General features: G+C 45.7%; 8 protein-coding genes across 23 annotated transcripts; 5 read left to right on the forward strand and 3 right to left on the reverse strand.

The window, feature by feature from the left end:
• Positions 1 to 3539: 3539 nt before the first annotated feature.
• LOC135244976 (serine/arginine-rich splicing factor 7-like) lies at positions 3540 to 19746 on the reverse strand. Of its 4 annotated transcripts, XM_064317702.1 has the most exons (10): positions 19475 to 19746; positions 11870 to 12050; positions 7902 to 8078; positions 6410 to 6484; positions 5900 to 5977; positions 5723 to 5776; positions 5365 to 5445; positions 5112 to 5156; positions 4117 to 4152; positions 3540 to 3989 (listed from the first exon to the last, which is right to left on the reverse strand). In XM_064317702.1, the coding sequence occupies exons 1-10, from the start codon at positions 19497 to 19499 to the stop codon at positions 3935 to 3937; spliced, it is 807 nt and encodes a 268-aa protein (XP_064173772.1). In that variant the 5' UTR covers positions 19500 to 19746; the 3' UTR covers positions 3540 to 3934. The 4 variants fall into 4 exon arrangements, with proteins under 4 accessions (XP_064173772.1, XP_064173780.1, XP_064173788.1 ...); XM_064317710.1 differs by lacking the exon at positions 4117 to 4152; XM_064317718.1 differs by lacking the exon at positions 5365 to 5445 and having other exon boundaries at positions 19475 to 19717.
• An 86-nt stretch (positions 19747 to 19832) lies between these two features.
• gemin6 (gem (nuclear organelle) associated protein 6) lies at positions 19833 to 21094 on the forward strand. The gene is made up of 2 exons (XM_064317735.1): positions 19833 to 20145; positions 20501 to 21094. The coding sequence occupies exons 1-2, from the start codon at positions 20018 to 20020 to the stop codon at positions 20871 to 20873; spliced, it is 501 nt and encodes a 166-aa protein (XP_064173805.1). The 5' UTR covers positions 19833 to 20017; the 3' UTR covers positions 20874 to 21094.
• A 2323-nt stretch (positions 21095 to 23417) lies between these two features.
• morn2 (MORN repeat containing 2) lies at positions 23418 to 27105 on the forward strand. Its single transcript, XM_064317747.1, has 6 exons — positions 23418 to 23684; positions 24102 to 24134; positions 24238 to 24288; positions 24395 to 24501; positions 25263 to 25399; positions 26018 to 27105. Exons 1-6 carry the CDS (start codon positions 23678 to 23680, stop codon positions 26118 to 26120), a joined length of 438 nt encoding a protein of 145 aa, XP_064173817.1. The 5' UTR covers positions 23418 to 23677; the 3' UTR covers positions 26121 to 27105.
• A 2180-nt stretch (positions 27106 to 29285) lies between these two features.
• arhgef33 (Rho guanine nucleotide exchange factor (GEF) 33) lies at positions 29286 to 45241 on the forward strand. Its single transcript, XM_064317758.1, has 14 exons — positions 29286 to 29584; positions 30735 to 30778; positions 31604 to 31768; positions 32294 to 32415; positions 32953 to 33065; positions 33715 to 33822; positions 37006 to 37132; positions 38272 to 38404; positions 38992 to 39099; positions 39843 to 39935; positions 40663 to 40814; positions 42048 to 42822; positions 43269 to 43411; positions 43771 to 45241. The coding sequence occupies exons 1-14, from the start codon at positions 29563 to 29565 to the stop codon at positions 43889 to 43891; spliced, it is 2226 nt and encodes a 741-aa protein (XP_064173828.1). The 5' UTR covers positions 29286 to 29562; the 3' UTR covers positions 43892 to 45241.
• Positions 45242 to 48466: 3225 nt separating this feature from the next.
• LOC135245017 (son of sevenless homolog 1-like) lies at positions 48467 to 93906 on the reverse strand. 2 transcript variants are annotated; one of them, XM_064317782.1, is made up of 23 exons: positions 92907 to 93906; positions 76295 to 76420; positions 75172 to 75303; positions 74139 to 74303; positions 73550 to 73759; positions 73172 to 73315; positions 72186 to 72296; positions 71524 to 71622; positions 68215 to 68342; positions 65647 to 66305; positions 60971 to 61052; positions 59326 to 59448; positions 58529 to 58632; positions 58101 to 58323; positions 56501 to 56620; positions 55799 to 55961; positions 55537 to 55654; positions 54618 to 54790; positions 54086 to 54202; positions 53446 to 53716; positions 51813 to 51857; positions 50510 to 50631; positions 48467 to 49989 (listed from the first exon to the last, which is right to left on the reverse strand). In XM_064317782.1, exons 1-23 carry the CDS (start codon positions 92991 to 92993, stop codon positions 49492 to 49494), a joined length of 4020 nt encoding a protein of 1339 aa, XP_064173852.1. In that variant the 5' UTR covers positions 92994 to 93906; the 3' UTR covers positions 48467 to 49491. The 2 variants fall into 2 exon arrangements, with proteins under 2 accessions (XP_064173852.1, XP_064173843.1); XM_064317773.1 differs by lacking the exon at positions 51813 to 51857 and having other exon boundaries at positions 92907 to 93905.
• Positions 93907 to 95130: 1224 nt separating this feature from the next.
• LOC135245077 (retinol dehydrogenase 13-like) lies at positions 95131 to 101384 on the forward strand. Of its 2 annotated transcripts, XM_064317878.1 has the most exons (7): positions 95131 to 95292; positions 95954 to 96072; positions 96953 to 97108; positions 97589 to 97693; positions 98220 to 98432; positions 98631 to 98732; positions 99563 to 101384. In XM_064317878.1, the coding sequence occupies exons 1-7, from the start codon at positions 95228 to 95230 to the stop codon at positions 99862 to 99864; spliced, it is 1062 nt and encodes a 353-aa protein (XP_064173948.1). In that variant the 5' UTR covers positions 95131 to 95227; the 3' UTR covers positions 99865 to 101384. The 2 variants fall into 2 exon arrangements, with proteins under 2 accessions (XP_064173948.1, XP_064173959.1); XM_064317889.1 differs by lacking the exon at positions 95954 to 96072 and having other exon boundaries at positions 95154 to 95292.
• On the reverse strand, positions 100592 to 183329 carry LOC135245030 (mitogen-activated protein kinase kinase kinase kinase 3-like). Of its 10 annotated transcripts, none has more exons than XM_064317821.1 (35): positions 183043 to 183327; positions 154712 to 154769; positions 139769 to 139859; positions 139000 to 139064; positions 136314 to 136369; positions 135640 to 135687; positions 135100 to 135142; positions 133465 to 133537; positions 132925 to 133056; positions 131604 to 131666; positions 131226 to 131307; positions 130819 to 130935; positions 127124 to 127202; positions 126149 to 126207; positions 124605 to 124667; positions 119876 to 119934; positions 118492 to 118530; positions 117449 to 117517; positions 115773 to 115824; positions 115598 to 115642; positions 113580 to 113754; positions 112151 to 112248; positions 111006 to 111047; positions 109802 to 109886; positions 109018 to 109097; positions 108870 to 108930; positions 107882 to 107999; positions 107708 to 107766; positions 107024 to 107127; positions 106424 to 106595; positions 104662 to 104730; positions 104095 to 104187; positions 103129 to 103199; positions 102756 to 102811; positions 100592 to 102258 (listed from the first exon to the last, which is right to left on the reverse strand). In XM_064317821.1, the coding sequence occupies exons 1-35, from the start codon at positions 183136 to 183138 to the stop codon at positions 102171 to 102173; spliced, it is 2760 nt and encodes a 919-aa protein (XP_064173891.1). In that variant the 5' UTR covers positions 183139 to 183327; the 3' UTR covers positions 100592 to 102170. The 10 variants fall into 10 exon arrangements, with proteins under 10 accessions (XP_064173891.1, XP_064173884.1, XP_064173869.1 ...); XM_064317814.1 differs by having other exon boundaries at positions 112142 to 112248; XM_064317799.1 differs by lacking the exon at positions 115598 to 115642 and having other exon boundaries at positions 113451 to 113754; positions 183043 to 183328.
• An 8718-nt stretch (positions 183330 to 192047) lies between these two features.
• On the forward strand, positions 192048 to 201995 carry tmem178a (transmembrane protein 178a). Of its 2 annotated transcripts, XM_064317910.1 has the most exons (5): positions 192048 to 192266; positions 192346 to 192927; positions 195365 to 195478; positions 199763 to 199900; positions 200512 to 201995. In XM_064317910.1, exons 2-5 carry the CDS (start codon positions 192516 to 192518, stop codon positions 200751 to 200753), a joined length of 906 nt encoding a protein of 301 aa, XP_064173980.1. In that variant the 5' UTR covers positions 192048 to 192266; positions 192346 to 192515; the 3' UTR covers positions 200754 to 201995. The 2 variants fall into 2 exon arrangements, with proteins under 2 accessions (XP_064173980.1, XP_064173971.1); XM_064317901.1 differs by having other exon boundaries at positions 192048 to 192927.
• The last annotated feature ends 19198 nt before the right edge of the window (positions 201996 to 221193 follow it).

Raw genomic sequence — 221193 nt, forward strand, 5'->3', positions numbered from 1 at the left:
AACAGTGGCCTGACTGGGAATCAAACCTGCAACCTTTAGGTTACCAGCCCACTTGCCACCACTTGTGTGATTTCCTTATATATTCACGGGAAATTGGTGTTTTCTTTGAGATGCAACCGTGCTTCCAGACTGTGACCCACGCTTTGTGAGGCCTTCATTTTAACCAAGATGAAAAATGTGGCGTCCTGCAAACATGCCGTATATGTGTACTAAACATTTGTATAATTATGCCAGATTAAATAAGAGTGGCGTCGTAAATTAAATGTCAATAGGCCAGAGTTAGCAGCCAGTCTCAGCTTAAAGTAATCAGTGATCTCTATTAATTTAATAAGCCACAAGTCATATTGCATGGCAGTTCACATGCTGCTCCTGTTAAGTATAATCCAAGATGGCAAATCCTAATTGGGACAAGATAAATACTTGACTTGGGTCCTGGTTGTGTGACCGATACAGAATGAACTGTTTTTTCTTTCTTTCTTTCTTTTTTCCTTTCTCCATTTTGATTTGACAGCTTATCCTGTACAAATGTGCAATTGTACCTAGTCTGAAAGCCTTGGTTTTTCAGACAGGGGGAAAAAAAACATTCTTATGAAATTCTAAACTGGCATTATGGAGTTTTGCTGAGGCTGCAGGGAGTGTGTGTGCACAGAGGAGATGGTTGAGACTGATGTGTGTAAATGAACAGGTACAGACCTGTCATATTTCTGTCTGGTTCGAAGCCATTTACGCTGAAGGACAGTGAAATCCTTCAGATGATATGTAGCCATTCAGAGGCTTTTTCTGTATGGTACCAACATTTACCTGGACATTTTAATGTCATATTGTAGAAACTACTGCAAAATGAACACATTTACTCGTCGTCAGCCAATAGCAATTTAAGGTACATCACCAAATTCCAGAGGTTGGAACGGGCATTTTAAATCTGGAATAAAGGGAATTGTGACACCAGGTGAGACGTTAAAATATTTTAATGATCCATTAAATCATTAAACCAAAAACATGGAAACACGAACACGATCTTTTCATGTGAAAGACTGCTTAATATTCCTTGTCCTTGTTACATGTTTATTGGTGATACGCGTTTTAATTTCTTGCGGATAAAGCACGCGAGTACATCTGCACTTACTGCAGACGGGCCGCATTAAGCAGTCGAAGTGTATTTACGCTCTCGTCCGCCCAGCCCAGATAGAAGGTCGTGCTCTTAAGTATCTGACACTTTGGCTAATGAGGCCATTAAAAGAGGCACAGGCTGGCTGAGAGAGAGGTCATCGACTCCGCGACGAGACGTCAGTGACGGCTCCGAGCAAAACCGAATAAACAGCTGCGTCCACGCCCCCCGTAAGACTCGCTGCCGTTTAAATAAAACAACCTCTTGTTCTTCGTTAGGCGAGCAGCTGTTCTTCTGTCTCGTCAAGTCTGGTGAGCGCTCCATATAGGCTAATGTGGTCCTCGGAGAACGCGTCAAAGGAAACAGGCCTCTTGTTTATTCAGCGGCCGGCCTGATCCATTTGTAAATTAAACCGCAGTTCTTTTCGCGCTGCGCAATTTGTTCACGTTTTCGATTTTATTTTCTCGTCGGTTAGTGTTCAGAAAAAGTCCTTTTCACTGTCGGTTATGTCGGTCCCAAATGGCATTTTTTTTTTTTTTACAGGATTCTACTGTAAAAATCTGCGCAATATTCAATGTCATGAACAGGCCTTAACTTTAAACAAAGATCAAGCCTTACACAGACCACCTACATAGACCACGGAAGTTAAAACATTTTCTAACCGCCATATAATCTGCGTTTAAGATTAAAACATGACCAAGGAAATGTTCCTTTATCTGAACTGCATAAGAACTTAATACACAAGGCCCATCTAGCCTCCTCATTCGCCTACAGAAAAGAACATCCAGTGGCCTTGTCAACCCAGGACATGAACATCTGGAGTCTCAGAGCAACATGACTGTTCCACAGACAGGGAACCCTTTTTTTTGCCACTTCTGATATCAGTGCAGAATTTGCCTAATCCTTATACTATTTCACCCTTTTCAGCTGATAAAACTCAAGTTTGTTTTGTCACTTGTAACAAATACAACTACTACATTGGAGTTCTTACTCCTACTCTTCCTGCAAAAAATAAGCATAAAGATCACACAAGTGCAGAGAGCTAGACATGAAAAAGATTTCATAGATCACTTTGTTAATCCCTTTCGTGAATTTCAGAATCTCAGTAAAATCATCTTTTAAAAGTCTCCTCTTGCCGCATGCATCATTTTAATCCACCAAGTCAGTCCCAGGTTTCTGAGCCAGACATCAGATGTACTCGGTCCAGTTATTGAAAAACCGGTAAAGTCAGATATGTGGCATTGAAATATATTCTCCGCACGAAACCAAAAATTCCACCCGGGATAAATGAGCCTAGAGCGCATGAACCGGCATTGTGACCGGAAAATAGGAAAATACACTGAGGAAAGCGCTTTGAGCGCAAACTCTTCCCAAATCACACCCTGCCGGGGCTCTATAATAACAAACAGCCTTTAGATGGCATCCGCCGAGTTGAAAGTTATTCATTTTCAGAACGCTTTTGAGAAGGGGATCAATGCGGGGTTTGAAGACGGAAGTGTGTGCGCGCGTATACAAATTCAGACTATTTCACAAAGTTCCCATTTTGCCCATCATCACACACAAAAACCAGAGAACTGCTTCAGAACGTTCTACTCTTAAGGAAATGCAACTGAATGCATTTTATTGAAATATATTATGAAGATCAGAACATACTTAATGTATAGGCAAATATGGAAATGATTGCTGCCTTTGCATTTTCTGTGAAAGTTCACGGATGTGAAATATAAATTGTATTTTCCAAAAAAAGATCATTTCAATTTTAGTAAGAGCATTCGTGAAATCAATATGATATGCAGTATCAAATGGAGGTACTGCATGGTCATCTTCGCTTCCGAGAAAAGAACTTCACTGTCACACAACACTTAATCGGTCAGTTAAAGCAGCTCTGGGACCAGGATTTGGGTCCCCCTGCAAGATATTAAAAGCAGCCACTGAAAGAAACAGAAATATACATCACATATTCTTACTGTTTATAGCTGTTGCTGTCCTACAATATACCGCACTTCCAAGCTCTGGCCCTACTAATGTATGCTTATGTAAATGAAGCTTTAATTAACACACATTATGACATCACATGCTAACCTATACTGCACATCGGGGCTTAGAGAGGGTAGATGTGCCAGCTGATTTCTGTAAAAAGTCTACAGTGCGGTTGCCAGATACAGCCTGAACCTGTATTACTCATGACTTTATCACCGATGTCAGATCAGACTAATGCAATAATTAAGAGCATAAGACGGTGCGACATCCCCCAAAACAGATTGGCCCCTTGGTGTACATCTCCGATACAGGCAATCAAATAATATCTGAGCAACACTGCCCTCTATGGGGAGGTTTGTGGAACGCACGCGCGAAGCTCACTCTTCGACAATTACCGCACACAGAAGCATGACACAGTTTGGCTACAAGTACAGAAGGATCACAGAGACGGTTTAGCTACAAGTGAAAATTTAATTTAATGTGCCCATACAAAACAACCTCTCCGTCCGCATATGATTTCTACAGCACCACAAAAAACAACAAATCTCCTGTATAAATGACGACTGCAATACCTAACAAAAAAAATCTCTTAACTGGGTTCCTTTTTGTTCCTATTTCAATTATTAATTTTATTATTATTTTTTTGAATGACAGGGAGAGGAATCAAAACCCCCAAAAAACACAGAATTATGAACTGAGAAATATGAACACAAGCCGACACTCGAAAACAGAATCTCAGATATGGAGACAGAGAATCTCGTACAGGTGTGTAAACACAAAACTTCATTTCTAAAAAGGTGTTTCAAAAAAACAACAAAAAAAAAAAACAACAAAAAAAAAAAAGACTTAGTCATTTCTCTCTGGGCTGTCACTCCTACGCGGACTTCCTGATGGGGAACGGCTGAAAGCACAGAAGAAGAAAAGGAGGAAAGACGTCACTTCACGTGCATTTCGTCGCTTTCAACGTTTGTGTGATAAGATCGCGGTCAGCCGCTATACTCTACCTCCTTTGACAGGGAAGGACATACCTTCGTTTTTGAGGTGACGATCTAGATTTTGACCGGCTGGGGGGAGGGGGAGGGGGCAGAAGTGTTAAAAGGTCACACTTTAAAATAAGTGGCAGTTCAAGGTTTAATTAATCCGATGCTCAAATTCCATGCACTGCTACTGGATTAATACGCACTCAAGAAGGGTATTAAAGAAGCAAGAAACAGAATTTCAAATGACTACCACTTATTCCAAAAGGGTTACCTTTTCTCATCTCTATTAAGTATTCACTGCCAGAACCCTTTATGAAATGACTGATCATAACAAAAAGATCCCTCTATTCATATGGTTGCCCCTAAAGATTATGCAAGATAAGGAAATAATGTGCAAAGATTTTTCAAGAGAACATTCCGGTTAGTCATGTATGATTTATACACCCATGAGCTTTGATTGTGAGCAAGTTTCCAACATCAAATAAAGTTGCTGCTGTAAGCAATTTCCCCATTTTTAACAGTGAATACCAAAGACCACATCTGACACAGTCACTGCCTATCGACTGAACTCAACAACTCCAGAGCATCACACTGTTACTAAGCCACTGCGCAGAAAAGCATGCGATGCATGCGATAAGCTTCAGCACAAAAATGCACGCGATAAGCAGCTACACAGAAAAGCATGTGACGCTTGCAAAAAGCCACTGCACAGAAAAGCATGCGATAAGCCACAGCACAGAAAAGCATGCGACGCATGCGATAATCCTCTGCACAGAAAAGCTTGCGATAAGCCACAGCACAGAAAAGCATGCGACGCATGCGATAATCCTCTGCACAGAAAAGGATGCAACGCATGCGATAATCCTCTGCACAGAAAAGCATGCGACGAATGCGATAAGCCGCTGCACAGAGAAGCATGCGATAAGCTGCTGCACAGAGAAGCATGCGACGCATGCAATAAAGGTTGGCTCAAAGCTAAATCCCTTCTACGGCAAACCCTAGCGCGGCGTACACGGCGAAGTGTGGCTAGAGAGACGGCTCACCTCCGCGCTGGAGAGCCAGACTTGGATCGGCCGACAGAGCCAGACCTGGGAGAAACACAAACGCACAATAAACATGCACGCGCATACACACACACGCTAGCCTTTCCCCCTCAATCCTCTGAAACAGAAACTCAGGGTCCGTGCTGATAAAGCACCACAGAGCAGAGGTGCTGATTCACCGGTCAATATCATGACCTGACCCATTACAACTGCTCCCTACATCACCACTCTTATTCCGAGATGCTTTACGTACCCTAGACCCGCATCCGTGAAGGCTTTTAGTCTGTCAGGCAGAACACCTGGAGCTACCTCAGGGTCTGTATTCATAAAGAGACTGAGAGTGGGAGTTCAGTTGCTTTTTTTCCCCCCACTCATGAAGAAATTTGTTTAGGATATGAACAGGGAAAAGATGATTCATAAATATGGGCTGTGGGCCATCTCTAAAAGAGGTTTTTTTTTATTTTTTATGTGAGCTAGAAGTATATCTTACAAATAATATGAGGCAGGACAATTTCACTTAAAAAAAATAAATAAATAACTAAAATAAATTAAAAATTTCTGAGATTTCGAAAAGTATGATATGCTGGCGATAAAAGGAAAAGGGCCTTTACCTGCTCCTTGGGCGGGAAACTGACCGGGACCTGGACCTAGACCTGGACTTAGACCTGGGGAATAAACAGGAAGAGAGAGAGACAGAACTTCAGGAACTGCTTAATTCATTTGGACCTGTGACTGCAGCGGTGCCTTATCGCTCCCGTGCAGGGACCGGGACCGGGACCGGGGCTCACCTGGTCCGCTTGGGAGTCACGGACCTCGACCGCCTCGGGGAATTGGAGCGAGACCGGCGAGGAGAAAAGGATCTGGACCTGAAAAAGAAAGGAAGGCGTTCGAAAAGGTGCAGAGAAATATTCCCACAGAAAACACGTCTGAAGGTCCCCAGAGAATTCAATGCAGCACGTTACAAAACCAAAACATGCAAAATAATTTTCCATTCTAAACATTGGGGAAAATGAGATGTTTCCTTTTAAATAATTAAAGTACATGACCCAGGTCTGCTCTGGATTAACCAAAGGAGGCCCCAACACTCATAATGCTGTGCAACCAGGGTAAATTATTTTAAATACACACGTTTGAAATGTGAAATGGACTGTATGTATCCCATACTTAATACAGTTTGCTTTGTTTTTTGGTATGAATCACGCCTCAATGCGTCTACAAAGCCATTTTGGTTATAGAGAAAGCAGCAGTTGAACATCAGGTTTCAAATACAGTATCCGTGGAAACGGGAAGCGGCTCACCTGCGGCTGCGGCTCCGGCTGCGCGAGCGGGAATAGCGTCTCCCCCGGGAACGGGAATGCGATCTAGAGCGGGACCTGACCACATCACGGGAATGGACCAATCAGCACGCGGCAGTGCAGCGCCGCGCGTTAGCACACAAGCTCAGCCTGCCCGCTAGCACAACAATCACGCTAACAGAGCTCTGGCACTGTCCCTGTCTCACAATGGCTATGGCAATACGTACAGGAGAATTAGCATTACACGTACACAGTACAAGGTTAAAACAAGAACACATCAGCCTTACACATTACTGCAGTCTGTCTGGTACAGTATGTACAAAAATATCTGCGTAAAGCAGGCACTTTCAAATTTCATTCTCTCAAAATAAAAAGGTAACACATTACATCTACTCTTTAAGTAGTTATGGAGAAATGAAAAACACAGTAATCAATTAATTAATTGTTACTTGAAATAAACCTTGCAAGTTTGCAGGTCGAGCCTCTTTGGAACCGAGGTCTAGCAGATCTAGGCGATCTAGAAGTATCTATCAGCCGATCTCTCTCTGCATCTAGTCGTGTTCTTCGATTTCTAACGACGATCGATCGCACTGACAGCCAAATCGCTTGATTGAGGCTTGATAGGAGGCCTTTCTAGACGGGGCGGGGTCGCGTGCGGGTCGCTCCTCCGTTAAAACCGCCATGGCCCAAAACCGATGGCCAAAATCTATGGGGTTGGCCATCATCTTGGTGCCGAGCTCGCGTTTTCTGCCCTTTGTGAAATGGTTAAAGGTGCAGCTAGGAGTGGCAGGCGGCTGAGAGGGGGGGAGGGGGTGTCTGGCCTCTTATGCGGATCACCTCAAGGTCTAGAAGGATCGTAAGTGTGGAATTTGCTAGATGCCTCATGAAATGGCAAAGGCTCGTGACACCCTGAATCAAACGAAGGAACCTGTAAGGTTTTGGACCAGGTGGATTATTAATATTGCAAACAATACATTTGAAAAAAAATAAATGTGTAAAAAAAAAAGAAGAAAAAAATCAAACAAAAGAAAGAAAAAAAATACGTCAGTCAACAAAAGCAAAAAAAAAAAAAACAGTTAACATTAACTTTTTGTTTGCTTCTTTGTTTTTTAAAAAAAATGCATCATTCACGTCAACATACAGTAAGTCAGTCAGCATTCTTCCAAGTTCAAGTTTATTTTACAGTTTACTTTTCCACTGGCAATGAAACAGAGACTAGTGATGGCAGACTGAGGCTTCATGAACCCAGAAATAGGCATGGGCGGAGCTACAATGAGCTGTCAATCGCTCTTCACACCAATAAAAAATCGTAACGATTGGCTAAGAGCTAGCTAGTCACTCACAGCGTACGGTAGCCCCGCCCATTTCTGCGGTTTTATGACGCGTCATTCTCCCATCGCTCAGAGCGACTGATAGCCGGGTAGAAAAAAAACAAAACGGAAAAAAACGAAAACTGAATAAAGGACGACGTGGCGCGTTGTGCGGGCGCACGTACCTGCTCCTCCGTCGCCTACTGTAGCGGTGGCAGTCGTAGGCATAGTGCCCCTTCTCACCGCACTCGTAGCACCTGTCGTTGGGATCGAAGGGCCGGCGGGTGGGGGGCCGGTCGTAGCGGGACCGCCTGGGCATTCCGGTAGACAACTCAACTCGAACGCGAGAGCCACAAATTACCCTGAAAGAGGAGGGGGGGGGGGGGGGGGGGAGGAGGAGGCAGAGGGGGAGGAGAGATTTCTAAACCACACTGGAAAATCCCGGATAAAAACGCACACAAGGCAAGACTGAGAAGGTGGAACCAGGTGCTGGGAACAGGTGCTGCATCGTTGGGCGCAGCTGCGACGTTCGAGACCCAAACGTTCTGTTCTACACCGTTTCTGCCCCCGCGTGCCGGTCCCGCGGCTGCTTCCAACCGGCTCAGCCTGTCGGCTCGGTTTTAAGAGCTCTCCAGGCCAGAGAAGTCGTGTGACAGCCTTCTGATATTGACAGATTAAAAGAAATAATGATAAATGCTACAAGCACTCCTAAAGCGTCTACGTACACTGACACTTGCTGGAAGAGAATGTTTGGCGCATGTCACTGCGGTTTGTTTTTTGGAGAAGAGGAGATTCTTGTTTGCGGCAAGACTGCAAGAAACGCCCTGAAACGGGCAACTGTAAGGCAAGACAGTTCCCACAAGGGCCACTAGGATAGATTGGCAATTGCTTCTGTGAATGAGCTACAGACAAAGAAAACTTCTCTTATTAAAACAGACCTGCACAATCTATTTTAAAAAGGCCAAAACATTTATCAACATTAAAGGCATACTATGCAGGATTTTTCAGCCTGTGTTTACAATCAAGTCTCCAACCCTGTCTACTCATTCCGAGTACTCGACCAAGTCACAGACACACAAATTCATCAGAAACTAGTTACATTTCTCCCATCATTAGGCTATTAGGCTACATGGTCTGGTCGGCACCACGAACAGGACACGTACAAATAATTTGAAAACCGGACATTCCGTTAAAAAACTGTACATCTGGCAACCCCAGCTCCATAGCCAGAGGTAACCTTACATACGGGTCCAACAGAAAACAAGCCAGCTCCAGTCGCTTTACATCCCCTTGATGAACATCAGCTGACGCCACCCAGGAAAAGCAATTCCAAGGTTACAGTAACTCTTGAATGAGTCCTGTCGGCTTGTCGTTTTGCTTCACTGTATCTGGGCAAGTACAGCGGCTAGTTAGCTATTGCAATAAACAGGTTCTGTAGCCACACCCACCCATCCCCACACAGACAAAAAGTGCCACGCCCAGACACATCCTGAATACATGTTAGAATAACAAATATAGGTAAAGGTGCACAAATTCATAAAGACAGAGATTGCCAGGGCATCATAGATATGCCTTAGCATGGTCATTTTATAATATATAATATTATTTTAAGTAGCCTAAAAATCCTGCACATATGCCTTTAAATGAACACATCAAAATCATCTCAAATAAAGCTATTAAAACGAGTTGCTTTATAAAATAATTTCTCATAAAATAAAGGGAAAGCTGAACATTCTTTGAAATCCATATTACAATTAAACTGAAGTACCAACGGGCCAGAAGACTATTACACAGATATGAAGCATGTTTTGAGGTTTCTCACATCTTGGTATAAAGACCGATTTTCCCTTTCCTGAAACAGCTGATTTGCCTTTTTGACTACAATTATTTTGTGCCAATTTACACAGTAAGAGATAACTTATTTCATTTGTAATTTAAATATGATAAAGGATAACTGTTAGCCTACCGTTTCCCACAGTAGAGCTGGAATCTGGCTGGCTCATTATACCCCTTTTCCCACTGTAGAGCTGAACCAGGCTGCTTCATTACATCCCTTCCCCACCCGTATTCATACCGAACTGTTCAGGATGCAACTTTGGGTTTGGCACATGCTGCAAACCCAACCATCGCAGTCTTGCTTTAACACACTTGTGGAACTTTTTTTTTATTTTTTTATCATGAAGTCAAAACTGCAGTACATACCAAACCAATATTTTTGTGTACCATCACTCCCCTCGTCAGGCTGCTGGGAAGTAAGAAATTTCAAAGGTGCGCTTCTCAATATTCTGTAGCTAGTTCTCAGTTAAGCAACTGAAAAACTCAAAATCAGCCAGCAACTTTCGTACTTTGGTCAAATATGAATTTATATATGCATTCCTGTCTATTTGTGATAACGTATGTACGAGCGCGATAGCTTATCTACCAACCGCCGCAGCGACTTACGTTGAAAAAAAAAAAAAAAAAAAAAATTTTTGGTTCAGACTATCTTGTGTCTCCTTACTGTATGCTACTATAGTAAAGGCTTTTTATCTACATTTTATTCAATGGACTTAAGTGGACTTGATCCTGAGTTTGGTTACACTGTTGTAAGTCGCTCTGGATAAGAGCGTCAGCTAAATGCCTATAATGTAATGTAATGTAATGAACAGAAAGCACTTCAGCATGTAGCTCAATATGTACAAGTTACATCATTCTAACCAGATTTGATACAAACTATGCAATACAAAATGTAAGTACAGCTGTGCTCCATGACAGATTTTGTGTCCCTGTATCTAAATTTGAGCTGCCTTACTGCTCAGGCATAAGCCCATTGAGTTTTGCCAGCCTAGTCCAGTATGTTACAGCATGGCTTGGCTCAGCACAGTCAATAAATGGAAAAGCGTGTAACCCTGTGTTACCCTGGAACTGCTTTACAAACTGCCAATCCTGTCATCTATCCAACCAGCCAATCATAACTAAAACAGGGCTCTCAGAAGCCAGTCCTGGATGGCCACAGTTTCTGCTAGTTTTCATATGATCTGATTGCTTATTGACTGACTGGCTAGAGTCCACACACCTTGTTTCCAAGGCCTAAACTGGCTGCAGATTGGAACGAAACCTCAAAACCATGCAGACGCTACAGCCGTCCAGGACTGGAATTTTGGGTGCCTTATACGAGGCATTTTTTTTTTTACCAGCCAGTTATACATCGCTACTATTAACTGAAATTACACAAAACTACAGCATTTTGGGCAAAGTACTTGTTTATAATATGCACAAACTTTTTCCCAGCTTGCACTCATTTAAAATTAATTTCATCTTGCTTGATAATCAACTGCAAACAAATACAGTTGGTGTATGCTGGCTAAACTGCTAACTGAAATGCTCAGTCACAGAATCTCATAATTAAAAACAGAAGGCGCTGCTCATATTAACACGTGGAGCTTATATTAAAAAAAATTTTAAAAATCAAATTTTAATGCAGTACAAAGTAACGCTTCTATATTTCAAAAGAGCAAATTACTTCAATGTTTTTTTTGTTTTTGTTTTGCAAACGTCAATCAGAAACCCTCTGACCACTTTCAGTGCATTCAAACAAACGATTTGTGGGCATGAACGTGGAAGCTTCCAGCGCAGACTGCCTTCCAGGTCTCTCGAGGTCTGGACTAGAGCCAAAATGGGGTCTTGCTGTCATTCTATAGACCCACCAGATACTCAGCTCCTGAGTTCCTTACATCCTCTCTGCTTCGTAAATACAGGAGGTTCCAGTTGGTAACTGGACTCTCTGGTGCTGTATTACAGTGCAGAACATCCATTGTGATGGTACTCTTCTTAGTCACTCCGCTTAAGCAATTTTCAGAAGAAGTGTGAAAACAATGTTTCGGCAAGAACGGGAGTGAGACAGAACTGCTCCATTAAAAATATGGAGCAGAGTTTCTCGTGGGTCCATATAATCTGTGGTGCCGTTTACTTAGTTAAGGTCTTGATCTCACAAGGCCAAGACTGGAGCCAACATCTCAGCACTCAGTACTTTTCGTTTAGGTAATGTCCACGTCTCTCGAGGTCTGGGCTAGAGCCAAAATGGAGTCTCGGTGCTGTTGACTTAGTTAAGGTCCAGGTCTCTCGAGGTCTGGGCTGGAGCCAAAATGGAGTCTCAGTACCGTTTCGCACTTACTTGCCATCCAGTCCTCGGACAGCATCCTCTGCGTCTCGGGGGTCTTCAAACTCCACAAAGGCAAACCCTGGAGGATTCCTAGCAATCCACACCGTTCTCAACGGTCCATAATAACCAAACGCCCGCTCTAGTTCTCCTTTCCCAGCACCTGTCCCAAGGTTACCCACGTAAACCTTAGTCTCTGGAAGGAAGAATAAGAAAGTGGCGCTGCAGTACAGGCGGACTCAGATTCTAGCACCGCAAAGATAATGCTTCGCTTTCTCTCCCTCCTGCACGAGTTTTCCCTCACAGTCAACTGCAAACAGAAGTCAAGTCAGGGTTGAAATCTGGGCTGTAGTAGTCAGCATTAGTCAGCGTTTCATCGGATTTCGGTGTTCTTTGGGGCAATCGTAACGGCTCTCTTGCCACTTGCCTATGCGGTGGGTAGATTCATTTGTATTCAACAGGGATACAAAACGGGCCAAAATATTTCCTGGATGTAAGTCGATAGTGACTCAACATTCGTTTCTTACATCAAATTATAATAAGAAACCCAGTAACCAGAGATACAAACTTCTAGGTTCAGCCCCATCTTGACTACTCGTTTCAGTCTGACTACTGACTTCCAAGAGTTCAAATCACATGTGAAAAAGCAAATTTAACTCCAAATCAGCTGTCAGCAATCCCAAATATAAACAGAACTATGGCAAACGGAACCAATTCAGTGTCTGTTTACTGTAGGTGAAAATTTTATTCTGGTTTATTCGTACTTCTAAAAAGCAGCACAACTTCCTTTTTAACCAAACTCGGTACAACGTAGGAGGAAAAAATGCAAAGATTTTTTTCCACCCGATTCATTCTCTCGGCTCATCTGAAAATGTTCACGGGGTTAGACACGCGTTTGCAGGGGTTTCCAGATAATTACACAGGTAATTTGCTCTTTGAATTATAAGCGATCTGTAAAATTACAGTTATACAAGTCGACACTTTGCACTTCAATTATCCCCAAAAGCGAAGCGTGTCTGAGGCCATTCAAATGACATTCAAAACTTGGCTCCCGTTCGACTGGAGACCAATCAAGGCTGGAAATTCTGTTAACGAGGCTCCTTCTTCTCAGTTCTCCATCAGAATTCTGATGCGCCGTATCCAAAACTGAAACAGTGGGTGCTGTGAGAGAGGCGAGCACTTTTTCAATTCAAATGTTGGCAAAGCAAAATAAAATTTAATTGACATTAAACTGGGAGCACAATCCATATCATTTATACCCTTTTAAAAGACTTGTCACAGACTGTAGTGAAATGAAAAATGACAGAGGCGGTTTCGCTACGGGGAAAAGCCCGTAAGGTAGATGTGAGATATCTTGGATGACATCACCTTGTCTAGTGTTCAAGCAGACTGGCCCTTTTAGCCTTGGTTTGTTCACTGCCTTTGTTTTATAAGGTTTGTTGGGCAGCAATAGCTATTTATAACACTAGCAAATTTACTGCTAAGGAACATAGGCCAATATTGCTTTACTCCGGGGACTACAGTAGAAACATTTCCAAGGTAACAGTGGCTATAAAACCGCTATACTAATGTACTAATGCAGCGCAAGATGCAACTGTGACAATCAAAGCATATCCTGGCCAATACAAGTTGCTGTAATAGAAGTGATTAATGCTCATATTGCCGGAAGGTTCCACAGAGTGCGGGTGATCAATGTGATTTATATACAGAACGACTGCGTGCATGTAGAAATCACTCTTGCTAAATAGCTGTCCTCTGCTGTTCCGAACTCATTCTGCGTATTCCGGAAAGCGCAGACTGGGAGAAGCATTGGCACTGTGTCAACACTGGGAATGGAGAAAAATGCCCAGGGCTTCAAGGAAGCACGTCAACAGCCTGAACTCCCAAACCCAAAATCGCCAAACAGCTATTTTTTCTAACAGCCGCAATATAGAGGTTCAGCAGGCTGTTATTTTTTATGACAACTTCCAAACACCGTGCCATTTTGCTTAGGAGGGAAGTATTTACTTTCCCCCCCACCCCCCACCTCCATGAAAACATAAGCCTACACTGTACAATTCAACTGTGCAAAGACATAGATGTACGACTGTACTGGTGAGGGTCTTTTTCAGAAACCGTGAAAGCAGACCCCTTATGTTTTATATGGATTCGCATCTCCCAGCACATTTCCACTGACCTCAATTTGTTTCCAAACCACCAAGCTAACGAGGTAGCGTAGCACGCGCAGGTTTGTGTGCAAATGTGCAGCCGGCTGAATGGAGACTGCATGGGTCGATATGAAATAGGCCTCCATGAGCGCACTACTAAAAGGCAGATGTAAACTTCATGAATATGTAAATAGAGCAGGGATAGCAAAGACTCCAGTGCCTGTAAAAAATTCACCATCCAGATTTTTCCAACCAAGCAAACACTGGGTGTAGTGCTATGCACTTGGCTGGGTTGCAGCGGTAAAAATACTGGTGTCTTTTCCCAACAGAAATACCTTGCTTTAAATTTTTCAAACTTACTTGAGACTGATCAAATAGATGTGAAAAATGGGCTCCTATCTAGCAGGCAATTGAGAATGGTAGCCCAAATATCATGTAACCAAACCAGTGTTCAAACTATATTTAACTGCAACTGTATTTCACTTACGATACTGATTGATAAAGTGTTTTTCATACAGAGTGGTACAGGTGCTTTCCAATTAAACAAGAATTAAACACAAGCAGATAAAATAAACAATTCATTAAGATACATATTTTTTCATGTTTCAGAATCGATTATCTGATTTCATAGCTACGGTGGACTGATATTTTTGTTATACATTACTTGTCACCACACTACAAAAAGACAGAGGCTCTGGAAAAAGTACAAAGAGGGGCAACTAAACTGGTTCCCGAGAAGATATTCAATCTTTTCAGATTTAGCAATGAGGGAAGATTTGATTGAGGTTTTCAAATTCATATAATGTACGAGCAAGCTACCAAAGATCTTATGTCTGAAGAACAAAGGGGCGCGTGTAGAAAAGAGTTCATGGTGAATTCCGCAGAGTTTAAGGAAAGGTTTAACAGAGCACTGTCAGTCCATGCAAATGCTTAGTTATGTCATATAGTAGAGGCAGAGACCTCAGAGGTGTTGAAATCAGGGAGACACAGTGCTGGATGGACTGAATGGCCCGTTCTCCTCATTATGTATTCTTATATGTTAGATGGACCGAATGGCCTGTTCTCATTATTCATTCTTATGTTCTAGATTGGCAGAATGTTCTCCACATTATGTTTTCTTATATTCTAGATGGAGTCACAGCACATTGCCTGTATATGCCAGGAGATGCCCTGGGTAGCTGTGTGTCCTTCAGGCATGTACATAGAGTAACAAATCAGTCTCAATCCAACCACTCTAGCAATCATTCGCATCGTTATGACACAGGCCAAGCACTCCCATTATATAGTGCTACTATTGCAGGATTTAATCTACTTTCTGCCTGTAATATTCCCCCCCAAAAATAAAAGTATTTTTTTCAAATATCAATATGCAATTAGGGAGTGACACACTTAATATCAAGGGGAGAGTGGATTTTAGACTGAATTTCATGACAAAATAGCATTCTTTAGAAATAAATGTGCCCAACATGACATCACCTATTAGACCAAAGAACACAATTTACCAATTTCTGCTGAAAAATATCAGTCTACTTGCTTTCCTATTGATGACACAAGAGTTACAAATCCTTACCCTGGCCAGCTCATTACAGAACGATGGATGCTAACCTTTCGATGATTGCCTATGATTTATCGGTTGAGTGTGTAGGTGTGTGTGTGTAATTGTGTGGGTTTTCCACTGTGCAGCCATATTCAGATCAGAAAAGTGATCTTCACAAATAGCCTTTGTGATGAGCAAATGCCACTGATGCATTTGTGCTCCAAAATTTGATTTGTTAAAAGCATCTCTGCAAGCAGTGTACCTTTACATTCTACATTCACTTATGCTTGTCTGTTATAAAGTAAGAGACAACTGACAGTGCTTTGAGTTTTAATACCTTACTATGGTCCTCAAACTCACCACTAGCAGTTTAAACATTAAAACCAGCCCTACAATACAGAAATTATTTTTCATTTTCAGCTGACGTCAATTAATAAATGGAATATCTGTAGAAATAGCTAGCATTTTGGGTGGTTTGGCCATTAAGATTTTTTCTGAAGCAAACGGCTTCCTAGTAACATATTTAATCAACACACAGGCCTCCAGCTCACAAAAGGCTATAGAGGAAATTGTTTCAGTGCAGCAGTACACATGACTACCCTTCCAGAAAATGGGGAATGTCAGATCACTGGACCACTGAAGTAAGGAGTCATCTGGTTGTGTACACCTGAGAAGAGCACTCATCCCTGTAAACAGCTAGCCTTTTAGCAGGATTTACAGTGGAGCCCAAGGGGCAATGCCAACTGCAGCATGCTATGTGCATACAATGCACAATGCAACTGCAATGCACTGTGATGTCACAATACTTCAATGTGCATTATTCTTTCACTTTCGTTTTTTTCTTGAGTATTTTCCCTTCGGCAGTTAAATAAATAATAGGCTTATCGTGCCTATGAAGTGTATATCAACATATGAAATTACCTTACACTACAACTCCTTCATGGTAAACTAGACTAAAGCAGGACAAACTGGTTAGCACTCTCACACATTTCCTGTACCATGAGGTCCCGTCTCAACTCCACTGGGTGGACTACCTCATTAAGGACTATAATGGGAGTCCACACAAACCAACCAGCAATGTGATCAAAAGCCTAAAATCTCACTGGTATTGATTGGTAGTTAAGACTCAATCTTCTACCGTCACGCTGGTATTATCAAAATTGCAGCTGCTTAGCGTTTAACGTTTAGTTAATTTAATTAAACTGAAGACTTTGATGTTTGCAAGAAAATTAAATTGAGAAAAAGGTTAGCTTTGAAAGTAGTGTCTGTCTTATGAATTGTTTATTTTCATAAATATACAAGTGGAAAATGATGGATACACAAAGAATAGAAAATATTTGCCCGCAAAATCATTTCAGAAAAACTGGTTAACGTTCACTTATAGTCAATTATAAAGAAATTTAATTAACATTTCACCGCTTAAAAGAATTCACTGCTCTAACAAAATAGTAAAAAGATAAAGATAAAGTAACCATTTTCAAAAATGACATATGTACCACTAAATATATTTCATGGAACCATTAATTTGTGGTTTAATTTACTTGTTTAACTAATGTGGTCATATACAACCAATATGGGTCATTCCCTTTTTAAATCAAGGGATGGATTAAAAATGCCGAAATGATCAGGACACTACTGCATTGCTTCCAAAAACCAACTAGGCAGGTTTGTTTGCTTAAAACACTTTTTTTCTTTTTGAAACAACATAATACTGTGTTGGTATTCACATTTTTTTTGTCTCCAACAATATACCCAGCACCTACAGAGCTCTGTATGTACACACTGGCCTACTGTTAACAGTTTTGTACATAAATAATAAGGCCTTCACATTGCAAACTTGTGCAGTTCGCTTTATGACTAACTGGGCAATGTGTTAGCAACAATCCAATTAGGAGACGTGACCTAGGCATTAACATACTATATACACCGCTGAAACTTACTGACACAGTAATCTAATTAAAATTAAATGGGAAAGAAGATTCAGTTTCATTTTCCTAAACAAACAAACAAATAAATAAATAAATAAATAAATAAAAAATATAGCACGTAAACATTTATACTAAAAGGTCTTGGCCAGCAAAATAAACTGCCTACCACCCCATTTCCTCCCTACAGCTATTAGATTCCTTAATGAAGCAGATGTCTGTTTTTTGGCTTGTACACTGCAGTGTAGTATTGTGAATCACTGTCTGTACCAAAAGGCAATGTGTGCGGGTGGATGTTCCTTCCTGAATGACGTATACGTGTTCTGCTCCTGGTGGAAATGTGAATTTCCCCACTGGCGATCAAAGTACATCAGTTAATACACTCGTCCCAAAGCCTACAGCCAGCAAACACCAATGACAAACATATATGGGGGAAAAGGTAGGAAAATGTTAGGGCTGGCATAAAAAGTAGATAATAGTATTGTGCCAATCTGTCTCTTTTTCTGACCAACTGCATTTCTAGTTAAAAAATTTTTTCAGAAGGATGTGTACATTTTCTATTGCAGTAGGCTGAGAAGCTGACAGAACACCAGCAGGCTTCAGAGTGCTCAGGGGGAACCGCAGCTGTCACACAAGCATCAGTTTGAAAAGGCCTGACCTTAACACTGACCCATGTGCTTCTGTCCACTTACATACTTTCAGCTGCTGTTGTGTTTAATGTAGGTCTGTGTGATTATGGCTTCAATACTCAATGAATGAAAGGCCATGCAACATTAAGTATAATTGAACAGAGGTAATTACTGGCATTATATGTGGTAAAACAAATAAACCTAAATATACACATTGGAACATCCAATCTATGGGATGTGCTACTGTATGTCATGTATGCCATATATCTGGCCAGTGCCCTCCTCCCATCGTCAGCATCCTGTTTTAAGTTGTACATATGAAATAACTAATCAGTTGGCCCAGTTTTCATAACCTTTTTCTTTTCACTTCCGTACGACATGAATTCCATGAAATCACAGTTTGACTAATAAATTTCTAGCTAATGCTGGAATGCAAACTTGCCAATAATCTGAATAATTTACAGCAATTATAACTATATGTACCAGGTAGCATGTTTGGTGGGGAAACGAATTTTAAAAATCAGAATAAATATTACTTATTATTTGAATACACGCACCATCGTTACGAGGAGCAAAACAAAAAAAAATAGACAAAATATTCAACGAAAACACGGCGACCATGCAGATGCCCTCGGTTTAATGCCGTCTGAAAATGCCACGACTCGTGTAGCTAGACACCTGTGCCTCATTATCAATGCTACGTAGAGTTACGTTAACGTACAGATCGAGTGGTCTTATGACAGGCTGAACGTTAACAGCCGAACTACCTGTACAGTTTCCCAGATCAAAATCAGAATATCAAATAACGTTAAACTCAATAAGACAGCAGATGCCAAAACGTAAACGTGTTTGAATTATACGCGCAACGTTTGCGCGGTCTTTTTAGCTGTTGCCGGATTGCAGATTACTATGGCTACTGTAGCAACGGTCATGCTAGCTAGTGCTATATTGATCACTGAGGGATTAGCCTATCCATCGCGACATGCTAGACTAGCTACAAAACAATCAGGCTACAACTAGCCTACAGCTATCTAGCGCCGCGGAACCACCTTACAAATGAATCCACGACTGGCTTCTATAAATGTCTGCGACAAATAGTCAACATTTTGAATACAAAATACCAGTAGGTGCGTGTGCCAAGGCTTTTCTGGTTACATCGCCGACATCCGAGATTTTCTCTGCGTGCGAACACGCATGGTTGCTAAATTACCTAACTAGCCGCCATTACAGCTATCTCGCTAGCTAGCTAATCAACATACTGATAGATCGTCAAACAAAATGTGATGAGAAAGCAAACACCCCATGTTTCCAGTTTATACTACGTTGTATAATATATAAAGTAACATTTCTTGTTGTCAAACTGCCCACATATTAGCGCTTACCTCCGTACCGTCCGTATCTAGACATGACCCTTGTACGACAACCGTTTCTCTCTCTGACAGGGAAGCTGTATCCATCCGTTTTGCGCGTGCCCACAAACGTTTTTTTTTTCCCCCTCAACACTACAAGCAAGCGAAATGTATTTTATACTGCCATGGTAGCGACTTTAGGGAAACGAGATAACAAGAAGCCAAGATGAACATCTTACAGCCAAATCTCATGAGTTCAAAAATATTTACAAAATTAATCGCATTTTCTAATTTTAAGAAAATAAACAAAACATTCCATCGGTCTGTACCGGAACAATTCGACTTGTAGTAATTGTTTCCATCGACATATTGTGCTGCTACACTTGCTTTGAAAAAATTGCCGCATGGTGCTCTGGGAAATAATCGTTAGCGTTTGACTCGTTGTGACGCCTTTGGAGGTAGCCTGTTCTGCCGGTTTTTTCCTTTATTTTGCTAGCTACAAAATTGTTTAGTTATTCGAAAACTTTGTTTTTGACCACTTTACTACATTTTCTTCATTAAAAGTCGGCAGGAATTATGAACGAATGGTCTAAGAAGAACCCACTAGAGTGGAATGAATATGTAAATAAAGAGGTGAAAGTGACAGCAGACGAAAAGCATGAGTATCAAGGTTGGGTTTGTACCGTGGACCCAGTCTCTGCAAGGTGACGTTTAACTTCTTCAGCTATCATATCTCAGTATTACGTTGAAAATTGCACCTTTACGACTTGTGTTCTGCACTCTGTTTGGTAACTAGCTAGCTCCACGCTTTAATTTACCTGCAAGCTTAGCCAGGTAGTCGAAGGGCAAGCTGAATTGATCTCAGCATTATGTGATGTGGGTAGCTGCAGACTTTAGGTCGCGTTAAGTTAAAACGAAACACTTGACTGTTCCAATGAGCCAATGGTGTGCAAATGTACCTTGAATACGAGGGGAAAGTAACTGAACCATAGACATTAATCGAACTTTTCATGTTTTCCGACTTGTTGCCATTTTAACCTCTCTTACTCTCACTCTCAGTATCGTCTTGGTGAATTTCCAGAACACTGGGAAGGCTTCTGTCGTGGTGGTGATGGGCCACGCAGTAAGAGAAGTGGAGATTCTGAAAGAAGGCGACGAAGAGATGGCGAAACGATTGAGCTCTTTGTTCATGCCCGAGGGACGCCAAGTCCTCAGCACGGACGAGTTGAAAAGAAAGAGGGAATGCTTGCGCGCGTGGCTTGAGAAAAATCTGATTCCAGTAACGGAGGAGGGTGAGACGCTGCGTGTGGCTGGAGTGTTGACTGTGAATCCCCCATACGGCTCACAAGACTGCTGCAGCTCCAATGAAATTATACTTTCCAGAGTACAGAGTCTCGTGGAGAGTAATCCTGGTCCGGAGGAAAACTTATAACACATCTCACTTCTGTGAGAATGAACTACAGGCCCTTGGGTTGTTCAGTATACTGTTGTCATTTCTCTCCCTCTCTTTCTCTATGTATATTTTTTGTTTTGGCAAGTACTGCTTTTGTATAGGGTTCTAAGCACAACTTTATATAATTCTGTTATTTGATGTATGGCATTGCACATCACAATTATGGCTTTGTCATTAAACTTTTTGAATCGATAATTAAACATTCCCTGTTTTCTTATTCAAGGGCAGTTTTTTTTTTGCAACAATATTTCAAAATATAAAACTTTAAAAAAAAAAAAAAAAAATAAACTTTGTCTCCCTCATTTTCCCTCTGAGTTCATTTTGACAGTTACCTGTTGGGTCACCCTGCAAATGCCAGTCGGGGTTGTCACCTCTGTGGCAGTACTGCTTGCTTTTTTCAGTGTGAGATCCTGCGATGCCGGATGTGCAGTGTAGTGATTAAAGGCTTTGGCTCTTAAATCCCATGTTTAAATCCCAGGTTCATTACATTACATTACATTACATTACATTACAGGCGCTCTTATCTAGAGCAACGTACAACAAAGTGTATAACCATAACCAGGAACAAGTGTGTTCAAAACCCTAGAGGGAAGTGCAGGGAACGACCGCATAGTTCAACTTGGACCCTGTAGGTTAATCTGATTAACACAAACAAAAGCAGCAACAAAGCAGTCTATGCAAATAATACAAGCAATAGTTGAGTAGGCACGAGTGCAATAACTAAGTCAACTAAGATAAACAGCATACCTAGCTACAACCCTAAGATTATATAGTCGATTAGAGACTACAGGGAGGTAGGGAGGGATGAGGAGAGGTGCAGCCTGAAGAGGTGAGTCTTCAGCCGTCACTTGTTCAGCGCTGCCCCTGTACCCTTGTGTCCTTGGTCCAGTAAAATCACTTGTATAGATGGATGTTATACACAAATGTGTTATCATCACTATTATTGTCATTACTTGGTGACTGTACTGTCTGATGTATAATTCTTTTAAACAAAGTGCTCTGTGTGCCTCCAAACGGAAGACTTCTGGCGGCAAAGCAGGCCGAGGTGTTCTGTGTGACCCACCGCTGCGGCTGAGCCAGATGGCCGTTTTTGGCCGGAGCAAAGTCCCGCTTCTTCAGGCTCTCTCTCTCTCGCTCTCTTGCTCTCTCTCTCTCGCTCCTTCACGCTGGCTCTCTCCCTCTCTCTCCCCTCGGCCTTCCCCTCTCGCTCCTTCACGCTGGCTCTCTCCCTCTCTCTCGCTCCTTCATGCTGGCTCTCTCCCTCTCTCTCTCGCTCCTTCACGCTGGCTCTCTCCCTCTCTCTCGCTCTTTCATGCGGGCTCTCTCCCTCGCTCCTTCACGCTGGCTCTCTCTCTCTCTCGCTCTCTCGCTTCTTCACGCTGGCTCTCTCTCTCTCTCGCTCCTTCACGCTGGCTTTCTCCCGCTTCCCCCGGTGAGAGAGCTGAGTCTGGGAGGAAGCGCGGCGCTGCTGACAGCAGATTGAGCGAGGCTTAGCGGGGATGAGCATGAATAATTAAATCGGAACAGTTTCTTCTGTTATTCTTCCAGATTAAAGAGATACAGTACAGAGTGTGATGATGTGGGCCTGCTGGTAATGACTGCAATTTACTGCAGTGTCACAAATGAATTTATTCAAGTGACATTGGTTAACATTATTTCTTATTCATCACAATGAGAAACAGGACTGCACAGAATGTGTGTCTGTGTGTGCATTCTGTTAAAATGTGTGCTCCAAAAATATATGATCATGTTTTTTTTGCAAAGGAAAAACCATCCTGGCCTGGATTTACAATTGTACTATTGGATGTTTTAATTTGATTCTGGAGGAGATTATGTCAGATGGCCTCAGTTGCCATTGGATGGAAAGTTGGAAACTGAAAGTAGCAAGCTGAAAACAAGGCTGGTACTCATGATAAGGAGCAGCATAATATTTCCAATTCACAAGACCCGGGACAGGCATACTGGCTGGACATTGAAGAACCCTAAATCCTGGTGCCCTTTTTAAAAATCTTTATTTAAATTAAGCTTAATGCCCAGTAGAGGGAGTCCCTTGACATTTAAAAAAGCCCCCATGTTGCCACTGACCAAGCTTACCTACCAAAACAATCTAAAGTAGTTTTTTTCAGTGATGCTATTTCTTCATAAATGACCTCGAAGACTTTTCTTTGTGTTAACTTCATTTATGATAATGAAATAATACTTAATTTTTTAAAGCCATCTTAGTAGACAAGTCCCATCGTGAAGATGACTAGAAATAGGGTTTAGGGTTAGAATTATGGTTAGGAATATGGTAAATGTGAGAGTGAGGCAGGGTTTATGTTAACTTTAGGAGCTACTTAAAGGGTTATTCATTGATTTTGGATGACTCATGTTTTTTTCACAAGTGCAGGGGTGCCCAATCTTATCCAAAAAAAGTGCCAATTTGGGTGCAATGTGTTTTGCTTTTGTCCAGCACTAAGACACCGGATTCATTATTATATCATCTGTAATTAAATACGTAGACCTGCGGTAGCTCTTGGTCTCAGCAATCCAATTTGTCAGATCAAAAGGTAGGCAGGCGTCAGGTTTCATCCGACAGGATGATACGAGTTCACAATCCGCATGCGCATTGAGCCTCAAATAGGAAAACTGCCTTCAAAGAGGCTCAGTCCATGAGCGTTGACATGTAAATTCACGATTGGCTATATGCTGTTGCTATGGCGAAGGAAGAATAAACATTTAGGGGAAGAGGCAACATGATGGAGTTATCCGCACATGCTGTCTTTCTGTAGTATTGCCTAATTATGTCTGGTAAGTAAACGGCTTGTCAGCTTTGGGTAGGTTGCGAGTGAACGTAACAAAACTTTTTATTTCGGCGCTATATTGGTGGTGCATCGGCTAGCCAACGTCAATACGGTAGTGAAAAGTACATTCAACAATGTAAACTAATGCGAAATACCGTTAAATGTTTAAACTGTAGGCTATAGGTAGGCTACAGTATGTATTGTATAGAGTATGATGAAGAATTAGGATAAATTGTTAAACAAAATTTATTTATTATTTTTTTTAAATAATAGTGATTGTTGTTGTTGGCTCAAAAGATGTAACTACAAAGTTGCAAGTCAACCTACTACAAACATGCATGTTTTGGAAACATTTAACTAAGGTCAGCCTCTGTGAAAATTTCTAAAGCTTCTGGTGAAGATAAATCATGCTGTCTTTTTTCAGAAAAGAAAAAAGAGAAGAGTGTGGAACCAAAAGGTAAGTGGCAAACAAGTATTCTGAGGGTAATCAAATTTTAATATTTTATTTTTGTCATCTAAAGCTACAGCAACATTAATTTTCTTTGCGTTTGTATTTTAAGAATCTGTGATTCTGACGGCGTCCTACATATTTCCTAATGGTGATAAATACAGTAAGTAATTTGATTTGATTTGAAGTATGCATTTCTATATTATTTTGTTCAGTCATCCCACACTTTTTTTTGGGTCTGTCGCTGAGTGTATATTTTTCACTGTCAGGCGGAGAGTGCAGTAGATCCCCCGAAGGGATGGTGAAGAGAGAGGGTTTAGGGACTCAGACCTCGGCTAATGGACTCGTTTACACAGGGGAGTGGAAGGACGACAAGGTACCACCATCATGGGGTCTCAAACGGCTCATTAAATCGACTTATTCACCCGAAGCCCTGACTGTGGGACGACACACAGTTTAAATTCCACACGTCCTGCACTTATCAGACCCGGGTGAAATATGTATTTTACTCGCTTACTTACCTTTAACGGGTTACGTGCCATTGAAATCTGAAAACACCCCAGCAGTCCCTGGAGAAATAATTCAAACAAATGTTAATAATCAAAACATACAGTAATATGAAAGAGCAAAATGTTCAGTATTAGCGACAAAAGACATTTCTTTAAAAAACAAAAGTGGAAAGGCAATAGGCACAAATTCAGCTGTTGTCTGTTAAAGGGTTAAAGTATTTCGAATAACAACTTGACCCAAGTCTGTTACTGATTCTGCGGCTTGTTTACTTTTCAGCTCCCTGGTTCCTTAATGAGAACACTGCTGCTCCTTGCAGTTTAGCTCCTCATTGAGTTTATATTTCTGACAGACTGAGCTCTGTAATTTGTGACCCTTTTTTTGTGCGTGTGCGTGTATGTGCGTGTGTGTGGGTGTGCATACGTGTGTGTGTGTGTATGCGTGCGTGCATGTATGCATACGTGTGTGTGTGTGTGTGTGTATGTGCGTGCATGTATGCATACGTGTGTGTGTGTGTGTGTGTGGGTGTGCATACGTGTGTGTGTGTGTGTGTATGCGTGCGTGCATGTATGCATACGTGTGTGTGTGTTGTCTTTTTATCTGGCTCCTCGTCTGGCCCTGCACTCTCAGCTCAACGGCAGGGGGAGGCTGGAGCTCATCTCCGGGGCCGTCTACGAAGGGGAGTTCAAAGACAACATGTTCCACGGCGAGGGAACCTACACCTTCCAGAGCGGATCCCGATATACCGGGAGCTTCCACAGAAACAGGTGAGGGAACCTACACCTTCCAGAGCGGAACCCGATATACCGGGAGCTTCCACAGAAACAGGTGAGGGAAACACAGCGAGGTGGGGGCTTGAGAACGCTAATGCGCTTCCCAGCAACGCCCAGCTGGCTTCCACTGCTGCTTTTGCAAAATGGTTGTCACTAAGAACCAGAGGAGGATGGGATAGGATCCTCCTGTTGACTCTCGATCCTTCCCATGTTCCTTGGTTCCATCCATTATCTATACCCACTTATCCTGGTCACCATTCACTCACACCTATGGGCAATTTTGAGTCTCCAATCAGCCTACCTGCAGGTACTTGGACTGTGGGAGGAAAGTGTAGTACCCAGAGGAAACCCATGCAGACAAGGGGAGAACATGATACTACTCCACACAGAAAGGTCCAGGCCAAGATTCAAACCCGGGACCTTCTTGTGAGGCGACAGTGCTACCCACTGCACCACCGTGCCGCCTTTCTGTTGGTTCCACCAGGGGAGGTTTCTCTTACCATTGACATCCTGGGCTTGCTTTTTGGGGGAGGGGGTGATGGGATGATAGGCTGGAGAGTCTGCCATGCCCATGACGTGCGTCTTCTGAAAGGCCCCTTTTGCTTCCCGCAGGTTAGAAGGTGAAGGAGAATACACAGACGCCCAGGGGTTAGTCTGGACCGGAACCTTCCACGGCACGTCGGCTCCAGCCCTGAAGCTGAAACTCAACATGTAACAAGCCAAGCCCTCGGCCACCTGACCTCCTGATCCCTCTGCGTTCCGGGCCTCTTTCAGAAAAAGGCGTTACATTGAGAGGCAGACAGCAGGAAGAAAGCAGTGCATTGTGGGTGGAACAGATCAGCGTTATCCTCGCTCACAGACACTGAGACGTTTATTTAACATGGCCTTTTTCCACGGAAGCTCCTGTGTAATAGTGTTCCAATAAATCATTGCTAACTGTGCTAAACCATTCAAATTGGTTCTGGGTGGGGATTTGAATGTCAAAATAAGCCACACTTTAATAGTATTTCTGACCCGAGGTGAAAGTCACTTACTTATCAGTCTGTTCTCCCAGTCATTTGCACCCAGCATGCTCGCTGCTTCATCCTCCACAGTCGATTCGGAAGGGGGGGGGGGGCGGACAAGCGCTCGCTCTCCTCTGACACGTGCGATGTCGAGCTGCTGCTTCTTTTCACACCGCAGTCCTCCAGCTGCGCTCAAACAGACGTGAGCCGGAGGAGGACTCTTCATAGCGGCTTGAGCAGGTTGACTGCGGGTTCAGGACTGACCAGCGGGGGTCGCTGGTGAGCAATGAGACCCGGTGATCCCAGCTGACTAAACCCCCCCCCCCAACATGCTATGTGAGCGCCATTGGATTACTGTGTATGGCATTAATTAGCCTTCTGTACCTGTCTTTTTGAATTATTACCAAATAAAGTAAGTCATTCAGTCAGCAGTGTAGTGTAGTGTACTGCTTAGGAAAGTGTGTTTGTATCTGAGGTGTTGCCAGTTCACCTCCCAAGTGGGACACTGTCATTGTACCCATGAGCGAAGGTACATACCCTGAATTTCTTCAGATATCTAGCAGCATGTATTATTAAAACTGTGTGTGTGTGTGTGTGGGTATGTGTTTTCTGAATAATTCCACTTTTCCACTTTTGTTGTTTGCTCGGGAAAAGAGTGTCTGCTAAGTAAATGTAATAAAATGTAATGCAATTTTTTTCCCAATTTGCTTCAGTTGAGTCACATGAAAGGAGAACTCGTACACACACGGCGCACACGTCTTCCGTTTGTCTTTCTTTGGCAACCGTATCCAATGGCAGAATGGCTCTGCCCTGGGAATCGATTACCTTGATGCAGCTATCCGTTGACCAACAAAGGCGACGAGGTAGTCAGGAGGTGTCCAGAACCCTGCGGCTTTTTAGAGAAATAAGGTGGTCCTCTCCCTCACAGATATGAACCTCTACCCACCCCCCCGGAGCCAAAGTGGAGCCCCCCCAGATGGCTATGGAGGGAAACCACCCGTGTGCCTGGGTCCGGTGTGTGGGGTGGGTAAAGACGCACAAATCCCTTCTGTGAAAAAAAGAAACCAGCTCTAAAGGAACGGGATGATCCCCCCCCCCCCTTTACGCCCCTCTGAAGAATCGGGATCTTTGTTTCGTGAACGCAGGCCTCGGTTTCTGAGAACCGTGTGACCTTCGGGCTAAAAACACAGATCCGTTGTTCAGGTCTGAACCGGGTCTTTTCATTCGCCGCGGCCCGGGCACGGGGCTCAGACTTGTGACATCGGTAATAACGACGTTACGGAGAGCGGCGGCGTCCCCCCGGAAGGTAGACAGGCCCCTCCGCTCGGGAGGACGCAGGAGACAGTTTACATAAGAACCGGCAGTCTCTGTACTTCTGCGGGTTGCGGAGCTGTACACGTGATGATGAATGTGTATTTTGTCTGTGTCAGGCCTGGGAAAATCACACATTCAGAATAACTCCTTAGACGCTGGTGAAATTTGAAAAAAAAAAAAACTTGCAGATTGCTGGGATTTTTCAGAGAAGTGTATCACTAACTTAAAATTTCCAGCAGTACAAAAGAAGAAATCCTATTCTGAATTTTGGGGCAAATGGACAGGTTGTCTTTAAATTGTTCAGTAACCTACAGAAATGGTACTGGTGTCTAAAGACAAAAAGGTATTTCAGATAATCCCTGAGGGCTGGTGTGTGTCCACAGATGCAGTATGATCACAGTGTGCTTTCATTTTAATTAGCAAATTGCAGTGCAATTACAATTAGTCCAAATGTGGCAGCACACTTGTATCTGAAGCATTCTGATGATGAAGAAAAAGCTTGAAGTTGAATACGCTTGAGCCCTAAGGCATCTGTCAGTTACCTGAGCTGTAATTTAAATCTTGGCTTCAGAACACTTTGTAACAGACAGGCATCGTCAAGGAAACGGCTTGTTCACTGATGGACACGCAAATACGCCAGACCAGTGGCACGCAGAGACTCTGTGGGGGGGGGGGGGGTCAACATGGGGCCAGACCTGGGCTGGGGGGGTTGGGCGCGCATTAGGTCACGCAGTCAGACACACACGCACATACATACATACGCAACACACTTTAAAGGTGTAGTACGCAAGTCTGTTTTAGAACACTTTCCTTCATATTTGGTCGTGAAAGATACCTGCAGGAATTTCCTTCACATCCCTGCAGATATCAATAAATGAAAAAATCTGTTCTCCCTGACTGGCCCAGGCTCTGAAATGAGCCACTGCAAATTTCACTGCACCTTGAATCTCAACAACCAGTCAGCAACCAATTATTTTTGCCCTTAGATTTTGCCACACATTCCTTGTGACCTTAGTGCAAAAATTAAGCTATTAGGATGCGACATTGGATGAAAAACTGAAGGTCTCGTGTGGTACTAGGGTGCCCCTGTAGTACAAAAAAAAATCATTATTACCCTCAGGGGGGCATGTGAGCTGCTGAAGGGCTCCTCTGGTGTGACACTAGGGCAAGTATGGCACATAGAAGAGTCCCTTTAGGGCACAGACCTACCCTGGTTAAATAAAGTTTTTAAAAAAACAAGGGGTCTTTGGTACTCAGAGCAAAAAAGAGCAGGGGCTCCCCCCCCCTCCCATGCACGCCACTGCACAAGAAACACAGATTGAATGATCCTCTGTAGAACCCAAGACTGCTACATTAGATATTGCCACAATAGCGGCCAGTGTGTATTACTGCACGTTGGCTGCGATAATGACAGTTAACTTGGGTCATTTGATGCATGGAGGACAGCAACAGCATGTCCGCTGTTGCCAAGGTGATGTAATATGTTGCATCCCTGCCTGCTTGTGCCCAATGACTGAAACTCATTGTCACCCGCCTGCTGTTTGTTGAATTGGACCTTAGGTTAAAGAAGGAAATTGAAAAGGCTCTCCAATCGTTTCTTTCTTCTTGGAGGACGGGTGACAAATCTTCACCAATGCCCTCTCTCGACTGCTCCCCCCCCCTCCTCCAAAGCTTTCCTATTTACTGTACAACAAGGGGTCTGTTTGTGTGAGACATCATCAAACTCACATGGTAGCCAGTAGATGAGCAGAGACCGTCTCCAAGCTTTCACACTGAGCACAGCCTCGTTGGTCGGAGCTAACGCAAAACTATTTTTCACGTCTGCTGAACTCCAGCGGCATGGAGAACGGAAATCAGAGAGGTAAACTACCCCCTGGCGATTTGTAGGTTTGCTACATGCTAAAAATACGATGCCTTCATGTTTGCTTTATTCTCAAACATGCTGTATATCAAGAGTACCCTGATGTGTGGGGGATCTTGACTCTGGATCATGATCTTGGTTATTTTGAATAGTCAGTGCCTGGGTTGTGATACAATGCCTGACAAAGAATCGCCAACTTCCGTGTTTCACCGTTGTTTTAGACCACATTTAGAGACTTTTGAGCTGACATTTTATGTTGCATATCAGTGGTAACTGGTATAAGATTGTACAAGTTGTTGAAATAGATCTTTTCTGTCCTTTTTAATGTTGTTTACTCTTTGGAATGTGTTCAGCTTGACAGAATTAGAGGCTCATAACATTATTTGAAATATGTGGTTTTCATACAACCCACGATCCACGGTTAATTTGCAGACCATCTGCATTCTAGTATATCATGAGTGAATTGCATGTTAAAATACATATACTGAAAGACAGCCTTCCCAACAAACAGTTTATGAAATGTGTCTGCATACCAATTATGTTTGTTACATATTAATACTTGGACGTCAAATGGGAATTCAACTGTGATTAAAAAAAAAAAAAAAGCCAAGATCTTTTTTTGTTGTTGCAGAATTATGAGAGGTCAAAATGATATGTAGAATACGTTTATCCATCTTAAAATCTAGTTTGCAAATGCTATGTAAAACTATGAGTTTTACTTGAATTTGGCAGATTGTATGTGTGAAAAATTTGGGTAAGTGGTATTTTCAAACATTACCTTGCAATCACGTAAATAAACTGACTGTTAAAGAATCCTTGAGGTCCATAAAAAATCTGTAATCTTTCAACAGTCACCTCAGCCCACTTATTCAAATCAGTCATGTGAAACATGTTGGTTTATTTGATAGTTATTTGAAGTTGAGAATAAATAGAGAAATACACATTCAAATGTGAGATTCAAGAGGCACATCTACAAAGCACGCCTCGTTAAATCCCTAATTAGCCACTTCAATCAAGTCTCATTTGCAAGTCTACTCTGTCATCTGTCTCCCGTTGATATTTCTATAAATTGACTTTTCCTTTTTTAATGAAAAAGCTTTAGTCTGAACTGAAAGAATTTCTGTTTTTTTTTTTTCTTTCTCACTTTTAGACCAAGACGGAGACATGGAGGAAATGAGCATGCAGATTGCTCAGGTAGGGTTCCTGGAGTCACGCTCTCTCCTGGCTGAATGTGGTTACAGCTGACAATCCCTCGCTGGCTGCAGTGCCTAACCCCCCTGACCCACCCGCGTCCCTGCTTGCGTCTGCAGTCGAACGCTCCCATAGCTTGTGTCGCGAAGCAGGCCCCCGGCACTGTGGAATCTGAAGATTGCTTTCACATGACCGCGGCCTTTGGAGGAGCTAGAGGAGGGCGGGGAGTCTCGATCAGATGATCTTCCTCTTCTTCTTCTTCTTCCGCGAGAGCTTATTCACTTACTGCGTGTCCTCCCTCTAAATCGAATGAGTGCGTCTGAACTTCGGCTCGACGGAAGAGCTCAGATTCAGCGCGGGCCTGTGCTGTGCGCGAAAATAAATTGGCGGCGGGAATAGGAATGCTGGAACAGCCACGACGACAGAAGAGATTGGCGAGACGCGTTGTCGAAGTTCAGGAAGTGATTCCCTCTGCAAAAACTATCCCTGACTCTCCTGTTCTGTAATGGAATTAGTTTCCCCCCCCCCATGCATGACCGATGCCCTGTTAGATAATGACAGTGCAGGACTGCAGACGGCAGCGGGGGGAGAGCTGGCCGCCAGTCCATGGGAAGGAAACTTTACGACGCCGTCCCTGTTTTTACTCAATTAACTGGGCAACGGCAGCCCAAAGCGACGCCTTTCTCTCTCGTTCTTTTATTCCTCTTTCTTCCTCCTATTCTGCCTCTCCCGTCTTTGCCGGCGCCATCGTTCATACGTCATCGCTGTTCCACGGCCTGCCCTCATACACTCCCCTCCGTGACCTCTGACCTTTGACCTTGTGCGCAGCTGCAAGCCCTGACAGCGGATTTGAAGGCGGGGCTAGTGGGAGCCATTCAGGACCTGTCCGTTCTGAAGCAGAGCAGCTGCGTCCTGGAGGACAGGATGAGAAACTACCAGAACGACATCGAGGAGAAAATACTGGGGATTAGAAACTCCCTCAACACTTTCAAGGTATGCTTTTTTAAAACTCCTAGCAGGCTGAATACAAGCCTCATTATCTTTAGCAAAAAATAGTATCCAAAACATTAGTTAACTCTGCACCTCAGACTCATGAACCATGCCCTGGGATTTTGTCGTACTCTTCCAATATGGCTGTGATAAGCACCTAGGTTAGGTGGAAGTCGCTAGTCGCACTTCCTGTGGGAAAGTATTATCCTGCCTTCAGTTTTACATAACAGGAAGCATTATTGGCTTAAAGGCTTTATTAGGGTGCCAGCAGTCCCGTATTTGCTGGGGTGTTCTGTATTTCAGCCAATCATGGGTTGTCCTGTGTGACCGCTTTAGACCCAGGTTTCACCAATTCTCCCTTCAGTCAATTACTATGACACTCAATTCAAAATGATGCTGCTAGATGGCGGTCTTGCGAATTACCTCCTGAATTCAGGTTGGCGTATCATTACTGAGCCCCGCGAATGATGCGAATGAGGTAAATATCGCCCCATGAGTTGTGATTTTGTGCTGCTGTGTCGTGAACAGGAGGACCTGAGTACTGCCCTGACCCAAATCAAAGAGCTGAACTGCAGACACGTAGAGATGCAGCGGGGGGTGGAGCTCTTCCATGCGGAAGTGGGAAGGCATCTACTTACCTGCCAGCAGCGGTAAGGGAGAGTCCATGACTCACTTCCCTATGGTCACCGATTCTATACACTCAGCAGATATTCAACTCAGTTCCCTTATTAATACAACCACAGAGTCTATACACTCACCAGATATTCTACTTATTTCCCCTCAAATACACAATCACAGATTCTATACGCTCACCCGATATTCTACTTGCCCTCTCACAACCACAGATTTAGACTCACTAAATACTCCGGTCTTGTGTCTCTTCCGTCCTCTCTGCTTCTTAATTACAAAAGATTCCGCCTGACAACAGGAGTTTCTGGTGCTACGATATTGTACGGAACCATTATTGCCACAGTACTCTCCATGGTCGTGCCCCCCAACGAACTCTGCAAAGACAGAACAAATTGGAATGGTTTGGCTTCAATAGTGAGGAGACAGAGCCTTCAGTATAAAGAATATGTAGCCGAGTAGCCAGAGTGTTTACAGAATCCATTACACAATCCAACGGCTGTCAGCATTGACCTCTGCTCTGCATGTCTGTCATGTTGTGTTTGCGTTTCACTTCACAGGAAAAACTCCAAGGACGCCTCTCCCGACTGCCCGCGGCATTTCCCCGGCGAGACGGAGGAACGCGCTACGCAGCACTACCTTGCAAGCGTGCCCAATGGCTCGCCTCAGCAAAGTAAGGCCTACCGCGCAAGCTAAGTACCAGAGCGAGAGAGCGTGCGACACGCGTGCTAGCGACACAAGACCTAGCCTAGCGAAAGCGCACTCATTCACGAAAACAAAACGGAACCACACGCCCTTGAGAGACCAGCAGAGGACGGAACACTCGCCCCTTTGTTTCTGAAGCATTAAGAACCAATTGGTGTAGAGGGATGGATGGATGGGGGGGGGGGGTGGACACTGAAGTCCTTCCACTTGAAAAACAAACGCTTCACGCTCATAAACTGCACAAATGGTCTGTTTGTGCTCACTCAGCCACCCCATACCAGAGAAGCGCATGCCTCTCCAAGCCATAGTATCCGCACTGTACTTTCCCCAGTAGTGCTTTACGCCCAGGTTTCACGCTCTAATCAGACTGTGCACACGAATGAAAAAGGGGGAGGAGCTTAATGTCACAAGACAAACGCTTCACCTCCACTGTCCTGGAGAACTCCCTGTCTGCTTCCACTGCCCTCAGCCATGTTCCAATTCGTGTCCTCAAACGCAGTGTGTCCCCGAGTCTAACCCCGGTTAGTCCTTTTGTTAGGTTTCCCTGGTACGGAATGCATATTTTTGGGGGATAAATTGTTTAAATTTCTAAGTGTCTCCTTTTTTTTGGTTTTCAGCTGCCGGCCTGGAGCAGGACGCCAGCGGTCAGCAGCGGGGGGGGCCCAGGTGCCAGGTGTGGGCGGCGCCCAAGGATCTCGCAGAGGGACAGGGCACTGAGGAAGGCCGTAAGTAACGTGTACCCCCATGCTTTTAAAGATTTGGCTGGATATTTTGCTGAGGTATCTCAGGGTAAAGTGCCTTGGCTCAAGGGCTGGGGTGGGCAACTCCATTCCTGCAGGGCCGGTGTGTATGCAGGTATTCCCTGACACCAGTTACACTGGTAAAATCAACTAGTTAGCCAAATAAATGTAGATTGAACAACAAGATGTTTCATGTTAGGACACAGGAACAGACTTCAGCTCTTATTCATGAACCTATCAAGAACAGTAGCCAAAATGTCAATTACTAAATGATTGGGTTAATTAAATAATTAAGAGCAGAAGCTGGCATAAATTCCAGAAACAGATACGGCCCTCATTGCCCAACACTGGGTATAACGGCAGTGCCCCCTGCCTTAAACCTGCAACCTCTGCCGGTTATCAGCCAAGTTCCCAAACCATTGTACTACTGGTATAAAAAAAGATATATTTGTCTTTATCTTTCTGCTGGGAAATACTAGACCTTCAGCATTGCTATACGATGCACTCGAGCTCAGCTCTATCGTTATGGAGCTAATTCAATTTCAGTTTCATTTCAGGGAATTAATTTGAAATAAATTCAGGGATTGAAAAATGGTCCCTGATGCTCCACGTGGACTTTAAAAGAATAAATTGAAGTCCGATTCCTGAATTTATTGAAATGTCCTCCAGAGACCAGGCAGAAAGAAGTATAAGAATTAAAAAATTTGTGAAGAATAGACAAGATGAGTCTGTTCAGCTTTAAAAGCAATCATTTCATACTTTACACCGCCCACATCAAAATGACAGTTAAAATAAATGCATATTTCTGTAATAACAAGTTATGTTAATTTGGTCGAGCAGATCCATCTGGTCTTTCGGCTCCAAACTCGATCTGACGTGTTAAATCTTGAAAACTACAACAGCCAGCAAGAACTCGGCAGTTCACGCTAAGCGAAATTCCTTCTGAAAATGGCTGCCGGTTCGTCGGCCGATGACCTCTCGATCCGAAAGGGCCTGTGCACGATGCTGCCGTTTCCGGCTGAAGGAAAGCTGAGAACTGAGAACGGAGCTGAGAAACGGACCTTGAGCACGCCTCAGGAACACATCCCAGACAGATTAGCATCACACGGCTCATTACCACCGTGCAAAGAACCCGCTTCCCCGTCTCTTTTTAGCCTCGCTCATCGTAAACAATAATTTCAGCATCATTCATCTTAGATTATGATAAACTGCGTCATCTGAAAATATGTGAACGATTTTCTCACTGCGAGTGTTATTTGGATCTTTAAGAATATGGGTCTAATTTTTCTCCAACACATTTTGATTGTTTCTCCTCAGTATGCCGCATTTTGAGCACCTTGCATCATAACCTTGAGGCTCATGTATCAGTCCTGGGTCTAATACGTATCTGTTTTGGATTCAAATACGTTTCTACACTTTACTGATCTTGTCTGGTCTATTGGAACCAATGAAATACTCTCAAAAAGGGCAAACCCCGCCTTCTGGTCATATTGGCAGGCTCAATTCCACCAGGCAAGATCAATAGAGCACAGAAAAGTATTTGAATCCAAAACAAATACGTATTTGACCCAGGTCTGTCATGTATGCAGTAACTAATGCGCAACAGTCGTCAAGGGTAAATGCATCCTCCCAGTCCTTCGCAAAACCATCCGCACCGACTCGGGAGTCGGTTAAGCTGTCGCGTTCCTTCGTGTCCCCTCACCGGTCTCTGATTCTTAACTGACTTCGCACGAGTTCGTCCGGTCAATTCAAACTGAATGTCCTCCATTGAGCAGTAATTCAATTCCCTTAATCCAGTTGGAATTGACCATTCGTTACAGAGCCCAGAAGTCAGTCCCAGGGTGCTTTGTAATTGACCCGGTCTGTGAACGGCCCTTTGTAACAGTGCACATTATCCATTAGTGCTTCTCCAGCAGCCGCTCTTACATTAATTGCCTCAGTCCTTAGTTTTTTTTTTAACACTTAACTGTTTTTGCTGCCCAAAAGAAGAGTGAATCTAATGAACAGGCACGGCAGGCCACTGCCTGGGGCCTCCAGCATTGAGGGGCCCCTGAGGCCTGAGTTTTAGGAGTTCTCGGTAACGGGGTGACAGTGGAAATCGGTCTGAAGGGCCCCGTGGGTTTTTTTTGCCTAGCGCCCCCAGGCTTTAGAATCTAAAAGAGCCAATTCCCTCTAAAACGCAACACTGCCAGAACAGGGCACCCCTTAAAAAAATTTTATTTCAGTGAGAAAAGCAGAAGAATATTTTTTTTTTAGGTCAGCTGCCTGGCCTTCTCTTGGCTGTGGATTTTCTCTCCCACGCAGGGCGAGGAAGGTGAGTTTGCTGAAACCTGGTGTGCTGTTCTTTCTCAAACAGAGTCGTTCCCTCAGTGCTCTTCCCAGAGGCGCTAAGACCCATTTCGGCGTGACTCTGATTCATTAAGCGTCCTGCGTGCTGAGCGTTCCCCTCCCTACGTGGGTCTCAACAACGTCTCCAGCCGGGAAGGGTTCTGATGGGCCTGTAATGTGTGTGCCGGGACGCCGCTAATGTGCTGAGAAGCGCTAAGATTCGGGGGGGGCTGGAGGGGCCCTCAGGCTGGCGGGCGGGGGGGGGATATTATCAGTAGTCATCAGTATGTTTTTTAAGGGGCGTAGTGTCATACCGTATCATGGGGCCCAGGATTCCCAGCCCCCTCCCTGGAGGAGGCCCTCAGTTTCCCTTCATGGTTTGGGGGCGCTCACACCCATAGGAGACTAGGTCAATGCCAGCCATTGCTTAATGATGCCGAGTGATCTGCCTAACCTAAGCCAGAGAGGGGCATCTTTCCAAGACGAAAATGCCCCCCCCTCCACAGAGTAAGAGTAGCGTGCTCCACAGTTTGACAACAACAGGTGTAGTGAGGCGTGAGGCGGCAGTGTAGTATAATGGGTAAGGAGCTGGTCTTGTAACCTAAAGGTCACAGGTTCGATTCCCAGTTTAGACACTGTCATTGAACCCTTGAGCAAGGTACTTAACCTGCATTGCTATCTAGTTGCATAAATGGATGCCATGCATAGGTAAAAAGTTGTAAAAAGTTGTGTATGTCACTCTGGATAAGAGCGTCTCCTGAATGCCTGTAATGTAATGTAATGACACCAGCGGTTGTTCAGTCACCTGAGCGGGTCCTTACCTGCGCCGTTTCCGCACAGGGAAGAGGTACGCCGCCGCCCTCGAGCTGCTGGAGTCCGAGAGGCAGTACGTGTCCCATCTCTCCCTGCTCCTCAAGGCCAACATCACCTTCAACGGCGCCGAAGCCATCCACCCCAAGGGCAAGCGGTAACCGACATCTCATTGGATGAGAACCGCGTGGCGCTACTCCGGGGGATCTCAAACTCCAGTCCTGGAGGGCTGCCAGGGGCTTCCGTGCGAATCAGCAGCCGATGCAGGCCTCGGAAACAAAGATGCGTGGGCTCTAGCCAATCGATGATTCAAATTAAGTGCTGAAAGAAACGGAAAAACTGCAGGAGCACCAGCCCTACAGGATGACCGTTTGAGATTCATGGGCTGTACTGTGTAACAGGTCAACAATGGCACGGTTACTTCAGTTTAAACGAGCGCCCTTCATTTTCCAGTAAACATTCGGTGACATTGCTCGGTGGCCAATGCCACCAAAGGTAACTGGAATACCTAGTGTAGAATTCCCCAGTCCCTACAAGATAGCTTGGTACAGGAACAGGAAATTAAACACTTTTGGGTTAATATACATGTCTAACATCAATTTTCTTTTTACCTCTTCAACGGCAATCAAACTGCAGATCTCAATGCGAGATGCAGAAGCACCATATAAAGTTTTACACGCATAGCACGGGTCATTTGTTTTGCATGAGGCAGATCCCCTGTAATAATCCCACAAGCTTGTTGTTGGCGCGTTTCTGGTAAAAAAATGCAATTAGTCTTATTGCTGGTGGGCGTGTTATGATGACTTCAGCCCATGAGCACTCGAGAACAGATTGATTGAATTTCGGCCCGGCTTGTTAGTAACAGGGTCTTTGGGAGCATCCATCACAGGGCTTAATTCTCTGATAGCCTCGGGGAAAGGGCCCCAATTCAGGGGTTTATTTCACATTAAATTATGCACAGGAGAGGAAAACAAATCTCTCATTCTGTTTAATACCAATCTGCTACAGTGCGTACAACTCTGAAGGCTACAATCGAGGCAGATGGCTTTTAAGAGCTAAGGATGACTTACTTTAATTTCCGTCTTGGATAAAATAATTTCTCACAACATACACCATAAGACTGGTTGAAACGAACGGAATCTAATGCTATGTTATGCGAAGTAATGTAATGTCATGTACTGCAATGCTATGTTATGCTATGCAATGCAATGAAATGTAATGTAATGTAAAGCAATTCGTTGTAATGTAATGAAATGAAATGTAATGGCCGTTTCTCTGCCTCTCTCTCTCCTGGAGGCCATTTCCCAGCTCACTGCGCTTCCTCATCCAGCAGCACCTGGAGCTGCTCCACACCCTGCAGGAGCGCGTGCTCCGGTTCCAGTGGCAAGGCATTATGGGAGATGTATTCTTGAGGCTGTTCAGTAAAGAGGTATAGTACTACACCTGAATCAGTTCAGCGTACTACACTTCAATCAGCGTTCCTTGAACATTCTCAGGGAATCCGGCAAAGTTTTTTTTATTTTTTTCTCCAAATTTTGCTGGCATCTAAAAAAGTATTAAGATGAGTACTTGATTCAGGTCTGCGGGGTGTTGGGGGAGGGGGGTCGCTGGGGTCATGTGGGGTCAGGAATGGTTGATTACAGACTCCAAAGCTTGGGCTGATTAGTAGAGTGGAGCTCTTATGAGATGATTACTCAATTATTCAAATTACATTTTTCCAGGCAGCTGCTGATTGGCTGATGAATATCCATGGGATCTGTAGTCCATGGAATGAGATGTAGGCCACAGGCAGACCAGGGTCTCAGAGGGTATAGAAGCCTGTCAATCACAGGCAGCCACAATCAATAAAGAGCTCATCACCCACAGGAAACCTGATCAATCACTCTACTGTTCTTGGACAGAATGGCAAGGTGGACAGAAGGACAGCTGCACCTTTCCATTTCCACGCTGGCTCTCTACGATTACTTTTTTTGTTGTTGCTACAGTAGCTTGTTTTTTTTTTTTTTTTTACTGCAGAGTGATTTTCTTGATTTCTACGTGACATACCTGAAGGAACTGCCGGACTGCCTCGCCGTGGTCGGCATGTACACCTCCTCCTCCGCGGAAGCATCCGGACTGTTTGAGGTAAAAATCCCCCGGGTGCGCGTACGTCCCCACCGCGCCCTCCCCGGCAAATTAAACAGAGTTATGGTTTCGTAACCTCGGGCTATACGTCTTCGAAACCGAATTACTTTTCGTGTGCGTTTGATTTCTTCCACTTGACCTTAACCGTAACAAATAGTCCGTCTAAACTGCATTACGTTCGCTGGCTAAATCTTTTGTTGTCTGTAGCAAACAGTTAACGGCGTTTCTATTTCCGCCGGACCTGGTCCTGTAAATCATTCCCTTTCATTTGCATAAGCCGTTATCCAGAGTGACTAACGTTGCGCGGTTTTTCATTTCATACCGCTGGATATTTACTGTTGATGTACTTGAACTATAACGAACTCTTGAACCATACATCACTGGGCCTACGTAAGGCTGTCATAGCCAGTCATGACGGCGTATTACAGCATATGAGACCAACATCATATTTATACACTCACTTGTAAACACCATAATTCATTATTTGTTCATATTAAAAGACATTTTTTTAACGGCTATCCGGCTAGACTGGTGCTTTCTTCTCGGGTCTTCAAAAAAAAAAAAAAAAAATGAACAGACCAACTGGAACTGGGACAGAACACAACTACAAGAATTCTTACCCTAACCAAAAAGAATGCGCACATTTCTGCAAGACCCGAGTCGCATAACAGGTTACCTGTCAGGTTTAGTGTTTCACGGTCGATTGATTTCGTGGGTAAAAATGGGTCTGTTTTCGGTTCCAGGGTGACATCACAGGCAAGGAAAATCGGCCTCCTCTCCGCACCCTGCTCCTCCAGCCTGTCCAACGCATCCCAGAATACCTCACGCTCCTCCAGGTGAAGCACCTGTGTGTACACCAGGGCTGAGTTGGGGTGGATTAAGTTCCCTTTGGTTCAGTCAGTTCGTGAAATTAACTGAAATTGCACTTATCAATTGAAAATTATATAAAAATATAAAAGCCTATAATTTCATTTTGTTTTCTGAACTAATTCAATTAAAATGGCATTGATCTGCAGGAACTATAGTCGATAGAAAACCAGCCAATTTCTGCTGAGCAGTCTGGGGTTCCTTTTTCTACAATTCTGATTATAATTGCTGCTTTACCTTGATTTTAATCCCAGTGTCAGTTCACCTTTTTTTTTTGTTCAGCTCCACCTGTGTAACCAGAACAGATGCTAGTAAGTCACATGACCAAGGGTGTTTGTCACCTCCCAGCAGTTGTGAAAACCGTGTGTGTGTGTGCCTGTGTGTGTATGCACATGTTTGTGTGTGTGCGTGTGCATGCATGTGTGTGTGTGTGTGCACATGTTTGTGTTTGTGTTTGTGTGTGTGTGCGTGTGCATGCATGCATGTGTGTGTGTTTGTGTGTGTGTGTGCCTGTGTGTATATGCGCATGTTTGTGTGTGTGTGTGTGTTTGTGTCTGTGCGTGTGCATGCATGTGTGTGTGTGTGCACATGTTTGTGTGTGTGTGTGTGCGTGTGTGTGTGTGCCTGTGTGTGTGCACCTGTGTGTGTATGCGCATGTGTGTGTGTGTGTGTGTGTGTGTTTAAACCTCGCCGCAGAGCCTGCTGAAGCTGACGGAGGCGGAGCACCCGGATTACTTCCTGCTGCTGCTGTGCATGCAGCAGCTGAGGGCCTTCACGGGCCAGCAGGGCCACCTGCTGCAGCAGGGCCAGGAGCTGCTGCTGCTGCACGGCTGCAGAGAGGTCAAGAGGTAAGCCCGTCGCCATGACGACCTGCAGGAAATAATCACGCGGGGCTGATCCTACTGAGGCAGCACTGAAGCCTGTGCCCGCCTGTGGTAAAAAAGCTAGTTTAAAAAGCTGAGTTTAATCCTTTAGGTGATAGTAACATAATAATCCTGCGAATTGGGTATATACACCCCCAAGTTGGGCAGGAAAAAAATATATCCAATCCCCACCTCAATATCTCAAATATTGTTTAAAGAAAATTGCTATTTTTTGCAATATTCCACAAAAATAATATTTTTATTATTCTTGCATGACTGTACCGTTTCCAAGCGATACATTTTGTTTCTGAAAAAAAAAAAATCTCGTGTATCTGCAGAAGTGTTTTCAAATTGTACTGGATATCCTGAGAAAGACGGAGCATTCTATATACATCTTTAACCCGGGCCTGACCCGGGTCTGCTGAACGCTGTTTTTATGCCGCGGATCTGCGACGCAGCAGTCTGGCAGCTTGTACCCTGGAGAGCTGAGACTTCCAAGTGGTTTCCAGCTGCGCCTTCGCGCGAGCATCAAATCAGCCCCTAACTCATTAATCACACTCCTTCACAGTGCGATGGAAGCTGTGAAGAAGCACACCTGTCCGCGGCAACAGGCCCTTATGAAAACAAGAGAAAGTGTTTTAAATTCAAGTCCCAGCGGTGGAATGAGCTTCCCACGGCAGTCGCAGTCACAACGGAGTCACAGTCTGTCTTCTGCCACAGACCGAAAAACACACCCGATCTTGGCCCGACTAACCCCTGACCTCCCACGCATTCTCTCCCGGGTTGAGTACCCATATTATTTAACCCTTTGAAGAGTAGGTTTTTTGGAGCGTTTTTGGAACTCCATTGCTTCCAATTATCAGTAGAGATTGTTAATGAACATTAGAACGTTCAGTTAAAAACATTCTAACCACACATTTGTGATGTCACACCTTATAAAGGCTTAACACGCATTTACTACAGTTAACACTGTATCCTCAAACCCATTTGCTTAAAGCACTATATCCTGAATCTACCTTGTGCATATAAACATTACGTTGTAGGTCAGAGTAGCGGCTGTAACTGTACTGCACCTGAGTAAGTGATGACCTGGTTATGGTGTTCTTTTCCTGACCTTCACACACGCACTTCTTACAGGTTGTTCTGGTTAAGAGCATCAGCTAGAGCAGTGAAATGTGAAAGCACACTCCTTACCTGCCCTCTCTTTTTGTTTCCAAGGCAACATCAGAACCAGGTGAAGAGGAGGGTCCCGGAGCAGAGGCAGGGCAGGGAGCCCCAAGACTGGGGATCCGCGGGGGCCCCTCTCTCACACGGCCCCTTTTTCGGGGGCGATGCCAGCCCCTGGCTGGGGTCTGTCCCAGGGGTGGGGAGGGAGCCCGGCGGCCGGCCCCCCGCCTCTAGCCCCACCCCCGAGTTCCTGCCGCCCCTCCCGGCCGAGGCGGCGGGCCTGGAGGTGCTCTACGAGGACGGCGACTCCCTCGCAAACATCTCCCTCTCGCTCTTCGAGAACGGCTCCACCGCCTCGTCCAGCTCCAGCCTGGACCTCGCCTTCGCCCGCTGCCCCGGGGCCCGTGGGGGGGGCGAGGCCTACGGGGGGGGCGAGGCCTACGCGGTGGCCGAAACCCAGAGCCGCCTTCCCGGGCGCGGCTGCGCATCCCCGGACGAGGCCGACCTGATGCCACACCGCCCCCTGCAGGCTGGGCAGCGCAAGAGCAAGTCCCTGAACGGCTTGCAGCTGGACAGCGCCATCTGCGGGGATACCGGGCCCCCTGAGTTCCCCGGCACCCCCAAAGCCCGCAGCCCCCACGGGGGACCCCACGCCTGGCTGGAGCGCCAGTCCAGCCGGGGCTCGGCTGGCGGTAGGGCCCAGAGGAGCGTCAGTCCCCTGCAGAAGCTGGAGCCCCAGGACCTACCAAGAGACTACCACAAGGTGGCGCCACCATCCCTCTCATCCCAAACTACTGTGGCCAAACTCCAGCTCACCACCTCTGCTGTGAGTAGTAGTAACACTAATAATAATAATAATAATAATAGGCTTTTATAATCATGTAAAGTTTACCTGTCCTGTTGCACCTTTTTCTGCTGCAATACAAATTGTTGTTTGTTAGGTATACATTGCACTTAATGATTATAAATTTGTCTCGGAACCTTCGTGGTGACATCACATTTTTGTATTCCTGAGAGTATCACTGACGTTCTGGACAATAGCATACATTTACGTTACAATCATGTCATAATAATAACAATAGCAATAATAATAATAATAATAATAATAATCAGCAGTGGCTTTATGAATACAGGCACTCATTAAGGATCAGTTGTCTTTCAGCTCATAATACATAAGATCTGAATATGGCCAAAGGGAAGCTGGTCTTACATCGGCTGTCCCAACTCTGAAATGCTTTCTCACTGCTGCCCCCTGCTGGTCTGTCTCCGAAGGACTGCGCATCCCAGGTCAGGGTGGAGGACTCGAGGAGGAGGCGCGGATCGGAGGAGAACGTGCGCTCCTTCAGCGAGAGGAGCCGGAAGGAGGACCAGAAAGGGGGCATCAGGAGCTCCTTCCGAAAACTCTTCAAGAAGAAGTAAGGCTTCAGCTTTCTCGAACGGCGTTTAAGATGCACGGCCCGTCGTCTCCGCCTTGGCCTCATCTCCGGCCATGTCAGTTCAGCTCCCCTCTGTTCTGTTCAGCTCGCTTTAACATCAAACCAGATCAAAAAAACCTTAAAAAGACACGGGTACTGAACAGGGAACATGAAAGGCTTGAATACAGCCGCAGCGGGGGAAATAATACAGAATACAGACCCCTTCAAAAAAAAAAAAAACTTTAATAAGTAAAAAAAAAAATTTTTTTTAAAGGAAATTCAGCGGTGGTATTCTGGGCGAAAAATGGCATCTGAAATATGACTCCCACCTCTTCTTCAACCTTGCTGCTGTTTTTAAGGTCGAGCGGCGAGATTAAGGAGAAAGTGAGAGAGAAGACGGAGGCGGAGGCGTACGGAGAGTGCGCGAGATCTCCTCAGGTGGCTCGGCCCGCCGACGCGGACAGGGGGACCGCTGTGTGAACCCACAGCGCCCTCTGGTGGAGGAAGCCACACTCTGCGGTCTGAACCACAGGAAAATACGCCTTTATTCCAAACTGCAGGCCCATGCCTTGCAGCAAGAGGAGGAACCTGGGCCAAGTAATTGTTATGCACAAGTTTTTCATTTCTGAAAAATACTCCCACCCTCAAGATTTCATTGTTTATGGCTTTGTACAATTTTAATTTACATGTTTGTATTTTTCCATCATCATGTAATTCCCATCCAAGAAAAACATTTTTTTTTTTTCATAAACCAATGATTCATTTGTGAAATCAAGCAGACATGAGCATTCAGGAGGTCACGGGCAAAGATCTCATCCTCATGTTGCACTAAAACATTTTTAATTGCAGATTTAAAAGCATGGAAATACAATCATGGAACTTGTTGGATTTGTACAGTTCAAGTAGCTTGCCAATCCGCAAGCTGAGGATATCTTCCACTGTTATAGTCTTTCTTTTCGATGTTTTAACCGTCGTTCATCGTTGTTTTAGACTGTCTTTTAGTGCCAAAGGAAACCATGGTTACAGTGGCAGTTCTATTGTCCTCCAATGAGGAGTGCATACAGTTACTAACACTGAACAGAGACGTTTTGTAGAGGTGGGCTGGGTCGGGGGGGTTTGATGGCGTACAGAGGTCAAAGGTCAAAGGGCACAAAGCCAGTCTTATCCATCTCTCACAGCTTGTACAGTTAATCCAGGAAGCAAAGCATTCCAATGAACAAAAAGCAATGCATATATATACACACAATCAAAATAAATTATCTAACAATCCTTTTCATACCAGTGCTTCTCAAAACAAAACGAAACATAAAAAAAGAAAAAACAGGAAAAAGGAAAAAAACAAAGAAAAATATTTCCTTGGGTACATTTTTGAAAAATAATTCCCCCCCCCTCCAACCCCCTACCCAGCAAGGCCTTGGGACCTGGGAGATAAATCTTCACACCACCCACCTTCCCCCCCCTCAAAAAAACCAGCTTTCGATGAGCACAGAGGTGAAAACAAAGACGGACGCTAAGAAATCATGTAGCAAAAAGGCACGCATTGGTAGCAAATGAACCCAACATCTCTCTGGCGAGGGGTCGAACGGTGGCCTCAATCCAAATCCAGCACACACGCAAAGTACAGAACCGAAAACCAGATGACGAGGGGCGCGGAGTTAAATTAGTATTTTGTAAAGGTGTCTTTAAACACCAGAAAGCTCCAGAGTATTTTAGTTTGTACACCATTATTTAGGGTCATGTGACAGACGCTAATCACCAGAAGAGCTGTCGCTGTGTTACTGAACTGGGAGGGAGGAGTCTGCCCTTTCCCCACTTCACCGCCCCCCCCCCGCCCCCAAAAAGAAGAAAACATCCTCCTAAATAAAGTTTGACGGAGTGCGCAGGACAAACCTCACACGGTGTCCGGACCCCGCAGAGGTGGCTGAAAATGAAGAAAATATTTTCGTTAATCTAACTCGATTGTGTAAAAGGGCCGTTTCCTTTCCAAGGCAACCGAACGGAAAGAAGCAGAGACCAAAATAAGAAAACAAAAGAGAAAGGAGGTTACGGTGACAGGGAACGTGGAGAGTGAGGGAGGATTTAACACACTGGACTGTTGTTTTTCCAAATCCGATTAGAAGGTGAGGAGGGGCCTGCACACTGTTGAGGGTCACACACACACACACTCACACACTCAGTTCTCATTCTTGGGGACAAAAAAAGACTTGGTAACATTCATTACACTGAAATGTGACAATAGCCAAAAGGAACATAGCTCTGGAAAATTCTGGCTGTATCACAATTTCTTATGTCATTGCATGGGATACTTTCACTGGCATACCGAAATAACTTTTATATTTGGTATGGTGCCGTGCGCATAAAACCGCTTTCATGACAACGCTGCAATCATTACATTTCATTCGCAATATGGGAAATTTTAAAATCACTAAAAAAAAAAATTGCTTATTGTTAATCTCCTGTTTAATGGTTATTACTGTTTTAACGGTCCCCAAATACTCTGCCTATGCCTATGCCTATGCCTATCTCTTTTAAATGCACTTGTAAAATACTGTGTAGGTATAAATATTTATGTTGTGAATTCTTGTTCAGATTGAGGTGATCTTTGCCGCTGGCTTCTCTCAGGTCGATTACTGTGCCTTTGGACAAAATGGCCGGTTTCCAAGTGTTTGCTAAACGGCCAAGTTTGTTAGGGTTTAAAACATAACTTTAAAAAAAAAAAAGGCCGATCAGATTTCCGTTAGATCTTTAACCGCGCGAAGCCGTTTCGGGTTCTCTGAGCCGGGTCGGCCGGACTCTGGCGGTTTCGCACGGCGGTCGTGTTATCGTACGCTCTGACCTCCCGCCGAGAAGGGGGAACCGTCCTAATGGGGCAGGCGAAGGGAGAGGGGCGAAGCCCGGGGCCCAAAATGGGGGCAGAAGACAGCCCCCGTCAAACACACGGGACGTCCCCAGTGAGGACCTTCTCCTTTTCGCCGCAGGGTGCCGTGAGATGTCGCAGAAAAGTCCGGAATTACACCCGGCAGCTGGGGCGTAAAAACACCAAGAGAAGAGAGCGCTCAGCACCAGGACAACGCCCAGAGTTTCCCCACTACCTCCAGGGGGCCCTGACTCCGCATCACCTCGTTGGTACAGACCAGCCTGAGAGTTTCCCGCCTCTGCGGCCCGTTTCTGACTTGCGTAAGCATCCTCACCCACAACAACAACAAACAGAGCCGCTCGGGGATAGCTCGATGATGTCATCCTTTCTGTACATTTTTAAGTGCTTTGCAGAACAGGACATTTCTGCCGAGCTCCGAAGCACAAGCCAGTGCAACTACGCAACAGAACACGGCGAAGGCGGCATGAGACACCTTCCACTGTCCATCTGTCTGTCTGTCAGCACCAAGGCACGTTTCGAAAATGAGGTTTTGCGATTTAGCGGACGGTGCGATTTACCGTCTGTCCCGCGATGGCGGTGCGGTTCTAGAAATGAGGCTGGGGGGGGCAGCTGCACTGCGCTGCTAAAAGACGCTCGATTGGCTGTGGCGTCTCTCTGCCCCCTCAGACTCATCTCAAGCGAGGACAACCATGACAGCGACACCTGATCTCTCCTATACGCACAACGCTGACCTCCCGAGCAGGGGGGAAGGATCTGCGTCCCAAAAACAGCACGTGACCTCCATGACGGCTACATCGACCCAACAAGCCCTCCTCATGACGTTTTTTGTTGTTTTGGTACTACAAAAAAAATGTACATACAACACCACCACCATGAAAAAAGGTTACAAATTCACACTGAAAAATCAAATGCGAAAACTCGCAGAAGAAATAGCTCTCACAGGGTTTGGTTTACAGGATGAAGAAGACAGATGGGGGGGGGGGGCGTTAGTGTGTGTGTGTGGGGGGGTGAGGTATACCACCAAATAAGATCAAGAATCGACTGGAAACACCACCATCGATTCTTTAAGGCAGAGCTCAGAGATTCAGGACTGAAACTGGGGGAATAAGATGCCTTTTTTTTCTCCATTTTTTTAAAAGGGGGGGGGTGGGTGAGAAAAATTCCACAACCTAACAATCCCAATGGCTTATAAACCCACCCCCCTCCTCCTCCCCCGGAAATGATTCTAGTAGCGTCCAATGACATTCAGTGTGTATTGTGACATCACACATGGAACATAAAAGGCACAGCTAATTTGAAATGCAACACTTTTTCCTGTCAGAAAGGATCATCAATACACTACAGAGCAGATGGCAACAAGGATGGCAGAACTAGAACAGCGAAGGCAGGGTTGGTCCATATCAGTACAGGCCAGGCTTCTGACTGCATTGTTTTTTCTTTTTCTTTTTTTTCCTCATTGCCGAGCTGTGAAATACAGTTATAAAAACACTTTTTTATTCCCTTGTTTAAAGAAGGCAATTGTTTTACATACTTTCTTGGCAAAAGAAATCAATTGGAAAATAATAAAATAAAATAAAAAAAAACTAACTAAAAGACCCAAAAACAAGACTATCACTATGTGTTTCTGAATTCTTTAAAGTACCTCTTTGGCGTGTGTGTGTGCGTGTATGCGTGCGTGTATGCGTGCGTGTGTGCGCGCGTGTGTGTGCATGTTAGGTACCTTAAACCTCGGTACTCAAGACTACTGGCACTAAACGCTCACCTTGAATTGCAAACAAAGTCTAAACACTGAAGAGTGTGAATCCCAAGTCCCTTTTTAACGTGAACAAGGAGCGGTGTTCAGGCGTTTTTAATGAGGATGAGTAGCGGTGTTCAGGCGTTTTTAATGAGGATGAGTAGCGGTGTTCAGGCGTTTTTAATGAGGATGAGTAGCGGTGTTCAGGCGTTTTTAATGAGGATGAGTAGCGGTGTTCAGGCGTTTTTAATGAGATGATGGTCACGTTTTATGAGATAGTACGGTGTTCAGGCGTTTTTAATGAGGATGAGTAGCGGTGTTCAGGCGTTTTTAATGAGGATGAGTAGCGGTGTTCAGGCGTTTTTAATGAGGATGAGTAGCGGTGTTCAGGCGTTTTAATGAGGATGATACGGTGTTCAGCGTTTTTAATGAGGATGAGTAGCGGTGTTCAGGCGTTTTTAATGAGGATGAGTAGCGGTGTTCAGGCGTTTTTAATGAGGATGAGTAGCGGTGTTCAGGCGTTTTTAATGAGGATGAGTAGCGGTGTTCAGGCGTTTTTAATGAGGATGAGTAGCGGTGTTCAGGCGTTTTTAATGTGAATGAGGGGATATGTTCAGTTGTTTTTAATGTGAATTAGTTCAGGGTTTTTTTTAATGAGGATGAGTAGCTACGTTCAGGGTTTTTTTTTAATGAGGATGAGTACCTGTGTTCAGGGGTTTTTTTTAATGAGGATGAGTAGGTGCGTTCAGACGTTTTAAATGAGGATGAGCAGCTGTGTTCAGGTGTTGTTAATGCGGAGGAGCGGTGTTCAGGCGAAGGCGTAGGAAGTCTGTCAGCGTCCCAGCCGTGCTGCGCCCGTACTGGGTGGTGGAGTTCCACGCCTCTCAGCTGGCTGTTAGGCTGTCTTTTAGTAAAGCAATGTCTTAGTGCCCATTTACTTTTCTTTTATCATGAGAAAAATAGTTTGATGCTTTTGTTTGTTTTTTTTTTCTTCTGCGTCGTTTGGAAAGCGTCCCAGGGTTCTCCTGGCCACACCCGCCAGCTCACAGACGACTGCTGAAATGAGTTCACTTTAAACAAAAAAAAATAAAATAAAAAAATGATGACACCACAGAACGGAATAATTTCCAAACCAGGCCAGGCAAACTCTCCTTGGTTTTTCTGCACAGTAATAAGAAGACAATCATCATATTGAACGGGAGGTTCTTTTTTAAGAGCACGTTTATGTTTTCAGGTAAAATCCAGACTGGCGGATTTTTTATTTTTTAATTGTTTTTTTATTTTTTAATTTCATCTTATTTCATTTCACGTTTTTCTTGTGGTTATTCATTTTTTTTTGTTTGTTTTGTTGATTTTTGTTGTTCTGCTCCGGTCTTTAGTGTTTTGAGTGACTGCCAGCCCCACGGCCGTCCGCTCCCTCCACCCCCCGGCCCCCGGCCCCCGGCCCCCGGCCCCCTTCAACAAAGTCTAGGAGGAGTTGGCGTTCTCCAGGAGAGGGGGGCCGTCCCGGTGTAGGGAGGGGTGGGTGGACTCCCTTTTGTAGGTTTTGGGGGGCAGTTTGGGGATGGCCTGGGAGGTGCTCTGTCTGGGTGGGACGGGGGGCCCCGTCGCCCCGGGCGGGGGCGAGTCGCAGTCCAGGCCCAGCGAGGGGGGGGAGGGCAGGTGCTTCCGGAAGCCCAGCGGGGAGGGGGTCTGGGGCGGGAGGGGGCTGAAGGGGGAGGAGGGGAAGAAGGTCTGGCTCAGCTCAGTCCTCCTGCCCTGCGGGGGGGGCTGCAGGTGCAGCGGGGAGTTGAAGAAGACGTCCGGCGACCTCACGGGCTCCCTGGGGGGCAGGGTGGGCGGGCTGTCGGGCGGCTCGGAGACGGAGGTGCGCTCCGATAGCGAGTAGCGGGGGGAGTAGCCCTTGGCGGGCGTGGGCTGCCGAGGCGGAACCGCGGGGGGGCTGTCCAAGCGCTTCGACATCATCTGGAACGGAAGAACCCGAGAACATCAGAACAGTAACGCAACAGAACACAAGAACACGAGAACATCAGAACAGTAACGCAACAGAACACAAGAACACGAGAACATTAGAACAGTAACGCAACAGAACACAAGAACACTAGAACATTAGAACAGTAACGCAACAGAACACAAGAACATTAGAACATTAGAACAGTAACGCAACAGAACACAAGAACACAAGAACACAAGAACATTAGAACACAACTATTTGATCAGAACACTAGAACAGACCACACGGTTATTAAAATGCAAGAACACAAGAAGAATAAGACATTAATGGCAAATTCTGGCAAAATTTTCAAACAAAATATTCATCAATGCTGGGTTACCTGCTGAGTCAGCATTACCTTAGCGATGCTTGGGTTACCTGCTGAGTCAGCTTTACCTTAGCGATGCTTGGATTACCTGCTGAGTCAGAGTTACCATAGCGATGTCTGGGTTACCTGCTGAGTCAGCGTTACCATAGCGATGCCTGGGTTACCTTGGAAGGCGAGGACTCGGCGGGGGCAGATTCTGGCCGTCGGCGCGGGGGCACAGGCGGGGGTTTGGGGCCGTCCTCCACGTTCCTGCTGAAGCTCACCATGGAGGAGACCGAGGAGGACCCTGGGGGAGGAGCACACACAGGCCTAATTACTTTATGGAACGAAGAGCCATCTTAGGAATTTGTAAAATATGTCTATGTTCAGTTCCAGTAATTTTGGAAAAAAATTAAGTATTACAATAGAACAATAAAAATAAAAATTACTGTCAGGCAGACTTCAGTGCCAGACATTTGTTTCTTTCCACCATGTAACGCGTGTGGGAAGAAAGATACCTGGAGTACAGCCAATCAGCTGATCACATTCTGAAACAAACCTCTCTTCTGCTCAAAGCACAATCACGTGTCACACAACAGCCCTACCACTGTTACACTGTCACACACTAGAACAGCAGCACAGCGCACTGAGAAACAGCACAGCTGATGTGGTGGTCTGCTCTCATGAACAGAAGCTGAAATGGAAGCACACACAGGCAAGTGAACATCTGGCTAAAGAACCAGCATGCACTGCACTGCACTGACCCCTCTGTGTGTGTGTGTGTGTGTGTGTGTGTGTGCGTGTGTGTGTAAATGCATGCGTGCGTGTGCGTGAGTGTGGGTGTGAGCATGGGAGTATATGTGTGTTTTTGTGTGTGTGTGTGTGTGTATGTGAGTGAGTGTTTGAGAGTGTGTGTGTGTGTGTGTATGTGAGTGAGTGTTTGAGAGTGTGTGTGTGAGCTAAGTCTCATGCAAGCGATGACCGGGTGCTATGGTGACCTCACGATGGACAGGAACAACCAGGCCAGAGGATCAGGGTTTGGTCACGCTGACCAGAAAGGACCAAATCTAATCATCAGCGGACGCACAACTGAACAACTCTTCCTCAGTAAACGGTAAATCTCTAGCAAGCAGCAAGCGGTCCGCTTCTTGCTGCTTCTGTGCTAAAGCTTTACAAGTAAACAACTTTGTTCTTTTTTTGTTTTTTTTATAAGACGAAACAGAAAGTCACGACTGAAACCAAAGTCCATTTCTATTTAATAACAACAAACTGAATTTGACATTCAACTGCTAATTCCAGACAGAACTAAATTTCCTCAACCCTTGTTGGCCTGGAAACATGGGGAGTGTGTGACTGACAGATGGAGCAGTGGGTGGGGTCATGCATACGGCAGGACGGGGGGGGGGGGGTACAGTATGAGCGTAGCGGGTGGAGGGGTGGAGGGGTGGGGGCGGGTGGGGCAGAACGCAGAAGGAAGCTTGTACTAACGTGGGCCGCGTGGCAGTGAGACTGCAGTAAAGATGGTGTCACTGTCTGCAGGAGAGAGAAGAGAACACCTGAGAGGCGGGGTCAGGGGCGGGGCCAGGGGGCGGGGTCAATCGGCTGCATCATTCACGCATTACAAGGGCCGATCAAAGGCTCAGAAAATGGTTGTGAAGTCTGAGGTCCAATCACCGGCTCAGAAAAAGCTCCAGTACAGTCTGAGGGCCAATCACAAGGTCTGAATTATATAAATGGAATTTAAGGACCAATCAGAGTCTCAGAAACAGCCCCCAAAGGAGTGTCCTTCACACCAGCAATTTGTGTAAGCCAGTTTTCAGCAGAAAATCCAGGAAATTACAAACTCACCATTTTGTGACTAACACAATTAAATCTTGTGTGACTAAGATTTCTGTCGAAACTGGTAAATCAGTTCAGGATACGCTGCTTAACGATAACAGTAAGATGAAGTTCAGCTCCTAAGACACAGGGAACTTATGCCAAGAACTACTTCGTACAACAGAGAAGATAAGCCCTGTGTTTCAGAGAGCAGCTAGGAGAGCACCAGACAGTTCATGTTTAATCAAACACACCTAACGAAGCAACAAAGACATGCCCCCAAAGTTTAGAAGCATGCCTGTCGGTGTGTGTGTGTGTGTGTGTGTGTGCGTGCGTGAAAGAGTTGGAATGACTTCAATGTCAATTCAGGTTCATTAAGAGAAAGATTCTCAGAGAACATTACGGGCATTTTCCTTCTCCAGTCCATGCTACTAAATTTCAGGTCACTTCTGAAAATTCCCTCAAGTGAAATGGAACCGACCCCCCAACCCTGGTGTGTATCCGTGTCTGTGGGTGTGTGTGTGAGCGTGCGCGCATGTTTGTGCGTGTGTGTGCGCGTCTGTGTGTGTACGTGTAACACAGGCCCACACACACGTACATTTGCGATGTTAAAATCCCCGAACGCAGAGTGCTGCGTTGAGGTGAAAGGTCTGTTTTTACGCAGTGCTCTTCCAGGCCCTGCTCCTGCAGCCCGTCTGCGGGGGGACAAGCGGCCCTTTGTGTGCGCAGTGGGGAAACCAGGCCGCTTGCGTAAGCCTGGCGCGGGCCGCTCGCCCAGGGGGGAGAGGCGAATGGGTTAGTGTGGGGGGGGATTAGTTTATTTTCGGCGGTACGGTTAATGTGGGGGCCGATGATCCGGAGGGGGGGGGAGGGGGTTAGGCAGGAGGTTTTGGTCCAGGTAGCCACGCCCCCTTTCTGCAGGGCACCTTACACCCCCCCTTTAGCAGGTTACTCCTCAAACCACCCTCTAGACTTCATGGGCTGTGGGACGTCCAAGCGCTTTCCGTGACTCTCCAGAAAATAGAATATTTCAAATATTTTTGAAAATGTTCAGAGTCTAGGAATCTTGTGAATTTGGTGGGGGGGTGTGTGGGGGTTTTTGGCAGGGGTGTGGTGTCAGTTTTTTTGTGGGGTGTGGTGTGTTTGACGGGGGTGTGGTGTGGGCGTGGTGTGTTGTGGGGTTTAGGCAGGGGTGTGCTATCAGTTTTTGGCGAGGGTGTGGTGTGAGTTTTTGGAGGGGGTGTGGAGGTGTGGGGTTCTGGGCTGAGATTCTGGGGTGCGTGAGGGGCGGCGGGGCCCTTACTGGAGTGGAAGGGGCTGGAGGGGGCCTGGGGGGAGTCGAAAACGCTGCAGATGTCGGTGGAGCTGGAGGCGCCGGAGGCGGGGGGCGGGGTCAGGGGCGTGCGGGGCGAGTTGGGGGCGGAGGCCGTGCTCTCCGTCTCGCTGTCCGGGATCCGGCTGTAGCTGATCTTTCGGGGCTCGTTCTGCAGGGGCGTGGGGTGCCGCATGGTCCCCGGCCGCACCGTGGAGGGGCGCACCCCCGGCGACTTCAGGGGGCAGTTATACCTCTTGGGCTGTGGGGCAGGAGGGTGGTTAGACACAAAAGAATAAGAAAACCCTGCCCCGCTTCCCAAACCAAACCCCCTGTCCTTCACAGGACAGATAACAATGGCAATTCAGCAGATACTATTACCCACAGCAACTCCCACTGCTCACTGGGTTTTACATAGAGTCCGTTTTCAGTTTAATTAAACAGTACCTCATCGAAGGGCACAATGGCAATGCCCCTTCCTGGGAAGCAAACCTGAAACTTCCGAGTTACAGTCCAGTCTCCTTACTTAACGGCCCTCTCAAAAGCAGAACTGCACCCGTGCTGCAAAACTCAGACGGGCCCTCTGTAGGAGGGTGCCGTTTACTGAAGGCCAGAGAGAAATGCTACTTACGAATCGCGGGAGTGACCTGGCGTTGCGGGGCTCGATCTCCAGGGACTTGTTGAACAAGTAGTCGGCAAACTCCTTTTCCGTTTTGTCCTCCATCGGATTTAAGTTCTCAAAGAACTTCTGCATTTCCGAGAGAGAGAGAGAGAGAGGAGCAGGAGGAGGAAGATCAGAACAGAACAGAGGAAGAGGGGTTAACACTGCAGTTCACAAGTTCTGTTAGAAATGAGAACAAAATCACTCCAGCATCATGCCTCTCTGCTGTCATGGTAATCTACAGAAGACATTTTCTATTGCGGTGTTGGGGAATTAAGTAAGGGATAATCCCTGATGAGGTGGTCAGCTATCGAAAAATAATGACCGACGCAGAGGCAAAGAACCCCCCGACAATGTGAGTGATATGAAAAGAGTTCCAAGTTACAGCGGTCTGTTATCCATAGCAACTGTCATTATTCAGAAACACTCGACTGTAGAATTCTTGAAATGACCAATCAGAATCAAGCATTCAACAAAGTGTTTTAAAGTGGGCGGGTCTTACCCGGATGTCGTTCTCCACCCGCAGGCAGTAGGGCTGGTTCTGGTACTGCTGGATCTCCCCGGTGATCTCGGCCACTTTCCTGCGCTTGCTGAAGTTGATCAGCTCCTTGCCGTGCCTCTTCAGGAAGTCCGGGTTGCCCTCCTCCGTCTTCAGGATGTTCGTTAAGTAGATTCCTGGGGAGGAGCGGAAGCATGACGTTCAGCGAGGTTGTGGAAATGCTAAACCTGCGCTGACTTGGCCATACCTCGAGGGTTTTAGGAGCCGGAGCTAACAGATACGGCACCGCTAAATGACATCGTAATCGAACACCGAGGTTCTTCAGCCAGTTGTAGCCAAATGCTTCTGCTCTGGGAGGGCTTTAAAGCTACAACAAACACATCAAAAAAAGATTATTGCTACCCTATTTTCCCAATAGGAAGAAAATGAGTTGCATTTCACACTGACGTCAGGAGGTGTTGTTGCATTGAGAGTTGAGTGGAACTCTTGCCAAGTCATGCAGAAGAGACAGAGACTCTTGGGGTGTTCAAGTCCAAACTTAAAGCAGCTGTGGATATTCCCTAGATCAATGAAATCAAACTCCAATCCTACAGAGCCACAGGGTCTTTGTGTTTCAGCTTCATTTTCATAAATTGGCTTCGGATTAAAAAGAAAACACTATAACCTGCAGGACTGGAGTTAAACCTGCAGACACTGCAGCCCGCCAGGACTGGAGTTAAACCTGCAGACACTGCAGCCCTCCAGGACTGGAGTTAAACCTGCAGACACTGCAGCCCTCTAGGAATAGAGTTTGAGATCCCTGATCGACTCTGTTGGCAAAGAACAAGCCTATAGGAGCCGAGCTCTCATCATTATTCTCATGTTCGTATGTCTGCGGCGGCCGTACCATTGTGCAAGCAGGATGGGGAGAGGCGGGACATACCAAAGAAAGGCACACAGGGTGGGTTGATGGACCTGAGTTTGGCCAGATACTTCTTATAGTGGTCCTCGCTCAGCTCATGGGCCTCTTCCAGAATCTTCCGTTGCCGGCTGGGGATTTGCTGCAGGAGACGGGGGCGGGTTCAGTTAAAGTTTCATTTAAGCACACAGAGCAGCCACTCTCTGAAAAACTTTGGACAGAGCCAATTAACTATACCCAGATGACCTCTGACCCTGCTGGGGTCATGGACGTTTCCCTATTGTACCTCAAAGGTGTGGTCCAGCCGGTAGACGGGCGAGGAGTTCATGGCGCTGACCACCTCCAGAACACCATTGAAGTTGTTGAGCTCCTGAAAGACCTGCAGGATCTCTATGATTCGGGCCACCACGGCCGCCCGCTCCTCCAGATTCCCCGCCTCAACGATGCACCTGGCGAGCGGGAGAGAGAACAACTCTAGCCCCAGGCTTCAGGCCTGCACTACCACACAGCCTCAGAAGCCATTGTACAGGTGCTTTCTAAGAAGCCTCCAATGTTTGGACATCTCCATTTAGACAAAAAAAAGTAACCTTGTTTAAGATATGAACAAGATGTGAGATAGTAAGATTATAAGATTTAAATTGAATTTTTTAAATAACATATTTGTTTAAAACTAAATGGAAGGTTTTAGGAAAACTGCTTTAGCTTTGTAATCTCTGCTGGAATGAGAGACTTCACAATCTCCATTTTAAGTCCATAATGGGCAGTACCATCTTGAGTTACCAACAGGGGGGTTTTTAACTGAACACAGTGCAACACCTTTCAGCCATATAAGTGAGTGACTGACATTACACAGCAGCTCTACCTGTCAGGGGGTTCACAAAGAGAGGAGGAGGAGGAGGAATGACGTGAGGAAGAGAGGATGAAGAAAGCGAGGAAGAAGTAAGTGAAGGAAGAAGAAAAGGAGGGGTGGGGTGGGGGTCGGTCTTACTTTTCGAACCAGAGCGTGAGGTTGGTGGTGTGGCGGATCATGCGCAGGAGGTTGGGGGAGTTCAGCTCCTTGTCCTCCTTGGTCCAAACGCTCCCCACGAGCTCCGACGGCTGGACGGCCCTGCAGGTGGGTGGGGGGGGGCAGAGGAGGGGGGGGGGGGGGCACAGAGGAGAGGGGGGGGGGGTCAGCTCGACAGGCCGCTCACACACACCTGCAGCTCTTCACAGAGCTGAGACTCACAGCTGCAGTGGCGTTAGCACCTTCCACTGCGCCGCCGGGACGCGCCATTTCCTCCTGGGAAAAGAGCGGGGGGGACATCCCTGGGGCCGGCCAGAGCTGCCCGTTCCCACGGTAGCACGATGTCATCGAGGAGGGGGAGGGAAGGTGTGTGCGCCCCCCCCCCCGCGTTTACTTGTAGAGTACAGCGTATGTGTGTGGGGATCTTTGTGTGTGTGTGCTTGCTTCTGCGTTTTTGTTTTTGTTTGTGTGTGTGTGTGTGCATGCTTCTGCGTTTTTGTTTTTGTGTGTGTGTGTGTGTGTGTGCATGCTCATTGTTGTGCTGTTTTTGTTATGTGTGTGTGTGGTGTCGTGAATTCGCTAAATTGAAGTAGGCTGTTTGCTTCCCTTGTTATGAGTCACAAACGCAATGGCTGGTGGTGTGAAGGTTTAGAGATCACAAAGCATGCTGGGAAATTACAGCAACCTGACGGGGAACAGGCAGAAAAACCTATCCTTCAACACAAAACTACAGAATAAACCTTCAGTCATACTCAGACACTTAAACACCTTAACTATGGGTTTAATTATCACTAAATAATCAAAACAAGTGTTGGTTTGAGAGGATATTTTTTTGCAAAAACCCGCTGAACTTTAAATTACCAGTAACCTGGCTGAGGTGTGAGCAGAGGAACCTGAATCGGTCATTAAGGTTCTTTTTTAACGAGGCTTTCACGAGGAGCTCCGCTTACTGCAGCATCAGCAAACCCCGTCCCCCACACCGCTCACGGCGCGGTGCCATTTTAATGAGGTCACTTCCCTCGGGAACCACAGCCGCGAATCGCGCATCCAGTCCACGGACGATGTGATCATTAGTTAGCGGCCTTATTTCAGGGGTTAATGGCAGGGATGTACTGCGGCTAACGGTTTAATCCATCTGCTATCCTGACTAACCCAGCCCCAGATACAGCGCCCGGGAGTGTTTGGAGAGCTTGTATGAGGAGAGCAGCAACACAAGGGAAGATTCCAGAACATCATGGATGGATCAGCTGAAGTACAGGCCGTAAGCCCAGAGTACAGAAGAGTCCTTCAGCATTTATATTTTAGTGACTCGCACAGCGTACGTTCTTTACATACAATGCGTTAATGCAGTTAGATATTTACTGAAGCAATTCAGTTCAAGCAGGGTTTCTTGTGCAAGTCTACCACGGTAGTGTCCCCCAACTGAACGGTAGTTATCAGTCCAGTTCCCTAATTATTGTACTACCACCACCCCCCCCCCATTAAGGAAGGCAGACAATAGTAACCACGGAACAGACTATATGACCACAGTTCAGCCCTGCATAGCTGTACAGAAGCAGGTTGGGGCCCCAGACAGAAGTACCTGTAGAAGTCCGACTCCAGAAGCGTGAGCTGTCGGGCGATCTCGATGGGGTGAAGGGTCATGAGGTCGAACTGATCGGTCTGCCCCGGCTTGCTGATGTGCCACTCGATGGGGGGCGGGGAGCTCCCGAAGGTGATGTTGTGGCTGGGGCCGTTGGCCTGGACCTGCTTCTTCCTCAGAATGATCTTGGTTATGGACTCCACCCACTTCCTCATAGCTTTACCTGAGGGGGAAGGGAAGGACAACTCAACATCACACCTTTGTCCTGTAACAGGGTCAGACCACAAGCTCACAGTCTTCAGCTGGGGTTCACGAGTTTGTCCATAAATGCAGCTGAAACTGACACGGGCTCATGACACAAGCTCGACCAGTTCACTGGGGATTAACGAGTTCGTGCCATAAGCAGCTGCTTGCAACACGGGCCCTACCTCGGACCATTCCGATGAACTCCTCCAGGCGCCTCAGGAGCTCTGCGTCCCTCTCAAAGTCGTAGAAGTGGTGCTCCACCCAGTGCCGGCACACGTTCAGAACTCTGTGGCGAGAGGTGGGGGTGGGGGGTGGGGGAAAGGGGTTCAGGCATCGTGAGATTTTTGGCAGGTGGGCATTTTACTTTCAACACACAGACAGGGGTTTGCATTTTCCATCACTCTGCAATGACAGTTTTCAAAAAGATCATTTTGAAATTCAAAAAGACTTCTTTGGCCTATAAAACGCAAGGTGGACATAAAATTTTTTACACGCGTTAACTTTCAAAATATTTTACGTCCACAGAAGGACGCACTTCTCTCGTCAGTGACTGATGACTTCTGGGATGTGCGGAATTAATGTACAGCCCAGTGAGCCGTCCGATTTATTAGCACCATCAGCACACGCTGATAGTCCAGGACTTGATAGAAAGCGACATCAAGGTAATGAGTCGGCAAGAGAGGAAATGGATGCATTTCTCTCGCTGTAAACGGCTTCGTTTCCCTCATTTGCACACTTTCACATGACTTTCCCCTCACTTTCAAGGGCAGAAGACCTGAGTGGGAGGCAGTAAGTTAGCAAGTAAGGCTTATTATTATTATTATGATTAGACCAATTTTCCCAGAGTTCTCAAAGATGGCTGGATATTTAACCCTTCACCAATACTTTTCCCAGGTGGAAGAAGGATGTTCAGGGATTGGGAGGGACTGCGGGAGCTGTGGGCGTCCCGGTTCGGGACGGGTCCGGGGCAGAAGCGTACCTGAGCTGGACGGGCTGCACGTACTCCTTGCGGAAGCGTTTGAGCTCGGCGCTGAGCGGCTGGTCGCCGTTCTCCAGGGCCATCTGATCCGCCTCTGTGGGCTTGGGCTCCGGGATCTCAAACCTGGGGGGGGGGGGAGAGTGTCAGTCTGAGGTCCCCATAAGTACACCATAACCTAACAAACACACACATACACACACATGCACGAATACACAAACACACACACACATGCACACACATAAACACACATTCACACATGCACATGCACACACACACACACACACACACACACACACACACACGCACGCACGTACCATAACATATAAGCTGAGCGGAGCTTGAGCACAACTTCCGGAATGTTTGCCCCGCTCACACGCTCCATTTCAACCATCACCAAATCAACTGAGGCTAACTACCGTTTACCTGCTACTAAATAAACAGCACTGCAAAAGTTAGCATTTATTCTCAGCAAGCTAATGGCTTCTAGTGACCAGGGATTGAGCAGCTATGACACTGCATTTAATCCTGGCTGTCAAGGCAAGGCAAGTTTATTTATATAGCCCCTTTTAAACACAGTGGCAATACAAAGCGCTTTACACAGGCATAAAAGACAATAAAATAGCGGTTAAAAACATAAAAACACAACGACTTACATAAAATGAGAGAAAAAACTAAAGGACCGAGGTCATAAAGGAAGAAAAAGGAAAAGTCTAAATGCAATAAAAAGCAATCGTACAGTACACTGAAACTTTAAAATTACGAGAGGTTAATTTGTTTTAAAATGTGACCAGTAAAATCCACAATTTGTCGACGTCAAATCCGCAATTTGCTAGAAATCCATATTGCATTTATTCTTCTGTGAAGGATCAGTTCAAGTGCCTTTCAGGACACTGCCTGAGTTATATTTAGACCACCAATCAAAATGATTCTACAGACCACCAATTCAGAGTAATATGACTTTACAGACCACCAAGCTAACAGACCACCGAGCTCGACAGACTATTGAGCTACCCAGCTCTTGTCCTAGGTCACAAGTTAAAACAAATCAGACAATGGAGACTTACCTCAAGCCTGCTTTCACTCATCTTTATCCACTGGCTCGATAGTTATGTGGTCAAATTAAGTTATTACTAACATAAATGCAGGTCAAGGTTCAATCCTGTTTCATGTGACTATTCGCTTTAGCAATTTTAAAAAATATATTTTTATCGATAACTCACTCGAACTTCTCTTTTATTCTATGGGCTTCTCAGAAGAACAGGACACTTGTTTCTGTCCAAGAGGACTCTGGAAGACTTTACAGATTTGAGTGATCCCTGCGATGCTGCCGCAGCTGTGGTGGTTTATCGGCAACTCTTATAATGACCACATAGCTATCGAACCAGCGTAAACTCGCTATGTTAACCTTTATGGAAAGCAAATGTACAGAACCAGTAATCAACAAGAAGACGACTGGCTACGAGGTCTGTTTGTTTGATGTCATGTGAGTGGCAAGGGACTGATTGAAAATGTATTTCTTAATGATTAAAACCTAAATAAGGAGCGAATTTCAGTGGAAAGTATAAAATATACACATCCCCCAGTTTGGGGGGGGAGGGACCAGACACAGCACATTTTACCCAGAATGCAGCGCACCGACACTCACCTCTCCATTAAGAGACCCAACAGCTCCTGGGGTTTGCAGAAGGACCGATATGTGGTCAAGAATGTCCTCACAAAATTTGGATCTGAAAAATGAAACGAAACAGAAGACTGTGACTCAGAGGCAGAGGGAGAGGGAGAACTCCATGATCTCGGTTTCATCCAACCTGTGTCTCAACCAAAAAAAAAAGACAGACAAAAACACCAGAAACCCCGGGCAGAGATCTTATTTTCTGATCCTACTGCAGCTCCAAGGCTGACTAAGAGGGTTTCCATGACGACATGACCTTGTTCACCAGCCGTTGTAAACGCATTGTTCTCGTATCAAACAAAAACATTGGCTAAAAAAACCTGCGGTCAAACTACCCATAAATCTGTGGGTTTCAGTTCAGCTACAACACAGTAATCAACAATATCCTTTGCTTTTTCCACTGGAGGGAATTAATGGATATTTATGTTCAAATCTAACATGTCTGGGGAGGCATCATTACCTACATTAAGCTCCGTAACAGAGACACGGAGTTAGCGTCTATGATAAACTCAAGCACAGCAGAATCTATAGCTATTTCAACTATATTTTAAAAATTATTGTGTTACTGCCGAAATCACCGATGGGACCGTTTCTCATCTCATAAGCAGGGAAAAACAGAATCTTCTGCACATGGATATACTGTTAAATGATCCCACAAATTCACTACCGTGCATACATGCGTGCGTGTTTGTGTGTGCATGTGTGAGTGTGTGTACATACTACGCATGTCTGTGTACAGGCACGTCTTCCTGCATATGTGTGTGTGTGTGTGTGTGTGTTTGTATGGGTTGGGAATTCCCTGGTGACCCCTGTGTGTGTATGTGCGCACGTGTGCACATAATATGTATGTGTGTGCGTGCGTACGTGCATGTGTATTATTAAACATGAAAGGGGCAGGAGCCAAACAGGGCCAGTCCAGGGCCAAACGGGGCTAAACAGGGCCAAACAGGGCCCAGCAGTGATACTCAGAGCCAAACAGGGCTAAACAGGGCCAAACAGTGATACTCAGAGCCAAACAGGGCTAAACAGGGCCAAACAGTGATACTCAGAGCCAAACAGGGCTAAACAGGGCCCAGCAGTGATACTCAGAGCAGCCGAGGCAGCGTTCAATGATGGATTGCAGGGCGCTAGGAGAGAACAATAGCGCCCCAGTGCGTTACAACAATCAGCCTGAGTATAGAGGGGAAACACGCCTGAACTCAGACGGCCCGCAAACATCTCCAAAATAGATCAACACGCACTCACACAAACAGAGAACACAACACCACACAACACACACACACACACCACACACAACACTTGATAACACGCATCTCGACCCCAGCAGAAACACACTCACAACACCACCACACAATAAAACACACACACACCAACTTAGATAAAACACAGCTTCCACACACAGACAACAGCCCCAACTTCACACACACCACAAAACACAACAGATCACACACACACGCACATAGAAACACACACACACACAAACACACACACACATACAAACACTCACACATACATTCATGCACACAGAGAACCACACACACACACACACACACATACACATAAAAACACACTCACACACTCATTCACACACACAGAGAAACACACACACATGCACACAGAAACACACACACACACAGAGAAACACACACACAAGCACACACATTCACACACACACACTCACACAGAAACACACACACACGAGGCAGGCAAAATTATACCAGACTTCAAAATAAACCCAAGACAGAGCACTTCAGAACACCATAATGAGGTCTGTTCTTAGCTCACACAAAAACATTTATCCTCCTCCTCCTCCCTCGCTGTCTCTCTCAGCAAAACATAACAGAAACACACAACGCAGATCTCCTTTAGCGTACACTACGTTAGCATCAGACTCACACTATGAAGCACCCCTGTGAGGCCTGGGTTTCAAACACACAGCATCCCAGGAAGATAATGCTGGGAGCTGTTTGACTGGGTGGGGTGGGGGGCGGGGGGGTCCACGCCTGAGGGTCCACAGACAGGACGCACCTTTTTCCCCCCCACTCCAATTAAAATAACCGCACAATTCATTTTCCTGAAAAGAGCCCTGGAAACTCGACAGGAAAATACAGGATCTAAATTTATTCCCAACGTTTTTTTTGAGGAAGTTTATTTAGGGGGGTGAGCGCAGGGGAGCCCGGCACCACCCAGAACAGGAATTTCAGCTCCTGTGGCTTCACACTGTAGTTACTTTTAAAAACATTAAAAAACCTAATCCAGCAGATAGAGAGACTGCGAACTGCAGAATTACAAACTGACCGATTACCCAAGATCCTCCCTGGGATCTCAGAAGTGCCCAATTATGCGGGAAAGCAGTAAACACTAAACGTGAACAAAAAAACCAGTATTAAAATAGTGAGGGATACACTTTTAGATCACATTGACAGTTACATGCACAGTACATAATGCATAGTTTACTATTAAGAATCTTTTTGGTAGAATGAGATAACTTGGCCCAGCAATTTCAAAATAAATTGAATTTTGAACACAAATACAGTTTGATTCTCTAATAAAACTGGTAAGACCTTTATTAATGAACTGTTTTTCTTTGTCTCAGATTTGGATAGCTCTAGGAAATTTGCCTACTTAAAAGGAGTTTGTTATCATTTGGGGCACTAATGGAGGTGATACCGGCGAGCTTCCTCATAAAATTACCACGTGCTTACATAAACCGGGCTCTGACCTGTCCCAAAAATATCTTAATTATTTTATTTAAGGGCTTACGGATTCAATCAAAGACCCGGAGAGCCGGGTTGGGTAAAACGTTTCACCCGCCAGCTAATGCGTACAGGGACCCTCTTTCTTCTTCGCTGGTATTTAGGCCAGGTTGTTAAGACGTTGTTTAAACAGTTTAGCGCGGTGCCGAGAGGCGTAAATAAACAGAGCGATTACCACGAACTTTTCCGCGGTGAACGTTTTCACCTGAAGCTGACAAACCTTTAAAAAAATGCCAAACAGCAGAAGGGGGGGAAACGAGACACACTGTCTACGAGCGCCGGGAGACCGAAAACGCGCTTTGTTTCTAACGAACGGCGGTGTTTGTTATCAGCGCTTTAATGACACCAACACAAAGGGGGTCATCCTACCCCGGCTGGTGACGTTCGGACGCTTCCCAAATATTTACAAAGGGGCTAGAAAACGTCTTTAAATAGCGGCACGGTGACGAACGCGCCAGAAAAAAAGGAGGAAGTAGACTTTTTTTCTTCTTCTTTTGTTCCTGAATCTGTGCCCACTGCGTACTCTTTCCTCCCTTGTTTTGTCGTTTGGTCGCATCAAAGATTTTTCAGTCGATCTAAAAGCACTATTTTAAAGGGTGTTTTGACTCACTGCAGATGTCCACGTGCGTTTAAAAGACGAAAAAGCAATCAACCCAGCACAGCAGGACTGGGGGGATCATTAGATTTTTTTGAAATGCAGGACAATAGATGAAAATTCCAGAAATGGAATAATGGGCATTATGTTCTATCAAGACTTTTCAATTAATTAATTGATTCATTTTTTAATTGGTAGAATAGAAATGGAAACAGGCTCCAGCTCTGGTACACATGGGATATGTTTACAGGGCAGAAGTTGGTTTTAGTAACAGCTTGCTTAAAGCCCAGGTACCAAAGGTTATGGACATGTTATTGCAGGAAACTCCCATCCTGAGATGGCTGCAGTGTCTGCTGGGTTTTGTAGTTTCCTTTCAAACAGCAGCCAGTTTAGGCTGTTGAGAAAGCCAGCCAGAGGGCCCGTGTTTGAGACTGTGTATTAGTGAGCTGCTGGCCGAAAGTGTGCCCCTGCCACGGTTGCCATGGGGACGGTGTGAATGTGCCACACCCTCAAGAGAATTGTCGACACAGGGGAGGAGGTGGACTTCCTGTTCTATAACTACCTCTCCACCAATCACAGTGCACACCTCCCCCAGCACTGCAGAAGTACATTTTTATATTTGTACTTTTTTTTTTTTGTAAACACTGGTTGCCAACATGGGGCTGAACACATCCAATTCCCACCCTGATCAGGAATGTCAAACTATCTGCAACTGCAGCCATGTTCTGCGAATGAACCCCATTGCCGATTCGGGAGGGCGTAGACATCCACGGCTCTCCTCCGAAACACGTGGTCTCGTCTACCTGCTGCTTTTAACACCGCAGACTACAGCTAAGCTTGTATCGAATGGAGTCTGAGGAAGACATCTCATATGTAGCCTCCACATGGATGGCAAGAGTGCCCAGTCAACCAGTAGGGGTCGCTAGAGAGTGGTGAAACTTGGACTCCTGAAGCCTTCTGCACCTTGGGTGACGCAATTGAGAGTGACTTGCACAGCTCACTGTCTCTTATACAATCCATTTAAACAGTTGGCTATTTCAACTGAAGCAACTCAGGGTAAGCACGTTGCTCAAAGTAATAATGGCAGTGGCCCAACTAGGAATCAATCCTGCAACCTCCAGGTTCCAACTCCGGTTTCGGAACCATTACAGTACACTGTTGTCTGTCCATCCAAAACCGAAAGCCAGCCAGGTGCTATATATTCATTCTAACAGCTTTAGAAGAGGATACATGTATGTAAACAAGCCCCGCCCCCAGTCAAAAACCCCGCCCACAGCCCCGCCCCGCCGCTCTCTCACCTGCATACATGTGGTAGGTGAGCCTCTCGATGAGCTTGAGCACCGTGCCGGCCTTGATGATGGGTATGCCGGACTTGGACTGGACGTTCTCCTCGAAGACCACGTTCTCCTCGGAGTCGGGCTCGGCGAAGCGGTAGAGCTCGGGCCCCGGCAGGCGCACGTGCTCGTCCTTCTCCTCCTGCAGCATGGTGAGGTCCAGCATGCGCTCCAGCGTGGAGCGGTACTGCAGCGAGATGAGCGCCGCCATCCAGCTGCTCTTCTCCTCCGCCGACTTGGCGGCGAACACCACGCTGTTGCCGTCCTTCAGGATGATCTCGAAGGCGTGCCGGTACTCGCCCTCCTTGTCGTCCTTGTCGTTGATCTGCACCTTGCGCATCAGGAACTTCTCCTTCAGCCGGTACTCGGCCGCGCTGGCGCCGGGCAGCCGCGGCTGGCCGTGGTTGGACTTGCAGCAGATCATCAGCCCGTCGAACAGGAAGATGTGGCGCTCGTGCTTGGCGCCCACCCGCGTCAGCGTGCCCTCCATGATGAACTCGTTGCAGCACTGGCCGATGTCCTTGCCCTCCCAGCCGTCGATGTTCTTCTGGATCTCGCTCATCTTCTTGATGGCCAGGTGCTTCCCCTTCATCTGCTGGCTGTAGAAGCGACAGGCCGACTCGCTGCAACCACCCCCCAATTATTGTTTTTTTTGGGTGGGGTGGGACGGGGTGTGGAGGGGGATAAGAATGAGAGAGGGAAACGTGGGTCAGAGGTTCACAGCACACCGCGACAACACCAATGCAACACTAACGCAGATACAATCAGCATTCGCTATTGTGAAAATTTTTTTGCGGCAGATTACTGATCGGTATGCAGTACTACGCTTCAATGATTTCTTTGTCTGGACCACCGATTTACAGAAGGCTGGCAAAAACACTGCGACTGCCACAACACACATCTGATGATTTACTCTCTCCTCAGGTACAGGTCAGTCTGGAGATTTGTGGGGGTTTTTTTTGGGGGGGGTTATAAAATCAATCAAATGAAAAAGAATCACAGAGGGTTTTGAGAAGGACAATCGACAACAAGGCTCTACGTTAGGCTACGTTGCGTAAACACCAGGAAAAACAAGCTTACTTTTTGGACACAACTCTGGTCAGAACTCCAGCTGACTAGCGGCAGGGCGACCCGATTTGTGCGCTTTCCCCCCGACACCGGCGCCTCAAAGCACAGCGAGACCGTCAGCCTCCCGGACTGAGCTCCGCTCACAGACACGAGGGCACCGCGCGCGTGAAACAGTCTCCGGCTCTGCACAGGATGTTCGCCCCACTCACATCGCATAACAAACATTACAATCTAAAAACTCCACCTCACATGCTTCAAATGAGTAAACTAAAAAAAAAAAAAAATTTAAATAAAAAATTCACGAAATCAAGAAATCCGCACTAGTGGCCTAAACTTCTAAAAACTAAACTAGACGGTAATTTATTTATTGTTTGCGTATACACGTACATAAAACTATTCGTGCTCACAAATGAAAGTTAAAGTTAGGCTCTCGTGGTCAACGAGTACGTTGAGAAAAAAAGTCGTCGCTGGCGTAGACGGGCCGGGTGTCGGTCTAACAGTTTTCCCGTCCGCTTACAGGTCTGACGGCCACACAAAGGAGCGCCCGGAGAAGGACAGGAAAGGCGCTCCGCACGGATAAAACCCGCCGGGGCAGCCCAGCGCGCGGCGCGGCGCGTCCGCGGCACCCAATCCGTCAACCCCGTCCCCTCCCGGCAAAGCAAGAAAAACATACCGTAAGATAAGCCATGTTTTCCCCATAAAAAACGCCTACCAACGACCAAAAAGCACCCACGAATGAGAAGAAAGAAAAAAAAAACCAAAAAAAAAAAACCAAAAACAAAAGCCAGTGAAAGCTTAGGTCCTCATGGTCGATGCTGTCCGCGTCCTTAGCAGAAAAATCACGTAAAATAGGAGGAGGAGCAGAAGAAAAAAGAGAGATAGATGAACCGGGTTCTATGAAGACTGATAGCAGGAGTGCCGCTCAAGGATGTCTGTACTTTTCCCCTCTTTCTTTCTCTCGTTCTCTCTCTTTCTCTTTTTTTTCTTTCCCCGTCTAAAACTGGGAACAATGACCGTGGGCAGCAGTGGTCTGCACCCTGACGCAACTTCCCACAGACAACACAGCAGGGCGGCCAACGAACCCGGCCCGCCCCCGACCCCCCCTGACCCCCCCACCCCAACCCCAACCAACCCACCAACACCCACCCAACCCCCTCCCTCAGCAACAATTGTTTTTAGGGCAGAGTGAAACTCAGGACTGGTGTGTGTGTGTGTGTGTATGTGTGTGTGCATGTGCGTATGTGTGCGTGTGAATATATATGTGTGTGTATGTGTGTGTGTGTGTGTGTGTATATATATAGATATATATATATATGTGTATGTCTGCGTGCGCATGTGTGCGTGTGTGTGAGGGAGGATGGGAGGGGTACAGGGAGGGGGTGATGGGTTTGGCGGGGGGGGGGGGGGTCCTAGGTGGGCCAGGCCAGGAAGCGGAGGGGGGCGGGGGGCCGGTGACCCTGTTACCTCAGCCTCCTCTTGGCCAGGCTTTTGGAGCAGATCCTCTCCATGCTGGACTGCAGGTTCAGCAGGGCGGTGATGGCCTGCTTCAGACACTCCTTATCCTCCTCATCCTGGCTCTTCTCCTCCAGTTGCTAAGGGAGGAACGGAGGGAAGGAGAGATATAGAGATGGAGGGGGGGATTGGAAAAACAGAGAAGAAAAAAAATGGAGAAAGAAAGCTGTGGTCAGGTGGGTTCTGGGAGGAGGCCACAGGCTCAGGGCATAAGGCCGTCCTCATGAGGGGGATTAGAGTTCAACACAGAGCATGTTCTCTCCCTCTCTCTTTCCCTCCCTCCCTCTCACTCTCACCCCTCTCTCTCTCCCTCCCCCCTCTCTCTCCATCTCTTTCCCTCCATCTCCCTTTCTCTCCCTCTCTCTCTTTCCATCTCTTCCCCTCCATCTCCCTCTTTCTCTCCGTCTCTCCATGTCCCTTTCTCTCTCTCGAGTGTGCGTGTGCTGGCACTGTGTAATCTTACAGACAGTATACGGCTGCCAAACCAGCAGCTCTTAGGTGTGAAAGGGACTTATATTTGCCACGAAAACAGGACATTTTCTACTTAGAATTTTTTAAATATCGGGATAGACTGAAATCATTGTGACTGCTTTGGTACCCCCAAGCCAAAATAAAACACCCTTCTTTATGAGTCTCTTTTTAATCAAAGGCTATTCATTTTGGCGTTATTGCAGTAGCCACACAGGGGTAAACCTGCTCACGCAGCAGACTGCAAAAACAAGCTGCGTTTACGAATCCACAGATCAATATTCAGAGCGTTAATAAAACATCCCAAACGATTTAGAACAAAACAGGGCAGTATGTGAAGACATCAGCTTGCGGACACACTTCCTGGAAAATGGTGACTAAAAATACATTTTTCCACACGGGTCTCCCAATATTGGTCCTCAGATAATAATGACTGTAGCTTGTTTGGTACAGTAATAAAAGCCTTGCAGTCAAAATGTAACCATTTATCAAATGTGCACTTCTACAGGCATTTCTCAATTAGACTAAGATCCTACAGTATTCATCCAAAAGGTTGTTCAACTTATTTTAACCACAGATAATCAAACACCAAAAAAAAAACATAATGCAAAGATATTCATTTTAAATTTCACATTCAAAACAGTGCTGCCACTTCCCATCTCTAGCTTCACAATTCCAAAAATACAAGAACTATGTGCTTATTGCGCATTCAAAAAAAAAAAAAGCCTGCGAGCAAGGCTACGCATTTATTACTGGGCAGTAATCCGTGCTGGAGTACGTTCTCGCTCTTTGGGCCTTTTGGTGCTTTGGTACATTTCCATGTTTCGGTCTGCAGACGAGACAAACCGGGAGCCGTTGTCATGTAAAAGGGACCGTCGGCACGGAAACGGTAGCTGAGGAGGTTCTGAACTCAAAGTGCTGTTCTACATTTCTCTCCTCTCCATCTCCCATGTGGCTCTGAAGGCATTGTTTCCCTGACACTCTCCTCGGCTATCTGGAAAAGCAATTTAAAAAACCTGCAAACCGGGTTCCCCTTAATAGCCATCCATGCTACATTCTGTACTCCTAAACCTTTTACTATTGGATGACAGCTAGAGACAGCCTGAAACGCACTACGGTCTCATTAAATGTTTTTGTTATTATGGGTACTCGATCTATTAATTTTAATATGCCACTTTTCACACCAACGTGTGCTGAAAAATTAGAAGGAATGAGCAAACTACAGGCAAATCACAGAGAAGTCACTTCTGCAGGCTTTACTTGGCTTGTTTTTCGTTATAACGATGAGGGAAATTGACAAAAACATTCCTCAGGAACTTGGCTGTATCGGGCCACAGCTCCATTATATTTTTGGCCCTTAACCTGTCACTCAATGACAGTATTATAGTATTACAAAGAGGATGATCATATCCTACTCTGTCAGGTTGAGATTTTTCACAATATTAGACTATGCCAGGTTTGATATTGTTTAGAATATCAAACTACGGCAGGCTGAGATAGTTCAGAATATCAGACCACGCCAGGTCTATTAAATTAGCAGCTCAGGGGTCAAATGCTGCTGAGGCCCTTTGGAAGACAAACAAAAACACAAATTGCCTTCTCAACCAATCAGAACACTTGATTGGACACACTAGTTCTGTTCTGTCTCAAACTGAGAGGCAGCCTCTACACTTTGGCCTGGATTGTGGGCGACGCCATTTTGTCTTTTACCGAGGAAAGTACGAGCCGTCTCAGTCGCACTTCGTCAATCCAAGAAATCGCGTCTGTCCCACAACAGAAAAACAACCCCGAGCCCCCCTGCCCCCCCCCCCCCAGTTTTTCGGGACCGCTGTAATCTGGGCGCACGGCTCGAGGCATTTCTGAGATTTACTTTCACAGCGTCCTGTAAAGCGGCTTACAGGCCCAATCCTGCCCCCCCCACCCTACAAAATATCCCCCCCCCCTAAGACTCAGGCCACAGGGAGCTCCTTGTGACTCCAGCTGGAGGCCCTGATCCCCGAGGAGTCACACCGACGCCACGCGCCGTTACCCGTCGAAACGCCGTCCGGCCTCGCCAGAGCAAACGATGCGGGTCGAAACGAAGCGGCTCGGCTGGCGACGGTACTGCCGCGTGCTCAAAATAAGACGACGTTTATTCTGCTCGACAGCAAGGTGCAGCAACGCGTTTCATTAATCAGCACCAACCCTAATCAAAATTAAAGCGAGATTACAGATGTTTCCTCTTGTTGTTGTTGTTGTTTTGCAGGCATCTTTTCTAACGTGTTTATTTGCGGTTTCCACAGTTCTGTTGCCTCCTGCAGAGGTGAGCATGCAAAAAAGCGGTGTACAGTGAACCCTACTATTTAACTACAGGTCTCTACCTTATTCTTCCTGGGGGTCAGATCTTCTGTAGAATGGTCCACATATTACTTATTACACAGTGAAGTGCAATGTATTGCAGGTGAGGATTTTATAAAAGCATAACCATTTAACACATGCAGAGCTACGACTTATTAACCATTAAATCGTAGGTTTTTTTTGGAATGTTTGCTTTCAAAATTCTACATCAGTGTTCTAGTATCAGCATAAGAATGTTCAGTTAAGAACATTCTAATCACATATTTGTGATCTCACACTTAAAGGGTTATTGTAGTCAGTAGTGGGAGGTGTGCTCACATAGTGCTGATGTAGAGCTGGACGCAGCCAGAAGTTCTGAGGTAGCACAATATTAGCTTTATTTTTCTCTCAGAGTAGAAAGGGCTTAGACTGCATGTATTTTTATGGCATTGGACAGCTGCAGGTCTGGGCTCTTACCTTTAAGATCTCAAAGTAGTGCAGACAGTGATAAACGGGAGTCAGGAGCAGCCTGGGCAGGACGTACTGGACGGCTTCTTTAAAGCCTTCAGCTATGGACTGAGGGACAGGACAGGCGACCGTTAGAACTCAGCGACTTCAAAACAAACGCACTCAGCAAACTGCTGTTTCTTATCAGTTCATGACAAAGGCTTGTGACAGAAATAAAAAACTGGCTGTTTATTCCAACATAAATGGCATTTCTTGCGGTTACCAAAGTTACAAGAGAGCCAGGGGGGATTGTTGGATAAGAGAGGGCCCAGGGATTATGGGATAGGGGAGAGCCAAGGGGATTGTGGGATAGGTGAGAGCCAAAAGGATTGTGGGATAGGAGAGAGCCAGGGGGATTGTGGGATAGGAGAGAGCCAGGGGGATTGTGGGATAGGAGGCAGGAAATCCAGGTGTGAGGTGCACAGTGGAGGACGGATGTGGGATAGGAGAAACAGTGGCCAGGGGTGTGGTAGTAGGCGGATGGATGAGAGTCCAGGGGATTGTGGGATAGGACCAAGGATTCAGAAGGTATAGGAGAAGTGCAGAGTGCAGGGACTGTGGGATAGGAAAGTGCCAGGGGGTGGTAGGGCAGGAGAGAGCCAGGGGGATTGTGGGATAGGACAGGGTCTCACCTGTAGGTAGAGGGCAGCTCCTGGCTTGGACAGCTGGCTCAGGAAGTGGTCATGAAAGCCCGTCCTCAGGATGTCCTGGGCATATGACTCGTACGGATCGAAGGCCAGCTCCTAAAGGCACCACAGAACAAGACACACATGGAGGGGGCGGTCTGGGATTAACCCTTTCAACACCAGCAGACTATTAAAAAAAATATTTTTTTCACATGATTTCACATGAAGTTTTCATTAGAATGTCATCATTAATGTATTTTTGAAATTTCTCTGGGAACAGCAGGAATATTTTCCATTTTTCCTGACAACTAGAGAGTTAAAGTGTTTAACATAAGGCATTTGAGCCAGGTCAGGTCAGTCCCTATGCAGTCCACGTGAATTTTCCACATTCACTGCATACCAAGAGGATGAATTCATTCAAATGAAATTCAAACGAGCCATTTTTTCTTTTGCGCTAAGCCTGATGTATAACATGCAACACGTTCCACAGCCTAAACATCCATCTTGGTAAAAACCTCTTAAAACTCAACAGCATGCAGGCAGCCTCATAACTCATACTTGTTATGAGAATTTTGCCAAAATCCTCAGCAAAAACCACAGGTCTTTTCTTTTTTTTTGCCAGACGCGGCACTCGACTTGGCTATTTTTACTACTCAAGCTGGAGCAATCATACTGGATCACTGTTAAATTCAATATTTTTCATGCTTGTCTGGTGAATAATACCATAAACAGTACGGATTTCTTTTTTATAATTCAAACTGTGGAAAATACACGAGGTCAAGTTGCACACAGAGGTTCAAGGACGTAAATAAATTGGCAAATGTTGGCAAATGTCTTCTGCCATGAGCCATCGGAGAGAATGAAAACTTTCTTCCACTACAAGGCCAATAAATCTATATTTTTCTGCACTTAAGTGTTTTCCCAATTTTTTTTGCCATTAGCCTGCTTAATCAGGTAAAATGAGGATCCTGCCGGTGGCTCCGCCCCCTTACCTCAGCCAGGTCCTCGAAGCAGCTGCCCACCAGGGGGTGCGGGCTCCCCTCGTCCGTCATCTCCACGGTGTCCTCGATCAGACCCTGGAGCTTCACCGTGAGCTCGTGGACGTCCACGATGCGGCTGAAGATGTTCTCCACGTCCTGCAGGGGGCAGCAGAGAGCAGGCTCATATTTGCATTTCAATGCAGTAAATCCAGGAAGTGAACACAAGTTGACTTCTGCATCAGCTCTGCTCACCGTTAAACCTTTCTTGTTCACGTTTGTAAAACGCCCGCTAAATCGCACAAACGCGAACAGGATGCAGGGTGCAGGACGGTGGTGAGGGACAGAGGTGAGGCGCGGGGGTGCGGAACAGGGGTGCGGGACGGGACGTACGTGATGGGAGAAGAGCTTGGTGTTGGAGGCGAAGGGCTCCCGGAACACCTTGATGATGAGGTTGAGGTCGCGCAGGTACTGCCGCACCTCGGCCATGAAGGTCTTGACCAGGTCGTAGTAGGTCTGCTCCCCGGAGACCGACGGCTCCTCGTCCATCAGGGGGAAGCCGCTCAGGTCCTCCTCGTCCTGGTGGAACATGTCCATCAGAACCTGCGGAAGGAGGGCGAAATTCGTACACATCCCCAAATAGACTTCAGGTTCATTTCAGCAACTTCACATTCAGTTCAGTATCTTTACATTCAGTTCAGTATCTACACATTCAGTTCAGTATCTACACATTCAGTTTGAATTCAGTATCATTCAAATACATTTTCATTCAGTTCATATTCAACATCATTCAGCTTCATTTTCAGCCAGTTCACATTCAGCTTCATTTTCAGCCAGTTCACATTCAGTTTCATTTTCAGCCAGTTCACATTCAGTATCATTAAGTCTTGTATCACAGACGCCCTGCGGTAGAGCCGAAATAACCAGGCGCGCCGTGACCCTCCGCGGAGGCGCAGTGCTGTCGGACACGCCTCTCTCTCACCTTGTCGGCGCACATGGCCACCTTGATGTCCTGCTGGGAGATCTCGTAGTGGCGGATGTTCCGCACGTAGTTCCCCGCCAGCTTCAGGATGTCGGCGGAGATGTACTCCAGGACGGCCACGATGTAGACCGACACCTGGTGGTCGATCTTGTACCCCAGCACCTCCTGGGAAAGGGGTGAAAGGGATTGTGGGAAAACGGTGAGAAACCGCTCCCCAGGCACTGCGGCGTTCCTGACGGGAATGATTCCTCGGGAACGCCAGGAAAAAGGAACAATCAGCAGGTAGTCATGTATCACCCCCTTCCACTTAATTAGGGTCTGTTTGCACTTAAGTTCACCTCAGATTGCTCTCACAGTAACTTATGGGGGAACAGAAAACAAATAGGTTTAGTCATTTGTTCAACACTGCTTTCGTAATCGAGCCGGATGTTATGACCTCACTAATTACACACAAATTGATACGTTAAAAAGTTGCCATAGTTGTGTCAATATTTGCATCAATGCATCAATATGTATGATATGATACAGTGACAGTTCTACGTCTCCCTCTACTGGCCCATGCTGGTATGACACCCAAAAAGCCAACAGTTCCATTAGCCAATAATTCACCATAAAAGTCATTACATCACCGATTACTGGAGACACACAAACCACAACTGTCAACACGGTTAGCTAACTTGCGTCATGTACATGTGTACTCACGGTATTTTGTAGTTTTTTTTTTTTTTTTCCAGTTGACAAAGAAAGTCTTTTAACCCTTTTAAGGTGCAAGATGACAAATATGTGTTTAGAATGTTTTTAACTGAAAATTCTAATCCTGATGTAAAAATCACTGCAGGTAGTTGAACGCAATGGGGTTCTAGAAAACCGACTTAAAATTTGAAAGAATAAAATCCTCCCCCCCCTAAAAAAACCCTTCTTTTTAAAGGGTTACAACTGCAGCAAATGTTGATTAACCGAGAACGTAAGTAAAATAAAAAGCACTTTCGCGGCTTTTTGCGGCTTCGTGATTGGCCGCGGGAGGCGGGAGCACCTTGAGCAGCGGGTGGATCTTATCCACGGGCAGGGCGAGAGGGTTCCGCCGTTTCCTCTTCTCGATGGCCGCCTGGGCGTCCGCGATCGCCCACTTGTCGATGGGGTGGGGGAAGCTCTTCTGCACGCGCTCCTGAGAACCGGGCGAGGAAAACAGAACACAAATCTATACGCGAACTGGAACGCGCTGTAATGCATTTTAAAAAATAACAGCCAGTAAATTCGTTTCTGCCAGACATTTTAACAATCAAGCCATAAGGAATGGTAGTAAATACTGAGACAGATAAAGTGCACGAAATTAAATAAAAAGTAAATTAAATAAACCAAAAAAAAAAAAATTAACCATCAATTTACACAATGTTAGTTCAACTCCTTTAACTTCCACCGTCCATTTAAACATGTCCCTACACCAGGAGTAAATCAAATCATTTAGACAGGATGCAAAACACAAGCACGGATGAGTATCTTTCCAACATCCCACAAGGAAAACAGGGGGGCAAGCCAGTGCACTTTGGGGGGGGGGGGCAAACTGGGGGGGGGGGGCAAAACGAAACCAAAAAAATCCATTTTTCTGGGGGTAAACGTGATAAACATGGTAAACCCCAGCAAGGTTGCCGTGGTTTTACCATGCCCGGTGGTTAAAGCCTTAACCACAAAAGCACCTTCAGATCTCAAACCGATCCATCTGTGTGCGGGGCAAATAAAACAAGAACAAAGCAAAGAGTTCAAAAAATGAAGCGACAGAATCGTCAACAAAGCAATCGCCACTTCCCCCCAACCAAGAGATGAGCTACGGGCATTTAATGGCCAGCAGCGCCCTCCACTGGCATTACTCCAGAAATGCCTGCTCTAATTCACCTGTAAATATTAGCAAGTTATCATGAGAGAGTGAAAAATAAACAAGCTAAACATTGGGGTTGTGGGTGCACGCACACAAACGCACACGTGAAAACACGCGTACGCACAGCAGACGCACAAGCACGTACACACACGCACACAAACACACTTGCACACACACACAGGGGTAAAATAAAGAACCACTGCGCCTCACTCCTGTGAGGGGCCAGTGAGGCGCAGGCGCAGTGTGTGTTTTCTCCCAGCAGGGCGGCGCTGTGGTGGCTCACCTCCACGTCCTGCACGGTGCGGGGCTGGGCCTGGCACAGCATGCTGAGCAGGAGGAGGATCAGCTCCTCGATGTGCTGCAGCGCGTCCTCCTTCGACGACAGCTGGGGGTGCACCTGACTCAGCACCTGCACATCAGGGGAGAGAGACCACACAGCTGTACACAGGCTTGAGAGACCACAATGCTGCACACAGCAGACCCTCAATGCATTAGAATAGCCTAGGAGACCACACTGATGCACACAGCAGAATGTCAATGCATTATAATAGCTTAGGAGACCACACTGCTGCACACAGCAGACCCTCATTGTGTTACAATGTTGCAATAGGAGACCACACTGTTGCACATAAAGGATACTCAAAGCCTTACAATGGTTTAGGAGGCCACACCATTGCACAGAAGGGACACTCAAAGCCTTATACCAGATCACAGGTGTCAAACTCCAGTCCTGGAGGGCTGCGGTGTCTGCTAGTTTTTGGGGTGTTCTCAGCAAGTGTTTCATTCCACACACCTTGTTCTCACGGCCTTAGCTGGCAGCTGACTGGAAGGAAAACACAAAAACCTGCTGACACCGCGGCCCCCCCTCGCGATTCAGTCTGACACCCCTGTACCAGACGGAGAGACCTCACTGTTGCACACACGTCAGGAGAAACCAAACCACGGCTCGCCGAGTGCCAGTCACAGTACTAAATTCGGCTGACAGGGTGGACAGGAGCTTCTGTAGCCAGTGGGCCTGAATAACTATTTATTATTATTTATTTGCATAGAAGGCTATTAAATTCAGAACCCATTCGGACTCGGATATTTCGCAACACTAGCGACTCAAACATGTGAAAGCGAGCGATTTACGCTATATTCAAATATGCTATTGCTCCAAAGATCCAATATTCAAATTACCCAACACCTACAAAAAAAAAACCAAAAAAAAAACCCTGGCTTAAAAAAATAAATGAATGAGTAATAAAAATTGAAGGCCAAAAAAAATAAATAAAAATTAGGCTGATGTGTGAAACCCCGGCGGCGTTTCCAGGAGCCGACTGCGGGCCGGCGTGGAAGAACGCTGTCGACGGCGAACGCCTAGTCGGCACGGGCACAGCCCGCCCGGCCCAGAATGGCACCTCGCCACCCCTCTCCCACATGACTGCGAACATCTCTCTCCCTCTCTCTCTCTCTCTCTCTCTCTCTCCCTCTCTCCCTCGCTCTCTCACTTCTTTTCTTCCCCCTTTGCCCTCGCTCACCCCCCCTTTATGGAGTGCCAGTATTTCTGCAGAACCTGGCAGGACTTCAAGAGCACAGCTTAGAGCATCATAAAATCAAGAGTGCCTCCTCAGCGTACCAAACATGGTCTCTCTCTCTCCCCCTGTCTCTCTCTCTCTCCCCCTGTCTCCCTCTGTCCCTCTCCCCCTCCTTCTGCCTCTCTCTCTCCCCGTCTCCTCTCTCTCTCTCTCTCTCTTCTCCCTCTCCCCCCCTCCTTCTGTATCTCTCTCTGTCTCCGTCTCTCTCTCTCTCGCTCTCTCTCTCTCTTTCAGTCCCTCTCCCCCCCTCCTTCTGTATCTCTCTCTGTCTCCCTCTCTCTCTCTCTCTCTGAGTGGGCAGTCACATGACACAGTTTTGGGAATGGGAGCATGTGCTAGGGCTGGAGCGCTGGTGCCGATAAGGCACTCTCAGACATTACTGAAAGTGCGGGGGAACGGAGGGAGGGAGACGGGGAGAGAGCGAGAGAGAACAACACCACTCAAGCCAGCCGTTCAGCTCTGTGCTATCGATGTTACTGCTGCTGTTGCTATTAGTCCTACTGCAGCTCGGATAATTAGGGGGCCAAGGGTGCACGGGACCCCTGTTGTTTTTTGCTTTATTTTTTGATTTTGCTTTTACACTTCTTATTTTTCGCCCACCAATTTTAACCCATTTCCCATGCTCAAAAACTTGCAAAATTAGGCAGGCATGTCCGGTATGCCTTACAAATTATTATGCATGACACCCCTAGTAAGTGACACACTGAAGCACCACTTGCAATATTGCAACACTGAAAAAAAATATTATTATTGCAATGCACAACAAATTTGAGCTTTCTCAGGGGAAGAATGGCCCCCTTGGACTACATCAAAAGAACAATATTGACATTTCTGCATTCATTACGCTATGGCATTTCAGAAAACACTTCACGGTAAAGATGATTTTTAAAAGACATTAAAATATTTCCCAGAAGTTAAGGGCAAAAAAAAAAAGAAGCTGGTTAACTCGGAAAAAAATTCATTTCGATGGAAAGCTTGCATCACATCCTGTAACTGAAGAAATTACTGCAAAACCAGTAAGATGACTTGCTTTCACTTTCTGTGCAGCTCAACTTTTGTAAACAGGACAGGCAGCAGCAAGAAACAGGGGGGGAAACCAGCTGCAAAAGGACACTTTTTCTCCAGAGGGGCAAATGGGCTGGTGCTCCAGCACCAGTAGGACCTCACATGTGCATGTGCATGGGCACACTCTGCTAGTCTTCCTCTCCCATTGCAGAATGTGGTGCAGCCCAGCAACACAACTGTGGCATGAAGGCAACTGCACTGTTGCACAATTTCTTTTCTGTTTTTGCAGAAATCTCAGAAAGATACAAATTGTGCCCTGCAGCTCACCCATGGTGCTCGGCCCCCAACATTGCTGCTTGCGGCTATATTCATATTTGTTTTTCATATTCTTTGTGCTTACTTAATTTGGCATTATTATTATTATCTACGTGTTTCTCCTGCCAATAAGCAAACAAGTTATAGAGACAGACAAAGGGACAGAAATAGAGGGAAAGGAAGAGTGAGAAACAGAGAGAAAGAGAGGGAGAGAGACGAGAGAGACTTGAGCAGTCAGAACAGACAGTACACAGGACTCCCTAAGATGGTTACCAGGGAAACGTAAGCAGGCAGCGCACAGTGCTTTGCGTTGGGTTTTGTCACATGACCAGCCTCCGCACTGGTCATGTGACAGAAACCCAGAATTCCCAATATTTATGAGCCTTCAAAAACGAGCAGATTTTCTGGGAACCTCATTACCCCCCCTATTAAGATGCAGTTTTAAACATGTTTAAGTTTGCCATTAGAAGTCTTTTTCCCCCCCAGACAGGCATGTTGAAACAGCATGCGCCACTAGCGCAAAGCACGCAAAACACACATGACCCCCCCCCCCCCAGTTTCAGAAACACCGGCATCATCAAGGGGGGCGGAGCATTCTTCTGAGAGACAGGAGAGAACCACAGAAGGCAAACCCCCCCAGAAAAAAATCATATGATGGGTGTTGAAAGTAGGCGGCGTTACCACACTTTGATATGCTAATTTAGCAATGAAAGGCTTGCGCAAGACCGGCCCGCTGGTGTTCTCCACAGCCAGTGCTGTCAAACCTGAAGAAGGCACAGACACGCCCTCGGCGTTATGAGATCCAACGACATGGATAAGATAACAGGACAGAGGAGAGCGGCTAAATTTCCACGGACCCTGCCGGAAACTTTGATTAGAGAACACTGGTTTATTGCGCTTGAATAAAGGTGCTGCTTTGGTAAGGCAGTAAAAAATGAGTTGAGGTACTGCGTGAGCAACAGCTAAAGTAGCACAAGCATAATTAGCTAAATTAGCACTAGCGTGTTAATAAATGCCAGCGTAATACCAGCATGGTAGCAAAGGCAGAAATAGCACTAGCGCATTAGCACCCGCTGCAGAACAGTAATGCTTGCTGAGTGCACTGTTAAAATGCAAGAGATGGACTCTTCAGTCAGAACGACCTTTTAAAAGGCACAGCGTGAACCGCGCTGTCCCCCAGTGTCCCATGGCCTCAGTTACTTAGTGTCTAAGTAACTCAGTGTGTCTGTGACTCAATGTCTGAGTAGGCCAGTGTCTGTGTGACTCAGTAGCTCAGTGTCTGTGTGACTCAGTGTCTCAGTGACTGAGTAGCTCAGTGTCTCTGTGACTGAGTAGCTCAGTGTCTCTGTGACTGAGTAGCTCAGTGTCTCTGTGGCTGAGCAGCTCAGTGTCTCTGTAACTGAGTAGCTCAGTGTCTCTGTGACTCAGTGTCTGTGTGACTCAGTGTCTCTGTGACTCAGTAGCTCAGTGTCTCTGTGGCTGAGCAGCTCAGTGTCTCTGTAACTGAGTAGCTCAGTGTCTCTGTGACTCAGTGTCTCTGTGACTCAGTAGCTCAGTGTCTCTGTGACTCAGTGCCTCTCTGTGTGTTTATCGCTTGGCGGTGCAGTCCGGCCCGTCAGAGCCTGTGGTATTCCACAGGAATTTGCACAGGGAATTTCCCATTCATTTACTCAATTGAGACCATTTGACTGCACAATCACTTTACCCCTCTTACATAAGCCTGGCTCCAACTTTCTCCCTTTCAGCTCTCCCTCTCAGCCTCAACTGGCACCCCTAAAAACACCCAGCCCTGTCTGGCACCCCTAAAAACACCCAGCCCTGTCTGGTACCCCTAATAACACCCAGCCCTGTCTGGTACCCCTAAAAACACCCAGCCCTGTCTGGTACCCCTAATAACACCCAGCCCTGTCTGGTACCCCTAAAAACACACAGGCCTGTCTGGTACCCCTAAAAGCCAAATGTATGGGCAAATATCCTGATAGATTTGCGACGGTGCGCGCAGAACAGAAACCAATGCACACGCCGACCCTGCCGTAAATCGACCAATCAAACCTTTGCCCGCCACATGTGCTGACATCACCATTAGCAGGGTGCCAAACAGCAATTATTCAATTTTCAGTGATTTACCCCAAACATAAAAAAGCATGTTTCCATTTAAAAAGGTTAGAGAAAAACCTACTCATAGCTTTAAAAAAACAAAAAAACAAAACAAAACAAAAAAAAAAACTTCCTCAAAAAGGGAGCTTTTTTTAACCAAGTGTCTATAAAACGGAAAACAATGGAGGCATTCCTTGCGATGACAACGCTGACAAGAATTCATTCAGCAGCTGCCACATTTGGTCAGCTTTGACTCGGCCTGGCTAGCAGCTAGCGCCACGCGACGCGGAACACCCCGTCCGCCGCGGTCCTCGTATCGAGTTTTTTTTCTGTCGGACGGCCTCTGTCGACACTTTTTCCAGAGCTAAAAAAAAAAAAAAAACCGCGCAAGACTAACCCTCATGTGGTCCCTTCCCCTTCTCGGAGTGTGCGGTTTAAATATAGCGCAGAGCGACACCTCAGAGCTAATAACGACACCGTCACGTTCCGACCGACGCCCGCTAGCGCTGACTTCAGGGAACACCGACACGGAATGCCAACCACGCGGTGACTTCATCCGCCGGGGCAGTTAGGATTCATTTTAAATGATCAAATGAGAATAAATAAATAAATAAATAAAACTATGGAAAACATACGGGCCGGGCCGTCTTGGAGACGAGCTGCATACTTTCCCGTGTCATGCCCTGATTTGTGAAGAATATTTCAAATGACTGCGCCGCTCTGCTCTGTCCAGACAGGCACAGATTCTATCAGAAATTCCCAGAAAAACAGCTCCGTGCCAAGAGTCAATACACACACCTCAGCGGGGTGCAAAGCAAACCGCATTGGCCCGCTCGTTCTACGCCTCGAGCTTTTTAACCAATCGGGAGCGGGGAATTCTTTAATCCCACCAATAGGCCGCGTTTAGCCCGCGTTAGCGAGCGCGGCGCTAGTTAGCGTACGCTAAGCGCGCGCGCATATGTAGGTGGACGAGGAGTGGCGTGCAGCGTAGCGTAGCCGTAGCCTAGCGCGTTTTTTCCCGGCCTTGCGGTCGCTGACAGGGTGGAGGCCTGGAGTAAATGCTAGACTAACCGAAAGCTATGCCAGGAATTTGATTCTCACGAACCGCTGCCAGTGCAGGCCTGCAAGGCCACACATGCGAGAGGGGATGGAGAAAACAGCAAAGAGAAGAAGGGAGAGACAGACAGACAGAAAGAGAGAAAAACAGCTATAGATAAAGACAGAAAAGACAGCTATAGATACTCCAACAACAACAAACATTCAAAGTGTTTGTTTTGATGTCCAACCTTACAGTAAAGCTCAGTGTCAGAAATAGGCTTGAGGCCCTTTATATTATCATAATAGACCACAACAAATTGTTGCCGGAAAAATTGTGTTTTTTTTTTTTTTTTGCAAGACACATGCAAGACTTTGAAAGGCCGTTTTACCAAACCGAAATCTAAACAAATCATATTTAATGTTGTTCAGGGGTAAAGTACTTTACTTTATCAATGCAGTTTGGATTCAGTGCAGAATGAAAACCAAAAGTCTAAAAACAAAAACAAAATAAAACAAAACAAAAACAAAAAACACAAATTTTTACTTTGGGATAGCTCTGTGCCAGGAGTCCATCTCTATGTAAATTTATAACAAACCTCATCTGGACCTGATTCTGGAACAATCTGCAGCACAGAGCTAAGACCAGCCTGGACTCCAAAGACCCCCCTCACATGCCCCCCCCTCCACAAAGCATCTGTGGTTGCAGGTTGTGAGATTTGTTTCCAGTAATCAGAATCAGGTTCTGCCAAGTTTTACCCAGCATAACAGTTCCCGCAATCTGAGCAATTACAAGCAACCTGGTCATCAGGCCAAGGCTTCAGTAAGGGTGTACTCTCGACAAGTGAAGCAGGGCTGACAGTCATCAACTAAATAAAAACTAGATTAAATCTCATGTCAGAACCTAATTTCAGACCCTTCAGTTGATAACTAACGCTCTGCTCCTGAGATTATTTCAGACTATTAATAGAGTTATTTATCTCCCTCTGGGGGGGGTAAATAAACATGGCGTGGGCAGGCTTGACCCGTGGAATAAGGAAAGAGCGACGTAGAGAACAGTCCGGCTTGGGAGTGAAGCAATATGATAATAACCATAAAGGAAGTTATTAATAACACCACTGTAAATTTCTGTTCCCCGTGACATTTATCATTCTCGCTATACGCTGGAATTGAATTTACTGTAAACAGTTAGCTGCTTTGGAAACACTTCCACACCAAGCGAGAGAGGGGGAGAGAGAGAGAGAGAGAGAAAGGGGGGGGGAGAGAGAGACCTGGCTCAAGAGATACAGAGAATCAAGAGGAGGCTCAATTCTGTGAAGAATTGAGAAATATGGTGAAAACCACTAAAAACCGGTCTTGAGATGCCAGTAACTGCAGCTACTGCACATTCCTCACAAATGAGTGGCCTGCCCCAGCAACACAGCAGAGAGCACACAGTGTGCTAGCATGCTAGCTTGCGCTCCCAGAATGCCCTGCGGTACACACAAACACGCCGTCCTGCAACACCAGCCGAAGGGCCACGCACTCCTCCTCCTCCTCCTCTGAGAGAGAAGAAAAAACAAGGGCACCTTCTGCCACCCCTTTCCTTAAATTATTTTTAAACATCAGTTTTGAAAGATTGTGAGATGGGTGCAACTCACTGAAGTCTTTCTTTTGAAAACATTTTAACTACTTAAGATAATTAACCTTTCATTTGGATGAGTACCACGTACATGATTTAAAAAAGGCTCAAAAGCAGAGATCTAAAACCTGTCACTGAGAGAGTAAACCCCTGAACTCTATGGTATGCAATAGGAGGCGGTCTACTGTAATTAAAGAGAACCAACAACAACTGCAAGCTCAGAATTACAGGGTTATTGCCATATTTTATTGTCAAAAATTGTATATAATACAGTAGGTTAAACTCCTGAAATAACGACTACATCACACACGTATATGTAACTTTGTGTGTGTGTGTGTGTGTGTGTGTGTGAGAGAGAGAGAGAGAGAGAGAGAGAGAAAGAGAACCCTGTAGTTTGTCAAATCCATTTGCCAAGTCAAAAAAAAAGAAAACTTTTCATCCTTACTACACTTTCCTATCTGGTTCACCTTTGCCCTACACTACAAACCCAACCTACACCAACACACAATACACCGGAATTTTGCCAATTGCATAATTTAAAACTCACGTACAATACCGCTCTCCAGAACACACATAAACACTGCTGCAATGTGCAAGATGCACCGTGATGTCACCGCACCCAACAGCAGACGGGAGTCTCCCACTGGCCCTCACGCTGCGTGTGTGTGTTTCATGTACACACACCGCGGTGTTGCGGAAAACACTGAGAACTTAACTTTAACAGTGTGGTCCTACGCCGAGCAGCACACCTACGCATTTCAACCCTGTAACCCTTTAGTCACCAGTATAAGTGTGTGAAGGGTTACTGACCATTTAAAACACATGATACATCTGGGCTCCTCCCTTCAAAATGACTGCACAGAAATGAACGGATGAGGTCAGGGTTATGTGAAAGGCCACTGAGCTCAAGGTTCCCAGAATGAACACTTTCACACAGTATCACGCTCCGTAGATTCTGAAGAGTCTGCCAGCGATCGCTTAGCATCCACTGTTTAGGCTACTATTGCTGTTAAAGACTCAAATAGTGGAGATCAGAATGATTTTTCAATTTGTGAAGGTTAACGTCACAAACTTTTAAATTCTGCCCTTATTAACTGGGGGCTGGGAGGGGAGTGAACTATTTTTTTACTGTTGTAACAGAACATGGACAGTAGAAATGAAGACGACCCTGCAGGGGTCTTGGCCTTTGCTTTCTTACGGTCCTGGTTTGTTTAGTCACGACTGGGATCAGCACACCAGCCCCCTCCACCGCAGGCCCAGACACAGCAGAAAAAAATATATACACAGGTTCCTGGAGCCCAATATTAATTCTCAGTGCCAGCAAATTCCAGCCATATTTTACCTTTTTCCTTTTTTTAAAGAAGCCAAAGAAGTTAATGCCAAAATCAATAAGGAGCAGAGGGGCGTGTTCCCCTTTGAATTATTCATTCTGGAACGTTCTGGAACATGGGAAAGGCTGGTCCTGCCATCTGGCTGTTTGAAGTCTTCAGAGCCACTTTGAGGCTTGTTGACTCAGCTTGAGCTGTGTTCTAACACTGGGGTGTGGGGGGGGGGAAGCCTGGAGGATGGGTGGGGGGGGGGTCGGTCAGAAGGGGGTGTTTGGACCCTGTTTCTTGCATACCGTCCGTGGCTCGTGAGCTCTCTTGAACAGCAACCCCATTTGGGGAATTCACGGGACGGAGTTGTGGTGGTGCTGCATTAGTGTAGTACATCAGCGGTGGTGGTAGAGGCAAGCCCCCCCTCCCCCCCCACACACACACACACACACACACCAGATTCACTGTAAAGTCAATGAGATCATGATCAACGGTGCTCTATAAGCACAATCAACTGTTATCATTACCATTATTCTTAATACGTCTGGTGCCGAGTAGCAGTTCTGTGTGGCTGGAGGCAGTTCTGTGCGGAGTTGTGTTCTGCTGTGTTGTGTGTGTGTGTGTGTGACTCTGGATACCTGACTGGACGTCCTGCATAAGCTAAATGCCCACATGTAACTGTGTATTGTGGTGACTGGGTCAAAGACCATAAAACACCTCCATTACCAGAACTGCAATAAGCAGTCCCAGCATGGGAAACGCCCACTCACTAAAGACTGACATAACAAAACCCCGCCCCCAGCCCTAGCCTCCACCCCTCAGATATCAGGGCTCTTCTTCGGTGTCTCACCTGGAAGCGGCGCTCAGCTCAGCTCCAGTACAGACGGTTTATCTGACATTTAAGATATGCAAATGGCGGCGTGTAATTACTGTTGCCGTGCCGCCGGGCTCGGCCGCTGTCTGAGGTGCAGGCTGCGCCGTGGGTCTCCTGAGGGGGGGGGGGACGGGGGGGGGGCTCCGAGAACTCAGCGGGAGACTAGAAGTATGAGAGAGACAGGCCCAGACACGGCCCACCTCTGCCACTCTCTCTTTCTCTCGCACGCTCCCGCTGTCTGTCTCCCTCTCTCCTACTCTCTCTCCCTCTGGCCCTCTCGCCCATGCTCTCTCTCTCTCTTGCTCTTTCTCTCCCATAATGTACAAATTAGGCCAACACTACAAGCAGGCAAGCTCCTTCCCACAATGGAGAAAGGGAAAAGAAAGGATGTAAAAAAGACAAAAAGTCAGAAACAGACTGTTACAGATAAGAGAAAATTTGTGTTTGGGGTTAAGAGTGTTTCAAGGCCACTGAACATGCTCCTGTAGTGTTATGCAGTGACTGGACAAGGAGACTCCAGGATACCTGAAAGAGAGGCCATGTCATTACTAAATCATATCAGGAAAGTGTCATGACAGCTGTAATCACCTGAGAAATGAAGCCATGTCATGACTGAATTGACAAATATTGGGACAGTGTCATAACAGCTGTAATCACCCAAAAGGCCATGTCATGACTATGAGGGAGATTCTGTTTCTCAGGAGAACAGCTGCAGGGACACAGAGCCTCGGAGGTGGGCATTCTAAGACCCTTCAGGACCCTAGGGTAAGCATGAGGAGTAGAGCGGGGGCTGTGTTCGGAACCCCAAAAAGCTAGCAGAGTGCAAGGTCGCTAACGGCAGTCTTAGAGGTCACCCATACACACACATGGCATTCTGGGAATTGATGTTTAAAAAATGGCTCCTGTAGTTTTATTAAGGATGGAGAAGCACTTTGCATGAGGTGTGGGGGGGGGGGGCCTGGACGAATGGAAATTCCCATACCAAAGAGGGAAACATCCAACTGCACTCTGTGGGTGGGTCTAATTTTACCCACTTCACCATGACAGCGACACCCAAATCAAACTTTATTCTAAATACAGCCAAATGACGGCACTTGGTTGCCGTGACGGCAGAGGGTGGACTTTTTTCTGTCCCCCCCCGCCTCCTCCCTCTTCTCGTGTAGAGAGCTTCCCGTTTCGAGCGTAATGCATTTCACATTAATCACCCTGCCTCTCCAAGCCCGGCTCTGAGTTTTCTTTTTTAGAACAAGAGAGAAAAAGAGCGAGAGAGAACTACAGATGCAAAATGCTCACGAACCCAACTAACAGAGATGTCCGACACTTTCCTCCTAGAAAAGACCGCCTGGCTCCATATTCTCCCTCCAAACGCACGTTTTGGTTTTTGCTGTTGCTCGTTTTTTGAAAAAAATTTTAAACAGGCGTTCTCTGGAGGTGCCTAAGGCCCAGAGCGATGGGGAAACAGGTCCAGTCACGTGAGCGCCTGCCCTTCCTTCACCGTCTCCACAGATTAAACATTTACCAGGCGGCTGGCGGCTCGGGGCTGTGCGTCAACGCGCCGTGCTAGCGGGCCTCAGAACGCACGTTTCCGCTTCGTCCTTCGCCCGTCGCGGACGCGGAGATACAGGGGACCCTCGATAAGAGCAGACTCCTACCCCCCGGGGATGGATTCCACGCTGCTGGCGGAGAGTCGATCTGGGGGTACAGATCAGTGGCCACCCCAAAAAAACAGTGTGGCCCTCCTGAAACTGCAGTCCGCACACTCTGCTTGTGAACTGAAATTAGAGCTCCACCCCGGTGTGTACCCTAACCACACACAGATCACTGCGCGTCACAATTTGGGCTTTTAACGAAAAGGAGAAATGCCTCTCATCCTCAATTTACATTTTAACAAGGGTGGTGCCAATTAATGAGATATCCTTAGCAACAGAATTATTACAGGGTGGTGCAAATTAATGATTTATCCTTAGCAGCAGTATTATTACAAGGTGGTGCAAATTAATCAGTTCTCATTAGCTTAAGAATAATTTAAGGGTGGTGCTAAATTAACGAGTTATCCTTAGCTGCAGAATCATTTAAAGGTGGTGCGAATTAATTATCGATGGTCGTAGGGTGGAGAAAATGAAGGAGTTTTCTGCTAGCTGCAACGCTGTTCAACGGTGGTGCTAATTACTGTTATCTTTTAGCTTCAGCGTTCCTCAAATGGAGAGACAAAGTGAATTAAAGGGCCCAGTTCCAACTCATCCAACTGGAAACCAGGTGAGATAGCATCACTATGCAATGTCCACTACCACACAATACAGGCGGAGGTGATTCTACAAATATTAACCGTTCAGATTAATCCTATCAAAGGGTCAACAGTGTTACGCAGCATTTTCTGTCACTCACAAGACAACAGGGGTTGACGGAAATACCAGTTTAGCCTTGCTATGTCATTTAGAAAGTGAAAAGTGTTTCCGAATTTGAAAAAGAAAGTGGAGATCAGAATGGCGCTGCAGTGCAACGCGTCAAACCCAAATCTCACTTCACGTTTCTTGTAACACTGTCTTTGAAAAAAAAAAAAAAAGCGGCATCAGCAAACACAAGTTAATTTCGGCACAGAGCAAGCACGGTCAGGGTTTTCTGGGTAATTCTGGTTTCGATGAGCTGGCCACACCAATCAAATGTCAAAAAAAACAAACACTGAGGCCTAAGAGTCACGTGGTCACGGGCACATCACATGACCGTGGGAGAAAAGGCTAGCCATTCCCTTGCATTGTGCAGATCAAACTGCGAACATACCGAGATCTGGAATAAGAGAACACGCTGGTACATAGGGGACCATCATCCTCCTCCCAAGATATCGGGCGAGGGGGTCTTGCCAACACAGAAAGAGGGGATTGAGAAGCCGGCCTCCAATCAGGAAAAGGGAGGTTTCGAGTCTAACCACTAGTGTGCCCTGATATTTTTGAGCAAGGCTTTGGACAGTCAGAGGTGGAAGGGGCAGAGCTAGTGTGGAGGCGGAGCCAGTAATACACAGAGTTATTATTTATTATTCTGTAGCGGGAGGAGAAGTGATGCTGTGGAGATTCAGACCCAGGTACGGGCAGAAGTTCTGATCCATGTGAATAATTCTAAAAGTTGACAGTACCTCTGCAGCAGGCCACGTTTGGTGGGTCACCACACCACCAGTCCGGAGGCCATCCCCTAGCTGCCCTAAGCAGCCAATGCACTTGCCACGGAAACAAGCTTTGGTCAGTTTGTACAAACTGAAAGACGTTAAAATGACACGTTGTGGAGAAAACTAAACTCCTTGTTGACATCAGCCACCGCAGTGTGTACATCCCTGCTGGCAAAACACACTCAGCTATATAAATGGATACTATGCAAAAAAAAATGCTGTGACTGTGCAAGACTGTGCAAGTCGCTCTGGGTAAGGCCGAGTGCAAAACAGAGGTGTTCACACAACAATATCAATGTGGAGACTGCCTGCAACTGGACTAAAAGACCCACCTGAGGAACACAGCCGACCCTGACTTATACCTGAGCCCAACCTATCAAACATACCACTGAGCCCCATATCAAACATACTCCCTCCCTGTCTAAGGCTTGAGAGCTCTGGCCCGCCAATTTGCTATGTTTTTTTTAAAGAGCATGCATACACTCTAGAAACAGTGAACAGTCCACAAACAGAAAAATTGACACCTTCTCCATTTTAATCTGGGACAGCAGACCCTGAAAGAGGCTGAGCCATTCATATTAATCTCTTTCCTTTTTCTAACAGTCTCTTTCAGTCTCTTTCTCTCCCTCTATCAGTCTCAGTCTCTCTCTCGGTTTCTTTCTCTCTCAAACTCTTTCTCGGTCTCTGTCTCTGGGTCTCTTTCTCTCTCTGGGTATCGTTCTTTCTCAGTCTCTCTCCCTCTCCCTCTCCCTGGCTCGCGCTGGTGACCAGTTCTTTCCGACGGAGAGGGTGAAGTCAGGGAGGGCCAGGTGCGAACGCGGGGAAGCGCTGCTCCCAAAAATTCGGTTACTAAGAAACCGAACCCATCTCCGCACAACTCCGCGAGCGCGCTGGCGCTGGCCCCGCTCGGCCGGAGACCGCTCCGTCACACGCTTTTCTTATTAGATAATTCGGCTCGCGGTATAAATAGCAGCCCGCTTTCAGTACGTCTCGGGCGAGGAGGAGGAGGAGGAGGAGGAGGAGGAGGAGAAGGAGAAGGAGAAGGAGAAGAGGCGGCTCTGGCAGTAAGCGGTCCTTCCCAGCTCGGCCCTGTTTCAGATGCTCTTCCTCTTGAGAAGCGGCCAGTGGAGCGTGCGGTCGCCGGCCATTAGCGCAACGCAACCCCATATTGTTTTAACGAGAGGACGGCCTCGTTCTCTCCCCACCGACGGAACAACTGCAGCGGACGCAGCGCCGCCGCCGCCGCGACTCCGCAGCCTTCGCAGAGCGTCGCATTCGAACGGCAAGCGCGCATCCCCCCCCCCACCCCACCCCCCACCTGCGTATCGCGGCAGGTTTCGGCATTCCTGTCCGGCGTCAAACCCGAATTGATATTGCCGCGCTTCGGTTCCATGAGGCCTTGTGCTTTTGTCAAACTCGCGCAAAATCGAAGCAGCAGCTCAGTCTGTCGGGCCCACGCTCGTGTTAAACATTCAATCAAAATCATTATTCCTTTGAAAAATGGAAAATGGGCCGCGGTGAGATATTTAGGCATCTTTTGGAAAAAGAATAAAGCATAAAATTATATTATTTTTCAGGAGACACCTTTACTGAAAGTGGCTAATGTTGTGCATTCCATTTGGGACATTCTTAAGAAATTTGAACACGAATGCCAACCAGGTTCAGCACCAGCACAGAAGCTGTGCCTCACCTGGGTATATAACATGAAGCCTTCAGGTGAGACTAATTCCAAAAACTCAAGCTACTTCTGACTGAAAATTGCTTGTCCTCTGGACCTCACGTTAATCTGCGTGGCCTCTATGACACACTGTCACCCCATATTAACCTGAACAACTCCCTTGGAAGAGATGACAACATAAAAATACAACTGAATTTGAGAGAGAAAGAGATGCAGGGGTGGACCATCTTGTTAGTCTACACAGTCTGTGGTGCTATTTTTCCCCCCTAAGACTGCATCACAGTCCACCCCTGTTCCCATTGGCCAGTTTTTCACTCTCAGAATCTTGGGAATCATTTTAGGACAACAAGGCCATATTATCTGGATTCCCTCAGGTCTTTTGTTATTTAAAATGGAGCAGAAAGACTAAATCCATGCAGTGTCCATATGCAATTGTACAGTCACATCAGGCCATATTTTTAATCCAAGAGGAAGGGGTTTCATTCATAAAGAACAGACTATTTTTGTTGTTTTTTTTTTTGTATAATAACCACCCTGTGAAGAGTGCACAGGATGAGGAATAACTGCATTAGAAAGAGAACCACTTTTTCTGCAGATACAGTATCACATTATCAGGGCTTTGATTCCTGGTAGCATAATCTTATTTGAACAACAATTAGTGCTTTACTTTCAGTCGCTTAAGAGTGGCCTATCACCCTGCCCACATGCGCACACACACACACACACATACACACACACATTAGAGGTAAGCAAAGAAAGTGCAATACACTGCAAACCTGAAGCATTACATCAGACATCAGAAGCTTTGCCGACGGCCTGGCTCCTGTACAGGAGATTGCCGTATTGTGCATTAGTGATGAATTACGCTTTATTTACTCGCGTTCTGTGCTGCGTGATATCCCCAGTGCTGCGGATAACCTTCCACAATGGAGAGGACCCCAATGAGGAAATTGCGAGACATGTTTTGCATAACATGCACAGACCACGATCAACAGCCTGTAAAACTGATGCAGATATAAAAAGCTATGTATCCCTCCGTCAGACTCAAAAGACCCTCTGATGTTCTGTAATTGTGACTTCCCACCATCCAGACTTCAGCTAAAGTGACAGTTGGAAAAGCCTACTTATTTGAAACAGGTCTGGCGTCCAAATGTTTTTTTTTTTCTTGCTCAAAGAATCAGATTTCACCCCGGAATTTTGTCCTCGCCACTTAATGAAAGCTCTGCAAGAAATGTCTGTTTTCAATTCTAAACCATACTGAATTTATATGGTTAAACCAGCAGACACGATTGTGTTAGCTTGCGTTTTTAATTTGGCTAATTCCAACAGTCGAATTGTAGAGTTGCTGTAACGGCTATGACTAAATACTCACATTGGATAAATAACACAAGTAAACAAACACAACCAAATAATCCTTGCATTTCTTGGGTTAAGCCGGTACCTCCTTCGACCTAGCGCTTGCAGGTCAATATTTCCATGCAACGTATATCTACTGTAACGTAGCTATTTGATTTGCCTGGACGAATAACTGCTGCGTGTTGCTCTGGACCAGGCTACGCGGTGCATGGAAATGTGTCGCAAATGTGCTGCTGTCATGGTGTAGCTCGTCAGGCCAGATCTGCAGCCTTTTATAACAGGGTGGTGGATGTGGTTGACTTGTGCCATGCTTACGATAGCGGAGTTCAAACTGAGAAATCCTGGAGCAGTGCGTCAGTTCGAGTAAAGAGCGAACAACAACAACAACACTGCACTGCACTGAACACCCGCTCCGATTCTCTTAGCACATATTGTCTAGTCTGGTTTAGCACACAGGGCCACGGGTGAGATTCCTCGTCAACATCAGCAACCGAGGCGGGGAATCATAGCAGTGACATCTGTCTGATAAACACCGTGTTTATACTCGTTGCTTTGCCAGACCACTCCCGCAAACTGCTTAACGTTAGCCACCTTGCTAAATCACCAGGCTAACTAGCCTGTTAGCCGGACACCGCCAGCATCAGCAATTGCTGCTTTTGAATCCATCGTGACATCAGAAATGATTTGTCACCGCTGAGCTAGCAGGCTGGCTAAACATCACCACCACCAGGGCGTGACGCCCCTTCCATCCCTCCCCCTCCAAAATGCTGCTGGAAACAGCAATCTATTGGCATAGGCTAAACTGAATAAAGCATGGGGTATGTTACACTGACCCCATAATACACCACCATGGTAGTATCTTACCTTGTTCAAAGAAGGCACCAGCAGCCCCCGCCATTTCGATGCGTTTTCCTCGCTGTAGAAGTCGTACTGGAGCGGCGGCGCTTGCATGGCTGGCTGCTGCTCTATTCTGGGAAGCAATGCTTGCCGTCTTCTATCTCTTCGTCCCTTACATCAAACAATGAGGCATAGAGGAGCGAGAAGCTCGTCGAAAAAAAGAACAGAGTAGTGTGCTCCGTGTCCACAAAAATAAAAACGAGCTGTCCAGGTGTCGGAGTTGAGTCAGAATAGCGCTCCGCGGATTGCCCCTTGCAAGACGCTCATCTCATCGGTACGGCAGCAGCTAGCCAGCGCTACAGATGCTGAAAACAGTTAGCCAAGCTAGCTGTCCTCCACCTCAGGCAGCGGCAGGCTTCTGGTGACGGTAACTGTGCCGAGGCTTGCGCAATAGATGGATTTAAAGAAGAAGTTGTAATGTTGACGTTAGCTACCAAATAATAAAACAGACAAAAGCGAGCTAGCTTGCCAGCTAACGTTAGCCAAAAGGCAATCGATCCCTTCTCAATCGGGTGTTAGTTTTCTGTAATAGGCTGGTTGTTGCTAGCTAGCTAGCCAAACACACACAGGACGAGGTGAAACATGTCATCGCCGAGTACTTGGAAATGTGCTGCTCCTTTTCAGTCGTCTTGCTGAAGCATTCCGTCTTTAGTTGTTTTTGGGGAAAAGCCCCTGTTCTGCACATAATCGCCCATTTTCATCGAATCTGTCCGGTAGGAAGAGAGGGAGGCTCACCTTGTTATCCTCCATGAATTTAAAGTTATCAGTACCATCCCCAGAATCGTGCCTTATGGTAAGTATGCTTCACTAGGGGGGTCACATAGCCCGATTCCACGCACGATGCCCCCTTTAATGTCGGTATCTTTCGCCAAAGTGATTGAATTCTGGCGATTGTTATGGCTCGAATACAGTTGTTGCTGGAACAAGAAGCGAGCATGCGCAGTGAACGTCTTCTGCGTCGCCTCAGCTCGCGCCCTCCCCCCACACGGAATGGGAACGAGACTGAAAGGGTCACAGACCCGAGTAATACATCCCTGAGAAATCAAGCATTGCAACAGCAGTGATCTACGAACAGCACCGCCAGCTACGCGGAGTCGCACTGATTGGCCTAATATGTGCGCTTTATGAGATGCGGGTAGAATTTGGACCAATTTAATCATACAGATTAAGTTTTGACTGGTAGATATTTTTGCGGTTTCTGTCTCCAATTAATTAGCGAATCTTTGGGTGATTATGTTTACTCTATAACCGTTCTGTTAAATATATTATTTGCTTTACCCATAACAATTAACATACCGTGAGGTTATCCATTAAATAAACAGCATTCTTTACTTTTTGGATTTATTGGAATCTCTGACTTGTAGATATTATGCATTTTAATACAGGTGTGCTATCCAAGGATAACCAGGCACATGCAGTTGAACATGGAAGTGGCCACATCGATATAGGGGAGAGACTACGTACAGTTGTAACAGTAGTACAGATGTAACATGCTAAATATCTTCTTTGTATTATAAACTTGAACTGTCATGTTAGCTCTGTACATGTGTAGTATCATCCTCTTTCTACGTGGGCAATTTGAAAGATTTATGACTTTAGCTCCAAAGATATGAGAGAAAATCTGTTCTTACCTAACTTTGCTTTTGGATAGATTCTTATGCTTATGTGACCATAAAATTAAACTAGTTATGATCACTGATGTGTCATCTATAAAAAGGCATCTTTTCTGACATGTCAAGATGCTATCTTTTTGTGAAATCGAGCAAATGTCCAAAGTGGTTAGCTGGGTAGAGATAAAACATAGAGCTACAATTGTACTCACAGTCACAAAGCACCAAAATCAGGCCAGCAAGCGCTGACAGAGACCAGCACTCATTTAATTCTGAAATCCACATATCTATTCATATAAAGGTGTTCCAAATGTACTCTGTCTTCCCCACATGACAGAATGTATACGAAGTGTAAACGAGATGAATTCATGCATTCAGACAATTTCATGCAACTTAAGCTGCGTTTAGCTAGTCGCTAACCAAAATATAGTGAAACAAACAGCGCGGAATTTTTGCAAGCGATGAACTTCAACTCCCATCTTTCAAGTGGGGAACTTTGTTGCGTCCATACAACTCTGATGTTATGATTGGTTAGATGTTCTGAGGCTGGCGGACACCAGCTGGTTTGCGTACCAATCAGCGGAAGCGACCTTGCATGAGAGGAAACACACGAGCAAATTTATTTTGTATAACCTGGAAGCCGCTTCATATGACATTTGCTTTCCTACTCCGAACATAATGAATAAATATATACTGCCTGTATCGGTGGTGGGGACAGTAGTTGGATGTGGTGTTCTGTTAAAGTAAGTTAATGTTACAGTTTTTGGGGTAAATACCTGGCTGGTTATGGTAGCTATATATTTACCGGCCGCACGTCTGCAGCAGGTCACTTTTGGTCGGTCACGTTTGGACAAAATTCCAATTTGCCGTTGGCCAAGGTAAAGCTAACTATAACGTGCCCGATCTACGTTTAGTCGGTCCACATTTAGCTACCTCTTTACTGTACACTTGTTGAATTGCGAGAGACTGAAACGGCACTGTTTTCGTAAACAGTATGACAGCCCAGTTGCGCATTTTTAAGTGATGAATGTCCATAGTCAGAAAGCAGACTATCATTTTGATGGGCGAGAGCTTGGAAAGCTTGGCAGTCAGTGAGAGATTTAGTCACCTGGGGAGATCTACCTGTAACGCTCTTTGTTTGGTGATGTGATTCATTTTTAAGTGGCGTTGGGGATTATGTGGTTGAATTGCTGGAAGAACCTGTCACTGCACAGTGATTGGAGAACAACCATTTTTTCGGCAGTTTAGCTACATTACAGTTCAGTTTAGTCATCTTATTGCGAGTGAGCTATCTGGCCACTGTTGATGAAAATAAAGGGAAACGCATCTGTCATATTTCACTGTTAACTACACTCATAATTGCATTATTTAATTTCTCTTAATTATTTTTTTTTGTCCCTGAAGGGATTACGTTACTGGTGGCACTTGTCCAAGTAAAGCCAAGATCAAAGGGAAGACTGTTGTCATCACCGGCGCAAATACAGGATTAGGAAAAGAGACTGCTAGGGAACTGGCCAAGAGAGGTAAAGAATAAAAGAGGCTTGCTGTTAGCACTCCTGTTAGCATGCTAACATGCTCACTGTAATGCATACTGACACGGCTAGTTCACTTAGAGGCTAATTCAGGAGCTGTGATTTTAATTATTTTATTCTACAGGTTTAGTTTAGACTTAGTCCAGCACTTTCCAAAACTTCATGACATTGAGGATGATTACATCCTCAATTTTATAATGCAGTGTGTGGTTCTTAATGATAATGGAAAAGAGATTGGGAGAAATCCAGGTATGTGATTAAAGGCAGTGTCTTAGCACAAAATGAGCACTTTAGCACAAACAAAACATGTTGCAATTTGTGTATGAGGTCTGTGAACTTAAAAATGGAGACACCAATCTTAAATAATTTAACAGGCTGCTAGACATGACCATCACCACATGCGTTCACCATCATAGAGTGCCAGCGTGTGTAATTCTACAGGAGGGACATCTCACCACTCTTCCACCAGAAAGTCAATAAGCTCACCCTGAGCTGGTGGAAGCGGAAGACGCAGTTTCAGGCGTCATTCCTGAATTTCCCATTTCCCATCAGTTCAAATGCGGTGGCATCACTGTGCGAAAGAAATGCTTTAATATGGGAAAAATAGATGAGCACCCTCAGTACCCAAAAGTAGTAATGCACACCAGCCGTGCCTTTAAGGGTATGAGTGCACCCAAACCATGCCAGGAAAATGCACTGTGCCAGCATTAAAGAACCAGCAGAGCCCTTCACTCTTGGTGCATTGTTTCCATTATTTTATTCACTTCTTGTACGCATGCACTGAGAAGGATGAGCTCGTCTTTAAAGATGTTACTGTTGCCGCCCTGCTCCCCTGGCTCCATGACCATCTCCACACTTATTTCTGGAAAAGGGGGAAGGATTATTATGGGATGTCGGGACATGGTGAAGTGCGAGGCGGCCGCCAGGGAGATCCGCGGACAGACGCTGAACAGCCACGTGCACGCCCGCCATATTGACCTGGCCTCCATCAAGTCCATCCGCGAATTCGCAGACAGGATCAACCAGGGTAAGAAATCCGTTTCAGTCAGACAGCTAAACACAACGGCTCTACCAGTCTGCCTGTCCTGAGTGGGCTAAATCAGGAGGGTCTTATCCGTTTCTGGATTTCATACCAACTTCTGCTCTTAAAAATGTATACCCTTAGTACGCTCACAGACTACTGAAGGCTGCCTTTGTGTCCCCCAGCTGCTTCCAGGTGTTACCGTTTTCAACCTGAAGCACACCAGAAGTAATTGAGGGCTTCATTCATTGTATCAGGTGTGCTTGAGATGGAGCGCACCAAATACCTGGGTGGTGGCTGTAGGCTAATTGCTAATGGCTAATTGGCTAATCGAGTGATTGTAATAATTGGCTGTTTTATTAGCCAACCGCCATTTGCAATGTGTAGTGATAAGGACTGCAGTCTTTCCCGTTTGGGGGCTGTAATGCGTTGCTGTTGAACGTGGATCATTGCGTAGAGGTTTGACAGAGATGTGCTTTGTTTCAGAGGAAGAGCATGTGGATATACTGATAAACAACGCAGGGGTAATGAGGTGTCCAAACTGGAAGACTGAGGATGGCTTTGAAATGCAGTTTGGGGTGAACCACTTGGGTAAGCCAACTCAGCTTTTTCTCCATCATGTAAAAGAACCATTGCTGAAAAATATAAGCAGCACACATCTCAAACCTACAACGTATTTGTATTTAACACATTCATTAAAGTAATCTTGTTCCCTGAGAGGTATCATACACTGTTCATTAGTGAGAATTCATAATTTAAATAATTTTGTTTGTCTTGCCTGAAGAAAGTACAAACTTTCTCGCAATAATTTGGATGGGAACAGAATGGAATTATTGGTTCCTCTAAAAAAAAGAATCGAATGTACCCATGTGAGCGGTTTACAGTTGCTATATTGCAGTACAGAATGTTCATTCTCACGGAATTGAACTAGGTCTATCCGCCCTTTAATTAATTTTCAGGAGATGCATCAAAATTAAATATTTTTTCAGCTACAACAGTACAGACAGAACTTTCAGTGTGTTAAGAAAACAGAGTTGACCATCTGGTGCCTATACAGAATCTGTGGTGTGAGGTTGGGATTGGAGCGTTTTTAGCACAGTCACTGTCCCGTGCCAAGGCCACTTCCTGTTGACGAACCTGCTGCTGGAGAAGCTGAAGAGCTCCGCCCCCAGCCGGGTCATAAACCTGTCCTCGCTGGCGCACATCATGGGCGAGATGGACTTCAACGACCTCAACTGGGAGAGGAAGAAGTACGACACCAAGCAGGCCTACTGCCAGAGCAAACTGGCCAATGTGCTGTTCACCAGGGAACTGGCCAACAGGCTGCAAGGCAAGTCAGCCATTTTGTCCCCAAATCAGCATGAGATCACTGAGTATCTGTCATTTCCTGTCTCATTTCATTTTATTGAAGTATCTGAAGGGTCTCAAAAAACCCTTTTGTTTCTACAACGTATTTCTCTGTTGGGACTAAAATGAAATGGCGGCAAGGGGAGAGTTTCCCTCAACTGCAATTCTGCAACTGTTACAGGTTCTGGGGTGACGGTGAACGCGCTGCACCCCGGGGTGGTGGCTACAGAATTGGGGAGACACACAGGCTTACACAAGTCCGCATTCTCCAGCTCAGTCCTCAGTAAGACCTCCACCTGGACTACACCGAATGCACACAAACATGCATGCTGTACATTTAGGCATTTACAGACGTACAGTACATAGCTTACTTTGTTTACATATAATCAATTTATACATCTGGATATTTACTAGAACTATTCAGGTCAAGCCACCATGCTTGAGGGAACAACGACAGTGACCCACCTGGGAATAAAACCTGCAACCTCTGAGTTAAAGTCCACATTTTCTCCCCATTATACTACAGTTTGTTTTGGTCAAAAAGGAAGGAGCGGACTGCAGATCTCTCTTTGAAATGGAGAATAACAGTAATAGCTAAACTTATGCTGTTATTAGATACCTTGTTGCATTCACCCCCCCCCTCATTTCCTATAACAGAGGGAAGGCACCAGGTTAGTCTCAAAATCACATGACATTGCAGCGGCTCTACCTGACCTTAATGTTCTCTCACCGGGGATCACTGACCGTAGCTATGGTAGCGAGTCCAGTCTGTTCTGTCTGTTCATGTTGAGTGCACCAAACGCACTGCCTTTATGATGCAGTCTGGAGATCTGCTGTGCCAAGATGTGCTTTTTTCCCCGATTAAGCAGAAAATACATTAAGATCCTAAATGTCTCTGGGGGCCAATAGTATTTGGCTTTATTGCTTAACGTTCTGTCCTCCTATCAACTGCCAGAGTGCAAAATCTGTTTGCGTGTGTGTGTGTACATGCGTATATGTGCTTAAAGACTCACCCAGGCCTTGTGCCTCCATATGAGGTGTTTTGGGCACTTCCTGATGAAAGCAGAAGAACCTTCCCAACAGCCTCTGCTTCTGCCCCCCCCTCCCCCCCAGACCCATTCTTCTCCCTGCTGGTGAAGACTCCCCAGCAGGGGGCGCAGCCCAGCGTGTTCCTGGCGGTGGCGGAGGAGCTGGAGGGCGTGTCGGGGCGTTACTACGACGTCCTGCGGGAGAAGGAGGCGGCGCCGCGGGCGCTGGACGAGGACGCCGCCCGCAGGCTGTGGGAGGTCAGCGCGACGCTGGTGGAGCTGGAGCGGACAGAGGCCACGCCCACCGAGGAGACCGCGCGCCAGGCCACGCCCCCTCCCCAAAAACACCACCCCGCGCCTCTCCCGACAGTCCCCCAGCAGGCCTGAACTCCACCCCAGGACTGAACAGAGAAATGCCTGGGAAAGTGCCAGAACAGTATGGAGTTATAAAAATATTAGCCTCACTTATCAGGTTCATAACCTTATGAGTCTGACTTGGCTGCTCATAACTGTATGACCAGATTGATGCTCTAATGCGAGGGAGTAGGTCCACCCAGCCTCCGTGGATGTGCTATGCCAGACCAGTGGTCAGCTACTTCTGACAAATCGGACAGATCTTGTGCAGGCGGGAGGTACAGGTGGAGCCTGTCGATTCAAGCTGACTCAACCACTGACCGATTATAATACGCTGGCTAAAGCTACCCTGGAGCTCAGAGTATGAAATCGTGGGCCTCGATAAAATGGAGGAAAGCTTGCTTTTTCTTCAGGTTTGGCTCTTATAATGGAAATGACACCGCATACCAAGCAAGGCCTTGCCTGAATGGAAAGGTTTGAGCTTACTTGTAGAACACAGTTAATCTACGATGGATAACAAGCTTCCAAATAATTGGTACCTTTTGCGTATTGGAAACGGTTGTTGATCTTGGTTTGTTAAACTGCCCTTTTCAATTTGTGCCTTCTGCTAAATATGTAAATAATGCTTGTCAAATATATGAAAGCGTATGGAATATGCATCTGTTTGTGTCATTATCTCGGTTTTGTGTGGCTGTCTTCTCCGCGCTGATGTTTCAGTGACCCCACACTTTCAAAGGAAAGCAGGCAGTAATACTGTATGTAAAACCAACAGATTTTTTATTTTACAGTATATACATTACGCTTTGCAATATGAAAATGTTATAATGCTGAAATAATGAAAAGAAATGTTTTCTTTTTTTTAGTTCAGGGAAAAAACCCAATGGAAGAATTCTACAGTGGAGGAAAGGGAAACTCTTTATTCACCGGCAGAAACTGCTGGTGCCTTTTTCATCATTGCACGAGGTAGACACCCAAATTATTTTGGCCATTACTTAACGGAACACGAAAAAAATTTTGGCATAACGTTTTAAAAGCAAAAGTAAGATCGTGTAAGCAAGGGAATGTTCTTCTTAGGTTTGAATATCCAACTGCCGACGTTATGGCCGACACCGAGAAAGTACTACCATAGTTAAGACAAGTGTTATTCAATAGTACCACTGGACAACGGATCTACGGTTATAGCTCGTTTGGAATAGTGTGTTATTTTTCAGCTTCGTAAGCACAGTTTCATCTCACTTCATGTCAGTAACAACAAGACTGCTGTGTGTTTTTGTAAACCGGAGCGACAGAACTCCAGTCACAGCATTTAGCACAGAACGCATATCGATGTGTATACTCAAACAGCGATGCAATGCATGTGCACACGTACTTATCAGACCTGGGTCAAATACGCATTTGTTTTGGATTCAAATACTTTTCTACGCTTTACTGATCTTGTCTGGTGTATGGAACCAATGAAATACTCTCAAAAAGTGCAAACCCCGCCTTCTTGCCATATTGTGGCAGGCTCAATTACACCAGGCAAGATCAATAGAGCACAGAAAAGTATTTGACCCAGGTCTGGTACATATACCCATATATGCGCGTACATGCTCTCTCTGTACACACATATACACAGATACATACATCATTGCTTCTATAAAAACTCATCAGCTGTTTTGTGCAAAGGTTCAAAAACCAGTGTATGCCACATAATTATAAAACATAGGCATTTTAAAATGGGTGGACAACAGAGATTTGAAATTTCTGTATTATAAAAAGAAGCCCAGGGCTCCATATCTGAAGGAATAAATCTCTCCATTGAAATCCGAAAATAAAAACGTCAGTGTTAATAGGACGGGCACTTCTTCCGGGATTACTTTTTCGGGGTACCTGTACGGTGGTACCCCCGAACATGACCTGGGAAGAGGAGCCCTTTTAAAGTAGTACCCCATCTATTTACGCCACACACCGCACCTTTACACCTATACAGCCTGGATAACTGTACAGCATATATGCACAGATATCTACATTACCAGTCTTTAGTGTACAACTTCAAATCTGCTCGCGTCAAAAAAATACTACATTAATATTTACAACAATTAAATATAAGTCTATTAAGCACTTGTGTGGTAGCGTAAGATACTAAGTGGTGGCAACACTTTTTAAAAATATATATATTAAAAAAAGAAAAGCCTTTCTTTAACATGCCACAATAAATAAAAAAAATTATTTAAAAAAACAAAAAAAAACAAAACAAAACTGACAAGTCCCATGTCACTCCCATGATGAAGAGGTGTGTCCGAAGCAGAGCAGGAGGCGTGTTCTCTGGCCCGACGCAATCCCAGAATGCTTTGCGCTCAGTAACTGTTCTCGTGTCCCGCCAGGATGTAGAGGTTGCTATGCGCTGTGGGATTGTCCGTTGGCCTGCTCTCCAGTACCACCACTCTGAAAAGTGACATAATCATTCGCAAACGTGCCCCCCACCACCAGTCCGCCTACCTGTGAGGGGGGGGGGGGGGGGTCCTACAGTACACCTGTTCTACAAGTCAACCAACAGACAACCTGTTAGTTTACCGACATCTGACATTAAGATGCACAGAGAGTGCGTACAGCATCTATTACATTTTGAGAACTCAAAGCCCGAAACAATGAAATGCACTTCCCCATGCAATTCATTTATATTGCCACCGGGTGGCAGCAATGTTCTGGTAAAGATGATGTGTAGCAACACTCAGCTCAAAGATGCTTCACATCTTCAATGAGTCTTCAGTAAGTAATGTTGCATTATTATTCTCTCTGGAAGCAAGGGTCTTTTCACAATCAAATAAATGGTTTTTGACTGTTTTTAAGTCATGCTTTTTGGTACTCTAATCGCAATTAGATATGAGCTTGTGAGCAAAGCTTGTGTGAAAAAGCTCCACTCCTACTGTAAGCTCACTCACCTGTCTGATCCCAAGAGCCGGAAAATTCTTGTGTTATCAGAAATCTCTTGCGTGATCTGCGGGAGTATAAAGACACGATCAACAGCCACATCTCTGGAACAAGATATAAGGTCAACAGCCACATCTCTGGAACAAGATATAAGGTTAACAGCCACATCTCTGGAACAAGCTACACGATTAACAGCGGCATCTCTGGAACAAGATACATGATCAATGGCTGCATTTCTGGAACAAGATACACAAATGGACTCAGCAAATTTGGTCAATAAAGAATATTTAGAAAACTACAGCTTCAGATTTTAGGGGAGACTACCTTAAGAGACAGATGTAAAGGTTTGGAAGGTTATGCAGAACCACCAGGCCGCACACGTACCTCATTGGACTTGAAGCTCCGCCCCTGCATTCCGTGCCTCCAGAAGGCCAACACACTGTCCTGGAGACACACTACAAGAGAAACAACCTTTTCACATGGCTATTTCTTTTGAAAGGAAAAGGCCACACCTTGATACAAAGATATTACCTCTCTGCAAGACCGCTGTTTTCACAACTCCCCCTTCCCCAACATACAGGCGCGCGCACACACACACACACAAATAAAAAAAGGTCATTTTGTTCCACGCCAATCACACTCAAATTTCAGCAAAAAGGAACAGAGCGAGAAGTGCACTGATTAAATTAAATCCCCGCTGCCAGAAAACAATCTTCGCCCCTGAAATGAAAATGCTTGTCGCACACGCGGGGTCTTTACAGCGTAAAAAAACGAAAATGAGTTCATTACAGAAGAAAAAGGCAGATTAATTCAGCAATCTGGTGGGAACAAGAGAACCTGACAGGTGACTAAATGAGTTACAGTCGTGACTGTGAATTGGAACAAAGTTTTCAGAAAATTCCATTAAGAGGTGAAGTCTATGGGTCAAAGGTCGCGGGGCCACAGCCCTGGTCGGGCAGACTGTTCTAAACTGATTTAGCAATGATTACACGTCACTGCTAATTTGCTTTGGAGACAGCTTTAGCCAGAGCTACCTATACTGCTTACATTTCACATCAGCTTAATTATTTACAGGCTTCAGCTTTCGCATGGTGCTCATAGACGTAGCAGCACTGTGGGATAGCGCTCAGAACGTAGCACCAGGCTGCTCATAACCTTAGACTACCATGAGCCTGACCAGGCTGCTCATAATCTTACAGTTCTATGAGCCTGACCAGGCTGTTCATAACCTTACAGCGCAATGAACCTGACCAGGCTGCTCATAATGGCCCAAACTTGCTGCTCAAACTTGGCAGAACCAATCAGATTGGATCCCACTGCAGGCCTGGGTTTAAGTACATGGCAACTCACCTATCGACTCGATCTGGAAGTTGAAGGTGAGCTCGGCCGACAGCTTCTTGCTGGACTTTAACCTGCCCTGCAAATTCACGATCTTAATGCACCCTGGAGAGGAGAAAACGAGAAGAGGAGATCAGGACCTCAGAACAGAAAATAACAACACTGTGGTCCGAATCTATGAAATCCATGAAGTACCGAGTGCCTCCCTGCAGCCTAGGGGAAAGATGGCGACCCTGAGCCCAGGTATCCCATAACAACGAACCTCAGCACCGCATGTCCATCAATCTCCTCATTCAAATCCAGATGCTTGGCTCAGTTCAGCCACAATGAGAGACATAAATTAAACCATAAATGGTGAATTTCTGACCTTGGCATGGGTTACACATTATTGGAATCTGATATTACCTCTTCGGAAAGTTTCATATTGTTATAAAAGTTACATTTTATGTGAATTTGTCTTTGAATTGTTAACTTCTATTGTTTGAATAATTTGTTTTAGCACATACAGGGAGATAAACCAGGTGCTGAATTCCGTTTTTCCCAATAAAATAATAATGATCTCCTGAAGACAAGACTCACGGTCGAGGCAGACCAAGATGGTGTCCTTCTCCAGTTGGGTGACATGGATGACACAGGTCTGTGGTGCATCTAAGAGAGAAGCACAAGACATACAGCAGGAGTCATGATGAAAATGATGAAATTCCTGCAGGTTACTGGCATCTGCTGAACAACACATGCATTTTCAAACCAAAATTCTTTTGTAAGATTGTACATTTTTCAGCAGCACGTTTGGTGGAAAAACTCACCTGCAGGAACTTTGTAAAATATTACCGGCATCTAAAATATATTTTGATTATGTATTTGGCCTAGGCGCGGTGTAGTTGATGGTAGATTACTAAGGGTCGGTGAAACACTGGGGAACTTCAACATTCTAGCTAGTTTAAGGCAATTTTTAAATCGTGGCCTCTTCCTCGAACATGTTGACAGCCGTGAGCGTTAGACAAGGCTGTTCTTTTCCCTACTGGGGCAGAACTGCCTAGGTGTGCGCTAAGCTAAGGGAGATTACTGCAGATCTCGGACCGTCCGCTCTTCTGAAAAGGGCACTTGGGGGGGGGGGGGGGAGAAAGCTGTTTAATGCAGCTTCTTCTGGGACTAGACCCATCGTATGCTGGAGAAGACTGGCAACGCTGATTTTTTCCCGCCCCCTCCTCATACATATTTCATTGGGCTTACATCAGTGTGCGATTTTCGCGTCGTTCGCTAACGTCTGGCAGGCGGGCGGGCTCCTCTCTATTATCTCTACAGGGGGCCCCCGTCGTTACACACCCCATCGCCCCGTTAAAACGCTGTCATTATGACAGCGCTTCTCAAGCCTGGATTTTTTTTTTTTTTTTTAAAGAAGAAGAAAAAAGACATGTAAAAGATTCCAGATTGTAGCCCGCAGGTGCGTTTCAGAGCCATGTTCCCACAATGCACTGCCAGAGCGGCACTAATGCTACAGCGAGCGCCCTGACTGAAACCTTCGCTCTGCCCCCCCGGCGATTAACCGTACCGATACTGAGCTAGCAGTGATGTCAGAGGTCTGCAAGTAGCCTTTTCTACTTAGCGGCTCACTGCATCAAAAATAAAGCAACTTAAAAATAAACAAAACGACATACTCTTCTTGCAAGTCCGAGAATGGCCGATCATATTTCTTGTTATTGAGAAGTAACGGCTCTCATGGCTTAACAGAAAAAAACTGTTAAGACTGAACCCAGTGTACTCAGCAGGTCTTAGCAATGCTAGCACATACCCAGACCCAGAAGGTACTTAGCTATGCTAACACATTCCCATACCCAGCAGGTACTTAGCAATGCTAGCACATTCCCCGACCCAGCAGGTACTTAGCTATGCTAGCACATTCCCCGACCCAGCAGGTACTTAGCTACGCTAGCACATTCCCTGACCCAGCAGGTACTTAGCTATGCTAACACATTCCCCGACCCAGCAGGTACTTAGCTATGCTAACACATTCCCAGACCCAGTAGGTACTTAACTACGCTAACACATTCCCAGACCCAGCAGGTACTTGGCTATGCTAACACATTCCCCGACGCAGCAGGTACTTAGCTATGCTAACACATTCCCCGACCCAGCAGGTACTTAGCTACGCTAACACATTCCCCGACCCAGCAGGTACTTAGCTACGCTAACACATTCCCAGACTCAGCAGGTACTTGGCTATGCTAACACATTCCCGACCCAGTAGGTACTTAGCTATGCTAACACATTCCCAGACCCAGCAGGTACTTAGCTACGCTAGCGTATCACGTGCCAGGCTCCCAGGCTGGGTGAACCCTACCTGACTCTGTGAACCAGGAGCAGGCGGAGTTGGGGTTGACGGTATCGAAGCGGACCACCTGGTTGGTTTCGGTGCCCTTGCTGACGGCCATGCAGATGAGAGGGTACTGGTGCTCCGGGACCACCAGCATCTCAAACACCTCCAGGGGGCACGGCAGAGGGAAGTCTATGTTCTGGGGAGGGGGGTCGGACAGTCAGGTCCCATTCAATACTCATCTCTCAATGCAAAATACAGCACCCTCCATTAAAACTGGGACAGCCAAATCAAGTGTGAATTATTTTTTTTTGCAGCGCACTCCTGCAATTTGGATTTGAGAGTAATAGAAGGCAAAGTAAAAATAAATAAATAAATACATTTAAAAAAAAATGATTAATTTTGGGGTATTTATATGCATGTCTTCAACCATTTCAGATTAACGCTTTCTGTGCTCAATGCCCAGGTTCAAGCATCTCAAATCTAAACAAATAAAGTCAATGAAAAACTACTACCGAATATGACATACACTGGATTTACTAATACTGGTGGGAAACTTCAGCTTTCAGTGCTGACAGGAATATCTGTCCAACGACCGCTGTTCCGTGGACCGTCTGACAGCCTTACCTTGATGAGCATGAACTTCTGCATGGGCTCCACCCACTCGAGCAGCACCACGCTGGACTGGAACGCGCCGCACAGGTACTTATGACCCGTGTACGGGTTCCGCACTGGGGCAGAGAGACACGGGGGGGGGGGGGGAAGTCTGTCAATCACTGTAAAAGCAGGCCGTTAATCACCGTCAACGGCGCCAGCCAATCACAGTCCGCCAGGCTCGTCAAACCCCCCGGAATGCATATGAGCCTGTCTCTCTAAATATAACTCAGCAGAGTGACGCTGTGCGTGTGTGTGTGTGTGTGCGCGCGTGTGTTTGTGTGTGTGTGTGTGTGTGTCTGTGTGTGTGTGTGCGCGCGTGTGTTTGTGTGTGTGTGTGTGTGTGTGTGGGGGGGGGGATATGTGGCTATTTCTTTTTTTCTTTTACTTCACCGCTTTCAGAACACGCTGGAGAGACAGGACTGTCTCCATAGCGACGTGAAATACGCCACATGGCTTTGCGGGAGGTGGCGGCAGCAGAACAGAACAGAAACCATGACAACAGAACCTAGAGCAGCTTTGGAACAGCAGTCCCCAGACTTAGTGAGTGGCACCCCTTATTAAAACGTAGCCTAGCTTAAAAATGTACCCCACCTACACCCACCTGTGTAAGGTCGTCATGGTAGCGTCAATCACACCTGTTCATAGAACACTCACCTACACAACACTTCTGGCATCCCTTTGTATCTGGAATTTTATTGGATACTGCAAACTTCCTGTAACCACAGAAATCAGACTCAGCCGATCAGTTAACTTTTGTAGCTGTAACAAAATAGGCATGTTCACGTTACAATGAAATTACAATGAAATTAGAATATCGGTCACGCTAACCTGGGAATGATCTTGTCGGGAAGTCTGTGGGTCGGTATGGCGACAGGCAGCTTCTGCATTTGTCGTGCGTATTCGAACAGACCCGCTAGGTTGTGTGAGTAGAGCTGTGATGCTTTTCCTGTGGGGGGAAGACACACACGCACAAATGCACGCATGTACATGCGCACACACACACACACACACACACACACACACACACACAGAAACAATGAAGCCATGATTAAGAAATGCAGCGCTTCAGTTCACGTCCCAGATAATCATGACTGATCAAGGCCATGTCCCTCGCAGCCCGGAGAACCGTCTCACCGCTGAACGCACAAAATCCGTCTCAAGCGGGAGAACTTCCTCTTTCCCGCAGCGAGGGAAGCAGTAAATCAATCGAGCGTTTGAGAGGGTCTGAACTGCATCGATGCAGCGTTTGAGAGGGTCTGAACTGCATCGATGCAGCGTTTGAGAGGGTCTGAACTGCATCGATGCAGCGTTTGAGAGGGTCTGAACTGCATCGATGCAGCGTTTGAGAGGGTCTGAACTGCATCGATGCAGCGTTTGAGAGGGTCTGAACTGCATCAATGCAGCGTTTGAGAGGGTCTGAACTGCATCAATGCAGCATTTGAGAGGGTCTGAACTGCATCAATGCAGCGGTTGAGAGGGTCTGAACTGCATCAATGCAGCGTTTGAGAGGGTCTGAACTGCATCAATGCAGCGTTTGAGAGGGTCTGAACTGCATCGATGCAGCGTTTGAGAGGGTCTGAACTGCATCGATGCAGCGTTTGAGAGGGTCTGAACTGCATCAATGCAGCGTTTGAGAGGGTCTGAACTGCATCGATGCAGCGTTTGAGATGGTCTGAACTGCATCGATGCAGCGTTTGAGAGGGTCTGAACTGCATCAATGCAGCATTTGAGAGGGTCTGAACTGCATCAGTGCAGCGTTTGAGAGGGTCTGAACTGCATTGATGCAACGTTTAAGAGGGTCTGAAGCTCGGCTCACCGGATATGGAGAGCAGGCAGTTGTTCATCACGTACAGCCACGTGCACCTTCGAGGGAAGAGCTGAGGGGGAGAGAGGAAATGGTCACACGGTCGGGCCCAAATAAAGGCTGCTTTTTCAGACGTGCGTCCATTACCGGGGTTACGCACCTGCTCCATGGAGGTCTCGTGCAGCTCGTTCAGGTTTAAGGTGTATATGCCCTCCTCCGCGCCAAATATCAAATACTGGTCTAAAAAAATAATAATTCAAAATAAAAGCACGTTAAGAACCAGGTGTGGTGACAGATCAAATTCTGACTGACATGTCCATCAAACCCTTTCAATAAGCATGGAGGGCTATTGTGAATACAGTGCCATTGGTTAATGCTGTAGCTGTTTTCATTCTGGTCCAGTTTGGCACAGACTTCAGTTACTGAACAAAGATTTTGCTTCTGAAATCCTAGCTACAGCCAGCAGATTACCAGCCTCACCCTTTAACCACCATTATGTGAAATATGCACGATATCAAACATGATATCAAACACCAGTTATCAAACAGCAGATATCAAACATCGTATATGAAAAAGAAATTAAGTAAGCAAGCCTTGCAAAGCTTATTTCTGTACTGAAGTGAAAATGAATCTGGAGGAGGACCCTCATTACAAGCTGGACTTTATATTTACCTTCTGACTGATCCTGTTCTGAGTCACAGCTTTGGAGGTCAGTTACATTTAAACTCACTCAATTCAATAAATGAATCAAAATTCATTTCAGAGACTGGAAAACGGCCGTAATGCTCAACAATGTTTTCTTTTTTTTTCCAGATCTCCATGAACTGAATTGCAACTTGAGTTCTTGATCTGCCTGGACTGAACTGGAGCACTGGTGCCCGGTGCTGAAGTTCAGAACGCTTCCACATTTCTAGCGGGACACATTCCGAGCGCGGGAAGAATACCTCGCGTGTCCGGGTTTATCCAGGAGGTGGCGCAGTGGATTTTTAAGGGACAGCCGTTGAAGACCTTTGAGAAGCAAGCGCCCATCTGTTAGGGACAGAGAGGCAGGAGTGTTATTAAAATATCTGCCAGGAAAGCAGATGCCAGCTCTGTTATCCCGGTTCCTCTTCAGTTTCATGTGACCAGTCCACCCCAGTTCAGCTCTTACAAATGGATTTTCTACCTAAAACACTCTCACATTCCCAGATAGGGTAGAGAAAAAAATTCCCTCTTATCTGACAGGGTAGAGTGGAAAATTCCCTTATTATCTGACAGGGTAGAGTGGAAAATTCTCTTCTTATCTGACAGGGTAGAGTGGAAAATTTTGCTCTCCCATCAGTCACAAAATAACAGTACAGCAGGCATGTGAAAACAAAACCAAACAGCAACATAAAAGCATTTCATTTTTTTTACAGCAGTATTGACAAGCGTTGTTTACTGTGAATGAAGTTAACTGAAACCAGGATCGAAGGCAGATTATCACCCTTTAACCCCTTAAGGCACAAGATTACAAATATGTGATTAGAATGTTCTTTACTGAACATTCTAATCCTGATGTAACAACCACTGCTGGTAAATAAAATTAAACAGAGTTCTAGAACACTGACTTGGAACATTCCAAATGACCTACTCTTCAAAGGGATAACAGACTTCAATATATTCGGCCTGTGGTTCCCAAAGTCCTCCTAATGACCGAATGCACTGTGCTTGACCCTTCTCCCTTACTAAACTGCAGCCATGTACAGGTATTTCACTGGAATGTTCTACAGAAAAAAGACAAGATGGCTGCTAAAGTCCCACACAAAAGGGGTTCCCAAACTGTATGAACCCAGGACCCAGTTACAGAGCAAATAAATGTTACTGTGATCACACCTCATCTTGAAATGTGATCAAAAATTGGTTCAGAGATGAAATTGGAAATTCTGTCTTAACATCATGTCCAAACAACTGTACACTGTAGCTAATGCAGTGCATGTAGCACATTAAACTCGTTCAGTTATGCAGTGATTCATTTACCATTTTCCACAAACACTAATGGCCGTGGACTGTGACTCTCAGGGCCCACCCCCAGGACCCCCCAGTGGGTCCCAACCCCCTAGTTTAAGACCCCCCCCACCCCCCTTAACTAGCCAACAGAAATGCCGAATTTCAACTCCTGGTACTTACATGGACCTTAGGGGTGGGCGGGAGGCCGTTACTGATTGGCTTCTGCAAAGAGAAGATCCTAATTAGCAGAGTGAACAGAGAAAAAATACTAAAATAACAAGAAAGGATATTAAACCAGCTCAAACCCACACATTCCTACACACACAGCACCATTCAATTAGAACTCCCCACCAAACACACACACCCTACAATTTAATTACACGCACACACACACATACACACACATACACAGACACACACACACAAATATCTGTCGATTGCAGCCACAAACCTCAACGCACAGGCATAAGTTTCCAAACACCCACCACACAACGCAAACAAATATTACTCATTTTAATGATCTCGCTCCCACACGCGGTACACAAAACGCCCTCTCAAAGATCCTCTCTCTGAAGACTCTAAGCAGCAGCAGCCGAGCAGCCAATTAACACTCAACGTCTACCGACAAACTGCAGGCTGAGATTCATTTGAACTGTTCTTTAAAAAAAACAAAAAAGTCTTCCCATAACGAGTACAAGAATGAAGAATAAATTATTTAGTCGGAGACACTGAGGGCATAACAATTTAGAGGCCCTCGCAGGGCCTTTTAAAAATGCCTGTCCAACAATTTGGGTCCCCCCCCGCCCCCAAAAAAGAGCAACTAAATGCATTCAGGACACAGTCCGTTCTGTGAGAAATCAAAGGAAAACAGCAATAAATAAATAAATAAATAAATAAATAAAATTAGCCAGCAGCTGAACTTGGTAAACAAAGAGAGAACTGATAAAAAATTGAGAGATTTCTAACTGCGTACTACTGAGGACAAAGTCAAAGAACCAGGACGTGACTCTTTTCTGCAAACAGGCGTGATTCTTCCTCAACTATATTGCAAGCCCTGCGAGGTGTCTCAGGATTTCTTTATTCTGGCAGGGTCTCCGAGATTCAACACGAAAAAGATGAGATGGCTTCGCTCAGCCAACTCACAACTCACTGCGATGGAAACAGTCGCGTATGTGTGTGCGTGCGAGTACTGTGTGTGTGTGAGTTAGTGAGAGAGAGAGAGATCTGTAACAAAGCTGCTCAGGTTTTTGGGCTGTGTGTGTGTGTGTGTGCACGGCGTGTGTGTGTGATCTGCAAGGAAGCCGCTCGGTTTTTGCCTTGGTTACCGGGATGTCCTTCCTCTCCTTCTGCGCAGAGACTGCAGGGGGCGCTGTGGACTGCTTATCCTTCTCTCCGTTCACATGAGAAGGGTTCACCCCATTGCCTACAGAGAGGGAGAGAGAACCTGCTTAATTTGTTTTCTCCCCGGAGCAGCTAGAGTTTAACACACGTCCCAATCTGCCCCCCACCCCCCCCCCCCCCCCCGGCGCCCCTAATGGGAGGGGTCTTCTGCTGGGATGCTGTGCAGTATAATGGTAATGGAGAACTGGAACCGTGGCTGAGAGGCTGCAGGTCCGGTGGCCAGTTGGGATGCCGCTGTTGTACCTCCGAGCTAGAACAACTTAACCTTAAACGCTACAGCGAAAATGTCCAGCTAAATGGAGGGGCAAAAAACTGAGCATGTTGCTCTAGATAACAGTGTCTGCTAAGTGAATAAATACATTTGAAAAATTACAATAATAATAAAGGTGATACTACTGCTTCCACTAATGCTACTACTGGTAATAACAATAATAATAAAGCGACAATGGAACTGAGGGGAAGTGCGCGCCTATTGGCCGAGCGAGGGATTTGGCGTTGCCCGTGGTAACGCCCCCCCGCTCAGCGGTGATCTGGATGGCACGCAGCCTGCTGACTCACAGCGTAGAGGAAACGGACGCACAGCTCTGCAAGGTGTGAGGAGAACGTGTTACGCTGCCAGGCTCAGCTGCAACACTGCGCGCGTGGGGCGACGGCTCCAACGCACGCACGCACGCACACACGGGAACAAGCGAACGGCTTCCTATGGTCCATAGCTCATATTTGTATACTGCACAATTAAGCAACCAATCGGAATATAAAACACATCATAAAAACTGTGCATATAAAAAAACAAGCCCGAAGCATTGGCCACAACGATGCACTTACAACATTTCCAGCATCAAGCTCTATTTATAACAGAAGCGAACAGGATGTTTTAATATACATATGCAAACGTGTCCGCTGCTACCACTACTACTAACTGGCTACGTTTGTCAATTTTTCTGCCAAGCAGAAGGGAGCATTAATTAAAGCAGGAGGACGTGGTGACTCAAGACACAGCAATGACACTGACGGGAAATGAACAAAACTAGCTATTCAAAATGGCTGCTTTTGGAGACGGGATAGTGGAGCAGGGGGCAGGGGGAGGGGCTAAGTGGGCAGAGATGGAAGGAGTGGGTGGAGCTCTAAGGGCAGCCCTATGAGGGTCGGCACTAAGTGGGTGGAGCCTAGAGAGAAGGCGGGGCTACGTGGGGCGGAGCTACCCTACACTGCCGGCTGCCTTACTCTCGTCTTCCTCCTCCTCCTCCTCATCGTCTTCCTCGGGGTAGGCATGCAACCAGTCCCAGAAATCCCTAAAGCTCTCGGAATGGCCCTCCGGGTCCCAGGGCCCCGGGCTCTGTGGGGCCTCGTTACCTAGGCTATTCCTCCTGTGGGGGGGCAGCCGAGGGGGCGGGGGCCTGGGGGGCACGTAGGAGGCCGGCCGGGCGCGGCTGGGGCTCTCCGACACGGGGCAGCGCTTGATGGTCCCGTGGTTACCACCGTCGTCGTCGCCAGGATGGCTCTCCTGGGGGCCGCAGATGGACTTGGGCTGGAAAAGGAGGGGGGAGATCGTACTGAGCAGCAGAGACCAGCAGTACGGCGCACGCATGCAGCACAGAGGCACAGCGGTACTTCCTGAGGACCCGGTACTAATCCAGGTTAAAAACAAATATATTTAAGATGCAGCATAAAAAAACAAACATATTCTAAATGCATCGTAATGGAGGGGAAACACTTCCATTAGAAGACAAATCTGAGTTTTCAGAAGATATGCAGTCATGTTGGAATCGATGATGCAAATAAATGTTGCAAAAATGTGGAGGTGCGCACAATGACAATATATAGAGCATTCACAGATAATGAAGTGTGTGCACGAATAATGAAGCGTGTGCACAGATAATGGAGAGCATGCACAGATAATGTACAGCTCGTGATAATGTACAGTGTGCACAGATAATGTACAGCATGCCAGAATAATATAGAACGTGCATGGATAACTAAGTGTGTGCACAGATAATGTAGAGCATGCACAGATAATGAAGTGTGTGCACGGATAATGTAGAGCTTGCACAGATAATGAAGTGTGTATGGATAATGTAGTGTGTGCACGGATAATTTAGAGTGTGCACGGATAATGCAGAGCTTGCACAGATAATGAAGAACATGCTCAGGTAATGCAGAATGTGCACAGACAGGCTTACTGCAGCTAATGTGCCTGAGAGCAAGCCTGCCCAGCAGTGAAAAAAACACCACACTACGGCAGCAGCGAGAGGTATGTGTCAGAACAGCGGCTCAGGAAGAAAAGCAGGTTTGAAAAAAGGGAACACTTAATTGGTAAAATGATTTCTCCAGTTCCCCGACGGGAGAAACAGCTGAAAGATTTACAAAAGCCCATTATTTTACTGAGCTGAACAAGCTGCAGCTACAGCTGTACTGTACTGTCACACTGAAATCTGTAGGAGAAACCACACTACTGCTACCAAAACCTACCCCTTAAACCACACTACCGCTACCAAAACACACCCCTTAAACCACACTACTGCTACCAAAACACACCCCTTAAACCACACTACCGCTACCAAAACACACCCCTTAAACCACACTACTGCTACCAAAACACACCCCTTAAACCACACTACTGCTACCAAAATCTACCCCTTAAACCACACTACTGCTACCAAAATACACCCCTTAAACCACACTACTGCTACCAAAACACACCCCTTAAACCACACTACTGCTACCAAAATACACCCCTTAAACCAGACTGCCCCAACCAAAATCCACCCCTTAAACCACACTGACTCTACCAAAGTGTTCACAAAAAAAGAAGGGAAAACACTGATCCATAGAAATTAAGGGTTTGTATAAAAAAATTTAAAAAAAAAATAAAAAATGAGGAAAAGACCAGTATGGTTCCTGATGAAAACTTGGGGCGATCAATGAGTACCTGGGACTTGATTTACAGAAAATACCAGGCAAGATTGTTAGTACAAAATTCATAATATGTGCACCATGGCATGCAAAGAATTCCTCCATCACTTTACTGAGTGTCTCTCATAACTCAGCGAAATATAGTGTTTAAAAGCACAATATGCCAGTCGCTCTCAAAGGAAACACTTATGGGCCCCACAAATCTACACCACAATAAATAATTTTTTTTACAATTAATACATGAAATGTGCATTAAGGTAGAAGTATCTGTACCTTAAATGCACAAACTACCAGCTTTTACAAACTGAAACACCCCAAATTTTGATGACGGATCGGTTGCCTACACCCACACAGTGCTGAGCAAAGACCACTATGAGCGTACAGAACAGAGCAGAAGTATTAGTGTAATAAGACCTCCACTCCCAGGTGTGGCGCTGCTGCTGAAAAAGGTACTTAACCTGAACTGATTCTGTAGTCGCTCTTGATCGAGCTTCCGCCAAATGCTGAAATGCAAAAGTAATGTAACGGGCACAGAGATGAGGAACCTTGGCTTTGTTAATGACACAAATATTGCATTCCAAATTCCGTTTGGGTGTGGAGCATGTAAAATTACAAGTTGTCCTGTTGGCCTACCTTTGGAGGCAGAGGTGGGGGCACTTTGGGCCTCATGGTGTTGCTGGATGAGCTGGGGGGGTGGGGAGGGGTGTGAGAGGGTGAGACAATTAGAACCATACGATGATGCCTGTGCTATCCCAGAATTCCCCAGTCATTCATAAGTGAACCCTGCATGCTAGGACAGTGTTAGCACACGCCAGATCCCATAACACACTTCTCGGATTAGGACATTCACAATTAAGATGATTAGGAGAACTAACTGTTGATCTTGACCATCAATCACTGGTGATCTTGCATTCTTTTGACAGTTGGATCTTTGACAGTAAAGTACCTCAGCCTATATTCATAAAGCATCCCAGAGTAAGTGTGCTGAAATAGGCTCAGCTGTGCCTTTTTAGCTCTACATGAATACGGTCTAGATATGAACAGATCCTAGAGCAGCATTCCTGTTCCAAGATGCATTATGCATACAGGTACTGTTATGTTTTTAAAAGATAATCTTGTTAGGATCTTCATTTAGATCCCCAAGTCTGTTTAGGATTTTACCAATAAATCTAGGACGTTAAGTAGTCCAGTATTAGTGTTTGCTCATTTCCTAATATATATTCCACTATTTATTTCACTTATAGGGTGCGCAAGCTTCTTCCTGTTAGGATGTTTACTGTCAAGATCCGTGAATTGCATTGACCATGAGATTAACAGGAACACTTTACTCAAAGTTGGGTGCTTATGCAGCATTTATAATACCTTTATAAGTGCAATATAATGCATTATAACCATTGTCAAGCATCATACAGTGTACACAAAATTTGATTTATATGATGCAACGTCATTACTGTCAAAATGTGTTAATTACATGTATCATGTCTTGATATCAGTCTTTATAAAATGGTTTTAATGATTATATGCTTATCCCAGTATTTAGAGCTGACAATGGCATTTCAACATTTGAAAGAACCACTTCTAATAAAGTGCTACCAAATTAACACATTTCAGACTTGAGTTTTACAGGTGTGATTCCCTGCAAACTGTCTGGAACCATTAAATCAACCAGAGGCAGAACTCCTTTCAAAGCAGGACATGGGCACAGGCACCAATTTGCAAAGCCAGCTGGGAAATGTAGTATCCACAATCCAAACATTGAAAGACCGAGAACACAACACTTCCACACAGTATCAGGTTCAGAAGTATACAAATGCTTCCATCACAGGATCACAGCGGCAGCTGCTGATGTCACAATCACCGATGAGGTCACAATGGCCAGGCGGATGAGAGCGGGAGTTGGGGGGAAGGGTGTCTTATGGTTATTATTGCCATGACAACTGAGCAGAGGCATGCATGACAGGTTTGCAGGCAAATTCATTTCCCAAAAAAATAAAACAAAATTAAATGAAAGCAAAGCCAAGAGGCTATTGAGAGGAGCGGAACACAAACAGCGCAGGTGCAAGCAGGGGTCGCTACGGCTACTGCGCAGGAATGAGCATGCTGGGGCTGGGTGAGTCAGGAAGAGGCCAAGCCAGGAGGCGGGGCCAGGAGGCAAAGGCGGAGCATATGAAATGAAGGCGTGGATGAAACTGGCAAGCCTTTCCATTCATTTTTTCTTTTTTTTTCTTTTTGGAGAAGGCAAGGCAAAAGGGGAGGGGCATGATTCTGAGAGACTGGCAAAACTAAACTAAGAACACGAAAGGACTTACTGTTGAGTTTCATCATCATCACCACCATCATCATCATCATCATCATCCTCTAAATGTGCCACATGGCCCCTGAGGAGATGAAGGTAGCAAGGCTCAGTGAGGGGGCCGGGTTTTCGTTCAGCACCGTTACGGGCTTCAGCTGCTTTCTGTCCATGAGGTCAGGGGAGGGAAACCCCTTCCAGCCAGGGCCGGATCCGTTTCTGGATTTCGCGCTGGCTTCTGCTCTCAATACCCGATCACCTCTAATCATCTCTGTGATCTTAACACCTGACCATCCCAAATCATCTTTGTGATCTGACTTTTTTTTTTTTTTTTAAAGCGATATTTATCGATAAGCACATGAATGACAGCTCTCATACCCCAGTATTAGAAACTTAACTTCTGTTCTAATGTAGATTCACAGCAAATTCACCAAACTGTGCCAGGAGGATAATTAGTGGGAACATGAGTCAGCATGAATGAATACAGCCCTCCAGAAACAGAGTTCCCCACCCCTGCTACAGATGGAAGAAAACAGCAAAAAAAGAAATTTAAATTTAATTTTCGGCATGCAGTTGCCTTTGAGAGGCACGCTCCTTTGTTTTTTTTTTGTTTGTTTTGTTTTAGTTTTTAAGAGTTTAAGTTTTTTGCTGAGGGGTACAGTAGTAATAACAACAGCGATAAAAAAAATAAATAAAAAAAAATCAGGGTTTACAGCAAATGAGTCCTCTGTTACATGGACTGGATAAGCCAGGGGAGGGTGGGGGGGGGGAGGGGGATGGGAGTAGGGGGTATGGCTGTTAGGTCACATCAAAATATTAAACAATGTGGTTTTGGGGTAAAGCAGCAGGGATCGTCAGCCCTGGTCCTGGACAGCTGCAGGGTCTGCTGATTTTTGGCGTTACTCAGCACCTAACTGACCGATCACAGCAGCTGCTCACAGGGGCGCCTCCCTTCTCCTCTCCTGGTTCGCTGAGTCTGAATTGCCTTTTCATTTTTAAGACGAAAATAATACCCAGCAGGCCGTGCGGCGCCCCTGCGATTGACAGGTGTGCGAGGCCTACCTCTGATGTAGCTCCTCCTCCACAGATTTCAGAAGACTCCTGTGAGGAGAGAATGAAGAGGAAGGTCAGCCAAGCCCGTCTCACAAAAACACGAGCACACACGGTCAACCCCCGTTCTTTGTGAAATTAATAACGAACTTCAGGCTTTCAGCAGCCTACGTTCAGAGAGTAACTTGAAACATTTTCTAAGCCATATTTTAATCCTTTGAAGATCAGTTTTTTTTTGGGGAATGTTTCTAAGTCAGTGTTTAGAATGCCATTGCTTTCACATACTGATTGTTACATCAGCATAAGAACGTGCAGTTGAGAACCTTCTAATCACATATTTGTGATCTCACACGTTAAAGGGTTAAAAAGGGAAACTGCCTTGAGATCATTTTTAGGAGATCAAAACAGCAGCAACTGGGAAGGGGCGGTAGTATCAGCACAAATAACGATGCCATTTGCCTCAATGTGTGATGACTAAAGGGAGCATCAATGGAGACAACGGAGTTAAGCAGAGTTACTATTTTTACTCATCCCACTGATGTGTGTGTGTGTGTGTGTGCGCCTGCAAGTGTGTGTGAGATAAAACCTCTACTGTACCTTTTTGTCATAAATCCATTCCAAAGTGCTCAATTTTTAAGCTTCAAATCTTCATATTTCAGTTTTAATAATTCAATACACGGCAGTTGAGCTCAGTATGTTGATTCAACAAACAAATTGTATGGCACTGAAGCCGGACTAAAGAAAAGAGTCGTGGTTATCTTTTATGTATTACCACTTAGTGGCCCTTCGACTGGAAGACCGGGCTCAGACTAAATAAGGGATGAGTCTGGCAGGACAGGAGCCACAATCAGTTCAGCGGCAGCAGTTTGCAGCATGACATCATCAATACCGCCATACGGAACGCTGCCTAACAGCCAAGTGTGATGTCAGCTATTCTGCATGCATTTTCCAGCAAAAATTTTACAGCAAAAAAAAAAAAAAAAAATTTAAAAATTAAAATGAGTAAACTAGGCAAACCTCACTGTTAAACAGTGCTCCCAAACGTGGCCGTTCACTGCACTCCATGCATTCCGTTCTGAGGTCATTCTCAAGGTCAGTTCAGCTTTAGTAAATAACGGGTCGCTGTGTGCGTGTGTGTGTGTGTGTGTGTGTGTGTGTGTATGTGTGTGTGTGTGTGTTTGTGTGTGTGTGTGTTTGTGTGTGTGCGAGTGCGCGTGTGTGCATGTGTGTGCGCGTGCATGCGTGCTGTCACAATGTGCCTCCATCACTGACCTCTCAGTAAAAATATACCTGCAGTACTGACACAACCTGCTTCCATCACGGTCCTCACAGCCCAAACACACCCGCAGTACTGACACACCGTCCGCACAGAGCAGCGTCCGTCTGTCCCACTTACTTGTTCCCTCCCAGGATGGAGCCTCCGGGGGATCCCTGCTCGTAATCCAGGGGCGAGTCCTGGGGGAGAGCACATCGGGAGGAACAGTCAGGACCCCCCCGCCTCCAGAGATCACACCGCCAGCGCTTTAAAACCCCGCATCGCCCGCCCACCACACCGCACCACACCACACCAGGGTCAAACACACGTTTGAAATTTTAAAAAAGACCACATTGCGCAGAGGCAGGTTTTTTTCCCCCACAGATGATGGGCTGGTGGCTGACTGATCGAATTTCAGTGAAAAGGAACTGGGAGAAACGTATCCGGGACCGACCTTCTGGTGCAAAATATTTTTCACATTTGGCACAATGAAAGCATGAAGCGATACTTTGGACCGAAACGTCGACCCGGACAATTTTTGATTGGGAAGTCTGAGAATATTGGAGGCAGCCACTTTAGATGCCAGTAAGTTTGAAAAAGTTTCCTTCAGACCCCTGAGAAATCAACTAAATGTGTAAAATGATGCAATGCTGTGTTTTGGCACAAACATTTGAAGAATTCTGTCCTGAAGATCGGAAAAATTTGGTTTTAAATCTGTCAGTATCCTGCAGGGGTGAAACCGGCATCTAAAGGGTTAAAGTATTTCAAATAACATATTTGACCCAGGCCTGATGCACATCAATAAATAACACTTTCTAAATTAGAACCCCAGGATGACCTTTACTGTTTAATAACTTACCTTTTTCATATATAGCAGATGTAGGTAAACAATTGGAGCCATGCACACGAGTTGAATTACTATTCAACTAATAATACCTGGGTTCAGTGATTTTCATAAAGACTTTCTTTGAGTGACATTTAGAGAAAATTGTGACCAATGACCAAAGCGAAAGGAGAGAAAAATAAAGATTGAAGCCAACATTGAAGCAGACATTTTAAAATTCAAACACAGCAGTGCTATGGACTCAAGTGAGATGAAATGGCTGACCCAGAAAATAAAACAAGAAAATACAGAAAATACTTCTAGATTTCTACCCGTCGAAAAAGAAAACTACATTTGTGCAGATTAAGCAAACCATGGGAGTTAAATACTATCATTATCACAAGAGCTCAAATAACAGAGGAGCCATACCCTCTAGTTGAGCGAACAAAAAACAAAATGAAATTTAATGAAAAGCCCTCAAAATAAACCGCAAGCTTTTTTTTAGCTCTTAATTACGCAATTACTCTGTGCACAAATGACACAAATTATCCCGAAACTCTTGAGTCTCAGGAACATAGAGCCACTAAAATTCGGCTCTCGATCGAGGAGAGTCCCGCAATGCCCTCAGAACGCGTCATACCGCGGGGACCGGCCCTGAGTGACAGGAGCTGTCCGGAGCTGACTGACAGCTGCCTCGCTGCGCAGGGCATCCAGACGAGGACACGCTTCCGCGGAGTGCAAATCGGGTCTGACAGACCGCGCACGCTAGGCTACTTAAAACGGCACCGCCGCGCCCTGGTCCTGCGCTTCGCCCCATCGCCCGGTCGTTTGTTTTTTAAGGACACGAACATGGCGGTGGCTTTGAACGCTTTTCCCGCCTTTTCCTCCCAGTTAGGAACGCTCGATCGTATTCGCCAGCCGCGCCCGTTTCTGCGACCCCCCCGCTGACGATTCAGGAGAGCTCAGACGAGCGCCCGCCCTCCTTCGGAACGCGCCATGGCAACTGGAACAGAGCCTTAACATATACCAGATAGTGTGGCCCATTCCCACACTGGAACAGAGCCTCAACAGATACTAGACCATGGGGCCCATCCACACACTAGAACAGAGCCTCAACAGATACTAGACCATGGGGCCCATCCACACACTAGAACAGAGCCTCAACAGATACTAGACCATGGGGCCCATCCACACACTAGAACAGAGCCTCAACAGATACCAGATATTGTGGCCCATTCCCACACTGGAACAGTGCCTTAACAGACACCAGACTGTGGGGCCCATCCACACACTGGAACAGAAAATAACTATTACGCTAAATAAATATAAGCAGCACAATACAGATTGCGATAAATTACACGTACGTGTTTTGCCTGTACACGTACGTACAGGCAAAACAGAACCTACGCACAAAATAAGCCCAAAAATTGTGACTGCAGAGCATGAGGTGCGAGAGAAGACTTGGATGAGGTTTGATTTTGGCAGGTAGACGGGTGTCCTGTCAGGAGGAGAGTTATGGCCGCGGGCTGGCACTGCTGTAGGTTAACCGGCCTCAGGAGGCCTGGCAGACTCCAGCCCCCAGCACCGGGCCTAAAGCCTGGATTTCACCGGTAAATACTGAGATTCACAGCCGGAAAACGCGCCAAATGTATGTCACCGCGGACACAAAAGTCCGGCAAGCAGAATAAGTGACAGGGCCTTCGGCTCCCAAACGGCCATGACCAAAACAAACAAAAAACGAACACAGAATAGCACAAAAAAAGAATAAACAACTGACCAGGTATGTGACTGAACATGTGATGAACAGCAAAACTAAATGATAACCTACATTCTAACATCACTGCTGTGCAGTTAATAGGTTGCAGGTTCAAATCCCAGGTGGGATAGCGTTGCGGACCCCATAAGTGAGGCACCTAACCAGCATTTCTGCAGTAAAAAATATCCAGCTGTATAAAAGCACTGCATGCAAGCTGCAAACTGCAAGCTAAGAGCAAAGCACTCCGGCTAAAGTTACTCTGCTAATTACCCAAATATAAAAATGCAAATTATGGCTGTAGCTCCAGCCCCAAGAAGGAGGAGCAGAAGGGGATCACGTATGCCTGTGTGTATCTAGGCCCGAGAGAGGAGTCGCTCCAGCAAGTTCCGGAACCCTGTAGGGAAGGGGGGGGGGGGGGGGGGGAGGGGTTCTGAGTGGCAGATCTCTCAACTCGAGCCGATCGGCTTTTTAAAAGCGATTTCTCGTGAAGGTCAAGAGCGAGAATGTCTGCCCACATCAAAGAGCCAACAGGCAAGGGTCAAGCGAAAACAGCTCGGAATGCAAATTAAGAAACGACGCGTTTAGCATTCTTCCCCCGGCCCGCGGCCGATCAGCTTGCGCCGGTCCTGATAACCAGAGAAAACAAGAACACGCTACAAAAACAGCAAAAAAAGGAGCCGCTCGGTCATTCCAATCCAGGTCATTAATAATAATTATCTAAAAATCAGATAACGACAAAAGGCTAGTGAATCGAGAAAACGGGAATTCATCAAAACAACTGGTACCACTGCGAGACTAAAAAGGGAAAAAAAAACACTGCACGAACTGTTTAAGTCAAAGCACCCTGAAGAAATCCGTAACTCCCACATGAACTCAGTGTCAGTGGATTCCTGCGTTTTTCCTCTGATTTTGCTATAGGCCTTGTTAGGCAATATCGAGGAAGCAGAATAAACCAGGCTTAAATGAAGCAGCAACACTTCAAATGATGCATCGCCCAGCAGAATCTCCCCCCCCCCCACCGCCAGTTGCCTTTGGCATAAACCTTTTCAGCCAAGTGGGGAGATTGATTTTTCCTACCTTTCGCGAGCGCAGTTTACCGCGCGCAGCACACCGCCGTGTCATTATTCATCTTCCGCGTTTCTGCTGATGTAACGGAGCTCACGATTGGCCTTGCCGTTTTGGGGGCCGCCTGAGTGCCCGTTGTTTTCTGCAGGGCGTGTCTCGCCACGGACCCACAGCGGTTGCTGGGCGAGGGCAGGAAGGCCCTAGTAGCTTCCCCCACGAAGGTGGAGGCAGGGCTGGCTAGCGTTCCTACTCGAGTCCCAGGCTACAGGACTGCTCCACCACAAGCGGCCTAAACTCCGTTCCAACCACACCCGGGCCAAATACTTTATTTTAAATACTTTAACTTTTACTTCAAACGCCAATAAACTTCCTATGAGGCTGCTGACAATTTAAAGAAGAAATATCAATACATTTCTTTCATACCATTATGCATGCTGGTGAGTAAACATGTTTTGTTGAAAATTCTCCAGGAGTGCTTACAAATAAGAAGTATTCCCAAATGCGCATTTGAATTCACAAGCTGCTAACCTTAAAAAACCCTAATCACTGGGGCTCCACCGTGAATATAAATCTAAAGGTTAGCTACTCATAAACTAGCCACATTACAGACACCTTCTTCATGCACAACTTTCACAGAAAAACCCTTCCTGCTTTGAAGAAGGGACCCCTGCTCAGGCACTAAGCACTTCCCGCTTTGAAGCAGAGGCCCCTGGGAAAATGAACGGCTCGAGCGAGCTGGCTCGCCTCCGGGGGCCACACGCAACTGTCGAGGCCTGTTTGAAGCCACAGGGGCCCAGAAGTGACAGGGCCCACAAACACAGCCGTCCACACTTCTGTAAAAATTATAATAAATGCACATCTTCAAAACAGTTTGTCATCTATGCATCTGGGGATACAAATAGCAACAACAACAGGAACAGAAGAGACAGATCTGTACAACGGAAGACGCCACAGATCACGAGGACCTCCACCCACAGCGACGCCAGCCACCAGGCGAGAACGGACAAAGCAACCGACTGACTGACAGGCACACAGAGACGGACGGACAGACAGACGGACGGACAACGCGAGCTGGCAGGAACTCGGCCGGAGGCAGGAAGCGTTGGCAGAGGACAGGATGAAAAACGAGTGTTACGAGAAAAAAGAAGACGGCGCGCGGAAGATGAGGCGAAGGCGCGAAAAAAAAAAAGATGATATTAATAAATGATAGAAACAGGCAAATATACCAGGTAAGGTCTTGCAGTGTAGTATATTTCTTCTGCACAGTCCAAAAAATCGTCAGTGTCGGGCTGTTTAGCAGACAGACCAAGAAATTAAAGTTATTCACATCCAGGTCACGGGGTCAAGGGGGAAGACACAGAATGTGAGGAGAGAGAGGAGGAGGTAGTGAATGAGGGGCTGAGAAATTATCAGGGGGGGGGGGGAGGATCGGGGTGTTGTAATTGCTGAGAGTGGCTGTGCTGTGCTGTAGAGGGGGGGGGGGGGGTGCCTGTTCCTGAAGAGCTGCAGTGCCTGCTGGTTTTTGGCATGTTTCAGCATATATGCTGCTTAATTTAACTCACTGATACAGAGACCAATCCACACACCTGGCTTCCAGGGTCTGCTGACTGAATGTAAATCAGAGAAACCTGCAGACACTGTGGCCATCCAGGACTGGAGTTAAACCTGCAGACACTGTGGCTCTCCAGGAGTGTCTGACACTGTACACAGAGTGCTTTTTAGGGATGCCATTTTTCCTGATTTGTTCTGAAAAATCTGGAAACTGATTACTTTTTTAGACCCTAAATGTCTCAGAGGTAGAGGACCTTGTGTACCTCACAAGCGTGCGAGCACACACACACCAACACACCCTCACGTGCGTGCACACACACACACACACACACAGCTGATTGCAGAATGTGCAGTAGTTAAAGCCAAATGCCAATGGCCTCCAGAGACATTATAGAGTCAAAAAAAAAAAAAGAAATCAATATTTCCTGATTAATCAGGAAAAATCCAGGAAAGTCACATTCTCTGGCTTTTCCTTTCACAGCCTCTACTCCACACAGAACACAACCCAGGGATTAGTTGGAGTGTTTTTGTCGAAAAGGATGAAGAAATATAAAAATAATCCAAAAGTCTGGAAGTCAGGAAGCTCTAAAGGTTACAACAGCGGGTTATATAATAGGATGTACATTAATGCTGCAGTCAGAAGTGGGGAACCACAATATTGAATTTAATTAAAATAAATACACAGATATAAACAAGGAGATACATCCGACACCAAATTACCAAATAAAAATGAAGCTGAGTGGAGCAAGTGCCCCAATCGATACGGATATCTTGAGCTTGGACTCAATTATGATCAATTGCCTGACACTGTGGGCAGCATTTGTATGCAAGCATAACTTCAGACCATCATGAGCACAACACTCAGCGAGATGAGGTAAAGTATTGACTGAATTTTGCCCACAGACAAATTAAAAAATGTTTTGTGTTTTTCTTGGCAAGCTCTATGATTGGGAAATTTTAAGTTGCCAAACTTGTTTTTGTATTGAAAAACGTAACACAAATCAGAGAGAGAAGGAGAGAGAGAGAGGGAGGGAGAGTAAGGGTCAGAGAGAGGGGAGGGGAGATGATCTGAAGAGTAAGAGACAGTTTCAGGTGCCGCCGGATGATAGGCTGCTGACGCGTGATGTCAGAGCCCCTCTGGCCTGTAGGGTCGGGGTCTGGCAAGGGGGAGGGGACGTGGGGGCAGCGGGTTGCCGCAGCGACCGGCAGGGTCACTCACCGGCTCGTGATGAGGTTCCGTCTCCTTCCGCAGAGGGGGGTCGAACTTGACCTGGTCGACTGCGCGGAGGCGGGGAGGAGAACAAAAAGAGCCGGGCTTCACTCCTCTATTTACAGGCAACGTAAAACCCTTCATCCTTCCTTCATACACCCTTTCATCCCAACCTCTCCCAGATTACTTTCACACCGACAGCCACTTTTCGGAATCATTTTCAACGTGCTGTAAGTAACCAGCGCGTTTCCGTGAAGGACATTCTGACCTTGACAGGAGGTGGACTGAGGAGAAATAGCGTGCGTCAATTTTCAAGTTCGCGTTCCTGGGAGGGTCACGTCGGGTTTCAGAGTTGGTTCCTGTGCCCCGTGGTGACTCTAACGTACCAGCACCGTGACATTGAGACAGGAATCTGAAATAATTCTGTGCGTCGGGTCCCTCTCACCCACGCGGCCCTGTGCGTTTCATTTTGAGCTCTTTAATTGGGGAGGGGGGCCTCAAGAGCGGGAGAGGCTAACGCCGCGGCGCGGCTCGGCTCGCTCTTCAGCTTCTAATGGAAGCGGTTTGAATTTCACGCGGCTGAGATGCACGCGTCTCCAGGGAGACGGAGGTGCCCCGCGCTCAGCGACACTTTAGAGGTGAGAATGCGAATGTGTCAGCGAGGTGAGAGAGGCGCTAGCTGCACTAGCGCTCCCGCGTTTCTGTGCGCGGCGCACAGTGTGTGAAGGGAGATGAGAGGGCTTTGGCTCGCGGTGTGGCGCACACACGTACGCACAGGCGGCTCACACATACGCACAGGAACGACCGCGCCCAGACGAACGCCCACACACGCATACACGCCCACCCACACAATCACAAACACACACACACATAAACAACTGTGCGAGCACACATGCACGCACACCCACCAACACATACACTTTCTCACACATATATAAACACGCACGCACACGCACACACACACACACACACACTGAAACTCACAGTTAATCTCAGACAGGGTCTTCCCTTCCCGGTTGCTCCGGCTGGTTGAGTGGATTCTCTGGGGAACGACCACGGGGGGCTGCGGAAATTCAATCAACACAGAAATTCCACAGTAAATTTCCCCATCAGCAGCAGCAGCAGCCTAACCGGGCTCAGAAACGGCTGGCTGTGAGCTATCCCTTCAGCACCAACTTAAACCAGCTTTCAGTTCACTGAAGGGACACAGCCACACTTTTCTTGATTGACAGGGTGTGCTGGTTCATTCCATTGATGATAATGCAACAAAGCCACCCGAAACTCTCGGAGTAATGAATAAGTCGGAACCACAAACAATCAAATATACAAACCATAAAAAATCCATGCTCATGTTAATGTTTTATTTTATGCACACAGCAACTAAACTATACATCGGAAGCATGCGTAATTCATATATATGGTAGTATCCAGAAAGATGACAAATCCAGCTATCTCCAGCTTTGCAATGCAGCCCAGGAAACTCAAACTCCAGTCCTGGAGGGCCGCAGTGTCTGCAGATTTAACTCCAGTCCTGGAGGGGCCACAGTGTCTGCAGGTTTAACTCCAGTCCTGGAGGGGCCACAGTGTCTGCAGGTTTAACTCCAGTCCTGGAGGGCCGCAGCGTTTGCAGGCTTCACTCCAGTCCCGAAGTTATACTTTAAACCTAAACCTCAGCCGCTAACGTGTCTCGGCAGAGTAATGTTTTGGCAACATCTCCGCACCTGCGCCGCGTCAGCCGCGATGAGTCGCATTATTCATGCGCGTTCCGGATCCTTCCGTTACCCAGAAAAGCTCATCTATCGCCACCATTTGCATTTTTATTCGCCGCTGGTGTGAAACATTCCAGCGCACAAATGGCAGCTTCGGGGGTAGTTCGCTCTCCTGAATTCACGGGAGACTCCAGCGAGCGGGGAGTTCACTGCCTGTGTTTCCTGTGCTCGATTCCTGCACTGCTGCCATTGCAAACAGTACTGGGTCTAAAAATGATTTGAAATTCAGACATTTTGACATAAAAATTCTTCAGGTTCCTCCATTTTTAAAGAAACATTAATTTACAACAGTATCCAGAAGAACATTTTTTTTCTTTTTAAATATTGACATCCAACGTGGGGGCTAAGCCAGTTCCCATCCTAATTAGGAATGTCCAAAATAACCATTTTAACCCTAATTTGTTGGAAATTCTCAGGGATCTGCAAAAGCGTTCTCAAATTTTACCTGTCAAGCGTTTCCAATACATATTTGACCCAGGTATTACTGTAAAAGAGGAAGTGAGAAAATTAACCCGAGTTAAGATTAAGATTACAACACAACAGTCTTCCTTACTTCATAAAACCAGCGTTTTCAACCGTCAGGATCAGGATCGGGGTCGATCCACCCTGAAGGCCAGGAGCCGTGCCGCACTCCGCACCGACACACAGGCTATACATACACAAGCCATAACCGTCGCAATACATCAGGTGAAGCGGGAATAAGAGAGGCGCTCTGATTTCCCGCCCGTTGCCATGGTTAATAGACCGAGGCGAGCGCGCCGCTGTCGAGAGGCCCATTTTGATGAGGCGGAAGGAAGCGGATTGATGCCCGGGAGCCCCCTTTGCCCCGCCGCACCCCGGAGCAAAATGGCCGTGCGCCGTTTTGATGTCCCGTAAAAAAAAAACACAGGCGGTCCCAGGAGGCCCCGCTGCAGCGGGGTATAATTTATTTATCCCGTAGAGGAAGCCGCCCCCCCCCCGGTCCCCCCCCCCCCCGCCCCCAGGCTCAAAGGCGTATTTACATACGAGGCACGAGCTGCTCTTACATTACCAGCCTGCCATCCGCTTCCTTGGAAGGAGGCGAGCTCGAAGGCCGTGCTTCCTTCAGCATTTCACTCAGTGGTTCGTTTTTGTTGTTGTTGTTCAAAATGAAGAGAGGGAAAACCGCTCGCGAATTTTACATATGCTAAGCTCTTAAGACCATCTAACGCTATTGGACAGCGAGCCGTCAGTGGGGGCGAAAGGGGAAAGTACAAGGCTCTTTTCCCTTTCATGAAAGATCAACTACAAAAGATGAGTTGCACTTTTATTTACAGTAGTAAACTGGGGCCTTTTTAGCAAATTTGGCAGAAAAAAACAGCTTGGCGGGCAGGAACACTTCTGTGACACCTTTGAAACCTGCTTTTGAAGTGGATAATTAAATGTTAAAAAAAAAAAAAAAAACTTCCATTATGATAACTGATAGCTGTTACCCCACTAACAGCTTGCTCTCAGTGACTCCACAGGTAAAGCAAGGTCTCTGCCTTTATCCACAACACAGATTCCTCCAATGAGCCGGCACTGTGAGACTGGGAAAAACCTTCACCAACATGGCAATCAAAACATTAATATGTATGTATGCATCCCCATGCTGACTGTATGAAACCAGCTGCAGATTTCTCTGGGGTTTAAGGCATTAATTCCAATCCAACTCACAGGCCATGCCTTACAAACTCGTAACACGCTTACACACACACACACACACACACACACACAAACTCATACACATGCTTTCACACAACACGAGTAAATGCACACTTACACACACACACACACACAAACAAACTCACACGCATGCTTTCACACAACACATGAGTAATTCCACAATTACACAATTACACACACACACACACACACAATCTCCATTCCCCAGTGTTCAGAATGAACCCAGCCTGGTATTGCAGTATTTAAGTGCAGTTAGACAGGAAAGCCAGCACACCTCTGTAGCTCAAACACACACACCATAACACACACACACACACACACCCCGGTACCTTTCCACGCGCAGCGAAGCGCAGAGCCCGTCGAGACACGGGCGTGATGGGGAGAAACAGACCCCGGTATTTAAACTGAGGGGCGTAGAGAAGGGAGAGAGAGAGAGAGAGAGAGAGAGAGAGAAACAGACCCCGGGATTTAAACTGAGGGGCGGGGAGAAGGGAGAGATAGAGAGAGAAACAGAGCAGACACTACACCTGTAGTTATAAAAAAAGAGATGATGTTCAACACGGGGTGTGTCATGTAAGTACGAGTGACCCCAACACACCACAGCGCCCCCTGCTGGGAAACCCAGAGCCGCAAGAATGTGAGAGCCTGTGTCCAGGGAGAAAAACCTTCTTATATATTGTCCGGATAAGTCGAGAGGGCCCAGATCTGAACGCAGAAACGCACTGCCGTTTTTCCATCGCCACTTTTCCCTTTTAATTCGTCAGGGGACTTAATAAATAAAGGCTTTTTAAAGCGTCGGATTCACCTTCCTCCACCAAGAGCGCCCTGAGGCTTTTGAAAATAAGCCCAATAATTTTTCATCTTTGGCTTAGCCAGTTTTTCTTCATCTAATGAGATGGATCCCTTCTTTTCCCAGAACGCTCTGCTTCCTGCAGTTGGGAGTTACATTACACACTATTTTAGCATAATATTGCAGGATCTCCGGCTTATTTGCCACATCCAAATATGCCCCAGGTTATAGTACTATAATGATAGGATGGCATTAGTGGCTAGTAGTACAGAGGCTAGATAACAGAGCATGGAACTCAGAGGTTGCAGGCTCAAATCCCAAGTGGAGCACTGCCATTGTACCAGCAAATTCTCCTGAAATATGACAGTCACAGTCCAGCTATAAAAACGGACAGTATATGAGAATAAACTACTGTGGTTGAGAAAGAAGGGGTTTACCTCAGGCTCTGGCTCGTCGTCATCAAAGTCGGGGTAGGTGGAGTGGTCGGGGTTGTTGGCCTTGTCCAGGAGCTCGATGGCCAGCGTCCGACTGAGGGGCTGAGAGACAAAGGGATGCTGGGATACGGGGAGAATAAAAAACAGAGGAGGAACAGGTCAGGGTTCACGGTCGGAGCTCCACCTCTCTATCGATCATCCCTGTGAAAGGCGAGCGCTGGCGTGAGTCAGCACTGAAGGCCCCCAAGCCCTGCCATTGGCTGCTGCTAAGAGATCACAACCTTGTCATAGGCTAACTGCATTAACTGACACAGTTCAATTTCAGCCCTGCCTTTTGCCGACACTTCGTGATGCCCGCCATTCCATTGGCTGGTGCTGCTGGACGTGGTTGCTGATTGGTCTCTTCTTACCTGCAACAGCTTCTCAGTTGATGGCCTTTTCTTCGGGTTTTTCGTCAACGCTACTTTCACAAAATGGTGGAAATTATTTGTCCTTCGACATAAAGAAAAGAAACAAACAAAGGTTTAGAAGTGATTCCAATTACAGCAATATACACCAGCCTTTATCAGCTGGCATGGTTATATTAACTGCACCCAAAAGACTATCTTTTCATTATTTTTATTAAAATAGGAATTGTGAGAGCTTGCAGCTAATTGATGTTGTCAGCCAAAAAAGTTTCACCTATTTCCCACAGCATTAACTTTAATTGCAGAAAAAATCCTTCTCAAGGATGAGTGACTGACAGACAGTTTCTGGCACGCGCACCACTAAGAATTTATTTCTCTTACCATTTCAATTTGTCTTTCAATTTAGGAGGCTGGAAGTTACTTTTGGTCATCAGGAAGAGAGCCCTGTGAAAACAAAAGTTTTTAAATGTGCAAAAATGGAAAAGAAATGCAGTTCTTTTATTATCTGAGATGTGCATGAAGATACAGCACATAAGAATAAAAATGATGCACCATTAAATTATTTCTGCTTCTGCATCATGCTTTTACAGCATCTTTGAGATTAAAAATAATGTAAATTTGTAGGATTCTTGCTTAACTTTGTTAAACCTAAAAAGTTGCAATTACTTTTTTGTAATCTTTGCTGCGGAAAAAAGGAACAGGGATTTCAGGTTTGAATCCCAGCTGGGGCACAACTGTCGTACCTTAGAGCAAGAAACTTCACCTGCACTACAGTAAAAGTATCCAGGCGTTTAATCAATTGTATGTTAAAAACGAAATGAATAAAAATAATTAACCTGTAATAGCGGCTCTAGATACACAAGTGCCTGAATGTGAAGTACTGTTAGATTATAAATACAAACACTGTGTCTTTATGAGCCCAAATCAGCTGACCCATTTCACATAATTATCTAAAACGAGATCTCATTTACAGATTGTGAAATGGCCCGGGCACACTTTCATGCAAGACACTGAAATAAAATAAAATCAATCAATCAATCAATCTAAAGCCAAGGGTAAGATACAAGGTGAAAGAACTGAGTCTGGTCCGCACCTAACCCGGGTCAAATACGTGTTTGAAATACTTAAACTTTTCAGACAGAAAAATACAAAAACAGTGTACAGATCCCTGAGAATTCTCAGTGAAACCAAACTAAAAGAAATCATATGGGAAAAAAAGAACGTTCTGAATACAGATCACTGCTGGGTAGGTATTTGACAGGTGTCTGAGGTCTGGGTTACAGATGAAGCAGGCTGGGCATCTTTGCATGCAAGGTGCCGAAATAGAATCAAATCAATCAATCAATCTAAAGCCAAGGTAAGATGCAAGGTCAGGCCGATGGTACGGCTACGCCAGACCTGGGGGCAAATGCGTGCTCAAAATACTTTCGACTCACTACGGAAAAAAAAAAAAACTCCTGCGGATCTCTGAGAATTTTCAGCAAAAACATTCTGAACTCCCACGTACAAACATCCAGCAAAATATTTCTTAGGAATATTGGTAAATATTCTCAGATTTTTCTTCTAAAATGAACAAGGATAAATTTGCAGGGATATTACTGGTGTCTAAAGGCATCAGGCAGTAATTATTTAACCCGGGTCTGGGACATGGATAAACAGCATGGATGTGAGAACGCGGGGTGTCCGTGCCGTGACCTCTGACCTCATCGGGTGCAGCTCGAACATGGGGGGCTGCAGCTCGGCCAGCTCGATGGCGGTAATTCCCACGGCCCAGATGTCACACAGGTGATTGTACCCGCCCTTCCTCTCAACGGCGGCTACCTCAGGAGCCATCCTGCACACAGAGAGATCGCATCATCACATGGAGACCTCTATTATCACATAGAGAGCTCCATTATCACACAGAGCTCCATTATCACACAGAGAGCTCCATTATTACACAGCGAGCTTATGTTATTACAGAGAGCTCCATTATCACACAGAGGCCTCCATTATCACACAGAGCTCCATTATCACACAGAGACCTCCATTATCACACACGGACCTCCAATATCACACAAAGATCTCCATTTCACACAAAGAGTCACATTATCACACAAAGAGCTCACATTATCACACAGAGACCACCATTATGACACAGAGACCTCCATTATCACACAGAGAGCTCACATTCACGGCGTACAGACCTACATCGTGAAGGGCGCACGGGGTAGCAGGAGAGGGGAAAAGGGGGTGTCTTTACCAGTAAGGGGTGCCGATGAACGACTTCCTCTTGGCCAGAGTGGCGGTGATCTGTGCCGAGACGCCAAAGTCCGCTGGGAGACAGGGAGAAACGGTCGGGATCATAAAACCGCACACTTCCTTACCCACCCCAAATCAGCGGTGGAAACCGCACACTTCCTCACCCACCCCAAATCAGCGGTGGGCTTGCACAGTATCATCGCATTACAGATGGCCAAACATGAAAAAAGAGCCAAAAATCCAAAAGCAATTTCTTTGAAATTGTTTTCCTAAATATGGCTCATTTTACTCCTGGGAGTGAGTCATTTTTCCCTAATAAAGCAGCAAACGTAGCCGACTTTGTTTTGCACCGTCCTCAATCATAGTAATGTATCTGCCGCTAGCGTTTTCATGTTTGGCGATATATACGCATTTCCATTTCCACACCTTGCGCTTCCTTTTTTATCAAACATCAGTCATTTACAGCCGCAGAGTTTTGCGATGAGACTTTTTTTTTTGTGTGGCAGAAACGTTTCTGTGAAACGCGTTAATTCTGAAAAGCATCTTGGCCAGCGCGTCCGCGCTCTGCTCGGCGTTTCCGAAGGCGCGAATACGACCGGCGAACAGCAGGCGGGAACGAAGGTGGCGATTTCGGCGTCAGCGTGAAGCTTGCAGCCTGTCAGCGCACATCAGCTCAGAAAGCGTTCGTTAGCTACACAGCGATACCCTGCTGAGAATTCCAGTTTAAACCAGCCTAAACCGGTCCAGCGGGTTTTAAGTTTTCGACACTTCTAGCTGGTCAACCAGCTGTTTAGTCCACCAGTTTGACCAGCAGCTTATTCTACCAGCTTAACCAGCTTTGAACAGCCGCAGACCAGCTCTGACCAGCTAGAAGTGTTGAAAACCTTAAAGTGTTGAAAATCTTAAACTGTCATAAACCAGCTTAGAATCCCAGCTGGCCTTAGCTGGGATTTTCAGCAGGGCAACCAGTGGTCAAAATAAAAAAAGTGGTTGGAAAAAAAAAAACGATCCAGGTGTTTTGGTCCGGTGCGTATCATAAGTCAAAGCAGCGAAGATGTATGTATGTACTTATGCTAGTGGCTCTGAATAGACCATATGCTAAATGCCTACATGTAAATGATGACTGATGACCAACATGCTCCCTTTATTATTTCTTGAATCATTTCTTTCTTTTTATTATTTCTCCCTTTATTGTTTTTGTGCTATTTTTATTGCCCACTGATATAACGAGTCATGTAATTAATGAATCTTTTTTTTTTAGAATTGCCCTTTGGCCATTTAACTTTTACAAGACATTTCTTCTTTGGGGCCACTGAGTGAAGCTCTATATGCTCCTCCTACATGAGGGGATAACTGGCCTGAACACTGGCAATGGCTGAGAGAAGTCTCTGGAACCCAATAATGGGCAGAGCTACCACGTGCAACCAATCAGAAGCAGCAGTTCTCCACAGCAGAACACCAGGATTGGGTCACGTCAGTGTGTCTGACAGCAAATGATAGCTCCGCCCATAAAAGAAAAACCTGGTTTCCCCACGACAGCTGATTCCCATTACACACAAAACAATCACACGGTCTGGGGCAGCAAAAATTTACAGCAATAAGAAACAGAAGTAAAAAAAGCCGCAAACATTCTTACCTAGTTTTACATACCCATTATCGGTTAATAGGATATTTGCTCCCTTCAGAGGAAGAAAAACACAGCACATCAGACACATAAACACAGAAAAAAGCTTAAACTGCTTTCCCACGCATAGAAAACAAACGATGAAACATTTACTCATGCAAGCATCGCCACAGGAGAAACACTGACTCAAAATCAACACAACCATCAGTGACAGCACATTTTCCATCAAGGTACAGCAAGTACTTTGTTCTCTGCAGTGCTTAAGTTTCTCGTTCACCACACTGGCTGCAGATGAAATGCCACCATTGAAGGATCCTGACCACAGATAAAACAAATGACAAAAGTGGACTAGGTCTGCTGTTCACTGCTGCAACATGAGGGGAAAACAAAATGGACGACAACCATCATGAACACAAAGACTTACAAAGGCAAAATACGCAAGCCCCTGAACATGCAAACCATTAACAATCCCTGTTAGACATATGATCATCAGGGACGTCCAGCCGTACCACAAAGATGTGGCGGGTGGGACGGGGTGTGTCCTGACCTTACCTTAATGTCTCTGTGCATCTTTCCTTTGTGGTGGAGATAGTACAACCCCTGGAATGCAGAAATAATACCAGACATTATATTTTAATTTGTTTTTATGCACCCCCACACAAAAAATAGCGGGCATCAAATCAACCAGCAGACCACCTATTCACAAACACTGGAACGGTGCTCAAACAGATACCAGGCCGCAAAGCCGATCCATGCACTGGGACAGAGCCTTAACAGATACCAGACCGTGGGGCCCATCCACACACTGGAACAGTGCCTTAGCAGGATGAGCCACCCAGCGGTCCCAACAGCAGCTTTATCTACAAAAGCGTTCCCCTGGCGTCAGGCTTGGCTTGCTCCTGTCATCAGACCAAGGGACTGAACAAGGCACACATTTAATGGAAAAAAGGAAAAGAAAAAAAAAGAAGTACTAACAATGTTTCCAGACAAATTAACAACCAGCACTTTAATGAGCGTGGATTAGCGTCGGGCTCCCGACGGCAAAGCAACAGACCTGAAGCCTGCAGGCCTTCGCTGGGCGAAAAGGCTCTTCGCGCATCATTACCCATAAAACACCAGCGCGGTAGGAATGCGCCGTGCAGTTAATCTCTCAGCGATCTCGAGCAGCCAAAAGGCTCGCCAACCAAACTATCACAGCACAACACAACGGACGAGGAACAAAGTACCTGAAGCGTTTCCCGGGAAACGTAGGCGATCTGAGATTCCGACAGGGGGCCGGTCACTGGAAGACGAAGAGGAGACGAGCGTCAATTTCACCCACACGTTCCGGTTTTAATGAAGAACACGAGAAATTCAATAAAATGGCGTATTCCTCAACAGGGTTGGGGATCAGTTATATTTCAGTTCATTCAACTCTGGAAACAAACTGAAATTTATGGTAAACAGAGAATCTGTCAACACAGCTGTATATTTTCCTTGAGCGGTTCAGGTTCTGTACCTTTGCCAGAGGGTAAAACAGCAAATTAGCAGCTGGGAATTGAGCCCGTAGCCTCTGAATGACACAAACCCTGCTGCCACACATCATCCGCAGAGTCAGGATCAATTACCACTTCAAGACAATCAATCCAGAAAATTCACTGAAATGCAATTCATGAACTGGAAAAACGGCCTTTATGCGTGATTTTCTAGAACGATTTTCCAGTTAATGAATAACTGAATTGACAAAGAAAAAAAACCTACTGCAACCAACTTTGTATTTGACTTTGTTGTTACCAGTGACTTACATTGCAACGGGTGGCTAAAACACCTATGCTGGAACAGTGCGCACTGACGCCAGTGAGCAATGTCTCTCAACACGACCGGTGAAGCGAGCTTCAAAAAGCACAGCCCGGTAACACCCGGAAACAAACTGAGCGCGTATGGAGAGCGCTCACTTTCACGCTTTCTCTCAGGCCGCTCCGCTCAGGAGCGCCCGTCACGCCAACCGGCCAAGATCAGTCGCCGAGGCTCTAATTAAAACCCCAAATTAAACCCCCTAATTAAACCCCAATGCTCCTCTGAGCCCCCGGCTCCATGGGACAGGGAGGGACCGGGCAAGGTCTCCACGACCCGAGAACGAGAAGAGTTCCCGCAGCTCGACCTAAGTTTCAAGGCTGTTGCGACCGCGATGTCGCCGCTCTACCCTGTGCCTGGCAACAGAGACAAAGCTTTTAACAGCCATTCGGAAATAACTCTGAAAAACAGGCTAAGCTTTGTAGTCCCCCCCCCCCCCACCCCCCAAAGGCTAAAACCACAGCCTAGCCGGGCTCTATTCATTCTGCTAGCAGGTTAGCAAAGACCAGAGAGTCTGGATGTGATCCTTTGAAGCTGCTACATCAGTAATGAAGGTGGCCTGGGCTTTTCACGCTGAACAAACAGCAGGTCCTTCCAGCTCATGGATACTGCTTGCAACCTCATCATCTCACTTGTCAGTCAGAGGACTGGTACAGCGAGAAAATCTGGGGTGAACATTGGTATTTCTTGAGAACATTCCTGAGAACAAAATGCAAAAAATGCTAACCATTGCATGCTAACCTTTCGAAAAAATTAGTCCAATAGTCCATACAGTTTGCTGTAATTTACAGAAATTAAATGTGCAGTTATGCTGCATAAAATATTAAAAGGCAGCTAAGGCCAGTTTATACTTGGGACGCAAAATCCAGAAAGACAAACAGCGTTGCAGGGTCCGCTGACTTGGGAGTGCGTGTTTAACACGTGTAGGTCATTCCAGTGTATATATTTTCCGTTGAGATTACGGTGGACTGCTGAGAAGATAAAGCGATGTGCCTGAACGAGGTAATGCGTCTGTGCTGCTTCAGTGGACACCCCGCTGTAAAAATCGCGAGCGTGTAAGAACACCAATAACGTGAATGTCTGGGGAACAGAACAGTCTAATTACGGGGGCTGTCAGGTGGCCAATACGGGTAATGCGTGCGTGTCCCTGGGGTAGAGCCAAAATAGCATTAGCACGTGCGTGAACACACACGCGCGCACACACACACACACACACACACACACACACACACACACACACACGCACACACACACACGTGCACACACACACACGCACACACACATGCACGCACACACACACGCATGCGTACACGCATACGCAGGCACACACACAAACACACGCTCACACACGCACGCACAGACACAGAAACGCACACACATATTTCATTATTCCAAGGTTAATTAGAGAAAACCCTTTTTGGCTTGTCCTCTATCAGTGTGTGTATGTTTGTGTGTGTGTATGTGTGTGCGTGTGTGTGTGTGTGTGTGTGTATGTGTGTGCGTGTGTGTTTGCGTTTGTGTGTGTTTGTGTGTGTAGTCCAATTATTGGGATTGTCAGGTGTCCCACACAGGTAATGCACAGGTTCTCAGTCAGAGGTGATTTGACAAACCAGAACTGAATGAGGGTCTAGGCCAACTGCAGCCACAGGGTGCCTAGGTGCAGTGAAATTCACCTCAGCTAACGTAGCTTAGCACTCAGACTCGAGCCACACATACTGTATATATAGCAAAGCCCAGAAGTGGGAGAGTTTGGCTGGGCGTTCCCAAACTCACCTTGAAATAAAGCACAACCTCAGAACATGCATAAAAACAAAAACATTTCTCAAAAAAAGTACAGGTGGTAAACTCGCTTTATAACAACAAAGTAAAAAAAAAAACAAAAAAAAAAGTTTTCTGAAAAAAAAAAATAGTACATTTTTCTTCCCCCTTGCACTCTTGTAAAGCGCAAAAACAAATTTCACACTTGAAAACCTTTGACATTTTATCAGCAGAAAGTGAAAGTTTTTGTTTACAGAGAATTCACCGAGTTATACTTCTCATAAGGGAAAAAACGATTGAAGTTGAGCGTTGCCCTCTCACCATGGTAGATGTCTTGCAGGGATCCCCCTCCACAGTATTCCAAGCATATCCACAGTTTGTCTCTTCTGCAGGTTAAAAAAAAACAAAACAATTTTATGGCTCAAAATAAATCGGTCCAAAAACTACCCCATGGGCTGAAGGTCACAACAGACCTTGAATTATACAAGTACCCCCCGCCCCCAGCTGACCCGTCGCATCCCGCTATCATTACATGAAAACATTCATCCAGCGTTCCTCCTCTCTCCTCCCTCAGCATTTCAACATCAATCACTCCCCGCCCACCCCCCCACCCCAAAAAAAAAAGTAAAAAAGTCAGGATGCTGATGAAATATGCAGCAGTAGCAGCAAAGTCGATCTGAACATCTTAAAGCTGCAGCAGCAGTTAACACTGCAGCAGGGTACAGATCAGAAATCATGCCAACATATAGATGCACGGGATTCAGACACCAGGGGGAGGGGTTAGGATGGGGGCTAGGGGTTGTGGATGGAAGGAGAAGTTAGGGAAGGAAAGAGAGAGAGAGACAGAGAGAGAGAGGGAGAGGGAGGGGTTAGGGCAGGAGACAGAGAGGGAGGAGTTAGGGAAGGAAGGAGACAGGGGGATGGGTTACGGAATGAGGAGAGAGAAAGGGAGGGGTTAGGGAAGGAGGAGAGGGAGGGGTTAGGGAAAGAGGAGAGAGGGAGAGAGGGGTTAGGGAGGGAGAGAGGGGCTGGGGAAGGAGAGAGAGGGAGGGTTAGGGAAGGGGGAGGGAGGGAGCAGTTTGGGCCTAACCTGAGGTAGCTGCCGAAGTAGGCCACGATGTTGGAGTGCTTGCAGTCCTTCATCATGATGATCTCCTGCTGCACCACCGCAAAGTCTTCCCCTACGAGACGAACGGACGGGCAGACAGACAGACAGACAGCACTGATCAGCGGTGAGGCAAGAGGATCAGATCAGTGCTGCAAAGAAAATCCCAAACCTGTTGATTTCAGTCAGGTACATTTCTTTTTTATGTTTGCATTTTACTAGTAAAGCTCTATTCCTTCAGGCCAATGGCTGACACTGCTTCACGGAAGGTGTGACCATCTGCGGAGAGGTCATGTGACAATCAGCTGCCCACAGGAAGTCATGACCGCAGTCGCAGTCTGAACTCTGCTTCGCAAACAACCTTATCTGAGCCTCCGGATTCTTCAGATGGAACGCATTCATTCCGTTACAGTGTAACAGAGCTACCTCGCCCAGGAATTCCACTGCCAGTGTTCCGCCCACGGCACTGAACCTGCAACCCCGCCGGTAAAGCTGTTCTGACGGCTTTGGCCTGCGCGAAATCGGAGGTTAACCGGTGTCAGGGCCGCAGGCACCAGATTCCACACGGCCCTTTCGAGGCGGCAGGTTCGAGGCGGGGTGGGGGGGGGGGGTGTGAAGCTGAGTATCTGCGATATTTCACCTGAGCAACAACACCAACAACACGCTGACCAGGAATCGATACAGCCATTTCATTTTCATCGCGTGGCTTCTTCGTCCCTGCCACATCCTATTCATATCACCAAGGTAATTACATCGTCGCCACGGTAATCACATAGCAGCTTCTCGATTTCCAATAGCCCAATCGACAGAGACGCTGTCACCAAGAATCACCGAGGCAATTACATCACTGCTTCTGGACTTCCCACAGCCCGTCGATAGAGACGCTGTACCAGGCACCTAAAGACAGACTGCCCAGCATGCATCTGTGCGCTGTTGCCGGGTCAGCATGTTTAAGGGCAGGGCAGTGGAGTGATCTCATAGCAGCCCTGCAGGGAAGAGGTCTGTCGAGTCAAGCTGATTGGTCCGCAGCCAAGACACTGCATTCAGCTCCCCTCGCCCTCATAGGCCGGAGCTCTGGAGGATAGCCTCAGCCGATTGGAGGAAGGCTCGCCCCCCCCACCCCCACCCCCACCCCCCAGCCTGCATCCAAGAAGGCCCGCCTTCCCCCCACACACTCTGAGAGGCATCGAACCCGATGCCCCTGATCTCTGCTGACGAATCTTGGCTCTTCTCTCCCGAGCTGTACAAACACAGTGTCCATTCACCGAGCCGGAGGAGAAGCGCTCCGGGATGGAAACACCTGGGGCTCCAGGGGCGGATCGGGTTACCAGCGGACAAAATAAGCCTCCGCAAATTTAATTGCCTGGATATTTTTTTTTGAGCCCTCACCTTCGGAGCCTTTGCTTTAAACCGAACGCTCAGGCAATCTGGGTGCGTAAACGAATACATGAAACGTATGTAAATCCTCATTAATAATGCAGAATGTGTTGAAGATAGATTTTAAAAAAACGAGGCATAGGTCGCAAATGGCAGCGTGTTCCAGACGGCGGATGAGACTGATCCCTGAGTGAGGCTGAATCTTCAGTGAGACTGATCCCTGAGTGAGGCTGAATCTTCAGTGAGACTGAATCCTGAGTTAGACTGAATCCACAGTGAGACTGAACCCTGAGTTAGACAGAATCCTCAGTTAGACTGAATCTTCAGTTAGACTGAACCCTGAGTGAGACAGAATTCTCAGTGAAACTGAACAACTGAACCTACTTAAAGCATCTTAAAATAAAAGCTAATAAATATTTTTGAGCGTTGTCTTCCTGGATCCATGGTGGAAGATCAGGGAGGTTTCATAGCGCCGGTCACGGTGAAACGGGGCGACCCGAGCGGTGGGGGCCCCCTGCCAGGCACGCGGAAGTGCGCGGCGCATGTTTCGCAGTCACCTTGGCAACGCGGTGATGCGCTCTCCTGCAGTGCTGTGACACTGCGTTCCTGTAACACACCGCAACGCTGGCAGAACGAAAACGCACCAATCAAACGCCTTCCCTCCACCGTTCAGACTCCAGACACTGAATCAGAGACAACCAGCTGTGGTTCACTCTTACAATGCTTAAATTCCAAATATAATGACTACTGAGGACTGCATTTCTAGTCTCCATAGCTTTCAGATGTTATAATGATCCTACATTACCTCATTTATTTTTTAAAAACATCTTTTTTTAAAATCTTACATTTGGTCTGATCTGAAATTTATTCTTTAAATCAACATTTCTAGGGAAAAAAACAGAAGTAAGTTCAGCACTTCAGAATCCATCTTTCAGTAATTTACTGGGTGGGTGAATGCCTAGATAAAAAAAACCTAGATTAATTTTCAAACACTTCAATGCATACTTTCCCCAAGAGAAACAATTAAGGGAAATATTTTAAGTAATAATTCAAGTTTCAGGTTTAAATCAGATGTACGGAGGTAAATGAATGATTGCTGTGCAAGCAGCAACCCCTGGTGCTATTAATAATCTTTCTTCTATTAATTTCAAATGGAGATCCAGGCAAGCAGTGCTGTAAACCTTTGAAGAGTATGTTTTTTTTTCTCCTTCAAAATTCTGAGTAAGTGTTCTAGAACCCCACTGGTTTAAATCACCCGTAGGGATTGTGACATCAGCATCAGAACATTGAGTTCAAGAATATTCTAATGACATATTTGTGATCTCACACCTTAAAGGGTTGATAAGCAGGGACATGAAGGTGATGAGTTACTGAGGGAGATAATTTAAGAGCATAGCTGCCAGTGACGCCCGTTCCCTGAGCGCGTTTGGTCCCGGTTCCCATGTCTCCCTCCAGCGCAGACTGACAGCCCCGTAGAGAGGGACGTGACAGATGGAATTAAAGTGACAAGCTCGGATCCGGGGACAGGAAGTGATGTCACTGGCTTTGCACTTCCCTTCTGGAGGTACTAGGACGTGCCAAGGGGGAGGTCTCCCCGACTTCCAATGCAGATTCACCCCCCCCCCTCCCCCCACCTCAAGTGAGAGGGAGCAGCAGTCACTGCAGTTCTTGCTCTCCCTCATTCCCCCCCCCGTCTCCCTTCCTCCTGCTCTCTCACCTCTCACTCTCTCTTCCCCTATCTCATTTTTCTCACGCACAGACACCTCTTACCAGCACCCAATATCAACACCAAATCAGGGAACTTAACAGGGAGCACAAGTCATTCGCACACAGACCACTTCATTTACCAGTGCCATTTACCACAGCCTCAGCGGCTAACCTCCACCACAGCTAACCACTAATAGAGCAGCTCCATATGGGGATGTGTGAGAGTCTTAACAAACCGGTCACATATTTAGTTAGCTGCTCTTACCACAGTGTTTGCACAAGAACATTCTAGTGATGGCGTTATAAGTTAACGTAGTCGCTATTACTGGTAGTCTACATTTCCAAATTAAAATTGGCAAGGCTTTAAGAAATGAATTCATAATGACTTGGCACCATTGGCTGACTTGTGGTGATATAGTAATTTAGCGCTGTAGTACAATCTGCATGACAAAAATATGGGTCCCCAGTTTAATTAAACCCTGTAATTAAGGCGCTAAGCCCCTTCTTTAAATGCCAACAGACTATTTCTGTGATGGGAATATGTAAATGTGCACCAGCGATGTCGAATCTAATTGTCACCCGGTCTTTGAATGTTAAAACTGTCAGTTAATGACTGGAATCTCAGCTCAGAAAGAATGAAAGGACGGCCAAAGGAACGGTAAAAAAAAAAAAATGAATAACATGCTCTTAATTGTCAGTGTCAAGAGGAACTCTGCTAATGTCTGTTCAAACCCTCTACCAAGTTCCTCTCAAAAACACCCCCTGCCTGTTGTCTCTGACGATTCCCATGGCGATATGCAGAAACACAGGCTCAACAAAGGCCTTCGGTTCAAAGACTGCACGGGCTACACCTTGAGCTGAACGCCGCATCTCTTTGGTCCACTCGCACAACCCAAGTTGCGCTTGTTGCTAGGAAACTGCCTGGCTAGATCTACCGGTCAACGACAGCGGAGGCGGGCGAGCCAAACGGAGACCAGGGGGGAGAGGTCGTGTCCCCCACGGCGTTCGGGAGAGAGGCGGCCATTTCACTAAGACGCAACCTGCACACCGGAGCAATAGAAAGCCACAGGGATTCCCGCTCGTGTGCTCTTAAACACCGTAATGCACACGCTATGGGCAAATGAAAAGACCTTTTACTATGTCACACGCTGAAGGTCTAGACGAACTCAGAGCGCATTAAACCAATGCAATTTCTCATTGCAATTTCAGCAGTTATATACATGCATCCTGACTTCACACCTGCGTACAGGTGGAAGACCAAACTGTGCAAATCCAGAACTCAGGTGTTGTGCAAGTCATGCATCCTTCCTCTTAGAAAACCGGGCTCATTTTAGTGGATCAATCCCATCCAGAATCAGCAGATTCACTGAGCACTATATGATCTGGATGGGTCATTTGATTCACTGAGACCACAGCACATCCACTCCATGTGGCGTATAGACCAGTGAATTTACACAGCACTCACGCATGTGTGGAGGGGGGGGGCAATTCCATGAGTATTTTTTTCAAGGCAGCACCTCGGATTTGAACCTGCAACCTCTTTATTACAAGGCCCGTTGACCAACCATTATACTAAACTGACAGCATATTAAAAGGTTTCTCACCGCCCCCCCCACGTGTTTCGATTGTTCAGTGCCCTGGGACACCGGTGAGCAGAGTGCAATATGAAATTAAAACTGACCGATTGATCGATCGATCGATCGACGCTGAGATGGCTCCCATGCACAGCATGCAGGGTGCGGCACCTCCCGCTGATGCAAAGCTTCATTCACCCAGTGTGGATGCCGGTGGAAAGCGTACAGGAAGCTGTTTAGAGCATACAGGAAGTTGTTTATCTTCAAGACCAACCCCCTCCCTGCCCCGCCCAAGTCACCCCACAATTTGGGGATCGTTGCCCCAGAGCGAGATTTGTCCTTCCGTACCCATTGGAGGTGCAGAAGGACAGGGACGCGTTTGTATTTCCTCCAGCCCGATGACGTCATTTCCCAGCATGCCCCTTGCGTTTGAACGGCGGGAGTGGCGCAGGAACGCCCGTGCCCTGCGAAGGGGTCGCGCCCCCACCCCGGGGGGCGGGCCCTAAAATACGGCGTGGCGTACGAGAGCCGGAACGCGGTCGCCCGTGGCGATTCACCGACACTAATCAAAGTGTGCGAGCGTGAGGGGGGGAGGGGGGAGGGGGGGCACATCTTCGATCTGCGGCGAGAAATGCATCTTGGGTAGATTGTGTTTTGACAATCTCTCGTCACTTGAGAAACTGCTTCGACGGAGAAAAGGGGGGGGGGAGAAACAGCAGCGGGGAAAATATGTGGCGGATTGATGTGGAGAGATGGAGGAAGGGAGGGCAGGGAAGGAGAATACGAGGAAGAGAGGGAGATGAGGAAAGGGAGAGAGCACGGGGGAGAGAGCGAGAGAGGAAGAATTATGCAGGAAGTGAAATGAATCGCATAAGCTTAGTTTAAAACATTAAAGCGTAATATCCTACACATACAGTATCTACGGCCAACCAGATACCTGCAGTCAATGCATATAGGTGACTACTCAGGTTATCAAGTCAAACAGGTAGCCAAAAATAGATTTTATCTACTCCCTACCTGGTGCAGTTTGCACACGGACAGAAGAGCTGCTATGAAGCACGCGGCTGAAGGAGGCAGTCGTTCCGGTAGTTTCTTTCTTTCGCAGCGTAATGTGTGTTATTTTTACTTTTCTTTCAAGTGATGTCTGCACCCCTGAGGTTGGCCTGTTTTCGTTGTTTTATGGTTATGGTATCTCCCCTGTGAGAAATAAACACCTAAAAAACTGCACGGAGGAGGGGTGAGCATGGGGGGGGGGGTGGGGGTTGAGGAGGAGGGACGCTAGCGCTGGCAGGGCGCCTTGAGTCAGCTCAATTTCAGAACTCCCCCCCCCCCCCACCTTAAGGGGAACATCACCATAAAATGTAATGTTTGATGCTTAAATTGATCTGCCATACAATAATATGGCCAGAGAACACAGGGAACATCTGCAGAACAGATTCAGCACATTTTCCCCACTCTAATGTTCTAGAGACACACAGCCAAGCCAAAGAGGTGCATTTCAGGTGATATATAGACAAGTTGGAAAAATATTATTATTATTATTTCTCCTAACTGCCCCACAGTGACAGAGCAGGGAGATGCACATTAGCAGAGGAACATTTACTACAGACTGTGACATCACTCTGGAGAACCAATCAGAGCGTGATTAGCTCCCCTGGTTGGAGACCTTGGTCTTCAACCCTGTGCGTTAACCTTATGCCTCGCTGTGGGAAGTGGCCTGGGTTTGAACTTGCACAGTCTCGCCTGCATACAAAGGAAAGGAACACATAACAAGCAACCAACAAAGAAAAGCAGCACACAGCACAAGATAACCACAACAGTAACTTCAATCATGCTGGCAACCTAATGCTACAACTTCCCACCGAGAACAGGATCTGTCAGCACTGTAGCATAGCGAACAGGGAACTGGGCTAACATCTCCAAGGCTGCAGGTTCAGCTCCCAGTGGAGACAGGGGGGGAAAAACCCTTTTAATATGCTGGCAGTGAAGGGTAATGGCTTGGGAAGTGGCCTGCAGAGTGTAATGCAGAGGTTGCAGGTTCAAATCCAAGGTGGTGCCATGCGGTGACACTTCTGAGGACGGTCTTGGACCCAAACTGACGCAGCGAAACATCCTGCTGTTATCAGGGTGGCAGTGTGGTACAGCGGTTAGCCAACCGGGCTTGCAGCTCAAGAGGCTGGGGGAGGGGGTGGGCAATTTCACTCCCAGCTGGGGGGGGGGGCTGCTGTTTTACCCTTGAGTGGAGGCGCTTAACGGGAATTGCTTCAGTAAATACCCAGCTGTGTAAATGGCTTATGAGAGACGGTAAGCCGTGGATCAGCCAAAGTGCTGTAATGTAAATGAAATGTAAACTCAGCTTAATCTCGAAGACGGCCTGCAGCCGGCGGGCTGATGACACTCGCGGCTCTGCTCCAGCCGGGGGGGGGGGGAGCGGGGGAGGGGGGCTGACGGAGCACTCCCGACCCGGCTCGCCCCTCTCCGACGCGGGGCGGTTTGTTTGGAGAGCTAGGCCTCCGCACGCCTCCCGTTCCAGCCACCGCCGACGCTCGGATATTTCGCCAGGTGATCAGGGGAAACAAAGTAAACACACCGCCCCGAGAAGAACAACCCTTTCTATGACGGAAACTCGCGATGCGAATACGCAAACGCCGTCCAACGCGCTCCACCGTAAACACGCGCCACAGGAGTGAGGTCGGCTATATTTAACGACCCGCCAAACCTCAAACCGCCCTTTCATTGTTCTTCCCCTCGGGCTGAAACATTTGCTTTTCGCAGCAGCCCTGTCAGAAAGCGGCAGCGGCGGCTTCGCGGTACTAAGTATGGACACGCGGTAGGCGGGCAGCGCGCTGAACTCTCCTGGAGATGCGACTGTGGTCCAGACAAGAAAAAAAATCATGTTCTTTACTCTGCACAAAACAACTGTTTTTTTTCATATTGGGAAGGCCCTATATGGCAGGCAGCATGATGATGAAATCAAATGGGTCCAAAAATAAACAAGTCTACACATAAGCAATTCAACAGGGGGCCCAGGGACACACTATTGAGCCTGTCCAGCTGTCAGACAGTAAAAGTTCTGCCAGTTGTTTCTTCCACCCATTAACTCAGTGAACTGATTTCAGTCATCAGTTCTACCTCCTGGCTGAAGATTTATTTTACTGTTTTATCCCAGTTTTTAAAAATATTTTAATCCATATTCTTTTATTAATCCTGTTTTATACTGGGTTGAGGGTAATCAGCTGAGCGGAACCTGAGAGAGTGCGGAATTCTGGGTAGATGGGAAGGAGACGGAGTGAGCAGGATGAACACAGACAGAGGAAAGCTGTGAAACTGCACAAGACAGGTGCTGCTCAGCTTGCAGACCATGTTGTGTTTGTGTGCGTCTATGATAGTGTGTGTGTGTGTGTGTGTGTGTGTAGGCATGGGTGTGCGCATGTGCGCATGGGTGCGTGTGTGGTGCCTGTGGTCTGTGCGTGCCTGTGTGTGTGAGCATGCATGTGCAGAGGACCCTGAGTGGTGTTCTCCTCTCCTGTAATTAAATGCTTCTGTACAGCCACTAAAATGGGATGAGAACATCCGCGCCCGCGTCAGTCAAACCCGGCAGACCGTCAAGGTCGGGGGTATTGGATTTGGACAGGAATTGGGGGGGTGGGGGGGTTGAAGAAAAATTAACCGGCTTGCCCGTGAACGCTGACGTACGTTGCTCAGCATTCATCACAGGTCCGTCACCGAAAACTCGTCTGCTTTTTTATGAGCTCTATTCTAAAAGACAGTTCATAGTTTTTACGCTTGATTAAAAGCGTTGGTAAAAATGAACGTGTTCGTGTGAACAGCTGCACGAGGCATACATAATTTATCTCTTTTCCTTCAAGTTCCATAACCCATAATTCCTTGCTTGAGAACGCAGTGCAGTAATCTCCATTACAGATCAGCACTAAATCTTACATTTTTCTTCAAGTTCTCCTAGACTCTATTCAAAACTTTTCAGTGTAAACTTTTCTTTTAAGAGAATCAAAAATGTACAATTAATTTGGCACATGGGGGAATCTGTTCTGCATGCAATACAATATTAATAGTTTATTCTTTCACGTAAATAAAAAGCCCCACCTTAATATCTAATATAAAGCGTCTGCCGTGATTAAAATAATGCACATACTGCATTAAGACTGCACTCTGCGCTTTTAAACCCCACTGCATAATAATAGCACAACTGTAAACTGCACTGATCTTAAATGCTACAATGTAACTGCGGCATCGCCAACAATCTGATTTACAATTATTACATATTAAACTGTTGGCAGGAGGAGAAAGAACACGTTTCCATAAAGCCGCTCTTCGTTTGATCAAGAGCGAGCGAGCGATCGCCTCTGCGCGCTCCATCAACTTTGTATTATTGATGAAGTTCGTCCGGCGAGCTGGCGGAAAATTGCATCGATTCAAATCCTCTGCCCCGGCCCTCAATGTCTGACGTGACAAGAAAGAGCAAATAAGCAAAATGCAAAAGATTGAAAAAAAGCTGATAGCTGCGTATGTAAAATGATAGCCTACCGGAGATTGCATCGGGCCGTAGAAAATGCACGTCGTTCCTCTTTGAACAGTGCCGTATACAGATCTATATGATTTGACATATGGCAGAGATAATTAGAATGAAACTGAAAGCAAGTACTCCTGCCGTTTCATGTTATGGCTGTATTTTTAATTTGTTTTGGTAACGCGCCGATATTTCAATGGTGTCAATAATTACTGCACAATCATCGGTTTGTTCGCCCAACCAGTTTTTTTAATGAGTGCACTGCTACCACTTTCTAAAACGCTCACTTTCATCTCTGTTATGGCAGATAACAGAATAACAGTCCTGACTTCAAAAACAACAGCAAGCTTTGAGCGCCTTAAAATTCCAATATAAATTTCCTCCTTCAAACAAAAAAAGGGAACGTCGTGACTGGACAGTTTTGCTTGCTTTTAAAGCTTTTAGTTTTTTTCAGTTAAATGTAAACAAACCTACGGACGAAATCCTAATTTAAAAATTTAATTAAAGAGAGGAAAGAATCCGCATTCACGATGAAGGCTCACTGGCGCGCCCGAATAACACCATGAGAGCAGGCTGAAACCACGGCAACGGACGGTTAAACGGCAGGGGAAGCTGGCCTGTGTATGTCAGACAGCGTTCGGACACAGAGCGGTTGCAGGTTTTTAGTATTCTCACTGCAAAGCGCAGTCTGAGGCCATTCAAACGCCGCTCAGTCTGCGCGCTGAAAAAAAAAAAAAACCCTCAACAACAAAACCGAGGGGACCGCTGACTGGCACACCAGGAGAGCTTGAGCCCCGCGTTTCTTCCAAAACCACACGGGTCCTCATCACTGACCGCTCCTGGCCAACTTGCTTTTTCACTCCCCGTATTTTTCTGGAAGTTACAGACTGACAGTAAGATGAAAGGTTGAAAAGCCGGGGGACGAGTGCAGCACACTGAGGTTCCCTGCTGGGTGTGAGGATTAACTGCTGCTGGGTGGCTCATCCTCTTAAGGCACTGTTCCAGTGTGTGGGTGGGCCCCATGGTCTGGTAGGCCTACCTGTTCAGGCGCTGTTCCAGTGTGTGGATGGGCCCCACAGTCTAGTATCTGTTAAGGCACTGTTCCAGTGTGTGGATGGGCTCAATGGTCACATATCATTGAGGTGTGTTCAGATTGAGATTCTTTATTATCCATACAAATAGAAATTTTGTTTTGTGACAGAAGTGTGCAGGTGTATTAGAGTTGTAGAGGTCTGTACAGGTATATTAGAGGTGTAAAGGTCAGTGAGACGTGTACAGGTGTGTTAGAGGTGTACAGGTGTATTAGAGGAGTAGAGGTCTGTCAGAGGTGTACAGGTATATTACAGGTGTAGAGGTCTGTTAAAGGTGTACAGGTGTATTAGAGGAGTATAGGTCTGTCAGAGATGTACAGGTATATTACAGGTGTAGAGGTCTGTTAAAGGTGTACAGGTGTATTAGAGGAGTAGAGGTCTGTCAGAGATGTACAGGTATATTACAGGTGTAGAGGTCTGTTAAAGGTGTACAGGTGTATTAGAGGAGTAGAGGTCTGTCAGAGATGTACAGGTATATTACAGGTGTAGAGGTCTGTTAAAGGTGTACAGGTGTATTAGAGGAGTAGAGGTATATTACAGGTGTAGAGGTCTGTTAAAGGTGTACAGGTGCATTAGAGGAGTAGAGGTCTGTCAGAGATGTACAGGTATATTACAGGTGTAGAGGTCTGTTAAAGGTGTACAGGTGTATTAGAGGAGTAGAGGTATATTACAGGTGTAGAGGTCTGTTAAAGGTGTACAGGTGCATTAGAGGAGTAGAGGTCTGTCAGAGATGTACAGGTATATTACAGGTGTAGAGGTCTGTTAAAGGTGTACAGGTGTATTAGAGGAGTAGAGGTCTGTCAGAGGTGTACAGGTATATTACAGGTGTGGAGGTCTGTTAAAGGTGTACAGGTGTATTAGAGGAGTAGAGGTCTGTCAGAGATGTATAGGTATATTACAGGTGTAGAGGTCTGTTAAAGGCGTACAGGTGTATTAGAGGAGTAGAGGTCTGTCAGAGATGTACAGGTGTATTACAGGTGTGGAGGTCTGTTAAAGGTGTACAGGTGTATTAGAGGAGTAGATGTCTGTCAGAAATGTACAGGTATATTACAGGTGTAGAGGTCTGTTAAAGGTGTACAGGTGTATTAGAGGAGTAGAGGTCTGTCAGAGGTGTACAGGTATATTACAGGTGTTGGGGTCTGATAGCTTCACTGCAAGCTCTAAATCGCTAGGCCTTTACCGGGTGGACGTGTGCGTAAATCACCGAGCGTTTCCGCTGCATTGCAGCTCAGAGCTGCTTAAACATTCATTTATGCAAATTCCACCCCTCGCAGCAGCAAACCCTGCTGCCGGAGTTCTTTTTTTTTTCTTTCTCGCTCTCCAGCGTGAAAGCCGAAGCGAGATTATCAGCAAGGAGATCGCCCGACCTCGCTCCTAAGATTTCCAGTGACAGTTATATTTGAAAATGTGAAAGCTGAACGCTGGTGGCTGACGGGAGGGGTTTGGGCAGTGCTCACACCTCCGAAGAATCGCGTGTTAATAACACACAGCTGCACTGAATGCACACGTGTTACACACAACACACTGACTGGACAGACGGACTCCAGGTACAGCAACAGCCGAAAGAGGCCGTGATGCCGTGGGTACTGCTCAGACGCACCGTCTTTAATATCATCTGGATGGGCTGAGAGTGGACACTGATGACTGTGTTATCATGCCGTAATGACCACAGATCTGTGCCCCTTTGAGTCTGTACTGAAATCATGCCAAGTGAACAAACAGGCCCATTTTAAATATAATTTTAGCAATGATTCCAGGAACAAATATATAATTCCTTTTCCAAAGAACATGCCAGTGCAAACAAAACCTTGGCCCAAAAATGCCACCGTTTCAACACCTTTCTCACCAGACCATTGGCCTTCGGGGGCACTAAAATCATTAAAATCGTTAATTAAAACAAGCTGGGGCAATGCCAGACCATCTGAAAAAACTTTGGTATTTGAGGGAAAGATAGAGAGAGAGAGGGGGGGGGGGAGGCAGAGAGGGACAGAGATGGGGGAGTGAAGCAGAAGGGGGGAGGGAGGGAGAGGGGGAGGGAGAAATAGAGGGGGAGAGTAAGCAGCGAAGGAGAGAGGGGGGAGGGAGGGAGAGATGGAAGGAGAGAGTGAGAAGGGAGGGAGAAATAGAGGGGGGGAGTGAGAAGCAAGGGAGAGTGGGGAACAGAGAGATGGGGAGGGAGAGACGGAAGGGGAGAGTGAGAGAGATATAAAGCAGCTGCCAGTCTTGTGCTGACATTGTTCCGCTTGGCCTCGGGGACACCTGATAAAAACTCTAATCTCTCCCAACAGCCGCAATGATGACAGCAGGAATTTAAAGAACATCAGAGGCAGAGAGGGCACAGGAAGCACTTCCCCTGTGCAAAGTATCACTGTATCACTTCCTGGTGCAGCTCTCTTCTTCTGTGGTGGTGGTCCACTTCTTGAACCCTCACTGCTCAGAGCACAGCAAAAGGCTCGCTTCTCCATTTCACACCAGTAATTGCGCAATATGGCTGACATCATCATCTCAACCCCAAAAACACACCATGTACTATCCGCAACGGGAAGCTACAGTCATTGACATCGGCGGTCAGCAGTCTGAGTGGTTCCAGCTAATGTTATAGCCAGCACGGTGATGCCATAGGTCAGCTGGTCAGTTGGCTTGAATCCCCATCTCCAACTGAAGCCCATCCTACATGAGATCATGCAACTGACCAAATGGTTTATCAGCAAAACGCACCCCCGGAAAATGGGCATGCCCATCTCATATCAGTGACTCTGGTCAGGCTCATTGTACCGTAAGGACAACAAGCTCCACACAGACGCAAGTTAGTAAAGTGTACCTTTTTAAAATGTGTATTCATTAGCTTAGCGGAAGCTTTTACCCACAGCCACGCTTTCATACACAATCCGTTAATATAGCTCCATATTTACTGAGGGAGTTGAAGCAGCTCTCTGATGCAAGCCCAGGTACTTAAACAAGGACGTCGCCGCCAACCGTTCTGTGCAAAAAAATTAATTTTGGGATAGTTTCCCAACATTCCCTTCAGGGGAGATTCAAGACTCCCCCCCCTAACCAAGGCTCAGACACACTTTCCTATCAGCCTGGGAAACAGGGTTTTAATTAACAGGCCTGGACGTGCCAGCGTAGATTCTCAGAGGGACGGTTTGGCAGAAGCGCTTTAGTCTGAATCGCCGCCCTTCTCCTTAGCGCCCGACGCGACTGTGCGGATGCGCTCGGTCAGAACACACCGACCGCTTCCTGAAAAGTGGGCGGAGTTTACAGCTCTGAAAGTACACTGCCTTCGCCTTACAGTGGACAGGTACGCACCTGGAGTAGGGCGCTATTTCGGAGCCAACTGATCAGATGGCATTCCTCCTCTGGCACTAAGAAGTGGAGTCTGGGACTGATTTGCCCCGATTTGTCGCCAGTTGGTGGCACCACCCTCCAGAGAGCCCAATACCACGGTAGCATGTAAACAAAGGAGAAAATGGCCGCCTGGATGCACGCTCTGATCTTATTTTGCTGCTGTAGAAGGCTATTGAAGTGTAGCTGTTTCAGAGGACGGAAACATAAATGGTTTACCAACAGAGCATCGAGGAACAGCGAGGAAGCCTTCGCTGTTCAGGTCAAGGATGCGACAGATCTGCTTTTAAAGAAAGCCTCCAAAGACTCCTCCGTTTGTGCCTGCGAGAAGTCCTGAACGAGAATGTACATACGGCGCGATATAAATAATAGACGAGAAACGGCAGGACGACGTGAGATTTCCCAGAAGGCTGCAGCCTTTGAAGATCTCCTTTAAAATAAAAAAAATAAATAAATAAAAAAGATGAAATGAGGAAAAGGGCAAACGCCTTCAGAAATAAAATATACATTAGCTGGGTGGGAGGGAGGGAGGGAGGGGAGGCATCACCCCAAGAAACCCGCTAACATCGCACCTGAGGGCAATTTAAAGCGGCGTCTGATGATGCGCACAGGCGATACAAATAGGCGATTGCCAATTAGTGGCTCCGCCACGCCATTTGAAAGAGTAAAACGCGGCGTTAGCTCAAAGGAGCGAGCGGAGAGTTTAACCTACAGGACACTAGACTCTATCTGCATCGTGGCTCTTCTGCAGGGAAAACGAGGCCAACGGCAAGGAGCTGATTAGGCGGCACGTTCTCCACTGAGGGAAGAGCACACGGAGGTTTCTTTATTGCATTCGTTTTTACTGACTGACTACCGCCCAACTGGCTGAGGATTCCGATTCGGAGAAAGAAGAGCAGCTATTGGTTTTCCGGCGATGGGGGGGGAGGTCGTTCTCCCACGTCTATCCCATGTCAGAGAAGGTCGTGCTGAAAGATAATGCCGTGAAACAGGAAGAAGAGATGGGCTAGTGGTTTTCGATGGTCCTCTGATGATCCTACTTAATAAAGGATACATTGCCCGCATCAAAATGACCGTTGGCAAATGAAATCACTGTTTCCATAACGATGAGTTACTGAGCAGGCTGAGCGACTTCCCTTTCATCTTTAAAACCCTGGACTCAAAGATTCGACATGACGAATCTCCAAGACCACAGACACCTTCTGAATCTTGGTAGTTCACAGAACAAAATTCTTCAGGCAATAGTTCAAAATCATGTCATATGCCGGTAGCTTATTGATGTGAAGTGGCCTTTACGGAAGCTTACCTGGTTCCAGTTTGATGACTTTAATGGCAACCAGTTCTCCCGTAGAGACATTCCGAGCCTGCAAAAAAAAAAAAAAAAAGAGGAGACATTTATTTTAAGCTTAAACCCGAAAGCAAAAAACACAACAGGCCTCACTTAACCATATTCCTGCGTGTTAAAATTCCACATTTTTACTGTAGGGGAAAATAATTACAGGGCCAGGGTACGTGACAATGGCATATATCTAGACTGCATTTCCTATGCTGTTATGGTCTCTTGATGTCACTTCCTGTGTAGAAATCCTTTATGACTTGCAACATGTAGGGCCGCTGTGGGCTCTGAAAACCAATTTTATCATTGATTTAATGCTCTGAGACAGGGCCCAATACTTATGCCTTAGGCCAAAGCAAAGGTTGGGGGGGGTTGTATTTTACAAATTCATCTCAATCCAAACACTCAAGCTAACAATACTGGAGTGTTCATTTGGAAAAGTAAAAACAATTCACTATGCAAGAATATTAAAGCCAGAAAAGAATGAGTATCATCAAGCGTGGTGTTGCTTTTAAAAATAAAAAACCACAGTTCACATTCGAATGCAATTATTTTCACAGAAATTAAGCAAAGCAATCAATATCCTTCTCTCCCACATATCCAGTTATCTCGCTAGCCAAACACCTTCTGGACTCCTGTCAGCTAGCGGCCTTCAAAAATGATGTTTTTCATAAAGCAACATCATTTCCCAGGGATCCTGAAACAACCGTCATGCCAACATTAACCTTTAAAGTTCACCCTGGCTTTTCTGTGTAAAAGCCTTGGTGTTGTACTGCCATTACGGTCAGCTTCATTCCAAAGACATCTTAAAAATAAAAATAAAAAAACTCAATGGACCATCCAGCGAAATCATTTCTTTTGCAGCATTTTAATATACAAAAACAGTGACCCACTTGGCAGGAAAGACTTCATAAAAAAAGACCCAGGTGGCACGTTTGCTTGCCAAAGAGAAAATTGCAGTGCACAGTTGAATTAATGGCCCAAAGGTTGCCTTGATCTGACCCAGGAGGACTGCAATCTTCCCACTACCGTCACCAGGCCATGCGCTGGAAGCGTTTTTGAACGATGGCTGCTCTCCTTATCACAGCTTTCGCTAGAACATACCAGAAACTGAAAATAAAGCATATAAACTACGAATAAGCTACTGATTCTGTACACAACTGCCAACTGCATTTTTATTTCGGAAATCGACTGTTAACAAGGCAGTTTCAAACATAAACTTCCTGACAGCGAAATACCTGCCCTGAAGACTCACTAAGCATTAGAATCTCAAACAATCTAAATAAATTACTTTTGAGTAATGCGGTTTGAGTTTCATCATGCACTGTTTCACAATTCACAGTATTAAATATTAAAACTTTGTTGAGTTAATTACAGTAAGTATATTCCATTATTCTGAAGATGTCTCTCATGCCACCCTCAAAATACTTAAAATTCTAATCATAGGCATTTAGCAGATGCTCTTTTCTTGAGTGACTTACAGAGATTATATTCTTTATACAAATTCCATTTATAAAGCTGACCATTTTTACGGAAGAAATTCAGGGTTGTGCTTTGCTCAAGGGTTTGGAGCACATCGCTGAGCTACTGATTCAGCAGTTAACACACTGGGTTAAGTCAGTGTAATGACAAACTACATCGTATTCTGAAGCCAACTGGCAACCAAACTGGCTGTATTAGCAGGAAATAAAATGCAAGCGCACTCCGAGCGAGCTTACTACGTGTGTTTTTAACGACATCAAAACGGCGCAACTCCAAATTTTCACACCCGGCTCTTACGTGAACAGTGAGGACCCGGCGCTCATCCGTGGCTCTAGAGTGGCGTGACTGGGTCAAACGCGGGTCGAACCCGTGTTCCATAGCCTGTGTCGACCCCGGGGTAACAGAGCTCCAGAAACCATGGTCCTGTGTGTTCTCTGGGGACCGATTCAGTATGGGGGAGCGGGCAAGGGGGGTGTAGATATTCTCTGGTGTGAGCTCTGACAGCGAGGTGGGTGGTGCGATGTAGGGGGTGGGGTGGGGGGGGGGGTGGATTAAGCACGCCCACACACAGCGGGCACTGATCAATGTGCCCTCCACGTGATCGCCAGGCCACACCGCGAGAGACCGCGCAGAATTATCCGGAAGAGTTCCGCAGGAGGGGGTCACCATGGGCAGACGAACCCTACCCCGCCCCCACACGGAGAATCAATGCGCTGTTTTTCCAGTCCCCCCCCCCCCCCCGCCAGTAAAGAGCTGGGAGATCATTAACAGCCTACACACAGCTCCATGGGAGCATAAACCTTCAGCATTACACTATATTATATTACAGCCATTTAGCAGACCCGCTTATCCACAGTGGCTTCCACTGATTTTTTAAAATTTTTTTACATAGTATCCATTTATACAGCTGCATATATACTGACACAATTCATGTTAAGTACCTTTCTCAAGCGTAGTCTCAATTGCAGTGTCCTTCCTGAGAATCATACCTTTAGTTGACAAGCCTAGTTCCTTAATCATGATAGAACGTCCAACAGTCTATTACCTGATCAAATGTGGCTCGCTAGAACACTGATAACCGATCCAGTCTTGGTAAAACGCCAATCTCCCATTATCCATGTGTACATACATTTCTTATATGCTGTAGGATATTTCCTACTGGTACTAAATGATGTTGAGAACAGCAGTCAGTTTTAAGTTGTGAATAGTGCCATTTGCAAAACTGGTTGTCACAAAATGTAACAAAAATTGACTTTTGTTTCTGAAGGGAAAAAAAAAATCAATTCAAACAATTTTGTAGAAAAAAAGCAGACCATTATTCAAGACTGCTTAAATATTGTTGTGCAGAGTGAATCTGCAAGTAATGCATTACAGGTGACATTCATTCACCATCACAAAACAAGCCCCACTGTGTCCCTCCCTCGCCCCCCCCCCTGATTGAGGGATGCCAGTGATTGACCATGCCAGTGATTTTCCACAACATAATCCAAATAATTAGCTCTTAGCTCCAGAACTAAATGTGCAAATCATTTCAGTGTAATCAATTCAAAGCCGTAATGAAAGTCATTTGGGGGAACCCCCCCCCCCCCCAGTGCTATATCGAGGGTTGATACCCCACCTCCCTCCTTATGGCTAGGGGGATTTGTTTGATCTCAGTCAATCAGAGGATCACAGATACCGATAGTCTTTTAGCCCCTCGCTAGTCAATATTCCCCATTAAAGTTAATGGGAAATGAGCGCAATTACTCCCCATCATTAATTACAGCTCTCTGCGCCACACAGCCTCAAATAGGGTACAAAATGCTCCCCTCGTCTCACAACGCCACCGAGGAACAGATCCTCTGAGTCAAACAACCGCAAGGAGTTTAAAATCACAATAAACAACGCCATCCAGGAAGCTAGAACAGAAAGGTTATGATCATTTATTTTTAGGGTGCAGACTAATATCATTTCACAGACGACAAAACCACAAAAAAGATCTGCCAGACAGCTATTCTGAATCTAAATTGGTTCCCAAGAGGCTGAAGATGCCCCATAAATTGTTCTTTTTAAGTCATGTTTCTTAAAATGTATTTTATTGAATGTGTTTTATTTCTCCGATATATTGCTCAGTTGAAAATGTTTAATTGTATTGAGCTCTAGTCGGCTGCATCGATGTGCAGTTCACCCTCTGTGGTCCTGATGGCAGTGCTAAGAATAGTTTTGTGCCTTTACCCAGAATGCTCTGACAACGAGAACAACCTGTCAAAAGTTCAAATTTCATAAACGCCCCAGGGCAGCCATACTGAATGTATGGCTTGGGACTAGGAATCCTAGAGGTCCCAAATCCAATGTTTTACGAATTCAGTAAGAGACAGACAGACTGGACCTCAAGGGGAATTTAAAATTGGCTGTATGCCTCAACAGAAGCTGAGAAAGATCTTTGTCAGGCGTAGCTAGAGGTACACGTTATTTTGAAAGAGCTGAAAATGACATTTGCAGATGGAATTATTTTTGCAGCACTGAACTTTCAGGAACATTTAACAGTGTGCTAGCAGTATTCTTCATCCGGTCTCGTACACCACAGGTACCAGTGTAATTAATAGACATGAGTGCATTACATCCTGTACACGTTTTAGGTGTTGAAAAGCATTTCTAAATTACACTGCAGAATTGTCCAGTGCAACAGTGCTACACTTGGTCACTCTTGCTTAATGCCTTTTCCAAAAGGTGAATCAAATGGGAATATTTCAGATTCAATTGGGAGGAGACAGAACTCTCAATATTAAGAACAGTGAGTATCAGGTGGACATAAGGAATCAGTCATTAAAAATGCATTCAGAGGGAACATCACTGCTGGGTTGGACGGGACATCACTCCTGGGTTGGAGGTCATTTCACTGCTGGGTCAGAGACCACCATCTTGACTCTCCTCACCAAGTGCAAATTCTGGCAGAAGAACCACACAGTGGCGGTGCGACTCAAACACCCTTTCACAGGGGGGAGGGGTTGGACGGTCCCCTGCTTAGCCAGTACCGTGTAATTATCCCGCTCAGTGGAAATGGCTTCAGTCAGAGAACAGGCCCCAGGAGGCTCGTGCAGTAAAACAATTAATTTCACTTCCCCCATTTAAGGGCATTTTTAACAGCTCACTCCTGGTCACCTCCGCTGTGTACTTTGAGGTTTCTATCTGCCCATTATAACCCATTAAGAGGCCATAATATGGTACTTAAGAGCTCGCCAAGAACAAACACACTTGGGCTATATATAGCTAACACACTTTGCTTATTTTCCTTCGCCGTTAATTGTGGAGCCTAATCACCACCTCGCTTCTTTTTTTTTCCGCTGCGGGCAAAACAAAAAAAACAAAAATGTTTGTGTGAAAACAGCTGTTGGCTTCCGGAGGACTCCGCCCCTGGCTGTTTAAGCCATTAGGTGCCGACACTTTCATGCAAAGTGGCGAAGACGAAAAAACAAGGAGAACGAGAGGATCGAGAAAAACAACATAAAACGAGACAACTGTCAAGGGTAACAACCACGCATCCTAATGAAAGAATTTGGAAACGGTAGTCTGCTGTGAAATACTAATATTAATACACACTCTCTCTCACACACACACACACAGACATACTCTCACACATACACACACCACTTGCAAATTGGAGTGTTACTAAAAATTTAATCTTGGAACATCAACAAAGGAGGAGACTGAATATAAACAGTTGCTGGCTGAATTAACACACATCTGACAGTCTCTGTGTGCGCTCCTCATTAATACGAATGCGCAACAGCAGCGAAGCTAACTGTCGTCGCGGCTCAAGTTTAAATCTCAACTGAATTTACTGAAGTGCTGCGTGATAAAAACGGCGACATTTCATGATAGGGACTCGTTGCCAAACCCCACACGAGAGAGGGCTAAATTTACTAGCCCCCAAGGTCAGATCTACTTCCCCCCCTGTCTTGGTACTGAAAACTGCAGCAGATAAAAATCTTCTTGAAGAAATATGAAGGGTATCAATGTCCACAGCTACATCCTGCCAATTCCAACGAAAGATATCAATGTTCAGGCACTGAGCAAAAACAATGAAGAAATCAGCCAGGATAGATTATTTTAGCCATATAACTTTATGCTTTTTATGACGTAAAAAATAAAACACCAGACACCTAAAAGGCTCTTGGTGATTCTGAGACAGTTATCTCCAAACTTAAACAGCACATTTCTCCTCACACAGTTTTGCAACAGGTATCCCCTTTCTGAATGAGCTCCCAGAACTTTAACAAGTTTTTAAAAAAGCAGAGGGAGGGAATACCGATCAGCCGAAGCCGAAGAATACCATCGGTACGATGACCCTGAGGAAGAGGACTCTTGCAGAGCTCAGAACGAAAACCGTTTTTTGCTCCGCGAACTTTACCTTCACCCTAAAAAACCTGCAACGGTTTGAAAGCGATCTTTGAGTCGCGTTTGCTCCCGTTATGAGGACAGGCCGGGGGTGCCTCCGGAACACGGTCACTCACCGATTTTAACCTCATTAACCAGAAAACAGTTTTTTTTCCCCTCAGAGTCAACATGTCTGTGGGCAACATTCAAATCCATTTGAAACTGGTTCAGAAGTCAGACATTAAGGGTATGAAAAAATCTTCTGATTAATCAGGAAAAAAATCATATTTCAAAAAGAAATGTAGGTGGACAACATTCGAATCCTCTGCTACTAGATTAGACATTGAGGGTTAGAAAATTATGCATCTTCTGATTAATCAGGAAAAGCGGTATTTCTGCCAGTAGCCGCGAATGATGCATTTGAGAACCGGCGTAACACCGAACACAGTCAACATATCTGCTGCCGTGGTAACAGCACTCCACAACCAGATGTCTGCAACAGAACTGTTTATGCGTTTTATTTCACTCTGAATGGGGCTAGTAAGCCAAGACACATTTATACAACATATTGTTAAATAATCACATCAGCGGATACGCCATATGGCATACTAATAAAGGCACTTTACATTTCTGATACAAGAAGAGTGCCAGATTAACAGTGCTGTTTGTGTTTGTAAAGCAGGCTACTGTTTGCCTCATCCTGAAGGCAGCAGTCAATCGCGCGCGGTGGAGGGCGGAGTCACACCCGCGACTGGGCAGGGGACAAACCGACCGCGACTGAGATCGGCAGGCACCGTCTCTTTAAATCACTCAGCGGGCGAACTGCCTTCCCATCTGCCCCTCTGCCGCACTGCTGGTGAAAAACCGTGTGTGTGTGTGTACGTGTCTGTGAATATGGGTGTGTATGTGTGTGTGTGCACATGCTCGTGTTTGAGCTCAGATGAAGTGAAACACAGTTTCAGTATGCCCGATTCACTTACACATCTTCATTAATTAATACAGTTTCCTTAAACAAAATAAATAAATAAATACACCAGCAGATGCAGCGGATCCATCATTAAATTTGTACGGGACGTTCTGAGCCTCAAGGCCCTGAAAGCGAGGCTCTGAACGCAGGATGAATGCAGGAGCAGGGCCCGCGTTCATCAAACGCCGAAAAGGCAGCGGAGCCGAGCCGGGCTGGGCCGGGCCGGGCCAGGCCGGGGAGGGAAGAGCGCGCCCCTGCATTCCAAACTCACGCTCCCCGCTTTATTCTCATTCCCTACGGTAAACCTCGGGACCGTCCGTCATATTTGGGGAAGAGGCGAGGGGCGCTTTGGCTGTCGCAGAATCGCAGCGGTTCCCACGGTGACGGGACCCGACGCATTTCGGCGTGAAGAGGCTCCTCCTGCCCCCCCCCCCGCCGACAGTGCCAGCGGAAACCAGAGACGGGGGGGGGGGGGGGGGGAAACTGTGAAATACGACTGCCAGCCCTGTCAGTGCCGAAACCGGACCGCCGGGACCCCGTGGGAACTGGCCGGGTGCGCGATGCTGACCCTCTTTTCGGGGACACAAGTGAGAAGCGGGTGGGGTTTGCGCCAGTTTCATGATCTAGTTAAGATGAACACGGACCTTCACCGGCCGTGGCTCTCTGGGTCGGGAGGGGGTTCGAGGAGACAGGCGAGGCCAGCCAACACTGCCACCCTCGCTAAATTTAATTCAGGCATTTAGAAAAGACTCTTACACAGCTTAGGGCTTATGTTGTGTTTCGCGGTCCTTGCTGCGAACCAAATTTCCTTCAGGACCTTAAAGTAGAAGTTTAAGTCGAAGTTTTAGTGCTCCATATAAAACATACAATCAGCAAATAAAAATATCGGCGCGGTGCACAATAGTAGCATTCACGTTTAGGAGTTCAGCAGATGATCTTATCCAGAGCAACTTATAACTTCCACTTTTCATCCGTTTACACAGTCGAGGATGTGCTCCAGAGGCACATGAGGTTCATCGTCTTCGCTCAAGGGCAGGACGGCAATGCCTCGTCCGCCGGGGGAGCCGAACCCGCAACCTCTGAGTGACGGGCCCAGCTCTCCGGGCCGGGCCGGGCCGTTCCGCCACGCCGCCCCGCGCGTCGGGTTCTGAGGCGACGGGCCGACCCGAGACACTCTCCACCTGAACAGATGCAGCCCACAGCAAGACTCCCCAAAGCCACAGGAGGAAGGGAAAAAAAAAACCTGAGACAGGAAAAAAAAAACAAAAAAAACAACAAAAACCACAGCGGCAGCAGAATTCCAAATGAGCCGTTGCTTTTTATAGAGCTCCTCCCACCCCCTCGTAGAGGAACTTTCCAGAACCCCTATCCTTCCCATGCTTTGGTTTTTGACAGTACACACAATGGCTGCGATTCAAATTAGAGCTTAATTTTGATTAACAAGTAGAAGCAACAATTCAGTTTTGTTTCCCTCCCCCCCCACACACTTCCCAAACATGGGTGGCCTGATTCAGCATTCACTCAACAAATTGAGCTTGTGAGGAACTGAGTGCAGAAAGTGAAAGCTAAGGACAAGTGTTGATTGAACACAGACTGATGACTTGCATCCTTGCAGCCTCCTTGCGTCCCCCTTGCGGCCCCCTTGCAGTGACTTTAGTGCGTTAGCGTCGGCTAACACCTCATTTAAAGCCGGTTTGGGGGCTGGCTCCATCATCCGGTTTTAATGACCGCACCAGATTTCTGATTTTCTCTGCACCGTGATCAAAGACCGAAGATTTCTCGGTGCGAAAATCCATTTTACAGCCCAAACCGAATTACGGACTTGAGGCAGAAGCCTAAAAATGTGGTACGAGTGAGAAAAAGCCAAGCCGATTAATAAAACATTTTCGGTAGCCTTCTGGAAAAAAAGAAAAGAAAAAAGAAACTTTTCCAGGAAGAAAAAAAACTGTCATCCAACGCATCTCTCCCACTGCAGAGTTGTGTGAAACTCTTCAAACCTCCACCTTAGACTGCATTCTTGGGACGGTTTTTCATTTTTTATTCTTCTTTTCCCACAGCTTCAAAATAAAAAAGATGCAGGATTCGCGCTCTTGCTGGAGTACACAATGTAAGACCTTGAAAACCGGTTTCTACCGAGTCCGTTTTATTTCTCACACTCTTCCTCGCTTCTTTCACCAGGTTTCTGAAAGCGATGCATATACGTACAAGAGGCATAAACAAAACATTCTTTCAAATGCATTCCTTTATGTGTTATTTTATGCATTATGCATATATTTCTATTTTTGGGGCTGCCTAGCAAACGCATTCACGGTCTGAACATAGCAAAGTCCGTAAAAGAAAAACAAAATGACTCATTCATGGAGGTGAAATTCTTCTCAGTGCTGACCAACAGGAGGTCAGGTCTGGAGGTCTGTACGAAAAAGGAGAGCTGTGATTCGTTCAATAAGAAAAAGCGGTTATCCAATCAGCACAAAGCGTAATACCTTCAATTTCAATGCAGCAAACTAGCAAGGTCAAAAGGTCATTTCCAGGCAAAGGGTCCGGGGCAGCAGGTTAGGGAGACTGAAAAAAATCCTTGCTCCCGTTGAGATTCTACAGCCAGTAACTCATCTGCACCCGTGACTCCCAGCCGTAGTCAGAAGAAGATTCAGGACCGCCAGGTACATCACTCGCGGCGAAGATTAGCGCTTCAGCCGAACAAGCCGTCTGGGAGGGCAGGGATTTTCTCTTTACGACCGAAACAGCTGGAGCTCTTTAACGCAGCCGAACACCAGAGCGCAGTGTCATCACACCCCCTTCCGGCCCCCCCCCACCCTCCCCCCCGAGACGCATTCCGCGTCGGCGTTCCGAGTCCATCGGACGGCGGATCCTTCCGGGGCTTTTCCGCATTACCGCTCCCGGTGCACTCTGGGGCCCCAGCGGCCCTCCCGGGTCTCAGAAGGCGGCTTTTCTTCCAATCGATAGCGGCAACGCCGCGCCTGCGAAGATGTTTTTCGTTACTTCAGCGTTCGGCTAATTCTGAGCCTCCCCCCTTGAAGCCCACTCACAACGCAATTAATTTTCATCCTTGTTTCCCTGCCGCGGGCTTCCACAATGTCACGTGGCGAAAAAGAAAAGTTTTTTTTTTTTTTTTTTTTAACACCGTAATCACAGTGTGGGCCAGCTGGCTCAGTCCGATTGTGCTGTTAAAGACGAACATAAACCTGCTGGTATGTGTTGAATAAGCAGAGTTTTGGGGTGCGCGGAGGGAGACACCCAAACGCCTCCAGACTGGCGCAGCTCGCGCTGAACAATCCTGGACGGACGGCGCGGCGTTTCCGGAAGGATCCGTTCAGGGTGTGGGGGGGTCAGGCCAGGAGGCCTCCATCTGCAGCATGCTGCTGGCTCTCCAGCCCGGATGTGCTGAATCACCAGTTCTCATAACACTTTAACCTTCGCTCGCTCTTGCTCTCTCTCTCTCTCTCTCTCGGTCTCTCTCTTTCACACTCTGTCCTCTCTCACACTCTCTCCTCTCTCTCACTCACACTCTTCTCTCTCTTTCTCTGATTCTCACTCTCTCTGTTTCTCTCTGTCCCTCTCTTTCCCTCTCTTTCCCTGTCGCTGTCTCTCTCTATACCCTCCTCATTCCTCCCTCATAAGAATGCGAGTGTAAATAATGGGGAGAGGAGGTGGGGGGGGGGTCTGCAGGGAATATTCTAGGCAGGCCCATTTCAACTCAGTCAAGTCAATGAATTCAAATTCAATCATATTCGCATTTATTAATTTGGGAAAAAATTAAATCCCACAATTTTTTATAAGTATAAATCAACTAAATTTCAATCAATTTCCTGAACTGGCTGAATTAAAAAGCCTTTATTGTCTAAAATATAAACATAACCGAGGATTTTTGCTCCCAGTCTCGGCTTAAAACACAAAAACAACAAACACAAACACAGGTCAAATAAACAACACTACAACACGACACTGACCCCCAGCAGGCCACCATCGCTCGCTCTAACGCAGCGGGGAGGGAGAGGGTTAAAGGCGAAGTCGGGACCATCACCTGCGTGTCACCTGTTCAGGATGGACGAGCGACCTGACACCCAGGAGCCGGTGCTGTGCGCAGAGGAAACAGGGGCTAAATAAAGGCCAGGTCCCCCCCCCCCATGCAGGCAGGCAGCCGAAACTCGATCCTTCACCCTTATTTTCCCCTGCACTCCCCCTCGCCCCCGTCCCCGCTGAAGGACCTCTACAGCTTCAGGGTTCAGCGGCGGCGGTTCACCCTGAACCGACAAAAAATACGCCCCCCCCGCTACGCCCCATGTTCAGAGCGGCCTGTGCGTTTCTGAGCTGCTCCTTGAAGTCTGAGCGGAAAATAATCAAACGGAATCCAATTTCCGGGGACATTCGTACGCGGTCCTAAATCTGACACGTGTCTGACCAACCAGATGAGATTTTTCTCCTTTCTCTTGACAGAGATATCAAACATACCTGGCGCCTGTGAAAACATTGTGTGAACAGCTGTCCTCGTATGATGGGATTTGTAGGCTTTCTAGTGCCCCAGCTGGAGCACAGAGGGCATGTGCACCAAGCATATGGGAACAGGCTCGGACAATTTGAGCTTATCTTCCACATGCATGGATATGTATGTGTGTGTGTGTGCGTGTCTGTAAGTGTGTGTGAGTGCTGTATGTGTGTGTGTGTGTGTGTGCGCATGTGCGTGCGCGCGCGAGTGAGTGACCTTCCATCTAACACTATGCTGAGGTGTTGACAGCCCTGATAGGCGTCCAGCGACAGTCAGGCTTTTAAAAACACATCCAGAGCGACAGGAACCCAGGAAACCTTTTCCGACCTTTCGCGCCGCGCGACGCCTTGGCGGGAAGGTGCCGACCGCCGTCGGTAAAGGTCAGGAGTGTGGAGGACGCCGGAGGGCACCGGAGCGGGAGCAGAGGCGCTGCGGCGGGCTCGGAGCTGCCAGCTCTAACGGGAACGAATCGGGACAGCTCTCAGAAGTGCTGAGGTTTTCGGACAGAGAGAGGAACAGAGAACACGGTGTCTCTCTGCGTTTCAGAGTCCTGGATCTGAGCTCAGAATAACTTCAAAAAAAAAACATTGACTGACTTCTCAGGTGTGGCTGACAAAGCAATTTAGGCTGTTAAAATGTCCAGTCGAGTACTGCAAAACAATCCAAAAAGGTAAAATTATAGGAAACAGGACATCCCCCTTATTAGGGTAACAGTGGCTTTGGATCCGATATGTGTCATGGCCAGAATCACAACAGACCATAATATTCCATATTTTGCAATTAAATGCCTTCAGAGTGTCAGTAATTGTGTTCATGCCTTTTGTTGTGTTGTGTTCATGCCCTTTGTTGCCCAGTATCCGTCGAATGGAAGCTGGTCTTGGATGTTTTTTATTTTCAGAAGACTTGTGTTACTGTTGAGGGACAGCCTGCAGTGCATTTAATAGCGTTTTAGTTCTTCAGAAAGAAATGTATGAATATGAATTTAAAAAAGACATATGGAATCGGTGCTTGGAACCTTGTTGTGAAAATCAGGTCAGTTTTTAAACTGAAGACCTTAAAATCACAAGGCCTATATGAGCACAAATAGCTTCATAAAATTAAAGTCTGTGGGAAATCATGCTGTATTGATCAACAATTCTATAATTATCTTTGCTTCAGCAATTAAGAAACTTGGAAAAAGCCTTCAGCCACCACCCCCAGCCAATTAAAATCTCTATTGTTCCAAGAACACAAATTGTAAGGTTTACTGAATACACGGAAAATTACCGAAAATGTAGTCGCTAGCATGCCAGTGACTTAAAGCCTAAACCTTTACTAGAAACTTCACAGTTGATCCATTCTGACTAAAAGTTTAAAAGTAGAATAAGACCATTCAAACCAATCGTATGCACTCTCAAATGACCACTTATTCACATGCAAACACACACACAGTCGCTCAGATAAAATGACCGAAACATTTTAACCTGCCATGCTTACATGCACAGTGAAGCAAGCCTCATTAAACGAGCCATAAACTATAATGTTTCCCATCACTTTTAATGGGAGCCAGTATATCACCAAAACGTGCAACACGTCTGACAATTCTTGTGCTCGGGACAGAAAAATTTCCAGCATCTTCCACAGACACAGACTAAAGACCCACCTCTTCAGACTGTAGCATGACTCCCCCCCCTCCCATCCCCTCCCCGTAGTACTCTTATCCAATCAAATTCATTCACACGTTTTACAAACACTAATTGGGTGTTGGGCTGCGTGTTTAACAGTCCGCATCATGGTTCTAAGGTTGCCATAGTTCATTGACTGGCGCTGGTCTGGGAATGTTGTTATCCATGGTCTGGCAATGCCGCCGTCTCGTAACTCCGCTGGACGCACTTAATGGTCTAGAAAAGCGCATCGGCTAAATGAACAGACAGCAATGCAATATGTCACTGACAAACCTTGAAAGACCTTTGTGTCCCAGTCAGTCTGTACAAGATGCTCCACTTGATAAATGGTTAAGTGAAAAAATAAATAAATAAATAAAAAATAAAAAAACTGTGACCTGCTATCTGCCACCTGCTCGTTCTCTCTCACACCACACTGGGTGATCCCCAACAAATCTGCTAGAGGTGGATCACAAATGGAGGATATCATCAAGATCAGAGATTTCAAATGTCTGCTGGTTTCCGATTGGATAAAGAGTCCATAAACCTTGATTATAAGGTCTAAACTGGTAGCTGATTTGGGGGGGAAGCGAAAGAAAGTTTGAGGTCCCTACACATTATCCTACTCCAGAAGTCCAGAAGGGTTCCTTTTAAAATTTAGAGCTTCCTTTAGACACCTGATCAGCCCGGGGGGTTAAAAAAAGGGGCGGGGCCTGCACAGGCACTGAAACAGAGCTGCAGATGGTGGGAGACGCAGAGCGCCATTTTCCGCCAGAAACCGCGCCACTGCAGCGCCCCTTTTAAAGCCTTCCGATGCCCGACCGGAATGTTCCGCGGCCCTCACAACAATCCTTTTCACTGTGGCCTCCGTTTTCCCCATTAAACTCAGGGAAAATATGCAGACCTCCCGCTTTATCTCCTTCCCAGTACGAGAGTGGCGGGGAAGGAAAAAAAAACTGAGGAACGTTGCAAACAACAAAAGACGCATTCAGCAAATGAATTGACGCTACCAGCCTTGCCGTTGCCCCAGAAATAGATCCCGGGCGGTCTTAAAAAGGATTTCTCCGTCACCCGCAAAGTGGGGACGTCAAAAAACCTGTCAATGAAAGCGACTCCAGGAAGGGAGAAAATAATTAGCCGGAGTGCTTCTGCGGGCGGCGACGGAAACGGGAAAGCGGCCGCGAGGCGGTCCGAATCCCCGGCGGTGGCGGCGGCGACGGCGGCGGCTCGCGCGGGCGGGAGAATTAACCGTTTGCGTTCAGCGTCGCACGCCGCTCGTCCGTCGGGGCGGACCGGGTGCCCGGGGAGAACCTCGAACACTAACGAGCGAGTTAACGAGCCTGTTCAGGTAGAGCAACCCAAGAGAACAAATGGAAGCATTTTCCTGTCCAGTTCTTTCGGCCTAAGCGTACGTTTGCATTCGAGCAGCGCTCGTGACTGTTCATCAACCGCCACATTGGGCCCTGCTTCTGTAGCGGTGTTCCACAGCATCTGGGGCCAGACCTGGGTCAAATACTTGCGTTGAAAATATTCAAATATTTTAAAAAATGAATAGATTGCGAGTCACTGTCATGCTCAAAAGAAGCATCTATTTTCACCAATAATCAGGATCTGCAGGAGTGTTTTCAGATTTTAGCCGGAATACAGAGAGTTAAAATATGAAAAGAACAGAACAGAGAAATGTGACCCGGGTCAGGGCTGGAGCCAAGCGCTCCTCGGTCTCCTGTCAGACCACTCAGCCCACACTCACACTCCAGAGGCCTCACATACTTCAGCTCAGGGCTGTGGAAACTGCTGGAAGGGGGGTGGGTGTTACGCTTTAATATGTCCTCAGTCAAACCAGAAACCCACCAATCAGGTTCCACACAGCATGAGCGGCACAGCTCTCAGTGACTTTAGCTTTAACCTCCAGAACATATCTAATATTAATTTAGTCACAACTGCCATTCCGGAGCATTGCTATAAATAAATCCCTTGTGCAGCCGAAAAACACACTGTTAAAACCAACAGAAAAATGCCTCCCATCTCTACTGCTGTGGACCCTTTTTAAAAAAAAATTCCATTAAAGTAATCATGGGACAGAGATAATGCATTTCTCAAGGCTTTCTAACATGGAAAGTGATACGATCAGCTTACTGTTTCCCTTCGGAGACATGGATGCAAGTGGCCTTGGCCGTCATACGTTTTAAAAGCAGAATTCGATTAAGAGCCAGACTTGTGCCGACACATGGGGTGGGGGGGGGTTGGGGAATGTTGTGTCCATTTCTGGATTTCATGGCAACTTAATAATTTAATTAACCCAATCACATGTACGACCTGACATGACAGCAGATAACTATTTTTGTGTACCAACATCAAACACTGTTACCGTGGCCTGATCTACCAGAGAACTGCCGTTGGTGAATAATGCTAATTAGCTAATTGAGCCGGGGACTAATTGGTGGAAATGAAAACCTGCATAAATTCTCGTTTTCCTGGAAGGGAACAGCCCACACCAGACAGCGTGCCTGTAAACTACTACTACGTGACAGAGAACAAAATGTCAGCTTTTATTCACTTTTATGACTTCATGGCATACAATCCCATTTTTCATACATCCTCCTTTACTTTTTTATCTATTTTTTTGCGTTTCTGTGCATCTTGCTGACAGTCGCATCCCATTTCTCGCTGAGACATCGCGTGCCCTGGACGCATGTGGGAGATCAATCTTCTGCAGTCCCACATCAGCTAAAAAAAACATCCGCACTGTGACGGACCCTCCATCACCACAAAGCCTCATCCAACTTAATTATAACCTGTCACCCCACAGCACTGAGAAAACGTCCCTACGTCACCAAAGAGCTAATTATATAAATCCCACAGGGTTTGAAAGGTAGAAAGACAAAGATTCTCAAATAAGAGAGGCCGGGCTTTTGTTGGATGTGGCTGCATGTTAAATTCAGAGTGGGTGGAGCATGTTAAATTCAGAGTGGGTGGAGCATGTTAAATTCAGAGTGGGAGGAGCATGTTGAATTCAGAGTGGGTGGAGCATGTTAAATTCAGAGTGGGTGGAGCATGTTAAATTCAGAGTGGGTGGAGCATGTTAAATTCAGAGTGGGTGGAGCATGTTAAATTCAGAGTGGGTGGAGCATGTTAAATTCAGAGTGGGAGGAGCAAGTTAAATTCAGAGTTGGAGGAGAAAGTTAAATTCAGAGTTTGAGGAGCATGTTAAATTCATAGTGGGTGTTGTTGACTGCATTACTTGCCTTCCCTTCTCTAAGTGCCCCTGCTCCAGCTGCAGGTGTCTGCTCTGACTGCTACTCAGAGTTGATAACAAAGCCTCTTCAGCCTGAAAAAGTCTGAAGATGTGTCTGTGCAGAGCGGAGACGTACAAATTGCCATATCGATCGCCGGCGATGATGCCAATGAGTTCTTTCTGACGACGTGGAAATTGTTCCCCTCTTTCTCTTATTACTTCAGTTAACTGGTAAAAAAAAAAAATCCATACCCATTCTTTTCATAGCAGCCACGCGAAGGGTCAATTAAAGAAAAAAAAACCCTTGCGTGAGTCTGACTTGGGTCTTTATTAAAGACCAGTGCCGGAATAAGCTTCTGAGCTCGGAACCCTGGCCTACAGGGAGCAGTAGATTCTCCTCAGATTTTCTCCATATTAAAATAGGAGTGTATAAACAGGCCTGCATCACACAATCATTCGAAACAGTTTTCAGTATTTCCAATAATTATTTGACCCAGGTCTGGCGTTAACAGATATGTAGAGCCGCTATTAAATATCCACTAATGTACTTAGCCTAGTTACAGTACATTATAAACCTACGATAAAAAGGGTCACTGTCACCCCAGCCTGTTTGACCACAGATGCATTCTGGAAGTTGAAGTTTTCACTACACTAGTGGGACTCTTGGCTTTGTGTCCGGCCGATATTAAGCCTTAACAAACTTCAGGACAAATGAGAAATCCCCACATACAAATGAAGCAAGGCTGCAATAATTTTTTTTTCTATGGCTGGACATAAAGATCTAATCACGGACAAGTGGGCCACATTTTTTTTTTATTAACAGTAAATTTTTTTCATTAATTAAAAAGAGAACGACTTGCCACACTTATACTAGCAGGGCAGCCGCCTGTTTATTTCATCCAGAGGCGAAAAAACATTCGAGGGTCCAAAGCTGGCACCAATTACCGACCCGATTCGCTTCGTATGCCACCCGAAATAAAACAACTGATGCAAAAAAAAAAAAAAAGAAAAAACACAGAAAAGAGAGGCCTGCTGAAATAGAAAAGAAGAAAAAAAATAACAAGCCCCTTGTTTCTGGATCGTTAGACGAGACTTTACCAGGAGCAACGATCGTCATGGCGACGGCGGTGGCGGCACGCCGAGTTTTTAAAAAAAAATCCGGTGGGACAAAAAAAAAAAAAGATGATTTGAGGCGGTTAAAGACTCACTGATGTCGGACATCAAAAGAAAGGGAACAGAGACAGAGAGAGAGAGAGAGAGAGAGAGAGAGAGGGGGACACGGCGACGAAGGGAAAGCGCCGAAGCGCCCGCTAACGCCTGTCCTCGCAGCAGGTCTCCTGTGATCTCACGCCCGCCTCCAAATTGAGGGTGTCTGGGCGGGAGGAAAGCCAGCCCGCCAGCCAAACGGACCCATTAGCGCCGCGCTAGGCTAATGGGCAGCACAGAACCCTGCGGCACCAGGGGAGGGGCCAGAGGTCATCCTACCCTGCCCCCCCCCCCCCCAACATCGTGATGTATTCGGTTACTGAATGTATTATATTAAATTATGTAAATTAGACAATTTTGCTTTAAACGGGTAGGAAGATCTGTGATTAAAGTACAATGCAAGTACAATGTAAGAGGCATGAACAAATGTGGCAGGGCACTGTGGGACCATGGCTGTTCTGTACTGTACCACAGCATCAGAAACAAACCCCGGTCACAAACTGGCAACCACCTGTTGTTAAAAAGCAAAGAAGCTGGAAGTAACACACGTATCTATCTGGTGCCTAAAGGATCTGCACTTTATAACTCTGGCGAGGTTCTGCCTTGACTGTAGAACAAAACAAACAAAATGAATGAAGAATGAGTCAGTGGAACAACTGAAGCCTCTGTGGCATTTCAAGCAAAACACAAGCGAGAGACTTAGAGAGGCAAGGGAGGCCTCCAGGCATTCAAACTCCGGGGGATAAACAACCTGAACCATTACGCCAACCGCAATAGCGCAACACCCCTCCGCCGCGCGGCTGAGCTCGCGGCAAGGCAACTCCCAACCGACGGAAAGGGAATTTTCACGCGCGCAAAATTCCGTGAGGGCTTCGGTTTACAATTCCGAGAATTCCGAGGGATTCTGGAACAATCGGCAAACAGGAAACCACAGGATTCAGCGGCATGCACATTCACCACTGAAGGCATTCGACATTCACCATAGAGGGCCACAGCGGGCATTCATCGCAGATGGCTTTCACCACTCAGGGCCACATTCACCACAAACCCTTCTCTGTCCCCACCGGCAGCAGAATGAAGGGGTACAGGTGATGGACCGACACCGATTTTGGTGGGGGCACACAAACGGTCAGCTGGTGATGTGGTATTTCACAAACTGGCACAGGTCTGTGATCACCCCCCCCCCTTTGATTTCTCCACTCTCCTGCCCCCCCTCAGCTCCAGCTGCAGATAAAGCCTCGATCACAGCCTACACTTCCTTAGGATGCAAAAGATTAAAACACAAAGACTCCAGAGAAAATGTTTCCTTTCTGCCATCACACCCCCCCCCCCCCCCACACACACCCCTCACTTCCCTCCAGCCCCCTCCCCCTTATCTTGGGTACCGCTTTTCTCTTCGGCAATTAGCACGTTGTGGGTTGCCGTGGGAACCTTCTCATTCTCGGTTGTAGCGCGATGGAAGGATTGGGGGGGGGGGGGGGGGTTTGCGGAGCTGTGAGCTTCAGCGTGGCACGGCTTCCAAAATGCAGCAGCACTGTGGCTTTACCCCCCCCCCCATAGCTCCCCCAAGAAGTGTGACACTGATTACAGCCGAGATCAACAGCACTGTTCAAATTCCTCAGACAGGACACTAGGGGAAGTTCTGCTTGCTACACTGTAAGACCTCAGCACCCCCCACTATAACAGACCTTAACATGGGCTAATATGGGATTCCAAGTCCCAGGCTGGGGGGGGTGGGGGTGGGGGAAGAGTGGCATGAACTGTCAGGTGATGGACACAAATTCAGGAAGTGATCAATGAACACGGTGTGCTTCTAAACCCACTGCATTTGAGAGCTCCCAAAGGTCAGCGAAGGTCACAAGCGGCCTGGTCAAGATCACAGTAGCAAAGTTATGACCCTGACAACTGAGGCCCAGCAGGGAAATTTCCTTGCGGGAAATTTGCACACTCCCTGACCCAGAAAATTAGCACATTACCCCCCCGGGGGCAGAGCACAAGCTGGCGCTGCTGTTAAACATTTCCCAACGCCACCCTGGCCTCGAACCTGTGTTTACACTTTACCCACAGCGTTTGTTCAGCATTAGATCACACTCTGGTATAACGGGGTATCTTCAGCCCAGTTAACAAGGGGACCCCCAGTATCCTTGTCTCCCATGGACTAAGGCTGCATTCCTGCCTCTCCACCCCCCGCCCCCCCCAATGCACTTGCCCCCCATCAAAATGACTCCCTTTTCCCCTTTTACCTTTTAAGGTGGGTAAGATGACAAACATGTGATCAGAATGTTCTTCACTGAACATTCTAATGCTGATGTAACAATCACTACTGGAAACTGAAAGCAGTGGAGTTCTAGACAGACTTCCTTTAAGACTGAAGTACAGGCTGTTCATTCAAAAGCAGCTTTAGCTTCTCTTCATTCATTGCTACAGGATTTCAGTGATGCCTAAAATAAGCCTTCTTTCCACTTCTACCAAAATACTGACTCGGCAAACCCAAAAGCTTAACACACCAAACAGCTTAAAATCTCACTTCATTTTAAAAAGTGAGCTTTGCAAAAAATAAACCTCTAAACTGTAAAAAGACCAGAAGTAAACTTCCAAATACATCTTCGACCTAAAAAATGAGTATGTACATTACTATAACTGCACCAGAACTTAATCTCCACAAGCAGTTTTCCTAACACTTGAAAAATACCATAAGAAAGTCTGAAAAGAGAGATACGTTCAGGAGTTTGAAGGATTTAAGAATGAGTGGGGTACAGCTCCTTTCATAGCCTATGGCCCGCGTTTGCTGGGAGGAAGGAAACAGGAAGTATCAGGGATCCAGGGTGAGTATTATGGGATGTCGGTGGCGGGCACTGAGGGGGCAGAAACAATATGGCCCCCTGCACGTGCTCTCAGAGAGGAAAACCACGCAGGCAAAAACCTGATTAATGCATTCGCCTCCAGTCAGAATGGGTGACATGACCAGCAGACAGAGAACGGATGGCCCATCTGCTGCAGATGCAAGCAGACAGTGGATTATAATGGTGATGGATACAGTATAACAGACAGTGGAGTATAATGGTGAGGGGCACAGTATAGCAGACAGTGGAGTATAATGGTGAGGGACACAGTATAGCAGACAGTGGAGTATAATGGTGAGGGACACAGTATAGCAGACAGTGGAGTATAATGGTGAGGGACACAGTATAGCAGACAGTGGAGTATAATGGTGAGGGGCACAGTATAGCAGACAGTGGAGTATAATGGTGAGGGGCACAGTATAGCAGACAGTGGAGTATAATGGTGAGGGACGCAGTGACTCGTTGCCATTGTACTCTTGAGCAACAGTAGTTAACTGAGCCGCTGGAGTAAAACAAACATTCAGCCTTAGGAAAGGACACAGTGTACATCGTCACTCCGCCAAAGATCTTGGCACCAAACCACTGCAGCTTCACTCACATACGGTTTGATTAGAGGCTTTATAACCATCTTCTGTAAGTCGCTGTAGCGCCAGATTAATGGTTAATTGTAACGTAAACAGTGAATTGTACTTTGAGCAGAGAAAAGAAGATGCGGTACATATTCTGGACTATGAGTGCACGTTGCGCATTTGTAAACAAAATGATCAAACGGCTAGTCAGAAAGGTCAGAATCAAATAATAATTTTAGAATCTTTAATTTGTAAGATTTTGGTATTACTTGGACAAAGAAAACTCCTGCAGACCACAAAGGTTAAAAGTATTTAGAAGAACGATCTTATTTTCGCGTCTAACGCGCGAGGAAGCTTGGCAAGCCACGCCCATACGGAAACAGCAGAAGCAGAATCCACTGGAAACGCTCGCGCTGCGGCTTGCAAGACCAAACAGGCCGGAGGATCTCCAGCGAGTCGATTCAGCTGGAAAATAAATCACGGATGAGAAAGAGGCACCAGGCATGGGGCCAGAGTTATGCAACTCCGCCCCAGCTAGCGCTCAAATCCGGGGGGGGTGGGAGGGGGGCAGATGTTCCGTTCGGCCAACGCTACACCCCGGCCAGATCTCTCCCTTCTGCAGCCACGAGGCGACCGGTTCTCCTCTCCCTGTGTGGACTCCTTCCCCTTATGCCCGTCTGCACTGGCGCCCCCCCAGTGGAGGGGAACAAACTGCCCGCAGCAGTCAGGACAGCACAATCATTGGCCACATTCCAACACAGACTGAAGACCCAGCCATCCCAGCCCCACCCCCTAACACTCCCACCTTTTGAACTAATTTAGGTCACGGTATTTTTTATGGTTTTAGGTCATATTTTTTTATGATTTCATGATTCTGTTCTTTGGACTTGTCACAAATGCGGTCTGCATTTATGCAGAACTTGTACTTGGTGAGGATCTGTTCCAGAGTGTAGATGGGCCCCATGGTCTGGCATCTGTGAAGACAACTGTTACAGCACTACCCCAATGTGTGAATGGGTATCCAGTCCAATTATGAGTGGCCATCCAATAAAAACGCAGCTGAATAAACAGATCAGGCCAGGTACGTTATCCTGAACAAGGTGCCTAGAAAGCCGGGGGTCTCAAATCCTGGTCCTTTTGGGTCACAGCATGTGTTGGTTTTTGTTTTTTACTTTAAAATCAGCAACCAATTAAAACCCAATTAACCAGGTGAGGCGAATTACCAGTGTAATCTGCTCGCTTCATAGGCCAATTTAGTGCCGAGTAACAACGAAAACCAGCGGAAGACCCTGAGGCTCTCCAGGGATTGGAGTTAAGAACCACAGTGTTAAACCAACACATGAAATAAATAAACACAAGGACTCATCCTCCCTCTATCCAGGAAGTCAGGAGAGCTAATCGGCTGGGATTCTCTACAAAAATAAATCGTAGAGTGGAAGGGGTGGGGGGGAGGGGGGTTGGGGGGGGCGCATCTGTTTTTCTTGAGTTTGGCAGTGCACTGAAGAGCTTAAGCGAAAGATTGAAAAGCCCCCCCCTTGGGTCTTTTTGGAACTTTATCAACCAGAAACAAGAGCAACCAAGTGAGAAGCCAAAGTCAGCCTGATCTGGAACATTGCAAAGGATTGCATCGTGGGAAAAAAAAAAACAAAGAAAAAACTTGGACTGGATTTACCCAAAAAGTAAGAGCGATGATTGTTATACAAATATTATAAATTCTCAGCATTATTAAATCATCTCAAAGGAGGAGTGCAAATCTAGGATCAGGGGTTTCATATCTTTATGCTAACCTGGTCTATTATGAGCTAGAAAGACAAATCTGAAGTCAGGACTCCTACTCTGGACATACTTATTAACTCCAGGCTGGTATTCATCAAGCATCTCACAGTAGGAGTGCTGATCTAGGATCAGATGCTATGGGGTCACATCCCAACATCACCCATTATGAGCTAAAAGGCTAAATTGATCCCAGATCAGTATACCCCAGCACCTTATAGCCGAGGGCCAACGTGGAGAGCTCAATGACAACGTGAAGAACCAAAATTAAATGTCGCTGCCATTGCACACCTCTGGCAGGCTTACAACAAACATGCATGTGCTATGTTACCATGGCCGCAAGCAGGAAGGAAATGCTTGACAAACAGCACCTGCCTCTGAGGTCACATTCTGGCCTGGTCGTGGATGCAGAAATTGTTCCCCTCATTTCGGGTGAGCGAAGACCATTCTGGAAAAATTGTGCGCTCCCCCATGTGAAAAACAGTATACTAAGCACGCTTGATATAAAAATGATTTATACTTAAGTAGTCCGAAGTATAAAATAGTATACATCAGGTATACTGCAGAGTACCATTGTTTAGTATGGGCATGCACTGAAACGAATGCCGTCTTCATAACTTCATGCCATGTCATTTAAACATCAGGAATAGACAGCACACACAAGAACGATCCTTCATTTTCATCCCTTATTCATAGCCTACAGAAGCAGGTCGACATTTGTTCTGCCAGCTGCACAGTACTGCCTGTCCGGAGAAGTAAACAAACATCTCTAGAAAACAGGACCTCTAAGAAAGAAAGCAAGATTATAGGCCAAAAAGAATGTGGCGCCCCTTCCAAGAATGTGTGCTTTGGAGACAGCACCAGAAAAGAACAGCGGTAAAAACCTCAACAAACTGAAAGGAACTTCTCTAAAGAACAACACAGCAGAGAAACAAGGTCCTTTTCCTCCCGAAAAGGCAAAAAATCAACTCCAAACAAGGGGCGTGGTGTGGTGTAAGGGTTCGGAGGAAAAGAGCTTATAACCTAAAGGTTGCAGGTTCGATCCCTAGGAAGGACACTGCCACTGTACCCTGGAGCCAGGTGCTTAACCTGAATTGCTTCAGTAAAGCATCCAGCCGTATAAATGGATTTACAGTGCAATACTGAGATGTGTAAGTCGGTCTGGATAAAAAAATATCTGCTAAATTCCTGTAATGTAACAAGCTGACATTAAAAATAACATCCTTTCTAGGATTTAAAAAATCCTGTCTCTATAGGAAGTAAGGACATCGGATTCCTGTCTTCAGCGAGCCAAAAACACTTTAAAAAAAAAAAAACTCAGACAGGAGGACAGAAAAAAACCCTTGCGGCGATATTTTTTCATACCTGCTAGGATGTGAAACAGTGGCTGGTGTATAAATTTGCAGGAAAACTCAGGGGGAAAGGCTAATGAAGATCAGATGTGTGGAGGAAGAGCAGCACAATCATCAGGTTACTGACACTCTTCCAGCTGCAATAACCAGCAGGTGCAACAACTACCGAGCAGCCAGGAATAAGGGAGAGGAAGTCCTCCAGCGATCCCTGTGTTTCACACTCTTGTTTTTTTTTTCTACCAGGAAGTACAGCAGAAGTCAAACAAAGACTAGTAGGTTTCTTCCTAGGAAAAATTTAATAAAGCTAAGACAAACGTGATATCACTTCGCTGGTATTAAAAAGTATCAGAGTGGCCTAAGTTTGTAACAGAAGAAATAACAATGCTGATGCCGATTGGTATCTGCACACCATCACTCACTGTGTTGTTCTATTGGTTGCTATCAATGTACTCCACAATTGGTGGAGCTCACCTCTGGTTTCCGCCAGTAAGGTGATGTCATTCACTGTCTTATCACCATTATAGACAGCCTGGTTTCAAACAGGAAGTAAGAGAGAGGAAATTCACCAGAGACCCACGAGTTTCTTCCATGAATAGAGGAGAGGAAGTCCACACCACTTCCTGGAGGAAGAGCTGTGAACTTCTTTGTTCGGTGCAGAAACAGGTACGGCGCACCTCACGGCCTAAAAATACAACCCTCTAAACCAGGCAGGTGAACAGGGCCCGCAGCTGTGCGTTTACGTTTTGGCAGGAACGTTGTGTCCACATCCCAGAAGAGACACCTGCTGCTCTAGTTCCTTTTGCCCTTCATATACAGGCTGCAGCCACACCTGAGACGGTGAAAAACTTCAACAGCAGAGCAGCTCTTTAAGTTCATTTTTACAGTGTTGTCAATAAAAAGTCATTTTAAAACTAACTAACGGTCATAGCCTTAACGCATTCAGGCTTCTACTCTGCCTGTATACTTACACACACATACACACACACACACTTCTCAGAAGTTACAGGCCCAGCTAAATTAAATCCCTCTGCAAACATTTGCTTCAGTCAGCAATTTTACCTCAACGCTTGTTCCTACACGGGCTCAAATAAACAATTATGAGATTAATTGACAATACTGATAAACAGACTAATCATATTAGCCAGAACATATGTCACTGTGAAATAAGCTCCCTTTCATATTCCACAGTGACAGTGACAGTGTCAGAAGCCAATGAATGTGTCAGTAAGAGTTTTGTTATGGTAACTCTGTGATGTGATGTGATGTGGTGTGTGTGTGTGTGTGTGTGTGTGGGTGTGGGTGTGGGGCTAAAAAGGACTCAGAGCATCATATAAGCACTTGCTACAACAGCCACACTCCCAAAAGTGGAAGTTAATGCCAAAATTCACAGAAAGCAGAAGGAAAAGCATGGGTCACCAAAGCATCTGCTTAAAGAATCTAATCCTCCTCTCAGCATTCGACCCTGGATGGATGCCTAGCACTGAAGCCAGACAGGCACTGTAATTCACACAGGCAATATCATCGTCCATTACCAAAAAGCCATCTCATGTGCTTCTACTTAAAAGCAAAACAAACAAACAAACAAAACCAAACAAAAACCAAGGCAAACAAAACATTCCACATGGACATTTTGAGCTGGCAATGTCAAAAACAGCTCAGCGGGTACATTAGGCACAGAAACTATATTTTTTTATTTTGCGTAATGTTTCTAGGGAAACGAAAGGGCAAAAAAACAAGCAATTTAAGACTGACATAAACAGCCTTCAGGTTTTTTTTATGAACTCCACATGAACTTCATTTCTTATTTATTTTTTTTTTTTAAATCCAAGAAACGCATTCTCATCTCAAATCACACAAACTCCGTCAGTGAATGCGAGAAGGCGGCATCACGCCTTCCCTTGAAAGTTGCTGTCATCTCAGCTGACAAAGGCTGACAGTAGAGAGTTGCCGCCGCAGTCTCTGATTCCCCTGCAGGCACGTCCCAGAGAAAAATAAATCTGAAAAACGCTCCTTTTCACCACCGCTTCTGCAGCCGTCAAAGTCTAAGCCGAGCTCGACTCTGAACGCGGGTTCGCTCCCAGCGGCACGCTGGCTCACAAAAGACAAATAAAACTTTACCCTCCAACTCAGGAGAAGTCCCAATTTATAATTTACACAAATAATAAAGAAAAAAACGAGACAATAATGAGACAATCAAAGTCGCTTTGGAAATCTGTTTTCTTTTCATCCCAATATTACGGGAAACAAAACGCAGCTGTGAGTAAACAAGACGAAAGAGTGAAGACTAAGCACCTTTAATTATCACACACGCCCCCTTCCAAAAAAAAAAACAGAAGGCAGAAGGAAACCAAACAATTGGGCCAAAACAGGATGAACTCTGGAGCTGTTTGTTCGCTGTCCAAGCGCAAAGGGTGGCAGTCTAACAATCCGACCAGAGTTTCAGTCCCAACGCTTCCTTTGTCAGCACGGGTTCGAAACAATGGCCAGCGTTTGACCCTACATTTCGCTCCTAACTTCATCGACGGGATGAGCCTTGCGCAGTCACAAGAACTTACCCCTGCAGGACAGCTTTTCACCAAGGGGAATGTCCCTGAAAGTCCAAAATCCCACATGCGAGACCAACAGGTAATACTGGCCAGCAGGGTCTGGCTTAACCACGACATGCAAATCACATTAAGAGTACGCTGATGGTTTCCCTCCTGTCATGTACAACGTGAACCATAAAACTGAAGGCCTGAAACCGCATATCTCCATCTGCTAAACTCAGGCAAACTCTGCCGAGGCTGCAACTTAGTATCCCACATCTATACATTTGCACCAGAGGGGGGGATTCGTATTGCACCTAGGTTGTTAAATATCAATTGCTGTCATTTCCTACCATTGACCAGTATCCCCCCTAGCTAAGTTTTTAAGCAGATTGAAGCGCCAGGAGCGAGTCTGGAAGCGTACAAACGCTTTAAAATATCCCTGTACACTGATCTTACGGTGCGCAACAGTAGAGAAGGTCAGTGTTCTTAACGCGTTTCTAACTGGGCTCAGCAACGGCTAAGTAAATTTATGCTTCATCTTTTCATTATGAGCACAGAGACCAGCCATCACTTAAGCGTCAAAGATCTCAGGCACCTAAATAAATCCACTGGCATCCATTTATTGATTTAAATGTACAACACAATATTATTACTTATTGCAACAGCATTTTATATTTGTCAAAGTTGGTTTATTAATTTTTAGTGGGATCAATCTCATCCTCAGTGCAGTTCCCGGTCCACGGTCGACATCTCAGCGCACCGAAGTTATCGGACATTTGTCTGTACTGATTACAGAACCTATTTCTTAAACTGGAGAGCTGTTCGTGGTTGTGTATTGAAACAAACTTTCTTGCTATTAGTAAAAGGCCTGAAAAACTACAGAATACGGTTTCTTTACACAACATGTTGAAAAACTCTGCTCTGTTTTGGTTCGTGTATTGGTGAACAGTCAACCAATTCACATAGGTAGTTACAATGTACGTAGCCTACTCCGTGGTATTTAAAGCGATTCGGCTACAGCGTGTCTCCAAGAGTAAAACTGTAGCGCGTTGTAACTAATCCTCAAACAAACAGCAACGGGGACTGTCCTGCGTCTAGGCTGGCGACAAGCCCGTGTTTCAGACGACAATAACAAGCCGCTTATGGTCTGTATTATTCACGTGTCAGGACGTGCTGGATCGGAGATAACTTGCAGCACATTTCCCCAGACGAAATCAGGCAATACCAAAACCTACTAACCACACGGGTAACGAGTCTAACTTAAGTTGTTTGCTACGTATATACAGCTTTGCGCCGTTTGTGCTTCTTGCTCACATTCCAGTATGAAATGTGAACGGGGCCTGGTGCGTTATTGACATCCACTTTTCCTTTAAGACCATAAAGGCATTAGAGAGGATACAGCTGCTAGCAGCAGGAACGTAGCTAGATGGCAAGCTGGCTGGCTAACATGTAACAAAGCCTAGCTGACTGCATAGCCGCGTAACGTGCAAAATTATTGCCAATTATCTAATAGTACACGACACCACACAACAGGACCCCGTAGACGCGTTATGCTTTGCAAAACTGCGTCTGCTGTTGTCATCCATGATTGTTGGTAATGGTTAATTTGTGAATACACCACCCTTCGCCGCCCAGCCTGGCCAGTTTGAGCATTAGCTAGCTAGCATAACCATTTTGCTCCAAGTAACAACCTCGCTAGGATATGTCACGCCATTTGGACAGTTCACGCGCTTTATTTAGGCATTTAGATCACTGGTTCTGTTTACAGTGTTTGTGATATTTCTGCGTGTTTGCTTTGCTTCTGTGAAGTCCCAAACGTTTCAAAATACAGGGCTCTATTTACCTTGTAGACATCCCCGTAGGTCCCGCTTCCAATCCTTTGAATCAACTCGAAATCCTCTTGCGGATTACGTCTTGAGAGGTCGAAACTGGAATTCATCGTTAGAATCCCGGTTTCTGAATCCAGTCGGTGCTTTTGTATGGACACAGTTTACACTAATAAGAAGAAACAAACAAATAAACATACAGCGTCAGGGGGAAAACAATCTCTGCCTGACTTCAGTGTAACTTTAACATGGCTTCCACTGCGCAACACGCGTGCGCCGTGGCGGTGAGAGGGGAGAATGCCTGGAATGAGAAGAGTCTGGGATGGACGGGAGGAAAAGTGGACAGGCGGGCGGACACAGCCATTAAACTTGTTACACTCGTCGGGAAAACTTGTCAAAAAACAGAGATCGACATATGAAGAATAATAAACAATATAAAACCCCAGTGTCAAATGTCATTTTTAGTATATATAGCCTATACACTTATTTGTGGTTAGCTTTTGCGTTGTTTATTGAAATTAGAGGCCTACCCTATTGTGAACAGAAATTTTGAAGACAGGACACATTTTATGCATTGGACTACTCGTATAATTATTATATTATTATAGCCGTAAAGCTGAAAGTGTATGTGTCATTTGATTCGGACTATACTGCATTTACCACGTATTCACAGCCTTAATTCAGGTCAAACATGTATCCCTTTGTTTCTCACGTGAGAGGACTCGTTGGACCTTGAGAGACAATAGAAGGATGCAGTAAGCGGTACTATTTGAACAGTCTCGACGCATCTCTTCTGTTTCACGAGTGAAAACAGGTGTTTGCCTTGTCCCCGTACAGTTTTGGGTTAAAACTTACCGTTGCATTCTGTTTAACAGAAATGAATAGGCAAAGTTAGTCTGTCTAAGGTCATAGACAGTCTGGGCTGAAATCCCAGTTATCTGGCCCAGATTTGGCTATAGTCCAGTAATCTGTTGACACTTTGGTGACGCATTGGCTGTATTTTCATGGATCACATAGCCCAGTTGCGGGGAAAACAGTCTCAAATTACATGAAGGACACACTGGTTAAAAAAATTAAAGTGGCATATAATATTTTCAATAATGTTTTATATCAAAGATTTTGGAGATAAAATGTTAGTTTATACACGGTTGTCATGTTGTAGAGCAAGAATAGTTTTTTAGTTTTTAAAAAAAATATATACATTGATGAAACGGAATGATTGTTTATAAGTAAGATGCAGCAGGAACGGCCTTATTCTGATACGTATAAACATGCTCAGGACCACATATTATAACTACATTATAATTATGGGGATGCGCAGCGGGGCGGACGAATAATTACCACATTTAGCTCTGTGACCAACAGTAAAGAGCAACGTGTAAATCCTATTAAAGAGCGCAACGATACCTTAAAGCTAGGTCACCCAGCTGGGCGAGGACAGGTCTTCTGCCCCTGCTGAGAGAAGCGCGTTAAAAAAATCAACCGTCACGCGCGCGGGGCTAAACCGCAATTTTAACGAAAAGACAGCAGGGCGACGCCTTCTCTTTACATAATCCTGTGCAAGACCTGCACTGTCAGCTTTATTTGATTCCAGTCGCTTTACTCATACTCCGAATCCAAGCGCGTCTGCGTTTGCGCACTATTTATTTATTTATTTATTTATTTATTATAACAACCTATTTGTTTACAAAATTACGTGCTTGTAATTTTTTGGAGTTTAACGAATTATTTGGTTTCGACTGATACTCATCGTGGAGGGTAGGATCTATCGGCTGAATGTCTTCTGAGGGGTGTGAGTGTGGCACTAGTTTACACAAACCAACGCCCACTTGTGCGATGGGCAGTATTCACCAAGCACCTCGTGAGGATTACCTCACACATCTCAAGCCTGTATTTCCAGAGTGGCAGAATGCCACACGGTGGCTCCGTGTTGTTTTTTTTTTTTCACGCCACTCAATTGAATAGTGTGATGTAATTTATTGAGATCATGTTGTTGCGATTCACGTGATGCAGAATTGAAAAGATGATTCACAAGGCTGCTGCCCTTTCATTCGTCCGTGATACAGATACCAGGCTCTTACCGTAGCTTCTGGTGTTTGCGAGCTGTTTCTGTCTGAAATGTAGTTTGGTGGACCAGATTACTTATTTAAATCGTTACTAACCTAAACAACAGCAGCGCCAGACTTCTTTTAAATCGGCAATAAAAGCAAGTGGGTTGAGCACGGCCCTTCTTTTTCTGCGGTTTGCTCATCTCTGTTCAGTTTCTCCTGTCCATCCCTGATGAACTTTGCCTTGTGACTTTTAAATTTAGGAGTTGAGTCTATGGAGTCAGTTCACTAATAAATCTGGAATAGCACAGATGTGAAATCGGTTCGGACACACCATGTAGATGACTCAAAACAAAGCGTCTGTGTACGGTTCGTGCCAGATTCAGGTTAATAAATAATTTGCCTTCGGTCACTGAAAGGAGCATAACATTTTAATCTAACGCTGATCAATGAGTATTTTCTCCGTTTTAATTTCACATAAATTAAATCCTGTTCTGGTAAACGTAATCTGAATTTTATGTCATGTGAAATTGTACCATGCGTTGTTCCCAGAAATCCTTTATCTCTTGATGACTAAGTAACATTTATGATCGAAAGCTCCCACGGGGAACTTCTTCCATGCAATAATTACGTACCATATTAGAGTCTTTACTTGGCTCGTGTGTCTTTGCTTGATGGCCAACCAAATCCTTTTCCTGAGTTGCTGTGGCTGTATTCTGATTCACAAATTAAGCTTTCTATTGATCAGACCTGCAAATGTGCACATGAAGGTGCAATGTGGCCACGACTGCAGCTCTGCAAGTGTGTACATATGTATGGACAGTTTTAATTTAATTCACTGTAAGACAGGAGTTGAAGCCAAAGTCATATCTCTGCTTCAGAGTGGTGTATAACACCACCATGTTCTATTCTAATCTAGCATGCTCTGTCATAGAAAACCCAGGATACAGATACAGGAGTGGAGCTACCCTCTAAATTTCTATCTGCCACAGTTGTGGGATCCAGGCATACACAGAACACCTCTCTTGACCTTAAAACACCTCCTCCGTTATCCTGGCATTGGGTTTGTAGTTAGCACTTCTTTCTCCACTTACCAGCCAAAGGAATAAAATGGCATATTGTAAAGGTCACGCATATGACTAAGGGATGTATCATAAGGGTTATATCCCTGGCTTTGCAATAGCAGGCTGCTGCTTTGTTCATGGGTCTGGGTTTTTTTTTTAGCTGACTGGTAAGACAATGCCAGTTCTTGGTGTAGCGTGCCCTGGGGTTATGTAATGTGGTAAAGGTTCATGTCTTGACCGTCTTGGGCCGCTACAATGCACTGCACTCCCATTTGGGAGGCCTCCTGGGAAAAATAAGTTGCTGCTGGAAGAGGTCTTGGTGAGCCAATCTTCCCAAAGCCCCAGGGCAGAGATGGGGAGACTGAACCGCAGGAGGTGCCACCATTCAAATGAGATACTAAACAGAGGTCCTGACTCACAGTGGTTATTAAAGATCCCAGGGCACTCTTAAAACAAGTAGGACTGTTCCTCCTAGTGTTCTTGTTAAATTCCAAAATCTTGGCACCTCATTGTGTACCTTAATTTTGATTGGCTGCAGAGTCCCCAGCATTCCTGGGCCCACCTTGATTTTCCAAGTTAAAACTGCAACAGAGAAAACAGTTCTCAGTTGACATACTTGACTAAATTAAGGAAATAAATACATACATAAACATGCAAACAATGGCCACCGTGTATGACGAGGATCAAAAGACAGTGTTTTCAGCTGTAACATGAGCACAGGGGTGGCAGGATTTATGATCAAATTGTGGGAGAGACAATGTGAAAACGCAAAATATGAAATATGACCTAACTGAAAAATGCAAAATGCAATCACTGCATTTCACAATAGGAACTGAGTCATCATTGAGCCGAATCGTTTTGTTCCACTTGAAATATTTGGAAGGAGCCCCACAGTAGGCCAGGGCGGGGCCTGTCACCAGAGTTACACTGTCAAGAGGCATCCCATAATGAGTCCGGGGTTTCTAAATTATCATACATTTTTATGCATGAAGTCAAGTTCACAAATAAGTGGAAGAGCCATTATACTTAACAGCCGCCTCGCAGCTTGAAAAGAGGAAAAGCCGTTTATGTAATTATTGCCATCGTCCCGTCCACCTACTTTATTCCTACATTTTTATATATTCTGGGCGCGCATCCAGGCTCTAGCCTAATGGGTGATTATTAGACCCCGGCACGGATGCAGATTTCCGAAGATGGGGGGAGTTAAGGTCCCCCAAAGAGGAGATTCCGGGGCGGCTGAGAGCCAGGAGTCATAATCGGGCAGCGCCCGACTGCAGCGGCTCGCATCGCCTTACATTATTTATCCGTTTAGCTGCGTCTCGTTTTTCCGGGGTGACTTTATGCTGATGCGCATCCATCACAGGTGTTCCGCAGAGCACCCGGAACGCACGGCTCGTACTCGATGTTGGGAAATTGAAGAGAAACGCGCTCGCGTCTCGGGAGTGCAGCAGTCAATAATCCTCTGGTCCGGGTTCAAGGGCGTGGAGCTAGCTGGCTACTGACTCATCTAAAGAAATTCAGATGAACCATGAGGTTATTAGGCACCATTTTACGTGAGTCATGTTGAATAGGAATTTTTAAAGTCTCACACACACCTTCACATTTATGTGAGAAAAAAAATATGTATTTGTGAACCTTGTGACGGTGCTGTAGCATCCATATTTAAATGTAGTGTGTGCACTTATCCAGAGTGACTTACACAGTTTACATTGAGTTACATACAGTGAATGTATACACCTGGAAGTTTACTGAAGTTATTTAGGTTTAGCACTTTGTTCAAGGATACTTTGGTAGTGACTGTGTGATTTGCCAGTGATCATACTGTATACCCCGGTCGAACACACAATTTGAAAACACTCCAGCTGGTTTTCGTGAGAACTTTCAACCAAGCACCCTACAAAATCAAAAAAAAAATCTGACAGCTGTATGAGAGAATGTCATCCAGACTATTTTCAGAATATAGATGTTTCCTTCAACGCGCTCAGCAGTGTGCAGGTATTTCACAGGTGTCTAAAGAGGGTTTAAAGTGTTTCAAATAGATCAGGTCCGGGCAGAACCCAGGTGTTTCCCCGTGTGTTTATGGGAGGAACAGTGAGCCGTTGAGCAGTTAAAGCCTGCAGAAAGCTCCCGGGATTATCTCTCGCTACCCGCGAGCCGTCCCCCGTGTCCCTGCCGATGGCGCCCCGGTCACACGAACTGTGAGGCAGAATCCCCAGGGCCCCGCATTCATCAACACAACAATGGCTGCCACATACACAGGAAGCGGTCATTCATCAGCGCTATGCTGTCAAAGGGTTTCCCAATTAGAAAGCGCCCCCCCCCAGTGCATTTTGGGAAAGGAAGGGGGCAGTGACTGGGCAAAAAAAATTAGCTGTCACTTCGCCTGTATAGGCATCTAATAACAACTCAATGACATCTGTCAAAATGAACTATATATTATAGATAATATTTTAATCTAAGCCTGCTTGGTATGGGAAACAGTGGCAGTGTCATGAGGCCCTCATCCAAAGGTCTTGCTATTTATCTCAAGTGAATTTTGCGCTTTTGGGGGAAAGGCAGCCGTGACCCTAAATAAATGAAGAAGGGCACCAGACCAGCGAATGCTGGCTGACGCAGATCAAATTGTCTCCTGAGAAATTTGTCCTGGCGGGATTCTGCATGACTGCCTGAGTTTGGACTGAGAGCAGGGCTTAGTGCTGACACTTTCACCTCTGCATGTTTTCTCTCCTTACTTAGGAAAGTGCATCCAAAACCATAATAATAATAATAATAATAATAATAATAACTATTATTGTTATTATTATTATTATTTACAAAAATATACAATAGAAAATTATAATGAAAACAACACATAAATGCCAACAAGATGTAAAGATAAAAATAATATAATAAAATAATGTTTAAAAATAATAAGTGACAATACATAAGACCAAGGAACCGTAAAACCAAAAAATGATGCGTGAACAAAACTGAGAAAAACAACATTCAGTTTAAAAACAGGAAATAATAACATGGCGATATTCAGAGCCACCTAAAGAAGGTGGGCTTCAAGTGTGCTCTTCGCAATTCCGATTATTCATGCCTTTCTAAATATAAATCTGGGGCCTAGAGTGAAAGGGCTGCCTCTCCCTTTGTTTTTGGCCTCACGGAGCACGTGCCAGATTACCCGCGTAACGAACAGTGGCGGCCATTGCGCGAGGGGGGTCTGCATCTGTTTCCCAATTTCACGCCAACTTCAGCTCTTAATTCTCTAAGCAGCCCAAGCGCTGACCTGATCTGAGATTTATATGCTCCATGCGGTGGCAGGGCTCGGTCTGGCTGCAGAAAATCGGGGCAACCCGGGACCAAGCCTGCTGGTTAAGTGTGCACACGCGCTGGGCTTGGTCTGGTGCACTAACACAGGCCTGGCACATGAGCCTACTTAATCAGTAGGCGTAGTCCCAGATTTTCACTCCAAGACCAGGCCCTGCTACACATGCATTGATACATGACAAGGCTATGACAGGGCCCTCCTTATGTCCAAAAGGGAAATGTTTACTGTGGTCTAATCTACGTGTAAACCATGATGTGTATATGCAGCTAAGAGCTGAGTCAGGACAACTGGTGTAAACAAAACCTGTACACGCTCAGAAAAAAAGGTACGAAAAAGTGCCTGTAAGTGTACAAATGCTTAGGTCACCAGTGTGGTACCCTATAGGTACATAAAATTGTATCCCTAGCAAGCAGTACTTAATTCATTTTTTTACCTTTTTTGCTTGTAAAATGTACTTATTAGTACTCAAAACAGAGCAGAGCATCACTGTACATTTTTAAACATTTGGAAGAAAAATTAACTTCCACTGCAGCTTTACTTCTGAGAGCGTATACACAGCAATCCTCCAGGAACAGAACTGCCCACCTTTGTGTTGTGCTAACCTACAAGAAAGCATTAAATGCCATCACAGGTGCGAGAGAGAGAGAGAGAGAGAGAGAGACATACACACACACACACACACACACAGAGGGGAGACTCTGGGCTGGACTGAGAATCAGTCTTCTCAAGGAAAGCACTGCAGCTGCAGGGAGAGCCCTATTCACTGCAGATTGATCACTGCAGACCTGAGACTACTGCACACGGGCTGTACACATTAATCATTATCATCTATTATTTATATATGTTTGCTCGCTTGTTCCGTGGAAGCCGGATTCCAGGGGTGTGGGTACCTATGGACTGTACCCTACGGCCTGTACACATTTCTGAATTTCACGCTAGCTTCTGGCTTCAAATTGTATAATTAGCAGGAAAAAATGTTCTTGAGGAGTCCACGAATGTCAGCTGAAGACTATTCTCGTGCTCCTATATGAAATGTTTCACCGTGGTCTCATCTTTGTGGGAGCCAGCATTATCTATACACAGCTAATTAGCTGAGTGAGTCCGTGTAATTGGTCACAACAAAAACCGGCCGGCATGGACATCAGGCCTTCAGGAATGGAATGTTCCACCCCTGATCAATGTACTGTCACCTGGTCAGCCATATTCTGCTAGTCATCAAAACTGAGACATCATTACATAAGCACTTTGGCACTTTAACAGTCAGACACTCTGCTGTTTTTACACTTCATCTTAAGTGAAGTTTTAAGTCTGTTCTGTTTTTAGGTATTGCACTATGGCCCCGGGGGCATTATATTTTGTTCTGCTTTTTGCATAACCTGTTAGGAGAAGGAATGACAATAAATTTAAACTAACTAACTAACTGCGACTGCTGCTAGTTGCGGAAAATTGAACCATAATCTGAAACGTATGTTTAATGAAAGATATTATTAATTTACTAAAATTGTGTTTGGTGTGTGTTTATGACAATTAAATAAACAAAAATAAACGGGGATCTTAAATTTATTTTACTAATGCCAACCTCGGGAATATCCTTCAAATAACTACTCAGTTGTTCAATCAACCATATCATGCTCTATAACATACGATGGATGGATTCACTAAATGAATTATAATTTTTTGCCACCAGTTAATTGAAAAAGAAACAAATTTCCGTGTCTCGTTTACACACCAACAACACTTCTTAAGCAAAGGACAATGAGGTGGAAAATCCACATTGACTTGCAATTAACAGTTCGACCAAACCTAATGACTTCAGCTTAACTCAAGTGAAAACCACCACAGGCTGTCGCCAGGATCAGTTTCTGTGTTAGGAGGTAAAGGTCTGAAACACAAATAACAAATGTGAAAATATCTCATCGAAAAGATTGGCATGAGTCCTAACGTAACCCAGAGCTGTGAAAACAAACATTCCCATGAGCATCAAATCTAAAATGAAAGATGACTGTTTTCTGCCAAATATCTATACTATAAATAATAAGCTCCATTGCAGGTTCAGCCTATCTCATACTGTCTTTCCACCTACATACTCAAATAGATATACATACATATATCTCTTGTAATATTATATCCCACTTATATCAGTTCTATAAGTGTTTTTTTTTATTAATAAAACCAACAGACCCATGTTCCATAAAAAGAGCCATTTATCTTTACCCAATAAGATACTGTCAATGTGCCATTGTGTGGAAGCCTATCTGTTCAAGTTCAGGTTCACTCTCAGCATCTATGCACATATGAAAAATAAATAAATTTGCAATTAATATAGACCAAAATGATGGCTAAAAACAGAGAAGAGAAGAAACATTTTTGCTTAAGTGAATTAAGTTATAGTAGTAGTAGTAGTAGTAGTAGTAGTAATAATAATAATAATAATAATAATAAGTGAAATACATAGAGGAGGGTTTATTTTTATTTATAGTGTACCACTGACCTTAAATACTTTCTTTGAAGCTATAATTCGTTCAGTTTGCCCATGCATGCAAGAAAAAGCGAATTGTCGCGCCTACTGCATGTCGACGACACACCCATCGCCAGTGTAGAAGCTTAAAGAACCTGGCAGCCCGAACATTCCCTCGCACGCGCTGAGAGCCGCTCGCGCGGCAGCCTACAATATTTATCGCGGAGTGACCGGAGAAGCACACGGGCGGGCAGGACAGCCACAGCGGATACAGTTTTTTAACAGGGAAAGTGAAAACAAATTTTCCCCCGGAGTCAAGACGATGGAGAAAGGTGGGAACCCGTGTCGACGATAACAGGTCAGAGTCTCGCGCAGAAGGCATCATTCTGACCGTAAATACACACCTGCGCTGTCTAAAGGTTTTCTGCATTACACAGGTCAGCCTTGGGCAAATGACAGAGGCAATCGCATCGCTGGAGTGTTTTTTTCCGGGGGCATCGCGATCACTGGGAAGGAATGCATAGTTGCCGGAGAAACCGATGTTGAAAGGCGTTCTACTGTTCCTCACCACTGACTGCGCGCAAATTACAGCTCTAATGATTGAAATATGGAGAAACAGGCTCTCGTAACGGCGGTCAGCTTGTCCATGAGCATTTTGTCGTTATTGCTGCTCATCACCGCTATCTTTACTGACCACTGGTACGAGACGGACACCCGGAGACACAGGGAGAATTGTGACCTGTACGGGACGGATTCCAATGGTCAGAAAAATAGGGAGATGCCGATCTACCACCTGCCGCTCGTGGACAATAACAATCCTCGACGGAGTCTGGCTCTGATGAAGCCGATACACGTCGGGAGCCGAGAAGAGGAACTCCTGGAAAACTGGAGGTCAATACTGGGGATGGGGATTTTGGAGACGGAATGTGGACGTCCGCTGTTTTCAACCTATTCGGGACTGTGGAGAAAATGTTACTTCCTCGGCTTGGACGAGGATATTGATAAACTCATTTACAAGGGTAAGACGCTCGAACCCTGTAAAAGAGACACAGTCTCACTGGGTACCTTATATAAATGCACTCAAAGGATGCAGTCGCATTTTTGCATTTTAAGAACCGTAGAAAGTCCAAAGAAAACGCAGCTTTCTGAGTGTTCGCTACGTAGCCTTTTCCTAGCACAGCAGGCTGCATACACGGCAGCAACTGACGAGCAGAGTCTTGTCGATTGGCTCGAATATTCTAACGGTGTGCAGCTATGACTATGATCAAACCGCAGCAAATAAATATGTCTTAACGATGTTCGCTTTTTCATTTATCTGTCTTCGACGGTTTTTATCTTAAATGCATTATACAAGACGTTATGTTATCTATTATTTCCAGAAAAGCGATATTGATCTGTCAGTCTATTTTTAAATCTTCACGACCTTACAGAGTACAGACTAACTCCACTGGAAGCCGTATACAGGAATGCTAGTGGAGGTTATTGATGGCCATAAACCAGGCAATGAACATTTAGGCCAAAGATAACCTAACTTAAATAATATTTATTATTTAAGTTGTAACACATATTCAAAATAGATTTGGATTGGAATGCTTCATCCGACTGTTCATGTTTAAAGGCTAGCAGTCTGCCGTGAGGTTGCAAACTTTACATTTTTCATTCTTCGAAATATACAAATGGATGTCCAAAACTACTGCTTTAAAATATAAACTTAAGTTGCACACAGTGTACACAACTCTACCACCTTTTGCCACTGTAACGTAAAATTTCACGTGTTTCTTCCTTGTTGTCGGGGTAATTAATTTACCAAGTTTAATCCAAATCAAGCCTTAGGCTTTTTTTCCACGATGCTCTCTGGCACTCATACTACTGTAGTCTATTTGCCCGTGCTGGAGGCAATAAATAACAGCCTCAAATGTAGCTACTAATCAAATGGGTTTTTCTTGTTGTGGGTATCCTATTCAAGGTTACATTTAGAAATTCGATCCGGCGTTAGTCTAGGGAAAAGATAATGCATTTAGGTGGCCGGTCAATCATAAATATGCAACTAATGAAGTCGGCGTTAAATATTGGAAATATCCTAAGTCCATACTAAACAGGTGACGTGACACAACACCTCGACCTTCAGCACTTCTCGGCACCGACACATGGCATATCAATGAAACAAGAGATGTGATTCGATCCTGTCAAGTCGCTTTCATTTGATTTATATCATATGATACATCTGGCAACTGAGAAATCACAGGCTATAGATGCTGCATACAATTTCACCCTTTTAAATCTATTGACAGCGCAGGATGCACCAAATAAACAACAGCGCGAGAGTATCCTTTCACAATGTAGGCCCGGTGGCTTTGTAATTATTGAAAGTTTCATTAGGCTTCACTAATGAAGTCTGAAAAAAGCTTGTGACATGTAAATGCGCTACTATGGAAATATGATTCTGATGATGAAACCTGCAAACAGGCTGGGCCTACATTAGCGACAGTTTGTATAACAAATTTCCTGGTTTTGGTGACCGTAAACAATAATTTTGTTGCCCCAAAAATGTAAAAAAAAAAAAAAAAAGAAAAAGAAAAAAAAAAGAAGTGTATGGCACAGAGATTGCTGTGGCTCTAAAGGACTGCATAGAGTGCATAGTCTGGTTTCAACATTGTAACAGTGCATGTTGATGGCAGTATTTGTTCAAAGACCAAATGGGCAGTAACATCAATGGGCGCCGGTACAGGACCATAAAGCAGTCTTCCCCACGCGCGGCCTCGACGTTCCCCTGACGACAAGCTGTCCTTTAGAGTTATGCACAGTGTTTGGAATGCTGCAATAGCCCAGCCTCCCCCCCCCGCACAGTGTATAACCGTAGCTCGTGCTGTAGCCTGGTATTCGTAAATAGCATATGCTGCGCGTAAAAGACAACTTTACGCATTTTTCACAACTCAGTGGATAAATAATAAAACAGTGCATATATCCTCGAGTTGTTTGCCTTTGTTTTTACATTTTATATCATAGTCAGGATTCTAAACTCTGAGGATGCATGCTGAGTGCCATCTTGCGGCGAAGGTCTTCCGGAAGACACCCCACCGTATGGGCAAGGCTCTCTGTTTACCATTGACTGGAATTCTGGGTAACAAAAAAACAAAAAAAAAAACAAACAAAAAAACAAAACAAAAACATATCCTTTTTCCCACATAAAAGTGATCTATTGTTTGTCTGTTTCGCGAAGGCTGTCACCTATGTTGAGACTATTTAGAAATTTATTAATTTAATATTAATATATTAATTAGTTGCAGTGATTTACTAATATTAATTCATGCATTTATCTCTCGTTTAGCTATTTCCAGAATTTTGTAGGTGATTTAATTTTCTCTTTTTTAATAAGATATGTTTGGTATTGTATTTGTTTTTTTAAATATTGAAGTTTTAATAGTTATAGTAACTGTAATAATAATGTCGTCATAGGTATTGCACAGAGGTGCACAACAGTGAAGTACCATTTCTCCCAGCCAATACGGCTCAGGAACATCCCCCTCAACCTGACCAGGACAATCCAACAGGACGAATGGCACCTTTTACGTGAGTACAGCCAGTCCTGTCTCTCAAGTGTTTCTGTTGCAGCAATGCACTGTCCAATGTGCTTCTCACCAGTTCCTCACCTAAAAAACAAAAACAAATGCAAAGTGTAAAAGAGCGCAAAAAGGAAAAGTCAGGAGCACACGGATGCAAAATGAGCCCTTTAATGCTGCAAAATGAAACTTTTGACGCCATAATATGACTGCGATGAAGACACAGTAGTGTCAAAATGCGTCCGTTTTATCTTTGCACCATTAAAGGACTTTTTCATTTTGCAGTATTACAATGTCCTTTATATGAGAAGCAGTGACCTCCTCTTTGTAAAAGATCACACTTTACACACTGGGTTTTCAACAGGGGGTCCGTGGAGCCCTGGGGGTCCTTGAAGGTACTGTAGGGGGTCCCTGGCCAGAATTCATGTACAATGACCATATGTAGATTTGGGAAAATAGTTCAAAATATAAAACATATTTATTATTTTAAAAATACAACCCAGTTTTTAACTTAAGATGGGGGGTCCCCTGGATGCCTTTGAGCTTGGCTGAGGGTCCATGGACCAGTAAAGGTTGAAAATCTCTGGTAGAGTACCTTACTTGCAGTGCCGGCTCACATAAACCGTGTTAAAATAACACAGAAGTTTTTTTTTTTTACCGCATAGGTAAATGTGCTGTGCATTTGAGGTCCAATTGAGGTGACTCCTGGGGAACTACCCAAAATCACTTTGCATTTTTGCCACTTGGCAGAAGCCATTATCCAGAGCAACTAACAAAATGGAGAAAAAAAAATAAAGTGTTACTATGAGGAGAAAAGCCTTAGTGAAGAGGTTATCTTTTATTAATTTCACTTGCACAGAGTCCTGTTTCTTCCCCCCACACTTCTCCTCCAACATTCACAACTACTTTGAAAAAAACACTGGAATTGGTAAACGTCTTCACTCAATATGGTACAAAACGTGAATAACTACAACTAGGGTCAATAGTGATATGCATGTGGACAGATAGTTGGTGGTTAAATTAAGCTTTAGCTTTATAGTACCATTAAAGAGAATCATGCTTTCCCGTTGGAGAAGATAGATATGCATCCATTCAGCCTGCAGCATATTAAGTGTTTATAAACATACTACAGGCTGGATGCATATCTCTATTTGTGCTTTGATATTACAGCAGACACCCTAAACTCAGGCAGCTTGCATTCTGCATTTGCGTGTTGTAGGATCTGTTTATATATGACTGGATTCAGTCAATTCAGGAAATTAATTAAAATTTGTTTCATAAATCGAAACAGAATAGACCCCAAGTCTGGCTTACTGCCTCAGCTTGCGTTAAGGTCCTCGTCCAACGGTTCGACAGCAAAAGCTCCCATAATTAAACCTTCCAACCCTCTGTCAAGTTCACAGGGCTCATGTGAACCCCCCCGACCCCCCCACCACCACTCTCCCTTTCCCAGCAGAACCCACCCCCCCCCCCCTTTTCATAATACATATACTGACTGGACTTGTGCTAGTTTTTGTCACATGCCAGGTTAAGTACGGGGCAGGTTTGAAAGCGAACGTACACAAAATATTTCTGACTAAACAAATAACACATTTGCTCATAAGTAGGTGTGCACCTATAGGGGCGTGTCCATGTTTATCTGTGTCTGGCCTTGCGAGAATGAGGGGCGCCGCCCGTCTACGTGTGAGTGACAGGCTGTTAGAGCCGGATCGATGGCTGCAGTAAATCTGTGTGTGCAGAGTATGTTTGTGTGCGTATGCACAGTGTGTGTGTATTTGCGTGTGCTTGTGTGTGCGCAGTGTATGTTGGTGGGTGTGTGTTTGTATCCGCGTGCATTTGCGTGTGCTTATTTGTGCACAGTGTTTGTGTTTGTGTGTGTATTTGCGTGTGTTTATGTATGTTGGTAAGTGTGTGTGTGTGTGTGCGTGCGTGTGCATGTGTATGTATACATAGTATGTGTGCACAGTATGTGCGGGTGGGTATGTGATCGTATCTGTGTATATTTGCGTCCACTTATGCGCGCGTTGGTGTGTGTGTGTGTGTGTGTGTGTATGTATACATAGTATGTGTGCACAGTATGTGCTGGTGGGTATGTGATTATATCTGTGTATATTTGCGTGTACTGATGTGCGCGTTTTTGTGTGTGTGTTTGTGTGTGTGGCTGTTTGTGTGTGTGTGTGTGTTTGTGGCTGTTTGTGTGTGTGTGTGTGTGTGTGGCTGTTTACATGACTGTATATATATACTGCAGAGGGATTTCTCTTTCCTAATGGTCTATTACGCAGAATAAGGCCTTGAACATGAGACTTTGAAAATGACCCTGCTTGGGAGAGCAGATCAGACTAATGATCTGAGAGCATCCAACATTGATGAGGGGAGGGCAGGTGGGCGGAGTGGGGGGGGGGCATGGGTCTATCTCAGCCAGGGATCTCTGCAGGGGCTCGTCCTTCATCCCACATACTCTTCGCCAGCTGGGCTGTCCTTCATGAAACACACTGGTCATGGGTTACTGAAAACTTTTTTTCCCACCAGATTTTAGAGAAATGGACACATCTGAGACACTGAGAATATTAGAGGGAAACACTATCATTGCAAGCAAGCCATGCTTGCTGCGATTACCCCCCCCCAGTAGGACCAGTCAAAGGAAGACGATATGCAGGGCTGCACAGGCAGTAAAGGTGGTCACCGTGAGCACAGTCTACACTGGGGGTGTGTTGTTAGTCAACCATTTCCAGGAGTTTGCAGCTTTAGGAAATAGTGTAGCGGTCCCCCTGGACTGAATTTGTGGGGTAGTGTGGGCTTAAGACGCCTGGAGTTCTTCGAGTTACTGTTGCATTAGCGCCCTCTTGTGGCGTACTCGGGGCCTGCTGGGGACCACAGGTTAGAAGTTGTCTTTGCTGAGGGATGTTCCTCTTCTCCTATTGATCTCTGACACTCTGTAGTCACCTACTGGTTACCAGCTGTTGTCAATGTGAGATGTGCTTCTTCGCTACTACACTCTCAGAGGAAAGGGTTCCAAAAGGCTCCTCTGAGTACCCATTGAGGAACTCTGTCTAATTGAAGGGTTCTTAGCCAGGTAACATGGTTGTATCCGGGAGCTTTCACGCTTTTCCACACCTACCATAGAGGGTTCCATAAAGAACTAGAAAGGGTTCCCCTACAAAGACAAGCCAAGAAACCCTTTTCCTTTTCCCTAAGAATGTAAGTGCTAGCTCACTTGCAGGGCGCTGAGTGGCTTACAGTCATGAATCGGAGGACACCACATTTCATTATTTTATGTCGAGAGGGGAATCTCAATGTTCTAGCACATAAATAAATGTCTCACTCCAGACTCCAAGGTACAGCACGAGCATTAATTTCACACCCTTCTCCCTGTCCGTGTTCCTGTCAAAATAACAGGGGTTTTTTTTTCTGAGAGAGCCAAATACCGTTCTTCGTGTAATTCTCCGCCAGAGCGACTTATTATTTACATCGCTGAAAAGGTCAGGGTTGTTATTGGTTAAATGCACTACGGGCCCATTAATACGGAGCCAGTTGTGTTGTGGCTGAACGCAGACATCTCTGGAGAACGCCCGAGGGCAGGAAACGAGGATTAGCCAGTAGAAACACGGCAAAGACCCCGTGGCTTCTCAGAGAGTGAATAATCACCGCAGCTTTGCCCTTCAGAAATAATACAGTGTACAAATCGGAATATAAATACTGCTGGGGTTACCGGGACAACAGCTCATCTGAGCCTAATATTACATTGTGAGCTATCCAAACAGGAAGCTGGAAGCGACAGACAGTTCTTTCTTGGAATTCTAAATGTTTATTTGGCCCGGGAGACTTGCACATATTTGGCATTCCCTGTGTTCCTTCTGCAGAGTCCGCTACTCATTGCTCTTCCTCGTTTAAGAATTTTTGCCTCGCATTTTTTTGATTGTCAGATGATTGATTTGGACAGGAAATCATCCTCTCCAGTGCTCATTTGGCCACAAAATAAACAGTAAAAATGCTACAGTTCATTTCGGTGGTAAAAAGCGGGTGAAACGCTGTCAAGGCATTTCAGGTGAAAGCCCGGCTACATTTTCTTGAAAAAACGAAAGTTTTTTAGCCAACTAGGATGTAGTCTGGCTATGTCTGGGTAAAACCTGAGCTATATTGGGTAAGAGCATCTGCTAATGCCTGTAACGTAGCGTAACGTAACATAAAGTACTGTAATGTAACACAATGTAATGTAATGTAATGTACTGTAATGTAACATAATGTAACGTAATGTACTGTAACATAATGTATCGTAATGTAATGTTGTTTTCAGACCTGCGGCGGATCACGGCGGGATTCCTGGGCATGGCCGCGGCCGTGTTGCTGTGCGGCTCCATCGTGGCCACGGTCAGCTTCTTCTGGGAGGAGAACCTGACCCAGCATGTCTCCGGCCTGCTCTTCCTCATGGCAGGTACCTGCAACCGCAACCACATCCTCTCTCTCTCTCTGTCTTTTCCTCTTTCTCTTCACCTCCCCCACTCCCTCTGTTCACTCTACCTACCGTTCTCTCTCTATCCAACTCACTCCTCCTTTTTCTCTCCTCTTCCCCTCTTGCTTTCTTTCCCTGTTCTTCCCCCTATCTCTCTCCGGATTTTGTTTTATTTATCCCATGCTGAAGGACAGCCTCATTGTGATTGGTATCTCTTTTTCAAGACGTATGTCTTTAGACACAGATAAAAAGAAAATCCTGCAAGTTACTGACAATTAGACAAGCATCAATATTATTTTTGGTTTGTTGATGTTTTTCAATTTTATTGCAATTATGAAGATTTTAGGTATTTAAAATATGCATTTGACCCAGGCCTGTTTTTCCCTCTCTCCCTATCCATCTGTTTCTCTCTCCCACTCCCTCTATCGAACTCTCTCTTTATGTCACCCACCCCCTCTACCTCTCTCTCTCGCTCTCCCCCCTCTACCACTCTCTCTCTGTCTCCCACCCCCTCTACCTCTCTCTCCCTCTGCCTCTCTGCCTCTCTCTCTGCCTCCCACCCCCTCTCCCTCTCTCCCTCCCTCTCTTTGCAGGAATATTCTGCACCATCTCTCTCTGCACGTACGCCGCCAGCGTTTCCTACGACCTGTCGCGCAACCCGCCCTTCATCTACGGGCTGCCGGGCGACGTGGACCACGGCTACAGCTGGTCCATCTTCTGCGCCTGGGTCAGCCTGGGCCTGACGGTGGCGTCCGGGTGCCTGTGCACCACGTACCCGTTCCTCAGCCGCTCCAAGGCCCTCCAGTCGAAAACGGCGCCCGACTCCTCCGTGTGAGGAGCCCAACGCGCGCCCAAACGCCCGCCTCTCGCGCGCACGCGCACCTCACGCACACACCAGCGGCATCTCGTCATCCATAGTGTTTAGTTCATCCCCTCCACTCGAATTTTGCTGACAGGTCAAGGAAGCTGCGCTGTGATTGGTCGGTCTCCAGACTTTTTTTTTTTTTGGTCCCGCAGCCTCCTCTCCATGTTGCGCCGTCATGGCAACGTGCCGGTGTAGTTCATGTACAGGTCATTATCTTTACGCATCTATTATTAAACGGATATACATAGATGTACATGTATATAAGCACACATGTAGTATCTGCGCACATACGTCCCTTCTTATACGAAAACATAAAAATTACAACAAAAAAAAGAAGTATGTGAATACCTGTGGCTGTTAGCTGTTCTTTCCGAGCCTGTACGGATTCACTGGGCAAAATCAGTGATAATACTCTTCAGAACAGAGACTTGCTGAAAAAAAAAAACAACTTTTACATTTCTTCCTTTCTCCTTTTACACGTGCTAAGTCTAGCATGAAAAGCACACTCCCCTGGTGGAACCATAGCTGTCATGTGAAAGAATAATCCTTTGTTTAAAAATATGTCTAAACAATGGTGTGGAACGAAGTGCTGTTTTCTGCTCCGAGATGCACAATTGCTCCCGTCAATCACGTCTGTTTGACGCGGATGAGGAAGAGCGAGAGCAAGAGATGAGGTGAGATCGGTGACACGAGGTCAGCTTTCGACACCGAGAAACAGAAACGGGAAATCACAGCCACGCGTTCGCGTTGCTGGAAGCGGCCAGTTGTACTCGCGAACAAAAGCCAAACTGACGCGACGCGTGCGACCCGTGGGACGATTTAACGGTTTTTACAGCGGTAGTACGCAGAAGACCGCTTGAGGGTACGGATTCTGGAAAAATAAAACGGACGTTATCAATGTCTTCGCTTTAACAAGTTACACTTGATGTCATTTTAACGGGGGTTACGGGCTCGAGAACCAACAGATTCTTTCCTGGAAGCGGTTTGCGCGAGGGTCAGCAGTTTCCGCGAGCTCTAAGCAACCGCTAACACCGTGCTTTCCAGCGCCCCCCCCTCGTCCCTGACGACCGAGTGACAAGGACACGGGGACGAGCGGGAAGATCGCGGCTGTTCCTCTCCAGCCGTGTCTCTGAGCCAGTTCTGAGAGCCTTTCTGCGCCTGTGTTCTGGTCCTAAGACATGTGTAAAAAAAATAAATGATGAACAAACCAAAGCTCCTGATTCTGCTGTTTCTTTTTTATTATATCATGGTCAGTGGGTCATTTATGTGGTTTTTTTATACATGTATCCCCACCCCCCCAATCACCATTCAGTCTTAAACCAAAATGGCTTAAAAATGTAGATCCAACTGGGAGATGTGTGATGGTGCAGTCCTTATGAACAGTCCTAAATTCAGTAAAATAATGTGGCAATAAAAAAATGAAAAAAAAAAAACAGATAGTATTACGCCATCTAGTGGTCAATCTGTAGATGACAGCGGAATGTGGCATCTTAGAGCTAAGAGGAAGAGTAAAATGATGTATGCCAGTGCATCCAGAACTTTCCATGCCTACTTGTGAAGCTCTACTTAAATCGTATCCTAAGTGTGTCAAAAATCCAAAATGCACGGCGGTGCAGTGAATAGCACTGTCGCCTCACAGCGAGAAGTGACAGAGTTCAAATCCTGACAGAGGGCCTGAAAGGGCCTTTCTGCACAGAGACCGCATGTGCTCCCTGTGTCCATGTGGGTCTCCGCAGGCTAGTCTGGTTTCCTCCCACAATCCAAAGACATGGCAGCAGGCCGACAGGAGTCTGAATTGCCAGTAGGTATCTGTGAGCGCATGGTACGTGGGCTCTGTGATGGATTGGCAACCAGGGTGTGCTCCTGCCTCTCAATCGCTGCATGCAGGAAGTGGGATAGACAATGGATGAATGGAACAAACAAATTTTTGTAAACGAACCTGTACTTATTTTTCCGAAATATACAAATTGACAAGTTACATGTCGTCTCAATATTTACTTAATATGACTCCCTCTGACCGCATGAAAGGGTGAACTATGTGCAGACATATATGATACATGATCGGCTGAAATATATGCAAGGATTCTGGATTCAAGGATGTAACGCCATGTATATACTATTAAATATATGAAATCGTTTTAGCCTACCTGCCAAAGTTATATATTTCTATCTATGTGAGTCTCAAAAGGGCACGGGAAGGTTGTGGGATCAATCACACCATCGTGCGAGTCTCTTTGTTATAGCTAGAATAGATTTTAAAAGGTTTGCGGAAATGCTTTGACGTTTATGATGCGTTGAATGTGTATTCCACCTGGGCAGTGTTGCGTGGGCCTTCTTTTACCTTGTACAGCCGTAAAGCAAACATCAGTCCCGGGCTCTGCGCGTGACAGGTCTTTGTACTTAATTGGCGCAGAAGCCTGTTCGCTCGAGCGGATCGCGCTACGCTCGCGGAGCGATACCGGGTTTCTTTCATCTTGACCTTAACCGGTCTGTTAGCATCTAAAGGGGAATAAAGACACACCTAATTATACTCCCCATCCGCCATCACATACAATTATCATTTCCTGCCACGTAGGTAAACAAAAAAATAGATAAACACGGACGACACTTATATTTTCAAAGCAAAGAAACAGCCATGATGCAATTTTTGCTCTATTTAAAACCAAAATTGTATTTAAGAAAACAGTGGCTACGGATTTGAGTTAAGTAACCATCTTGTGAATGACTGTTTAGGAGTCAATCATTCTTGAAAAGGTAATTCATGTAGGCGTATGTGTATATAAAAAATGGAAAAAACTATTGGAAATGGAAAAAAAAAAGATTCTAATATATCAAATATAAGACCTGTATAGTCTACATTATGTATTGCTACATGTATATTTTCAATTGAAAGCATACATTGTTGAATAGTTTTGTAACATAAGCAAATGAATTCATATAGGCCTATACAATGACATTTAACAGAAACTTGAAATTCTTAGGATCTTTGCATAGTGACCATAATAAATTGTATTATGGGCAGTGGATTATGAATTTTGGCTCATCAGTAGTCACTATTTCTAATGAGGTCATGACAGACCAGTGGCAAAGAGAAAACAGGTAATTGTAAATCATCCATAATCAGAGGCGTCGTAGTGGGGGGAAAAGTGGGACTGACTACCCAGGGCCCGAATTGGGGGGAGGGCCCTCAGAAAGCCTGGAATGACAGGTGAGATACATGGATCAAGAGAGGAAGGGGGCCCACAAAGACTACTTATGTATAGGGCCCAGAATATTGTGCTACACTCCTGTCCATGATTAGCCTACTCTTAACTCTAACCGAGTAGGCCCAAAATATTACACCCACTCTACTATAAACACTCTTAAAGTTGAATTACCTCCTGATTTTGCTGTGTATGCTCATACGTATTCGGATGCACTGCATTTATAATAGCCAGGGATACTACGACTAAAAAGGTAGCGTCTCTCACCTTCCCCCAGGACTGAAACGGATCGCATAATACTCGGGTATGATGCAAGGCAGCTGACGCCGCGCAGTAGGAAATTACTTTTAAGGGCAATTTCAGTTTTTTTAATAAAGTTGTTTAGCGGCTGGAGTCGAAGCGTGGAGCGGAAGAACACAGTGCGGTAGCATGCGGAGAGAGCCGGTTTACGTAAGACACGGCTGCCACACAGCCTTAAGAAGCAACTCAAAAATAGAAGTACAAAAAACAGGGCACGTCAGCCGCCCACAGAGTCCTGTAATGAACATCGCTTCTTCGCCGGGCCGCGAGCAAACGAAGCCCTCGGCTCAGCAAGGCTTCGTGTTCATGATGCCAGTAAACCAATTGAACCCTGTTTTCTGAAATAACGACTATATTTTTGAAAAAGCACACAAAGTTAGATGAAATTCACCAGTGTAGGAGCCATGGACACAGACCTTCAGGGAGCCAAAGAGAATGAGTTAGCGAGAAATAACCCATTTATAAGTTGCTCCACCAAGAACACGGGAAAAAATAAACAAAATAAATAAAATAAAATACTGAACACAACAGAAGCAAGACTTTCCTGGGTGATGATGTTTTCAATTATTTTTAGGAACCATGGAAACTCCTAATTGTATCATTAGGCATACCAGATTTGAGAAAAAAATAAGCGGAAAAAATCATTTTCAAAATTGTTTTGTAAATTCAAATTTAAAAGTAACTGCATTTCAAGGACAGATTTTTTTTTTTTTTTAAAGATTGCTTTGATAATCAGTTTTCTACTTAACTGAGCTCCTTTGAAGATAGAATCGTGGAGGAAGACATTTCTGTGATGCATAACTTTGAGATATGATGTGTGAAAATGCGTTTGCAGATGCAGCAACATATTAGGTAATTTGCTAGAATTATCCACATACTAAAATTATTAACCTTCACTGGAAAGGCAATGATTCAGAAATTGAAAGAAATGGATGTAAGTGTCTAACATAAAAACAAAACGGAAAGAATAAAAAATGTGTTTTGTGATATATCATTTCCAGTGATATACCAATCATTCTCTGACTTGACTTGGATCACTATCTGACTAATGGAAACATGGAAACTCCTAACTGTGTCCACTGAAACCTTACAAACCATAATGTTCATACACATGGCCATGGCAGCTGCAAAGTATCATGCTTTAATGTTATCTTCTAACACTTTTAACACAATTAGGTAAATCAGTGTTGCACAAAAGCCGTGCACCTATAAGTTGAAATACTGAGGAAGAGCAAAAAGCTGCTTCTGTTCCAGCATGTTGGTTTCGTCATTGTGTTCTGAAGCATTTACCTTGCATAGAGTCAGATGAGAACTTCAAACATGAGTAGAAATAGCCAAATGCCCCCCAAAAGGGACAGACAAGGATTCTGCATGCTACCAGCATCATAAAGACTATGGAATATATATTAGAGATTATTTATGATTTGAATAATAGTATATGTGTACTGTATGATTTTGCAAGGGTGGCACAATGGTACAGTGGGTAGCAGCCTACTGTAGTCTCACAGTGAGAAGGCCATTCATGTGTCTGTGTGGATTTCCACCGGGTACTCCAGTTTCAGTCCAAAGACATCCAGGTTAGTTTAACTGGAGAGTCTAAATTGTCTGTCGGTATGAGTATGTGAGTGAAAGGAGTGTGTGCCCTCGATGGACTAGCGACCTGTCCTGCCTCTCGCCCAATGCATGCCCAGGATAAGCTACACTTTCAAAAACATGTGACATTCACAAAAGACATCTCAGAATTAGGATTAGGTTTTTTATCCCCACTGTCTTCATAAATGACTTCTTGAAAGATGTATATCGGCCTGCATTGACAGACATGATCCCGCGTTCAAATAGCAAGAATTCCACTAGAGGGAGATGGTGTAACGCTATAACATTCACGCCCCCCTTCCCACCGAAAAGGCGACAGGCGATGTAAGCTCCAGGAAAGCCTACAGAAACAGAGGAGCGCTCACAGTAACGAGGCCACGCTCTCAAAAAATAAATAAGCGCGAATCTTCTGGAACCTGTCATGCGCCGCGTTCCTCCCCGTGGTGGGCCACACTGCCTTATGGGATGTCAGTTTGCCGCACGATCGCCACGAATGTAGGCTACTGTTGGATTTCTGGATTTACACTAGCCGAGGCTACATCTTGACAAACAGACTTCGGCTCGCTCCCCGCCGCTAATGACACAACCACCCTGATTCATGAGCACTGTCAAAAACTAATTAGAGATTTGCTTTCAGAATTCAGCTGCCCCCAATGCTATCCAAAACTGCCACACAATGAATGCTCAGCTCATGACGACTACTTTCTGGATGAAACATGCATGGCATTCATGTTGACATTTGCAAAATGTGATCATTTTTATTGCCATCGGCTTGTACGTACAAACATGTACAACATTACAGTTTGCAATGTAAAGCACGAGATTGAAGATACGATACAACTAAACTAAATGGAAATCGCCATGCAGCCGACTCTTCTTATGAAAGCAACTAAGTAAATCTAAAAAAACGATTTTTACTGGTGGGCTAAATTTATCCAAGCTAGGGCAAAATAGAGCGAATAATAAATAGGGTATATAGAACAGCAAGCCTATTGCAGGGTTGCAGGTTTGATTTGATATTTTATTTCTGTGGTCACGTTTGTCAACAAAGTGTAACCATCTTGCAACCGAGTGATTTTTAGGTGAAAATCTTCAAAGGCAACAGTGACCAGTAAATTCAGCAACACCTGGAACATGTTTAAGACGAAGACATGGGAAGGTTCAGTCAGAAAAGACTGAACGGCCAGGCAGTATGATCATTACTTAATATTAACATTGCACCAGTCTCCTCTGTTAACAAGATATACGTTGTTATGAATATTTTAACAAGCGCATGCACGTGTGTCCGCCCCCGCATCCGCACATGCTCACACAATTGCATTTAGAAGCGCACAGGGGCTCGGGGGACAGACTGTAGGTCAATAACTAATCCAAGGACCCGAGAAACTCTTGCTCTTCGGACAGCGATTGTGCCCTGGACCCTATAGCTTTACAAATACTAATTCCAAGCCCGTATTATCCTTCACCGCGTATTTATGGCTGTCACAGTTGCAGTTTTAAAGGCAATATTTGCTCAGCTGCGGACTAAGACGCCACTGAACTCCGCTTGTCACTGAAAAGTTGCACGCTCTTGCTTGAATTGTGTCGTTCAGATTAAGAAAAGAAAGGTTTCGACGTTTGTATTCCTAAAAGTTGGGACATCAGCATTAAATGTGGCAGCCAAAACCTAACAAGTATCACCGGGAATGTGAAACAATGCAATCCGCAGAATTTCTGCAGTGAAATGTTAATCTCCAGCGTTAAGACGGATGAGACTTTTTTTCAATCAGCACCTGATTTTTTAAACCGTCACGTGCGGTTTGGATGGAGGGAAAGCGGCAGATTAATCGCGACAGCCGTTCCATGACGTCAGTGTCAGCCGCACGGTAGGCAGTGATGCGCTGGAGTCCCCTGCTGTACACGCGCAACACGGTTTTGACTTTACATGACATTACATTAATTCAGCACGCGCTCTTATACAGAACTACTTATAATACAGATGAAACATTCACCTGATTAATACGTGCAAAAGCCAGGCCAGCGAATTAATATGTAACATCACTAAAGCATTACCGCAAGTTAATGCGCAGCATGTCGCCTATGTTTGGAGAAACGAGCAGGAGAGAGCTAGGAGAGCAAAAACAAACCTACATACTACACCTTTAACTGTGCACACCAAGAACCAAAGCACTAATTCTGATTACATACAGACAATACTAAACAACAAGCCCCAAGAAGAGAAACAGAAACATAGGCATCATAAAAATAGTCGTAGATTTGCCCAGACATCATATCTAAGGGGTCAGTTCAATGCAGCCTTTTAAACAAATACAGTCTATGAAAAGAAAAAAATACAAAAATGACACAATAAGAGGGCTGTCTACAGTTACCCACAATACACTGTGACAGCGTTCAGCCAGGAGAGGGGCCGAGGGGCTTATTAGACTCCTGCCCAAGGGGTATATGAGCCTCCGCAGGTCGACACTCTGATGTGAGACAAGAAATGGAGCACCTGCGGTCCAGACTAGGAAATAGGAAAAAAAAAAAAAAACAAAACACATCTTGTTTGTGTTCATTCCCCTTAGTTTTGATGGCACTTATTTGGACATGTTGTTCTTGACCTTTTACCCTTTACATGTCAATGGACAGCGCTTCCTTTAAAAGACAGAGGTGCTTTTCTCTCTTGGTTTAGGACTGGCCTCCATGAATCGCCCTGCACTCACTGTTACATTCTGTATTTTTTCAATGAAAACATGCTTGCTTTAAATGGCACACTCTAACATGAATTGCATGCATGAAAACACCGAGATGCATATTGAAGTATTTAATCATGAGCTATAATATTTATCTTATTATTAAAATAAGTGAACCTGGCCGATATGCATAATAATTTGAAAACACGGGGATAGCCAACATACTGATTTGAAATAAATTAGGACCTAATACCAAAGGCCCCAGAAAATGACCTCAACAGGCTTTTAATGAGAACAGTTGGAAAGGTGCCATGATGCATTGTTTTCCCATGATCCTCCTGGCCTCAGCTCCTGATGGACCCTGGGCCAAAGGAGACGCTTCTTCCCAAATCCAAGACAAAAGCAAGCCAGCGAAATTAGGTTAATATCCTCTGTACTGTGGTATTTGGCTTATGTAACAATTAGCCCCTTACCATGTGGTATTGCCTGGGTAATTTAGCTGCTATTAGCATGAAATTAAATGGTACTTTGACACAGATTAATACGTGTTAGATGGCTGGCACATATAATTTAATGAGAATTCGAGGGTGAAAAAGTGCGAGCAGTAATGACGACCTTCTAACCGCTACGCGAAGGCACAAAGTCTAACATGGAAAGACGGATTTATAAGTCAGGGGTCTGCAACAGCGGTCCAAAAGACTAGCAGCATGTGCAGGATGCTGTGGTTAATTAGCAAATTGAAGCAACTGATTTTTACGCAGTTCACTCGACTGAACTGGTTCCTTGGGTCTGAATTTGCTGCTGATTTTAAGATGAAAATAAACCCTAAAGCCCTCCAGGACCAGAACAGCAGACCCCTGCGGTAAGTGGTCACCCGGCAGTGTAACAGAACAGTGACAGATCCTCATTCCAAAAGCAGGAAATGACACCTGCCCATCCTGACGCAGATGCTTCCAATACAGGTACAATAGCCCTTAAAGGAGATATCATGACTGCTAGACTGCAAATGACTTGACAGAGCCGGTAGTGTTTCAGAGCGCTGCCTGGTTCTCAAATGAATAAATTCTCAAACTCTAGTCTGGTCAATATCTATCCTTCGAACCATAATCGCCAGCAGCTGCGCGATCTGCCTTCCAATAATTAGGCCTTAGGAAGTCCACCCTCACTGGTACAGCAAATCTCCTTTCTCTGTACATCTGCAGCATTATCAGGAATCCTTCGCACGGCTCCCCCATTGCAAATCCTTTGCTCTGAACAAACTGCATAACCCAGAAGGCTCGGATGGGGGCTGCAGAGCGCTTGTTTCTCACGGGTTTATGATTTGGCAGGCAGGCATGCCGAAAGGCCTTCGCTTCCCTCACTTAGGAGGAAAACAAGCCTGGAAGAGACTGTAGATTAGCCAGATGGAGCCCATGTACCCTGGCAGAAGGACAAAGCCTATCTTCCAGGCCTCGGGGTCATAGGGTTACCCTAATTTTGGGTAGAGAGAGAGAAACCCAGGAGCAGGCCTGAGTCAAGTGCTGTGGGTAGTTTAAAACATGTTAGAAGGCTGACACACATGAGCTAATGTGAATTTAAGGTGAAAACAGGCTGATGGTAATGATGAGCTTGTAACCATTATGCAAAGTTTACAAAACTGGTCCTGATATTCTTATCTCACATCAAACCATCAACTTGGACAGGCTCATAGTGGTGTAAGGTTATGAGCAGCCTGGTCAGGCTCATAGTGCCATAAGGTTGTGAGCAGCCTGGTCAGGCTCATAGTGCCGTAAGGTTATAAGCAGCCTGGTCAGGCTCATAGTACTGTAAAGTTACGAGGCTGACAAATAAACCCATCCTCACAGAACAAAATACGGAAACAAAAAAAAACAATAATTTCAAAGGAATTACACAACAAAATGACAAATAAAAAGCCTCTCACTCACTGAACTGGCCCTATTTCTGAAATGCTTTGGCAGCTAATGTTGTCCAGTTGTCAAAGGAACCGTTGCTTTTAGCCAAAGCTGATCGCTACAACACTTGTGGACTGGCACTTATTTATTTCCACTTCCAAGCGCAGGAAGATTCTTAAAGCGTAAGAACGGGAAATTAGCATCGTTCCCATTAGGTTCTGGCTGCGTGAACCTGGCAGAAACAGTTTGCTGACATACCTGAGCATGTCACTGCTGACGAAAATGCATCAGGTTCACTCCAAGGTCGGGGTGGTGCTCCACTGCCGACCTCCAGTACCACAGTACAAACTGCACTATGGACCTCATCTTCAGGAGGTAATACCAACTCCGTTCAGCCGTACAGACTGGGTGCTCTGTTCCCACACAATTATGTTTGGGAGGAAAATGACAAACGACCAATCAGAACAATCAGTGTTTATGGGGTGTTTAGGTCATTCCAAATTTCCCAGTGGAGACGCAGATAATTTAATTGGATAAAGCGAAGATTGAATAAGCACAGGGTCTAGACATTAGCATTATGTAATTACTTGCAATTACATTGTTAACATATTATGTGAGGACTATACCTTCAGAGGAGCTCGAGCCAGAGCCCTGGCCTTGTTGATTTTGGCAGCTACTTGGAGGTGGTTCAGCACCATGGACAGCATCAGTCCCACATCTTTTCAGTAAAACGAACAGCATCCGTTCCAACATAATGACCAGCACCATGGACAGCATCCATTCCAACCATCTTCAATGCCACGGACAACATTCAATCCACATCCCATTCAGCACCATGGACAGCATCCATTCCGCATAATCTTCAGAAACTTGGAGAGCACGGACCACTGCTCTGTTGGCCCACACCACTATAATAACAATAACAAATGTTATTATTGTAAAGAAGGATCAAAGTCCTTTACAACAACACAGACAAAATGTAACAAAACAATACATTTAAAAGAACAATTAAAAAACAAATATCTACAAAGCAAGACAGACAATTGAGAAAACTAGGTCAATGTTGTATACAAGGTTTCTTCAGCTGTGTCTTCCTCAGGGAAAGATGCTTATTTCAAAATGGATCTCGGAGGCAAAGCAGTTTCCCACATACTATTAATAAAACGGTATACAAATAAGATTTATTGTGCATGTATGGTTTAAACAAAAGAGCTATTACTTATTATGCAGTTGCCAGTAGAATTCTTCAGTGTTATGTTCAGTGTGTTAATTTAGCTCTCGTATGTGTTTGCATGTGTCCAAATTGGATGAGGTGTACTCTATTGGAGTAATATTTACTCTGACAGAGTTGATTTAACACCATATAGACACAGACCTGAATGAAGTCACAGTCAGTGATGCATATACTTTCTTTTCTTTGCAATGATCAAAGGGCTAAGCGTCTATGGCAGGCTGCCCCTGCCCTCCTGGGTTGCCAGGTGATCTACAAGAGTCTGTAAGGAACCTGTTTCATGTTGTGTTTTTTATCTAATGCTGCATTTATAATGCCACTCCCTCAGGAGAGCCCCAGCAGGGTTGCCAGGTCAGCCAAATTGGCTGAATCCTCTCTGACTGCCTCAGATTTCACAGGGACTCGTGGGATTCATTAGGCTTGCTTTTTGGCTGAGTTAAATGTTTTTCTATCTCACTAAAATCAAATGAGATTAATAAAAACATACTTTGCTTAAGTTGAATTGGAAAGATGGTTTCGGTCCTATGCGGAAATAAGCATATCCGTCTTTCTGTAGCAATTAATTTACAAGAAGAAGTCTCTTGATCATTTAATCATTTTTTTATTTCACCAGGCAGTGCCACTGACGTATAAAATCTCTACAAGGGAGTTCTCTACAGGGCAGTGCAATCTATGCAAAAAGCTTCTAAGCTTTTGATTTTGGACCGATTGGATGTTAGGCTTGATTTGGCATGGTTATGTCAGTATGGCATGGCTTGCTTTGGTTTGGCATGGTTTGGCTTGGGTTGGCATGGTTTGACATGGCCTGACTTAATTTTATTTCTAAAATCAGTCAGGATACACTGATCTTCAAACTCAGGTATCACATGCACAGTGTTCCTTTTTTTCTTTTTTTCCTTCAGATTTCTTTCCCCCCAACCATAGCTAAGGTCTAAGGGCATTTTTAATGACAAAACAACTTAATGATGTCACAGAAGTAGTTCTGGAACCCCATGGCAGCTTTATTTGGCCATCAGGTAACCAGTTGAACGGCCCTGGGATACCATTTACTTTAATTAGTCAAAATAAGCACAAGAACTGAGCAGTTCAAAATGACACACAGGGGATGCATTTAGTTGGAAGTGAGCATTCTCCCGGCACTGTGAACAGTGAACAGGGTGCGAATACAGGAATACAGGAATGAGAGTATGAAGCAAGGACACAGGCATGCACTACATCCACAGGGCCCTGATCCACACTCAAGCCGTCGCATTAAAAAAACAGTAAATCGAACATGCTAGACGTGGCACTGGCACGGATACAAACAAATGACAAATCAAGCACGTCCCGCACCATGGGATTATGGGATTACGCTTGAAGTCGTGTTCAGCGGTGCACTACATGTCGTCTGGAAGAAACATATGGTGAGAGTCTCTGTCGGGCGCGGCGTTTCGATCCCGCGTGTACGACAAAAAAAGAGTTTAAAGACAACACGCAGCTGATTTCAAGTGTGGAAATAAAGGAGTTGGATTTGTGCTGTCATTCATAATGGTGACGGACTGCACAGTTAAGTGAGGGCTTTTAATATTTGGAAAACCCAGCTGACGCTGGTAAATCAATGCAAAGCATTTTTCTTTTAAGCGCATTTGCTACGTTTTTGACCTCATTTTTATCAGATAATGGGAAAAAATACAATGGAGAGAGATCCGGAAGCACAAGATTGGTGCCCTTGAATGTTAAAAATCATTATATTTTCATTAAAGGAATGGATGCATGCAGCTTTGAGCTAATGGTACTCAGCAGGCCTGAGTTTAAAAGTAGCGTCAACAACATTTCAGTTTGGACAATTCCAGCAATGACATAAAATCTAATTATTGAACTGAAAAACGATGCACATAAAAGAACCTTGATGGATTCTTCGAATATCACTTCATTTCCTGAACCGAAAAAAAAACACTTTACTTCAACCATGATATCGATATCGTCACAGAGAAAAAAAGAAACACAGTACACAGATTGGTTGCCATGGAAGCAGGGATGCTGAGTGCAGGGAACTCACGGTTTGGTCTCTGGTCCAGTGGCCTCTGACATCCCCTCTTCTTTCTGTTCCTTTCATCCCTCTCTCATCCATTGGCAAGACAAAACACAAACAGGAGAAGCATCACCTGTGTCTGGGAACATCACCCTGTGTCTGGGAACACCACCTATGTGAGCATCACCTGTAACAGAACATAGCAGTTGATTACACAGGTAACCTCACCTTCTCTGTTGGTGCTGAAGCGGTTGCTGGCAGTAAGACACGCCGTGGCTCTCCAGGAGCAGGGCTGAAGGCTGCCAGTTCAATCCCTGGCAAATAAACTGATCTAGTTTTGTTTTTAGATAACATAAACAGCCACTGCTTGGTGAAGCCAAAAAATCATCCTTTTTTTTATAAATGGTAGAAAAAATAAACAAAACCTCTAAAAAATAATTAATTTAATGTGATTTTGATATTGTTACAGACGTTCAAAATGTTAGGCCTTTCTTGCATTGTAATGATAATCTTATACATACATACATAGCCATATTACAGTAGCCAATGTAACACTGATAAAGGGAGTTTTCTGAGACTTAAATCACTCGCATTGCCACATTCTTCAGTAGTGTTCTGCACATAGTTTATGGTTGTGAACATTGTCTGTGAACTCGGAGTGACGACATCCATCAAGTACAAACCAGAATGGGCTCATTCACTTTATTGACTACTAAGTCAAGTGCTGTGAAATAAAGTGTTTTTAAAAAATGTTCCTCCCATGAAAAGTGTACACACCTAACAGGCAAAGCGTACGATCCTGAGAGGAAACATCTCAAAAGTCAGCACCCATAACCCACAATAACCCCACAAAACAAGCACCATGGATCAGAGTGTGGGGGACAGGAGGCAATTCAGCGTATTCCCCTGTGGGAATTCTACGGTAAATATCCTGTCCATGTCGTACATGTTAGCTTCACATCAAGCCGGCTGTCAGCTTGGCAAAGATGGTTCTCCTGCGTGTGTTTGTCATCTGCTGGGAGATTGACCGTGACTCTCCAGACCCACTATTCATCAACTCCTCTTTTTCTCACAGCCAAACAGGGGGACTTACTGCTGTCAAAGCACAAGAGGTGGGAAGGAGTCCATAGGAGCATTGTACCTTATCAAACCTGTGTTTTGTAGTTCCAATGACCTTGATATGCACTTTTGTACATTGCTTTGGATAAAAGCGTCTGCTAAATAAATGTAATAATGAAGATACAGCTTTGGCGTTTTTGGAGTCGGAGAGCGAACAACTCACTCGCTTTGAAGAAAGAAAAAACTTCAACAGACGAGGCTAATTTAACAAAGGAGTCGCTTCTAGACGCTGGAGGGCCTGGACACAACCCCGGGATAATTTAATACGAGTAATACACGATTATAGCATCGAGCGAATGTTGTTTGTCAGCTGTGAGCCGATAGATCCTCTAGCGCCCTCTGGAGACTCGCATCTCTTGGCCCCTGTCTGAGCTGAAACTGATTAAGGGGGCTCGGGCGTGCCTTGGCCGAGCCTCCCGGCTGTGTTCTCCCGTTGCTACAGGCCAACGCTAGCGCCACACTGTCCTAACAATGCCTAAAGGGTACGTAATGAGTACGGCCTGGTCCTTTCATTAGAGAACAAATTATCTCTGCTGACCTCATGGGCAACAAACAAGTTGCTAAGTCGACAGCATGCAACATGGCCGCCAGCCATTTACTTCCGCTTCAAGTCGTCTCTGGCACTCAATTTTTTAATCATCTTACAATGGATGCTGGCATTGTCTTTAGCCCAGATGGTAGACAACTGAAATCAGGTTCTGTGTGCGCTGTCAGTTTCTTCCTCCTCTCAATGCTCCGCCCCTTTCTTATTGTGATGTAATAATAAATAGGACGGAGTGTAGCACAGTGGGTAAGGAATTGGGCTTGTAACCGAAAGGTCGCAGGTTCGATTCCCGGGTAGGACACTGCTGTTGTACCCTTGAGCAAGGTACTTAACCAAAATTGCTTCAGTATATATCCAGCTGTTAATGGTACCAGTAAATGCTATGTAAGTTGTTAAGTTCGCTACTGGATAAGAGCTACTTTAGCAATGCCTGTAATGTAATGTAATGTAATAAGGGAGGGGCAACTTCTCTGCTCCTCCCCTATCAGGGGAGCATTATTTAAAGTTGCCAGGCTGGGTATTTCTGAGTATTTGGTATTCGAATAGAGAGCTAAGGTTTCCAGAAGGCTCTGGTAATTGTGTTGTATTTGACATTATTTCTTAAATAATTTTATACGCATTGTAATTAATTAATTTCGTTGTTTATGTCACATCTTTACCCAGGAATTTATTCTTATTTAATATTATTTATGAACTCAAGGTGAGATCTAAACAATTTAGCAATTTTCCCCTCTTCATTGAATTAGTTGGGAACATTATTATCACTATACATGGGGCTATTGACCAACTGTTGCTTTTTTTCACGGTTTAATGATCCATAGAGGAACCAGTAAGTAATTGTCAAACCCAGAGACTTCATTAATATCTCCATCACCACTTAGCGCACACTGGAACTAAAGACAGAATAATTAAACCATTCATGAATGTGTAACCCAACATGCATTATATTACAATTTTCAATTAGAAACCAACAGTAAATAACCGTGAATAAATAGGGGCTGTGCAGAGAGTGACATCATTGACGCAACATTGACACAACATTAGCACAACATTGACGCAACATTGACACAACATTAGTTCTGCTGTTAAACAACAACCAAAACAATGAGACTGAGTCTGGGTGAGCAGGGGTCAGCACTCCTCCCACTGAAAGAATAAGGAATAGTAATGCCTGTTTTTAGAAGGTATGTATTGTGCTTAAACAAACTTGGCATTGTTTATATACACATACTGTATTAGTAGGTGCGATAAATATTCAGCCCATGCGATCCATTCCTTAAAACAGCCGGCCCCCTAGGAAGCCAAAGATGAAGAACGCTAAATTCTGGGCTGAGACGGGTCGAATGGCCTTTTCACGACAATAACAGATTTAAATACTAATTGAAAACAACGGTTACACTGTACACAAATAGCGAGGTTTTTGTTTGTTGAGAAAAGCAGCGGTTGTGTTTCCACGCGGCACTGAGAGGAAGCGGAGAGGGACCCACAATGCATTTCTGCCGAGCCGCTCCCCGGGTAGAAGCCTCGCTGCTGCTGCTGCTTTATTTAAAAAAAAAACTTTCAAGGTCGTCTGAGCTGCTGGCAGCCGGCGGAACCCTTCCGCCACGGGTGGCGGTGCACAGCCGTCAGCGGCGGCGGGGAAGTCTTAATCAGCCTGGAGCAGGCGTCCCGTTCCCAGGGAGACACCGCGGTCATGGCGGGGCTGTCTCAGGTGCGCGTCAGGCAGGGGGCACAGACCTGGCTCTCCCCCCCAAAAAAAAGAAATATAAATAACTGATCACCTGATGCAGCGAGAAAAAGCTGAAGAGTAATCAGCAGCCAAGAGGTGTTTGTGCAGATAAGGTGTAGAATGTACTGTATGTTATATAGAGCGTGGTGAGCAGAAAATGTAAACACCTGAATTAAACCATTTAGGACGGTTTGGGGCCACTGTGTGTGGGCCAGGCCATCTACCAGCATCTGAAATTCTGCAAAAGATCAGTCTTCCACAAATAAAAAAAAAAGTTAATCAACAAATTCTTACTTGAGGGAAGGGTGGAAACACCATCCCAGGATTAACTCCGGAATTTTTCTTAAATGCCTGATTAAGTTCCGATCTGCTGACTGCGAGGGCCGTTAAGTGTGGGGAGTCTGTGTCACGCTCCTCAAAATCACCGAGCACCTGCCCACGGAATGCAATTACTCCGCATGAGCGAAACGCTTCACGGCGGGGCGAAGATGATTGCTCAGTGTCATTAAGTAACGGTTGACATTAAGCTTGCATTCTGAGGGAACCAGCGCACACCATTACAGACCCAGCAGAGCCCTTCACCGATGAACTCTGTGGTGTTTTCTGTGTTGTACTCTCTGCACATTGCTAAGTGTGTTATCTTAAACCAGCGGTGTCAAACTCCAGTCCTGGAGGACCCGCAGGTATTTGTGGTTTCAGCTGACAGCTGACAGTTAAGGCCCTGTTTTTTAGCCAGTCAATGACTTGAATGAATTACTTGTGCTGAAACACACTGAAAATCAGCAGACACTGTGGCACCCCAGGCCTGGTGTTTGACACGCCTGGTCTAAACCAAGTGATACCACTACATTTATATTTTAGGGTTTCAGCAGATGGTCTTATCCCAAGAAAGTTACACAGATTCCTTCAGATATTTTACCAAAGCAACTGAGCCATAGCAGTACCTGGGAATCAAACCTGCAACTTCGAAGTAACAAGCCCACTTCCCTCTCAGACTGGAAATCCAGCCGACAGACCATTTTTTAAACTGAGCATTTGTTCAGAATGTTGCAGAAGTACGCTGCGTCAGTCTGGAATGATAAAAGAGGACTTCAAAAAACTTAACATGTAAGCATATTCACAGCACAGAATAGCTTGATGTCTCAGTGACACGCTTAGCACCGAAATAAAGAGTCAGCGTCTCTGAACTCTGCGATTCAGCAGAGCTTTGGGATGTCTGCTGAACTCGCCGTATATTGCTCTGTCATGGCTGAGGAGAAGCGAAAAGAAAAAAAGAAAGGAGGGAGCGGCTTATCCTGACAAGCAGCGATTGTAGACCTGACCCCGGGTGACCCTGTCTGTTCTGAGCGCACCTGTCACCTGTGCCACCGGCTGAAGGATTCATTCAATTGAAGTTTCAAAGGCGGAGCACCCACGGGTGAAATTTAGGTCAAAGTGAATCCAAAGGAGGGCTGCTCATTATTATTGGCTGTAAGGTTCTACAGCAGGGATGTCAAACTCCAGTCCTTTGTGACAGTGCTAAGTGTTGAACATTCTGAGTTCTACTCTAGCGTAAATCCTGGTGGCATGGTGGATTTGAGATGGCGGAAACATGTTCAGAAGAAATTAGTTAATGTAAAATAACAAAATACAAATGAAAAACAAAAAATAAAATAAAATAAATTAGAATATCGTCTCCCCAAAAGTATATCAACAGGCATCTGCCAACCTGAGCTCCAGGGTGCAACAGCACTTGAAACGACTGTGGAGATCAGCTCTGTGGTGGAACTCAAAGACCAGACTGACAAGCCCTTCTCACAGGTGGCACTTTTCCGAAGGCTCGACCGGCCTAGAAAAAATGAACTAAGAGGGGATGATTTCTTCATTTTAGAATTGCCCGTTTAGTCAATCATCTCCCTCTCCTGCAGCCGAAATGGCTCCGGTGGAGCGCAGCGGGATGCCGTGTCTGCTACACAGCGGTAATTAGAGCCGTTGCAGAGGGGGAAACCGCACTCCATTCCGGCTCTGAGAGCACAGGAATAGAAATGAAAAAGAAAACTGCAGATTTATTCACATTCGAAAATGCAAAACAAATAATACATATGTAACATACAGAAGCATAGAAAGATACAATGAGGATACGGCAGTGTTACAGGCATAGGTTCAAGTTCCTGGGGAAAGGACACGATGGGAAATCTGCGAACGCAGCTGATTTCAAAACGGTTCGGATTTGCGAGGTCCGTTTGTAACGATCGCGAGCTGGCTAATTAACAGCCGGTTCACACAGGAAGGTCAGCGCGAGGCCTTGTTTTGTACGGATCTGTTTTCTTCGGGGGTCTCAGCTCCTCGTATCGGCTAATGGCAAAGCAAATATGTGACGAAGAGAGATTCCAAAAGCCTTGGATTTTATGCAGTTTCCACAACATAATGAGAATAGCCTTGGGGGGAAAAAAAAATTAGGGGGGGAAGAAAGATGTAGCATAGTAGTGCATTAAAGCGAGAGAATGCTATTCAAAACATCAGCTCAAAACAGATCACCATGGAGACAGATAGTGAGGATACATTGAAAGCCAACAGGATGCTGTAGAGAGAGAGGGAGGTGGCATCTGAGACTTGGCTGGGCAACGAGCTCAGTAACACCTTGCACAGCATGCTGGGAAATGAGATGGAAATTTACGGGATGATTGGAAAACCTCAGGTGTCTGAGGTGTGCCCCGCCCCCCCCCTCACCCCAGGTAGACCTTCCAGACCTGCTGCTCACGGGAACCACACAGTGCACAACTCCTGGAGATGAGTCCCAACCTGGACTCACGTTCCCACATCCAATTCAGGAGACCACGTCTGTGACGACAAGCAGTGAGGACCCAACGTTGTGGAAGAGGCTAGATGCCTTCCCATTGGGGCTTCAGCCAAACCATGATCTCGCCCCAGAGTAGCCATGGGCAACTGACCCTGCACCGGGGGGGCGGGGGGCGGGGGGGTGAGGTGGTTGGAGGAAGCAGTTGCAGACTGTGGGCGGGGTTGACAGCGATCGAGGACCAGGGAATTAGAGCAAGAACAATAGCATTGGAAAAGCTTTTTTTTGCGGTCCTTCTGTGCTTATGGCCCAAAACTGCCCCACAGACTATTTATGCCAACAGCTGGCTCTGCCAGAGTCCACAGGGTCTACTCAGCTTCCAATACCACATTGTAGTACAGAATGTCCAATGCCACAGTACTTAATTTAACTCAAGTCCTAAATGGACTGAAAATGAGTATATGCTGAACCTAAAGTATCCAAAACCACTTTGTTGAAAAACGAAGAATCCACTTGCTTTGAACTCTCCAGGTAGTGAGCTTTATTTTTTATTTTTTAAGATAAGCAGTACAACTTCCCTCTGGAACCAGTGCTTAGTGAGTGAGGGGGAAAAAAGTACTTTGAAATGTCAGACAATAGAGAAAACGAAGTAGGACTGGGTCAGCTGCTTATTCAAAAGTCTGCACGAAAACTGCACGCGTTACATAAAGCATTAATTAATGTGCCCATTTCAAAAAGCCGGGTCTCTCGAACATCATATTCGCAATCGCGCGGCGGCGGCGGCGGTGGCGGTGGTGGGATATTGTAAAGGAAACCTGCATCCATTAGGGTGTAATTGCCAAACGTCCATTTGCAAACGGAACCCGCTTCGCCGGCCACTCTAGTTAATGACCGCTGTCCCGATGATTCAGTGTATATTAGCGCCGTTATATGTCAAAAGGGAGCGAAAATCAGCGCGTCTACTCTCAGCACCGTCGTGATTGCAGCCTTCAGGTAAGTCTCCCTTCCCGCTAAAGAACCCCTCGGTGATGAATGAAAGCGGGGGGTGCGTGGCATCCTCATTTTCTTCCATACCGCTTCGTTCGAGCGGGTCATTAAGTGATCTTGGCAACCCTTTCGATTTCAGGAGGTAAGTTATGATGAGTGGTTTGAGCCCACGCGCTGCGTGAAACTTTCAAATGCACGTACGGGTAATTACAAGCAAACCTTTGTTGAACGTTGACATATCTGAAAGTTCCACGCAGTGTACGGACGTTCCTTCAAACTCAACTTTTCATTACTCATACGGAAGCTGGTACTTCAGCTGCGTAAAAGGTCTCCTATGTGACATTTTAGCGATT

Source organism: Anguilla rostrata, chromosome 2, assembly GCF_018555375.3.
Source record: "Anguilla rostrata isolate EN2019 chromosome 2, ASM1855537v3, whole genome shotgun sequence".
In the NCBI taxonomy this organism is placed as follows: domain Eukaryota; kingdom Metazoa; phylum Chordata; class Actinopteri; order Anguilliformes; family Anguillidae; genus Anguilla; species Anguilla rostrata.

Coding starts and splice junctions, on each gene's coding strand:
- gemin6 (XM_064317735.1), top strand. CDS start 20,018: ATGAACGAATGGTCTAAGAAGAACCCACTAGAGTGGAATGAATATGTA. Junction 20,146..20,500: donor GTGGACCCAGTCTCTGCAAG/GTGACGTTTAAC, acceptor TCTCACTCTCAG/TATCGTCTTGGTGAATTTCC.
- tmem178a (XM_064317901.1), top strand. CDS start 192,516: ATGGAGAAACAGGCTCTCGTAACGGCGGTCAGCTTGTCCATGAGCATT. Junction 192,928..195,364: donor TGATAAACTCATTTACAAGG/GTAAGACGCTCG, acceptor ATGTCGTCATAG/GTATTGCACAGAGGTGCACA. Junction 195,479..199,762: donor GGACGAATGGCACCTTTTAC/GTGAGTACAGCC, acceptor TGTTGTTTTCAG/ACCTGCGGCGGATCACGGCG.
- LOC135245030 (XM_064317790.1), bottom strand. CDS start 183,138: ATGAATTCCAGTTTCGACCTCTCAAGACGTAATCCGCAAGAGGATTTC. Junction 135,143..135,639: donor AGATGCACAGAGACATTAAG/GTAAGGTCAGGA, acceptor CTTCCTCTGAAG/GGAGCAAATATCCTATTAAC. Junction 108,931..109,017: donor ACGAGACCTCCATGGAGCAG/GTGCGTAACCCC, acceptor TCTCCCCCTCAG/CTCTTCCCTCGAAGGTGCAC.
- LOC135245017 (XM_064317782.1), bottom strand. CDS start 92,993: ATGCAAGCGCCGCCGCTCCAGTACGACTTCTACAGCGAGGAAAACGCA. Junction 68,343..71,523: donor ACTACTTTGAGATCTTAAAG/GTAAGAGCCCAG, acceptor TTCCTCCCTTAG/CAACTGGAGGAGAAGAGCCA. Junction 61,053..65,646: donor CACCTACCACATGTATGCAG/GTGAGAGAGCGG, acceptor TTCATTTTTCAG/ATCCAAATTTTGTGAGGACA.
- LOC135245077 (XM_064317878.1), top strand. CDS start 95,228: ATGAATAAATATATACTGCCTGTATCGGTGGTGGGGACAGTAGTTGGA. Junction 95,293..95,953: donor GGATGTGGTGTTCTGTTAAA/GTAAGTTAATGT, acceptor TTGTCCCTGAAG/GGATTACGTTACTGGTGGCA. Junction 96,073..96,952: donor TAGGGAACTGGCCAAGAGAG/GTAAAGAATAAA, acceptor TTTCTGGAAAAG/GGGGAAGGATTATTATGGGA.
- LOC135244976 (XM_064317702.1), bottom strand. CDS start 19,499: ATGTCTAGATACGGACGGTACGGAG. Junction 6,485..7,901: donor AGTAGGCGACGGAGGAGCAG/GTACGTGCGCCC, acceptor TGATGTGGTCAG/GTCCCGCTCTAGATCGCATT. Junction 3,990..4,116: donor TCGTCACCTCAAAAACGAAG/GTATGTCCTTCC, acceptor CTGTGCTTTCAG/CCGTTCCCCATCAGGAAGTC.
- morn2 (XM_064317747.1), top strand. Junction 24,135..24,237: donor GAAGAGTGTGGAACCAAAAG/GTAAGTGGCAAA, acceptor TTGTATTTTAAG/AATCTGTGATTCTGACGGCG. Junction 25,400..26,017: donor GGGAGCTTCCACAGAAACAG/GTGAGGGAACCT, acceptor TGCTTCCCGCAG/GTTAGAAGGTGAAGGAGAAT.
- arhgef33 (XM_064317758.1), top strand. CDS start 29,563: ATGGAGAACGGAAATCAGAGAG. Junction 30,779..31,603: donor TGAGCATGCAGATTGCTCAG/GTAGGGTTCCTG, acceptor CCTTGTGCGCAG/CTGCAAGCCCTGACAGCGGA. Junction 40,815..42,047: donor GGCTGCAGAGAGGTCAAGAG/GTAAGCCCGTCG, acceptor TTTGTTTCCAAG/GCAACATCAGAACCAGGTGA.